This window comes from Canis lupus, chromosome 17 (assembly GCF_011100685.1).
Source record: "Canis lupus familiaris isolate Mischka breed German Shepherd chromosome 17, alternate assembly UU_Cfam_GSD_1.0, whole genome shotgun sequence".
Taxonomy (NCBI): domain Eukaryota; kingdom Metazoa; phylum Chordata; class Mammalia; order Carnivora; family Canidae; genus Canis; species Canis lupus.
In genome coordinates, this window is record NC_049238.1 from 36000350 (window position 1) to 36288707 (window position 288358).

At 45.7% G+C, this 288358-nt stretch overlaps 4 long non-coding RNA genes and 2 pseudogenes across 6 annotated transcripts; 2 read left to right on the forward strand and 4 right to left on the reverse strand.

Moving 5' to 3' along the window:
* Window positions 1–39547: 39547 nt before the first annotated feature.
* Window positions 39548–97574, reverse strand: LOC119869747. Its single transcript, XR_005372408.1, has 4 exons — window positions 97495–97574; window positions 53629–53736; window positions 41125–41276; window positions 39548–40195 (listed from the first exon to the last, which is right to left on the reverse strand). It is a non-coding gene; the product is annotated as an uncharacterized LOC119869747 (long non-coding RNA).
* Window positions 97575–110085: 12511 nt separating this feature from the next.
* Window positions 110086–216616, reverse strand: LOC102156183. Of its 2 annotated transcripts, none has more exons than XR_005372406.1 (5): window positions 216506–216616; window positions 188735–188854; window positions 174038–174250; window positions 173753–173912; window positions 110086–110387 (listed from the first exon to the last, which is right to left on the reverse strand). It is a non-coding gene; the product is annotated as an uncharacterized LOC102156183 (long non-coding RNA). The 2 variants fall into 2 exon arrangements; XR_005372407.1 differs by lacking the exon at window positions 216506–216616 and adding an exon at window positions 188948–188962.
* Window positions 163173–164248, reverse strand: LOC119869748. The gene is made up of 2 exons (XR_005372409.1): window positions 164032–164248; window positions 163173–163978 (listed from the first exon to the last, which is right to left on the reverse strand). It is a non-coding gene; the product is annotated as an uncharacterized LOC119869748 (long non-coding RNA).
* Window positions 210817–211408, forward strand: LOC100684926 (annotated as a pseudogene).
* A 16823-nt stretch (window positions 216617–233439) lies between the features above and the next one.
* On the reverse strand, window positions 233440–248618 carry LOC119869744. Of its 2 annotated transcripts, none has more exons than XR_005371878.1 (3): window positions 248578–248618; window positions 243602–243688; window positions 233440–233629 (listed from the first exon to the last, which is right to left on the reverse strand). It is a non-coding gene; the product is annotated as an uncharacterized LOC119869744 (long non-coding RNA). The 2 variants fall into 2 exon arrangements; XR_005371877.1 differs by lacking the exon at window positions 233440–233629 and adding an exon at window positions 240778–241427 and having other exon boundaries at window positions 248578–248616.
* A 25539-nt stretch (window positions 248619–274157) lies between these two features.
* On the forward strand, window positions 274158–274706 carry LOC100685010 (annotated as a pseudogene).
* Window positions 274707–288358: the final 13652 nt, after the last annotated feature.

Below are 288358 nucleotides of genomic sequence, written 5' to 3' on the forward strand. Positions count from 1 at the left end.
ACTTAATCCGCGGACTCCAGGATCAGGCCCTGGGCCGAAGGCAGGCACTAAACCACTGAGCCCCGACCCTTTGTACATTTTTAAACTGAGTTTGCCTTTTTGTTGTTGAGTTGGAGTAGTTTATCTATTCTGGTTATTAAATCCTTATCATATATGTGATTTGTTAAATATTTTCTCTTATTCTCTTGGTTGTCTTTTTACTTTCTTAATCATGCCTTTGGGGCCCCTGGGGCTGGCTCAGTCGGTGGAGCATGATCTGGGCTGAGTTCAAGCCCCAAGTTGGGTGTAGAGATTGCTTAAAAATAAAATCTTAAAAAAAATTATGTCCTTCAATGCACAAAAGTTTTTAATTTTGATGAAGTCCAATCTAACCATATTTTTCTTTTGTTGTTTATGCCTTTGTTGTCAAATCCAATAATCTGTTGCCAAAAGGACATCATGAAGGTTTATGTCTGTGTTTTCTTCTAAGAATTTTATGGTTTTAGCTTTTATATTAAAGTCATTGATCCATTTTGAGTTAATTTCTGCATATGGTATAAAGTAGAGGTTCAACTTTGTTCTTTTGCCTGTGGAAATCCACTTGTCCCAGCACCATTTATGGAAGAGATTATATTTTCCCCACTGAATGGACTTGGCAGTCTTGTCAAAAGTCAATTGGCCATAGATGTGTGGGTTTATTTCTGGACTCTCAGTTCTGTTTTGTCGACCTATGTGTCTATTCATATGCCAGTACCATACCATTTGGATTACTGTAGCTTTGTAGTAAGTTTTGAAATCAAGAAGTGCAAGTTCTCTGATTTTGTTTTTCTATTCATTTATTTAAAGTATAAATGATACGTAGTTTCCTATTAGTTTCAGGTAAATATCAGTGATTCGATATTTTTACACACAACAAAATGATTCCCATAAAACTCTGTCAAGGTTTTTATAATATTATTGGCTATATTCCCTATGCTGTACATTATAATTTTCCTTAGGACTTATTTTATAAATGAATGTTTGTGCCTCTGAATCCCCTTCACCTATTTCACTCATCCTCCAAATCGTCCCCTCCCTGGTAACCACCAGTTTGTTTCCGGCTTCTGAATCTGCTTCCAGTTTGTTTCATTTGTACATTTGTTTTGTTTTTTAGATTCCACACATAAATGAAATCCTACAATATCTGTTTTTCTCTGACATATTTCGCTCAGCATAATACCCTCTAGGTTTATCCATGGTGTTGTAAATGGCAAGATTTCATTCATTTTTATGGCTGAGTAATAGTCCATTGTATATGTATACCATACCTTCTTTATCCATTTATTTATCAATGGACATGTGGACTGCATCCATATGTTGGCTGTAAATAAGGAGACTTTGTTTTTCTTTTTCAAGATTCTTTTGAATATGTGGGGCCCTTTGACATTCTCTATGATTTTGGGAATAGGGTTCTTCATTTCTTCAAAAAGAGGGTTGTTGACATTTTGGTAGGTACTGCATTGAATCTGTAGATTGTTTTGGGTAGTATTGCCATTTTAACAACATTAAGTCTAACCCATGAGTGAACACAGCATGCCTTTACATTTATTTAGGGCTTCTTTAATTCCTTTCAGCAATCTCTAAACCTTTCTTGAACCTATTTGTGTCTGTGACTTACATAACCTCTCAGGATAATGAGGGCCATATGTTTCCCTTACCCACTACATAAATTAGTGTTAAAGCCAATAGAACATGCTGTCTCTCTCAATTTTTGCAGGCGTTCTTAATTTCAGTATTTTCAGTTTTGGTAAGCAAATCCCAGTGTGTGCTATTGATAAACTTTCATGATTTCCTTGATATTATATATACATATGTCCTCTCAGGCACTATTTTCACTGATTAAAAACTCTCACTCTTTTAGGTACCCCTCACACGGGATTTTATTAGTTTCCCTTCTCTTAAGGTTCTATTACATTTCTGATCCAATAAGCAAACTTATACTCAACCAACTCATGTACTGCTCAACCTGCTTTAACACTTGGGTGGGAGAGACCCAAATGTCCAGTGTACTGAACAGCCTCATAATGTTGACCCTATCTCCAGGTACTATGGCAAGGAGTACTGGGAACCCATGGCTTGACCTCACAGAGTGAGGAGAGAGACCCAGTGAAAGGAAAGGGTTTTCTAGCTGGAGGTTTAGGGAAGACCCCGTGGAGGAGGAACCATTTATTTTATTTTTTTTTTTTTAAAGATTTTATTTATTCATAAGAGACACAGAGAGAGAGAGAGAGAGAGCAGAGACATAGGCAGAGGGAGAAGCAGGCTCCATGCAGGAAGCCTGATGTGGGACTCGATCCCGGGACTCCAGGATCATGCCCTGAGCCCAAGGCAGACGCTCAACCGCTGAGCCACCCAGGTGTTCCGAGGAGGAACCATTTAAATAGAGGGATCAGAGTATGGGGTGCTTAGACTCACAATTAATTGAATGTCAACAGAAGCAGAGTTGGATATTTATGAATGAGTTTCAGGAGGAATCTGAAACTTCTAAGAAATGAATGCTAGATTTTAGATGCATTAGGAGATTTTATTTATTTATTTATTTATTTTAAAAAATATTTTATTATTCATTCATGAGAGACACAGAGAGACAGAGACGTAGACAGAGGGAGAAGCAGGCTTCCTGCGAGGAGCCTGACATGGGACTTGATCCTAGGATCCCAGGATCAGGACCTGAGCCAAAGGCAGAGGTTCAACCACTGAGCCACCCAGGTGCCCCAGGAGATTGCATTTAGATGCATTTTATGGGGGGGGGGGGAATCCATGGCTCTCATTAGATTCTCAAAAAAGTAGGTCAAGCTCAAGAAAGATCCTTCCTAATGAGGGACTGATCAGAGGGCTCATTCCCACTTGTTGCTAGGAAGCTCCATGTGGAATGTGGAGAATTAGTATTATGTACACAGGCCAGAGGCTAATGCATCCAGAGGCTCCTAACCTAGATTCAAGATGCCTTCATTGTTCTAAAATTGTATATTTGTTTTGTTTTTATTTTAGCGCATTTTTCCAGAGACGACAGTCATCTGATTCTTAGAAGTCATGACCCCAATAACTAAGCAGTGGGGGCCCTAGAAGGCAAGTTCTCTTAGTGTGGAGATGCGGGATGTTGCTCTAGAGGGAGACATAGAGATGGTGCAAAGGAGGGAGGTCCAGGTGGAACAGAGAACAAGAGGCTTTAGATATCAGAGAATAGTATTGAGTGCCTGGGCTGCTGAAGGACCAGGTAAAGAAACCCTGAAATTGAGGGAAAGACAGAAGGAAAATGATTCAATCTGGGAAGCTTCAGAGTCAACTTTCAAAGCTTAGTGCAAAAGCTCATTTCCAGGGGCACCTGGGTGGCTCAGTCATTTGAGCATCTGCCTTGACTCAGGTCCTGATCCCAGGATCTAGAATAGAGCCAGGCTTAGGGATCCATGCTCAGCGAGGAGTCTGCTTCTCCCTCTGTCTCTCCCCACCACTCATGTGCTCTTTCTGTCAAATAAATAAATAAATAAATAAATAAATAAATAAATAAATAAATAAAAAAAATATTTTTTAAAAAAGAAAAAGCTTACATCCAGGAGTGCTTTGGTGGCATCTGCCTTTGGCTCAGGTCATGATCTCAGGGTCAGATCCTGGGTCAAGCCTCGCATTGGGTTCCCTGCTCAATGGGGAGTCTGCTTCTCTCTCCCTCTGCTGCTCCCTCTGCTTGCGTGTGGATGCTCTTTCTGTCAAATAAATAAATAAATCTGAAAGGAAAAAAAGAAAGAGAAAGCTTACATTCGGAGGGCCGGGCCTGATTTCCCAGCCTTGCTGACAGTTGCCAACGCCGCCTGTCACCTGTCCCTGAGCCCCTGAGCCTCTTACTCTCTCTCCAGACCAGGCATTCTTCAGAGCTGCCAGAGAGTCTGCTGGGCATGGCACATAACTGATGTCCGGGCTTTCTACCCTTCCCCAAAGGCCAACGCCCTCATTCTTGGAAGGTGATCCACTGAAAGACTGGGCCACCACATCAGTTACAAGGGCATGGTCACCTCTGGGTGTATTCAAAAGATAAACTGTGCCAAATGTTCTTCCTCCCCTAACTGTGGTCATGATGACACACAGACAGGATTCCCTGGAACTCAGATCGCCCTGGTCTTTAAGATGTAGCAGAGCTCAGACTTCTAGTCAATTCTGCTTTGCCATGGCTTGAGATGGCAGACTCCCAGTTCCCTCACCTTATGGGCTGTTTGTTTTCTAAGCAGGAAGGAGGACTATTGGTAGAGCAGGATCCTGGGAAAGCTTGAGAAGGGGCACAGAACAGTTAGGTTCCTGGCTGAGACTTCCCTTTTGGCACAGTCTCAAGTGATCCTAGTGCTTGTGGCAGGAGGAACTCTGGTGGGTAGGTGCAGACACAACCATGGGGGTGCTCAGTACGTGTGTGGAGGAGGGTCTTCTCTGGGCCAACAAGACCCCCAGATAGCATGCGGGTCCTGACCAAGAACTCTAGAACATGCAGCTGCTTCTGCCTTTTCCAGACTAACTGGGACCTCTGCCTGCCCCAAGAAGCAACTATTTCCATTTTACCTGACTTCATTGGAGAGTTCTACAATTCACACCTGACCAGTAGCATGCACTAGAATCATAAAGCAAACATATCATTGTGTGTTGTCATGGACAGGCTGCCCTTTTGTCTTTTTTCTGCTTTCCCATGATGGCATCTGTTGGCTGCTGAGTCACAGTGCAGGTGACGTGCAGCCCACCCCACGTGTGCGAGTTCTGTGGCCATTTGCAGCCTGTGGTTCCCCCATGAGTCAGTAGAATTGGGACATCACTGAGCAGATGTTACGGAGGTGACACAACAGTCACAGCGTGTGTGCTGAGGGTGAGTTTTGAATCTTTGAAGAGGAGAACTACATTAAAATTTATTTTGAATAAGCTGAGTCATGGCTACTTCAAGGACGAGGCTCAGCCGTAGAGACCAACAGCAAGCCCAAACCCTGGGGCATATTGTCTGGTGAAAATTCAGAAGTTTCTATAAGACGTTATCTCGAGGAGAACTAAAACATATTTTTTCTACAACACTTGCAATCGTCTGTAAAACTTCAAAAATGAAAATATAGAAAAATTAATTCCCTACTCATGCTAACGTAACAGGCAGTGTGGTTCATATATCGAACATTTATTTTTTATTTATTTTAAATTATTTTTATTTTTTTGAAAGATTTTATTTATTTATTCATGAGAAACACACACACGGGGGGTGGGGAGGAGGGCAGAGACAGGCAGAGGGAGAAGCAGGCTTCATGCAGGGAGCCGGACATGGGACTCGATCCTGGGGTCTCCAGGATCATGCTCTGGGCCAAAGGCGGCGCTAAACTGCTGAGCCACCCAGACTGCCCAATATATGGAACATTTTAAATCAACTTTCAAATTTATATATTTTTATAAGTTCAGTCCAGAAGGAGGAGGGTACACAAGAGCAGGGAAGACCCAGCATAAGAGATTTTATAACTCATTGTAAGTGTGACCAAAGTATCTATTCTTTCAGTGTCTGTGAAGATGTTGACTCTTGCAAGTTGGTTGGTTGGTTTTGGACAGAGCATCTTTCTAAAACCTCAAATGAGACAAATTAGGCATCTTTTAAGATGCCTTTTCTGTTTTCTGAAGCATCTTTGTTTCTTCCAGGGTGCTGTCTCCTCAGCCACGCTGAGTCCTGTCCAGTCCTGGGCAGCTGGTTGGGTTGTGCTGACATGGTAGAGCGAGGGCTCTGTGGAGGCTGCTGGAAGGATTTACTAGTACGCTCGCCCCTGGTGCAGGGGGCTGACTCACAGCTCTGGAGGTGTGAGCGTGAGGTGGAAGGTGGGCTCACTTCAAGTTGTACAGACAGCTCCTCCACTCCACACCCAGCCAATGCCCAGGCAGGAGGCCCCACTCAGGGACCAAGACCCTTGGAGCACAGGGGAGCCTTGGTGGGGAGCACCCTTGAGCTTCACTGGTGGCTAGAGAAGTCGGAGAACAGAGAAGCCAAGCTGACCTTCCTGTCCTCAGACATCCCGGCCAGGTGGAAGCTGCACGTAGGTTCCTTACTTCAGCCTTCAGGGTGCCACCTTGAGATCCATTCCCCTCCTCTCTCATTCGTGGGATAGACAGACACTTAACTTGCTCTTTGACCCCTGAGTTTTCTCTCCTCTCCTCCCCACAGATTTGTCAGACTTTACTCTGTGTGTGGCGGTGGCTTTGTTTAGGAAACAAGGGCAAGTCACACACAGAATCACACGTAGCTGTCACAAATCTCACCTCAGCCCAAGCTGTGCCTCCAGCTCTTCACAGACGCCCTTAGGGAATACTTGGCCACAACGCTTTGTCTTGCCTCACTCTACCAACATGGCAACCTGGAACTTCCGTGGACCGTCAGTGTCATGGAGGCCAGCTCTCAAGATCCCATTTAGCCAATTTTCCATGACCATCCTGGTGGTCAGTTTTTTACTTTATGAGGCCCTAAACCAGACAGCAGAGAAAGCAGAACTCCTCATCGCAGCCTTGGCCTGACACACATTTCATTGACCTCTGTCCTGTTCTCTATCCTCCCAGATTTCTGCCTCTCCCTCCCCTTCTCTTTCCCCTCTTTTCCCCCCTCTCCCTCTCTTTCTTTCCTTAAAGCACCACTCTATCGGCCTTGACCCAGAACCTAAAGAGACTAGAAAGTTCCAGGGAGCAAACCCACATGTTCTTGTTGTCTCTCAGGATAGACACCGGACCTCTCACTGAGGCATGATGGAACAGATGGTGAAGTCATGAGGTATATATGGTCTTTGTCACCGCCCGGCCTCCACCTCAAATCCCTGGGGGTCGTCTTCCCAGCTCCCTCCCTCATTCTGAGCAACATCCTGTGATGGGCCTTCCAACACTGGACCAGCAAGACAGCCCAGTCCCCCTCCCAAGTGCATGACTGGAATTTCCAAGGCCCTCCAGACTAGGTGGCCTGCCTCCCAACACAAGGATGTTCCCTTGGAGCATTCTGTCACATAAATTCTTCCAAGAACTTGTTGCCAGGAAAAAAAAATTCCCTGAAGAATATTTTCTTTTATTAGACAATAAGAGCTGCATACCACACTGTTTTCCTTTTTTTTTTTTCTTCCCTTACCAGGAAGTTAGAGCTACGCCAGTGCTAATTCCAATGGCAATCATCAGCCTCCTTTCTGTCCCCTTCCTTTTTAAAAATTTTTTTTGAATTTTATTATAATTTTTAAAAAAGATTTTATTTATTCATTCATGAGAGACATACACACACAGAGAGAGAGGCAGAGACACAGGCAGAGGGAGAAGCAGGCTCCATGCAGGGAGCCCGATGCAGGACCTGATCCCAGGACTCCAGGATCATGGCCTGGGCTGAAGGCAGGTGCTAAACCACTGAGCCACCTGGGGATCCCCTCTGTTCCCTTCCTACTGCCACTAGTCTAGTCTATTCTGGGTGTGTATCCCTGCGTGGTCATCATGAATGGAGTGCCAGCCCCTGTACTTGTGATGGAAGGCTGTCCAGGCGGCCTTGTGGTCTTGACACACTGCCCTCACCCTCACCCCTTTTCGAATCCCCCCCCCCCAGAGTCATACCTGCCAAATAGTCCCCTCTATGTATTGGATTTGGGGTCCTGCACGTCCCAGGCTCCAGCTTTGGGGTCACAGTGCCATCCAGAACAATCTTTGGCCCCCTTCACTTCATGAAATGGGAACTTCCCAAAGAAAGAGAAGGCATTTCATCTGGATGATAATACCTGGAAGCCGGCAGAGGCTTCTGGCCAGGGGACTGGGTTTTCCCCTCTGCTATCACTCCCCATTTTGCATTCCATCTGGGGCAGCCCAGGGGAGAAGGTAAGGAAGAGGAAATTTTGGTCTTGCAGGTGGAGGAAGGGGATCTTGGCGGCGAGAGAGGCCAGTAAATGTCAACCGGCGTCAGTAAGTACAAGCACCCCTGGAGGTGGTTCTTATTCCATCTTTGGGCAGGACCGAGGTGGGGTTTACAGTGCAGGTGGACAGATTCCCCTCCCCAGACCCCGAGGGTTCGAAGGCATTTCTGCAACTTCCTTCTGTCTACCCAGGCTTCTGAACAGAACAATAAGTAAGATCAAAACTCGCAGTCAGCAGGGAACCATTTCTTTGAGTTGGCAGCTGAGCCTTTCACCAAGCCTCACTATGGACCACGGGTTCTTTTGTCCTCGGGGAGAAAAGCTGTTTCCTGGAAGCTTTGATTATTTTATCCAGCAGGACTTTTACAATTACGGTGGCAGTTTTACCTTATGTGATAACTTGTGTCCTGACGTTGAAACCACTCTGTTTTTTTTGTTCACAGGCACACCGCAAGGGCAACAGAGATGTGCAACAGTTTTAAAGCCAGTGGAGTATGGATGGCATCGGAGCCACTAACATAGCCAGAAAAGGGCTTCAAATGAAGTGCAAAGTTGACCACTGCTACTTGTGGCCTCCAGTACCTCCATCAAATACTGGAGGGGACGGACACCAAGGCATCAGAGGTGCCCAGACAGCTTGCTATCCCACTGGTTTGTTGGGTGAGGGCGTGAGTTGAGTAGAGTCATCCTTTCATTCCAGACTTGGCGTCAAACCTGCTCATGGGATTGAAGGCTCCATTGTCTGCAGTCCGGAGTCTGCCGCCACATCTGCCCATCAGTCCCCTGCCAGCTAGGCAGAAAGACAGGCTCGGTGTCAGGTCACCAAATGGGTGACCAAATCTGAGATGGCCTAATAAATAAGCTTGGGTGTTGAGGTCTGGGGGTATGCATTTGCTGAGCACTGGCTGTCTCCGCCTGGGAGACGGTGGGGTACTCCACGCACCAGCCAACCCCTGGCTCCTGTCAGTGGGGAGAGAGATTTGAAAGATGCAAGAGGCAACCCAGCATGAGTCCCCTGTATGCCATCACAGCACCCAAGAGGGAACTGTAAGTGTAGGGGATGAGCTGAAAATTGGTTCATGCCGCTTCTTGGCTTATCTGCCTTTCTTGGACTCTTCTGCCTCAAACTGAGACCAGTTTGGGATGAGGCTTGGGACAGCTTCAGCCCTTATTCCTTTGGTCCTTACCCCTGATATATTTTCAGATCCTTGGGCCAGGATCTCCCTTGCACTGACTCTTTGCTCATGCTGGGACTCCTTGTCCTCCACCTTGGCCTGTGTAGTAGTCACAGTTCTCCAGAGAAACAGAACTAAAAGGATATGTCTAAGAGGACATTTTTTTTTAAAGATTTTATTTATTTATTCATGAGAGACACAGAGAGAGAGAGGCAGAGACACAGGCAGAGGGAGAAGCAGGTCCCAGGCAGGAAGCCCACCCAACATGGGACTCGATCCCGGGTCTCCTGGATCACACCCTGAGTCAAAGGCGGCACCAAACCACTGAGCCACCCGGGCTGCCCTAAGAGGACATTTAGTATAGGACTTGGTGTAAGGCCCAGTCTGAGGTGGAAATACCAAGAACCAGGAGCTATGTCTGAGGGAGGGAGAAGACGGATGGCAGCTCAAGCAAAGAGAGAATGAATACCCCCCTCCTCTGCCTTTTTATTCTATCTGGGTACCCATGGTGGGGGGCAGGGGGTGATGCCTGTGCCTACTGGGGAGGGCCATCAGCTCTGCTCAGTCCACCAATTCAAATGCTAACATCTTCCAGAAACACCTGCCAGACATGCTCAGAGGTTATGTTTTCACCAGCTATCTGGGCATCTATCCCTTAGCCTAGTTAAGTTGACACATGAACTTAACTATCCTGGCTGGTCTACTCCTTCCTCTTTCCCATCCCAGTCTGGGGTTTCTCCTGTCCCTCCACGACTGGGTTGGGGCCTCTTGGATGACCCCAGGGTCCTACCCCGGTCCCATCACTGCATTGTGGTATTCCTCTTGTGGGTCTTCCCTGGGCAGAGACAGGGTCTGTCTGAGCCACTGATGTATCCTTAGTGCCCCCCACAGAGTCTGGTGATGGTGGACCCCTCAGAATACTCATCATGTGACAATGCCCTCGGGTTACTGAGTTGGAGCCTCTGACTGGACAGACGCAGTAGTTCAGTACAGAGCAGTTGGCAGGCAGGGGCCAGCACCATGGGAAGCACAGGTCTTCCGAATCCACAGACCTGGTCAGTTCTAACACTTGGGACAATTTTTGGTGGTGGTGGGGGGTCTGTTTTAGTAGAGCCACTCAGATTTTAGGTCAACTATAAACAGGTGGACAGAATGTGACGGACTCTTTCATTTTTCCAGATTGGAGTTGCCAAGGCCAGAATATTCAGGTGACCTCCACTCTACCATCTCCATGAGGCAAAATCATCTGGGCAGCCCTCACATCCCATCTACACAAAAGCAGAGCACCGAGGCACCTCCATCCCTGCATTCTCTACAAACCTCCGGGATTTGGCTCACATTGGTTCCCAGCACCCAGCGCATTCCCTGACCCAAGGTACCTGCTCAGCCATGGTTGGTTGGGTGAGTGAAAGAAGCAAAGAATGAGCTCATGGACAAAGAAATCTTTTCTTTGAAAACTGACAAGGTAGCCCCAGCTGTATATCTGGAGACGTTTGCATACAAATTAGGAAAAAAAAAACTCTCCTTTTATATATTTATGATTTTATATGTTTTTTAAAAAAGATTTTATTTATTTATTCATGAGAGGCACACGCAGAGAGGCAGAGACACAGGCAGAGGGAGAAGCAGGCTCCATGCAGGAAGCCTGATGCGGGACTTGATCCTAGGACCCCAGGGTCATGCCCTGGGCTGAAGGCAGGCGCTAAACCGCTGAGCCACCCAGGGAGCCCTCCTTTTATATATTTAAAGGTGATTTCCCACTCCTGATATTCCTTCACCCACCTGAGCACATGGAAACACTGAATGGGATCTTCACTTAATTGCACAGTAGATGAGAACCATAGGACGGAGCACCTACCACCCAGCAATGAGAGTGAGCTGCATCCACAGGTGGCAACAAAGACCCAAACAACACGGAGGGAAGAAAGCAAACAGCAGAATGACTCCATTTATGTTAATGTGTAAAGCCCAGTAAACAGTTGGATTTGCGTGGGTGGGTGGGTGGGGGTGGGGGGGGAGGGTGGGCGCCTTGATGGAATTAAGCCACATCTTCTTTAAAAAGATCGGAGGCCACCACAGTAAAATGCCATCATTTACTGAGTGCTAACTGTTGTCACCATTAGGTGTGTTTGTTATGGTACTCCCTGGAGCTTTTGGGGAAGAAACAGTGTTCTCAGTTTCCCAGAAACAATTTAGGAACCAAGTGGTTCTTACTCCACTTAGCATTTGCAATAGAACCTAGCCGAGTTACTTAGAGTTCTTCTATTAAGATGGTATAGAGATCATACCTGGGAGCAAGGATTCTCTTCTGAACAAATTCTTCCCATTTCCTAGCTCCCTAGTTCAGCCCCCTCCGTCCCCCTGCCAGTCCTTGTGGAAACACTTCCGCATCTCCTGCCTCCCCTCCTCCTTGCCTCCACACGGTCTCCCTCGGACACCTGGGCCCCCTGCCTCCCATGTCCAGAGCACTGAGCGAATCTTTCACTTAGTGATAGACAGCAAGCTGTCCAGGCACCAGAACACCATGGATCTCAAATCATGCTGCTTTGGAATCACCAGGAGCTTGTGAAAGCAGATTCCCAGGCCCTACCCACAGTTTCAGACTCAGTAGGTCCGGGGATGGAACTCAGGAATTCTCTTTTTCTTTTCTTTTCTTTTTTTAAAAGATTTTATTTATTCATGAGAGACATAGAGGCAGAGACAGAAGGAAGGAGAAGGAGAGGCAGAAGGAGAAGCAGAGGGAGAAGCAGGCTCCCTACAGGACTCGATCCCAGGACCCGGGGATCACATCCTGAGCCAAAGCAGACGCTAAACCATTCAGCCACCCAGGTGCCCCGAAAACTTGCCTAACAGCTCCCCCTGCAATGCTGACACTGCCAGCCCAGGGGCCACTGGAGGTTGTTGGGTCATCACGTCCCTGCCTCCCTCGGGGTCGCGTGTGCCAGCGACAGGGAGCAGGGCCTCCTCGTGCCCTCTGCCCGCCCCCAGATGGCCTCATCGCAGCAATATCTGGCACCCATTTTTGTCTCCATCCGTCTCAGCCTAGAACAGACTTAATCGTGTTTATTTCCATTTGGTCTGGACCAAGCCCGTTTTGGACTGGAAGAGAACACGGAAAATTAAATAAACATTATTGTGTGAAGAATGAAGAGAAGAGCAGGAAGGAAGATGAGAATGCCTCAGAAGTGATAAGAAACAAAAGAAGAAAAGCAGCAAGGATGAAGAAGGAAGAAGAACAGTGCCATTCCCTACTCCTACCGAAGCAAGGGGACTTGGGCGCTGGCAGGTGTCCTGCTTCTCAGCCAGCGGAGAGGGAGCAGCGGGGCCGTGTTTCATGCCTGTATGCGGACAATCGTCTCTAACAACAGAAAGGTCATTAGTGTCAGAGGGGAAAATTTATGCCTGGCAGGAATTCTTCCTTTCGAAAACTCTTAAGTACAGAGTTTTGCCATCACCATCTCTTGAGAGGCCTTCGGATGTCTTCAGGGCCTGTCCACACCGTCCTGGAGGCCCACAGCCCCCGAGGGAGGCACCACAGCCATCTGCGCCCACAGGGCCTGTCCCTGGAAGACACCCATGGAAGCAGGATGAGAGAATGACTAGCCGTTTCCTTCTCGGGGGCTTAGAGCTTAAACACGTCCACCCTTGAGTCAGAACAAGAATCTGTGGCTGACACAGGATGGGCGTGGGGAGTCGGAGGTGGCGAGCCTTGGGACTTCACAGATGTCAGAGCTAAGAGAGGAGGAGCCGTCCCCTCCAGGATCCCCAACCCCCAGCCTTCGCCCCAAGGGCCTGGGAATCACCTGGGACTGCCTCCCACAGATTCTCATGTAATAGGCCTGGAACGGAGTCTGGCTGACAAAACTGTCCCCAGCTGGCTGTAATGGGCAGACGTCAGTCAAGTCAGGCCACTGCTCTCCTGCAGGAGAGGAAACTGAGCTAAGTGACTTGCCTAAGGCCACATAAGTGAATTAGCAGAGGACGGATGCGAATTCCCAGCTCCTGATGACTGCTCTCAAGTGGAGAGAAAGTCGGTCCTCTCGCTTCTGAGGTTGTTAGAACGAGCTGACTATTCTCTCCCCATGTTCTCACAGTCATCTGGGGAATAAACGTCAGGGCCAGACGGGAACAGGATCCAGCTCTCTTGTGTGGGGTTCCCCGGGGGGCTCTGTCCACACAGTGCTGAGATGAGCCTGGAGGGTCCTTATCCTGCCAAATAGGCTCCCAGGAGGCCCGACCGTCCTCCATGGGGAGCTGTGCCTGTGTTTGCCCTGTGGCAGCGTGCAGGCCAGGGGTTCCCCTCATTGTATCTTTACTCCAGGGAGGGACCTTGTCACATTAGAGGCTGGGGCACAGCATGTCTGGAATACGGCCCCACAGAGGAGCATAAGTGAGACCAAAAAACAAATCAGTTATAGGAACATATTTCAGGGCAACTGCAGTTTCTTAGTGTCTGCCCTGTCAGGCACTGAGTCTTCAGCTACTGATTCCAGGATATCTCATGAAAACCCTCTGGCAGGCAGCCTACCTGACAGGTGTGGAAACCAGCCCTTACAGGCGTCGCTGAGGGAGGGAATGTGATGAAGCAGGGAGGCTGCTGCTGGAAGGCTGGGCCTTCTCTGCACCTGATTTGCTAATGGGGCTAATCCAGGGCTGGGCCACGGCACACTGGGATCACTCCCCCGGTGCCAGGAAATGAGGCGGAACTTCCAAGGGCGACAGGCCCCATTGCCTTCCCATTTTACAGGATGACCCTCATGTCCTAAAAAAAGCAAAATGAGGTGACTTGGCACTCTACCCAAGGATGCCCAGGCGTGTCCATTGCCCGCTCTGAGCTACCACAAAGCCTGGTTGAGGCCTTAGCGTCCTAACCTGCGCCCCAGGCACTGCTTCGGGGATTAGAGAGCACTGGAGTCAGGTTCCTGGGATGGTGCTCAGCAGGTTGCAAGTACTTCATCGCCATTAGCTATTGCCATCGGTGCTGGTTTAATCATGAATCTAGAAACTGCTTCTGCTACCTTTCCTCTCCTGTTAAAAAAAAAAAAAATCACACTAAACCTTAGAAGCAAACACAGAAATGTAGCAGATGAAAGGGAATTGGGAATCTGAAATGTCACTTTCATGAAAATGCAGCAAAACACAATCCTCAGAACAGCCTCATTCACACGGATGAGTTTGTTCGCCGCATCTTTGTCCCGTGCACACAGCACGGTTTGCACTGGAGCCTCTATAGAAGGGCCCCCTTCTATAAAGGGAAAGCAGGCCTTAGAGGGAAAGCAGCTACTCTGCTTTGTGAGGGTTAATTGGCCGGGTGGCAGCAGCGTGCATGGTGTTGGGTGTGACAGGGGAAGTGTTTGGTTCATTTATCATCCTCCTGTTCATTCCTTCATCAGTTACCTACTGAACACCTGCCCAGTGCCCGGCGCTGCTTCAGCTGCTAGGATGCTGTGACACCGAGACAAAGAACAAGTCGGCCTGCTAGTGACGGGGGACAGACCGCAGAGAAGCAACCATCCGAAGCACTGGGGGAGTGACCGCAGAGGCCTAAGGGATCGGAGGAACATGGTACCGGGCTGAGCACTCCAGGCAGAGAGAAGTGAAAATGAGGCTCCAACGCAGGAGACCCCTCATAGATAAGACGGTTTCAGCTGTTAATTAACCGTGTTTAACCCCGCCAGCCTGAATGCAGTGTACCCTGCCCCAGCTCTCTTGGGCGGGCAGGCCCTTGCCACACTTACAGGGACTTTGTCATCAGTGACCCCTTCCTTTCCCTCCTATCTTAGGCCTGCTAAGATAGGAAACACTGGGCCCAGGAGCCCCCCATTTCCCAGCATTGGCTGCTCTGCTCTGTCACCACGGGCTGGGAGTGGCCCTCAGTTTCCTTATCTGTAAAATGGAGGTGATCCTGTTCACAGGATTGTTCAGAGGTTCTCGGGAGACACGGAAAAGGAGGCTTTGTATAAAACGTGAAGAACCACCTGAACACAGCACGTCTGAAACTGGGGCAGCTCAGAAAATGGTGGGGTCTCCGTAAACTCTGTCGTCTTTGTTTTTTCCCTGCAGACACGGGGCATCCTTAAAGCTTTTTTGTCCCTACCTCCTTTAACCCACCTGCATACAACTAGCAGAGTTAGGAATCAAGGCTAATCCCTCCTTTGCTAGTAAGGGCTCTGCCTTTTGGCAGAGAACCGTTTCTTAAGCCAAAGGAATGGCTCTCTAAGAGTGGACAGTCAGCCATCAACTGACAGATCCCAGGAGGGAATGTTTTCCAGGAGGAAGATTTTCCCAGCTCTCAGAGTGCCTTAGGCTGCCCTTACCCATTCCACAGAGAGGCCCACCAGTTGACTTTGGTTTGCCTCTGGCATCTTTCCCAGTCGCAACCAGGGCTCCACTGATCAGATACTCCCTTTGCTGTCTCTGGTGCCACATCATGTAGTCACTGGCCCAACCAGTTGGCCCTACTAGAGGGGAGGGTTTCACTGAGGCCAGGCAGGACAGCAGTTAGCTTGAGCAATGAACAGGCTCTACCTCCATGACTGAAAGCTGTCTCTACCTTTTTTTATTCACCAAGGACACAGGAAGCATGGCCCCTTGCTTTTCCGGTGCTCGACCACCTTCACCACATGTTGTGCCTTGGTATCCCAGCACTGTTCTGAGCACTTTATGCACTATTCTTGGTTCATAGCAACCTGACAAAGTAGATATTACCAGCATGCCTGCTCCCCAGGTCGGGAAACTGAAATGTGAAGAGGTTGAGAGGTGGAGGTGGGATTTGAACCCATGATGTGTAATTCTAGAGGCCAAGAATTTTACTCTTCACTACATCCTCTGCAAACCCATCAAAGACTTGTGTTTTCCTGGGCTTAATTTCTACACAGATGCCTCTCTTCTTCAGCTCATCCCAGATGAGGACATCTTGAGGCTATTTGCTCCTAGCAGGAGGCATAGACAGCTTCTGGTCCCTTCTAGGGAGGCTCTTGGAACCTGTTTTTTTTTTTTTTTTAAGATTTTATTTCTTTATTCATGATAGACACAGAGAGAGAGAGAGGCAGAGACACAGGCAGAGGAAGAAGCAGGCTACCTATGGGAAGCCTGATGCCAGACTTGATCCCAGGTCCCCAGGATCACAACCTGAGCCAAAAGCAGATGCTCAATCATTGAGCCACCCAGGAGCCCCTTGGAACCTGATTTTGATGGTAGGAAACAAAGAAAAGAAACCAAGGGAAGGAGGAGACAGCTAGTTTTGGCTCAACAAGACCTTGCTTTGTTCTCAAATCCCCATGATAGGGTCACTGAAAGGTGTCCCAGGAGACCCGTGTTCTTACCACTCAACTTGCAAATCCCTTTCCCTCCTCCAGCCTTGGCCTAGTCCTTGGCAAACCAGGGGGCTATGCTAGGTGTTCTCAAAGACCCACTTACTCTGGCGTAACTTCAGCTACCTACTGGGGAGGGAAGATGACAGGCTGTGCAAAGATGGTTTAAAAATCATCCAGCTGGTTATGCCAACACCTCTCGTCCTGTTGGTTGATGGGAGTAGGTAATTGGAGAGCATTCTAGAAGGAAATAAACCGCCCTTTTGTGTTTAATGGCCCTATCATTCAGCAGATATATCTTCCAAATTAAAACCCCTTTTCTCATAAAAATGCCAGGGTGATTTTAGCCAAGTATTTCAGCAAAGGCTCCTTATTATCTTCAGCATCTCAACAAGAGTTTTCTAGATTGTTTTAGAGAGGAAATTCCCAAAGAATTCTGTCCCCAGTTATCTATGTCAGGGGGCATCAGCATGGGATAAAAAAAAATGGGTCACAGGTGAGCTCTATACTGACACAGCAGGTTAGGCCACAGACAGGCCCTGGTCATGGCATCGGGTGAGCAGTTAGGAGGACTAGTATGAGAGCTGGAGAACTAGAGTTGGGCTTAACCAAACTCTCTGGACTCAGAGAAGCTGACAGGCGAGGAGGCCACTCTGCTGAAAGGAAGGCTGGCTTGTCTCTGGATGGAAGATATTAGGACAATCAGTGTAGACTGTCTACAAATAAGTCATTTGTGAACAAACTGACTTTTCTATCAGCTTGTTTATTGGCTCAGAGTGAGAAAATAGCATCTTGGTTTCTAAGGTTTTGGACATCCTATCAAATACACTTGGTGAAGCAATGAAGATTCATGTGGCTGTTTGGAACTTTGCAAACTCAAGTATAGTGTTTTAAGTAAACTCTCTACTGAAGTAGAACATACATAGACAAAAATGCACAAATGTTATGCCTACGAGCTTGACGACTTTTCACAAAGGATCCAAACCTATGGAATCATGACCAGATTAAGGAACAGGACATTGTTGAATCATTATATTGTACATCTGAAACTAATGTAACACTGTATGTTAATTATACTTCAGTAGAAAAAAATAAGCACAGATAATGAAAAAAAAAGAAAGAAAAAAGAAATTGGATATTATCACACCCCAATAGCCACCTTGAGCCTCTTTCCAGTCACATCCCCCAAATACCACCTTGATTTCTATCCCCACTGATCAGCTTTGTCTCTTCTTGAGTTTCTTTTTTTTTTTCTTAAAGATTTTTTAAATTATTTATTCATCAGAGACACACAGAGAGAGAGGCAGAGACAAAGGCAGAAGGAGAAGCAGGTTCCCCATGGGACTCGATCCCAGGACCCCAGGATCATGACCTGAGCCAAAGGCAGATGCTCAACCACTGAGCCACCCAGGTGCCCCATTGAGCTTCTTGGAAATAGAATCTTTCTGTTGTACCCTCTTGGTTGTCTGGCTTTCTTCACTGAACATGAAGATTTCAGTTCTGTGTTACCTTGTGTTGTATTATTGTTCAATTTCATTGCTAAGGACACCACGTATATTTATCCTTTCCTCTGTTGATGGAAATTTTGGTTGTTTCTATTAACCTTAAAAATAAAACTGCCAGTTACTTTACCAGTAAAAAATGGGCTTACTCAGGAAGAGCAGAGAATTGCTGTTTGGGATAAGCAAAGTAGGTTTATGGCGAAACAGAGGCAAGTCCACAGATTGAGGATGATTTGAAGGTTATCTAGGTAATTTGGTGGGGACAGGTGACTTGGGGACCCTACTTTTTCACCATCTTGGCCCGCCTCTCCAGTCCACAGATTGAAAGAGAGGAATGCTCTTTTACACAGGGAAGTTGTGAGGTCTGTTACAAACAAAAAGTCCATTGGGGTAAACTGGGGATTCACTGTTGTGGGTTTTTTTTTTTTTTTTAAGATTTATTTATTTATTCATGAGAGACAGAGAGAGAGGCAGAGGGAGAACCCAGGCAGGCTCCCTGCAGGAGCCCAATGTGGGATTCAATCCCAGAACTCCAGGATCACGCCCTGAGCAGAAGGCAGATACTCAACTACCAGGCCACCCAGGCATCCCTAAACTGGGGATTCAAAGTATAGAGGCTTTCATTGACTGAATTACAAAGGTCTCTCAGTAGCTGGGTGTTGCTGGGGCTGGGGGGTGGGGTAGGGGAGAAAATCTTCCTTCCTCCTTTTAGGGTGGAAAAGTAGTAGCTAAAGGAGTATCACCTTGCAAGGTGTGTCTCTCTCTGTTGGGTCTGCTCTTGGCCAGGAGTGGTGGAGCATGAGAACCCCCCCACCGCATTCTGGACTCTCAACTCCATTTTAGCATGGTTTCTTCTTACTAATTTTCACATTTTTGGTCTTCAGCTACTTAACCAGATAGTTCTGAGCAATTTCATACATGTCTTCGGCACACATCTGTATGTGTTTTAATTGGCTGTATTGGAGTAGAATTGCTAAGACATAGGATATAACTTGCTCAGGTGTAGTAAATCCTGCCAAACAATTTTCCAAAGTGATTGTAGCAGTTTACATCCCACCTAGTCAGTGGATGGCAGTTGCATTTGCCCCACATCCTCTCCAGCACTTAGTATCATCAGTCTGTTCATTTTTAGCCATTCTGGTGGGTGTGTGGAGTGTCACCTGTGAATGTACTCTGTACCCCCTGCCATATATATGTTCTGATAAATTGTCTAGCCTCTTCTGTGAAGTGCCTGTGCAAGTCTTTTGCTCATTTTTTTCTACTGGATTACTAATGGCTAATGGAAATGTTTAATATATTTTGGCTACAAGTTGTTTTTTTTTAAATCAAGTTTAAGACATACAAATATCTTTTCTCACTCTGTGGCTTGTTTTTTCACTCTCTTAATGGTATCTTTTGATGAACAGAAGTTCTTGGTTTAATGAAGTCCAATTTAGTGATCTTCTCCTTTGTGTTTAGTGCTTTTTTGTGAACTATATTTGAGAAAATTTTTCCTGTCCAAAACCATGAGATTATTCTCTGATATTATCTTTTAGAAATTTCATCATTTTACCTTTCACATTTATTTATTTTATTTTTGCTGTTTTAATTTTTAAAGATTTATTTGGGGCACCTGGATGGCTCAGTGAGTTAAGTGTCTGCCTTCGGCTCAGGTCATGACCTCAGTCAGGGTCTGAGATCAGTCTGGCATCGGGCTCCCTGCTGAGCAGAGAGTCCTTCTCTCCATCTGTGCTTGCTTTCTCTCATTCTCTCGCTCAAATAAATAAATGAATAAAAATCTTTTAAAAAAAGTTTAAAGATATTTATTTGAGAGAGTGAGAGAGAGCCTGCGTGCACAGGAGTGGAAGGGGGAGCAGAGGGAGATAATCTCAAGCAGGCTCCCCACTGAGCATGGAGCCCAATGAAGGACTCCATCCCACATCCCTGAGATCATGATCTGAGCTGAAATCATGAGTTGGACACTCAACCTACTGAGCCACCACGTGCCCCTATTTCTCTGTATGTTTTAAACCTTTTTAAAATAAGAGTTTTAGGTTCACAGGAAAACTAAGAGAGAGGTAGAGATTTCCTATACACTTCTTCCCCCACAATCAACATCTCCCACCAGAACAATACATTTGTTACAATTCATAAACCTACATTGGCCCATCTATCACCCAAAGTCCATGGTTTACAGTATGGTTTACTCTTGGTTTTGTACATTCAATGGATTTGTAAAAATTTATAATGATATGTATCCACCATACAAAATATTTTCACTGCCCTAAAAATTCTCTGTGCCCTAACCATTCCCTGCATTTTGGGTGCTGTTGTAAATGGTATAATTTAAAATTTGTTATTTTCCAGTTATTTTTTCTCACTTTTTAAAACTATTAGTTCTCTTAAGTTGATTAAACAACCCCTCTGCTGTGTACTCAATGCTACTAATTTGTGAATCAAGGTCATTGTTCACAGTAGAGAACTTTTTCAGCATATTTTCTCTGTGCTATTCAGATTGGGTGATTTCTATTGTTCTTTCCTCAATTTTATTGATTCTATCTTTTCCTGTCTCCATTCTACCACTGAGCCTATCTGGTGAGTTTTTAAAATTTCCATCATCATATTTTTTAGTTCTATCATTTCCATTTGGTTCCTTTTTTATAACCTCTATTTCTTTGTTGAGGTTTTTCTCTTCCTTCATTTGTTTCAAGAGAATTTGCAATTCCTTGCTGAAGCATCTTTATGGCAGCAGCTTTAAAATCTTTGTCAGATACTTCTATCACCTGGTTCATCTCAGTGGTGATGTCAGCTGATTGTCTTTTTTCATCTATTTTCCTGGCTCTTCATATGGTGTATATTTTCTTTTCTTTTCATTCTTTATTTTTTAAAAGATTTTATTTATTTATGAAGACACACACACACACACACACACACACACACACACACAGAGGCACAGACACAGCCAGAGGGAGAAGCAGGCTCCATGCAGGGAGCCCTATGTGGGACTCCATCCCGGGTCTCCAGGGATCATGCCCTGGGCTGAAGGCAAGCACTAAACCGCTGAGCCACCCAGGGATCCCTGATGTGTATTTTAAAATTATATCTGGACATCATGCATTTCATGCCAGGAGACTCTGGGTCCTATTTGAAGCTTTTTTTTTTTTTTTTAAAGATTTTATTTATTTATTCATGAGAGACACACAGAGAGAGGCAGAGACATAGGCAGAGGGAGAAGCAGGCTCTCAGCGGGGACAATGATGTGGGACTTGATCCCAATACCCCAGGATCACAACCTGAGCCAAAGGCAGACACTCAACCACTGAGTCACCCAGGTGCCCCCCTCCTTTTCTTTTACCTAGTCAGGTTAGCAAGCAGATCCTGGCCTGGTTTAGTGGGCTGCGGTTCCAATGGCAACTTAATTTCAGAGCCTTTGTCATATTATTACAGCCTTCTGGGGCTCCCACTTGTCCTTCCTGCTGCTACCTGAGGGGCCTGAAGGAAATTCCTCAGGCTGGTGCCTCTAGATAAGGGAAGGACTCTTGGGTCCGTGGAGACAAAGTGTGCTTCTTTCCAGGCGAGGCTGCTTGTTATATGGTAATCCCTGTCATCCGAACCACCTGGGCACTCCAGGTCAGATGCCTATCAGTGAGAGACGCCTATCAGTGAGAGACGAGTATCTCACCACCCCCAGAAAGAGGTAAGAGTGAATCTATGTTAGTTGTCTTCTGGTGCCAGGTGGGGCAGTGGGAAATGCCAGGCTTAGTCACCTCTCCTGTTGGATGCAGGGGTAGTAAGATACCCTACTGCTATGTTGTTCCTGCAGTCCTAGGATCTCTAGCTTATTCCCCTCTCTCTTTCCCCTTTTAGGGTTTTCCTTTGGTGGTCTCTTGCATTATTTTCAGAGTTCATCATTGGACCTAGCTGGGAGGAGAAAAGGGAGAAATGAGTTTATGCTAGCTTGTCTGGACCGGAAGTCCTTTCAATAACTTTTGAATAAAAAGAATTCATTGATTGAATCAGTGATGATTCTATCTTGAATATATTCATTGCCTTAAATATAGCAAGGCTATAAAAAGGAAATAAATCACAGACTCTATTCCACCCTCCTTCACAAAAGAGACACCTTTCCATAGAGCACCCTGACATATGGGTAGCCCACTTCCACCATACCATGGGATCATGGGAATTATCCAGCTAGTGGCTTCCCTATGGCACTCCTGGCAGGGATATTCAAGGAAAATATCATGGACCCATCCATGATGGGAGAAAGAGGTGGGGTTGTCTATTTTAATTTCTGTAACTAGGGATCCCTGGGTGGCGCAGCGGTTTGGCGCCTGCCTTTGGCCTAGGGCGCGATCCTGGAGACCCAGGATCGATTCCCACGTCGGGCTCCCGGTGCATGGAGCCTGCTTCTCTCTGCCTGTGTCTCTGCCTCTCTTTCTCTCTCTGTGACTATCATAAATAAATAAAAATTAAAAAAAAAATTAAAAAAAAAATTTAATTTCTGTAACTAGTGTATTTCAGGACAATGCATGAACAGCCAGTAGAGATGAATGCAAATTATGGGTGGAAAGAATACAACATGGAGAAGAGAGAAAACAAAGCAAATGAACGTTTTAAACACGCATTTTCACCCCCTCTCAACTCAAAAAAGGAGGCAGAAACCTGCTGTTGAGAGCAGGAAATATTAGAAAACACCAGCTGAGAAACTGCCCACTTGGCATCCATGAGCTCCAGCTGGCCCTCTGACCCCACTCCTATTTTAAGTTCATGACGCACAGTCAAGCATTCCTTTGTGGCACCTGAAAGAATGACATCAGCCCAGACTGAGTCCTTATTGGAAGTGATGGAGTTATTTTTAGACCTGGGCACGTAGTTTGTCTCGGCCTAATTGTTGGATCCTTCAAGGAAATGGGGCGGGGGAGGGGGGATGACTCTCTCACTAATGTCCCACCTGGTGTCCTACCAAAGGGCACCTTATTTCTCAGACAGTTTGTTGGTTTGGAGTCAGTTGCCACTGCCAAGGATGACTTGTGGTTTCCCCACTGCTTGTCATAAACTGCACTCTGAGCCTCTCATGATGGGTTATACCCATCTTGCCAGTGGAAGTGAGCCCCCATGCCAGGCTATTCTTGCCCTCACTAGCTGACTTTCTCTGGAAAGCATGAGAGCACAGCCAGTTTCTGGGAGTCTGAATCTGGATTCTATTGCTTATAAGCTATGTCTTTGGGCAAATTACTTCTTGGGGCCTTAGTCTTCCAATGTACATAGACTAATAATTCATGGTTACAAGGATTAAATAAAAGGTTGAAGGTAAAGAGCAATCTGTGGTGCTGGCAGTTGGGAGTGCTCAACAAAGTTTGGCTATTATTATTATTAAGTGCTCAGAACACCTCTTTGTGTTGTTCTGTTTGGTCTTAACAAGAGACCTATGAGAGAGGGGTTATTATCCCCACTCTATAAATGAAAGCAGTAGGGTTTAGAATGACTGGGTGAGTTAACAAGTCACAGGACTACTAACAAGGGAATTCAGGTCTCTTGGTTCCAGAGACAGTGGCTGGGGGCAGCCCAGCAGACTGCACTAGCACATAACAGTAGCAGCAACACTAGCAGGACCAGAAGCAAATACAGAATGATCGGTTGTCTGCACACTTGCCCTCATTTAATACAACAACCACAGGATCTGGGCGCTATCATAAAACCCTGCTTCGGATGAGGGACCAAAGTTCAGAGAGATCAAGGAAGGTGTCCAGTGGCACAGAGCCAAGAACAACTGCAAGCACTTGCTTGATCAATGCAGCCAGTCAAAGGAAGACAACCTATTTGTCACAGATTCCTTGGGATTTTCTTTCTTTCCTTTAATTTTTCAGTTTATTCATTTGAGAGAGAGAGAGAGAGGGAGCACAAAAGCAGAAGGTGGGGAGGGGGAACGTCAGAGGGAAAGGAAGAAGTAGATTCCTCACTGAGCAGGGCTCCATCCCAGGACCCCAATATCATGACCTGAGTCAAAGCAGACGTTTAATCAACTGAGCCACCCAGGCGCCCTATTCTTGAGATTTTCTATGTAGGCAGTCATGTTGCTTGTAACAAGAAATAGTTTTATTGATTCTTTTCCAATCTGAATGACTTTTCTTTTTCCTGCCTTATTACAGTGGTTAGGACTTCTAATACTCTGTTGAGTAAGACACCTTTGCTTAGTTCCAGATTCTAGAGGAGATGCATTCAGTTTTTCACCATTAAATACAATGTTTGATGTAATATTTAGAAGATGTTCTTTATGAGGCTGAAAAAGTTCCCTGCTGTTCCTAGTGCACTGAGAGGTTTTTTCATTATTAATGGGTATTGAATTTTGTTAAATGATTTTTCTGCATAAACTGATATGATCATATTTTTCTTCTTTAGCCTGTCAATATAGTAGATTATATTGATTGATTTTCAAATATTGTATCAGTCTTGCCCACCTGGCATAAATCCTTTTTGGTCATAGTGTTTTACTATTTTTATACATCGTTAGATTTGATTAAATTTGGTTGATGATTTTTAAGATTTTATTTATTTGTTCATGAGAGACACAGAGAGAGAGAGAGGCAGAGACACAGGCAGAGGGAGAAGCAGGCTCCACGCAGGGACTCTGATGTGGGATGCACTTCTGGTATTCCAGGATCATGCCCTGGGCCTAAGGCAGGTGCTAAAATGCTGAACCACCCAGACGTCCCCTGGTTGGTGATTTTTGCATCTAAGTTCATCAGAGATAATGGTCTTTAGTTTTTTGGGGGGAGGGCACTGTCTTTGGTTGGTTTTGGTATCAGAGTAATGATGGCCTCATATATAGAACTGGGAACTGATTTATCCTTTCCTATTTTCTGGAAGAGATTGACTAGAAATAACATTAATTATTCTTTGAATGGTAAAATTTTCCAGTGAAACCATCTGGGCCTAAAGATTTCTTTTTATGGAGCATTTTAATTACAAATTCAATTTCTTTAATAGTTAAGGAACTGAGCAGAGCATCTATTTTATCTTGGCTAAGTTTTGGTAGTTTGTGGTTTTTGAGGAATTGGCTCATTTCTTCTAAGTTGTTGAATTTATGAGCATAAAGTTGTTTGTAGTATTTTTTATTGTCATTATAATGGTTACAGAATTTATTGTGGTATCTCCTGCCGTCCTGATATTGGGGATTTATGTCTTCTTTTTATCTTTGCCAATCTTTCTAGAGGTTGCTAATTTTATTAATCTTTTTTGAAGAGCCATCTTTCCATTTCAATTATTTCTACTATTGTTTTCCAGCATTCGATTTTGTTGATTTCTGCTCTTATGTCCTTCTTCTGTTCTTTTTTTTAAAAAATATTTTATTTATTTATTCATGAGAGATACAGAGAGAGAAAGGCAGAGACACAGGCAGAGGAGAAGCAGGCTCCATGCAGGGAGCCCGATATAGGACTTGATCCCGGGTCTCCAGGATCACGCCCTGGGCCAAAGGCAGGCGCTAAACCGCTGAGCCACCCAGGGATCCCTGTTCTTTTAAAATTTATTCTGTTCTTCTTTTTTTTTTTTAATAGTATGATCTATTTTTTTAAGGTTTTTAAAATTTATTTATTCATGAGAAACACACACACACACAGAGAGGCAGAGACAGAAGCAGGCTCCATGCAGGGAGCCTGATGTGGGACTCGATCTGGGATCTCCAGGATCAGGCCTTGGGCTAAAGGCGGTGCTAAACCGCTGAGCCACCTGGGCTGCCTATTCTGTTCTTTTAAAAAAAGTTTCTTGATGTAGGAACTTAGATTAGCCATTTGAGATATTTCCTCTTCTAAGGCAAGCATTTAGTGCCATAACTTTCCCTTTCAGGGTTGCTTTAGCTGCATCTCACAAATTTTAATGTGTTTATTTTCACTTTCATTCAGTTCTACTATTTTTATTTAAATATTTTATTTATTTATTCATGAGAGACACAGAGAAGGAGAGGCAGAGACAGAGGCAGAGGGAGAAGGACCCCAATGTGGGCCTCGATGTGGGTCTTGATGTGGGCCCCAATGCAGGTCTACCCTGGGATCACACCCGCAGTTCTTTTATTTCTAAAGTTTCCTTTGAGATGGTCTCTTTGACCCATGAATTATTTAGAAGCTTATTGTTTAGTTTTTCAAGTGTTTGGAAATTTTCCTGTTGACTTGCTGTTTTGATTTGTAGCTTGATTCCATTGGCCAGACAACATACTCTGTATGATTTTAATTCTTTTGAATTTGTTAAGGTTTGTTGTTTTATGATCTAAGATACGGTCTACCTTGGTAAATGTTTCATGGGCCCTTTAAAAGGATGGATATTCTGTGGTTGTTCACAGAGCCTCCTATAAATGCCAATTAGATCTTTTCAGTTGGTGGTGGCCTGGAGTTCTGTATTCTTGCTGATTTTCTCTTTAGTGGTCCAAAAGGTCCTGAGCGGGGGTGGGGGGTGGGGTTAGGGAGGTGGGGATGAGAAGCTCCCAATGGTGATTGCAGATTTGTTTAATTCTTTCTTCCAACTGCCTTGGGTTTTGCTTCAGATATTTTGAAACTGTTTTGATTCACAGAGTAGCTATAATTTCTTAATGGAATAATCCTTTTGTCCATGGTAACTTTCTTTGCTCTGAAGTCTACTCGGTCTAATCCATGCTTTTGCTTAATGCTTGTATGGAATATCTTTTTCCTTTCTTTTGCTCTCATGTCATTAAATCTGTAGTGAGTTTCTTGTAAACAACATATAGTTGAGTCATGTTTTGTAATCCATTCTAATCTCTACTGTTTAGCTGGTGTATTGAGAGTACTTACATTTCAGGTTATATTACATTATTGATCTATTAGGGTTAAATCTGGCGTTGTATTATTCGTTTTCTGTTTGTTCTGTTTCTCATTCTTCTGTTTCTTTGTTCTTGACTTTCTGCGGGTTGCTTGAACATTTTTGAGAGTCCCGTTTTGATTTAATTATTATGTTTTTTTAGTATATCACTTTGTGTTGGTTTCTTAGTGATTATTATGTTAGGAGACTCTGTTGCTGGGCAACCATTGGGAGTGGGGAAGAAGCTGCTGGGCCTGGGTCTCCTTATGCCACTGGGTAAAGGCCGGGAAGACATGGGGCTTCAGTGCTGCTGCTGTGGGTGGGTCAGGCCACCCCCTGACATCTCAGTTGCAGATCAGGGGCCAGAAGTGTTTGGGGCTTTGCTGCTGCTGCCCTCAACTCCACTGCCAATGGATTAGATTGTCTACAAAGATCTGCATTGGAGTAGGGGCTGGAACTTCTTACTGGGCCTCTATTGGATTTCCCCTTCCTGGACTTTGGCCAGAGAGAGCAGGATACTATTGGGTTTAGTTTTCTGTTTTTGTTTTCTTGTCTGTGCCTGTTGGTGATTCCAGGTTGCGAGCCTCTCCTGTGCCCGGGAGGCATATGGGAAATAAAAAGAAAGCCCAGGGAACTCAAAAAGTTGTTTCTCAAGTCTTGAGGGTTTTTTTTTTTTTTTTTTTTTTTTTGCCAGTCCACTGTGGTGGTGGTGTTTTTTTTTTTTTTTTTCTTCCCAGCTTTCACAGTTCTTTGATCATTGTCTGTTGAATCGTTTTCAGGGTGTTCCGTTGTATTAAGAGAAATGGAATAGGGGAAAGTGATCCTATGCCATCTTGTTCCAGAACCAGAAGGCAGGACAGCCTATTTTCAAAACGTTTCAGACATAATTTTCTTTCCTGGTTGGTTTTCCAGAAAGTAGAACAAGTATCATCAATGGTGCTTCCTATGGTTAAAACTACACCTTCATTCTGGTTCTTGGAAGGGATCAATTGCATTATTCAATTGTCACATTTCTCTGAGCCTGCTCTGTATTTAGTCAACAGGATATTGAATTCCTTTCAAAAGCCTAAACAGGTAATCACTTCTTTCCTGGACCGAATGTTGACCAGTAATGTAAATACTTGTCTGTAGCACAGAAAATGGTTTTCTTTGAGTTTTTCCCCGTTACTCACCGGGGGTCTTGAATGCAGCAGAGCTTTTCCTTTGGCACTGAAAGGCTTTAACGACATTTATCTAGAAAGAGATTACCATGGAAGGAACGAAGCTTTCTTAATTACAACTGTTTAGCTGCACTAACAAAGACTTCTTATATCTGTGCTTTACTTACTTCTCATCTTGGACCTTTGCCTGACAATATAGGAGGCTTTTGGCCCAGTGCAGTGACTCATGGGAAAGCAGTCTTAAAGCTTGGAGTTAATGTTTTAAATTTACCACCAAAGGCACAATAGGCAGAACACTGAGCCCTCCCTCTTCTTAAAAAAAAAAAAAAAAAAAAGGGAAAAAAAACCCATACTGCTTTCTATACCCTTTTCCTTATCATAAAGATAATCCTCTAGTTTCTTTTAAGTAACCAGAGAGTGGAGGAAAAACAAAATCCAATTTGTTGAGTATCTTTTACCTCAAAGACACAGTTTAGGAAAAAGTAGACCAGACTCAACATGATTTATGTCACTCTTTTTTTGTGCCATAGATTACCTCTTCTAAAGATTTTGAAACTCCTATAAAATGAGTCCATAAAATATTAAAATATATAGCAATACTTGCAAGTTTACATGATTTTAGGCTTACATCAGTACAGTGATTCATATAATGTGGTAAATAACAGAAACTTTAAAAATCAAATATTTATATCCTTAAGATGAAATCGAATGTTCACATTTGAAGTAACACATTTTCAAGTACATTTTATGTTTTTTTCTGAAATGTCCTTTTCTTCACTGACTCTATCTTTAAAACATTTTTTTTTTCCAAAACGTTTACCATTTTTTGGCACCACATGAAAAGTTTATTGTTTGAGTGCAGGGTTAAAAAAAGGCCAGTAAATTAACATGCTATATTTGATATGGGCACCGTTGACTCCAAATTTTCAAAAGACCCAGAGAAATCACGTACAGACAACTAAGCAGCCTATTAAAATTTATTATCTTAAAAAATTATTTAAAAAAATCTGTGTTGAAGCACATTTAATTCTTTTTAATTTGCAAAAATTAAAAAACTGAATTTGAATGAGTTTAATTTAAACATGAATGGAAGACTCCCAGAGACACCTATAACCTCGGCAGTAAAGGCTATTATAAAAGTTTACACAGAACCTCGATTTCTCACAGACACGTGTGAAACGAGCAGTGCTGAGAACATATTTGTACCAACCTCTTAAAATATTATTTGCCTTCCTCACTGATAAGGCAACAGAAGATGAGAGTAAGAATGTAATGAAAATATGGGAAAAAAAAGGGGGGACTCCTTTTTCCTACTTGCTCCAAACCTAATGTTAAAAATATATAATAATAATAAACAAATCAGTTCACAAGGAGAACAGCTTTTCGCTTAGTCCCTTTTGAAGTGAATCTCCTTTTATTTTTTATTTTTGGGAGCCTACAAATGCTGGCTTCCTTGGAAATGGATGAATGCTGTCGAGTTTCCAGACTCAGAAGATAAACAAAGCAGTGAATTTCTCTTCCCTCCCCCTCCCCCACCCCCACCCTGTAAATAACCTCAGGCCACAGTCTGGGCCTCCCTCGGCTCCTCGCCTCTACCGGGGGCTGGGGGCTGGGCCGCCCGGGACACAGGGGTGAGGCGAGGGGGAGGGGGAGGAGGGCAGGAGGGAGGGGCAAGTGGGGGTGGGCTCCTCCAGGAGCGAACCCCGGCTGCCTCCAGGGGAAGAATGTCACATGCATGCCCGCACACACAAAATGTACACAGTGGAGCCAGGCAAGAGAACTGGTAAAAAAAGAGAAGAAAGAAAGAAAAAAGTACTGCTTCATCAGCTGAAAAACAGTCCTGTTCTTTCCTGGTTTGATTTCAGCTTGAAGTACTGGCTTGGAATTGCCCGCAGCGATATTGGGCCCCTGCCCGCACAGCAGGCAGACAGCTTTCCCTGCCAGCACCGGGCTTTTAATAAAACAGGATGCTCACCCATCGCTCAGGCGGCCGAGGGCTACCCCGCCAGTGGGTCCCAGTCCCTGTGAACTCCTTCCCCCCAAAGCAGTTCTCTCTTCCTTATCGGGAGACTCCACCCTGGAGCTCCTGGCCCAGAAGAAAGGCCCCTGTCCCGGGGGATTGCTGAGGCACCCCATTCCCTGAGCTGGCTGCTTCTGCAAGCATTTCACCATCTGCGAACGCACCCCTCTGTTACTTCTAGGAGGGCATTTTGACATTTATTTACTTATAAAGATTTTATTTGTTTATTCATGAGAGACACCCACAAAGAGGCAGAGACACAGGCAGAGGGAGAAGCGGGCTCCCTGGGGGGAACCCCATGCGGAACTCCATCCAAGGACCCAGGGATCACGACCTGAGCAGAAGGCAGGACCCTGGACCACTGAGCTCCCTGGGTGCCCCCGTCTTGGCTTTTATGAAGGCTCCCACCTTGATAGTTAAACAAGATGGACTTTTAAATTAGGAGCTCGCAGGACGCCTGGGTGGCTCAGTGGTTGAGTGTCTGCCTTTGGCTCAGGTCGTGATCCTGCGGTCCTGCCATGGGGTCCACATCGGGCTCCCTGCGTGGAGCTTGCTTCTCCCTCTGCCTATGTCTCTGCCTCTCTCTGTGTCTCTCATGAATAAATAAATAAATAAAAGCTTAAAAAAATAAATCAGGAGCTGGCTTTCACAGGAAGGATGAAGATATTTTGTGCCCATCATCCCACAACAGCTCTCATGAGTCATGCCAGGTCTGGATTTGGTTGGACCCGACTTACCATCTTAGGTGGGATGAAAGTTAGCACTTTGGCGAGATTCACCTGCCTAATTGTTTCCTCCCCACTTGGAACGAACTGGAGTATGTTTCTGTGGCGAGAGTAGATCCTAAACTTTTCTAGCTGCAGCCTAATAAAATGTCCTAACCAGTGGGCGGGCTCTCAGGGTGCCCTCCTAACCCTGGAGATCCCGTGTGCTGCACCACCTGCTGACCCCAGGGAATCAGAACCAGGATTCCCAAAGTTCTCCAGTATTACCCCCTGGTCCACAGGCACGGCCGGCCCCTGCCAGGATGTCCAGATGTGGCTGCGTATAGAACACACACCAGGCGATCAGCAAGTTGGACCTCGATGGCTTCAGATGCGATTAACTTCAGCGTGAAAGAGACATCACTGTCATTGAGGAAAGGCCTGACAACCTAGAATCTACCCCTAGACCTGCCCTAGCTTCCGCTGTAGCTTTAGACCACTTGATACATCCGTGCCTCAGTTTCCTCATTCGTAAAGTGCAGAGGGGGTTGCTGGTGGAGGACAAATCATCACTCATATGCTTCGCCTTCCCTTACCCCATCCACGCAGGCCTTGCGAACCCCTTCAGCACTTCAGCCCCAGCCACCCCAGCCAGGCACCCAGAGGTGGTACTTGAGTCAAGACCTGTGATGGTTTCTACGTTTCCTTCAAGGGTGATAGCCAGTGAACCTTTGAGTCTCAATCCTACATGTTTCTCTGCACTTTGAAGTCCTGGGGAGGAAACTGAAGGGATGGTGTTGCAGGTGGTGTTTTCATTTCTTCCTTTGCTTGAAGTTCGTGACTTTGGAAGTGAAAGGAGGAGGGAGGAAGTGTACGGAGGGAACATCTGGGCATGTAGATGGTGTCAGAGTGGAGAATTGTGTCTGCTGGACCGCAGCCCAGATCCACCCCAGAACAGCGGGGTCCTGGCAGGAAGCAGGATGTACTAACCAAAATCTGAGAAGAACATGCTGCAGGAGGCCTGCCAGGGTGACCAGAAAGAGTTTAAACAGAAACTTCAGAGGGAGAAATAAAAATTAAAAAAAAAAAAAAAAGCCCAAATAAATCTATAAAACCAGAGAAGATGAAGCCCAGCACAAGAATATCAGCTTGGGTTCTTGAAAGGAAAAGAAACTACTCTTGCTGACTCAAGCAAAAGGGGAATGTATTGGACGTTATCGAGAGGCTCTGAGAGTCAACAGGAAAGATGGGTTCTGAGCCGAGAATGGGGTTCAGGCCAAGAGAGGAACTCAAGTGTGTCAGGTGCCTCTGCAGGGCATGAATGGGCTGCTGTCACTCCCTCTGAGGCTGCTCAGCTCAGCTCAGGACTGCTCTGGGGTGGGGAAGGCCACCGGGGACAACACTGTGGACACCTTTGTCCTTTCCTGCAGGGTGCACAGCACCTGGAGTCCCCCACCCACTAAGACTGCCCATGAAGGAATAGTGAATTGTGCAAAAGAAGAGACGTGGATTCAAGGTTAAAGAAACAGTGGTACTCATCACCGTATGTGACAGAAGTGTCATACCATAAACACACTGAGTGACCAGGCATGTCTTAGGAGGGCGACTCCGAGGTCATGGACCAGGCACAGAAAACCAGCTGAGTCAAAGTGATGCGGGGAACAAAGGCAGAAGAAAAATTATTAAACGTCCTTACTACTTACAGCCCATTGACCAGTCCCTGAAACAGGCGGTGACCTTCCTCTAGGGACTCAGCTGCCTCGACGATGATACTTTGCTAAGGGCAAAAGGAAATCTTAGCCCAACCTCTAGGACCCTGTAAGTCTACTTTAACATATAGAAATTCCTTTGGAAACTTCCTTTATCTCTAATCTACCCCCCCCCCCAAGATATATTTTGGCAATCATCCCCCAAGCATATGACCCACCGATACACATCTGAAGAGTCTCATGACTCAGATTTTATTTGACAGCAATAAATGACGGTTCTCCAACAATAGCTAGCCCCCTCAGGGTCCCGGAAACCTTACTTCCAAAATCCCTTAGAGGCTTATGCTGTCTCTAAACCCCTCCCAACTTGAAAGTATATAATGAGTCACTCCTCATGACCCCAGTGCATCTCTTTCTGCCCACAGGTCCTGTCCCTGTGCTTTTTTTTTTTTTTTAAAGATTTTATTTATTTATTAATGAGAGACACAGAGAAAGAGGCAGAGACATAGGCAGAGGGAGAAGCACACGATCCCCTCGAGGAGCCTGATGCAAAACTCAATCCCACGACCCAAGATCACGACCTGAACTGAAGGCAGACCCTCAACCATTGAGCCACCTCGATGCCTGTCTCCTGACCCCACCCCCCCCTCCGCCCCGCCACCGTGCTTTAATAAAAAATATTTTTTGCACCAAAGACTTCTCAAGAATTCTTTCTTGGCCATTGCCTTGGAACCCTAACATCTTTTCCTACATCAAAAGGATAAAGACAAAGTAAATAATTAGCAGCCATCAGGACCAAGCTTTGTGGAGCCCAGGAAAGAGTCTAGCAGATATCAGAGGTGCAGGCCAGTGCCAGAAACGTCCAGGCTAGTGAAAGGAGGGAGAAGAAGTGGGGACCTGTGGCCAGGGCTCAGGGTCATCTTTTTCCACTCTGGCGGGATCTGTCTTGCCAAAAGGGCTGCTTCAAAATGTCCAAATGTCGTTAGCTTCAGGGTGGAGGGGGTGCCCAGGAGTGTCAGCGAAATCACTTGCAGTCAGGAAGGCTCCTGAGCTCTCCCTCTTGGGAAAGCAAATCTCCCAAATTCAGGGTTTGGCTCCCCCTTTTATGGGCATGGTGCCAGTTCCCAGGAATAGGAGCCAAGTCCAAACTCTGTGGTCCTACTCCTCACTATGGTCCTGCCAGGCTGGGGGCCAAGGGAGACAGGGGCCTGGTGCTGCCACTGCCATCTTGCTTTCACGTGAAGCAGCAGCAGAGCCAAATGGAGACATTCGGGTCCTAGTGACATTCACAGAGCTCTGAACTCAGCTCTGTCTGGAGCTGGGGGGGGACTTTTGGATTTTGCTTAATGGCAAATCCTGGAGGAACATTCTCTGAGCCAATAGATTTTCTTTTTGTATCTAAGCCAGTTTCTGTTACTTGTAACCACAAAAGATTTCAACAATAGGTAGATAATAACGCTAACACTGATAACAACTATGCAATATTTCCTTTACAACAACTCCAGGAGGTTTTTTTTAATAAATTATTTTTTTAAAGATTTTATTTATTTATTCATGAGAGACACAGAGAGAGAGAGGCAGAGGGAGAAGCAGGCTCCATGCAGGGAGCCCGATGCGGGACTCAATCCCGGGACCCCAGGATGATGCCCTGGGCCGAAGGCAGGCACTAAACCGCTGAGCCACCCAGGCGTCCAAACTCCAGGAGGTTGATGCTGTTATCATATCCAAGAAACCAAGGCATGGAAAGACTGGATAAAATTCCCTAGTACCACACAATCTTAACCTGAAGGCTCACATGTTGAAATGCATCTACAGTGAAGAAAGAGATTGAGGGAAAAAGCCCCCAATTCTGCACATATATGTGACAAATACCAGTGATGAACAAAAAAGAGAGGAAATGGCTAGAAAAAATCCAATGTGGCCATAAAGGGTGGTTACTGGTGATCTCAGATCTTTAGAAAAGTTTACGTAAAATGTGAAAAAGGGGCACAGAATCAAAGATAATACGTCTGAGGGAACTGCCCTTATGACAACAGCATTGAGAAGGCTAATGCCTAGAATAAGCAGGGACACACTAATGGGCCATGGTTTCACAAGGGTTTCTAAAGCTACCTGAAGAATACAACAAGGAAAGGATAGAGCTATGCATGGAGAAAATGCTCAAATTTAAAGACTTGACAAAAAAAGAGACAAAGCAATTTCTTTATTTTTTACTTATTTTTTAAATTTTTAAAAGATTTTATTTGTTTATGAAAGACAGAGAGAGAGGCAGAGACACAGGCAAAGGGAGAAGCAGGCTCCATGCCGGGAGCCCGACGTGGGACTCGATTCCAGGTCTCCAGGATCACAACCTGGGCCGAAGGTGGCGCTAAACCGCTGAGCCACCCAGGCTGCCCAGAGAAAGCAATTTCAATTGAGCTTCCCACTTTTCTAGTTTTTCAGAATATTCTTTTTTTTTAATATTTTATTTATTTATTCATGAGAGACACACACAGAGAGAGAGGCAGAGACACAGGCAGAGGGAGAAGCAGGCTCCATGCCAGGAGCCTGATGTGGGACTCGATCCCAGGACTCCAGGATAAGGCAGGGACTAAACCGCTGAGCCACCCCGGGATCCCCCTTTCAGAATATTCTTGAAAAAGGTAGAACCCAGGACCAATGAGAAGACAAGACAGCACTCAGATACACTAAGAGAGTTAGTCTTCAGCCCAGGCAAAGATGAAAGTTCTCAGATGGCCTCTAAGAAGCACAGTGATTAAACACTGGGAAGCCTAGGCCGGACACAAACTGTCCACTTTTAAAATTGTAAAAGGATAGATTGCTTCATGGCAATTCCTGGGGGGAATGTCTAGAACTATAGACCATGTGGGTTGAAAGCATTTCCAAAAGAATGTGAGGGACCACACGGGTTCTAGTGTCCCCCCAAACTAGGAATCTCTTGAGGTTAAACAGGTGCGTCTGGTAGGCACTCTATACCTAAAATAATGTCAGCAAAGCCAGTTGGTGTCTTGAAGGGTCCTTTGCTGCCACTGATTATGCAGGAGTAGAGGAGCATCTCAGGCAAGAGTACCAGTGCTGTGAACTCATGCCAATTCTGACCTACCAACTGCTCCCTGCATGCCCTAGGCAACTCACTTCCTCTCTTGAAGGTACAATATCTTTCTTGCCCATACAATAGGGATAGGAACAGAGCCCACCCCAAATACACATAAATAACCAAATCATGAATGACACAAAGTCATTTCAACTGGAGGGAATAGGACACAAAACCAGTAACATTCATGCAAATTGAACCAGAATATATATCAATACAAATACTGAGAATTAAAAATGCAACACAGAAGAGTGTGCCAGGTAGGAACATGGCTATTTAATCGGCTGCCTCCATGAAAATAAGATCCGAGGAAGAGCCCAGATGTCAGCATCGCAGTGGCCCGGGAATGGTATAGGGCTCTCAAGGCAGTCCGTATGTTCTAACACCTGCCCATATAGATGGCAATTAAGTGACAAGATGAAAAGCCAAAGACCAAATGACACCTACATGAGGGACACAGTTATATAAAAGTGTCACATGCAAATTTGTAGCAAGTGTAGACGTGTTTCTCTAAAAGTTGTACCCTCACTCCCAGAACAAAGAAAAATCTGGCAGTTTTAGTTGCCGTGGGATTAATGTCAGTAAAGGATGTGAGGGCTAAAAGCAACGTGATTTCAGTTGTACTAACCAAGTATAATGTCCAGATGCGCTGCCTGCAGGGGCTCATCCAGGTGCTACGAGTGACAGTCCTGACCAGGTACCAAGTATGACGGAACAGGTCATGGGTCTGGCTACCCCACACAGGCTGATACTGCTGGATTGACCTTTTGAGAAGAAAATTAACAATAATCTCCAGAGAGACAGAAGAGTTAAATACAGAGAATGAACTCATTGTAAAAGAAAATGGGAATACACAATTATTTGCGCCTGAGAGAGATGAAAACTGCCTATGGGTGAAATTAATGGGAACTGCCACTAAGAAAAATATTGGCAAATACAAAAATAAGAAAATTTTTCAGTCCTGAGTCACCATAACAAAATTAAAAGGCAAGAAAATGCCCGGGGAACATACATGACACATAGTGGATAAATTGCATGAATGTTTATGTGTGGACTTAGCATAAGACTAACAGAAAAATGGCTAGAAACATGACAATGCAGTTTGAAGGAAAATAAATGCAAGTGGTCTGTAAGAAATCAAGAGATGTTCAAACTTGCAAACAACCAAAGAAATGCAAATAAAAAAAGCAGTAAGCTAACATTTCTCTTTCAAGACAGTCAAAAAAAAAAAAAAAAAGGACAATTTGGACAATTTATACAAGGATCCAGGGACAAGGGCGACAATGTAGGTGGGAGTGCTAATTAGACTCTCTGCTGGCACTCACAGACTAGTTTATTTAACCTTCCACACCGTAAACTGAATATAATCATAATTCCTGTCTGATGGGGCTGTCAGGAGGAGCGGCTGAGATTACTTCACCCCAGTGATGACACTTCAAGGAATCTTTTCTAATTAGAGCTAAGCAAGCAGGGTATGGCTAAATAAATCATGATACATTTATGAGATGAAATTGTAGACAGACATGAAGTGTATTGTAAAAGATGATTTCCTAATGAAAATAGATACTATGAGCCTAACACTGTAAAGGAAAATACATGCATTTTTTTTATATGCAGAAAAAAGTTGGATAAAGTTGAGCTGTCCCTTCAAGTGGCTATCTCTAAGTGATGGGCTTACAGGTGAATCTTTTTTTTTTTTTTTTTTTTTTAGGGAAAAAAAGCCATAAGGACCCCCCCCCCCAAAAAAAGTGAAAAATGTTATTGAGACTAAACAAAGTCAGAACAAAGTAAAATATCCTATACTATGTCTCGAGAATGTCAACTGGCATGTTTAGCTTGCCGGAGACCTCAAATTACATGAAATAGTCGGAGAAGATGATTATGTTGTGTGGCCTGAAGGAGATAAGGTTTTGTGGGGTTCATGACATCTGTCTGTACAAATCCGATGGATGTGTCATCAGGGTGTGTCCCGATTTTGCCCTCTGGAACCACACAATCACCTGCCTCTCAATAACTGTACAATCTAAAGAAGATTATGACTCTAATGTAAGTAACTTGGAACCACACTCAGGCCCTTTGGGACTCCCTTAGATGCTGATGGGCATCTGGGCCAGGAGAGCAGGCATGGGCCTCTTGTGGGGGGTCCTTGGAGAGGTCTCCTGCTTTGCACGGGGTTTGGATTTGATAATTTCTTGTTTTCGATTTAAGATGGAAAGCTGTAGATTAATTGGGGACAAAGAGAGGGAGCCGGTACAACCATTGGCAGACTGAGGGTACGGAAGAAGGGGTACTTTGACATTATCTTCGGGAATATTGTACCTTAGGGGCACGTGGGTGGTTCAGTGGTTGAGCGTCTGCCTTCAGCTCAGGTCATGATCCGGGATCACGTCCCACATTGGGCTTCCTACGGGGAACCTGCTTCTCCCTCTGCCTATGTCTTTGCCTCTCTGTGTGTGTGTGTCTCACAGGAATAAATAAATAAAATATTTTTAAAAAAGGAATATTGTACCTTATATAGAAAAGCAGACAGGAGGCTTCCTGCCTTGCCCAAGATCAGAGTTTCTGCCGGAGTTTTCAGTTTCCTGGGCCAGTACATTCCTTGACTTTATTAAGCTAGCTTGAGCGGAGTTTCCTGTCATTTGTCCTATACGCTGCTAATGGGTACAATACTGAATAGGACACTTACATTCTCGTTTAGAAGACCAAATTGTTGTGTCTCTGCTGTTGGCAGCCACCAACAAGCAGCTTAAGATAAAAATCTGCTTTTACTTTACCGTCAAGACAGTATTTTCGGTACTTGATTCTAAAAACATGACCACTCTAGGAAGGATTTCTATAAAAATTTGGTCCCCATCCTCTGGTCTGACCCAGGGCAGGACCATTCTGCTGATCATGGAGTGTGTGAGCTCCAGGTTCTGTTGCAGCTAGTATAGCCATTCCCATTCTATTGAAGGGTGTGTGTGTGCGCGCGCGCGTGTGTGGTGATAATGCACAGAAACGGATTGGTCAACTGTAAACTATTACAAGCAGAATCAGACATCTGGTGTAAGTTACCGTTTGACAAAAGTTTTCTTTAAAGATCTAGTAAAATGATTGTGGTTCAGTTTTACCAAACAGGGCCCAGCACTGAGAAACAAACCACACAAATTGTAAGATTTGATCATGTAGATCAGTGAATCTTAAATCCTTCCCTAGGGCAAAGAGAAAGTGCCTTTGTTTCACCAGAGGGAAGTAGCCCAGACAGGAATACATCTCTCTAAGGCCCTCATGGGGTCCAAATTCCATGAGAATTCTTCTCAGGTCCTAAAGAGGCCAAGGCTATTAGGATACTGGCACACACACATTTCTACTCCTCCAGAAGGTGAAGATCAGCCAAGAGCTGCTAAGGATTGAATCATATGTTTCAAGTTAGGATTGTATTTAGCTGCATTTAGCAGAAAACACCAAAAGACAGAAGCACAAACACGAGTGTTTATATACCCATAGAAAAGTCTTACAGAGCTTGATTCTTCTTGTCTTTCTGTTCCACTATGCTAGCCCTGGTTTCTACTCTCAATGTTACAAAGAGCTTGCAGGAGTTCCTGCTCTCACATCTATGTCCCAGTGGAGGAGGAAGAGAGTATCTACACAACTGAGTCAGTTCCTTTTAACTTACCTTACTATAAATCCCATACTTCTGCTCGTATCTCACTGGCTAGAAATTAGTCATATGGCCACAGCGAACTGCAAAGGAGCCTGGAAAATGTAGTCTCTTAGTTGGACACCTTATGTCTCTGGATAAAATTAGTAAATGGGAACACAGAAATAGCCTAATGGCATAAGAGAGGTTCACTGGTAAAATATTATTCAGAAACAAACAAAAAAACAAACCTGCAGGGACGCCTGGGTGGCTCAGTGGTTGAACATCTGCCTTCAGCTCAGGGCGTGATCCCAGGTCCAGGGATGGAGTCCCACATTGGATTCCCTGCAGGGAGCCTGCTTTTCCCTCTGCCTATGTCTCTGCCTTTCTCTGTGTGTCTTTCATGAATAAATACATTTAAAGAAAAAACCCTGCAAACATGAGTGCCTTTGCATTAGACACACACATGCAATCAAAACTTATTTCAGGGATATTTTCAATGAGAATTCTCATAGACACTGGGCAAAGTAAGAGGATTTCTTTTCTTTCTTTTTTTAAGATTTTATTTATTTGTTCATGAGAGACACAGAGAGAGAGAGAGGCAGAGACACAGGCAGAGGGAGAAGCAGGCTTGTCGAAGGGAGCCCAATGTGGGACTCGATCCCAGGACCCCGGGATCACGCCCTGGGCCGAAGGCAGACACTCAACCGCTGAGCCACCGAGGTGCCCCAAGGTAAGAGGATTTAATGTTTAAAGGGTCTGGTCTCCGTTTGCAGCTCCTCCAGCTAGGGTGGCAGAGGCCTCAGTTTCTTTTCCCAGAGAGGCTGCAGCCTATAATAGTAGGCTGTCCTTGGGGCATCAAGGTGTCTTATGAAGATCTAATTTGGCCTCTTATTTGCTCTTCCTGTCGGCCTTTCACCTGCTGCCCGTTTTCTTCTCCTTCTTCTTCCCCCTCCGTCTCTCCTCTTCCTCCTCCTCTTTTTCTCCCCTTACTGCTGCTAAGTCACACCTAGAGCTGCAGAGGGAGGACTGTTTCTGTCCTGGGGCACTGGGATCCAAACCTTTTAATGCAGTTGAGCCAATGAGCAGAGAGTTGCTGGGCTCCAGGTGCCAGATACTTGAGGTCTGTTATTTTGGTTAATTCTCTCATCATCCTCATCTGAGGCTTGGATAAGTGAAGTCACTTGACCAGGGTGGCAAGTTCAGCAGGGTAACAGCTGCATCTTGCACTTCCAGGAAAGAAGAACAAAGATGTAGAAGGTCAGGGAAAGAGCGGGGCATGGGGCACACCTGCTGTGACCACCTCTCAGGATCTGATCCCCCTTCTTGGGCAGTGCAGCACACCAGCATCCTTCTAGGACCAGCCCACACCATTTTGCTGGACTGCCTGGTCCAGAGGCAGACCTGTGACCCAGAACCACGAACCAGCACATACCGTGTCCCAGTTCTAGCGATCAGTCCAGGATGGATGTCCCATCACACCATTCTCGTGTCTGTTACCTTGGGCTACTGAGAGGACAGTCTTTGAGCTGAGCTTCTAGCAGCCAACTCACAGCCACCTCTAGCAGAAAGCCTACTCAAGACAGCCAGAGTGACTGAGATCGGTCTTGTTGACATCACTGAGTCAAGCCAGTCCTGGACTTTTCAGGTGTTGACCAATACATTTCTTTCCCAGCTACTTTAAGTTAGGTTCTTTCCCTCACAGAGCAAATGTCTGGACTTTTATGCAGCACAAGAAACATGAATGCTCCCTTCAAACTACCCCAGGTGCCTGCCTGCAAGAGAAGGGTAGTGGAGGAGGGTTTAAGTATGATCGGATGACAAGTTAAAGCAAATAGAAAAGGTTTTGGGGCACCTGGATGGTTCAGTGGTTGATCATCTACCTTCAGCTCAGGTGATCCCAGGGTCCAGGGATCGAGTCCCACATCAGGCTCCCTATAGGGAGCCTGCTTCTCCCTCTGCCTGTGTCTCTGCCTCTCTCTCTGTTTCTCATGAATAAATAAATAAAATCTTAAAAAAATTTTTTTAAGAAACCAGAAAGGATTGTATTTTCTCAAGTGAAGAATATTTTTTCTCTGTATTTTAAACCACAGATCAAAAGGAAGGCCTTTTTGGATATTTTCTGTCCTGGGATTCTGAGCCTCTGCATTACACTCACTTAAAAGCATCTCTCTTCCTCAGAGTGGAAAGCCCAGAGGAGAGGCAAGTGCAACAAGGCCTCTGTGAGACGAGAAAGGAGGCACTTCTGATCAGTGGGGAAAGGTGGCTCGTTCCAGAAATAGTACTGGGATGACTAGCTGGGGGAGCCATCTGAAAAAAAAAAAAAAAAAAAAAAAGGTGAATCCATATTTCAATGATATATCCAAATAAAATCTATGTAAACCAACTATCAAAATGAAAAAAAGAAAAGAAAGAAACCATCAAAGTTTTATTTTTTTATTTTTTTTTTAAACTTTATTTTTTTATTATTTATGATAGTCACAGAGAGAGAGAGAGAGAGAGAGAGGCAGAGACATAGGCAGAGGAAGAAGCAGGCTCCATGCACCGGGAGCCCGACATGGGATTCGATCCCGAGTCTCCAGGATTGGGCCCTGGGCCAAAGGCAGGCGCTAAACCCGCTGCGCCACCCAGGGTTCCCACCATCAAAGTTTTAAAATAAAATAATAATTTTTACTTTTTCATATCAGAAGGAGGAATGCCTTTTTTGGATAAACATAAAGGATAAAACCCCCAATGAGAAGAATGAGTGAAAATGACTATATAAAAATCAAGTTTTCTCTCTAAGGCCAACCAACCCTACCATAAACAAACTCAAAAGGGAAAACTCTTGACTAATATCGCAAAGGGCAACTATCCCTAATATATACAGACTCCTACACATTATTGAGAGGGCAACAAATAGGCAAATGGGCAAGGGGTGCGAATTGGCGAGCTGTAGAGATGGGGATGCACATGGCTCCGAAGCATCTGAGGAAATATTCGGCATTGCCTGTGAGAAGAGAAATGCAACTTATGTTTACACCCAGATACCATTCATCATTCTTCAGGCTGTCACATTTCGATCACATGCCATGTTCAAAAACACGACAGGAGCTCTAATGCATCCTAGATATTTGTAAAATGGGACAGTTTTGGTGGAGTGCCATTTGGCAATATCTCTCCAAACTGCGAATGCACTTAGCGCTTTCCCTGGGAACTGCAGCCCTGAGCATTCATCTGGGCATACTCTCCGGCTTGCGAGCCATGTGCACCTGTAACGGTTCCTAGGCAGTGTTGCCTGTGTTTGCCAAAGATGACACAATCCAAACATCTAACACTCTGCAACTGGTTAAATAAACTAGGACAGTATGCTATCCTCCATGTCACACTCATGTGTGTGGCAAGTAGCCTGGAATGGATCCCTAGCGATCTGGTAATGGTGGTTGCCTCTGGGGAAGGAATCGGGGGTCCTGAGGGGTAGGGGCCAGAGGGGTTCTTCTTCACACTCTGGTTTATTTTATTTTTTAAAAAGATTTTATTTATTTATTCATGAGAGACACAAAGAGAGAGGCAGAGACACAGGCAGAGGGAGAAGCAGGCTCCATGCAGGGAGCCCGACGTGGGACTCGATCCCGGGTCTCCAGGATCAGGCCCTGGGCCGAAGGTGGCGCTAAACGCTGAGCCACCCGGGCTGCCCTGGGCCACCTGGGCCGCTCCACACTCTGGTTTAGATCTTTTATATATATATATATGTATATATATATATATTTAAAGATCTTATTTATTTGTGTGTGTGAGAGAGAGAGAGAGAGTGAGAGAGAGAGACAGAGGCAGAGACACAGGCAGAGAGAGGAGCAGGCTTCACGCAGAAGCCCGATGTGGGACTAGATCCTGGGTCTCCAGGATCATGCCCTGGGCGGAAGGCAGGTGCTAAACCGCTGAGCCACCTGGGGATCCCCTAGACCTTTTATATTTCTTAAAAATATTTTATCTATGGGATCCCTGGGTGGCGCAGCGGTTTGGCGCCTGCCTTTGGCCCAGGGCGCGATCCTGGAGACCCGGGATCGAATCCCATGTCGGGCTCCCGGTGCTTGGAGCCTGCTTCTCCCTCTGCCTGTGTCTCTGCCTCTCTCTCTCTCTCTCTCTCTCTCTCTCTCTCTGTGACTATCATAAATAAATTTTAAAAAAATTAAAAAAATATTTTATCTATTTGAGAGAGAGAGTGAGAGAGAATGAGTAGGGGAGGGGGAGAGGGAGAGGGAGAAGCAGACTCCCCAGTGAGCAGGGAGCTCGACGCAGGGCTTGATCCCAGGACCTTGAGATCACAACCTGAGTCAAAGGTAGATGCTTAACTGACTGAGCCACCCAGGCACCCCAAAGATTAACTATTAAAAATACTTTCTTAACTTGAAAAAAGTGAAGTATCTCTGTTCTTCTTACATCCTAGGGACAGCCAGATACAGCAGGCAGATGCCCAGGTGGATGTCACTCCTCCACTCAACGCCATCTCCTGCCTGGGTCACTGCTGCTTGGCCTAGTGTCTAAGGTATGAAGACAGTGGAGTGAAGGGAAAGGGGTCCCCGCTGGCTCAGCTGCCTGTGATACGGAGGTATGTTCCTCACTCATGTGCAGCCTTCACCTCAAGTCTGAGGCCTGGGCTTAGCCACTCCTCTGCCCTGAAGTTTTTGTCCCGTTGTGCATTAATTGGCACACATTCATGCTGAATCTTGTAGCATCTCAAACTCCTTTTGGAGCTAGAGAAGAACACGTTTTAAATTTTAGATAACTAAAAATTTGCAGTTGCTTGTGCCCGTTAGGTACATGAGGGGCTGATGGTGAGCTAAGATATGCCCAGGGCCCATTCTCTGGACAGGTTTAAAATAAAACCCCATAAGGATGCCTGGGTGGCTCAGCAGTTGAGCATCTGCCTTTGGCTCAAGGTGTGATCCTGGAGTCCCAGGATCGAGTCCCACATCAGGCTCCCTGTAGGGAGCCTACTTCTCCCTCTGCCTGTGTCTCTGCCTCTCTCTCTGTGTTTCTCACGGATAAATAAATAAAATCTTAAAAAAAAAAAAACCACCATAATTCTCCCTTCTTGCCCTACCCTAATTAAAAACAAACTCTCCTGACACTGCACCTTGAGAAGGGGGGGCACCCACTGCAGGTGCCCATTGCTTCTCCCAGTGACATAGTGCTGTGGCTTTGCACTCTGTCGCAGTGTCAGCACACTCAAGTTTCTTTCTTTCTTTTTTTTTTTTTTTTAAGATTTTATTTATTTATTTATTCATGAGAGACACACAGAGAGAGGCAGACACAGCAGAGGGAGAAGCAGGCTCCATTCCATGCGGGAGCCTGATGTGGGACTCGATCCTGGGACACGGGGATTGTGCCCTGAGCTGAAGGCAGATGCTCAACTGCTGAGCCACCCAGGCGTCCCACACTCAAGTTTCTGACCTCAGAGTCTGTCTTCGGAATCACAGCAGTTGTGGGTGACACCCTCGTGCCAAGCCCCTGGTATGCTTGGCTTGGCACTAAGCCCCTTGGCTCTTGGGATAAGGCCCCCAGCGGACAACAGACTCATTTCTCATGTCACAGAGGGGCTGGCAGGAGCAAGCTCCCAGCTGTCACTCTGTGAAAGACAGGTGTCATCTTGGCACCAAAGGGCCTGGCTGGCCGCCCCATGGATGTTTGGAATGAGCTCCCTGGGCACAAGAGCTGACGGCTGTCCTGGCCCCTCTGGAAGGGTTTGTGTCTCGCCTAGGGCCTCCCCAGGCCTGACAAGAGGCTGACTGTCAGGTGGGTGCAAACAGAGGGAACCTGAGCGGAAACTGGTAACTTTTACTGGCTGCCAGGCAGAGACCGTTTTTATTTTTATTTTTTAAATATTTATTTATTTTAATTTTTATTTATTTATGATAGTCACAGAGAGAGAGAGAGAGAGAGGGGGGCAGAGACACAGGCAGAGGGAGAAGCAGGCTCCATGCGGGGAGCCTGACGTGGGATTCGATCCCGGTCTCCAGGATCCCGCCCTGGGCCAAAGGCAGGCGCTAAACCGCTGCACCACCCAGGGATCCCGGCAGAGACCGTTTTGAGCTAACGACATGCTGAGCGAGAGGCCTAGAGCCACTCAGCTGTGGATGAGCGTACCTGCGTGTGCGTGCACATATGAGTGTGAGCATGGGCACATGTGCCATGAATGTGGACGTGTGAGTGTACACGTGAGAGTGTGCCCATGTGCGGACCTTGAACGCACAGACACCGGACAGATGCAGGCGGCCCCTGTAGTTGCATGTCACGTCTGTTCCACGGTCCGGCTAGGATCCCCTTCCTAACCTGGTCTGCTTATCGGACTTCTCACAAAAAGAAAGGGCCATAGAAGTTGGCCAGCGGCCCTGCAGGATCTGAACATCTGGACTCCTGCAGGGGCACCCAGTGCTGTTCTCCTGGGCAGAGACATTGCCTGGAGAGACGTGCCACTGACTTGTCCGTGGACAGGGAAACAGTTGTTCCCTGCGTCTCTGATATGAGACCCCCAAGGGGCGCAGCCTGGACGTCGTTCTGTGTCCACTTCCCTGGCCCTGGAGGAAAGAAGTCCGTAGGCCCGTGTGGGGCATAAGCTTGGCTTGAGGAAAGGGAAAGGTGAGGGAGGACTTTCTGGAAGGATGAAGGAGAGACAGAGACAGAGCGGGAGGGAGGGAGGAAGTATAAACATGGACAGGAGGGGGAAGGAAGCATGACAGGATTGTGGAGATGCCAGGAGGCAATCGTGTGCAAGCCTCCACCTGACTTTCTCTTACGAAATCACTTGCACACAGGTTGGTGGGAATTAGCTCAAGTCCCACTGCCCTGGGCTCCTCTGTGTCTGGTTTGGCTGGATCTTAGGATCTCCAATAATCCCTTCTGGTCAGCCTCAAGGAAACTGTCAGGGTGGCTAAAAGGGTCCTCCCCGCGATGGTGTCAGTGTGTGTGGTGGGTCTGGAGAACCTCTGTCACTCGCTAACCTACTAGGGACCTCAGTGAAATCCCCTCCCTTCCCTGGGCCTCACAGCCCTGTGGAAAAGGCACGTTGGATGTTAACCAATAAAGGGGGCTATTTTTTTAAAAAAAAGATTTTATTTATTTATTCATGAGACACACAGAGAGGCAGAGGCACAGGCAGAGGGAGAAGCAGGCTCCCTGTGGGGAGCCCAGTGCAGGACTCCATCCCAGGACCCCAGGATCATGACCTGAGCCAAAGGCAGGTGCTCAACTGCTGAGCCACCCAGGCGCTCCTAAAGTGGGTTGTTAAAGTGTTTATCTATGGAAGGAAAGAAGAGTCTGGAAGCAGAAGCCAGAGTGTGTTTATTAAATGTGAAAGGGTATGGTGACAGGCAGAGGATTTTTCCTGAAAAGCCAAAATATCTCCACAGTCATATTAGCAGGCAATCCGCTCCCCATAATACACATGTGGGTCAGAAGAGCACCTGCAGCCAGCAGAAAGGGGGCCAGCAGGCACACGGCTGGCACGTCCCTGTGAAGGCATGTGTGTGGTTGCATGTAAGCATGTGTACATACATGTGTCTGTGTGTGTTGGAAGTGAAGGAGAACCAGAAGGAGCCCTGAGCAGTGGACGGAAAGTAAAAGTAGTGAACTGTTCAGCTGAAGCAATTGTTTTTCTCCTGGAGGCTAAAATTCGCAGGCAGGTAGCCAACAGCCACATTAGGATAAGAAATGTAATCTGTTTATAATATGTTTGCAAATACATCTCATTGGTGCAGTGAGCGTGCAGTGCACCATAACCTGCTGTGACGCTGGCCTCGGCTTGGTGTCCGTGGCAAGCACACAGGAGCTAACAGGCTAGTGTTTGCAAAGCCCGATTCACCTGCTCACCTCCTTTCTCAATCATCTACTTCCCTCTGGGGAGGAGAAACACATTCCCAAAGAAGACAGCTGGCATGTCTGAGAGCCAACAGAAACCACCACTCCCTCCCTTGCTGAAGCCATCACTGCTACCAGAGCAAAGATTGGGAATGACCTCTCCAGGTTGCAAGGCACCCAGTCCCACCAATGCAGGGAGCCTGGGTCCCTGCAAAGTGTCTCCTACGGGGTCCTGGGTTCTGCTAGGCCTCCCCACTTCTGGACAAGCTCTGGGCCGCCCCTACCCTATAGCACAGTAACATTGTCCTTCCAGTCATCTCAAGCTTCAGGGCCTATAGCACCTGCCACTTTCCAGAGCAATAGCAAATAAAACCACCAGTCAGCACCTATTTGGCAATTACTGTGGCCTGGCACTGCCTAAGTGTTATACATGCATTGCCTCATTTTACCCTCTGGGAAACTTTGAAGGAGACACCATCATCATAACATTCATTGTACAAATGTGAAAAGAGAAGCTTGGAGGGCTTGAACAACTTGCCCAAACTCCTGCTCTCTGGGGGATTACTGTGGAGTGTGGTTTGAACCCAGGTTTTTCCAAATCTGGAATCCCAGCTCTGTCCATGCAACTCCTCCGTTCTTTCCGCAGAAGGTTTCTTCTCTTGGAAGGATGCAGGTCCACTGCAACCCCTGGAAACACTCTCTAGCCTTTTTTCTAGGTCCTTCCTTCTGATCTCTGCAAACTCATATCCCCAAGGGGCACTCATTCCCCTCTATTCAGAACTTAGTGAACAATAAAACATGGTGGCTACAAAGCAAGGACATTAGAATCAGACAGACCTGGCTTAGAATTCTGGTGTAGACTCATGCTAACCTGTGTCATATTACTCAGCCTCCCTGCCTCCAAATTCCTCCTGTCTGTAAGAATAGGGAGCACTGAATTGCTGCCTATCTCACAGGGCGGGTGTGAGAGATAAATGAGATAAAACACAACCAGCTCCTGGGCCAGTGTTTGTTTGCACAGCTCTGCCAAGGGCGAGGGCATGTGTGGTGATATATGTGATAAGGTGAGGAGGACATGTAGGCAGATGTCCCACCACCAAGTTTCATTCCTTCCCCATCTCGACTTCTCCCACCCCAGGATTGTGTCTGAGAAGGCCAAGTAGAGGGGTTGAGACATTCATCCGCAAAGTTAACAAGCTTCTCTCCACCATCAGAGGAGGTCATGAGGGGAGCCTGGACTTGCACCCCCACCTAGCAGAGCCCAGGCTCTCTTCCCCTTGTCCACAAGGGGAGTATCAAAGGGGGTTCTCTCCACCTCTCAGTGATAACAAGGCCATGTGGGGAATCACAACAGGGCACTCCTCCATTTGAGAGAGCTGTTAGTGGAGGCCCTTTGGGGAGCCAGAACTTCTATCCTTACCCAGCAATAAGGTAGAGACCTCTTTTACTTTTACCTCTGTCAACAGATGCCAGATGGGGAACCTGGCCTTCCACCCCTGCCTGGCAGTAACAGTGCAGCTCACTGCCCCACCAGAAAGTGGCTGGTGTCAGAGGAAGACCCTTAACACAGATGATTCAAATAATATCCGGCATCTCTTAACAATATTTGAAATGCCAAGTTTTCAATTAAAAAAATCACTTATCATACCAAGAACGAGCATGATCTCATATTGAATGAAAACAATCAATAAATGCTAATCCCAGGGTGGCAGAGATGTTAGAATGATGGTAGTTAGAACTACCATAAAAATGCTTCAAAGAGTAACGACAAATACTCTTGAAACAAATGAAAATTTAGGAGATCCCAGGCAAGAAAGTTAAAATATAAAGAAGAACCCAGTGGAAGTTTTAGAACTGAAAAACATGGCAACCAAAACAACAATAAAAACCCTGCCTGAATGGGGTCACTCACCAGCAGAATCATGGGAAACAGTGAACTCGAAGATAGGACACTGTTACACATCCATTCCCAACAACAGAGAGAAGAAAATGCACTGGAGAAAAAAGGAACAGAGCTTTGGGGATTTGTGGTGCTGTAACAAAAGATCTAACTTCCATGACATTGGAGTTCTGGAAGGAGAAGAAATGAGGGCAGAACTGAAAAAAATGCTCCATTAAGTAATAGCTTCAAACTTCCCAAATGTGGCAAAAACCATAAAGCCACAGATTTTAGAAGCCAAGCAAATCTCAAACAGGATAAACCCAAAGAAATCCATATAAGGCACATCATAGTCAAGCTTCTGAAAACAAAGAGGAAAAAATATATGTTGAAAACACAGAGAAATGACACTCCACCTCTAGGGGGAAAGACAAATTTGAATGATAGAAAATTGTTATGAGGAACCATGGAGGCCAGAAAAAGTGTTGAAGAAGTGGCCTACACCCAGCTAAAAAGTCCTTTCTAGTGAAAAGATCCTTCAGGAATAAAATGGAAACCAAGGCATTCTCAGAAAAACTAAATATTTGTCACCAGCAGACATACAGAATAAGAATGGCTAAAAGAAGTTTTCATTCTTTTTAAAAAAGATTTATTTAATTTTTAAAAAGATTTTGTTGATTTATTTGAGAGAGAGCGAGAGCATGAGCTGGGGTAGGGAGGTGCTGCAGAGGGAGAGGGAGAAGCAGACTCCCTGCTGATCAGGCAGCCCGATGTAGGGCTCAATCCCAGGACCCTGAGATCATGACCTGAGCTGAAGTCAGACACTTAATTGACTGAGCCACCCAGGTGCCCCACTAAAATAATTTTTCTAAACAGAAAGAGAAATAATAAAAGAAAGACTATTGGAGCATCAGTAAGGAAGAAAGAATGTAATAAGCAACAAGAGACTTTCATTTTCCTCTTGAGTTTTCAAAATTGTGTTGATGATTGAGGCAAAAACTATTAACACTGTCTAATGTGATTCTAAAAATATGTAGAAGAAATATTTGAGATAACTGAATATTATAAACAGAGAGAGTAAAGTGACATAAAGAGAAGTAAATGTTCCACACTTCACTCAAACTTGTCAAATGATGACACTAGAAAACTGTGGTAAGTCTCAATAAATGCAGAAAAACCATTTGATAAAATCCAACAAATATTCCTGATAAAAACTCTTAGCCCGACTAAGAAGAGATGGGAACTTCCTCAACCTGATAAGAGAAATCTACCAAAAGTTTATGCTAACATCATTCTTTTTTTTTTTTTTTAAGTAGTCTCCATGCCCAGTGTGAGGCTTGAATTCACAACCCAGAGATCAAGAGTCAGATGCTCTGCCAACTGAGTCAACCAGGTGCCTCTATAGTTCCTATAGTTACCATCATCCTTTTCGTGTGTGTGTGTGTGTGTGTTTTAAGATTCATTTATTTATTTATTTATTTATTTATTTATTTATTTATTTGAGAAAGAGTGCATAGGCAGAAGGAGAGACTCTTTCAAGTAGACTCCGGCTGAAGTGCAGACCCGAATGCTGAGCTTGATCTCAAAACCCATGAGATCATGACCTGAGCTGAAACCAAGAGTTGGGCGCTCAACCAACTGAGCCACCCAGGTGCCCTGTTAACATCATTCCTAATGATGAAAGACTGAATACTTTCCTCCCTGAGATCAGAAATTCTCACAGCCTCTATTCCACACTGTCCTGAAGTTTCTATCCAGTGTAATATGGCAAGAAATCCAGAGATCCGGGTTGGAAATTAAAAAGGAAAGCTGTTTTATTGGCAGATGACACAAGAGAAGAGTTTACATAGAAAATCCTGTAGCACTAAGAAGCACTAGAACTAAAAAAGTGACTTTAGCAAAGATACAGGATCCAAGATGAATTCACAAAAATCACTTGCATTTCTGTATATTTGCAGTGAAACATTAGAAATCAAAAATTTAAAAGTACTATTTATAATAGTATCAAAAAGTATAAAATAATTAGAGCAAGTCTGGCAAACGATGGACAAGGTCTACAAATTAAAAATTATAAAACATTGCTGAGAGAAATGAAAGAGAACCTAAGTAAAGAGAGAGACACTGTGTTCATAGAAGGACTCAATATTTTAAGGTATAAATTCTCACTAAATTGATCTACAATGTCAGTGCAATTCTGGGCAAAATCTCAGCAGGGACTTTTGTAGAAATTGACAAACTTCTTCTTAAACTCATGTGGAAATGCAAAAGACTTAGAATAGTCAAAACAACTTTGCAAAGGAGGAACAAAGTTGGAGAACTAACACTGTGTGACTTCAAGACTTATTATAAAGTGACAATAATCAAGCTGGTGGAGTAAACATGAGCACAAACATCCGTGGAACTTCAGACTCAAGACTAAGCAGACCCACTCATGTATGAACAACTAATTTTTGACAAAAGTGCACAGCAGTGCAGGGAGGGAGAAATGGTAGTCTTTTTAAACAAATGTGGGGGAATGCGGGGATACCTGTAGGCAAAAAAGTGAACTTCAACCCACACCTCATACCATGTCCAAAAATTAACTCAAAATGGATCATCACAGGTTGAAATATCCACAGCTTCCAGAGGAAAACAGAATAAAATCTTTGTGACTTTGGGCAAGGCAGAGATTCCTTAGATATATCAAAAGCATAATATATAAAAGAAAAAAATGGATATATTGAACTCCTTTACAATGAAAAACAACAGAAAATGAAAACATGAGCTACAAACTGGGAGAAAATATGCACAAGTCATATCTTTCTTTAATAAGGGGCTTGAATCCACTCTATACAAAGAACTCCCAAAACTCAATAATAAGAAATCAAACAACCCAATTAAGAAATGGACAAAATTAAAAAAAAAAAAAACAAAAAAGGAAATGGACAAACTAGCTTAAACAGATCACCAAAGATCTGTGAACTAGAAATAGGTGATGTCAATTATTATCACGAGCTATCACCACACAGCTCTTAGGATGACTACAATAAAAGAGACTGACCACAAGAAGAAGCGTTATGAGGATGTGGAGCGACTGGCACTCACACACTGCTAACGGGTGTGTAGAAACGATGGGGCTGTCATTAACTAAATCCTGCCAAACCCCACGCAAAGAATCACAGCGTAAATTCTTCCCTGCCCGATTTGTTTTGCACGGAGCCACCGTAAAGCCAGTTTTCCAGTGTCACACAAGGTCACCGCCAGCATTTTTAAGCTTCTCCTCTCAAGCAGACTGGAGTCCACCTAGTTTAGAAACACCCTTGCTGTTCTGTTCTTTTTGTTTTGTTTTAAGTTACTGCACTAGACTGGGAAGTAGGGTGGTGTGTTCAAGACTGCCCAGCCCTCCTTAGGTCTGCTTCTTGTGGATTTGAGGTGTCTTGACAGGTGTCCCAGCGCCGGATTCAAGGGACAAGAGGGAGGCAGACGCACCACGACTCTCAACGATCTCTTCTAGACAATTTTTTTGATAACTGAGTAGAGCTCTGGGTGTGAGTCAGCTCGTGAGAAGTGTGTTTCTGTCTGCTCGTGTCTCTCTTGCCTTTGCAGTCGGAGGAAGGGCCCGGGGTTCAGGCCAGGAAGAACCTGCTCTCAGCTGATAAAGCCAAAGCCCCCGTGCCAGGAACCCTGTGGTCTTTCTGTCTCTGGAAGTTCTCCGGCTGAGGCCTGGGAGGAGAGGACACTCTCTCGGAGGAGGCACCTTCTCCGCAAAGCCCGGGGCTGCACATGGCCCAAGGGGGCGGTCTGCACACACCCCGGTCCCCGCGCACCCAGCGCCGTGCGCTCCGGGTCAGGTGCGCCGCGCGCCGCCTTCTCCCGTCAACGTGCGAACTGTCGAGCTCGGGCAGGTCCCACCTCTCGTCCCCTGGGGCTGGGCGGAAGGAGGCCGCCTGGGAGCTGGGGCCGGGCGGCGGGTGGGAGAGGGGAGCGCGAGCGGCCCCGCGGCCCCCGCGCTGGTGCCTTGGGGTCCTGACCTCCCCGAGACGCAGCCCCCGACGGCGCTCGCTCCTCCTTGCTGCCTTTTACTCTTCCTGAAACAATTCTGGGGATTTCAACCCTCTGAAAACGGCCCGCGAAACTCTCCAGAGCGCAAATCAATCCACGCGGAGACGTGCGGATTGGGTTTGGGTTTTTTTTTTTCTTTCTTTTTTTTTTTTTGGTTTTTTGGTTTTTTTTTTTTTTTTTTTTTTTTTTTTGTCATTGTTGGAGTGTAAAGGGAGCTGTCAGTCTAGAAGCGCCCCCTGCCCCGGAGCCCAGCGGAGTCTGCAGAGCCTTCTCCCCGGGAGGGCAGCTGCTGGACCCCGCGCCCTGCGCACGTGGCTCTGCGGAACCTGCTGCAGGTCCAAGGTGGCTTAGCTGGTGCCGCCTGGAGCCCGACAAGCTCTGGGACAGCACAGGGCACGGAGAAACCCTTGTCCCATTTCACCTTCAATAATAATAATAATAATAATAATAATAATAATAATAATGATAACCCTGACTCTCAACAAGTTCAGATCCCATTTGGGGAAGGGGAGGGGGAGGATTTATCAAAGACTTATAAATGGGGGAATCTGCTCATAAAAACAAAGCCCATCACATGGTTTCACACGATGCCAGCATATTTTGCTTTTCTTTGGCAACGATCCAGGATTTAGCTACCGATTACAGTATACCCTACGAGGTACATGTATTTCTATGGAATGTCTCCCTAAGTGTTTGCTGACTTGCTCCTGAATTACCCGCCTGGTGAAGCGGACCCTGAAGCCGCGGGGAATTACTGCTGCTTCACGCGGGTGGTCGGTGCGCCCCTCCCTGGGGGCTGCGGTGTGTCTGGGGGCCCCGGCACAGGACAGCACCGGGAGGCTCTCATTCACATCCACTGGGGACCCCTAGCTGGCCTTCTGTAAAGTGGCACGGTGCAGGTCTTACCTGCCTGACAGTCTCCTTTACAGATCCAGCTCATAAAGGATGAGGAAGCTCCCGGCAGCCACACACCACAACCAAGTCTTTTCCCCTTTTGCTCCTTACTTTGCACATCTGTGAAGTAAAGAAAAGGGTACAAATTTAGCAGGAATGACTAGGTTATTATACTTGAAAAAAAAAAAAAAGTCAGAGCCATCGTGACAAAATAGTGACCACATTCTGGAATGTAGTTACTCAGGTGTTTGTTAGATCAAACACCCTGTATTTCTATCTTTCAAAGTCTCATGCCCCACTAAAAAGAAGAGGAAAGAAAATTTTTTTAAAAGACTCGCATGAAATCTGGTCTCCTCCAGTTGGACTTTCTCTGGTTCCGTGTGCAGGAAAATGCTCGTTTAACCCCCAGAGTCCTGAGACTCTAAGGAGAGGCATTAATATTATTCATCTTGTTTCTGTTCTGTCCACTGCCCTAGGAATTTACTGATACCCTCACCCCCACTTCCCGCTGTGTAAGGCAGCTCGCTGTTCACCAGGTTGTTTGATTTGCCCATGGAGAGGCGTTTTCTAGTTGAAGGCACTAAATTCAGGATGGTGTCACTTCAAGGTTCTGATTCAATTTCATCCAACTGTCCCCCTCCCCAACAACCCCAACCTACACCAAACAGAAGCATATACCTGTATGAAGAGCAACTCCTATCCGCACTCATTTAACATTTGCTTTGTCTAATAAAATCCCAGCTTTCTTGGGCTTAGCAAAAACCCGTTGCTGGAGAAAATGGACATTGACATCTCTACTCCTCTAACTTAAAAACAGCCAAACTAAATTAAGTAACAACAACAACAAAAAGTTGTTTCCCACACATTTGCCCTGCTCTTACCACCAGTCTTCAGCCTGAAATAATTTCATGCTTGAGTTATTAACTTATGAAAATAGGCACAAAAGGGGAAAAATGTGAGCAGATCCTCAGCTATATTATTAGTCATTGCTACAGCTGAGTGCATTCCGGCACAAAGGCGTGTTATTCTGAGTACCTCAGTTTTGAACAAAATGCAGCTCACTAATGGGTTATGCCTCATATACCTTTTTATAATCATTAGGTTGCCATTCTCTGTAATTTATCCTGTTTTTCATTAAGAGTTTGTGCATTAGGCAGGCATGCGCTCAAGCGCCCATGCACGGGTGCGTGCATTCCTGTGCGTGCGCTCACGTACACACACATCTGTTAAGTCCCCTTTTGTTTGTGGCTGAAAAGAAAGGTCACGGGCTGTACTGTCAGTCATTTTAGGGAAACTACTCTATTGATAATGATAATTATCATTGATTATGATAATTGATAATTATCACTGATTATAATGCTTTGGAAATCAGGGTGATGGATGGGCGTGAACGTAGGTTCTGAAAAACTGGTGAATTGGGGGTAGGAGCATGAATAAATGAAGGGAATCCGAAGCATTCTGGAGAAGATGGAGACAGAATTAGGGGAGTCTGATCTGTCTCCCCTTGGTCTCTATTTGTCAGGGGAAGAGATGGATTGGAATCTTCCTGGGCTGGGCAGAAGCATCTCACTCACTTGCTTAGTGTTCTCAGGTCTTCTGGATGACTGACAAGATTCCAGACAATAGCTCTCTTTTTGGAGGTTTCTGGCTTGCGCTCAGAGGTGTGCCCTAAACCAGTCTGAGTCAAGTGAATAAAAGAGGCAAGTTTTGAACCTGCTGATTTTTTTGCTTCTGTAAAGTCTGGAATTGGTTATAGAAATCAAGGCCTTTGAATGCTCACCTCTGGATAGACAAAAATATAACAAAAACAGCAGGCAAGAAAATAATCAGGTGAAAGAAAAACAGGCGGGAAATATGAGAAGCTTGGAGAAGATGAAGGTTGTCACAAACAAGAATGGATCATTCAAGCTGTCTCTTCAACAGACCAGAGGTCTGCCAGGGGCTGGTGATCCTGGAAGCAGTGCCCCCATCCGGGGCAGGGAGCCTACCTCACCCCCCAATTCTAAGCCAGTAAGAAAAGCCCCTGGCATCTTTCCCCTGGATTAGGACAATGGGATTCTCCACCTGACACTTGCAAGGCCAGGAGGGATACTAATTGGGAACCAAATGTGCTCCTTTAACCTCTCTGAAGTGTTAATGAACGCTTTGATTTTGTTCTTTCCTGTTCAGTAAGACAAATGGGCTTTTGCTTTGCCCTGAAAAAAAATCTGATCTCCCCTCCCAAGCCAGCTGCCCATCTTCCTGATAAGGCCAACCGGAAGCCCTGCAAGGGGGTCGCCTCCTGTCAGGTGACAGGCGATCACTCTGGCAGGGCACACTGCAGTCAGAGCCCAGGATGCATCACCACCAGGTCCCTGCTCATACAAAAACACAACGGTGCTTGTAGTAACAGAACCCAGAATGTCCTGTTAAATAGTAAGCAACATAGCCATGTTGGGGTTCTGGGATACTGTGCCCTGTAGAGGCAATCAGGCTGGACAGAACCCCAGGAAGACAGAGCTCCCGTCCGAGATCTGGGATTTTGAGAGAGTATGAAGCCAACTTGTCCTCACCCTTCTCTTACTTGTAACACTCTGGGTGCACAGTGGTGGCAGAAATTGAACCGGAAGGGATGCTGCTTCTCACAGCTGGCATGGAGCCCTTGAGGCTCATCTGCCCTGACACTCCAAGACCAAGACCTCCCTCCCTCTCCCCAAGGCCGGGGCAAAGTCAGTGTGATGGAAGTCTGCAGAATGGAAGCAACAGGAGCCCCGTGGTCCACTCAAAGACCACGGAAGGTGGGACAGGCGCCTCCCACGCCCCATGCCAGCCACAGGGGAAGCACAGGCCATTGGGACAGAGCTCTGCTCCAGGGGCACGCACGGAGAAAGAGGCCCAATGCCCAGTGGGGCATTCCTGGACATGGCTGCAGACTGTGGTGGAAATGGGAGAGTGGAGAGAAAAGTGCTCTTGAGAACAGAAATTCAAACCTGGGAAAACATCACCCATGTTATCTCGTTCTGTCTTAAGTTTAATCTCCACAGCCCACAGGCCCAAAGTCCTGCTGATGTGTGTGTTATCTCCTTGGATCCTCTTCCCATCTGTGAGATCAGCACCAGGGTTAGACCGCCCCCCACCCCACTTTTGTTTTTACTGTCTTAACCGTTGTAAGTTAAGTACACGAACATTGTTTTACAACAGGCCTTCAATCTTTTACATTTTGCAAAACTGAAATGCTACCCATTAAACAGTGTACTCTCCCCAGCCATCTACTTTAGGTCTCGGTGACTTTGATGACTCCTAGTACACCCAATGAAGTGGAATCACGTAAGACTTGCACTTTTATGACTGGCTTGTTTCACTCAGTACAATGTCTTCAAATTTCATGTATCTTGTGGCATGTGGCAGATTTTCCTTCCCTTTTAGGCAAGTGAATAATATTCCACTGTAATATTCCACTGTGTGTAGAGACCACGTCTTGCTTACCTACTCACCTGTTGAAGGACACTCGGGTTGCTTCCGCCTTCTGGCTCTTGTGAATGATGCCACTATGAACGTGACTGTGCAAACATCCTTCTGAGAACTTGCTTTCAATTCTTTTGGGCCTACACTCAGAAGAGGAATTGCTGGATCATATGGTAATTCTATTTTTAATTTTTTGAGGAACCCCCATACTGTTTTTTACAGCAGCTTCATGCTTTTACATTCCCACTGGCAATGCAGGAGGGCTCCCATCTCTCCATGTCCTGGCCAACCCTTGCCATGGCCTGCTGATACATATATGCCCATACGCCCTCTGAATGGGAACAGGTGGTGTCTCCTCATAGTTTTCCTTTGCGTTTCCCTAATTCTTAGCAATAGTAACTCTCTTTCCCTATGCTCGTTAGCCATTTGTATATCATCTTTGAAGAGATGTCTGTTCAAATCCTTTCCTCCTTTTTTAAAAAAATTTTTTATTTATTTATGATAGTCACACACAGAGAGAAAGAGAGGCAGAGACACAGGCAGAGGGAGAAGCAGGCTCCATGCACCGGGAGCCCGACGTGGGATTCGATCCCGGGTCTCCAGGATTGCACCCTGGGCCAAAGGCAGGTGCTAAACCACTGCGCCACCCAGGGATCCCATCCTTTCCTCCTTTTAAAATCAGATTGTTTTTTGTTGTCATTGACTTGTTGGAGTTTTTTTTTTTTTTTTAAATCCCCCTTCTTTTTATGCATTTAGCTGAAAAAAAAAAAAACAAAACAAAACACCTAAAGGACCAAAGAGCTGGGTATCTTACTTGCTCTTGCCTTCGAGCAGGGAGCAGGGGCCACATGTGTCTCGGGGCCCATCCTCCCAGCCACGTGGACTCGCGGCAAACATTGCCCATCAAGCGCATACCCTGTGCTCACAGCCCAGTGTGCCAAATTGCTGTTTGGAACCCGACAGCAAACACTGGTTGCAGAAAACTCAGAAGCGTGTAATATCCACTTTAATGACGGTTCCACTTTCTGGTTTTCCCCTCCTCGGAGGAAAGTGAGAAAAAGAGAGAAAAGGCCGTTCACGGAAAAATACATTTAAATGGATCAGTGCCGGGCAACCCTTTGCACATCTGTTCCTAACCGGTTTCAGCTGAAACTACTGGAAATATACATAGATCTGTTTATGTGGAACCAGTTAAATCTGATAAGATTACAATTTGGAGGGTAACTCTGGATTTGGTGGTGGGGGAAAAAAACCCCTCCACATTCAGTCTCCATGCACACTCCTAACATTTTATGACAGATGTTGTTGAGGGAATTGGATTTGCTGCAAATTAAAAAGATCTATATTATTCAAGATTAGTTACAAACAAACTCAAGATGTCCCGCCGGCCTTTCTGGGGCACACAATTCCTGCCTCCCCTCCTCCAATCAATCAATCAATCGGGGCCGAGTCCTTTGTTATCGGAGCGTGGAGACCACAGCTGGGAAATCACTTGTTTCTGAGTAATTCTGTCCTCACTCCCCGCACAGGTATGTTCAGGAGGAAGATGGTGGGCAGGCTGTTCACACACTGAATGGCCAGTTACCTTCCCTGGTTGGACACCGCAGGCCCCTGAGGACATGCAGGCAGCAGGCAGCGAGTGTGTGCAAGTGCTGGGCTCTTCCTCAAGGAGCACCAGAACCACTTTTTGAGGTCATCCCTTTATACAGATGAGAAAACTGAGGGCATAGGATGGTTTGCCCAAGACCACAGTGACGATAAGGAGTGAGGTGCTGAAAAGGAACAAAGAGTTTTCCTTCCATCTAAATAAATGTCCCAGGGGGGCAAGGCCAGAGCTCAGAGATATCCACAGGGGCCTTCAGAAACGGAAGGAGTTAGGGTTAGGGGCCGTGCGCAGCTAATGAGCAGCTTTAGCAGATTGATACTGGAGCAGGGGAAAGGATGCAGGTATCCGTGGTGCAGATGGCCCAGATTGGGTAAAGAGAGACAGAAATCACCAGTTTTTGCATGTTGGCTCAAGTACTGAAGTCAAACAGAAAAACCCAGACCCTGCTGTGGTTTGCAATCCCACTGTGGTTTGAGGTCTTTGGTGCCTCCAGAGGTGGGAGGCAGAGCCTGCATTTGCTTTGCTCCCCCTCCAAGTGGACACCTGGGGATCTGACTATCTGGATTCTTGTCTGCTGGTGCTGGAGGCCTCTGTCAGAGGCAGGGGTGCCACAGCTCAATGTCTCAGTCCCTGTGTCCCTCCTAAATAAAGCCTTTCCTGGTAACTCCATGGGACTCCTCCCTTGACTCCAGCACACTGTGAACGTGCATGCACCTATAAACATTTATCTAATAATTTATCTCAAAAAGATGACATCAGTCTATAAAACGCACCACAGGACACAAGAGTAGCAGTCACATGGCCTCAGAAACAATCAGCTCAAATCGACATCTGACAACATCCCCCCACCACACTGCCAGGGGCTGGGCTGTGATTGGTAAGGTCTGCATTCCTGATGGACCTCACGCTGTGAAAATGCACCTATTTCTGTTCATTGAAAATCATTTTTTTTTAATAAGCAGCCCAGTGGAAAACAATTGTGAATGGCAGCTTCATTACATGTGGATTTTTAGAACAAAGAGAATATTGCTCATGCTCTACAACCTGTTCAATGATACTGGATTTTAATTAAAAAAATGTTACATGCTAAATTGATGACAAAGAAGGTGTGACACTAGGGCTATAAAAGAAATCAGGAAGGCGGCTTATGGTTGTCAGATTGCCTATTTGATGTGATCTTTTCTTTTCTTTTCTTTTCTTTTTTTTGATGTGATCTTTTCGATGTTACTTCATATTTTTGTCTTCTTTCTCTGTGTTTTCCATTTAAAACTCTCAGTGTCAAACTAGTGGGAACAGACTTCAAGCTCCGCAGATTTCAGATGGGGAGGTTGGTGGGACCAGAGGAGGGTTCGAGGAGGTGGAGCCTTACTTGCCCTTTGGGAGCCTCTCACATCATCTTGTGCCACGGATGGGTTGTTGTTCTAAAGGGCCTCCTCAAAGTGGCTACCGCCCTGGCGCAACCCTAGAAAAGCCCCTTTGAAGGGACTAGTGTTTCTGAGCCTGCAACTTGGAGCTCGCTTCCAGGTGATTGGTTTAAGATCATCTTAGCAGACCTGATAACTAGGAATGAATTATCCTGAAGTAACACATTAAACGGTGTAGGACAGGCCATTGGATGTTCAACCCAACCTAAGTTTCACCAATTACAAGAGAGTTTTCTTTTGAGATGATGCGATCATTGAGTAGGAGAATCCACATGCTGAGAGGATGTCGATGTATTGGGTCTCAGAAAGGCAGACCGGAGCAGGCAGAGCGCGTCAGCTTCCTCTCTGGGTGGGCTTCTAGGACATTATGTGTCAGTTCAAGACCTGCAGCCCCATGAAAGAATAGCCATTTGCCTCAATCACAGAGCTCTGAGATCTGCCCTGCAGTAAAAGAAATCACCTCCACCACAGCATGTGCAAGAAGGAAGCAGCTGCCCTGTGTCTGGGAGCCTGCCTCAGGTTGCTGGGAGAAGCGTGGGCCTTAGGGCCAAGGGAGCTTGAGTGTCTCCTTCCTCCCAAGAGAACAGGTGTGCAGGAGCAGACTGCAGAGTCAACCACCAGCCAGAACTGGCCCTTGAGCTCCCCTGAGGAAGACACTAGTGTCCTTCAGGGACCAGCGCCCACGGAATAGCAAATACAAAGGTTCTAGGACTGATAGGGCTGGTGCAGACAGAGTGAGCCACAGGTATGACATCGGGGAGGTGCTGGCCGGGCACAGGGAGGAGGCTAAATTCTGTTCTAAGAGCACCAAGAAGCCACTGTCCTGTTTCAAGCAGGAGGAGCACATGGCATGGTTTTACATTTCCTAAAGATTATGCTGGCTTCTGTCTGGAGTAGGAGTCTGGGCTGTGGGCCAGATGGGAGGCGATGGGATAGGAGACTAAGGGGGTGTCTTTCAAGGGTAGGAAAGCCTGGTGAGGAGCTGGTGGGGAAGGTGAGGGAGGGGTCTGTGGAAGAGACATCTAGCCCCTGGTCTCCTCATTGGGAAAAGTCTCAATAATCCCCATCTTTCAGAGAGGTTGTGAAGGTTCAAAATGGTGCATGAGCCCCAGCGAGTACCCAAGGCTGCCTTCCCATGGTCCCCTTTGTTCCCACAAGCACAGACAGCAGACAGCTCTCTTTAGCAATGCTGCTTTCTGACCCTCGTCCTCAGTAAAGTGGGAAGTAGGGCCTGGGCTAGAATGGGCAACAGGGCGGGTTCGGATTGCTTTTTTTTCTGAGAAATCATGTGCGGATCCCCAAGCGAAATGGTGATGCAATAAACTTCCATGTTCTTTTTTTTTTTTTTTAATTTAAGTTTGTTTTTTTTTAAGATTTTATTTATTTATTTGAGAGAGAGCGCACAAGCATGGGGAGAGATGGAGGGAGAGGGAGAAGCAGACTCTCTGCTGAGCAGGGAGCCAGCCATGGGGCTCCATCCCAGGACCCCAGGGTCATGACCTGAGCCAAAGGCAGCTGCTCAACCAACTGAGCTACTCAGGTGCCCCAACTTCCATGTTCTTAAAAAACATTTTGATGCTTACCAAAAGAAAGTTAACAGGGAACCGAATTATTATTATTTTTTTAAAAATATTTTATTTATTTATTCATGAGAGACACAGACTAAGAGAGAGAGAGAGGCAGAGACACAGGCAGAGGGAGAAGCAGGCTCCATGCAGGGATGTGGGTCTCGATCCCAGGACTCCAGCATCACACCCTGGGCCGAAGGCAGGCAGCGCTAAACCGCTGAGCCACCCAGGGATCCCCAGGGAGCCGAATTATCACCATCATGAAGCCCAACATTCCTGGGGTCACATTCCTTCCCAGCAGGTGAGGCCCACCAGTGACTGTCCTTTGGGCCAGGATCCCCGTGTCCATCTCTGGCACTCACACCTGGTGGGGCAGGGGTGGGGAGTGGGTGAACGGAGCAGAGTTCCAACTTTCAGGTCAAACACTCACTTCCGAGCTCACACCGAGCCGAGCACACAGTGCCTAGAACCTCACAGTCCTTACGCTTGTGAAGTTTATTAACGGGAAACTGGCCAGACCCCGTGGGGTCTTGCTAGGGCTGGGAAGGCTCCCTGGAGGAGGAGGGGCCCAGGGCTGCGTGAAGGATGGGAGGAGGGGCCCATGGCGCCAGGCTCTCTGCTCAGGGTGCAGCTTGGAGGAGGACACATGACCAGTTTTTTCTGAGCCAGCAAATTTTCCATTCTAAATATAGCCCGAGATGACCCAAGACATCTTCCCCTCCCAAGGAGGTTCGAGGTTCTGTATTTTCCAGCATTTCTGTGACTTCTGAAGAAGTGAGCAGTGAGATCTGAGGTTCTACCCTCTGTCCCCGGATCCCATGGATCCTGGGTCCTGAGGAGCCATGTCTGATTCCCTCTTGAGAGGAGAGCCTGTCTGGGGTGAGGGACTCTTTTTGGAGCCCGACGTTCGTAGGTACGAAAGTATTTTGCCAGCCCTCTTCCTCCAGCAAAGTGAAACAAGCTTCTGTCCACCCAGGAAGGGCCACCCACCACCCAGGCCGGAAATGAGTAGCTTTCTTCCACCCTTGGGTTGGTTCACCCCAGCATCTCAGGACTGAGGCTCACCCCTGGTGAGTTTGAATTGAACAACAGATCCCTACTTCCCCCAGGGAACCCTGCTGCAACATGAAGCTGACACTTTTCTCACATTTCTGGAAGGTATAGGATGCAAGCCTTTTGGAGAGAAGGCACCCGCCACAAGCCTCTGACACCATGGTGACTCTTGGCTCTGAGCAAGTGCCTTCACTGCTTGTTTGCAAAGGGGGGCTGGGGATAGTTTTCTGTATCTGAGTGGGGCTCTGCTAATTGCTGCACAAGCACTTCTGGGGGAAGTTCGAATTTCCAAAGGCCTGCGTTAACTCTGACAGCGCCAGTGCTTCCCTAACAGGGCGCTTGAGGACATTTGTGAAAACGCATTATGGGAGACACCAAGCAGGGTGGTTATCTCCAAAGGGTTAAATGACCAAAGAGTGAGGACAGTCATGGCAAGTTATATATAGCAAACAGTGAGCAAAGCAGGCAAGAGAGAGAGAGAGGAAAAAAAAGAAAAAAAACCACAGGGATATCCACTCCCCCCTCCCCGCCCCCGCCGGCAGGCAGCCCCCCCACCCCCACCCCCCTGCAACAGCACTATACATACAGACCACAGATTGGGGCATAGTTAAATTTGGCACACAGAGACTACAGCAAAGAAAGAAAACATATCAAGTTACGCAGAGTCCTATTCAGATGTGGGCCTGGGCCTCACCCGCACAAAGCTCAGCAGAGGAGAACAAGACCACGGTGTGTTGTCGAAAAGCACACCGGTGAGATTTGCTTTCCTTTCAGTCATTCGCTGGCCCGGCCCTGGGCAACAGGTTAATGCCCTGCCCCACAGGTGGAGACAGATAAAACAAACCCAAACGGTGTCATGGGCTGCAGGAAACCTCTCTTTCCAAACTTGATCCATCTCCAGAGAGGAAACACGCAAGGACTTAGCTCTGGACAGTAATCTGTTTTCTTAGGGCAGCGGGAGAGACCTGGTGGCCAGGGTAAATAAGGCACCGTGGCAGTGGCCAGTGGCAGGGGTTTGGGCAGGCGGAGCTGCAGGGGAAGCTCGACAAGCCGACTTCCTACACTCCCTTCCCAACCAGGAGTAAGCTGTCAGTCTCAGAGGATGAAGGCGCTCTGGAAAAAGCCAGTGGAGAGAAAGGGGAGCCCCCCCCCCCCCCCCGCCGCCCAGCCCTCCAGCAAGGGAGAAACCTAAGCCACAGGTGCATGTCAGGAGCCCCCCTTCCTCCTCCAGGCCAGTTCACCTGGCCAGAACCCAGCCTGCAGGGCTGCTCCCCCCAAAGCTCCCTGAGTGGGGAGAGCAGGCCGGGACTTGTGAAATGCAACCCGGGTGGGTTTCAGCCTCTGCGAGGAGCAGCCCGACAGGCCAGGCAGGCAGGCTGCCAGCGGGACTGGCCGAGCCTTGGCGCATGCAAAGCGGGCACAGGGAGGGTTAGATATGTTTTAGTCATCAGACATTGTCGCTGCCAGCAGGCGCTTGGGACTCCCTGAGGAGACGAGACAGCCGCCGGCTGGCACTTGTCATCTCGGGCTGCACAGAACATCAGTAGTCATAATGCTACTCCCTGTGTCGCCAAGTATGTGGGTCTTTTCAAAGCCGTGCCATGTGCTGCCCTACCTGGGCTTCACCTGACCCTAGGTGGGCAGGGCAGAGCATCACTGCCACTTTGCAGGGGAAGGAGGGGATGCACGGTGAGGCCACCTCTTGCTTGGTTCAGAGAGCAGCCCCTTACGCTGGCCTTCCTGGGAGGCCTACATAAGGAGCTGGGCCCTGCCGCACGGAGCAGTAGTTCTCACGTCTGAGCATGTGCCAGCAGCTTGGGGTCATCCTCCATCTGTGTGTGACCCATTCTCCTTGAGGCGGGGCTGGGTGCCCTGGCCCAGTGCCAGCCCCCGGCAGGGGGGGTATCCAGTGATCTCGGTTCACACTGGGTTCTGCCATGGATCCCAGCCCAGTCTCCATCTGACACGGGGACGAAGGGGACAAGTGTGTCTGCAGCTGTTCCAACCACAGAGGCACCCAGCACTGCATCTCTTTCCCTGCCTGTGACTTGATGGCTCCACCGTCTTGGCTCCCTGTGTAGAAATGATGCTGTAAGATGTTGAGTTGTGTCCTCCTAAATTTTATATGTTGAAGTCTGAACCTCTGCCCCCTAAACCTCAGAATGTGATCTTGCTTGGCGATAAGTTTATTATGGATATAATTAGTTGTATGAGGTCATACTGGATTATGATGGGCCCCTAATCCCGCACGACTGGTGTCTTTATAAAAAAACCAAAGGGGAAATTTGGGCATAGACACGTGCACACAGGGAGAACACCACGTGCACAGGAAGGCAGAGACCAGGGTGTTGAGTCTACAAGCCACAGAACGCCACAGATTGCCACCAAGCACCAGAAGCTGGGAGAGAGGCCTGGAATGGATTTTCCCTCGCAACCCTCGGGAGGGACCAGCCCTGCTGACACCCCTGCCCTCGGATCTCGGGCCGCCAGAGCTGTGAGACAGTACGTTTCTGTTCTAAGGCACCGTTGTTGATAGTTTGTTATGGCAGCCCTAGCAAATACAGATGAGGAGAAGGCCACGGTATCTGTGGTGAGTTTACCTTGAAAACCGACTTTGAAGGCCCTTCCAGCTCTGCTCTGCAGACTTTTATCCTGTTTCGTTGCCCGAACAAAGAGTGAAACGGTACCACTGCAAGCACAGTCCATGACTTCTCTGCTCGAACATGCCACCTCCTTCTTCTCAAAATCCGAACCCTACTTTGTTCTGAACAGAAATCACATTCTGCATAATTCTCCCCAAATGACTCCAGGGCAAGACAAGCCCCTCATTCCCTTCTGGGCACAAGTAAGACCCTCTGCAAGTTATGACGTAATAGAGCCCCTCATATCCAACCAAGCGCAGGGCCCAGCGTCTTGCTCACTTCCCAGTCATCCCAACCAGTGCTCAGGAGAAGACCTGGAAACTCGTTCACGTGACTAAAATGATGAACGACGGTCAGGAGCTTGAAGCGCTAGCTTGCCCAGGTAAGGGATTGGGTCGTGCCGAGCATTGACTGGCACTCTGCCTTCTGCCCGAACAGTTATGTCATCCTCACTGTGACACATCCCTGCTCGACAGGAATTCCTCCTGGCATGACCACACCAGCTCCCCTTGTGCCTTTGCATCAGGCCTCGGCCTCCCTCCCCTGGTGGCGTGGAGCCCAGTGACGCCAACATCCTCCCAGACTAAGAAAGTCCTCCCAGAGCATGTCACCATCCCCGGAATCCTGGCAGCTCCCCTAGTGCTGGAGCTCTGGGCATGGTGATTCTCGGGGCTACATTCTGGAGTGCTAACGTGGACCACGAAATAAGGCTTATTAGACTTGATCGTCGAATGCCCCCCCTTTTCTCCTTTGCTTTTGTTGCTTTGTTCCTGAATCCCGCCCCCTGCTCTACATCTGCCTGCCAAATACCTCTTTTAGCCTTACTGTTCCCCCACAGCGTCCTATTGTTTATACAAGTTATTTTTTTTCCACCGAGAATTTCTGAGTGCATCAATTAGAATGCGAGATTTTGAGTCTCATGCTTCCATCCTTCCCCCCTCCCACACTTGAGTGACTTGCACATAGGAGTTACTCAGTACAGATTTGTGGAAGGTTGATTCAACCTGAATTTCTTACGTTCATTTACTCTGTTACCTGTTTTGGTCCCAAATCCTTTCCTCATTTGGTCCCCAAGTGCCTCCCACTTCAGAATTCAGTCTGTTCATTCAGGGATGTTGGCATCTCCTAACTTAGACCAAAAGTACAGGAGTGCTCACTGTAGCTGATTTCTCATCAACTCAGAGCAAAAGAGCTCATAAACTTTCAGAGCCAGAAGGTTCTTTAGAAAGTATTCAGTCGGTTTTTTAATAAGAGGCCATGTGACTTGTCTAGGGTCAAATGGCAGGGTAAGTGGCAGAAGAGAGCCTGGAAGCCAGATGTCCTGGTTTGATGCAAGGCCGTTCATCATGTGGATGAAGACATCATCTGCATGGCTGGTGTAGAGTGGGGGTGGGGTGGGGGTGGGGGTCACATCATATCTGTTCTGGAAGGTTCTCTCTATTGGTCCCTGGGCATTTCAGCTTAACTTTAATGGCTTCCAAGTAAGTCCAGACACCTCTGTCACATCTGCTCCACAGGGGTCGCATGTGGGCACACAGACTCCCTTCCTAGCAGCAGAGACACTGTCTCCTGTTCTATCTCGCAAATCCACAGATAAGACCAACAGGGAGCGCCTTCCATTTACAGTGTCACACAGATGTCAGAGGTAGGTCTGTTTCCAACCACTGAGGAAGCATAAAGCAAAATAGTCCTGTCGGCATAGACATATGCCTCATTGTTTTCAATCTGAACACATGTTTTACATCAAGAGAGGGCTTGTGGTCGGGGTAGGGGGAGCTAAAGGGAGATTCAAAGGTTCTTCAGCTCTTAAAGATCTCAACCTCTTCAAAGTTTCAACCCTCAGAGCTCTTATGACGTTTCATCCCACTCAGCAGAAGTGCTTCTGCCCACACTCTCAGGTGCATGCATAGGGACTCAGCCGTGGTCCAGAAGGACAGAGAAAGGAAACAGGAGTCACCTCACTGCAGATATTTTCCATAGAGGATGCAATTTCTCCTTGGGGATTTGATGGGTTCTCTAAGGCACATTCACTTGCAGAGAACAGGTGATACGTGTTTGCTATGGAGGCCACATCAAGCCATGGGTGGTGATAGGTATCATGAGCTCACACTGGGGGGCAGAAGTGGGGGGGATGAGCAGCTTCTACCTGGGACTCTGGGCAGATGAGTGCTGGCCTGGACCAGAGTCAGGGACAACAGATGATCAGGAGAAAGGGGAAGGGTTTTCATTCACTTATCATCCGTGTTTCTAGCCTCGGTGCTCTCAATTGTAAATTGGGGATAATGATATTTTTGGAGTTCACCAAATGAGATCATTACCCCTGAAAGTGCTTGGTACAGAGAGATGAGGAGTAGTTCCGTGGACAGGAAGGAATTCCAGCACCCATGCCAGCTCCTGGCCATCTTCTTCTTGAGAGATCGTTTCTAAGGGGAAGGAGCAGCAAGCTGATGCCTCCATCCTGCAGGTTGAGTCCAGGCAAGCCAAGTTGGCGTAAAAGAATACCACTTAGTCTGTGCCCCAAATGGTCTGCAATCAGAGGGTCTGAAAGCAGAGTGGCAGGGGGATGGGGTGGGACCTGGAGAACCCAGTATGAGTCCTGGGGGGCACTGCCTGCACTCTGCTACCTCGGATGGCTCGCTGGTCTCCCTGGCCCTGTCTGCCTGTTGGTAAGTTGGAGCAGGCTGCACACAGCACAGGGTCGTGGCAAGGCTCTTGTAGAAAGATCCAGGAAGACAGCTGGAAATGACAAGGTGCTGAAAACATGTGTGATGCTGCTGTTGTTCTTACAGGAGGGAAAAAAGAAGGAGGGGATGAGAAGCAAGGGGGAAGGGATTAGCCTTAATTTAAAATTTTTGAAAAAATAAATAAATAAAATTTTTGGAAATTTTCAAATAGTTTTAAGTTTCCAGAAAAATTGAAAAAATAGTCCAGAGAGTTCCCACATACATCACACCCAGCTTCTCCTATCGTTAGTGTCTTATATCAGTATGGAACATCTATGGTATTTAATAACCAATATCGATGTTATTATCCACTAAAGTTTATACTTTATTCATATTTCTTTATTTTTACCTAATGTCCTTCTGCTCTAGGATTCCAGGATACATTTAGCTGTCAGGTCCCCTCTACGCTCCTCCTGGCTGGGGCTGTTTCTCAGATTTTCCTTGCTTTTGATGATCCTGCCAGTTTTCAGGAGTACTGGTCAGGCATTTTGTAGAATGTCCCTACACTGGGATTTGTCTGGTGCTTCCTCATGATTAGGGTGGAATTATGGGTTTCTGGGAGGAAGACACAGAGGTAAAGTGTCATTCTCATCACCTCATTTTCAAGTGCGCATGTATTCCACATGACTTATTACTCTTGAGTTGACCTTGACATCTGGCTGAGGTAGTGTTTGTTGAGTTTCTTCTTCTCCCTTCTCACACTGTACTCTTTGAAAGGGAGTCACGATGTACTCTCCACACTTAAGGAGTGGGGAGTTCTGGTCTACCTTCTTGGGGGCAGAGTAGCTACATCAATTATTTGAAGTTGTGCTTGCTTCATGGGAGATTTGTCTATTCTCCTCTATTCATGTATTCATATTATCAGTATGGAATATTTCATGATCATATATATCAGTGTGAATCAAGCATAGTTATTTTATACTTGTATTACTTATCATCCAATAATACTTTATTGCTCAGATTATTCTAGTTTGGGCCGTTGAGAGCTCTTATTCTAGTTTGGGCCATTGAGAGCTATTGCCTTCCCTTTGACACATCCCCACCACTGTGTGTTGTTGTTTGTTTTTCTCAGCACTTTCTCATTTTCTGACATTATATGATGCTCCAGGATCATCTCGTATATTCCCTGCCCATCCTAAAATCAGCCATTTCTCCAGAAGTCCTAGTTTCTTTTATTGGAGAATGATACTAAAATCTGAAATCTGGGCACCAGATGTGCTCATTGTTGCTGGGATGTCATTTATTTCGGACCCTCTTAGCTGACAGAGCAAGGAAATATATGTGTTTATGCCAACCCATATCTACAAATATTTTGTGTGCGTCTCTTTAAACATAAGTTCTTACTGATGTCTCCAATGCTAATCCACTACCACATGAATCATTCTAGCATTCCTCTTCTGCTTGTCTGTAACTTCTCACTCCAACCGTAGGAAACTTGGCTCCCACCACCTGTCATCCACTTACTGAACTTTTCAGTTCCAAAATTCATGATGGGTGGCTTCAGAATCATCAACTCATATCTCATGGGAGACAACTTTATCAACGAGAATACAGTGTTATGTACGATTGCTTTTGCTCTTAACAATTTCCACTTATTTCCAGTACTACTTGGGTCAGCACCTTTTATGCCCACCCCATTCATTCTACAAAATGCCTGACCAGTACTCCTGATTATTCAGTACTCCTGATTATCTACATTTGTAACACAGTTAGATTTGTGTGTGTGTGTGAGATTCAGTGTTCCATCCCAGAATCCCCCAACCTTTTGAATAATATTTAAAAATTTGTATACATCTGAAAATTTCCTAAGATGAAAACATAGATGATTAATTTTAGATACTTCTTTTCTTCCTACCTTTTTTTTTTTTTTTTTAAGAAAAGGAGGGCAGCGGGAGCAGAGGGAGAGACAGAGTCTTAAGCAGGCCCCATGCCTAATGCAGAGCACAAAGCAGGGCTCGATCTCACGACTCTGAGATAAAGACCAGAGCCAAAATCAAGAGTCGATTACTTATTGATTGAGCCACCCAGGTGCCCAGATTTGTCTTTTTTCCAAATATATGCATTCAACACTATAAATTTCCACTAGTCTGTATTCTGTCATTATGGATTAGTGAGTATTTCTAAAATTTTTTTATGTGAATAGATTCATGCAATTTGTGGGGTTTTATCCCCTCTGACTTTTTTTCACTCCACATAATTATTTCAGATTCATTCATGTTCTTACATGTATTAATAGTCTGTCCTTTATTGCTCCATAGTATTCCATTATATGGATGTGCTACCGTCTATTTACCTATTTATCTGCACTGCACCTCTAGATTCTTTCCAGTTTTGAGTTATGAAAAATAAAGCTGCTATTAGCATTCATGTGGGAGTCTTTATGTGGACATATGCTTTCACTTCTCTTGCATAAATACCTAGGAATGAATGGCTGGGTCATATGGTAAGTGCATGCTCTACTTTGGAGAAACTGCCCATCCATTTTTCAGGATGGTTGTACCATGTTACATTCCCACCACATTGTATAAGGTTCTAGTTCTTGCCTATTTCAGCATGGTTAGTATTTTTAATTTTAGAGATTTCAGTCGGTGTTTGCTGCTATCTCACTATTGTTTCCATTTGCATTTCCCTAATTACTAATGGCTTTGTGTTTATTTACCATTCCTACTGCTGTTCTTGTGAAATACATGCCCAATTCCTTTCCCCACTTATAAAACTGGGTTGTGTGCTTTCTCCTTATTGATTTTGAGAATTTTTTAAAAAAGTATTCTGCGTTCAAGTCTGTTATCACCTATGTGATCTGCAGATATCTCCTAGTCTGTGGCTTATCTATTCCCCTCTATGGTGTCCCCCATAGAGCAAAAGTTCTAAAAATCTATGAAGTTCTATCAAACTTTTTATATGCCATGCTTTTGCTGTCTCATCTTAAAAGTCTTTCCCTAACTCGGAGTTGCAGATTCAGTTTCCGAGTCTCTTGGATTTGCCCATCTGCTTAGAATTTTCTTCTGTATTTTCATGTTGGGCTTATACCATTATAGGCTTTTTTGTTTTTAAGATTTTATGTATTCATTCATGAGAGACACAGACAGAGAGAGAGAGGCAGAGACACAGGCAGAGGGAGAAGCTGGCTCCATGCAGGGAGCCCAATGTGGGATTCGATCCCAGGACTCTCGGATCACACCCTAGGCCTGAAGGTAGGTGCTAAACCGCTGAGCCACCCAGGGATACCCAGTTATAGGTTTTAAAAATGGGTCCCCGTGATCCATTTTGAGTTAATTTTTGTATATGGTGTGAGGTGTTCATCAAAGTCCAGTTTTTCATGCTGATAAATATTCAGTTGTTCCCCTAGCATTTACTGAAAGAGTATTTTATTCCCTATGGAGATGTTTTTGCATCTTCTCTGAAGATCAGTTGTCCATATACATATGTTGGTCTATTTCTGAAATATATATTTTGTTCTATTCATCTGTTTGCCCATGTGTATGCCAACATACCCTGCTTCATTCCAGTAACTTTATTTATTTTTTTTAACTTTTATTTATTTATGATAGTCACAGAGAGAGAGAGAGAGAGAGAGGCAGAGACATAGGCAGAGGGAGAAGCAGGCTCCATGCACCAGGAGCCCGACGTGGGATTCGATCCTGGGTCTCCAGGATTGCGCACCCTGAGCCAAAGGCAGGCGCTAAACCTGCTGCTGCCACCAGGGATCCCATTCCAGTAACTTTAATATAAGACCTGAAATCGGTTAGTGCTGGTCCTCAAAGTTGTTCTTCTTTTCTTTTTCTGGAGATCCTCTTGGCTCTCCCAGATCTATTGTGTTTTCTTTTGAATCTTAGGGTCAGTTTATTGATTTTGACAAACACAAAAGGGTTTAGGGTATTTTTTTTTTTAAAGGTTTTATTCATCCATTCATGAGAGACACAGAGAAAAAGAGGCAGAGACACAGGCAGAGGGAGAAGCAAGGAGCTTGATGAGGGACTCGATCCCAGAACCTCAGGATCACATCCCAAGCCAAAGGCAGATGCTCAACCGCTGAGCCACCCAAGCATCCTGGTTTAGGGGTTTTTGACTGGCATTGTGTTGAAGCTACATATCAATTTGGAGAAAATTATCATCTTAACAATGTAGAGTCTTCTGGCTCAAAACAAGGTATGTCTTTCTATTTACTTATGTTTAATTCAATTCCTCTCAGCAATATTTGATAGTTTTCAGTATGCAGACCTTTCTCATCTTTGTCAGATTTATCTATCCCTAAGTAGTTCTAAGTTTTAGGTTACTAGAAATAGTATTTTTTTTAATTTCAATTTCAGATTGCCCATTGCTCGTACATAGACATGCGGGTGATTTTCCTATATTGATCCTATTTGCACCCTTCTAATCTCACTGATTCCTTTTAGTGGCTTATTATACATTCATGTATTTTTGCCATTTCTGTTTGTTTCATGTGAGAGACTAAATCTAGTCTCTAGTCTCTCTATCCATTTGACTGTAATGGAAGCTTGAAGGATTTGCTTTTAGGAAGTGTATCTACTAAGGTGATAGTAGAATCACCATTAGGGCACAGTGTCACCAAGGCCCATATACATGGGAAATAATGAGAGTAGTCTGCTCTCACTGTTGCCCATGAATACAGAGGGTAATTCTTAGAACACTTCCCCAGTAAATGATAAGATATATGAGGACGTGTTTTGGGAGCCTCATCTGCAAATGAGCATGCTAGACCCAATGATTTTGTGTGCCTCACTAAAGGATGCTCACCAAAGTATGGACATCTTTGGAGTACAATACTCTGCAGCCACTGAAACAGACGTCAAGTAAGTTCACTGGCATGAAAACGCTTGTGGTTTATTACTGTACTCATTATCTAATGCTGCATAACAATTTAGCACAGACTTCAATATTAAAATACAGTTTGGAAGTCAGGAGTCCAGGTAGGCTCTGCTGGGTATCTGCTTGGAGTCTCATAGGCTGAAATCAGGTGGCAGCTAGTTTTATGCTCTGGAGGCTCTGGGTGAGGGTCCACTTGCAGGTTCATTAAAATTGTTGGCAGAAGTCAGTTCCCTGATTGTAGGGCGGAAAACCCCATCTCCTAGCTGGCTGTCAGCCAGGCATCATTCTCAGCATCCAGAGGCTTCTTGCGTTTCCTCGGCTAGTGGACCCATCTTCAAAGACAGCTATGGTACACCAAATCCCTTTTATGCTTCTCGACTCCCTTTTAGGGCTCACGGGATTCCCTTAGGCCAATCCAGATAATCAAAGGTAATCTCTCTGAATTACAGTCAACTAACTAATAAGTTTAATTAAATCTACCAAGTTCTTTTTGCCATGGAAGATAACATATTCATGGGCAAGATAGCTCATCATAATCCTGTGTTCTGGGGATTAGGCACAGAATCCTGAGGGGGCATATTTTTAATTCGGCCTTATACAATTAGCAAATAAAACTAGAAATTACACAAAACAGTATGTGCAATATGATAATATTTTTATAAGAAAAAAATAAAAGCAGTACAAAATTATGGGTAATGTTTGCTTTCTTCTTTATCCCCTAAGTTTGTTTTTAAAAAAATTAACATTTGTCATTAGGACACTATGAAGAATTTACATAAATCCCAAACCCATAAAAATTCATTTACAAGACAGAACTCAAGGTGCATTTTCCCATAGACACATGTTTCGGGGTGATTAGAATCCTCTGATGTTCCGCAAAAGACTTAATCCTAAAGCTCTGTGCCCCATGAGCTATTTCTAGTGGGCAGTAAATTCCAAGTTTTAATTCAAGAAGCCAAGAATAGATAGCTTTTCTCTCCTCATTCCCTGACGAAGCACCAGTGGGCAAGGGGGCTGGTGACCAGGAGCTATGGTTAGGCCTACACAAGAAAAGACCACCCCTGCATTAGGAGAGGAGGCAATGGAGCCCCTCACAGCACTGGCACCCTGGGGCTGACTCCTGCACACGCATGTGTGTTCATGCGTGCAGAAGTATCTGTGCAGGAGCAAGCAGGGGAGTGTGTGAGCATGCAGGTGTGCATGCATGGCTGGGGATCTGCAGCAAGTTATGCTGCCTCTTCCCAAAAGAAGAGTCCACTAAAAAACTTTTTGTCCAAGAATATAGTAAGCAATCTGTGGGGTATGATTATATACTTTATAATCTTCCCATTTTTTTTGTTCTCTCTTCTTCCCCAGTGTTCTCTCCCAGAGACACCTGTCCCCTGTCCCCTGTCCTTCTCTCCACCTTCCTTCTCTGCACAGGCTTACTCTCTCTGTCTCTCTCTTTCTCTCTCTCAGACTCCCATTCCATCCCTTCTTGGACCACTTTCTCCCGGATCTCCCCACCCCCAGCTAAAACTGCCCAAATGTCGTTCAGTGATGAATGGTGAAGCAAACAAACCAAGGCACATTTAAGCCTTGGGTGCTACTCAGCAATCAAGAGGACGTTGGGTCTCCATACACGGGGTGCATGAATGGATGAATCTCAGGACAGTCATATTGAGCAAAAGAATGCATACATGCTATGATTCCATTTATATATTATTCTTAAAATGACAAAATTATGAAAGCAGAGAACAGACTATTGGTTGCCAGGAGTTTGGAAGGGGAAAAAGTGGAAAGGACAGAGGGACGGCCATAATGGCAACATGAGAGATCCTGTCAGTCGCAGAAGTCAAGTATATCTTTTTCTTTTTAAGATTTATTGACTTATTTTAGAGAGAGAGCATGTGCACACGAGTCAAGGGAAGAGGAGGGGGAGAGAGAAAGAGAACCTGAAGCAGACTCTCCACTGAACAGGGAGGCCTACTCAGGGCTTGATCTCAGGACCCCAAGATCATGACCTGAGTTGAACATTTAACCATCTGAGCCACCCAGGTGCCCCAGAAGCAAAGCATATCTTGACTAGTGGTGATGGACACCAAATCCACACCTTGGGTAAAACTGCATGTGATGGAATGCACACACACACACACACACACACACACACACAGACACTAATGAGTATACATAAAAGTTATCAGTGTCAATATTCTGGCTATGACATTATTCCATGGTTCTGCCAGATGTCACTTTCAAAGGAAACTGAATAAAGCGCACACAGGATTTTTTTTTTTTAAATTTCTTACACCACCTCTGACTTTACAAAGATCTCAAAAAGTTTAAATGAAAAAAGTGAAGAAGAAGTAACGATTTTCTCAAACAAAATCAGATGGTATTCATTGCCAGATATCTGCCCTGTAGAACATGTGACAAGAAATTTTTCAGGTAGAAACTCGGGTCTGCATAAGGCAGGGATGAGTGTTGGAGAAGGAAGAAATGAAAATAAAATAAAATCTTTTGTTTTTATTGGCCTTAATTGATTTAAATTATCAGTTGTGGTTTTATAGCTTTCTTCTTATATTTTAGAGTTAATTTTTTGTTCAAATGTCAAACATGGTATTTTTGGAAAGCTTCAGACCTCAGGCAGGCCTGTGGGCCGATGGCTGGAAGGAACTTGAAGGCACCAGGTTCTCCTGAAGGTACCCCAGTCTCATCCTGCCATGATCCCAGGACCCTGAGATCATGACCTGATCAAAGGTGTCTCTCAACCAACTGAGCCACCCAGGCATCCTGAAAAGGCAACTTTTCAGGACTGCTGTGGCAGTAATAGGATTTAACACATGGGACAGTGACAGCCACATGGCGGGTACTAAAATATGTTCATTTTTTTCCTTATTAGGATGTTTATGGCTGTCCCTCCTACTGAATAAATAATTGACACATTCATACAGACGACTCCATTCCTTAATTCACATGTGAGATCTACACAGCCTTGTTCTTGCCTAAAAGTTTATTCTCTGCAGGGAGGCAAACCCAACTATCACTTCTCAGTTCTCCTTAGGTCTTGGGCTGCAGAAAAGGTATGTAGGAGGCCTTGCAGCTTGAGGAAACAGCTCTTGATCCAACAACCTGAAAGAAACAGCAATCCCACTTTGTCCCTTCTCCCAAATCTCCTTGGGAGTTGAAGCTTCCTGCCACCTTTCTGAGGCTCCAAATGCTGGGTACTTTTTAAATACAATTCTATAGTCTGTTTTTCTACACAGAAGTCAAAATGTCTTTAAAAGGAAAATCAGTTCCTGTCAGGTCTCGACTTCCTAAATCCACTCAGTGGCTCACTTACACTTGAACTAGGAGCTATTAATTAGAAAAGCTCACAAAGGGCTCCCTGGGTGGCTCAGCAGTTTGGTGCCTGCCTTTGGCCCAGGGCATGATCCTGGAGTCCTGGGATCGAGTCCCATATCGGGCTCCCTGCATGGAGCCTGCGTCTCCCTCTGCCTGTGTTTCTGCCCCCCCTCACCCCCCCGCCTCTCTGTGTCTCTCATGAATGAATAGATAAAGTCTTAAAAAAAAAAAAAAAAGAAAAGAAAAGCTCACAAAGCCCCCAGACCTGTTCCAGCCTTATCTTTTTCTGCTCCCCTGGTGGATCACACCACTCAACCACACTTACTTTCTTTTGGTTTCTCAACAACTTGAGTGCATTTGGCCTCAGGGCCTTTGCACTTGCTGGTCTCTGGCTGGAATGCTCTTCCCTGAACTGAGCATGCTGGCCTCCCATCTTCTTGCCCTGACTCCAGTATCATCTTAGCACGCAGCCTTCCCTGATCATAGTCTAAGGAAGAGGGACTTTGTCTCCCTTAACAGTCCTCTTTTCTCTGTCCACAATCTGAAATCTTCACATTCATTTACATGTTTACTTGATTTTTGACTGTTTCCTCCTTGAAGAACATCAGCTCCGTGGGACAAGGGACCATGACTCTGAAATCCCTGGTGTCCAGATCTGGGTTAGGCATATGGTTTGGGTGGTTCCCAATATCTATTTGTAAATGAATAATCATTCCTTTCCATCTTGGCACAAGTACTCAAGCCCTGAAAACGCAACCATGGCTCCTGATCCCTGGAAAACCATTTGCTCCCAACCCCTGAAAAGCCATCCCCAGACCACACTTGGTGAAGCTCACCCAAGAGAAATGTGCCAGTGACCTCAGATGGTCACACATGGTGCAAGGCCCAAGAATACAGGCTTTTGAGCCTAGGCTGGGGAGCCAGGATGGGAAGTACTGGAGAGGGGGCAACCCAGTGGGCCACTCCCCATGTAGGCGCAGTCACATAGGTGGGTTGCTTGCGATTAGGGAGTGGTGCTAATTCAGCTGACACGAAGGCAAAGGGATTGTACCTGAGGAAGATTTATGTCTCCTCTTCCCTATCTCATGCTGCCCCCACTCCCCCGGCGGTCATAACATTGCAATAATAACCAGCTCAGCGGCCGCCACTCAGCCTGCTGAGCCCCAGCCAAGATGAGAGGGGCTGCCCCCACTCCTCGCCAATATATAGATATGTATATATATCCACAGAGGAGCATTTGTCAGGAGACTCCAGGAGAGAAATGACTATTCCATAAAGATTTCATTTTTGTTGGAGTCTATCCACGTCTCTATATTGTCATAAAAATTCAATAGGCAACTTCCATAAAAAAAAAAAAGGAGGCACAATTAAAAAGAAATAGGGACCGCTCCAGGAGAGGTTGGAGATTAAAGACCAAGAGGCCCAGTTCAGGCGGGGGGATTTTATGAGCTACCAAAGAAAGAAAAACACACCACCCAGAAAAAAATGCCCAGGAGGAACCGTTCTGGCTGCTTGAGGGGAGGCAAGCCGTCCACTCTGGGGTTGTCGTCTGAAGACTGGGTGACAGCACCCATGGCCTCTGCGAGGCACAGTGGCCAGCCCGCTGGGTATGAGATGGTGTGCATGGGTGCGGGCTGGCCAGGGGCCTGGACCCCAGGGAACACTGCAGCTACAGCTGTCAGGGAAGCCAGAGAAACATCAAGTCTCCAAAGCACGAGACCCAGGCCCAGGCAGGAGCCACAGCTCCGGACAAGATAATCCTTTGCATTCCAGGACCTGGGGGACTGGGTAAGGAGGGGGAAAGGGCTTTTAGCAAACTTCAGGAAGTCAGATCCCTCTTTCTTTTTTAAAAATATTTTATTTATTTATTCATGAGAGACACACAGAGAGAGGCAGAGACACAGGCAGAAGGAGAAGCAGGCTCCATGCAGGGAGCCTGATGTGGGACTCAGTCCCAGGACCCCGGGATCATGACCTGAGCCAAAGGCAGATGCTCAATGACTGAGCCACCCAAGTGTGCCAGGGAAGTCAAATCCTTAACCAACATTGGATCAGAATATTCAACCTTGAGGCCCCCATTCCCTTTTAGTGGACCGTTTTCCTGATTACACACGCAATAGGTGTTCATTGTAGAAATTTTAGAAATACAGAAAACAAAAAGATTAGAGCTGACCATCATCCTTTGACCTAACCACACATATCTCTCATCCTGATGTTATTTCCCAATCTTTGGCAAGATGCAGTTTGTAAAGAAGAAAATCATAGGGAAAGCTTGGGTGTTGAAAATAGGCTGGGAGGGGAGAACCACCACCCAAAGTAGTCCAGGGGGGCACAGTGACCTGGTTCCTTGGGGAGAGAGCGAGCATGGAGAGAGCAATCCTGTGCATCGGAATCCTGCGTAGCTCAAAGGAGCAACCAGATGTTTACAAAATGAGGGCTGGAGGAAGAGAGAAGTGGGGGAACCCTCAGGGTTTTACCACCAAAAAGAAGCAGTAAGATTTGATTGCCTGTCTCGACATGGATGGTCTCTTTGCAGAGATCATGGATGCGCTAAGCTTTGCTATGCTCACCCCCAAGTTACATGAGGTTTGTGGTGATGTTTGGTCCTGATGCAGACACCCTCTAATCCGTGACCGTGGTGGCTAGACCCGCATTTCTGGAGATACAGACACAATAAGGCAGGATCCTTGTCACTGAGCTACCCGTAGCAGTGGGGGTCCCCAGGGACCACTCTTCAGACAGCAGTGAACCTCAGATATCTGCAAACATAATTTGAAATTTGCAGGGAGGCAACTCTTATTACTGATACTTTTTTTGGTTCCGTCGCCATCATCATCATCATCATCATCATCATCGATATGCTGTTGCAGATCTCGGACAGGAAGTAAGCCTTGCCTTACGACAGGGCTGAGCCAGGTCTTCCTGCCTGAGATCACTTAGAAAACAATAAAGTGCTTTTGAGTGACGTTTTTTTCCTATCAAAATGAAAATAGCTATATTGAGTCCTTGTTTCAGTTTTTGGATAGAGAATCATCTCTGGAGGCTTGGCACAGCTTTCCAGATGTGGCAGTTGGTTGGAGGCTGAGAAGCAGCTCTGGATGGTCACTGGCCTCCCTTCCAATTAGTTCAGGGCCTGCCTTGGCACTGACCCTTCACAGGGCCAAAAGGGCACCTGCCACCAGGGGCAAGGGAAACCACTAGATGTGAGGTAGACAAGGGACAGATCCGGAGTGCCTTTCCCAAACCTGCCATCTATTCCTCTTCTACTGGATGTGAGCTCCGTGGGGCTAGATGGGTTTTTGTTTACCCATATCCCTGCTTCTACTATGGCCATGCGCACACTGCTGTACATTTATACCCATAGGTATTTAAAATATGTTTACTGAGATGGATTCTGAGTTAAAAAAAAGAACTCTGAAGAAGATGCAGGTGAACCCTCTCCTTCTCCACTTTTCAAATGAGGAGACCAAGGCCAGGGTCCATAGGGAGGCCCACAGTCACCTGGCAATCACCTGCAGAGGCCACAGATAGCACAGGGTCATGCTGCCTCACCAGCTGTTGCCAGGGAGAGGGAGTCTTCCCGGGCAGAGTGTGAAGCCCACAGAATCAGAGGCAGGAGACGAGGTCACGTCAGTGGGTCCAGCAAGGGTGCTGGCTGAGGAGCCCAGTGATCCGGAGAGACAAGGGAGACCAGACACATGGGGCCAGGCTGGGGCTGCATGGGGTCAGCCCTGGAGTCTTATGTGGGTTTCTGGGGAGCCCAGTTCTTGGCAGGCCTGGAGGTAAAAGGGGGAACTCCTGCAAAAAGTCTCAGGTTGTGGCACCTGGGTGACCCTGTTGGGCAGGTCATGATCCCAGGGTTCTGGGATGGAGCCCTGCATGGTCTCTCTGCTCAGTAGGGGTGTCTGCTTCTCCCTCTCCCACTGCCTGCTGCTCCCCCTGCTTGTGCTTTCTTTCTCTCTCTCTCTCTCTCTCTCTCTGTCAAATAAATAAATGAAATCTTAAAAAAAAAAAAAAAAAAAAGTTTTGGGTCAAAGAGCCAGGCTCATAGGAAGAGTCTGGAGGGATTCAGACACCAGGCCTGGATTATCAGACCAAAGGGTGAGGGTGGTTTTTAGAACCATGCTACAAGGTCAGCCTGGGCCCTATGGAAAAATGACCTTGATGTCAGGACGTTCAACCCACTGAGTGGGCTCTTGAATTCCTTTGGGTGAAGAAAGGCCCAGCTCTGGGGTTTGCAGCCTTTGGTGACCTGATGGCCTTAATTCAGAGGCCATTCTCACTCAGGCCTATGCACACAGACTCATTCACACAGCTGAACCAAAGGTGTCTATTGGAAAGTCAGAGAAGGCATTGAAAAAATAAGGGCTGTTCTAGAAGAAGCCTGGAACTATATTAGGAAACTCTTAGTAGCAATTACCTCGAGGGAAGGAAATCAACCTTCAGCAAGAGTTGGGGGCTTTTCGTACTTGAAGTTTTTTACAATGTGCACATATCTTTTTTTCTTACCATGGGCATACATCAATTGTAAAAAAAAGTTATGACAAAAGCAACTCTTGTTAATGATGATGAAAAAAATTACACAGATACTTTCTTAAATTGAAAGACAGGACGGGGCCCAAACCACAGTCTAGTAAATATACCTTCTCTGCTTCAACACCCCTAGTTGGGCACAGGGACAAGAACTGTGTGTGTCTTTGGCCCCAGCCAGAAAAAACAAGGGCGAGGGGTGTGAACAGGCCAGGGCTGGGGAGGTGAGAGGTAGCTAGGCTTTCCATCCACTTTAATAATAAAGCAATTGAAATGTCTTTTAGAAATTAGTCATGTGAAATGAACAGAAGGAAATGAAGCAAAATAAGAGTTATAAAAACAGTGATACATCACACTTAAATAGTACTTCCTATATGCCAGGAGTTGTTTAAGAATTTCATGTGTAATAGTTAATATAATCTGAATAACAACACTATGTAGTGTAGGTACGATCATTGTCTCTATTTGAAGAAATAAAGGCCCAGGAAGTAACTTGCCCAGGGTCAGACAGCTAGTACCTGTTGGAGCTAGGGTCATACTGTAGGTCTAGTGTCAGAGTCCACACATACTTCTACATTTCCACACTATATGTCCAAAGCATTCAGCTTCTCAAATCCTTTTATTTGACGAGGAGAGAAAATACAACTCACAGATCCAAATGGACAGGCTTGAAGCCTAAAGTGTCCCATGGTCATGTTCTCACCACACAGAATTCCTTCAATTGTCACAAATGGTGACAAGGACAAAGCAGGGGCAAAAAGCGAGATTCCCTTCAGGTCAAGCTTCAGAAAAGCTGTGAAGGGGCAAGAAGGAGAATCAGATGGAGTGATGGGATCTAAGGTTCCCAGCTGGAAGCATTCAGCTTTGCTAAGAGTGCTGCAGGGTCTGGAGGAGGAACAGACCCCTTTTCACATCTTATCTGCAAGAAGCAGTATTCTGTGTTTATCTCAGCCTGGCCTTGCCCCGAGATTAGCCAGGCATAACTGGAGGGGACCCTGGCCTGGCCAGGTCTGCTCCCCACTGTGTGTGCTGGGCTTTCCATCAAAGATGGCTGAGCCTCCCCTTTCAGCCCCTCCTCAGGAGAGCCTTTTCTGCCGCCTCCTTCTGTAAGCCAGTCTCTGCAGAACTGTTTTCTCTTTGCTGTGTCCTATCACCACACCGTTCCCGGTGTCTTTTTGCACAAGAGTCCTGGCTGTGCTGCCAGGATGTGGGATCCTTGAGGTCTTCCCTCTCTGCTAAGCTGCCAGACTGACTGGATGGAAAAATAGTAGGAAGGGGTTTTCTCTTGAGAAGAGGGGTAAAAAAGCCTATGGACTGTCCTGGAGGTTAGAGGCCTCTGCACTCCCCAGGGGTTGACTGGCTTCTCCTTCCCATGTGGCAGCTGCCTTGGCTCCTAAAGGAGCTGGTCCTCCCAATCTCAGACCTCTGAAATGAGTCTGAACAAATCTGAACTGTGTCCTGGCTTCCTGAGACAAGCTGCATGCAGACCCCAGGTGGGTGTGCCCTGCATGGCCGGTCAGCCTTCTAGAGCACAATTAGAAGTGAAATGTTGGAGAGAAGGTGGAGGAGATGCATGGCCAACTCATACACGCACGTTCCCTCCTTAGGTAGCTAACTTCATGAATGCACACATGGGCCTTTGCACACTCACACACTCAATCTCATGTACACACAGCAAGACAGCAAGTGTCTCCAGGTGGAAGTAATTAAATGTTGACCTAAGTTCCTTCAAAGCAATAAGGCTTTGCTAGAGTCTCCATGGTGTCATGATTGCTGCCTGAAATAAGAACCCTGACTTTTCTGGAAAAAATGTGGTGGAATAAACCTAAGTTTTGCAGAAAATATATACTAAGGAATATGTAGCAGTGGTCTGGGTACTGGAGAAGTTATTTATTATTATTATTTTTTTAAAGCAGTCTGTGTGTTTACCTTACTCTGGTCATTTCTACATGACTATAAAAAGTGGGAAGCTTTGGCTTTGGAAATTGAGGAGATATGAATCTGTACACATGACTCCAGATCTGGCATCAAAATATAAGAAACGAATCTCATAGACAAAGGAAAACCTGGCAATAGACAACAGATCTGCATTCAGCTAAAATCCATTTACCTGGATTGTGTTTGGTTCTTCTTTGCCTCTGAAAGTTAATGACTTGGAAATCCCAGGCACCGCAAGGGAACATGACTATCCACCCAATCATTAATATGCTCCCAGGATAGCTCTCTCAAATACTTTTCTCTAGGTTTTGTCTTTTATATTTTTCTCTCTGAACCATAGTAGATACCAGAATTATTCCTTCCCTGTTAAAATATGCTGCTGTGTTCAGAACGAAGTCTGAACCATAGTAGATATCAGAATTACTCCTTCTCAGTTAAAATATGCTGCTGTGTTCGGAACAAAGTCTGATCTTGGGTTTTGATCTCTGTACCCACAGTGGGAGTAAGTCTGTGTGACTCCAGGCAAGTTCTTTCATCTCTTTGGGCCTCAGTAAATAAAGGGGCTAACACCATCACTGACAAAGCTATATGAACAAAGATAAATCCAATGATGAAGAACAAATTCATCTGTGAGAAACTCCCATCACTGTACCCAGGGCTCAGGGCCACCAATATTTCCTCTGATTCAATTTCTCCCCGAGGTTGCCATGTCCTAAAAGCCACACTTCATTTATCAATAATAATGTATTTTGCCACTTTGGGTTGGACAAAAACATGCTTAACTCTCAAGCGGAAGTCCTGACCACCAAGAGACACCAATGTCTCCATGAAAAATACATTGTAATTCTAATCCAAAGTAATAGCAGTTAAGGGTTTAGTTATGGGTACTTGTATATTTTAAGTTTGGAAACCGTGTTTATAACTTCTAGAGATTGCCCTTCAACCCGTTACAACCTTCATGAATTGTTTTAGAATCCAAGGACTTTAAATGGGAATTACTGTCTCTGGCAGTCTCTAAGGTTCTGGAATTCCAGGATATTTAGCTTAAAAATTCTGACTGCAAAATGCGAAGAATATCAAGGACTCTCATCTGCTGCCAGTGAGACTGTAACTTGGTATAGTCTTTGTGGAGGTCGATTTTGCAATATGTTTTAAAAACCTTAAACTAGGTATAGAGGAAATTCTAGTTCTGATGATGATAGAGTAGCTCCTACTGGGTCAACCTTCCTGCAGATAACAATGATAAACTCTGAACAAAATGTTTAAAAGCCAACTATTTTTAAGTATTGAGGAGCAAACAGAAACAGACACTGGAGAGACTTTGACCTTTGAAAGAAGGAACCACACTGAGTGAAATCTATCTTTAGACAGTTTTCTGCTGAGGGCTTTCCTCAGCCAGCCAGGCAGAAAGCTTATTGCTCGAGGTGTCTGAGGACAGAGTTCAGGGCTACCAGAGTGGTGGGAAATGGAGGGAATAGATCCTGAAAGGAGCTAAAAGTTTAAAAAACTGAGCAGAGAGTTAAAGTGCTGCCCATTTACTGAGAGACAGAGTTTGGAGTTTGAATCATGCGACTTTTTCCAAGAGACATTTCATAAATACCTTGGGCATTCCATTGAAATCCTGAGCTTGGGGAGGGGGGATCCTACCTAGGAGCAGAGACTATGTATCAGGATTAAAGACTGCCCTCAGGCTAAAGAAAAATCAAAACAGACCCATCTTAAACAGTATAAAAGCAAGCTTCTAAAATGTCAAGGTAATATGCCAGAATTAATTGCCTGCTGTTGTCAAAGGAAGATAACAGAATACAGAATCTCTAAACCTATTGTCCACAGAGATCAGTATACAAATAAAAAATTCCTAGACATGCAAAGAAACAAAAATGTGACTTTACTCAAGAAAAGAAATCATTCAATAGACACACTGCCAGGGAACCCACATGTTGGAGTTAGCAGAGAAAAACTTCATAGTAGCTATTGTAAATACATTCAAGGCCTTAAAGGAAAACATTGCCGAAATGAACGAATAGGTGAATCAAGTGGGAGTTGTAGAACTGACAAGACTCAGAAATGAAAAATTGGAGGTGTGTGGATGGCTCAGTGGTTGAGCATCTGCCTTCGACTCAGGTCATGATCCTGGAGTCCTGGAATTGAGTCCTGCATCAGGCTTCCCACAGGGAGCCTGCTTCTCCCTCTGCCTGTGTCTCTGCCTCTCTCTGTGTGTCTCTCATGAATAAATAAATAAAATCTTAAAAAAAAAATGAAAAATTTAGTTGATAGGTCTAAGATCAAGTTGCGAGCAACAGAAGAAAGGGTCAGTGAACTAGAAGACAGGCCAATGTAAATTATCTAATCTTAAGAACACAGGATGAAAAAGACATACATTTATTTATTTATTTATGTATTTATTTATTTATTTAAAGATTTTATTTATTCATTCATGAGAGACAGAGAGAGAGAGAGACAGAGACAGAGACACAGGCAGAGGGAGAAGCAGGCTCCATGCAGGGAGCCCAATGTGGGACTTGATCCTGGGACTCCAAGATCATGCCCTGGGCCGAAGGCATGTGGTAAACCATTGAGCCACCCAGGGATCACCCTGAAAAAGATTTTTAAAAATGAAAGAGCTTCAGTGACATTTGGTAGAATATCCAACATTTTAATATATGTGTAATTGGAATCTCAGAAGGAGAAGAGGGTGAGAGTGGGCAGAAAAAAACTATTTGAAAGAATATGGCTGAAAATGCCCTAAATTTGTTTTTTTTTTTTAAGATTTTATTTATTTATTCATGAAAGACACACACACACACACACACACACACACAGAGGCAGAGACACAGGCAGAGGGAGAAGCAGCCTCCATGCAGGGAGCCTGACATGGGACTTGATCCCGGGTCTCCAGGATCAGGCCCCGGGGTGACAGTGGCACTAAACCACTGAGCCACCCGGGCTGCCCATGAAAATGTCCTAAATTTGATAAAAGAACATTACATATAAACCCAAGAATCACAAAAAACTCCAAGGAAGATGAACATGTATACACACCCAAAAAGCAAGATCATAGGTAAACTATTGAAAAATAAAGAGAATAAATAAAGAGAATAAAGAGAATCCTAGAGCAGCCAGAGAGGAAAATAACACAAATGATAAGAGACGAATGGGGATCCCTGGGTGGCGCAGCGGTTTGGCGCCTGCCTTTGGCCCAGGGCGCGATCCTGGAGACCCGGGATCGAATCCCACATCAGGCTCCTGGTGCATGGAGCCTGCTTCTCCCTCTGCCTATGTCTCTGCCTCTCTCTCTCTCTCTCTCTGTGACTATCATAAATAAATAAAAATTAAAAAAAAATTAAAAAAAAATCAGAAAAAAAAAAGATAAGAGACGAATGATATGAATTACCCCTGACTTTTTTTCAGAAGCAATGAGAAATTATGAGAGAAGCTCATGGAATAATAAATGCTGAAATTCTACATCCGGTAAAACACATCCTCCAAAAAATGAAGGTGACATAGACATTGTCAGTTGAAGGAAGCTGAGAGAATTCTTCCTCAGGAAATGTGAGAGGAAGTTATTCAGGGTGAAGAAAAATGATATCTGATGGACACTGGTGCCTTCAACATGGAAAGAAGATATCCCAAGTGGCAAATACACAGGCAAAATAAAGACGACTTTTTTTTTTTTTTTGGTTCTGCGTAATTTATTTAAAAGATAACTGCCAATTGCTTTTGCAATTTTGTAGTTTATATGACATCATGCAGAGCTTATCTCTGACCCCATAGATAGGAGAAATCAACAAAATATCTAGAAAATCTTCAAATAAAAATTTAGCCACACATATGCAGGCTTTTGAACTGTAAACTTAAAAATTAAACCCTACAATTGTAAATCCCATGGAAAAAAACAGAAGGTTTTTGCAACCTTGGGGGTAGGCAAGGATCTCATAGGACATGAAAAGCCCTACTCATAACATTTAAAAATGATAAATTGGTCTTCATAAAATTCTTCTCTCTGATGGAAAGGAAATGAAAGTGACCACGAGACAAGCCAGAGATTGGCAGAAAACATTCACAACCCATTCATCTGGCACAGGACTTGTATCCAGAATATATAAAGAATTCCTATATATCCATAATAAAAGACACAGAGTCTGGTATAAAAAATAGGCTAAAGACAAAAATGGACACTATAAATAGCCAATAAGCACATGTAAAAGTGCTCAACATAATTAGTAATTAGAGAAACACAAATTAAAACCACAATGAGATATAATTCTCATGCACTTAGAATGCTTAAAATTTTTTCAGGACTGACCGCACCAAATGTCAGCAGACATGAAGCAGTTGCAACTCTCATACTTTGCTGGTGGGAACTCACTATTACTTCAAAAAGCTAATAGGCAGCTACTTATAAAGTCAATATTCACTTACAGTATGACCTGGCCATCTTTCTCCTAGGTAATTTTCCAAGAGAAAAAACATTTGTCCACAAAATGACATGTGCACGCTCTTTCCAGCTTTATTCGTAATACTCCAAAATTGGAAAAAACTCAAGTGGCCATGAACAGGTGAATGAATGCACAAAGTTTTGTATAACCATTGTCCTGTTGGTTACTTCTCGGCCAATCCGAGGACAGACACAAGTCACAGCAGACCTTAATGTGGGAGCCATGGTGAGGATGGGCTGAGAATAAGCCTAGACAGAGACACTACAGCTGGGGGGACACGGTGAGGCCAGAGGTCAACACAGGAAGAGTAGGAGAGAGGAACTGTGCTTCCTTGTGAAGCTAGACCTCTTCTCTGAATGCCACAGGGCATACTGCTCCACTTTTGGCGCCTGGCCTGCATCTTGGAAAAGGAAAAGGGGAAAAGAAACCTAGGACAGCATCAGAAACCTAGACCACATGCAGTCTAAATTTTAAAACAATAGAAATCGAGAAATCTCCAGTGGGTAGAGTGAAATATTTTGTTGCTACCAATAGGAAAGGGGCCTTTAGTTTAAGATGAGATTAGATATATTTTTAAAAAATATGTAAGTTGTATTTTTTCCCACTTCTGACACACAGTTGAGCTATTTGTGTATTTCTAGAGGATCTAAAAACTGTGGCCCGACACCCCAGGGACTCCAAATCTCGATGTCGGGGTTCCTTTGCACTACCCCAGTCATAGAACATGCTAGAATGGGCTTCACTGAGCTGTGTTACCTTAAAATAAACTGTTGTCCCTTTGAGATTTAAATGAACGCCAGGGCAGTTTCTCTTCTAGAGAAAGAATATTTTCCACACTGACTCAGTACCAACTCTAAGAAACAGGTCTGCATTTTGTCAAATATGAAAATTGATTGTTGAAATAAAATCTTAGAGTTCTCATGAAATCCTAAAGGTATTTAAGTGTCCACCTTCCACTTCAGAGTCCAAAGTTCTGGAAAAACCCTTGCTTCTCCTCCAGGAGGGAATGGTGGGAGGATCTTTCCCTGCCTCCTCCATACCTGCCACACCCAGGCATAACCAGTGGATGAGAGGGGTATCTCAGTGGCCTCGGGACTGAGATTCTTTCATCACTAGAAAGTTCTAGAGACAGGTTGGAACTTGAGTGACCAAGAATCCTCATTTGCTCGGTACTATCCCAGCTTTGATATTGAAGTCCCACATAGTAGGATATTTCTCAGTTCCATGCAAATAATGCTTTGGTCACACCACCAGAAGGATCAAGAGTTGTGGATTAGGGGCTCTACCCCTCGCAGAGCTGCCTCCTGTCCCAGAGACTTCTGTTTGAAAGGCTTCCTGAGGCTGATGCTTTCATCTGTGCCCTCTTTGCAGCCTATTCTCCTGGCTTTGAGTTCTTTTGTTATCGACCCCATGCCACTCCACACCTCCTTGGGTCTTAGCTACAACCTGTCTGTCTTGGCTCTTCTTGGCAGTCTCATCCAGCGATGCCATTGTAGTTCTCAATGAGGACCCAGAGTTTAGAAAGGTTTTTTTTTCTTTTTAAACACCTGTGGTTTATCCATACATTTACCTCGCTACCGAGTCTGATGATAAAAAGTCTTTTGTCTTTCATTTGTTGTTGTTGTTTTATTTAGAGCTATGTAATTCCAAAATGCTTTAAAATTATATGGCACCAATGCTCACAATACTGTTTTGAGTGATCCTATGTTCAAGTAAAAGCCCAATTTAGGGGATCCCTGGGTGGCGCAGCGGTTTGGAGCCTGCCTTTGGCCCAGGGCACGATCCTGGAGACCTGGGATCGAATCCCACATCGGGCTCCCGGTGCATGGAGCCTGCTTCTCCCTCTGCCTGTGTCTCTGCCTCTCTCTCTTTCTCTCTCAGTGACTATCATAAATAAATAAAAATTAAAAAAAAAAAAAAGCCCAGTTTAGGGACTAGAGTTTTTGTTTTGTATTTGGATGCCGAGAATCCTGGCAAGGTGGAACATAGTAACAGAGAGGAGAAGAAAATGAGGAGTGCTTGCTGCTCTTCAGCTGTGTTCAGAGGTCTGTCTCCCAGCTCTGAGGTGTGACCACAGCTCTAGGTGGACTTGTCGAGCCACCAGCAGGAAGGATAATGCAGACTGTGGCATTCATTCATTCATTCATTCATTCATTCAACAACTCGTGCCCAGTTTCGTCCCCTCCATTTCCTGCAAACATGAGCAACTGTAGGGCTGTAGGGAAGGAAACACTTTTTTTCCCTCAACCATCTTGGGGTTGCCAGTCAGCTGGCACCCCTGACTCCCATGTATCCACTCCTCCCCATGATATCTCTTGGCTGGGTCTGAACATTAAACTAAGATTGATGAACAGGAAAAAAGCATAGTAACTGGTGTGATCTAACTTCCACATGACACAGGAGCCTTCATAAGGAGATGAGGAACCAAAGGAACAGTTGGACCTGAGTGTTTTATGCTATGTTTGATAAAGAGTTGAGGGGTATGATAGATTAAGGGGTCTGAGGCAAGAGCTGTGAACGTGGTGGGGGTAGAAGGGGATGTAGCAAGGCCTGTTTGTAGGAATCTTCTTGACATCTATTTGTCTCTGGAGATTCGAATGCTCCTTTCCTCTGATTGTGGGGGGTGCACCTCTTCCACTAGTGTTTCATAACCAGTTTCAGGGAAGAAGGGCAAAAGGGGGAGGAGGTCTGAGTCATCTTCCAGCTGCCATTTTCTCAAACCTCATCAGCTTAAAATATTCAGAATGTCAAGCAAAGTGCCGTATTTTGGGATGGTGTGTCTTGAACCCCAATCAGGGCTCTAGCAGTAATAATGCCATCTCATGGCTCTCATAGAAGAGGCTGTTGTGCGATGGACAACTGGGGGCAGAAATTGGTGAACCCAACACCATTCTCTATTACCCCCCTTCCCCCAATACACCGCAGGCACACCCCTCAGTGACAGAAGCCAGGGTTTTGATGCCAGGACTGTGTTACCAAGACACCAGCCCATTTGTAAGATGGCATTAAAAAAAAAAAGAAAAAAAAGAACCTTCAAGTCTTCCATTCGTTTGGCACAGCAGACAATCCCAGAGTCACCGATCTGAGCTCAAGCACCAGAATCTGCATCTGTGAATTCTATCACAAAGGGCCAAGAGAATGACAGTTCACCAGATCTTGGGGAAGGCTAGGTCATCTGGTTTGGGGAGGGGTGGGCCCCAAGGCCTGCCTGGTGGGGTCAGAGACTAGGAATGGCAGAAAGAGGCACAGAGCAGGAGTAACATGGTCAGGGGGTCACTGCTGGGCCAAACAACAATGTGGTTTCAAGTCTCAAGCAACAGCACTCAAGGGCAGAGCTTGGTGGCGTGTCCACCCGTGGTTGCACCACCAAGACAAGAGAGGAAGAGCTGGCACCCCTGACTCCCATGTATCCACTCCTCCCCATGATATCACGCAATGAAAGGAAGGCGCACAGCTCCAGAGGAAGCTGGGATGGGCAAAAAGTGCTGAGTGGCCCCCAACATGCCGCAGCTCTCTCCCCAAGGATTTCACTGTTGCTTTGTTTTTTTGTTTTTGTTTTTTTTTTTTTTTTAAGATTTTATTTATTTATTCATGACAGACACAGAGAGAGAGAGAGAGAGAGGCAGAGGGAGAAGCAGGCTCCATGCAGGGAGCCTGACATGGGACTCGATCCCGGGGCTCCAGGATCCCAACCTGGGCTGAAGGCGGCGCTAAACCTCTGGGCCTCCGGGGCTGCCCTCACTGTTGCTTTGTGACCAGGCTTCTCCAAGCACTCCTCAGAAATGCGGGCAGCTGCTCACGGGTCTTCACGTCCACTTTCTGTGCTATGTTGAGTAATGGCCTCCCCCAAATACCCATGGGCTAATCCTTAGGCACTCTGAATGTTACTCTGTATGGCGAAAAGGACTTTGTCGACAGGATTAAAGATCTTGAGCTGGGGAGCTCCCCCCGGATTATCTGAATGGACCCTGAGAGTAATTATTAGGGTCCTTTTAAGAGTGAGGCAAGAAGGTCAAAGGAGAGAAGGCCATGGATGATGGGTGACAGATGTCAGAGTGACATATTTTAAGACAGAGGAGGAGGCACAAGGCATGGAATCCCGGAGACCTCCAGAAGCTGGAGCAGCCGAAATGGCCCCAGAGCCTCCAAGAAGAACCACCCTTAGGCTTGGGCCCAGCGACACTGATTTTGGGCTTCTGGCCTCCAGAACTGTCGGAAAATACATTTGTGTTGTTTTAAGCTACAAAGGGTGTTTCGGCAGCTGTAAGAAACTAGAACACAGGGACGCCTGGGTAGCTCAGTGGTTAAGCAACTATCTTCGGCTCTGGATGTGATCCTGGGGCCCCGGGATCCAGTCCCACATCGGGCCCCCCTCAGGGGGCCTGCTTCTCCCTCTGCCTATGTCTCTGCCTCTCTGTGTGTCTCTCATGAATAAATAAATAAATAAATCTAAAAAAAAAAAAAAAGAAAGAAACCAGAACACTTTGGGAGGGGGGCAGGGAGCAGGAGGACGGAGAGGGACCAAAGGGCTGACTTGTCACATCCAGGCCCCCAGACCTTTGCCTCCCTGCTGGGAAACACCTTCCTGGCCTGGGCCCCAAATACCTCCCTAAAATCCTCAGGAAGGAAGCACCAGGTCCTCTTGGATTCAGCAGACCGCTGGGACCAGCTGTGATCCCTCCTGGGCTCCAAGTGGTCCCGGCCGCCCGGGCCTCCAGCCTGCCTGGCCGGCTTATCCATCGTCCCAGCGTGCACATATTGGCAACATCCGACCCGAGGAGGAGGCTCGGCAGCACTGCCCTCTCAGCTGCCCCTGTGCTCCGGCCGGTGGATCGCAGAGCATCAGGGACACCGGGCTGGGCCACGGGTATCTTTCAAAAGATGCACAAGCAGACCCAGGTGAAAACCAAAGGTTTCCTGCTGGCTCATTTCATCCTGGCCTCAGCCCCAGTGTATTGACCTCAACATTTCTCAGCACAGCGGGGTGTGGGGAGGGGGAGGGGAGATGCTGTAGTCACTCACTGTGGGGGCAGGTAATTTGGGCAGAGTCCCTATTTACTGAAATGGCTTTCTTCTGACACAGAAAAAGTCCCGAAATAAAGGGACCTGCAATTGTTTGCTTCCTTTTGCTTTTTTGGTTACAACAGTAAAAACTGTCCTTCAAACGAAGTCCCAAAGGACATCAGAGCTTGACAATGACGAATGGGGAACAGATGTTTCTGGGCCATCAGAATGGCAGCTTCCTCCTCGCCACGTGGGCTCCAGGACACAGGGAGTAGGTTACTGTCCGGCCTTGGAGGCCAGACGGACGTGCCCTGGTGGCCACCGCCTAGGATGCGAGGGCCTGCGGCACCCGGTGCGCCGGGCTTCCCCTGCCTGGGTTGGGCAATGCCAGGCTTTGAAACTGCTTTGGGAAGGAGAGTGCGCCTTGAATGAGGAACTAGGACAAGCCCTGATTTCCCAGCAGGGGATGGCTCAGCCCGCAGTGTTTTCTTTCCCCACTGGCCCGAGAAGCAGGTCTCAGGACCTGTGAGCCAGCTCAGCAATTCTGTGCCACTGTGGTAGGGGCCCTGCTCACTTTCCTGTGTCACTGGGCTCCCCACCCAACTGTGTGGCCGGTGTGTGGAGACTGGCAGAGGGAATGGGAGATGGGGCTAATAACCAGGTGCTCTCCTCCTCCAGGCCTCCCCTGCCCCATTTAGCACCTGCCTCATCCCCTTGCGACCCCCAGCTTCTCTTTGCACCCTGCACCCTTGGGCTCCTGCTCTTCCTGCCACTGCACTGGAGCATTCAGTCGGGGGCTCTGGGGGGCTGGAGGGTCCAAGCGGTAGCAGTGGCCAGGTGTACTCCCAGGGCTTTGGGGGCATCCCATAGGGAGCCAGAGGAGCCAGAGGAGCCCTGCCATGGAGTCTGAGTTTCCCCTACACTCAAAAGCACTCCCTTGCTGCCAGCGAAGCAGCAGAGGGGCTGAAGATGCCCCACACATGAACTTCCCCTCCACACTCACAACATCCCATGTATGGCCAGTGGACGCTGGCTGCTCCGGACTCTGATTAGGAAGTGCTGAGATCTACCATGTGATAGGTTCTAGATGCGAGTTGGTAGGAGGCAGGCTCTGGAGGACAACCCCCAAGGTTCACATCCCAGCTCCAGGACTCAACCTTCATGTGCTAGAGCATTTCACAACTTCTGGGTGTCTTGGTTTCCCCATCCTTAAATGGTGAGAAGTTTAGGACTTTCTTGTAAAGCTCTTTGTAAGGATATAGGGCCTGTCAGGTGCTTGGTGCTGGCCTGACACAAGGGAGTGCCAGGTACAGATGAGGAAAAGAGGCTCAGAGAGCTGAGCCCCTGGCCTGAGGGATGGAGCAAAATGTGAGCCCACGTGGTTGGGCAGTCTGTCCACTGACCCAAGGCCCCCCATACCCATCAGCCTTCAGTGGACCATCGGAACACACACATGGGCCTTGCTGTCCACAATGCTGACACACACTAGCTGACGTCAGATGGGGAGGCTGCTCGGAGCAGTGTCATGGCACCATGGATTCTGTGCAGAGGGCAGGGGGACGAGGGGGTGGCTGAAGCCCAGTTTGCTCTTGCGAAGCACTTCCTGAACTGCACATTCGGTTACCACAAAATGAGTCAAGGTCCCTTTCAAGTGGCTTGCTGAGCTTCCCTCTGATCTGGCATAGCCGCCCCGGGATGGACAGGCAGCTAGCCTTTCCTGATGAGCTGTCAGGCCCCGCTTGGAAGCCCCTTTACTGGCACCAGCACTAGGCCCTGGGCAGGCATTGATTCACTTTCCCTACAACAACCCCATGGGGCGAGGTCCACTCTTTTACAAATGGGGACACTGAGGCTCAGAGAGGGTTGGATGAGTTACTTTGGATCATGCAGCTGGTGGGGGGTGGGGGTCAGGGCTGGGGTTTGAACTCGCTCCTGTCTGGCCCTTACCTGCCCCGTTCTTCTGCCTGGCTCACTGTGGTAAGAGGAAGCCATACTCACCTCCCCTGGCTGTGTCAGGGAGAGGCCAGGAGCTCTCTCTGGTCTCTTTTGCAAGTCAGGGCTGGAGAGGCAAGATGGTGGAGAGGGAAGGATTAGAACCAATCTCCCACAGGGACGGAGATCTCTGGGCAGGAAATACAGGAGCCCCACGGATGGGCCAGTGTCCCCCGTGTGGACTGAGTCCCACAAAGAAAGGGGTCAGTTTGCCCGCCAAAGAATCTCATCTGAAAGATTGAGGTTTCCTGGATGAGGGAAAAGCCATGAAAGGCTTTCACTGAAACCTGGCTTCAGGACCAGGCATACGCCTGAGTGGAGGGGAAGTGGGGAAGGGTCTTTCAGCCCCGAATGGGGGCAAGGGGCAAGAAGGGTGGCAGCTCTGTGAAAATGTACTGCCCAAGACTAGTGTGGGTCCTGCCCCAAGGGGTCCTTTTGGGTCCCTGGACAAGAAGGAGGGATTCTCAGTGGCACTTGGGAAATGAGAGAGAAAAAAGGAAGCAGGTGCATTTTGAAATAAACACAGCCTGTGGAAAACCAACCCTCGCCAAGAGGGTCTGAATTGTGCTGGTGGGGATTCGGTTCTTTGTGTTTTGCTTTGTCATTGATGTTTTGATTCAGTTTAGGAGTTTTCTTCATAATCACTACTAGGAAACTCAGAAGGCCATTGAAACAACAACAGCAAAACAAAAGGGAACAATAGCAACAGCTCAACAAATCTGACATTTTTAGCCAACTCACCCATCTGTTCAAATGGAAATGAGTCCCAACCTAAAGTCACATCTTTTTTCCTCCTGCCCTCTCTACACAACTAAGGATTGCACATAAAAGCCCAACAAGCTTGGAAGGCTTGAGATTAAGAATGTTCATCAGCATATTAAACATCCTGAGAAGCCTTAGGATGAACCCTGAGAAGGTTAAGTGTGCCCCTGTAGTCATAGAAATAGTTCCACTACCGAACCCAAGATTTCCCAGACTTACTAGTCCAGAAAACCTTTTCCTGGCAAAATGACTATGTTATCTCCCTATGGAAGACATATTGAGACCTGCTGGCCTGGCCATCTGGGGGTAGGAGAAATGTTGGTCCCAGTGCTTATTAAGGCTGACGCGAACTTCTGCCGCCTAACTGTAAGGGCCTTGACACCTAGTCTCGCACTGAGAGTTTAGCCAGACCCAATGTTTAGAACTCTAAGGTGTTGGTAACACTTTTAATCATGGCTTGGGTTCAGACTAATGGGATCGCAAACTGAGGCCCATGGACCAAATCTGGCCCACTGCTTGTCTTTGTCAGTAAAGTTTGAATGGAACATAACCACTCCCATTCCTTTACAGACTGCCTATGGCTACTTCTCATTACAGTGGTAGAGTGGATAGTTGTGACAGAGACCCTAATGGCCCAAAAAGCCTAAAATATTTATTATCTAACCCTTCAGAGAAAAAGTTTGCTGAACCCTTGCTCAGAAAAAAAAACTCAACTTTAGTATATGTGCTGCTGAAGCAAGCACTTAGAAAAAAAAAATCAAAACTCACCTGAAATATTAATTCTACAAAGCCTAAACATCATGGAAATTCTAGATTCTAAATCCCTGTAATTTGGACCAGTTCTGGTTCTGTGGTTAAGTTATTGATGTAAGTGGCCCACGCAAGGGTTCAAGTGTAAAGGTGTGTGTGTGTGTGTGTGTGTGTATGTGTGAATGAAGAGGATGTAAGTAGGAACAGAGGTGGAGGAAGAAGAGAAGTTTTACTGCTTAAGAATATTGAATTTGGACTTAGAACAGGGCTCAGATTCCAGCTCCATCACTGGGCAAGTTATGTCACCCAATAAGCCTGGATGATTATGTGTGAGAAACATGGAGATAATGTCTTTGGCTGGACAGGGTTGTGGTGGACAGTGAATGAGACTGTATATGCAGAGCTCCCTCTGCCACTTCACAGAGGACTCAGCCTTTCTGGTTAAGTGTGCCCCGTGTGCATTAATTGCTCAACAAATATGAGTTTTATCCAGGAATTATTTAAGAGTGCAGTATTCAGGGAGCAGGCAATATCTGGGGGAGACAAAATCCCCTTTCTTTCCTGGTTGGATGTTAGGTGCTAATATGGGTCACCTCCCAAGGGTGACCGTCGGCCCCATTCCCAAATGCCATGTGAGGGCACTGATGATCTCACGTATAAGGAGAACATATCCCACCACTAGTGTACAAACCCCACATCACCACCCAGGAAGCAGACGGTCTGGTAAGTGTAACCCACAGACTGAAGATGGCCCATGGGCAAATGGCAAGGTGCGAATGGCTTTCACGCTGGGATTCAGGATGAAACATTTGGGATTCCAGGGGGCAAACTTGAACAGACCTGCTCTCTGTCAGCCGCCAAGGTCTGCCCGGAGAGACGCTAGTGTTTATCTGCCACAACCTTTAGTTTTTATTGCACTCAGTTGCCTTGTATAGTTAATGGGGAAATTTGCTGAAGTGGTTACTAAGCCACGAGGAGAAAAAGGAAGGGAGCGGGGCCCCCCTCTCCGACCCTGAAGTTGGCAAAGTTGCCTCATTAATCAGACCTGTGCTAGGATACAACGTTATTCATGTTTAGGGCATTAAAACTTGAAGCTAAAATTGTAGCAGGAGGTAATTTGAGTACATGCAGCCTGTCTCTCTGCAATAGATTTATGATGTTTACTCAACAATGGATGGGAACTTTCGGGGAAAGGAGGATTTTCCCCTCCTCCTTTTCAAAATACATCGTCAGCCCACAGTGATCAAGTTCCCAATTTTTGTGTGAGTGTGAACAGCCTTAAAAAAAAACAGTCTATAGGGGTGACAAGAGCAAATCCTGTCTTTCTGTATTTTATCTCCACCATTCTGAGCTCAGCTGAAGGACAGACTGGAATGAGCTGTCTGTGAGACAAGGGGTTCTCACGGCACCCTCAGACTGCATTGCTCGGCCTACGTGTTCTATGCAGAGTACCACCCACCCAGGCCCTGATGCTGAATCGGGGGCATCGGGCACAGTGCCGCCCTACAAGGGACTCAGAGAATCCCCAGCAAGAATCTCTGGGTTCCCTGCTGAGGGGTTGCTTTCAGGTGCCTCGTGGTTATAGTTCTTGGAGCTGATTGCCAGCGACTTCAGCAGAGTGAGACCTCACATTTCCCAGGCTTTCACCTCTTTTCTATGTGCTGAATCTCAGAAAGCACGAGACAGGCCTCTCACTGAGAGAAGGGAGAGTCAGGGCTGCTCGGAAGGGAATCCCTTTCCGAAAGGAGGTTCCCTCACCATGCAGATGGAGGAGCGGTCATCCTGCGCTGCATAAGGAGGCAATGAAGTGTGCGAACTGGGAAGCGCTCGGGAGCACTCATCCTCTCACCTGGCAGCAGGTGAAGTGGAGGTCGGGCAGCCAAGCGTGCCTATTCTGGTCTTGCTGGTCCTTAGTTGGTACATCTTTGCCTCAGACCTGCGGGATTGGTGATGAATTGGGGACCATAATACCCGTCAGATAAAGTTGTTCCACAAACGAAACTGATATTTTTAAACAATTTGGTTAAACAAACCCACTCTGAGTACCAGCTTTGCCACTTCCTAACTGGGTCACTTTGGGCAAGTTGCTTGGCCACTCTGAGTCTTCCTTTCTCTACCTTAAAATGAGATAAAGCTATTAACAGTCCCCCAGGGCCATGGATGAGTGCATGGAAGAGCTTTGTAGGACAATATATGCTCATAGATTTTCAATAAATATTAAATTCCTGTCTCAATCTGATAGAAAGATGCATTTCTTTCTGAATTTAGGGTGAGGGGTGGGAATTAGAGATTGTATTTTATGTCAAAGTCACAAATACTGGCATAAAGCTAAAAAATCCACTACACAGACACTGAGGGGATCCACATGACACTTCAACATGTTACCCTTAGATAAACGATCAGAAAGCCTACCTAAAGTGAACACTGCAATTTCACAACATTTTCCTTCCTGGGGTCTCTGGCTTTCTAGTACTTGGGTGTTTGCTTGTTTCGTCATTTAAGCCAGTGTGGTGCAACAGATTTAAAGTAGGTGCTACTTTTGGCTCCCAGTAAACACTAGAATTTCCCTGTATGTACTAAATATAAAAAATCATGTAGTTAGATTCAAAGACACGACCCCCCCCCCCCCACTACACTAAAGAAGCCCTTTTCTAATGGGGGTGGAGGTGGTGAGAAGAGGGAAACTGAAGTAGTTTTAAATGTGACCAGGAGTTGTAATGATGAAGTACTGGGGAAGATTTATTTACTGACAGAAGGGATACTTTCAAATCTACCTTTTTTATGATGGGACACATTCACATGGATATCGCAACTCACACATAAGGATTTATGAAATTTTGCAAAGAAAAGTTCTTTTAAAAAAAGTTTTTTAAAGATCTTATTTACTTATTCATGAGAGATACATAGAGGCAGAGACATAGGCAGAGGGAAAAGCAGGCTCCCCGTAGGGAGCCCGATGTAGGACTCGATCCTGGACCCTCACACAGAAGCACGGGAATTATATTCAGCAACACTACCCAGTCTTTGCCTTAAAAACACCTACTCTACTGTCTGGCTGGAGAACCACTGGCCTCATCATTATCTAGGAGCCCAGAGACGAGGGAGCCTCATAGAGACTAGAACCAGCCAGCCAACAAGAACAGTGACAACAAGCACCACTGCAACACAATGACTTAACACTCTCAAGTGCATTTGAAAATAGCCCCCAACTTTCCAATTTATATAGTTCGACATGAATCAAGGGGAAGAAAAGACAGCGTTAACCACACACAACTGAATTTCTCAAAAATATCTTATTAACACAGCCTTCCCAACAAATCCTCAAACTTACCAGTCTCAACAAACTTTGCATTGACTGATGCTCTTGTCAACTAGAAATGATACAGATGGGGAAATGAATGACATTTCCATTCTTAAGTATTTACCTGATGTCCCACCCTGTTTGCCTTGAGAGAGTGGCTGTTTGCAGAGTTATTGGAATGTGTGGAACAGTTTGCTGGGAATGCCAGCTCAGGCCTTCCAGAACTAACCCTCCAAATGAATTGCAGAGGACAAAGACCTTGAGTTCTGTTTTTCTGCAGAGTTGACTCATATGTGTGTGTGTTCATAACATTTAAAGAAGTAATGTGCCTGGAGAACAGGAAGGGAGCTGCTTTACAAGCAAAGATAAGATGTGATTAGAGTATGAGGTTGATCAGATAAAGATACCACACACATAATTTGGATTTTAGCCGGTTCTTTAATTTATTCTGAAAGGAAAAGGAGGGGAGAAAGATGGGGACGAAGAGCGTTAGAAATTGGCTTCCCACGAGCTGCCTCTTTTAGACACACTTTGTGGTTTGTTTCGATCCCATCTTTAAAAAGAAGTGGCCATTCGTTTCCTCTTCTCGGCCTCCCTGTCCTCCCCTTCATCCTTCTTCTAAGAAGTCTGGTGGAAACTTCCTTAAAAGTCCTATCTATGTGCACCACCCTATCTTAGAAGACTTGCAACATTTATTCTCAGTGTCCTCGGTTTACCTTCCAATGGAAGTATTACTGGAAAGAGATTCCACAGCATTCGACTAGGAGTCACAAATATTGTAGGTATAAATAGCAAGGAGTGGGAGAGTCACCCCGAGACTGGGTCTCCATTGAGTCTTTAGGAATCCAAAAGATGTGCCATCATCTGTTACAATGTTGGTGAGACCCCATCACCACTGGGCACAGAGGGGGTTTCTTTTTTCCCTCTAACCACTTCAAAGCACATTATGGATCTTGTGGGTCTTTTTTTTTTTTTAATTAAGTTTTTAATTTTAATTCCAGTGTAGTTAACATACAGTGTAATATTAGTTTCAGGTGTACAATATAACGATTCAGAAATTCCATCCATGATCCAGTACTCATCACGACAAGCACACTCCTTGATCCCATCACCTATTTCACTCCTCCCCTCTCCCCCATCTCTGGTAACCATGAGTTTATTCTCTATATTGTTAAGAGTCTGTTTATTGGTTTTTTCTCTGCCTCTTTTTCCCCCTTAACTCATTTGTTTTGTTTCTTAAATTCCACATATGAGGAGTTCATATGGTATTCATCTTTCTCTGACTGACTTATTTTGCTTAGCATTATACTCTCTAGCTTCATGTCATTGGAAATGGCAAGATTTCATTCTTTCTCATGGCTGAATAATATCCTGTTGTATATATATACCACATCTTCTTTATCCATTTATCTATCGATAGACACTTGGCTACTATAGATGATGCTGCTATAAATATCGGGGTGTGCATATCCCTTTGAATCAGATCTGGTGTTTTGACAACACCTTCATGGGGCTTGAAAGCCAAAAAGTCTTATATCTTCATTTAATAGTTAAGGAAATCACAGGGCAGAGGTTGAATGACACTTGCAGGTGGAAAGCCTGTGCTAGAATCCGGGTTTTCTTTGTTCCAGTTGGTTCCCTCTCCTTGTTCTCATTGATCACAAAATATTTTTAGACAATCCACTGGCAGGGACAGTATTTGTAAACAAAACAGCTGTCAGCCACCTGCTTGGAGAGAGAAAGGTAGCACCTCGAATATTGCCAATCTATCTTAAGGCTCGCTCTGAGGCCAGGACCTCAGATGTCCGTTGACTTCCATTCCAAGACCTTGGAGGTTACAACCAGATGGAAATGGAGAAGAGGACCAGAGTCCACAGGGAAATGAAGGATGGAAAGTTTCTAATTAGAAACAACTTGGACTTTGGTTGGATTATTCTTCTTGTCTCAGAAACCTTCCACAGAATGACTTCCCTCCCTCCATTGTCTTTGTATGTTTTGCTATTTTTGAATTGGCATATTTACACATTTTAAATTTTTCTTTTTTGTCAAATAAAGTAAAGCAATTTTGAGTGGCCAAATATCTCCTGAAGCAGATCTTGAGAAGCAGAATAATGAGGTTTTCAATCATGCACATGACTGACAATTAGCTAATAAAAATCCTTTTTCCCCCCTATTTCCTCAACAGTCAGTTCTCAGAAAAACAATCATTTACTGTACATACCCTATTTACCAGCAAGGTTAAAAGTTCAGGCAAAGAAAGACATCAAAATATTTACATTAAAGCAAATCAGTGTTTCTATACCGTGTCTGGCTCTGCAGATTCAGGATCGAGCCCTGTCACGCTTTGGAGAGCACAGGAAGCTCTGGAAGGCTGGCCCTACGCTTCTCAGGCTCTTTCTCTTGAAGACTGTTTTCTTTTTCTGAGACTGCTGTCTTGGCTACCCCTGCTTTTTAGAGCTTTCCTTTCTTTTGATGTTTTACGCATTATAGCTTGGGTCTTTAGGACACCACCAGAATGTTTTTACTGATGGCATGTTTCTATTATTTCCTTGATACATTTATTTGTTTTCTATCCTCAACTTTTACGGGTTAAGATAAGGAGGATAGTCACCATTACTGAATCTGTCCTTTGTGCTTTCATACAGTATTGCAAATATCCTCTTGCATCCATTTGGTAAATTTGGAAACTGAAGTTCAGGGACCCAAGAGCTTGCTGGAGACCATGCAGGCCAGAATTGGGGCACATCTGACTGGGTTCTTTTATTTCTGGAGGCTCCATTGCTCTGACCCTAAAGGAAGGGCCCCAGCACTGACCATGTCTTTAGAAATATTTTCTCCTGGGTCACTCTTGTCTCAAGAAGAGACAGGTCAAAGAAAGGCAGATGGTCTTTACCTAACACGAACAGCGCCCTCCCCGAGGAATGACACATGAGGGCTGGAGCGGAGGCCACGTGAGCAGCAGGCCAGGTACCCATGCTCTGGGGACCAGTGAGCCACCCTCACCTGTTGTCACCATTCTGCCACCCAGCAGATACCTGTAGAGCTCTGGCTGTCACTGAGACAAGGACCCCAGCATCGTTGGCCTTGGCCATCTGGGCAAGACAAGGTATTGCTATAGGTGCCAGTAGGAGACACTGCGTTGGAAGCAGCTCATCTGTCCACCAGCACGGACCCCAGAGGTGAAACGTGGAGCCCAAAGCACTCCTCAACTGCCCCTATGTCAGCAAGCAGGGCAGAAGGAAGGGGCTTCTGTTCACATGATTCTGCCCCGGGCCCATCCTTTCTGGGGTCCTGCCCCACCCCAGTAACTAGCTGGGTATGAACTGCCCAGCTTAGTCCTGTCCTCAGGGGCTCCAGGCATGAGTGGTTCAGAGCCGGCACTCACCAGGCCCAGATGGTATCCCCGTTCCACCCACCCCCTGTGGGAATGGGGTCCCCTTGCGGGGGGCACAGGCCTCCCCTTCTACTAGTGTCATGAAGCTCTATGTGGGTCTGAAGAGACCCTGCCAATCACTGCTGGGGGCACACATATTTGCTGTTCCTCACATGCTCAAGAAGCACACCCCTCACACCCACTGCACACACAAACACACCTACCCACAACCTGCACACATCCCAGACACTCACATACCTATCTGCACACACCAGGGACACCCACAGGTATACACATGTGCTCCACAGGTGTACACACACATCATAGACTCCCCCCCCCACAACCCACTCCTCACGTGCACACTGCACAGATACCCACCACACACACCCCTGCAGATATGCAGGTGCTCATGTACTACAGACACCCACAGCCAGTCACACATGACACACACATACCACACATGCACACAGTGAACACACACAAACACGAGTATAGACAACCTACACCCAGACCACGCATGTGCTATACCTACAACCAGTCACATACACACCACACGTGTACTTACCATATGCACCATACACAGCAAGACACATACTCAACAACCCACACCACACTCACATGCACACACCCACATGGCAGACACACGTACAAGAGATGGCCACGCTCACATCCACGCCCTACAGACACATAAGCACACATACACACACACCATAGATACACATACCACATATATACATCCCCCACATGCACACATGCACCCCCACACAATACTCACACGACCATACCACACACCCCCTTATTACACACACACGTGCGTGTGCACACACTCATTCTCACACCCCCGTTATTGACTCTGATAATTCTAGGGCAGCCTGCCAGAACCATAGATGAACTGCCAAACACCTGTACTTCTCAAAGAGATAGATGACAGGTATGTGGAGGAGTTACTGTTTGTGAAGTAACTTCTTGAGGAAATAAAAATGCAGATACAAGGTAACCTAACAGAGCTGTGTTCTGCTGCCTCTAGAGGTTCCAAAAATAAAAATAATGGAATAAGGATTGTTAAAGGGCTGCCGGTGGAATACCAGTAGTTTGGGATGATACATTTCCCTCCTTTTTGCTCTTCTTCTTCAAATGGCAGCAACCACTCCTGCTACTGCTGTATCTCTTTTCATCTCCTTCTCCATCCCACTGACTCTCAAACAGCCTCCCTGTTAGCTGGGACCCCTGGGCACCTCTGACTGATTCCTTCCGGATCCCCCAACTAGCTTCTCAGAAGAGCAAAGACCAAATTCACTTCACCAACATTTACTCACCACCTACGTAAGGCAGGCATATGTTGGGCTTTGGAGGTAAAAGGTGTTACCACAGAGCTCTGACCTCAAGGGGCCCAGAGAGCAAAGCTAGCAGCTGTGCTCACCAGTCTTCTGGGATCTTGTCAAATGCAGATTCTGGTGCCAGGGGGGCCGGGGGCGGGGGGCTCTACCTTTTTGACCCTCCAACCGCACTTTGCGTAGTAGACAGTTTTCAGAAACAAAGTCTGCCCACATCCCGGCGCCTCTTGCAAGGACCCTCACATGATTGTGGCACAGGCCAATGCCAACAGGACCAGTGTTTACAGAGAGGTAGGGGCTCAGGTGACCACATCTGCCCGCAGTTGTGCTGTAGCCATAAAGGGGACCCTGGGACTAGGCGTGGATCACTTGACTTCCAGTCGCCCTCTGTTTTCAGTTATGCTCTGGTGCTTTCTTCCAATTGTCCCTTACAGGTCACACTCCTTTTTAAGGGAAAATGGCTTAGCTTTTACATATTTATAAAATATGGAGAAGCAGCATGGTAGGAGAGTGGGGGGGGGACCAGACCACTCTGGATTTAAATCCAGGATGCACTAATTTTATGATTTGGAGCAAATGGAAACTCAGTTTTCTTTTCTTTTGTTTTTTATTGGGGTTCAATTTGCCAACATATAGCATAACACCCAGTGCTCATCCCATCAAGTGCCCCCCTCAGTGCCTGTCACCCAGTCACCTCCTCCCCCCGCCCACCTCCCTTTCCACCATCCCTTGTTTGTTTCCCAGGAAACTCAGTTTTCTTAACCAAAACCAAAGAACAATCATCCCATCTCTGGAGCCTGTTACTGGGACTGGAAATATAGCTGACCCCATGGGTTTGAATGGAGCAGGTCCACTTATACGTGGACTTTCTGTGGTACACTACTGCAATGTGTTTTCCCTTCTTTATAATTATCCCAATAAGATTTTTTTCTCTAGTTTACTTTATAGGAAGAACACAGTGTATAATACATATAATATATAAAGGATGTGTGAATCCACTGTCATGTTATCGGAAACACTTCTGGTCAATAGCAGTCTATTAGTAAAGTTCGGGGAGTGGCAAAGCTAGACCCAGATTTTCGATTGTGTGTGTGTGTGGGGGGGAGTTGGGGCCCCTAACCCCCATTTGGTTCAAGAGTCAACTGTAATATGTGAACCATCAAAAGTTGTGTCCTAAGCAAATGAAATCCTCAGATGGTAGCTGGAATTATTCTAAAGACACATTTATTAACCCATATACTTATATCACTGGAAATGCAGTACCTGTAGATTTGGGGAAAGTGAGGCAGGGATACTAGGCTGAAGGAGTCGCCTTCCAGTCATGAGGACTCAGAATGGCTTTTGAGGTCCTGCTAAGTTATGTAAAAAGGGAGACAGAGCCATGATTACAGAAGTGAGAGCATAAGGCATAGGCAGATCTTTAAGGGGTGACCCAAAACTCATTATTTGGGGACATCGGTCCTCCCTGGACACCCATGAGTCAAAGCTAGACATTCCCCAGGTTGACTCTCTTCTGCTGGATAAAAGCAAAAGTGACTCAAAAGTATCTCAGTACTGACAAGAAGACATTTAGATCCAGAAATCTCGAGTTGAACCATTTGTCAGAAAGCCTCAGCAGAGAGACAAGCATGTTGCAGCTTGCCCAGACTATGAAACCCTCACTGCTGTTGAAAACTGAATCAAAGAACCCAATGTGGGGATTCACGTGAAGGAAGCCAGGCCCAGCTGTTTTAATTATAGTGCCTTCCTGAGCCAGGTGCCCACACGTGGAGCAGGGCAGGAAAGTGGATTGCTTTCACTCAGTTTTTATGTCCCCTGGATGCGTGTCTCTTACTGGCACACCTGATGGAAAGGAACCATGTGGGCCAAGAAGCATGAGAAGGTAGCTACTTCACATCCATGTGTGATCACCTCAGCCTGGGCACGTGGACGGGGCCAGGTTTTGGCCGGGCTTGAAGTCTGTGCACCCTTAATTTCAGAGCCACTTGCAAACATCTTAGAGGTACTGGCGTGAAAGGGAGAGGATCTGGAAGGCCGGGAAATAACATCACCATTTTCCAGAGGAATGGGTTCTAAAAACTACAGAAGAGCAGACTCACTCTAATTTCCCAACAAACCCAGAAGAGGCATTTGACAAGGCTCTTAAGCATTTGGGAAGAAAGTGGTGGTCTCTAAGAGGCAACACGAGTTCTCTAAGAGAAAGTCATTCCATGCTAACCTCATTTCCTGTTTTGACGAGCTTCACCAGAACAGTCGATTAGGGGAATGCCCCAGAAAGTGTGTCTTGCTTTCAGTAAAGCATCTGAAAACCTCTCATTGTATCCTATGTACATAAGATACACAAGCTGGGCCAGTTGATGGTATAACCGGGCGAATTCACAGTGGTGGGGGTGACATTCCCAAAGAGGGCAGGCCATGGCATGCTGTTGGTCCTGCTACGCCTACTCCCATGCCCACTGCCAGAGATGACCAGGCTGGCCAAGCCATCCACTTGATCTCAACAGCTCAGACTAGCCAGTGTTTTCTCCCCACTGGCAGATGAGGTTTGAAATGATTTTCTGCAGCTCTACACAGAGAAGGTTGAAGGCTCCAAGGTGACAGGGCTTCTTCAGTTCCAGTCACATCCTTTAGAGGGAAGCAGGGATATTGCTTCCATGGAGACCAATGGGGTCCTGTCCCACATTCCATTTTAAAACTGACTTGGAGGGATCCCTGGGTGGCGCAGCGGTTTAGCGCCTGCCTTTGGCCCAGGGCGCGATCCTGGAGATCCGGGATCGAGTCCCACATCAGGCTCCCGGTGCATGGAGCCTGCTTCTCCCTCTGCCTGTGTCTCTGCCTCTCTCTCTCTCTCTCTGTGTGACTATCATAAATAAATGAAAAAAAAAATTAAAAAAAAATAAATAAAATAAAACTAACTTGGAGGGAGACACTGATGGCACATTGGTCACATGTGCAAATCACACAAACCTCTCAGGACAAAATGAACTCACACCATCAACTCACAAGAGTGAGAAGGCAGGAATGAAACGAGACAGGAGCAACGGTGAAGCCCAGATTTTTCTGAAAAAACACAGTTCACTGGAAGAGTCCAAAATTCGATTCTAGCTATGCTGCTACATACTTGAATGTGACCAGAGATGACAAAGTAGAACATTTGAGAGTCTTCACCTTTACTTTTTAATTCTTTCCATAATACTGAACTCTTTCTTGGGGTGTTAGACAGGCACTAAAAATCCTTTCCCTACTTCTGATATGGCCTTGTTGTGAGGACAAAATAAGTCAGAGGTGGTAAAGTGCTTTGAAAAAGGGAAAGCTCTGAAATTCAAAATAGTATTATTATTTGTTGTAAGGTGCTTTCCCTCCAAAAAAAGAAAAAAAAAAAAAAAAAAAAAAAACCTCTGACAGCCTGTGAGTGATAAGCAGAAAATGATTCAGCTTTGGCTTCTGTTTCTCCAGCTGTAACCCCAGATTGGCTGAGCTTGCGGAGTGGCCCCAATGAGCCCATTTCAAATCGTGAACTCACAAAATTCCAAACTCCTCCTTTGGCCATCTGCTTTTCCAAAAGTTCTTCCTGGACAGTGCTTCCCACTGTCCTAAACTCTGGTAATTAAATCATCATTCAGACAGCTCCCTTTCCAGGGCTAGGGATGCAAAGATGCAAATCGAGTAAACAGCCAGAGTGAATGCCAAGTGACTTGGGTTAGAGTGCTGGACTTTTGTAGGTATTTTAAGTTCTTTCAGATCCTACCATGCAATCCTTGGAAAGCATGTCACTCTTGCTACTGCATATCCCTGGCTCAAAAGGTAAATGAAAAATACACTGCAGGCCAAACACAGGAGAGCAGGCCCTGGCCAAATTAACTTACTGAGATAACCACCTTACACTTCTCTTGCATTCAGTGTGATTTCACTTGGCAGTTACAGGCACCAGAGTTCACCTAGACAGAGCTGTCTGGTAGACTTTCTGTGATGACACATGTGTTTTATATCTGCGCTGCCCAATATGCCAACCATAGCCACGTGTGGATACTATATTTAACTTAACTACAGTAAAAAGGAATTAAAAATGTAGTTCCTCAGTCACACAGCCATGTTTTAAGTTTTCATGAGACATGTGTAGCTAGTGGCTACCATATTGGACAATACAACCCTAGACCAACAGTTCTTAATCTTGGCTACATGATAGAATTACCTGGGGAGTCTCAAAAAAATACTAATGTCTGCCCTTGCATCCCAAATTCTGTTGTGATTGGTCCTAGGGGAGCCTGGGCATTGGATTTATTAAAATTCCTGGGTAATTCTAACGTCTGGCCAGAATTCAGAACCATTGCCCCAGCCGCCGAGAACTGTGTGTTCCATTCTTGTTTGTTCCTCTTGTTATCCTTGTGAACTAATTATCCTGAAAATACCACATGAGTAATTTCTGCTTCTCCCTGAGCCTGTGACTTCCACCTTTTCCAGGTCATAAATACCCTTAGTGGGTTAATTTCTGATAAATGGGCAGAGGATATAATTTAGTTCTGCTCAAAAGCACAGGTGAGAGAGATCTTCTTCCAAACAAGATCCCCTGGTTCTGGGATAGGGGGATGTGTCTTAAGGGGCTGACTTAAGTCTGTGTGAGCAACCCATGAGGCACATCCACAAACCCACAACTGGGCCTATGCTCCATGTACTCTCAGGGGCTTTGTCTCTGCTTCCCCATGACACATTTCTGTACTACCTCCTCCTCTTCTAGAACTCTGAGAAACAGATCCAGCTGAGAGGAGGGAAAAGAACCTCAGGGCAGGGTGAGATCTTTGGGATCATCCAGTCTTCTTGGTGTTCTGCAGAGGAAAGCAGCATCCAGAGAAGTTAGGTGATTCACCCAAGCAAGAGTTGGCAGAGCGAGGATGAGGGTCTCATACTCCAGATCATTGAGGACACATTTCTCTGCTACTTGGTTGCCTTTAATCTTCCAGGACCATATGCAAATGTAATTTAATTTAAGGACATTGATTAGCAAGTCAAAGCTTGGTTTCAGGTGAGAATCTGATTATTTAGACAACAGACAGTTTATGATCAACCTTTCCTGCTGGGTAGTATATTGACAGAGAGCCTGCGTCCTCACCTTAACTACTCCATTTACCTCCTCACACCATCAGAGGTAAATGGACTCACAATTTCCTCATCCACCAAACATTGGTTTGGATACCAGACTATTCAACATCACAGTGTCACTATGAGAAGTGATAAGGCAATGGATCCAGTCAATACATAACTATTGAGTAGAGTGTTAGGTGCTGGGATGGACTGGGAAATAAGACCGACTAGAATTTTCCTCCACAGAGCTAAAATTTGGAAGGCAAGTGAGAGGAACACAGCTAATTAATAAATGAACAAACAGGATATTGTTGCTATTGGCAAGTTCCATGAGGAAAATAAAATAGGGTCATGAAATAGAAATAGCGGGGGTAAGGGGTTGTCTCAGGACAGGTGGTCAGAGAGAGCCTCCCCGAGGAGGAGGCATTGCAGGACACACTGTACCATGCTCTAGAGATCAACCCTAGAGAGGGTTGAGATTATCATCGTGGTTGACTGAGAAATTAATTCTGAGAAGCATGAAACACCATCACTTTAAATCATTCGTGGACATCTGCTAAGCTTAAAAGTGAAGGCTGACAAAAGCGATGAAGGCAGCTACCAACGGCCTCTCTGACCAGGTCCCCAGGAGGACTGAGTTGTTCCATTAAGGGTTGGGGACGAGGGTAGTACTCCACTGAAGGAATGCTTTGACATTTACACCCATTCTATAGAATGTTTGGTTGCCATCCCAGAGGCTCAGATTTGAAGGGTGAATTGAAGAAACCAGGGCATGTACATGAAATGAGTAGGCTGTACATCCATGATGACTGCATGATGCCACCCTACACCTTGTGAGCAAAGCCCCAGCATTAGGCTAGAGGCACTGGGAAGACCAGGGTAGAGTTGGTCCTATCCAAATTATCTCTAGAACATGGCACACAGTATGCCCCAAAGAAACCTTGTGGAATGAAGAAATGAATGGGTGACTGATGGGAGGGGGCAGAGGAGGCAGCTGAGAAGACAGAGGCCTCTAGCAGAAAGCTCAAGGTTGGTGATGGTTTTGGGGTCACCATTTGCAGACCATGATCAGAATATGAGTGAAAAGAGAGTTCCAAATGTCTTCCAGGGTTTTCCTCAAATGTCACACGGGCCAATACTGACTCTAGAGAGGTCTTCTAGAGCTGTGGAAGAAAAAGGCAGGGCAAACAAGGCTGAGTAATAAGAGATTCAAGTTGAACGCTCTTCTAAAGATGTCATCGTGATCTGGGTGGTTACGGCAGGGTTTACCCGTGGTGCTATAGAAATTAATCTCAAATGCTATTTGTTTTCTTCCAGCTAATGCTTGAGTATAGCTAATAAGCAAACAATTCATTTTTCTTGAGTTTTGCTTTTAATGAAGGAAAAGGGATTAAGACACACAGGGACTGGTCAGATCAATAGGAAACTGGCTAGACGAGACTGTGACCACGACATCACAAACACATCATCGTGAATGTGGAGGCCCTTGGAGTCCACAGCAGTTAGGATCAGGCCCCAGGGGAAACCCTTCACCTGCACTCCGGCTGTGGGCAGCAGGTAGAGGCACTGGAGGGGGCCGAGTCCTGATTTTTCTGTGTCTGTGTCATTTTCGATCAACTGTGTCATACAGCTTCCTGTTTCATCTCCCAGTTATTCTGAAACAAAAACATGCATGAAAAACACAGGTCACTGCCAACCGCATTGAGAGACAGTCACTCCAGTACATGGAAACCGAAAAGGGAAAGACAGATCATAAATGCCACAGTAAGCTGGGGAATCAAATTTATCAGCATCTATTCAAATAGTGATAATCAACGAAAATTGCGGGTGGCAATGGGGAGGGGGGCAGGGCATTCGTTTAAAAATAATTCACAAGAGACTGAAAAGGCAGATGTTCCCAGAAGCCCACTACCTGTTTACTGAAAATTGAAGTTAGTTCTGACCGTCCGGGTCAGGTCTACTGCTGGAACACACTGAGGCTTTTCCCCTACATGTTTCTGTTGGTCTCCCTAAAGGGTCACACAGGACTTTCAGGACAACTCCGATGTTTGCCCAGGTGATGCACGAGCATCAGTCTCCAATGGTCCAAAGGGATGTGAGAGAGAATTGTAGAATTGTAGCCCAATGAGGATGGACCAGGAGGATGGTGGTTGAACTTCCACTCCCCTATTATTTCCCCATCTCAGGAGCATGAGCCTCCCAGGTACATGGAAGCATCGTGAACAGATGGGCTTCCACCAAGAAGCCTTAGTGAGGTGGAGGGAAGAAAAGAGAAGGGCAGCTCGTGATCAGATAAAGGAGTGGGGAGGGTGGCTGGCCAAACAAAAACCTTGACATGGCTCAGACAGCTCTAAGGACTATGGTTCTAATAAAAACAACTTTGCTACTTGAGACCAGTACGATGTGGCTCCCAAGCAGCACATTGTTTGTGGAAGCTTATTCTCAGTTCCCAAACAAGTGAAAGGATGATTCCAAAGACAGGCAGAGGTCCGGGTCAATTCAGAAATACAGACAGTGTCACCTCCCCCAAAGATGGTGGCCCTACAAGCCAGCTTTGTGCTTACATTTGTGGCTCAGACATGTGGGGGTGGAAGACAAGGCAGGAGACAGAAATGCCATGGGAGGGAGGTCAAACCTCACACCTGCCTACACTTTCCAGCCATCTTCTCTGACCAGGTAGTATTTATCATTGGTTAGAGAAGGAACAGGCTCTGCCTGTCTACTCAAAGCCCCCGTGGGTACTGCTGTCCCCTCCACATGAGACCTGCCCAAGATGCAACCCTGAGTTCACCAGGAAAACCAGCAGCCCCCTGCCCCTCCCCATTTCCTGACTTTTGTTAATGGCACAAAATTCTCTGTAAAAAGGGAGGAAGGGGCACATGATTTTGGAACAACCCCATCCTCCCCCTAGAGACTCATTCACAATGCACATACAAACGACCCTGAGAATTTAGGAAATAAAGAAAGCTGTTGAAATTCATTTATTGTGTGCTTCCCAAACATATCTGGAGCAGAACCCTTTTCACACTAGCAGCCTTTGCCAGCGGGGTTCTGCTGAGTGGCAGAGGTCAAAGCTTCTCTTACCCACTCATTGTTCCTGCTGTCCCGACATTTCACATGGCAGTTGTGATAGTCTGTATTTATTTCTTGAGACTCTGTATTGTTTTTCCTTATATCTTTCCCCTAAACCTTCTGTTCAAGTGAGTTAGCTGATTCCCATCAACCCCTGCAGCCTTAGTTTTTTCCTCAGAAGCCCTATTTGCCCGTGGCAGTCGGGCTTTCTGAGAGGTGATAAATTTGGCTCTGTGGTTATCTAACATTCTAAGAAGAATGCTGCCCAGATGAGTCTGCTGGGAAAACCAGCTTCCTGATTTGTGTCCTATGAGCTAGCATTTTCTAACGTGACTTAAAGTCTGGAAACTGGACACAAGATGTCTTATGTGGTGCCTCTCTGGGTGGGCAAAGAGAAACAGGAACGAAGAAATGCATCAGTTATGGGCGTGGGTACAAGGGAAAACCTGGTTCCTTTAGTTTCACCATTGAAATAGAGAGGTGGCTAAGGAACTTGCACTCTCTTCCAGTGATTCCCCACTTTTGAGGGATTAAAAAAAAAAAGTACAACAGCCAGGCAGATGTTAGCAACAAACACTCAACCACGCAGGTCTTGACCTATATCACAAAGAGTGAGACATGGTCGGGCCTTAAGGATCATCTGGTCAACCTTCATTGTACAAGCACCCACATGGAGGAATTCAGCAATCTTCCTAAGGTCACACTGGAAGCTGACACCACTGGGACTGAGACCTGGGGTCCCTCCTACTTAGATTCTCAATTCCAGCTTCCCCTATAAGACCTGAGCTAGCTCATTTAGGAGCTTTTGCATGGATAAGTAAAATCCATAATGACTCCATTTTGGCCTGGCTGTCTAGCTATCACTGAAAAAACTGAAGATAACCCATTCAGGAACTTTAAAAGATTTGTCCCTCATTCAGAGCCAATCATACATTTGGCTTCCCGTTTGCTGGCATCCACTGGGAGTGGGTGGAAACTGCCAGCCCGGTGTTGGACAGTCCCAGAGGAGCTTCAGGTCACATGTTACCCCTTTGCTCTTACTCCCCGTTTGGCTGAATTACACTATTCCTGACCATCTCTAATATGCAAGGGGCCCCAATTAGTTCTCCCCATTGTGTACACAACTTCCCTCTCCCTCAGATCCAAAGGATGGCCTCAGGGTCAGACACATCACACTGCAAATACAAGCCCTCATCAGGGACTTGATTTTCTGGATGTTCCCTGAGCTAGCTCCCCAACCTTGCCCTTTCTGCTCCTAATGGCAGAGGAACAGCTCTAGACATGGGAAACTGAGAAGGAGTGACAAAACAGTAGCTCAGACACCCACTCCCAGACTGGATGGTTCCCTGGATGGCTTCACCCAGGCCTCTTTCTCAGGCAGTAAGTATGAGGGCACAGGGCTGGGGAAGCAAAGCCATAGACTTCAACTGGCTGTAACATCCACGGCACTGCCAATCCCTCACTGCTGAAAGGCCAGACCAGTGCCCCCAGTCACCAATGTGTAAAACGCATTATTCTACACTGAAGTCTTTTCAACGCTTGGGAAAATGACAAGCCAGGCACTCACATCCTGTTCATGCTGACTCACGGTGGATTCTGACAGTGTTGGGAGCCAACTTTTTAAGATTTCGAAACAGCTGCCCAGGGGGATAGGATGTATTCAACAGCACCAAGGTGTCCAGCTCTCAGAAGCCCACTGTTTTTATTTTTCAAGAAGTTAAAACTGAGAGGGCACGGCCAGGAAGCGTTCGTTGCTTATCACAGACTAATTTCAGAGATAAGTGATATGGGTCCCTTGTGTAAATTATTAGGGTTCTATGCTGCCAGACGCATCAGGGCAGGGGAGAGAGAAATCTACTCTTGAGGGGCCCCCCTTCCCTTGTTTCTGAGGGGGGCTCCCATTTCTCAAGCTAAAGCCACGTAACTCTGAGCAGACTTAGAGCCTTTCCTGAGGGGATCTCCCTTGAGCAGCAGTTTTCGCAAAGTGTTCCACACATCATTACAGACCTACATGTGGTTCAGAAACACTCCGTGTCCCTCAAAACCCCTGTCAGCAGAGCATGAGCCTATCCCAGGGCGGCCCCAGAACACACCCAGATTCTCTTGGCCATCACTTATCGAGCACATTCCATATGCCAGACACCATCCCAGAAGTGCTCTCTCCCTTTGGCATGACATCGGCCTCTCAGGTTGGTGCCATGAGGCTCATCCCTCCCACCTGGAAGGCCAGGGAGGGCACCACAACTAGTTAGTAAAGAGTGGCACCCGGATTCCCACCTAGCATCCTGATCAAGATGTTCTGGCCCTCTTCTGAGAGGAACAGGAGCTCACAGGTGATTCACATACCTTGTCCCTCTGTGGATCCTGGGAGTTTGTCCACCCTCTGGTACAGAGAGGTGCCTATTAAACATCTCCCCCCAATTCATACCAAAGGTGGGAAGAGAGACCAGAGCAGGCAACCCAAGGATGGCCCTCACTGGATTATTGCCTGTGGCAGTCAGGCCATCGCCCCCTCACCCTGGCCACTTTCTCTAGCCTTAACATAAAACCCACTTTTCAAAGAATTAAACCTCAAAACACTTTTAGCAGACCTATAGTCCGGTTAGCACTGTGAAAACTCCAAATTACAGGTAAAGTTGTCTAGTTACCGAGGGATGCAAAGTTCTGAAGGGCTGGATTTCCCGCTATGGCTCAGCTGTGCAGGGCACATGAAGGGACCAGGTACTAGAGGGAAGATGGATGCAACCAACACGTTCCATCAGACGCGGCCCTTTAGGTATTGTAATCACCCATGGCCTATGGCCCTCACCAGGGCTTCTCAACACTGGCCTCTGAGCCAGCAGCACCACACCACATGAGAATGTGTCAGAAATACAAATTCCCAGGCCCTTTCTCAGATCTTCTAGACTGGAAATGCTGGCGGTGGCGCCCAGGAATGTCTGTTTTCATAAGCCCCCGGGTGGGTCAGGTGCACACCCAAGAATCACCAGTGGTGACTGAAGTTCAGAAGACCCAGTGAAGCTCTCGGACATTGGGCCATGGGCTTGGTCCCTGGTGACTGTGGGTCACCACAGGTTGACCACATACTGATGTTCTCTGTTTAGTTAACTGTTTGCAAGTCCCTCACCAGATGGTTCTCTCCTGAGGTCCCCACAGTGGCAGGAAAGAGCCAGCAGAGGCCATCTGAGACTTTCAACAAGTTCTCGGGGTGACTTGGGGAGAAATGTTGACATGATGGGTCTCTTAATCTCTTTTTCTGGATGCTGCTCATCTGCACAGCATGGGCTGAGCACTGTGGGATACTAAATCGGCTTGAGTCACTGCCCCGGCTCATCCTTTTCTCTTCCAGCCAACCTGCCCGCTCCCTGACCTGCCCTGACATCTGGGGATATTTCTCCCCAATAAAAGAGTAGGAGCTGTTTTCACCAGCTTGACCCTCCTCACCACCACCCTGGAAGGAGAAGTGGGGGCAAAGCCCACTGTGCTTCCGAGCTCTGCTCACGCCGACAACACGCTGGTGGTGGGCACCTGCACCAGGCCCACGGGCGGACAGGTAGGCGGCAACATACAACCAGCTACCCTTCCCCCAAAAAAAACATTAAAAAGGTTTATTATTTTAAAAAAAACTAACCTCATACAGGAAGTAAGAAAAGAAGAAGAAAGAGGAGGAGGAGGAGGAAGACAAACCCAGGCTACGACACTGAAAGTGGCAGAGATGGAGGTGCACACAGATACCACGACATTCCTCAGTTTCCACTGTCCCCGTAGTAGGGGCGGTGGGAAAGGGCAGGGGGGACCCCGAGGAGGGGGAGGTGAGGACTTACAAGGCTGGAGGCGGCAGAGTAAAGAAAGGGACTATGAGTCACGCCGAGGCACAGCCTCGCCAGACGCAGGGCAGGGCATGCGGTGGGACCACGTCCCATTCAGGGCCCTCTCTGCAGGTGTGGCCACGCCAGCCAGACTTGGAGGAGACACCTAAAATGGAAACTGCCATTCGAGATTGTCCCACGCACCGGCTGCCTCTCCTGTCCCACGCTCTGCCCTCCTGTGTGTTTCAGGTGAAGACACAGGAGTTGCCAGGTCACGAGCAACTCCCCGCACGCCCCCTCCCAAGGTGCAAGCCTGGCAGCAGCCAGCTAGAGAGGCGCCCCCACGCCGGGCCCTACCTGCAGCCCTTCTGGACCGCAAGCCCGAACTGGCCTGACCTGCTTTGGTTCCATGGACACTGACTCGAGGCCACTCCAAGTCAGGCAGCAGGAGGCAGGCCAGATGCTTAACCCAGAGTCACCGGCCCTCGCCGAAACGTAGCCCAAGTGGATTTTTAAAAAGAGGGGTATGGGACTCACAGTATCCACTCAAGGATTAGAAGGAGGAAAACCAGAGACACTAAAGAACATTTCCTCTTTCACAGCACCAGACAGTAGGAGAACAGGAAATAGGAGCCCTCCCTCCCCGTGATCAAAAATAAATACAAACACTGTAAAATATGCACGCGTTGAAAAGATATCAATCAAGAGGATTTCAAGTCATTGCTATCGCTGTCAAAGAAAGCCCTTGGTCTTAAAAAAAAAAAAAAGAAGAAGAAGAAAGAAAGAAAAGAAAAAGAAAGACAGAAAGAAAGAAAAAGAAAAAACTGTACAACAAAATCTCAAAATAGAACCAAAACCTGCAAATCATCCTCAAGAGTGTATTAGGAACCCATGTCTTAGCAGGCTGTTGAAAGGTTAATAATTTTCCTACCGAAACTGAATGTGGGTTGTGAAAGAACATTAAAATGAAGAAAATTTCCCCGTGGCTGCTATTTTATTATCACCAAAGCCATCAAGTTTCAGTTTGAGTTATTTGTATTTATTTGTGAAAACAAAGATTAGATAAGTAGAAACATAAACCTCATCCTAATTATTGCCCAGGAGTATCTGATTTTTAAGACAAAAAAATAAGACCACCCCCCCACCACACACACACACAGTCGAGGCAGAAGTCAAAACAACGGAGATCAGAGACTGTACTGCTGTCTCCTTTTATCACTTGAAAAAATGTATTGTCTCGTGTCAAACATTAACATTTCTGTACAGTCTGAGAAGATAATTTGAGAGTCTGTGTGTCCAACTGATGGCTGAAATTTTTCTCAACTGCATGCTCGGGTAGAGAGCTTTTTTTAAATTACAAACAGTGATTTTTGTTTGACTCTTGCAAAAAAAAAAAAAAAAAAAAGGAGTAAGAGCCACACCATTTAATGTTGCAGGCCTGAAACAATGCCATTTAAGTGCTGCCTTCAAAGATCAAATTCTCAGCTTTGAGACATTTATGACCAGGTGGAGCCTGGATGAGACATGGGGTCTAGGGGCAAAAGCTAGATTTCAATTCAGATGTGTGTCTCAGATGCCAGGTGAGCAAGCTTTGTTTTCTGGGGTTTTAAAAGAAATTCACTAGATGAAATGGTTAAATCAAAATCTATGGGTGAGCAAAAACTTCTCTTCACATACTTCCAGCACAACATAAACATCAGAATGAAAAAAAAAAAATAACATGCAAAAAGACCTTCAGTGGTCTCACATCACCGAACAAACTGTTTTTCTACCTATTTTGTGTTGCTGGCTTTTGTTATCAGCCCAATCGGCAAATTGTGGCCAATTTTGTCATGGTTTAAGCAGACATTTTGTTCCCAAACTGCTTTCAACATTTGAGCTACCAAATACAGTTTATGAGAAATTGAACAAGCCACAATACAAACAGAAAAGGTATCTATTCTTGCTAAATTAACCCCTTTTAAGGTTAAAATGACACACACATAAAAGATTAAAAAAAAAAAAAAGAATTCTAGTAAATCCAAATTTGAAACAACCAAATCAGACTTTCCTGGAAAAAAAGAATAATTAATGATTAACCCACTGATTGGATTTTGAAACCAACTACATGACATTCCCTAATTCTGATCAGCATTACACCATAAACTTGCTTTTAATGAGGCAACATGTCATTTTTATTTTACACACACACACATCAAATATTGTCTGAATATGCAGAGCAAAATCCTAAAGGAATCGATTGAATTTTGCTAAGGTAAAATAATCGGTTAAGCAGTTATTTACTACTGAAAATAAATGACGCCCACGTAGTTCATCTTATATATTAATATTGAAACCAAATGGCAGTCTTATACCACAAATCATTTCATAAAAAAAATAATGAAACTAGTTAAAATGAAAACATAGGGTTTTAATTTTATGAAACATTAAATATTGAGATCAAAATAATAGAAAACTGACTTGGCTTTTTAAATTTTGTTTTTGCTGATTTACAACAACAAATTGAAAATGAAAAAAGAATGAAAGAATCCTTGCTAAAAATTCGAGAATCACTACTTGGAAGAAAAGCAGAATGTCAGAGAGAAGACTGAAGAAAACTTCTGTTTGCAATCCTACCTCGTATTTGAAGGCACAGCAATATGTACACCATTTTTAGCCTTTTAAAATACCAGCATGCCCACACACCATCTCAGATTAAACCAAGGAGAAAATGACACATTCTGAAACCATTTTCTAAAGCTTCTTTTCCTGATAACACTCAGACGCTTACAATCAAATTAATGAGTTTCTAAAAAGCCCAAACAACTCTCCATAAAGAGACAGAACTGTTCACAACAGCCTGCAGACATTTCTAAATTTTTTCAGGCAATCCTGAGAGCATTAGTCCTGGCTATTTATATTTAGAAAAAGCTAAGCTGTTTGTAACATCTATATTAGAAAGAAATGCTACTCAGTGCTTTGGCTAATTAAATTGAGACACCATTGGAAAAACACCAGTAGATTGAGCCCCGGATCCCCCTCATTTCAAACAACTGAAAAGTTAGTTCACTCCTTTTCTCCACCTTCTTTGCACCCATTTGTATTCTCACAATCTCTTCAAACTTGAAAATTCTTTAAGTAGTAAAGAAAGGAAACACCCACAGCAGAAAGCAAGTCATTATTTCTTCTGAAAGTGGATTTCTTCCTAAATCATCGACCAACAAATAAACAGTAAAAAGAACTAAAAAGAAGAAATCACAAAACTCAGAAGGACACTGAGACTATATCCTGGCTGACAAAAGTTTAGCATGAGGAATTTTAAATCACTGGACACATTTGTGGACACTTTACAAGCTTCTTGGTGAGAGGCAGGCATTGCTTTTGGGGAGCTTGAACCCAGGACAGGATCAGGGTAATAATATCTTCTGGCAAGGTCATGGGTTACGTCGCTTCACTCCAGACCTAAAACATGTGATTCAGACTTGACACTTTATGTTTTTCTGTTCCAAGTCTTTCAGCGCTTGGTGCTTTAAAGCAAATAGCCTGGCTGAAGCAAGACGAGAGCATTTAAGAACAAACAAACCAAGATCCCTTGAGGGAACACGACAATTTAATTGGGACAGGGAATGAGAAGGCTGGGGTAAGCACCTGAATTTGTGACCTTCAGAGATTTTTCTGTCTGAGGAATTTACCCTAGAATCTCTGCCCTTACCCTCAGCCAGCATCATCGAATGCTCACAGGCAGGAAAAGCCTGACCTTAGCTAATACTTGCCCACTCTCTTTAAACCACACGCAGCCCCTGCCCCCGATGTCAGACCTGGGAAATGATGGCGATTTTAGTCATCTGGAAAGAGTGAAACATGACATGGTCCTGAAGCACTTTCTTCATGACGGCTGTCATTTTGACTCTGTTTTTACCACAACTAAAAAGGCCGTGCTCACGGAACAGATTCAGGTTCGCCCTCGACTCTCTCTGCAACCCGGGAATTTCTTAAGAGCGGAGGGGCACCGTATAGAAGCTTTCATTGGAGAAACAATCACAGCATTAAAGAAAGAAATCCCCCACTTTGCTTTTGCAAGTGGATAAATCAAAATGTGAACTCTTCCATATTAAAAATAGTTTGCAGCCTAATTACTGCACAGGCAATCAGCTAACCTGTTCTTCCTTTTTTTTTTTTCCTTTTCACAAAATGCATTTGTTAACAGCAAGATTTTAAAACACCCTTATGATCTTCAGAGGTATTCCCAAGTGGAAGTGAAATCATTACCCCCCCACCCCCATTTACTAGATAGACCTTTTATTTGAAGCCATCTATCATGTATGAAATGATGACACTTTGGTAAAGCAAACTGGCTTTGAGGGTTAGGGAAGGTTCAGCTGTAAAATTAGAACACCAGGCTTTTAATTTTTTTTTTTTTAAGTAAGTAATAGTTTTCCAGAATCTAGAAATAACTGCAACTGGGGGAAAGAAGAAGAAGAAGAAGAAGAAGAAGAAAAAGCTACACAGACAAGGATGAGAGAAGCCTGGTAACTCAGAACTCTTGACCTAGAAATAAGTGTCTCTCACATTTTATTTTCTATTTTTCACAAAGCAAACACAAATAGCTTTGAGTCACAAACTGAAATGTGTTACACGAGTAAGAAATCTAAAATATATTAAACACCATTGTCTCTAAGTGAACACAGAAACAGGAATTGCATGTCTTGCTGGTGTGAATCTAGTGCACCGTGTTGCTGGCACAGAGAGTGAACAAAAAGGCAGAACAGACCATCGAGAACAGGATAATTTTGGTCCTCAACTCAGGCTACAGCTAAAGAATTCTCCTCTGACAGGGTCTGTTAGCACAAGTAAAAAGCATTGTGGATACCCTTGGACTATGAAGAGCAGAGTATGTTTCTGAGTCTAAAACTTTTCATTGATGTTGGCTTAAAAGCTGTTTAATTAGCTGTAGGATGCCAACCAATCTTTTTATCAAAGCCAGCTGAAAACAAAACTGAGAGAAACAGCTTGTGGTTTCACAAAAATGTATTTACATGAATATATTTTAAAGGGAGTTCGATCATTAGGTACGATGTCATCTGTGATGTGTGGTGGATTTGACATTTAAAGATGTCAGGGGTTGTCAGATTTATCTCTAGTCTATACTTGGTTTAGAAGTCACCGCTTTTGTGAGCAGACCTTGTTTTGCTAAATTCCAGCCCAGAAATCTGAAAAGACTTAATGCTTATTTACTGCACACAAATCCTCCTCATGTCCTCTCACTTCCTTACCTAAGATCTACTAAACAGAAAGTGGAGCCTCGGGTGACAAGTGGAATATAAGCCCACTTTCACACCTCGTCACAAGGATGGTGACAGAGGCGAACAAACCACAGTGAACAGAGCACCCAGGGAGAGTTATTGATAAGCACAGTGTTTCCTGAAATAGAGAAGGGTCCGAGTCCTTTAGCCCACTTCTTCACGGAGACTTGTCTTGGAAAGAACATTCTGATAAGACGGGCTTTCCTTCCCTTCACACTTAAAATTGTCAACGGTGAGGAAAACCCAGAGCGACACCGAACGCTTTACCACGATTCTAGCTGCCTCGATAGAAGTCATATCAAAGGAGCCGAGCAAGATCTTGGATAAACACCCGCCCTCGGGTACCTTCAGCCAGGGCCAGGGGTCAGTAGGTTTGGTCTGTTGGTTTAGCAACCAAGAAGTGGTGCTTTACATTTTACCGAGAGGTAGGTAAGTGAATCACCACCACTTCACTATCACAAGAACGAGGTTTGGCGACTGTATCAGACACTCGTCCACTCCTTTCCGAATGTCACTTTCCATTTTGCCTCATCTTTTGGGAGTGGAAATTAAGCCCTAAGACAAACGAAGCCGAAGACAGGCTGTAGCAGCCCCAAGTGAAATCACCACACTGTAGCCAACACCACCCCTGAACCACAGAACCTCATGCAGGGGACTGTGCAGATCTCTCAGAAAGGGAAATGGTTGTTGGTATGATGTGACAAAAATGTATATTCAAATGGGAAACTCTGTTCCCTACCGCGCTTCCACCTTCATTCACACCCTGTGGACCTCAAGGGGTATCTTGGGATAGTGCAGCTGGCAACGTTGTTTTCAAAGGGTTACAGAAACAAATGTTTTCTAAAACTGCACTATTCATCAAGTTACTTTCTATAGTTTGTTTTAAAGAAAAGGGTTTCTCCCCAAACCCAACTCTTTCATTGTGAATCATTTTGTTAAAAAAAAAAAAAAAAATGAAGCAGCAAACTTATTGTGATGACAGAAAAATTAAACAAGATGACAAAAAAAAAATGGAGCATTAAAATCTGCCCACATAGGTTGCCGTTCAACCCCAGGAGAGCCAGGCCAGAGGAAATCCCCACCCGGGCTCTGACAGAGCAGCTAGAAAAGGAAGCAGCACAGGGGCCCGGGGGAACAGGCCGGGGACGGTAATGATTGTAACCTGTCCCCTGCTCTGCAACTGTCTTCTTCGTGGGAGAAGGCAACCTCGATTTATTCTATAAACCCAGAGCCCCTGGATTTCGTTTATTGGGAGCTCTCTTCTTGCCTGTGCCATGGCATTCATCTGAGAAGTCACAAAAACGAGGGCACGAAGAACAGGAAAGCTGCTCTCCGAGGAGGAGAAGTTTCTTTCTCCCTTGGGCGCCAGGGAGCTCCACTTCTAGATTCTGAAAGGGCCCGTTCTATCAGCTTCTTGGAGCACCAGGCTGAGGTTCGGAGCCAGCACACAGAGGTCCCAGGGACGGCTTTAGGGGCTGGTTTGGAGAAGGACAAGTAGAGAAAAAGAGTCACGATGCAGGGCCCCAGCACTTCTGATGGAACTGCTCCAGAATGGCCAGGCTAGCCTGCAAGCTAAAATGTGAAGTCTTCCATTTCGGCAAATCAGAGGGACTTCCCAGCTTGCCGGGACCTCCTGCCCACCTGCCCACGGCCACGGGCAGGGACAAGGAGCCAGTGAGGCAATGCGCGCTCTGCCTCCGTAGTTTCTCCCTCCGTGGCGGCCTTTGCTGTTGACACAGTCCCCACGGCGTCTGGGAGGCGACACCCCTCACAGAACCTTCTCTCTGCTGCTGCCCGTTGCTAGGGGATGAGCCCTAACGCTCCTCGTCGAGAACAACAGCAGCGATCCTCACTTGGCGAGTGAGTGAGCAAGCACCAGCATTTCCGTTTGGTGGAAATAATCCTTAAAAACATCCTCATTTACATTTCCTCTCAGAAAGATGGCAACATCCGTCCCATTCTGAAATGTAGATTTTCTTCATCGAACGAGCATTGGAGTTGATGCCTTCGGGATGGACCTCATGTCCCTATTGGATTTCTGTCCTCGCTCGCCAACCGCCTTGCCCTAGGTGACTGTGGGCTCTTAGAATACTTGGCTGTGATCTCACTCAGTTGTCAGCCTTTATTTACTTTTTTTTTTCTTTCTTTCTTTTTTTTCTTGGAGAGAAACAAACCACATTGTCAAAGCATTTGAAAACACAAACCAAAGGAAACTTGCTTTCCAGGCTTTAGCAAATGGTATTTGCCCACAATTTACTTCCAAGAAGTAACTTGGAATCCCTTGCCGTTTTTCATTCGAATTCATTTAGAGGCACAGCATCATGATTGTACCAAGCATCTGGATTTGCTTTTTTGCCAGGGATAAGTGAAGAGCGTATTCTTGTCCTCAGACCCAGATTCACCTCGATTCTTGGGATGCGGTTTCCCCAACCTTATTATGTGCCTTTTGGGGAGGTGGCCAGAGTCTGGCCCCTGCTGGCCACTGTGACTCAGGAGTTGGTGGAGATGGTGAGAGCTGTTCTCTCTCTAGCCGCTACCACCCCACATGTAATGGAAGTTCAAATGTCACTCTGTGGGTCGAGAGCACCTCCTTCTACTTCTCCTTGGGAGGATGGACCTTGTCACCAGGCAACCTGTAGGCATCTGGGCTTCAGGCCTCCCTTGTGTGGTTCCCAGGTCCCACGTGTCTAGACTGGCTCCTTCAGGCTCTTGGGGCAAGAGGGCAGGGCATCCCTGAGTCCCCTCCCAGAGCAGCTTTTGGTGCAGAGTTGGCACCAGGTGAGAATCCCCTGAATGGCTTATGAGTGGTGGATGGATGTAGCTGGTCAGGTAGCATGAGCTCAGGACCCAGCTGCAGTCGCGGGGTTGACACAAAATGACTGGCATAGTGAGATGAAGAAAGTTGCCAACTACCGTTTGCTGAGGTGCAGTCCTGGGTGTGCTGTGTCAATTAGAAAATTTCCCCCCACCCCACGCCCCACCCCGAGCCAGATGAAGAGCATCTGGCTTATTATCTTTGTTTAGAGAGAAGCAAGCTGGCAGAGGTATGGTTAACCTGCTGCAGATGCCAGTGGAGCCTTGGTCTTTGCGGGAACCATTCCGCAACCCACGGAGCCCCTTCCACAGAGGCTTTCGGTCTGTATCTCCATGTGTCTGGCTGGACTGAGGCTTCTCCGGGACAGACTCTGTGGCTGGCTGACCCTGCCTGGCCAGCACCAAGCCCCCTGGGCGGAGAAGCATGTGTCTCCCCCTGGGCGGAGGGCCCGTGTGAGAGAAGTGGCTCGCCATCTCCTGCACACGAGATCTTCTGGGGCAAAGAGGAAGCTGTGTTCAGTACTGGGTGTTTGAGTGTACGCTGAAAGCAAAACATCAGCGGGCCTGGAGAGAGCTCATCACTTCCACTACGCGTGTTGGTGAGCCTCAGGCTTCCCTCTGTTAAAAAGACAGAGCACTTTATGGAGGGGCCTAGTCCACCTGCCCCATGGTGAGAATAGAGGATGGATCAGGCTTGTTCCATCGTGGTAGGGTGCACTCAGGAGAGGAGAGGGACTTGCTCCTGGAAAGTCATGAAGAGGACTCACTCAAGGGGGCAGGGTGGGAAGATGGCCCTGGTGGAAGCATCAGACTATACCTCTACCAGGCTCTCTAACCCTACCTTGCAATCAACATCATCCTGGGGGCTTGCCTTTTCATGGTCATCCCTGAATATGCATGTATTAACTCATTCTTTCATTTACCCATTCCACAGCCCGTCCAGGTGACTACTAGGACGCGCCAGGATGAAGCCTTTCACACCGAGGCAGACTCAAAAATCATCTCAAAAATTGCCCCGTTAACCATGTCAGCAGTACCTTGAAATAAAACAGAGAGGAAAAACTACACAAAGGTTGTTTATCCAATTAAATAACATTTATCTTTGGGGGTTTGTATGTGTATAATCTTCATAATCAAGGCTAGAACATGTTTGGCATACCTAATTTAATGTTCTGCTAAAAATTCTCATGGGCAGAGGTCGGGGCGCACATGAGGGGAGGGTGCCTGTCGGTAAAGCAGGAGGAACCGCTTCTCTATTCCACACCGCATCTATTCTCAGATACAATAACTTTGTGCCACATGCAGTCGGGTTGTGGTGGAGGAAACATAGGCTTTCATGCCAAGGAAGGGATCCAGGGTGTCTTTCATAGAGATGAGAAGCTTATTAGGTTGATCATTCCAATACCACTCTTATTTTCCCTTTGGGTTTGCAAAGTAGCTCCCCGCTCACAGGGGCTTTTGAAGATATGATTGCATCTGAACTTCAAAACTGCACAGAGAGGCAGGCAGGGCAAATGGACTCGGGCCTATTCATTTGTTTATTTAACTCATGCTGGTTTTTAGAGACAGAAGGACCCAGGGAAAAAGCGGCTTAGACAAATCACAATAAGAAGACTCAGGGCCAGGCCCCCTGACTCCTACATCTGTGCACCATGGCCTCCCAGGGCCATACAGTGGTGCTGTTGGGTAATCTGGGCGGAGCTCTGGTCATGTAGAAGGAGGCCTAAGGGCAGAAGGAGAAGTGGGCACAGAATCTGGTTCAAGGTCAAGGTGCTGGTTCCTGGCGTTAGGTCTTGATTACCTCCAAGGTGCCATTCATGCATCTGGTCTGTTCCACACAGATGTCCCTGGGCTGGGCACTGTGCTTGGCCTGCCGTGGGCATTCCACATGTGTGAACTGAATTCACCACTCCTGTGTGCTAAGTGGGACCCAAGATGGTGTATCCCTATGGATTTTAAAGACACACAGGTCGTGATCCCAGGTCAGGCTCCCCACAGGGAGCCTGCTTCTCCGTCTGCCTATGTCTCTGACTCTCTCTATGTGTATCTCATGAATAAATAAATAAAATCTTTAAAAAAAAAAGACACACCAAAATAATATCAATCACCATAAAGATTTGGAAATTATTAGCAGGCTAATTCACATGAATAAAAATCATACCATTTACACACACACACACACACAGGTAATCAGGTTTCTGGGCCCCCTCTCCCACAGTATCACAGTAGTACTGAACCAGACAAACTGGAAGCTGAGAGTGAAATACTTTGTATAGCAGGAATAGAAGGAAAGGGGAAAAGGACAGAACCTACTTTCCCTTCCCTGATAAAGGCAAGCCTGGGTCCAGCCCACTTTAGATTTCCTTTGTCCCTGAGTTTTCCCCCAGGGATCCCTCCCACCTGATGCCTGCTCCAACTCCTAAAATTACCTAGTGGTTCCTTTCCCGTCTGCCGCCACCTACCCCCTGCCGCCCCTGCTTCCCTCCTCCTGCCTCTGCCATTCCCTGGAAAGACTGGGGAGGTGGAGTGTGGGCACTGGGTCACTGAGCTCAGCCTCTGGACCAGTGGTTAGCACACTCCCAGAGGAGAGGCTCGGAGCATGTTCACAAAACCCTAACAGGGGGATTTCAGGTTTCATTTCAGGCCAAACTGTGGGGGTGGAGGTTAGGGAAGTGATGTTTGCAGATAGGCCCATTCCATCAGCAGACAAGACTTCTCCCAGCGGAACCCTTGGACTGTTTCTCCTTAACCAGGCTTCTCCTTCTTGGAGGGAACAGATAACTACTGTCACCAGGAAGGCCAGTGGGCCCCAGGTGGCACCTCCTCTCAGACCACCCTGGGCATTGTGGCTTCTTTATTCCTTCCACCTGCTAGTGTTCTGATATACCTCACTCCTGGGGGTACCCTAACGCTGACCATGTATCGTCCACTTGGAGGAGTACAACCCTCTCCGAGTCACTTCCACAACTGAAAAAAATGATAAAATCATCGTTGTTTCTGTTGTTTGCTGCTTACCTTGGCCTTCTTTTCTTTCTGTAGACTAGTATAATAAGGAGTAGTTCCACTGTTAATTCATGTTCTTTTCTTTAAGAAAAAATATAAAAATAACTCTTTTCTTGTTTTTTAAAGCAATGTATGTACATTGTTTAAAAAAAAAAAGTAGAGAAAAGAGAAGGTGGGGACCCAGAAAGAAAAGCAAGAGGAAAAGCAGAGGAGAAAGAGAATTTTGGAAAGGAAGGAAGGAAGGAAAGAAGGAAGGAAGGAAGGAAGGAAGGAAGGAAGGAAGGAAGGAAGGAAGGAAGGAAGGAAGGAGAAGAAATCACCCTGAAGACTAACCCTAACCAGACAGAGCCTGGAGGAAGCCATAGCCTCCTTTTCTTTTCTTTTTTCTTTTCTTTTTTTTAAGGTTTTTATTTATTTATTTATTAATGAGAGACAGAGAGAGAGAGAGAGAGAGAGAGAGAGAGAGAGAAGCAGAGACACAGGCAGAGGGAGAAGCAGGCTCCATGCAGGGAGCTCAATCCCAGGACCCCAGGATCCTGCCCTGGGCGGAATCAGGAGCTAAACCGCTGAGCCACCCAGGCATCCCCATAGCCTTCTTTTCAATTTGGATACTCATTCCACACAGTTTTAAATAAACAGTTGTAGAAGTTCAGGAGAAACAGAGATTGGGGTACCACACACTCTCTGTTCTATGGAGCACTGTCCTTTCACATTGGGGAAAGTTGCTCTTACGCTGTTATAAAAATATGACTTTGCCTACCTAGCATCGTGATAGGACTATTTTAAAAACAGGTCAGTCAGTACATGAAGCCAGCAAGAATTATCGCTAGTCTGTAAACATGACACTGGAAACCCCTGCTATGGAAATAAATCTCTTTGCCTGCAGGGGAAGAACGCATCCTGACTCCGGGAGGTGGCGGGGGGCATCTCTAGGCACCTGTTAATAAACTAGAGTTTTAATGGGCACTGTTTCAGTATTACTAACAATTCCACACCTTATGTAGAAAGCCAAAAGATTTTAAATAAAATGCAATAAAATAAAAGCCACACCCATTATGACTGTCTATGCATTTCCTGGTGCGATCCCATATCACTGCCTCATAGTAACAAAGAAGCTTGCAGAGAAACACTGACTGCCTAGGTGGGGAAACCATGGTCTTCCCAATCCAGGGGCAGATCTGTGGGTGTCACTTCCTCTGCCCCTAACCATCTGCCTGTTTGGATCTAAAAAAAAAAAAAAAAAAAAAATCCATCACTGTCCCTCGAGCCAGCAGCCTGGGCTGGGCCTAAATGCTCCCCCAATACACACCCCATTTGCTAGTGCTTCCTGTTCATTAGGTTTTTATCTGAACCTTCTTTGCAATGTCACTGGAACTAGTCTGCCCATTGTTGTCATTGTGGGTTTTTTTTTGTTGTTTTTTTTTTTTTTTTCTGATAAGCCCATTTCACACTCTGATGGACATGCCCCTGTTTGGAACTTTATTTCTCATATTAAATTCCAGGACGTCCTCCCTTGGTTTCGCCCCATTACTCTGGTTACCCTTTGTACCGTGCTAAACACTTCTTTTACCTCCCGGGTATCAGTAACCTTCACATATGTCAGAGTTATATTCCTTTCCCTGCTCAAGCTCCATTCACACAAGCTCAACATGTGTAATTCTGGGGAGCCACTAGATTGTTCTTGGCAACTCTCCTTCAGTGACTTCAGATTCTCTGCCTTCCTCATTCCTCCATGTCGGTGTCCCCAAATGCATGTGGTCCACTTCTGAAGGAGCTCAGGATCAGAAAAACACTTATCAGAGAAAGAGACCTTAGCCTAAAATTCCCACACTTAATGGGATTACAAAATGAACCCCAGAAATAGCCTGGACCAGCCCTGACCTGGAAAGGGATGTTTAAGGCTTCCCATTGGGATGGTGCTTGATCTCTAGTGATAAAACCACCAGAAGGATTATCCTTTGTGCTCGTTTTTCTGAACAGCGCTTACATGAGCAATGGATGAGATTGACCAACCATTTTATTCAGCAAGATGCATTTTGAAAAGCAATAGTACCGCCTCATTTGGAAAGAAATAGTATATCATGCCTGTCTCACACATGAATGCTTTGTAGTCCCTTGATCAGGCAATTTCTTCATTTTGCTGCAGCCTCCACCCAGAATTATGAATGCTGATGTCAAGCACAAATGTGTAACCATCAAATGCTGTGCTGGTAGGGTGTTTGCTGCCAGGAAGTAGGTAAGTCGTCTACAGCTCGGAGTTGAGTGGAACTAAATATAATTAGTGTTCATTACACGGAGGTGGAATTTTTAATAGAGATCAAGTGTGGCTCAAGCTTTTTTTTTTTTTTTTTTTTTTTTTTTTTGATGGTAGGGGATAAAAATTGGAGTTTAAAAAAAGAGGTAAAATAAAGGTATATCATAGAAAAGACTAGGGACAATATATTCCAAGGCCATAGAGCATTTATTGAAATTTGTTTCATGAGGGTTTAGCTCCCTGGCTCATCTAAACCGCTTCTAAAAATCTCATGAATAGTTCTCACATGCCTACTTCCTTTAGTAAACACAGAACATTTAAGAATAGGAGCTGTAAACTAAGCATGAATTAAGGTGGTAAAAGCATGGGAATACCCTGTCAAATCCAAAGCTCACATAAAAGCAACAGCAGGGAGAAGCCTCACATTGCCCACTTGGAGAATCAGTGGGCTGAAGGCTGCCACCAGGGAGCCACTTTGGTTTCAAACATGATTTTCCTGTGAAATAAAAGCCCCTGGTCTAATGGCACTTTGAGGTCACAGGGTGTCGTGGAGTCAGCCTCCGGTCTGGGAGCCTTCCCCTAGAGACACACCCGTCTAACTCAAGAACCGTCCAGATTAAAGGCTGTAGGATTAAAACACCCTTGCTGCAGGTCTTTATCACAAAGCTAATCTAATCAATGGCACGTTTGCTAGAATGAGAAGGAATGACTGGTCTAGGGAGAGGCAGCAAAGGGTCAGCAAAGAGCCGTGGCCTGGCTTCGGGGGAGGGCCAGGGGTACATGGTCCCTCAGGGCCTCAGCTCCCAGACCTGTGAAACTAGAGGTCTGGACTCACTGGAGCCTCTTGAGATCTTTTCCCCCTGTAATTTCTTGCAAATCACATCTAGCATCTACTTTTATTATACAAAGTAATTCAAACACCTTGTTTCCATTCCTTGCATGTGTTTTGTTTTGTTTTTACTGTGGCAAAACACACATAAATTTTAAAACATTTTTAAGCATACAGCTTAGTGGTATGAAGCCCATTTACATGGTTTTGCAACTATTACCACTATCTGTCTCTAGAACATTTTTCTCTTCCCAAACAGAAACTCTGTACCTCCTAAACACTAACCCCCAGGCTTCCACCCCAGCCCGGGCTAACCTCAAGTCTATTCTGAGTTGTACAACTCTAGGTATATCTCATGTGAGTGGAATCATAACAATACTTTTTATATCCACAAACAGCTTGAGCATCATAAGAGCTGAGCAGGGTTAGAGATTATTTTCTCTGCGTCTCTTTTATGTTCTGCTGCATGTAAATTACACTACAACAGTGTGACCCTCCCTAGGGCTGTTGGCAGGAGCAATTCTTTCACAGATTTGCAAAGTGGAAGTTGAGTCCAAACATCTAATTGCATAGAAAGCATCCCTGCAGGGAGAACATCCAGCGAGAAACATCAGGGACACACTGTTTTGGTTTGGTAAAATACACTTTTAAACTGATATTTTAAAAGTCATTTCAGAAGTAAAATAAACCAGGCTGCTATCTCATACCCACTCTGAGCACCCTGTACACAAACTCTCACCACTGAGGAAAGCTTTGCCAAATAACAGGAAGCTCATCGTGAATTCTGACAGTAGCCCCCTGTGACCTGATTGTAAGCAGAAACTACTGTGAGTAATTCCCCCAAAGATGGGAAGGCTGGGTTGATTATTTGTTTAGAATTTTTTTTTATGTTTAGAAATTTTAAAGAACCAACAAAAAGGAGAGGGAGGAGAGAAAAAGAAGTTTCTCTTGTTGATAGAAAAGGCAAATTTTATTTTTAAAATTCATCTGTTAGTACCAAATTGTTGATAAAGGCAGAATGTGTCATTTGTTCTGTACAATAAGGAACGACAGGCATCTTGCTAATTTTCTTGATTCATACACTACAAGATGAGCTGCATCATTGCAGAAAAATTAATTGCCCAGGCAGGCAAATATGAAGTATGAATTTCATAGGTAAGCTTATATAAAACATTAATTTAATAGATAAACAATGAAATATTAATGTCACGAAATACAGATGAAGATGGAGATAAAAGTCACTGATCCGGGATGTAAATTATTGATTAAAGAGCATTGTTTACTGTATCATAACAATGGCAAAACATGTGAGTGGCCATATGACAGCTCTAATTTGAAGCATAATTCCAAATCACATTTACTTTAGATCTGAAATGGCCTGACGTCATGCAAAAACTATGAAGGCTTGACAGAAAAAAAAAAAAATGAAAGCCAAATGTTGCATTTTGATTCAGAACTGGGTACATGTCAACTTGTTTTAACTTCTGAAGCTTCTCCTGCTGGGGTTATTACCCAGTGCCTTTTTTGACATGGAAAAGAAATTGAGATTCATCAAAAAACACTCTCTCTCTAAAAAAGCCTCATGTAGTTTATGCGAGTGTCATCATGTGTGTGTGTATATATGATACCTGAACTGTTACAATAACCACGAAGATTTATGAACAAGCTTGCTAGAAAAAAAGGGAAGAATCTTGCAGAAAAGCAAAGTCTCCATGCGACACAGTTAATTGTGGGCTCTGTTAATTATCTGGGGGAGAGGTTAGAGAGGGTATGTATTTATAGATATTTATAGGACAGAATGGATCTTAGGAACCAAGCACCAACACCAAGGCTCTAAGGCTATACCACTCGGGGCCTCCGCCGTCTGGACCCCGTGCCCCCCGAGCGCTGTCTGCTGCACGGCCAGGTGCCCCACGGCCCAAGGAGCAGCCCCGCCGGACCTGGCCCAGGCTCCACAACCAAGTCCGCGGCACCGTAGGATTCTGGAATCACCGAGTCACTAGACCACACACCAGGCAAGGAGCGATCACTGAACAGAGAGAAAATAGCTACGTGTAAAATGAAAGCATTACCAGCGTAGCTCTAGAGCTTTGGTAAAATGACCTTTGGGGGAAATTCCAAACTGAAACAGATCAGATTCATTTCCAATGCCTCCTAAAATATAAAAATGTCAAAAATACAAATCTGCTGATTAGGCTCAGTGCACTGATGTTTTTAAATGACTAAAATAGCATTCATTGTGGAAATCCCTACAAATTCACAGCAGGGCCATGGAGAATTTGTGTATAGTCACATTGCCTTTCTTTTTTTTTTTTTAAATAATCGTGTCCAAACTTTCACGTCCCGATGACAGAATCCAAGGGTGTGTGACCTTCACAGGACTCTGGGGTGGATGTTTTATCTCACACACACCCCGAGTGGGGATGAACATGCTCCGAAAATACCGCTCACCAATGACTGCAAGTCAACTCACATTTGACTGTGAAAGCCACAGCGGGGGGGCCGGGGGGGGGAAGGTCTAAAATGTCTACTGGAGAAGGTAGAGCGGTTGTATTCTGGAACCCCTGGCATCTGTGGGTGAGCAGATTATTTTCTAATGAGTAAGACTGAAATCAGTGAAAACACTCAGCATTAAAGAGAAAAATAACTTATCTGCTCTCTAACCACGGAGCTCAGTCATCTAAGAAAAGACTTAATAATTCATGAAATCTGAGCCCAAATATCTTCTGTTCACAGACACGGCGGGGTTATTTAGATGCTTCAGTGCTGGAACCTTTTCATTTCCTGACAGGGGCTGACTTAGGTGGGTACAATTCTTGACTCTGAACAGAGAATAAAATATCAGAAATAGTAACAAGAGTACAGAATAGCTCCCCCCTCAACCCTAGAATGTGCGATGTGCTAATGAACAAAACACCGCTCACTGTCTCCAGAACAATGGTTGCTGCGCTCCTAAAGGAAGCAGGGTTAATCCTGTAAAAATCAGGCTTCTTTACAGCGATGCCATAAAAGGTCCTGGAAACACAAAACTCAATACAGAAACCTTTTCCCCTCTGGACCCTTTCCCCAGAACCTTGGTGACTGTTCACACACTTCCACAGATCCCACTTCTTCCCCAAAGAGGGCTAAACTCAGGAATGAGCTCGTGGGATGTCTGATTGGTGAAATCCTAGTATGCCCAGGAGGTTTGCTTTTCTCCAGGTGCAGAGTAACAGAGGAGACATTTATTTAGTCCCTCCTATTTTTTGACATTAACAATTTTTTTTACAACTTTTTTTTTTTTTTTTTTTTTTTTTTTAATGGCCTTGTCGCTCAGAGCTGTGGGATCTCTGGAGGCAGGTCCATAACACTCGGCCACAGGTTTCTCCCTTCGGTTCTACCCGGCCTCCCGCCCCTGGGATGGCATCTCTACCTTTTTCTTCTAGTTTTTAACATTAGTTTTGCTTAGTAAAAAACACAAAAACAAAAAGACAGAAGGGCAGGCCAGGGACAGGCAACAGTCTGAAGTTGAACATGCTTGACTGGAGCAGGTGGGGGAGTTTAGATGAGGCCGGGTGGGAGTAAATGAGAAGACCCACTCAGTGGTTGGTGGAAGGAGAGTTCTGGGGGCTCCTGGAGAGGGATGGCTCTCTCTGTCTCCATCTCCCTGTCGGGGTCCCTGGCTCCCTCCCTGAAATTCTTATTTCCTTAGCTCTCCCTTCCTGCAACTCTGCACCCCCATTTCCTGCCTGTCTTCTGTAGCCATGGGAAACCCAGAGGTGGCATCCCAGTAAGCAGCAAAAGGCAAAGACTAGAGGGTCCAGGATTCCAGGCCTGGGTCTACAAGTCCTCACGCAGAGGTGGGAGGCTGAGGGAGACATAAAACCCCACAAGTGCAGTGTTACAACAGTCGAGGTGGCATGACACTGGGAATGACAACTGCTCCCCAACAACGAGCACATCCCTGTGCTTCCCCAGTCTGGCTTCTGGTGGCCCCGGAGGCTGGAGCTTCCAAGCCCAGGTCACCCAGGCTGGGATTTGCTGCAGGCAGAGGGCTTGGGGAGGTGAGAGTTACTCTTAGGGGTGTCTATTCTTGCCCATAATTCTGTCATAGCTCGTGCCACTGACTAACTGTTGCTATGAGTATTAAAGTCATTCTTTTTAAAAAAGGGAACAAGATTCGGGTTTTCTTACCAACTTGTTCAAATGACAACAGACCAGGGTTGTAGCTAATTAACTGCCTTAAAGATAAACAAAGGTTGCACATTCCTATTTTGTATTGTTCCTGGCTTTTACACACACACACACACACACACACACTCACACACACCATTCAAGGGAAATAAAATCTCATGAACTCAGTATGATGAGTAAAGAAGAAAAATATCTTTCCCATAGGAATGGCCTAACTTTCACCTCCTTAAAATTCTGCAACTTGGTTCAGGACAAATAAAGAGGAAACTGCTGGAATGTCTGAACAGCCCCATTAGTCCTGAAGACTGAGGCCTCAGTGGGAGGCTTTCAGCTGCAGAGCAAGCTCCGAGCAAGCTTGGCTGTTTCATTTCTTTATTAACACCACCACCTACAGGGACTGCTTTGAATAGGACGGTGTGGCGTGGCCCATAAAGCCTCTCTAGAAAAACAACACTCAGAACAATTGCACCACATTTTTTTTCAACTTCCTGTTTATTAGTATTTTATCTAAGAGCAGAACAAAAGTCTGTATAAATGGGGGAAAAGAAAACAAAAGCGTTCACTATAAAATCTTACAATACACACAAAAAACACCTTTTCAAGTGCTGTTTCATTTGGGTTTTTTTTAACTGAACCCACTTCAGGTCTTCAAATATCTCAGAGGACAAAGATTAAGATGAAATAAATGGAATTCATGATTTTACAAAAATTATACATTATTAAAGATTTTTTTAAGTGGGCTTGTTTTCTGCACATCTGTATGACAAGTATTCATTTCTGTGGGAAAAGTCCACATTTTATCAGTAAGACTTTGCATTTTGCTAGATATACCCATAAACGTAACGAACACATGAATGTCTCCTATAACCTTTGTGGCAAAGCTCGGTGTGTGAGAGAAGGATGGGGGCAAGTGATCAAATGGCAGGGTCTCCTCTGAGGTTCACAGATGGACAGAGGGGCTGAGACACCCGTATTTCTCCTTGTAAGAACAGGGCCCAGCTAAACGTCGTTCCAGCTAAGACTGAGATCATTACCAAATCATCAGCAACTTCTGTGAATCCTGCCTTTCTCTCTTAATTTGGCCACCACATCGTTCCTCAGGACCCTTCCTCGCCCAACTCCACACAGGATCAGGGCCAATGAGGTGGAAAGAATAGAGAATGAATGACCAGAGGTTGACCTGATGTGATGGCCACCTTACTCATGAAAACAGCCTGAAGGGAGCAGTTTATTCTTGTGGGCAGGTGTTGGCCCATTTCCCTGGAATTTTCCTTTACATCTCTTGTCCTAAACCCAGTGGAGTCTCATTTACTTTGAATAGTTTCAATATCATGTTTTCCCAATTCAAGAAGGACATCAAAACATCAAGATTCTCAACTCAGGGAGTTGCCTGTATTTTTTTTTCCTATGCCCCAGCAATCAGGAATTTTATTATTATTTACCCTCCACATCCTGCTCTCTCATGATACTAGCGTGCGTGGCATTGCGAGGTATTCCTGATACCAATTACCTTGTTCACATGAAAATGAGAAGGAGCAAATGAGAAGAGGCCTCTCCTGTATGGGGTAACGAGGAACATATCTGCAGATAGGGAAGGCATAAATCAAGGCTGAAATGTGAACTTAGCACCGATCAAGACCAGTTTAATCAGAAACAGACTCTGAGGGCTCCAGCAGAACAAGTAAGTGTCTTTCTGAAAAGCGCAGCGAGGGACTGAAAGTGAAGTAAATAATCATGTTAAACAGTAAAATCTACCAAATAATACAGCAGTCAGCATCTGCTTGCTGCTGGTAATCAATCATTGGGAACTCACTGGATATGCCTGGAGCATGATGACCACGAAATGCAGGGTTGTTTTGTTTTGCCCAGGGGCCTTGGTCAACCCTCTTAGTGGTCACCTCGGGGAAAGGGGGCTGCTGCTGGAAAGAACATCCCTGTGGCATTCTTGACTAGCAAACATAGATGAACTCGTAGGTGATCATTTCTGTTAAGGGAGGGCTTGCCCCTTGGCCATAAGAGTGGACAAAACATTTCATCAGCATTGCTAAGTACTTTTAAAGCAACTCACTGCCTCTAGCTAAGTGACACATAGAAAAAAGTTAGAAAGACAAAGCTCCTGTGTTTGCTTCACAGGAAAAAAACAAAACAGAAAACTGTGGATGCATAAAATAAATCCTCCTCAGACACCAAAGACAACATTTTATGCCAATAAGGAAGGAGCTAGGCGCCTGGCACCAGGAGCTGGGGTTTGCTGGGAGGGAGGCTGGAGAAATGATGAAAATAGTCTGTGAACAGGAACTGTCCTGCCGCTGATTTCACACTGGGTTTAGGAATAATGGATATGATGCTCAGTTACTAAGAAGCTATCTTGTAGGCTACCATGGTCCCTCTTCCAGCCAGCTGGTCCAATCAGAGGGAACCATAGCATTTTTGCAGGGGATGCTGGGACAAGAGCCCTTTCCCGCTGCATCTGGATCTTGAAGGACAGTTAAATGGACACCACCCTGAGACCATGAGAGTTGAGTCTGTTTGAGAAGGGAGCCCACACATGGGAAACTGAGCCAAAAGAGGAGAAAAAGAAGACCAAATGTCCTGACCTCATTTGAGCAGTGCCTATGCCAACCCTGCTCTGAGATGCCTTACTTATGAGAGCTGGTAAATTCTAGATTTTGCCACAACCACTTTGAGTTGGGTTTTCTGCCACTTTTACCCGAAAGACTTAATTAAATCAGAAAGGACTCTGCGGTTGAATACTATCCACTCTTAAAGCAGAGGGCTTACAAGTACCAGTTCTTCCTTCGTGAAGTATTCAGCATTTTTCAATAGTCTGTCTCATTTAACTAAAAACATAGAAGCGTATACTGAGAGATCCAATGAAATCCAATGGAATGCAGCTCTTTGAGTGCCTCTGTATCCTAACATGATGACAAATCCTACTCTGGGAGATGTCACCCCAGGCTTCCCAGGTGTGTCCCTCTGAGACTCCTTTTTATGTTTTTATAAAGAAATTGGAAGTCAAAACATACAGAAAATAACAGAAACCCAAGTTAAACAGTGGGTTGACTAAGTGATGACTGGGGACTACATGATTTAATTATTAGAATTCCTCCAATTTTCAAATTTATTTCTCATCCAGCCATTTTACAAAACACCAGTTCCCTCTTCTCCAGGGACTTTATTTTGGGGCTCCCAATATTCTTTGCTGTAGAATCTGACTGAGTAGGATAGAATGATGTTTGGAGAACTTAACATACAAAGGCTCTTGATTTTCGTATTAGAAAAATAACGCTTATGGTTTTCCTGACGTTACTGGTTTCTTGTTTAGATTCAGAAGAGTTCAGTATAACAAGGGCTTTCAATCTTTTTTTTTTTTTTAATTTGTATTTATTTATGATAGTTACAGAGAGAGAGAGAGAGAGAGGGGCAGAGACATAGGCAGAGGGAGAAGCAGGCTCCAAGCACCGGGAGCCCGACATGGGATTCGATCCCGGGTCTCCAGGATCGCGCCCTGGGCCAAAGGCAGGCGCTAAACCGCTGCGCCACCCAGGGATCCCTAACAAGGGCTTTCAAAAGGTGTTCACAGAGACTAACTCTGAAATAACAAGAAATATGAATCCAACTTTGATCAAAGTGTACTCTTTAACAATGTTCTTGATACTACAAGCTTTGATTCACTTTGTAGAAACAACTCTAATTATAAGGGCATCTGCTGAGATTTGACATTTGATCTGCCCTGATCTTTCCTTCATTCATCACTTTGCAGTTCTGACTACAAACAAAAAGTGCCATGACACTGAACCAGGAATTTAATGTGAAACCAAGATCCGCCCAAATTAAGGACCAGGGAGGGAACCCCAACCAGCCTCCCACCCCAGTGGCTGAAGACCAAAGAAAGCTAGTGGCATTTGAACACCAGAGGCCAGGACACCTGGGTGGCTCAGCAGTTCGGCTAAGCCTTCTGCTCAGGGCATGATCCCGGGATCTGGGATTGAGTCCCACATGGGGCTCCTTGCAGGAAACCTGCTTCTCCCTCTGCCTGTGGCTTCTGCCTCTCTCTCTCTGTGCCTCTCATGAATAAATAAATAAAATCTTTAGAAAAAAAAAAAAAAAAAAACAGGCGCCAAGCCATGCCAGGGAATCCATCAGGCTGAGAGGGGATTTGCCACTCATGCACCTCCCCCTTCGTGGCCTTTTTGGTCTATGAATGGATTCTGATCATAAATACCCTCCCACATCAGCCACTCTTTGCTTTCCAGGGTGAAAAGCCTGTCTGGGAACACACTGGATCCACCTAAAATTTTACCTACAGATAAAATGAAGGTGAGTATTCTGAATTCCTTAGAGAACAGCTTATTCACTTTCATTTGACAAGTGAGGGGAGTTGGTCTCTGTCCAATTCGATCAGAGCCTTTGTGGGCTTCTCTCCAGGTAGAGTTCCAATTTTCTGGTCTATCAGAGGTCCCTGTCTGCCCCTCCAGGGAGAGCACTAACATAAAAGGAAGGCAAGAACTCCCTTCATTTCCCCATTGCCCATCAGTGACCCACTAGCCCCTCGTCAAGACTTCTTGTGGTTCCCAGGCCTGGTTCCTCTCACTAGCTCAGAGCTCCAGAGTCAGTCTTCCTACAAGGTCACTTTGGTCGTGGGATTCCCCAGTTCAAGGACCTCCAGTGTGCCCTACTACCTCCAACACTGAATTTAAATTCTCTGCCCAGGTTGAGAAAGACCTGTATGGTTTGCTCTTACTCTAGCTATGAAACATTTCCTTCCATCCATCTATCCTTGCTTTAATTCAATAAATATACATCGAGCACTTGTATGGGTTTGCTCAGGCTGCCACTACAAAGTACCACACACAGGGTGGGGGTGCGGGTTTAAACACAGAAGTTTATGTTCTCACAATTCTGAAGGCTAGAAGTCTGAGATCAAAGTGTTGGTAAGTTTAGCTTCTGAGGCCTCTCTCCTTGGCTTACAAATGGCTGCCTTCTCGCTCCATCCTCACGTGGTCTTTCTTGTCCTGTGTTTGTGTCCCAACCTCCTTCTCTTATAAGGACACCAGTCACAATGGACTAGCGTCCACCTGAATGATCTCATTTTAATGTAATCACCTCTATAGAGATTCCCCCCATCTCCAAATATAGTCGCATTCTGAGGTGGGTCAGGACTTCAACACAGGAATTTGGAGTGGGACACAGTTTGGCCTATAACAGCACCAACAAGATAGCAAGTGATGGGGTAGGGAAGGAGAGGACAGGCCAGAGATGGGGACAAAGATGGATGCACATGGTCACTGCTTTCACGCAGATGGAATCTCCCTGGTCCTGCAGGAGGTCAGCCAACGTTCTCCTGGCTCACACCTGCCCCAGCCCCCTGCCTTCACTTGGCAGCCTCTGAAGCTCCCTCACTTCCCTCCATCTACTCAGGCTTTCAATGTTCAACTGCAGCTTTCCTTTCTGTGGAGCCCTGACTACCTTCTCCCCAAGTCTTCACTGCTCTGAATTTCCTCCCCGTGCCCACTCCTTTCTGCCTTTCAGGCATGGAACTGCCCAGGAGGAGCCAGCGCAGGGCTGGACGCTGCAGGCACTGCAGCCTTAGTTCTTATGGGATGAGATTCTTCTCTGGCGTCTGCCATCTAACTTGCAAATACCACCAAAGGACAGGAGGGACACCTGGCTTCTCCACAACCTGTCCCTGCGTCTTTCGGGTGATTGCTGTCTATGTCAGAGCATTCCAAAAAGCACATTTTTCATGACTTAAGGGAAGGGTTTCCAGTGCCAATAAGTGAAATTCCTAGGCAGCATATCTTGATGAAATATTCTCTTTAGCATTATATTTTTACCCGCTTTATGCCCCAAACTGTGTGCATGAGAAGCCACATCTCACAATGTAGGAAGGGAATGCCAGCCTCACCAACACTGACCTTATAACACTGGATGAGACCTAAGAAGATTGAAAATAACCAGGGTCTTTCAAAATATGATGTGTCTTTAGGTGTGAGTAAATGGCCCTGGTTTACACTATTTTTCTACTGTCATTGGCAGAAGAAGCCACCAACCAACACTGAAGCCCCAATCCTCCCTGGCTTCCTAAACATCAACTCCTTTTCGAACATGCTGGGGATGCCAGCAGACAGAAGCCACAGAATTAGCATCTTTGCTCCCAGAGTGCTTCATTCATAGTGTGGCTTTGTGACTTGGCCATTGATCTTACGCACTCTGGGATCCAACAATCTGGCTTCAAATCCAGGCCCTGCCATCTACTTGCTGTGTGACCTTGGACAAGTTACTTAACCTCTCTGTGCCTCATTTTCTTCATCCCTAAAATAAGGCTCAAAATAGCACCTCTCTCATGGATTATGTGAGGATGAAATGAGATCATTCCCCCGATGAACGTGGTCCAGAGCCTTGGCCCTGGGGAAACATGAGCGTCAATATTACATTATCTTTCACAACTGCCTATCCTTCCAAACTGTGAACTTCTCAAGGACAAGAGCACTATTTGCTAGGGTGGCATGGTACCTGGGACTTAATAATCATTCACGTAATGTTTGTGGAAATAAGCATACGAAATAGCCCGATTCCAGTTTTAAAATGGTTCTTTCCTCCTTCTTCCAAAATGTAACAAGAAGAGTTAATACAGACCAGTTAAAAAATGTAAGTTGGCTACAAAAAGCCCTCCTGCTCTTATCTTTTGGCCTCATCCATAAGATTTCAGTGCAAACACCCCACAAATGCCGACAGGAATTGGATATACCTGTATTATCCTCTTTTCAGTGTTGCATAAAATCAATTACTTTTAAATAAGCAGTTCATAGGAAAAGCTATACCCATTATGAAAGAATGAAAAGTTAGTACCATGATGTTCATTCTGGGGTCAAATGGACAGTGATTTAAATTTATAACTGAAGGTTCCCAGGGAGCACCTTTCTTGTTACCACCACCTCCTTGCAGCCCTCCTGCTCATGCCAAAGCCCATCTAAGGGCTGTCATGCTGGTGCTCTGCACCCGACTTAGACCATCCCCCATGCCCCACATTATGATAGTAGTTATATTTTTTTATTATCTGGAAATTTAGAAAATAGGAATTTAGGTACACATACAAAGGAATTTGTATAATTTATATTGAGAGAGCACCTCTGTCACAGAACACATAACGCCAAAGCCATCTGTTATTTCGCTGTTTGTGACGGCTGACATGCAGGTGGACTGGAGTCCCTGAGAACATCCCGGGGTCCGAGGCCTCCAGGGTGGGGACCCGCTCCTCCATCTACCAGCAAGGGTGCGGGCCAACCCCCTGCTCAAGACAGAGCCAAAAAGAAAAACGGCTAGGAAAGGCTTCTCTTCCTACAACTCTGTAAGGAGTATGTATATCTTCGCATGGAAAATCTGGTACTTAGGGTAAATCACTCCTGTATCAAACACATTCTGGTATTATGCCCCCAACTCACTCTGCCACTTGAGAGACATGAGCGACAGCAAGTGTAAGTTGGGGTGACTGGGTGACGGGCACTGAGGGGGGCACTTGACCGGATGAGCACTGGGTCTTATACTATATGTTGGCAAACCGAAGGCCAATAAAAAAAAAAAATATACCCAAAAAAAGAAAGAAAAAAGAAACTGTAAGGTGGGGTTAACTGTCAAGTTACTGCTAACCCCCAACGGGTGGCAGGGGGATCAAGCCGGTCAGAGCTGCAGGTGCAGGGAGGCCCCCCCTTTAAAGGGAGGCCCTTGGGGTGCTGAGCCCTTCTGTCCAGCCAACGGTGGGCCAGGAGCACACGGACCCTCGGGCATCACACACTCAGGCTGACTCAGAAACTGCCTGGGGTGGGGGTGGGGGCCGAAGGAAACAGCAAACAAAAAAAAAGCAGCAGAAGCAGCAAAGTCTTTAAAAATGATTTCTCCCCCTTTATCAAGCCGCGTCCTGCCAGCCGGGCCGAGAGCCCAGGGAGACGGGCTCCAGGGCGCTCAGGGAGCGCGGCGGGGTCCCCTCCCAGGCTGGGGGGCAGGGCCGCGCGCTCCAGGTGTCCCTCGGGTTTCGCACCCGATGCCCCGGGCGCCGCCTGGCCGCGCCTCCGCCCCTGCGGGCGGCCCGAGGGCCATGTGCGCGGGGGCGTCCGTGGGCGGCGGCGCTGACGTTAGGAAACGAGGCCCCACCCACGCAGCCTGGGTTTCAGTTTCGCCGGGGCGGCAAACACCATTATGCAAATCACCTCCCTCGCCCCAGCCCCCCCCCCCAGCCCCCAGGCAGCCTGACAGCTCGGTTCTCCCCTCCGGAGTGTCAAGGTGCCCGAAGGTGCCCGGGAGGGGGAGGCCCAGGAGGCCGGCGAGGTATCTGCGTTCATGCTTAACCCTAAGGTGCCCAGGTGCGATTCTGAACCGAGATTCTCCTCTCGAAGGGCCACTGGGCCTGTAAAGTCATGAATTCCTGGTGGGGGTGGTGGGGGGTGTCGGAGAGTAGAGCCCCCCGGGCGGTCCTGGGTGCACGACATGAAGGAAGGGGGCTGGGGGGTGCTGGCTCCTTAGAGTTGGTTCAAGGTGGGGGGGGCAGGCCCCCATCAAGAGTGGGCTCCCCCCACCCTACCCCACCCCACCCCCGGCCCTTCTTTTTTGTTCTTGTTGCTGTTGTTGTTTTAAAGATGTCATTTATTCATGAGACAGAGAGAGCGGGAGAGAGGGAGAGAGAGGCAGAGGCACAGGCAGAGGGAGAAGCAGGCTCCGTGCAGGGAGCCTGATGCGGGACTCAATCCTGGGACTCCAGGTTCACGCCCTGGGCCAAAGCCAGACGCTCAACTGCTGAGCCACCCAGGGATCCCTTTTTTGTTGTTTTTGTTTATATTTTTTATTTATTCATGAGAGACACAGAGAGGGAAACACAGGCAGAGGGAGAGGCAGGCTCCCTGCAAGGAGCCCGAGTGGGACTCAATCCGGTTCCCAGGATCACGCTCTGAGCCAAAGGCAGACGCTCAACCGCTGAGCCACCCCGGCGTCCCAACCCCTGGCCCTTCTGGGCACCCCTGCCCGCTTCTAGGATCCCGTGAGGTTTGGGAAAACAAAATGTCTGGTTCGCATTCGAGTCACGTTTTTGAATTCGGGCAGCACACGTGTGCGTTCCGTGTGGTTCATTTTGCAGGTTAGCTCGAGTGACCTGAGCTGACCTCCGTGCACACACACAAAATGTCCCAACCGGAGAAGACAGGGTTGGTGCAATCTGGAGGGCAAAGGGGTGCCACAAAGGCATGCTTTCCTTTGCCCTTCTTGTGACATGAACTATTTAGGGACATCCTCCTGTGGCTTCTAGACCGAGTAATGCTTTGCCGCCAAAATCATTACGGTTTCGTTTATGAGGTTCACAGAAGCTTAGTGAAAAATTTTGGATGTCTTTCTAGAGGGCGGCCTGGGCTCCCATGGCCAGACACGCAGGAGCCATGCGCAGGACAGTCACTTCTTCCCTCGGAGCCCTCTCCCTTGCTCCCAGTGGTAGCTGGTTTCACTTTCAAGGTGCGCCGCGGCTCTGGCAGGGCTCACAGCTGCAGTGAAGTGACTGATGACTCTGTAAATTATCCCGAGTGCAAAGGAAATCTAGCTCATGTATAAAAAGCTCTTAGAATAATTATAAACTAAAACTGCAGGTGGGAAACTTTTATAAGACCAAAACTACTGAAGCACAGACGCTTTTCGGAAAGCCCCGAATAGTAAGAAATCCTCAAGTGACTTGTCACTCCAACTTCAAGCGACCCGCCTTTGAGTGTGGCGTTCTCATGCCTTCACCGTAAGATCAATCACATGTAAGGCCAGACAAAGCCCACACTTCCTTGCGAGGGATTCTGAGCAAAGGCAGAGGCTGCTGGTGCCTCCGTGAAAGGTCACGGGCATGAAGCCAGGTTGAGGAAGCCGATGGCTGTAGCTCTGGGGCTGCCGGCTAATTCCCTGCCCGGGGCGTTGGCCTGAGCACTGGTCCCCGCAGGAGGTATGGAACCTGAGATGGGTTCTGTCTCCATTTCTAGGTGATAAAACCCAGGCTTTAGAGAGGTTAGGTAACTTGGCTGGGGTTCTGAAAAAGCCAGAGCTCAAGGCATTTAGTTTTGACCCTTCCGCACTATTATATCTGTGGGAGAACAAAACGACCAGATGTACACATTCGGCCCAACCCCGGAAAGGTATTTACTCAAGGATGGTCATCCAGCCCTTCCTGGTCTGCAGGGACACCGCTGGCTAATTCTGGGGGTGGCAGGAGGGACCCCTGTGCTTTCAACACACCAAAATCATGTTCTCCAACATAACTGTCAATAAAAATAGCTGATGTCGGAGGGGGTCGTTGATCTTGGCACGGGAGTCTCTCCAGTGTCCTGGCCTGCAGAGAACCCCTTTCCCTTTCTTACTCTGGGATGGAGTCTGAGAATCTGGGTCTCCTTCCCACTCTACAAAAGACTCTTGTCCTCTCCCTTCTCTTCCTTCTTTCCTTTGAAGCTTTGAGAGTGCCACTCTGCAGCTGCGGGCCGATGCAGAAAAGTGAGAAGGGTCTCTGAATCCCTGGCGGAAATATCAATGGAACTCACATTGACTTGCATGAAATGGTACATACTGGTGTTCACAGTTACGAGACGGTCAGCTACTAGTCTCAGAGTTGCTCCCAGGGGAGAGTGAATAAGCTTTCACTGGATGCCCTGGGGACCTTCCCTGGGACCTGCCTTCTGTCAGTGTCTGAGGTTCAAATAGCTCTCCCCTGGGCCTGGCCAACAACCTGTTCTCAAGGTAGAAAACACCTTCACGGGGACTCACATCAACCCATCCGCTCAGGGTAAACTGGGACAGAGGTTTGAAAGGATCAAACAACTCAGGTATAGTTAGCAAATAACTCTGATGCTTCTGGACCTTACTGCTATTGATCCAACAGAGAAAGACTGAACCCCATCAGATAAATGAAACTTCATTCCTTGTGGTAGGAAAGATATATTAGAATTTCACACTAACGATTTTCGGAAAAAAATCAATCACTGAAAACATAAACAAAGAATTAAATTGAGTCGTATAAAATCCCCCTGCTCATCCCTTCCAACGAAGGTGGATTCTGAAGATGTCAGGGGTAACCATCAGTAAATTTTGGAATGAGGAAGAAATAAGTTGGAGCAAAGCAAAGACACCTCCCCAGACATCTGCCTAGGAAAAGGGACAGAGGTCCAGAGGGTAGGACCCCAAGTTGGAGTGAGGAACAGGGAGACATGGAGGTGAAGCAGAGTGGACCAGAAGAGAGGTATGCTGGGATAGATGGTAAAAGACAAGGGTGCCTCAGAGAGCAGAGGTGCAGGAGGAGAAAGGTGCCAAGGGAAGTTTTCGAGAGGCTCTGCTAGGCAGGTGTGATGTCACCTTCTCCAACACAGTAAGGAAAATGCAGTGAATGCTCTCTTCTCAGTGCACTCGGGGGGGCTTTGAATCCAGCTCAGGGTCAAGCCCTAGACTGGAAACTTGGCCATAGTGTTTCTCTGGCCATTTTCCAATTATAGCCAATATGAGTAGATTAGGCAATTTCACTGCCTGCCCCACATCCCTGTTTTTAATAAGAAGTTAAACTGGAGCATTGAAAAGATTTCCCTCAAATAACTCTTTAGGAATCTAAATATGTTTCTATTCATTTATAGATTTTTTAAAAGATTTTATTTATTCATGAGAGACACACACATACAGAGGTGAAGGCAGACACTCAACCACTGAGCCACCCAGGCGTCCCACATGTATACATTTATGTAAATACATTCATAATAACAAATGCTACTTATATACTACAGAGCTAAGGATGGTATTGGCTACATGATTTTAGATAGTCATGATTAAGGAGGGTATCGGTCAGAGCAGGCTAGGCTGTGCTGCAGTAACAAACACTACCTCCTATAGCTTATCCCAACAAAAATGTATTTCCTCCATACAAATATATGCTGGATTCCATACAAATGTATGTTGGAAGAAAAATGTATTTTTTTCGACAAAAATGTCCAACACTCATTTCTTTTGCCAAAGCAAGTCCCTTGGCCATGTGTAACTTCACAAAGGCTGGGCAACTACAATTTTGCCCTGTGTGTGCAAGAGGAAAGAGAGGGAATAACAGTGAATGATACCAGCGACTGCCAGAGGGTGTGATGGGTGAAGAGAGGAGAGGAACAGCTCAGAAGGCCTAAGAGGGTGCACCTGATGAGACCAGGAGCCACCCTTCCTGGGCCTGGCACACTAAGTAATTAGCTGTCTCTTCTCACTTAATCCTTACAACCCTTACAACCACTACATGAGGTGAGCACTGTGAAAAGCCGCTCCACTAATGAGGAAACCGAGACCCAGGAAGGTTTAAAAGTTTGCCCAAGATCAGACTGCAAGCAAGTAGCAAATTTCATATCAAGCCCAAGGGTTCTCTGGCCTTGGACCTGGGCTTATAACTACTCTTCTGGCTGCGTTCAGATGGATGAAGGAGAAGGCTCTGACAAGTCAGGTGTTCCTGACTTGCTTGTGTAGACTAGGGAAAGGATGGCTCAAGAAGGCTGGGAGGCTCTCAGATGCTTAATTCTCCCCTAGAGCAGGACGTGTCCCTTATGAAGAAGAAGAGCTCAATGGAGATTGTCGTAGCCACATGACCAGTGTACTTCAAGTGGAAAGGACATGAGTGAAAGACGGAATGATGGTGCAGAAGGGAGCCAGTGCTCTGCACGTAGTAGGTGCTCAGTTCATGTTTTAAAATGGAACTCAATAGAGCCCTGGTGGAGCACTTTTAGGAAGGAACAAATCAAAATGGGCTACAGAGAAACAGAAGAGTGTTGTTCATGATAGAAAGCAGAACTCCTCCACTTCTATTTTAAATATTTTGTCAGTCAAAATAATGCTAATATTGGCCAGAGGACCATAGTCGTCAGAGTTCTCCAGAAAAACAGAACCAATAGAATATGTATACAGAAAAAGGAAGAGAGAGAGAGAAAGAAAGATTTATTTTGAATAAGTGACTCGTGTAATCATGGAGACTTGACAATTGCAAAATGAAATTTTGCTGGAGACCTAGGAAAGAGCTGCAGTTGAGTCTGAAGGTCATCTGCTGGAAGAATTCCCTCTTCTTCAAGGAGCCTCAGTTTTTTCCTATGTAGGCCTTCAACTGATTAGATGAGGCCCACCCATGTTATGGAGACATGTGCTTTACTCAATGTCTACAGATTTTAAATTTTTTAAATAACTTTTTTTAAAGATTTTATTTATTTATTCATGAGAGACAGAGAGAGAGAGAGAGAGAGAGAGAGGCAGAGAAACAGGCAGAGGGAGAAGCAGGCTCCTCGCAGGGAGCCCGATGCAGGACTCGATCTCGGGTCTCCAGGATCATGCCCTGGGCCGAAGGCAGACACTTAACTGCTGAGCCACCCAGGGATCCCTACGGTTTATTTATTTATTTATTTATTTATTTATTTATTTATTTATTTATTTATTTTTTATCCCTACAGATTTAAATTTTAATCATATCTTGTAATAACCTCACAGAAACATCTAAATAATGTTTGGCTAAATTTCTGGGTACTGTGATCTAACCAGGTTGCCACACACACACACACAAATAAAGCATCCCAAGGACCATAGACAGCATATGAGCCAACAGGTCCAGGATGGGGGCTGGCAATGGTGAATGGGTACCTGGATGATGCAAGTGGGGTCCTGCCTCCCACCTCAGTGACCTGCATCTTGCAGCCAGCACAGATGTTCTGGTGAGCTGCTCCAGCATTCATAGACATGAATGGTTCTGGTAGCCAAAATGGGCAAGAAGGTAATTCCAGAAACTCTGACCCTTATGTTTACCCTTAGCGAGGTTCTAAAATGCCAAAAATGATGCTTTAGAAGACCTCAGAAAAAGAAGTAGCATGTCCCAGTAGCCAGGCAGGTCATAGGCAGGATCATTTTCTTATGGCAGGGGCTTGAGAGTGATAAATCAAGGAAATATGGTGAGCAGCTTACCTAGGCTTTAGCAAGACACCACCGAAGAAATCGTAGAGGCCACATGGAGAATTACGTTCAGGACCAAGTTTAGTAGTTTTCACAGTTGGTTAACTGAGCCCAGAATTCTACTTGGCATCACATGGTGGGCTGTCTCCTGCCAGCCACCCTCCAGGCCCCATTCTCTGCCCTGTCCTCCACTTCTCAGTGACATGACAACAATATAGTCATGTCTCTGTCAGATCTACTGATGACCCATCCCCTCCAGGGGGTACGTTACAAACAGAACACCCAAAGATTTTGATGGGATAGGATCATAGCTTAAATATTCCATACTAGGGATGTCTTGGTGGTTCAGTGGTTGAATGTCTGCCTTCAGCTCAGGGTGATCCCGGGGCCCTGGGAATGAGTCCCACATCGGGTTCACCGCAGGGAGCCTGCTTCTCCCTCTGCCTGTGTCTCTGCCTGTCTCTCTGCGTCTCTCATGAATAAATAAAACAAAATCTTTTAAAAAAAATTCCATACTAACATTTAATAAAGGTAGTACTTTTGCATGTAAAAAGCCCTAACTTCATAAGTTTAGAGTATAGGAGACTTGTCTTTTGCAGCAGAAATTAAAGAGAAAAAAAAAAACTTACAGGGTTATGTTAACAATAAATACAATATTGATGAAGGTGTAATGTGGCCACTAGATAAGGGAAAGGGCCCCAGGGTGCTTCGTATGGTTTGGGGCTATTCTGCCCTGGGCTGGCCAGACCTCACCTGAAGCATCCTGTCTCTTTCTAAGATCCACAGTTTTAGAAGGATGGAAGCAGTGGACAATATTTAGGGGAGAGTGTCCAGATAGCAAAGGGAGTTGTTTATTAGATGTCAAACAGTCTACGGAACTTTGGGCCTAGGATTGTCTTGGGGGAACATGAGAACAGCCAGAGTGAACTGTGCTGCACCAAAGAGCAAAATGGGGATCAGAAGTTGCCAAAGTTCCAATAAACAGACTAGTTCAATGAAAACTAGAATTCTCCAGCCATTAGAGAAGGCGGTGGTCTAGCATTTGTCATTGTGGGGACATCAAAGAGTCAAGAGATAGAGCAGGTCTGAGGTGAGCCTAGGAAAGGAATAATAGTTTTGCGAAATGCCACAACATGTGCAAATATGAGTAAAAATAATCATGTAGCTGACATTTCCTGTGCACCTACTCAGTACTGAACTCTACTTTAAGAGTTTTACATTTAACATTAGCAGCAGCCTTCGAAATAGGTGCTATCATTTACCTTCACCTTATGGATGAGGATGCTGAGACCTAGGGATGCAAACTGAATTCTCCTGCTCACCTGACCAGTAAGCAGTGGGCTAGAGATTCAAGCCCGGGTGTGTGGGACTCCAGGGATCAAAGAACCAACACTCTTAAGGGAAGGGCCAAGTAGATCGTGTTTAAGAGCATAAAACAGAAGAAAAAGTCTGAGAGAAAGAGACCTTGTCTCCACTTGGTCCTCACTTTAGTCAATTCCTCATGGAACTCATAGGAGAAAATGTCAAAAATTAAAAAACAAGATAAAGCCCATAAATCCAGGGCAGAATTCAGGCCAAAAGCATCTCCAAAGATAGCCAGTGCTTTGGAGGATAATCATGGACAATATCTGAACCTGAGAGGTGTAAGGAAAAGACCTATGGCAGGTAGGTAGGATAGAAACCTTCCCGTGGAGCCAACAAAACTGAGTTGGGAGCAGGAGAATGAAACCATGACAGGGAATGGCCAGGTCTCAGTGAGGGGAGCCCCGACTGGCCAATCAGCTGACCCCAAGAGCTGTCTCCATCAGAGGGAACGATAGGTCAAGCCATTAGGCAGGTGAGGCTGCCCTCTGCCACAGAAATGGAAGGTTTTGCTCAGAAAACTAGGGCCCCTGTGGTCTCACAAACATGAGAACCATACCCCACCTACTTGCAAGTGGCCAGGGGTTAAAATTAGTAGAGATGAAAATGTGCTATTCGAAACCAGAAAGAGATTTGACACTCTAGCAGAATTTTGAATTTTTGTAGCTTTCAGATTTAAAGCACAGGAGCCAGCAACGAAGAATGCAAAGGTGAACATATTTTGTCTTTATAATTGATCATGATGATGTTAATTGGCTGGACATTTCACCTAGCTGCTGACTGTGTAATTCATCCATACGTGAGATAAATCCATGGAAATGTGTCTTAAACACATTACCTAAAACAAATTGTTATGGGCTGAACTGTGCTCCACAAAAGTTTGGATGTTGAAGTCCTAACCTGCAGTACCTCAGTATAGTACTATATTTGGAGATACTGTCTTTCCAGGGTTAATTAAAGCAAATTGAGGTCATATGAGTGAGCCTAATCCAATATGACCATCCTTATAAGAAGAGGAGATTAAGACACAGACGAGCACATGCACAGAGGAAAGACCATGTGGGGACACAGGGAGAAGGTGGCCATCTGAAAACCAAGGAGAGAAGCCTCAAAAGAAACCAAACCTGCCAACACCTTGCTCTTAGACTTCCAGCCTCCAGGAGTGTGAGCAAATAAATTTATGCTGATTAAGCCACAGAGTCTGTGGTATTTTATTATGCTATGGCATAATAAAATGACAAAGCATAATAAAGAAGCACATTTTTTAACCAGTTTGGTTTGAAAACCACTTTGGTTTTTCTGCTTGGTCACAAACAGTTGCAAGGTGTCCAGGCTTTATATCTCTTGCGCCATCACATATCACTGAGGCAGCCCCAGCCTGCAAGCTTTCAAAGACCCTCAACGCACATAATCTCAATCAACATGTGAAATTTGATTTCACAAAACTTAGTAATGTCCTTCCAGCAGGATCCTAAATAATAAGGAAAATGATATAGAGCCAGGACTTCAAAATGGACAACGTAGAAGCATATAGACACACACAGAGACAGACAGACAGACAGACACACACACACACACAGAGTTAGCTTGGAATAGTTGGAGAGAAGCAATTACATTCAGGTTGAAAACTGTGACAAGTCTCTGATGATAGAAGAAGTTGCTACCAGCATCACAAAAGGAAAGACCACAATCTGGAGTTATATTAACACTATGATATGTGATTAATAAAAAATTTTCCAAATGGATCTGGTTCTTAAGAGAATTTTCCTACTACTTGGAACCAGTGGATCCCACAGCTCCCAGACTGCCTGTCCTGGAATCTCGCATATTTGCACATTGACATTGTTAATAAAGGACTACGGAGATAATTCAAACAAGCCCTGTGGTTTGGAAGTCACAGTTTCTGCTGCTCAAGGTTCAATTTTCAAGCTCTTCTTTTGGAAAAGCTTTTCAGGCTCACGGTGCATTTTATGGATGCTTGATAGAGTGACAAATTCCGTGTGCGAGATTTTAGAAACTGTCAGGTGAAGTGAGCCAGCTGGGGCAACGAGGGTTCTTTTCCCTGTGGCTGCTGCATGGACTCTGAAAGTAATCCCCCAAAGGAATTCCAGCCATGGTTTGGGCAACGTCAACCTTGGCAGAAACATGTGCCCTGAGGGCTCTTGTGTGAGAGGCTGTACTCATTTGTGTATTTGTGTCATAGTAGCCAGATGGGAACCAACTCACTTCTCCCGCTGAGTCCTGTCGCTCCACCTGTGTGTTGATTCGCCAGCCAAAGGCACACGATGGCCCCAGGGATGCCCACAGCCTGGACACGCCCGCGGCATGGACACACCCACAGCCCGGACATGCCCACCTCCATGCCTTTGGACACTGACTAGCACCCAGACGGCCTCCAGCGTCCACCGCTGCACATCCAAAGCCATCTACCTCTCAAGGCCTGGTCCAGATGCTGCCTCCTCGGTAAGCACCACAGGCCTCTGGGTAGGTCATCCTCCAACCCCTTTCCAGTGCTCTCTCTTCCTCCTTGATGGCCTCATTGCTCAGATCTCTCTCCTTCAAGCCTGTAAGTTGTTTCAACCAGGATGTCTTTCTGATTCTTGGCTGCATCGTCATCAGTACCTTCGTGCTCACTGAGATAACTGACTTTTCTTTTCTTTTCTTTTTTTTTTGAAATAACTGACTTTTCACCCCATTCACAGCTCACTACTTCCTCACACGATGCACAAATATTTCTCATAGAATATTTTGGTGTTCTTTGTAATGTAAGATGACTATCATGTCTGATCTTTCAAGTACTGAACACTTTCCATCAGTCTGTCCTGGTTAGGTACCTTGACTGAGGATAGATTCAAATTGCAGGAACCCAAAGGCTGCATATGAGGGCACACTGGTACATGTTCATTCATAAATGTGAACACACATAAATATGTGCAGGGGATGAGGCGATAAGGGGAAGGTACAGATAGAAGAAGCCAACTGAATTTCTTCCGGAGATTGTCTAGAGTGGCTGCATGTGATCCAAACATAAAGCCTTGGTCTAGGAAATGTTGTTCTTCTAATGCCCTTTGTCTTATGCATGCACACTAAGTGCCAAAACCTGTGACTTCCAAACCACAGGGCTTGTATGAATTATCTACTTAGTCCTTTATTAACAAAGTCGACGTGCAAATTTGTGAGATTCCAGGATAAGCAGTTTAGTGAGCAGAGGATTCTGTTGGTTCCAAACAGCAAGAAGAGCCAGATCCAGTTGGATGAGGCCTTACCAAAGGCATGTGACCTAATACTATACTCTCTAGGGTTGTTGTTACTGACCAGCAACAGTACGCTGTCCGTCACAGTGAAAGGGCCTGCTCATGCACTTCTCCTGGTCATGACCCATCCTCCACGTGGACAACTTTTGAAGGGATGGGCCACAGGGTGCTCTTGGCATGCAGGTGTTCCCATGTGCTATTTGGTGGCTGCTCAGCCAGTACACACTTGAGGGAAAGAGGGGGAACCCCCTTTGTAATATTCTTAATGCTCTGGTGGGAGAAACTATTTCCACTCCGTGCCTACCCCTCACATGGTCACAGTCATCCTCCTGACCCATCTGTATAGGCTCAGGTGTTACCATCTGTTCTGAGTTTTCGAAATGTCAGTGATGACGTGGGCGGCCTGGAGTTTCAAAATTCAGCCAGTTGTATCGCTGCTGCCACTTCTACCTTGATCTGTGTGTCCATCTGCTGCCCCTGCCACCTGGGTCTGTTCCTTCCGGGCCACGCCCAGCTTCTGTGCTTAGGCTGCCTTCCAAGAGGGCTACAAGTCTCCAGGATGTCTTTAGTTCTTCCCACAAAATCATTTTTCTGAAGCTGTGCATTCATCATCCTAGCCCCTGCTCAAAACCTTTAAGCACTGACACACACACACACACACACACACACACACACACACACGAATGTTCCCTGCAAATGAAAGGCCCAACACTAATGGTCTGTCTCTAACAAATTGCCACAGCCTCCTCTTCCCCCAAGCCTGCCATAGCCAGCCAGCCCTGGATCTGCCACTTGTCACTATACTTTGCCTCTTACCGTGCCACTCTTCCTATATGGGAAGATCTGAGGGTCTTCTCTGATTTTTAAGATTTTGATCCACCTGTCACTCTCTTTTAACCCATACTAACATATTCCTTCTAAACTTCTGTAACGTTGGTATATTTTATCCCAAACTGCATTCTTTGGAATTCTGGTCCTATAAAATTCTCCAAGAAAAAAAAAAAAAATGGAAGGTTCCATCACCATCTACATTTAGCATATACTGTCTATGTTATGCCATTTGGGATATTTACAAAGCACATTTCAGACATTTACAAAGCATGGCCAAAGGCTCTGAAAAGTCCTGCAATAATAAAAAAAAGTTTCTGTTGAATCAACCTGGAGTTTCTCATTCTATACTAGACTGTGAATTTTCTTGGTTTATAGCATTTGTTATGTTCTATACCACTCACTGGTGCCCCCTCACCTCCATTGCCACATTATCAATAATGGACCCATAGGTGGCCTGAGCAGAAAAACGGCATATAGGAAGTTTTACTGAAGCTTCTGCTTCCGATGGGGGCAACTGCCACCAGATGTTCTAGATGTTCCATTTCATAAAACATCATGTTAGGTGAGCTACCAGATTCCAAGAACCCTGTAGCAAGTCCTGACTTCAGTGGGCTCTCCTTGTTTGGAACCCGATCTGTAAATCCTGAAGGAAAACTCACCAGAGAACTGTGTGTTTAGAATTTCAGTAGGATGTTGAGTTGGCATCACGTCCTGCGGTGCTTTCTTTATAACTGGGCTTCAAGTTTCCCTGTAAATGGGAATGCCTGGTTCTAATGGGTAGGTAGTGATAGAAGTGGGTCTGCCTCTGCCTGGTGCTTTCTCAGTTTTTGAATGCTGCTGCCAAGCTGATACTTCTGCCTAAGGAGCTCCTGCAGGGGACAGGACACAGTGGGTGAGGAGAGCAGAATCATAAAGAGAAAAGAAGATTCCTTCAATCTACAGGAATCCCCAGAGACCGGTGTCTAAACTGGAAAGGTTGTCCAATAGCTCTCCACCATGGAGCAGGTGTTAGATCGGGACAGAGAGGCCTCCTACAACTCATGTTTCAGGGCCCCTGACTCCTAGTTCTGGGAACCTTTAGGATAAGCATAGTGTTGAGCCATCAGTTCAGTAGAGCACCTAGGCCTCCTGCTGGCAGACTTCTTTCTCTGTGGGTCTTTCTAGTACAGAGAACATGGCCCAAGTAGCAAGTCATGTGGCTAGAGGTTCTTTAATGGTGACAGAATTTCACAGAAAATTCTATCCCTATACTTTCATTCCTGTAAGTTGCTTTTAAGCCACATTTCATAAATCAGGACCCTGCACTACATAAGGCAGTAGTGAAGAGTCCAAGTCATAAAAGGCAACTGCATTTCAGCTCCTGCTGCCTCTGCCTCCTGGCCAGGCTCACTGAAACACTGTGCTAGAGGATTGCAAGCAATGTCTGGACTCCCAGGAACAGTGCTGGGACCCATTACCTATATCCAGCCCGAATACAGAACATTTGGACCCCAGTGCAAAATGAATACGTGTGGCCTCTTGTTCAAAAACTATTCAGAATTTCAAGATGGTGACAGCAGAGTCAGAGGAGCTTATGGTCTGTGCAATTGTTCATGGCTCAGAGTGGTGAACAATTGCACAGACCATAAGCCCATGAGGTTGGTTTAGCTGGTATCTGCCACGGACCTGGAAGGGAGGGTGCTGGGGGCTTTATGGTCTCCCCCTAAGGACTTCATGGTGGCAAGACTGAAGTCACAGCATCCTGGAAAGACTTCTTTGAAAGGTGGGCTTCAGGCTAGCCATCCAGGTGCTCTTTCTAGATTTATACCCTCTAAAACTGTTAGCAGACTCGAGCCCCACTAAGTCTTCTGGTTTGACTCCAACTCCATGCTTTGGTGGGTTCGGGTTCCTTCTTATAGGCTTGGTCCCTTTTCTACTCTTCAGGTTATTCTTATTGATCCAGTTTCTTTGGCCCCAGAAAAATCAGGCTTCTTTTCTACCTGGACTGCAGGTCTACTTTTCACACTTGAGATCAAATTTTTCAGTATTCAGTACACAAATATCCAAACCTGATGCTCCCCATGCCCACAAGCATGGGGGCTGGCCCAGCCTGTCCTGCATCCAGCATGAGCATCTGCCTTTCCATGAGCTGACTGCCAGTTGGGTCCATTTATTCTGAGCTGCTTCTTAGCTCTCCACTCACATCCCCCTCTGCTATGGCTCTACTGTCTCTCTACTGTGTTCACCATCCACTTGTCTCAGGTTATCCACCCTAACCCCTCTCCATTTCTATCTCTTATTCTCTGAAAGCCATATGCTTCCCTCCGTCCCTTAGCCCCAATTTCAGACAGAGATGTGATGCCAAAGCACTAAGTTCCACATTCCAACCAAAATTGCCTACTTCACCCCTTCCAACTCCGCCAATGTAAAACCCACACACTTAAAATATTTTTAGTAGGAAAAAGCAGGCTGCTTAATAAATGGTACTAGGAAAAACAGCTGTCCATTTAGAAAAAAATTGGACACCTCTTCTTCAAATTGTAAATGAAATTAAATCCCCATGAACTTGGCATTTTGAACCAGAAAGATAAAACTATAAAATACCTCAAGAAAAAAAAAAAAAAAAGAGAATATTTTTGTAATCTAGATTTCCTGAGCAAGCCAAACCTGGGTCTCCAGAAAATCATAACAGATTGGAGTACATAAAAATTAAATAGTTCTATAAAATAAAAGACACAGTAAACAAAGTAGAAGGTCAAGCAATGGACTGGAAGAAATGATTTGCACCATATATATATTAAAGATTTATTTTTTTAAAGTTTTTATTTATTTATTCATGAGAGAGACAGAGACATAGGCAGAGGGAGAAGTAGGCTCCCTGTGGGGAGAGCCAGATGTGGGGCTCAATCCCAGGACCCTGGGATCATGACCTGAGTCAAAGGCAAGATGCTCAATCACTGGGCCACCCAGGTGTCCCTATATCAAAGTTTTAAAACCCAAAATATGAGGAGTGTTCTGATAGCTCTTTTCCACCAAAAAGGAAAAGAAGGAAGGAAGGAAGAAGGAAGGGAGTGGGGGAGGAAGAGGATACAAAGAATATGAACAGGCTGAAAGAAATGCATAAACTTTTTTCTAAATAAAAAATTGAAAATTAAATGAAATTTTAATAAAAGGAGTGCCTGGGTGGCTCCTTTGGTTGGGTGTCTGACTCTTGATTTTGGCTCCAGGTCCTGATCTTGGTGGGATCGAGCCCCATGGCCAGCTCCATGCTGGATGTAAAGCCTGCTTGAGACTCTCTCTCTTCCTCTCCCTGTCTCCTCTCTCCCTCCCTCTCAAAAACAAACAACAACAAAAACCCCAACTCGAGACAGTGAGAACACCATTGCTGCCATGAAGTCTGGGATGCCATAGACACCATGGATGAGCCTCCATCCAGCTGTGAGGATAGGCCTGGCCTAACCACAAGAGAGCCCCCTGGGGGGTCTCCTGGGAGCTTTGATGTGGAAGCACCTACACACCCACTAGGTTCTGCTTAGCCCCACAGAAGCCTTTCTCCCCTGAAGTTAAAAAAAAAAAGAAAAAAAAGAATATGAGCAGGCAAATTATAAAAGAGTCATTATCAGCAGGCCATAGTCCTCCTGTAAACAAGCTCCCCCCAGAACAATCTGCTAATATATGTATTTGTTTTTCAAGTCAGTATTTCTGGAAGCTGAGTTTAATCCTTTCCATTTCCCTTCAGTGTGTAGTTTATTGGATTTACATCCTAAAACTCTTCAGGGAGGGCAACTTTCTTTTTAAAGATTTTATTTTTAAGTAATCTCTACACTTAATGTGGAGCTTGAGCTTGTTTTTTTTTTAAGATTTTATTTATTTATTCATGAGAGACACAGAGAGAGGGGCAGAGACATAAGTAGAGGGAGAAGCAGGCTCCCTGTGGGGAGCCTGATATGGGACTCTATCCCAGGACCTGGGATCACGCCCTGAGCCCAAGGCAGACTCTCAACCACTCAGGTGCCCTGGGGCTCAAGCTTATAACCCTGAGATCAAGAGTCACATGTTCTATCAACTGAGCCAGCCAGGCGCCCCAGGGAGGGCAACTTTTAAGTAATTAATTAATTAATTAATTAATTTTTAAAGTTGCAACTTAAAAAAAATTTATTTATTTATTTGAGAAAGAGTAAGCGTACAAGCAGGGGGTGCAGCAGAGGGAGACGGAAAAGCAGGTTTCTCGATGAGCAGGGAGCCCCATGTGGATGTTGCTCAATCCCAGGGCCCTGGCGTCATGACCTGAGAGGAGCCAAAGGCAGACACTTAACTGACTGAGCCACCCAGGCGCCCCTGGAGGGCAACTCTTCTATTTACCCCCAAATGCAGAGCCTTCTGGAGAGATACCAGTTGTGTGTAGCTACAAAATAAGATGACCACAAAAATGGGGCAAAGGGTGCTATGTGAACTGTGCTAGTCTACATTTTAAAGATGGTTGAATTGGGCAGCCCGGGTGACTCAGCAGTTTAGTGCCGCCTTCAGCCCAGGGTGTGATCCTGGAGACCCGGGATCGAGTCCCACATCGGGCTCCCTGCATGGAGCCTGCTTCTCCCTCTGCCTGTGTCTCTGCCTCTCTCTCTCTCTCTCTCTCTCTGTGTGTATCTCTCATGAATAAATACATTTTTAAAATCTAAAAATAAATAAATAAATAAAGATGGTTGAATTATGTGATAGATCGCCCAGGCAATTATTAAATACATACAGATGGAAAACACTGGAAGCAAACAGGCCTGAACGGGAACAGCAGCTAGCTCTGCAGGGTGGTGGGAGTATGTGTGGGTGTGGGTGTGGGTGTGTGTGTGGGGGGCGGTGAGTATCTTTTTTTTTAAAGTCCGCTCCTGGTGTCATAACGCTGACCAGGCACTGCCACCGGGGTGGGGCCGAAGCCCTGCGCCTGGGGCAGTCACACAGCACCGCTACCCTCAGGACACCTTCCACCCTGGCTCGCGAGGGCTGCTTCAGCTGCTTCAGGTACCACCTTAAGGTGACAAGCCGTTCACAGCCCACAGACGTTCTGCTTGCTTCCCATAACGCCCTCAGTTTTACAACAAAAGAGTTATTTGCAAAAGTTCAAGCCGAAGCTTGTGGCAAGCTGCAGCGTCCCGGGGCCAGCCAGAGGTGGGTGTGTCCCCTGCTGTCACGAGGGCACCCGCGCTGGCGCCTGTGGCCGGGCCCAGTGCTCAGTCCCCGCTGCACCATGTGAGCGCGCTCAGCCGCCCTTGCCCTTCGGAGTCCGGGCTCCTCTGCCTCCTGGCTTTGAAGTCAAGGTTTCGCTCTCTTGACGAATACTCATTGCTGAAGGCTACCCCTGCTACGAAAATAACTTTCCATGAAGTACTCTTGACTGTAAATGCCCTTATATTATAAGAAATGCTCGTGTTTGTGTGTGGTTTATGTCTTGTGTAACCGACTCCACCGGGTTTTCGAGGTGAAGATTGCTCGTTCTTGTCATTTCCAAAACCTGACATTCTTTCATTATAATGTGGCAATTTCTCAGTTCTTTAAACTATTTTTTTTCTTTAAGTTCTCATGAATTGGCGGTTCCTGTTTTTCTGAACTGCTTGTCAAAGCCACGTTTGTGTTCGGCTCATAGTCACCCTTGCTCAAGAGCTAGGAAACACGGAGAAAAAGCCCCACAGAAAAGCGTGACTTCCCGGGTCCTTGGGAGCGTCCCTGCTTGTCCTGTAAGTGTCATCTGCAGGGATGCGTGTGAACGCTGGAGGAAGGGAAAGGAGCGGGCCAAGGACAACACGGGTGAAAGTTCCGATCGCCGGGGACGGTCCTGGCGTGAGGTCAGACTGCGCTCCGCTCACGTGGAGGCGGTGGCTCAGTCGCCAGCCCTGCCTGGGTCACGTCGTGCGGCCCACCAGAGCATGGATCCCGTCACATATAAAGATGAAGTGGCTTTTTCTCCCCCACCCCCACCCCTGTCCCTCACCCTCTTTTTAAAAGCTAATGTGAAGACCGAATTCCGCTTTTTTGACCTCCGCATTCCTGCAGTCCGGGAAAAGTTAAGACGAACTGAGAACGTTCTATTTGCTTAACTAAAGCAGGACTGTCTGGGCACAGGCGGAGCGTCCCCGGGGCCAGCAGGTGCCTCTTGAGCGGCTAATCCAAGCTGCGCTGGAAGCCCGCTGGGAGCAGCCGCCTTCGGCATCTGGAAGGATGTGCACTGTTCTAGTTTCCTAGAGTTGTCGCAAGGAAGGACCAGAAGCAGGGGGCTCAAACCAGAGAAACGCATCATCTCATAGTTCTGCAGGTGAGTCAGATCAAGGTGTGGCGGGGCCACGCTGCTGCCGGAGGTGCCAGGGAAGGATCTGACCCCCGCCGCCCTCCCAGCCTCCGTGGGTTGCGGCAGCCTCGCTGCCATCTCCACCTGGCCTTCTCCCTGGGTACCTGTCTGCGTCCAAATGTCCTCGTCTCGTAAAGACACCGCTCGCGTTGGAAAAGGGGCCCTGCTACTCCACTATGACCTCATCTTTAATTGTGTCTACGATGACACCATTTCCAAATAAGGTCTCATTCTGACTGACTCGGCGGGTAGGGCTTCAGCATATGAATTCTGGGGAGGCGAGATTCATCCCATAACACATACAGAGGCCTTGAATGATGACTCACAAAGCCTGGACTTCCACTCACTTTCTCCGTCATTTCTTCTGCAGTGTCTTCCCCCAAACCCTTTCCCCTGAAAATAAACTGCCTTCTTGTTAAACACATTTGCTTTCTCTTTGTCAGTGCCAAATTAAAGGTTGTTCTAAAGCGTGCCATTCCGTACAGCTCAGAACTCTGCTGCCGACAGTCCTGATCTGGAAGTGCCTCTCAGGGAGGCTACCAGCCAGCCGGCCTCTGGAAGGAGCAGGGCCATCCGGAGGGGCCCAGGGCTGTCATGCCTCAGCACAGATGTCCTGCCACCCTGGGCTCCGTGTTGCTTTCTGTGCTGCAACCCCTTAGGTGCTCTGATGGTAAAACCCAGGAAGCCCCTTGGCCCTGGGGAGGCTGCTGTGAGGATAGCTGTCCACCCAGGAACCAGCTGGGGGCCGGGCAGCTGGCTGTCTGGCCTGAACTCTGGCTCCCCCACTTGTTAGCTATGTGATTACAGGCTCAGCTTCCTCCCTGAAAAATGGAGATCCTCACTGAGGGTGATTCGGTGACACTTGGAACAGTGCCTGGCTCAGAGAAGACACTGTGAAATGACAGCCATAGCCATTTGGGGTGCTTGCTGCCATAGCCAGAGCAGAAACTTTCACTAGGGGCATTTGTTTGATTTGTTTTTTAAAGATTTTATGTATTTATTTGACAAAGAGAGAGAGAAAGAGAGAGCATAAGCAGGTAGGAACAACATACAGAGGGAGAGAGAAGCAGATTCCAAGCTGTGCAGAGAGCCCCACGCGGGACTTGATCCCAGGACCCTGAGATCTTGACCTGAGCTGAAGGCAGATGTTCAACCAACTGAGCCACCCAGGTGCCCCAGGGCATTTGTTTAAAAGAATTTGGAGATGGATTTTTTTTTTTCAATTCTCAATCTCCACCTCTTCATTCATCTCTTTCATAAATAAAATTTGATGTCAAGCTTGCTGTGGGGGTCCTGGACCCTCATGAAACCCATGGAGCATCCAAGTCACTGTTCACCTTTCTGGTCCTCGGCCAGTTGCTAGATCGCCACCCTGGGTCAATGGAGTTGCAAGCCATGAGAGCATGTCTCAGTCCCCCCCCCCCCCCCCCCCCCACCCCCCCCGCCCCTGGGACCCTCATGATGGCACTCCCCGCTCTGGCCTGGGGCTTCTCTGGGGATGGGAGCCCATACACCGTGTCCTCCCCAAGTGCCTGCTTGTCCTTTGAATGCCTGGACAAGGCTAGGCCTCAGGATGACAGAAAAGGGGATGGCAGCCCAGCAGCCCCAAATGCAGGGAGGGAACACACAACCCAGTCCTCTCGACAGCACAGAAGTGGTTTATCAGTAAAACCGATTGTGATAGTTTTTGCGGAAAGTAGGAAAGAAAGGAAAAAGATTCATTCAAATACCTGCTTACATTTGCATAAAGAAACCCGGGACTGATAAGCAACAAAGAGTAGGGTTTCAGAGGGGTGGTCAATGGGAACTGGGTAGGAGACAGGGGTGAGAGTGTGCTTTTCACCCAACCCCTTATTTACTTTCACTTTCAAACCTTATTCAAAAAATTAATTAAAGCTGGAAATTCTATTCCCCCTTCGCATTTGCAGATTAAATGAGACATCCCGTACGCTCATCTCGAAAGATGCTGAAAAGCATCAGCTGAAAGTCACCCTCCGGTAAGGGTCCCTTTCCAAGGGAGTATTTCCAGGTGCCCCTGGCAGGAGTGCACTCCCCACGCCTAATCATAGAGCTTCCAGCAAGATTCCTTGAGGTCGTTGGAGAGCTGCTCAGGCAGGGGTTATGCAAAAGTTGTCTTCCTTTGGGAAAGATTTATTTGAATGATCCAAAAAGGCTTTAATCTGGTTGTGGTCTTGGAAAACAGAATTCCGCACAAAGCCTGACGTTTGGCCGGTTGGAGGTTCGAACTGGTGTTTTAGGATGAGGCTGGTGGGAATTCTGGCTCTGCCTTGATCGGTGCACCTTGAAACTCTTAAGAACTTTAGTCTGCTCGTCTGGAACATGGGTTAATAGATCCTAGTCCACATGGGTTGGATATGGGGGTTGAACAAGTTCATGGATATAAAGCAGCCAGCACACACCGGGCCTCTGGAAAATGCTGCATAAATATTAGTTTCTCCATTCCCTACAGCTGCCAGGAGGCCCTTTCAAAATTGATTTACTACATACTGTTTAAGCAGCATGGTTAATCTCCCCTAAGTCCTGCGCAAGATATAAATTAAAACCTCCAACATGAGACCTGGGGGCCTCCCCTTTTCCACCAGTGGAGCACTGAGTAACTGTAATGATTCTTGGAAGCTGTTTGCTCAGAAAGTTCTGGAACTCTCTCCTTCCTGAAACTTGGAGAATAATTTCCATTTCAATAAGAAGCCCATCTCTTTTGCCACTCCCTGGCTATTCATTTTTCACAGAGAGTGGGAGAGATGAGAGTTGGAAGATTCTCATAATCTTGGCAACCAGAGGGCAGGTGGAGGTAGGGAGGAGCTGAGAGGGGGACTGTACTCCTTTAACAGCTGTGCAGTGTCCAGGGGAGGCAGCCATCTGGCCCCTCTTGAGCATTCCTGTTCTGTGCAAGTGCCCCTGGTGATGGACTCAGCAGATGCACACAGAGCAGGTGCTACTCACTTTGGGAACCTTGCGACAGTGACTGGGTGGCTCAGGTTCTCACTGGGAGCATTCTGGTTTGCAGTCACCTCTTGTGCTGCTGGGTGGCAGTCTGCACTCATTCTGCATCTCTCCTCTTCCCTCCACAGAGCAAGCTCTTCTGGGGACTTCAAAGGGACTGCTGCACAAAGACAGTCACCCATCTGTCAGGCCGGGCCCAGAGATGCCTACTGGAAAGGCCTATCTGAAGCGAGTCAAATGCCTTCAACCCACAAACCCTGAGGATGTGACCATGTATAAGCAACTAAATCAACAATCCCCAACAACTGAGCATTCAAATGTTCTAGATGTTTAAGGTGACTTACTGCTAGCATCTAACAGCAGACCTAAAGGTTAGCTAGCCTCACCAAATGCTGAAAGTATTTGAGGGTGGGGGGAAGGAGAATGAGACAGAAAGAGGATGGCTACCCATCGGGAGGAATCTGGCTGAGTGTCTAAATGATCAGTACCTACCATGTTTGTCAGTGAGGTCACATCACACATTTGATTACATGATGTATTTCATCACGCATTCATCTGCATCAGTGAAACCTGCAGCAAGGGGAGCTGCTTGTATTCAGTGAGTGCCCCAGAATGATAGATGCAGGCCACCTGGGAGACAGTCCCTAGTAGAGTGCCATAGGTCTCTGCTCTTGGTTTATGCTGAGCCAAACGGTCTTCTGGTGAAGATGTAAAAGGGAGGGACACCTCCCTAAATTGCAGATGATGTCAGGCTTCATATTTTATGTTAGAGAACATATGGGCCAAATCTAGGAGATTAAACCAAAAGTCTGTACCTAAAGAAATGAGAGGTGGCTTTGCACATGTCCCCACGCAAAGAGGTAGGGATGTTAACCCACTGCCAATGCATGGACCCAAACCTCAGCCCAGCATCCAGGAGAAGGCAGGTCACCATGCACATGTGAGGGGGACATCAGAAAACAGCAGTCCCTGACCAGAAGGGCAGCACGGGGGGTCAAGGCTGCCGAATACCTCAGCGCACACTTTCAGGAGCTGTGCAAAGCAGGAAGAGCTCGAGCAAGTGGTGACAGCCATGCAACTGGAAGGGTTCATTGTGAAAGAACCCGGGACTTGTGTTGTAATTCAGCAGTTCCTGGGACAGAATAACTGCCCAATGAGTGCTAATGAATGTGCTGAATTAAGAACATAGTTTTGACCACGGATATGACTGAATGGCTTCAAGGGGGCAGAACTAGGTCCAAAACGTGGAAGTGCCAGAAAACAGGCTTTGGATTATTTATGGAACATCTTCTCAGTCAGTGCTTTGCAGTGATGGGCTGGGCTGTCTCTGGAAGGAGAGAAGGGTTTAAGTATAGATTGAACGGCCCTTATGGGGCTCACCTCGAGGGATGCTGTGGTGGGGCAGTCCCCAAAGTGAAGAGTGTCTTTGTAATGGTGATGACCCCAAGTTGGGTCAACTCGCCAAGCTGCACCGACCATCAGAGGCTTGGTGACTCACTCACGGTCACACAGCTAGCCAGGGGGAGCCAGGAACCTCCTCTAGCTGCCTATCCATACAGAGAAAACAAAGCAAGACACAAAATGTATAAACCGACTTTCAGATCTCCACTCAAGTGGAGGGACCTTCAGAGACCACCCCCCTTGCCCTGCACCACTTGCACCCCACCCCCCAGCAGCCCTTCTAACAGCTACATTTGCTTATCACCTGCCTCCAGAGGTAAACATTTGATGAATACCGAATGAATAAATGAAGGGAGAGACAACTGAATCCCTCTCCCCTAGCCTCTAGGCTGTTCGGCTCACGCTGTCCCTGGGCCTGGAGAAAATGATGTGGAGGCAGGATGATGGGATTCCTCGGGTGCCCAAGCTGGACTGGACGGACCATGACTGGGGAGAGATCAGGGCCCCCAGAGAAAGGTGTCCATGGTCAGGAACACACAGCAAAAAGGCAGTCATTCCAGTAACAACAGCCAATACTATTGAACACCTACTGTGTGTGGCACTTTGCTAAGAATTCTCTGCAAAGCGAGCCCTTTCATCCTCAAAAGCACCACCCCTGGGGCACTGACTCCTGTACTCCTACTTCCCAGGCTAGACACTGAGCTTGTGCAGCCAGGAGCCCGCGGAGCGGAGGTGGCTCCCTCGCCACGCCTCCTGGCCTCTCCCCGGACAGACAGTCCACGGAATCGAGCAAGCAGCACGGCCCTGGGTGGGTGGCTTCAGGGGAGGGCAGGCGGCGTGTCGCAGCAACCCGCACCCGTGGGAGGACAGCATTTTGCTGTGCTGCTGTGGAACCGGGCAGGGGAGAGGAGAGGCGGGGGCCTGGGGCCTGGGTTTGCTCCCTGCTGCCCATTCAGCTCATCTCCCCACTGCTTGTGTGCTTCCTGTCGATTAGGGCTGAACATGGTTTAACACTTCTCCCTTAAAAGCCAAAAGAGTAGCGGTTCCTGAAGGCTCAGTCGGTGAAGCATCTGCCATTGGTTCAGGTCATGATGCCAGGGTCCTGGGATCGAGTCCCAACGTGGGGCTCTCTGCCCAAGTGCCCAGTGGGAGCCTGCTTCTCCCTCTCCCTTTGCCCCTCCCCTGCTCATGTTCTCTCACGCATTCTCTCAAATAAATAAATTAAAATCTTAAAAAAAAAAAAAAGCCAAAACAGTAAAAAAACACACTTGGGGGATTTGTAGGATGACAGTGACAGGGACCTGAAGTGTGCCTTAGCCAATCTAGTCAGTCCCCAGAATGGCTCCACACAAACAAAAATAAGGATGCCTCTCCCCAAACAGGAAAGTTCATGATCAAATACCACAAGCCCAGATGGTCTGTCTGTGTGGCCTTGCCTGAGGCTCTCGCACCCAGAAGAAACCATCAAACAACTAGCGGGAATGGTCTTGGTGTAAGGTGCCCAGCCTGGGCCACCTCCTGGGCGGGTGGTTCCCTGGGCACCTTGAGCTTTTGTCCCCAGAGAGGGGGACACTGAGGTTTGCACTGGTGACAGAGATGTGAGACCCCCACCTGCCTGGCCCAAAGCTACTGGCCCAGAAGCTCTCCATTCTTCTGAGCACTGAGGGCCAAGTTCAACTTGACCCCTCCACCCCAAGGCCACATCTGTCCTCAGGGTGACGGCCCATTTTTCAAAGCTGTCCAGAGAGGAAAACATGCTCTAGATGTGTGCTTTCTAGAATGACAGCCACTAGCCACGTGTGGCTATGTACTTTTAAATTTAAATTAACTGAAATAAAAGGTAAGTTTTACTCAATTCCTCAGTCACGTTAGCGACTTTTCAAGTGCTCAGTAGCCACACGTGGCTTGTGGCTGCATATGGCACAGATGTAGCACGGTTTTATCATCGCTGAAAGTTCTGTTGAATGTGTGCCGGAGGCTTTGGGAAGTCACAAGAAGATACCATGTGACCTCCACAGGTCCTCCGAGAGTGCTATGTTTCTGACTCCTCTGCTATCACTGTTCTTTCTAGCCCCCCAAGCAGGCCAAGATGGGGGACCAGGTTAGGAGAGGCCTGCAGCAGTTAGCAGACAGGATGCGGCCACCAGACACTCCACAGCTGTGTGTGTGGGGGGGAGGGGCACATTTCCAGGAGGGGCCTATGGTCAGGGACAGAGCACCATGGCATGCAGGCCTCTCTGGCTGGAGCAGGAGCCCAAGAAGCTCTGGAACCCCACACACGCTGATCTTCAGGTATCCAACAGTAAGGGTGGCGGCCACCTCAGAGGGCAGACTGCCCCACCCCGGTTGTCTGGCACCAAGAACCCTGAGATTGGATGATGACAGGAGGGGCACTGGACAAACGAGGATTCCCTATAATGACAGAATCTGAATTTTCCCTCAGCCAGGTTGAGGGGGTAATGTAGGGGCAGGGTGAGCTTAAAGCGGATCTAATATAATTTAGAGATTTAGAGAATAAAGGAGTGTTCTATTTTTGATACCTTAGCACTGTAGACTGATATGCATACCCACAAAACAGATCCGTTGGATGAGCAGAGAAATTATAGGGGAGATGAGGGATGATGGAAAAACTGCACAGGATGGATAGATCTGCTCTGAAAATCCTCATCATCATTTCCAGAGGTGACATGAGTGTCGTGGCTGTTGAGGCTCAGCAGCAGTACACAAGAAGCCATCTGCACCCACTGTCCAGAGGCACCCCTCCAGGGACCAGCCTACGTGCTCCATGAGGAGACCCCTCTGTGGTTGCTCTTTGCCCTCCCAGCACCAACCTCTGCTTAATACTCTCAAAAATTAAATGTTTTCATTTATTTTAAAATCAGAAGAAAACCCAAAATATAATGAAAATGACTAAGTAATAATAAATCCAGTTTGGAGAACATTCATCTTTATACCAAGACAGTCATAATACAGTCTTACATGAGGGAAGGGCCACGAAGGCTAAGGCACCTGTAAAGGTCACTATGCAGCCCTGAGCTCTCGCTCCTTATACCAGAAGCATAAAAGGCCGCTCCACACAAAGGGAAGAGACATCCCCTCCCAGTTGACCTACAGATTGAATTTCAGCAGTGATTTCTCGTACCTCCCTCTGCATTGTGCAGGTAAACCCACTGCAGAATAGTCACATCTCCAGGCATCTCACATTTCCAGCCTCCCAAAACCCTGTGGCCATCTGTCTGCTCTGCCCTCCTTAGCGCTGCCTTTCTTTCTCCAAGTTGTCTTGTGATTCCAAGGAGGCTGCTGGAGGTCCAGCCATCACCTTTGCATTCCACACAGGAGGACAGAGGGAGGTAGAGGACAAAAGGTTAAGCCTCTTAGATGTCAGGCTCCTTCAGGGAGCTTTCCCCAAATCCCCACTACACATTGCAGCCTATGTGTTTCATCGGCCACTCCACCTGCCTGTCTGAATTTTCCGCCTGCAATGGCGTAAATGCGGCATGTAATGTAAAGGAGCTGGAGGAGGACGATGGAGGGATGCCATGAGGCTCTGAGATGGTGCAAAGCAAAGAACACACAGAAGGGGACTTAGTCCAGGGTGGAATTACAGCAAACACCCCCTGCTGAAAAAACCCACCCTGTCCTCATGCATCCTCATGGCCCTGGTTGTGTCACCAGATGATGGGGTCATGTGGAAAGGAGGGTGTGACAGGTCCACCTTCTCCGGCCTTTGATGGGGCTGAATGCTGTGAATAAACTCCACGTCCTTGGAGCTGAAACTTTTCTACCTCGGCCATCCTGCTCTTTGCTGGACCACTGCCGAACCTCTGAAGGCCAGTCTGGATGAAGCCCAGTCTGTAGCCTCAGGGCTGGAAGGGCGCGGTCCTGACTCAGGAGCTGACTCTGGAAAAGCCGGCTGCAAGGGAGGGCGTGAGTCATGAACCCAGACATAGCTGGGATTCCTGGTCTGTGCTCCGGGGTGGGGTGCGGGGGAAGAACGCTAAGCTTGGACTGCTCTCCTTCTAGGCAGGAGGTGCTACAGGATGTGAGGGCTCCCGCCTCCCTGCACCCGTCCCCTGGGGCGCTGAGAGCGGCCTGACAGTATTGGGCTCACGTCTATTTCACCAGAAAGATATAAATAGGAAAGACCCGGTCTGCTGGTTCACCTCCTCGTCCCTGGGCCAAAGAACCAGACTGTCGGGTTCAAAACGAAGTTCCTCTCCTTACTAGCGCTGCGATCTAGCCATCTCCCCTAACCTCCCTGTGCCCCAGCTTCCTTGTCCGGATGATGGGGGGCGATGACGATAATCTGTCACACAGTTCTGTGAGGACTCCAGAAGATCATATTTTCAGAGCATCCAGAAGAGTGCCTGGCACCAAGCAGGCACTCAGTAAACAAAGCAGTGTTTGAATTATCATTATTTTATTGGGTAAATGTGAAGTATTTGCTAACGCATGAATGAAAGGAAATCTTATTTGACTATTAATACCAAAGTCAAACAAATGGCTTCTCTCCTTTTGAATGCCGTTTTCCAAGTTGTTCAGGGCTCTTGAAGCCACAGTCTCCTCCTGAGAGTTCTGATGAGAGCAATGTGGTTATTTCACAAAGTAGATCCTGATCCCAGCCGAGCTAAGCGACTTGTCCTGGTTCCAGTCATGGGACTGAGAATGCTGTAAAACATCAATCTAGCTGTCTTCAGGAGCACTCTGTTGTGGAGACTGCTTGTTGCCTATCCTACATCCATTCTCCTCTACTTCCTGTGTTGTCAGCAACTGCTATGTTGTCAGGGGCAGCAATGTGCCTAATTAAAAAGCTGCATTCCCCAGGCTGCTTTACAGATACGGTGGCCAATAAAAGATATAGGCAGAAAGGGTAGGTTGCGGGTTCTAGGAAAGCTCTTTAAAGGAGCCTGACACCTAGGCTGCTTAGACTTCTGTCCCCTACTTTCCTCTTTCTTCTTGTGTGGAATGCACAGGTGATGGCTGGAGCTCCAGCAGCTCTATTAAAACCAGAAGACAACTTTAAGGAAGGAAGCCAATGCTAAGGAATGCAGAGAAGAGAGATGAATGAACTGGCTGCCCACTGACCTTTGCACTGACAGCCCGCTTCTAATCTTTTTCTGTCTGAGGGAAAGTAAGCCTGACACTTGCTGGGAGCACGGCTATTTTGTAAAACTTTCCTTTCTATCTACCTAAATTGATAGAAACCCATGCATCCTTCTCACACTATGTAAACGTCCAGGAATAACAGCTAAAATGACCCATTTATGCCATTGCTAAAAACTCCAGTATTTTAAGTATGATAAACTTTTGAAAGGACAGCACGGAGGGAAAGGCTAATGCTAAAAGTCTCTGGGGAGAAGCCCTCCCTTGCAGGATAATGGATCCTAAAAACAAAGGATGCACGGGAAAACCGCCATGGATAACATTTGCCATCACCGTTAGCTTTTTTGATTATACAAAATGCAAGGAAACCGGGTGTTTTTTGCTTTTCTTTAATCAGAGGAATCATCTGAGACCAAACAAGCCTCCCAACCACTCCTCCTTCCTGTGGACCCAACTTCCTTCTGATCCACTGCTGGCTTCCCCTCGCCTGAGCTCTGTGGTCTAACCAGAACCCTGTTGAAGTTGTGAGGAGCCCAAGTTCTGCCCTGAAGCACTGGGCCAAGCACACCACTGTCCTGCCTCAGCACTGCGAGCAGAGAGGGTCCTCTGGATTTTGGCACAGGTTGCAGTTGCAGAACAAAACCGCCCATAAAGTGGCACCATTTAGAACAGACAAACAATACAGCCATGCTGCACATGCAAAGCCTCGACTTTCAGAAAGGAGATGTATGAAGCACCTGATGCCTTATGTTGGCAGGGCAGTACCACAGAAGGCTGACCGTGTCAAGGGACACAACTGGCATTACTTCTGGATCCCTGTAGAATGAGTGTGAAGATTCAGCTCCTGAGGCACTGCGTGATCTTGGATATCTTCAGATTTGGCAAGGAAAGGACATGTTATGCTCACCCTGGTTTTAGTTTTAAGTGTACCTTACTTAATATTTTCAAAATGACTCAGCCCCATATACTGTGATGATTCGCAAACAACCAGAAATTGACAGTAGCTGACCTTAGACAGGAAGCGTGAGTACAGCATCCAGCTGCTTCCACCCTGGAAGCAGGTCCGCGGCCAGTGGTCCTGGATTCTCTGGCCTGCCATCCCATTCTGCCGGATTACAGAGAGCACCCTCCTGGTCCCCTGCTTTTCCTGACTCTCCTCTTCTGATGGAGGTGAAGGTCCCGCCCCCCTCTGCCAGGCACTCCTCAAAGCAGCTGCTCAGCCTGATATACCTGCCTAGGACTCCTGCACCTTGAAGAAGTTGAGTAATTGGCCATCCTTCCTATCTTCCAGGGTGGGTATGTGTGTGTGTTGGGGGCTGAGGGGTAAAGGAAATGCACAGAAATTTACTACCACGTGGTTGGGCTGAAGACAAGGGGAGCTGTCCCCACTGTGATGATGGGGACAATAGAAACCATGATGGCCACGATGACGGTGACATCTAGTACTCTGGGTTTTCCAGGAGAGAGCCATGAAACATTTCCCATTTACCTAATCAATAAATATCTTGCAAATGCAGAACACAACACAGATGGGATCTCACTTCAGGAACCCAGAGCCAATTCTTTATGGATGCCCACAGGGCCCAGGGCCCGGGTAGAGACGGAAAGGTGTCTGGGTCTATGTCTGAATCTGTAATCGTGTACTTAACAGCTATCAAGTCTCACTATAACCGGTGTGCTAATCATCACGGATCTTTACAAGGACCCAAGAGGCCAGTACTATTATTAACTCCCTTTCACAGTGAGGAAGGTGGGACAACAAGAAGCTATGTAACTTGCCCAACATGAGGGCAAGCTCTCCGTATGGCAATAGATGGTGGGGACCATGCTAACCTCTTGGCAAGAGGGATAAAAGCCCAGGTAGGGGTCCTGATGAACGGTGTGGAGTGGGAGATGGGGCCAGCAGCAATAGGCCAGTCTCGAAGCTCAGGGGGCCATGACAACAGGCCACCAGGCCATTTCCAAATATCATCAAACTGTCAGCATTTTCTTTTTTGCTGCAGGTGTCCTTTTAAAATATCTGCTCCATTTCTCTTGTAGTTTGTTTCTCTTTTTAGTCTTTGCCCGCATCCTCATTAGAATCAGCATCTTTCTTAGTTGGAAAATATGACAAAGCAGCACATCATATTAATGAATGCTCTATTATTCAGACCTGCCCATGGCCTTATTTCTGGCCTTTTTAAATGACTCTCCTGATTATAAAAGTGATTCTGTCAGTTCGCCACAGGCTTATTTCTCTTGGGTAAGCGGTAAATTGACTTCCAGCATTCATACGACTGCCTGAATTCTACATCAAAGAATACAATCAAGGTCTCAAATAAAATCAACCACCTCAAAACTACTTCCGACGGCGCTTATCCAGGGGAATTGAAGACTCTGCCCGGTAACAAACACACATTGACTCCTGGTGTGTTCTCTGAAATGGGGACAAGAGAGAATGCTAGTGTGCATAAGCCACCACAACACTGCCTAAGGCATTTTGCCTTTTGGGGCTCTTCTCTCCAGGAAGATGGCATTTCTCTGAGCGCTTACAAAGATTACTCACCGAGAGAGAGACAGACTGGGCTGGGCTCCCACCTCGGAAACCCCTGTTGTCTGCCTTGCTGAGGTCCTGACTTGATCCGGAGACTGTCAGCCTTGGAACTGCCACTGATTACATTGAAATCACAAGATCTTGCTTGGGAAAGTGATGTCACTAATTCTGGGGCCGCAAGCCCACATGCCTTGAGAGTCCAGGTAAGAAGGGAAGCTGATAGAGCTAACGTCGATGGGGGCTCCTCTGTGTCCAGATGCTGTTGGAAGCCCTTGGCAGATGCTTACTCTCTAAGCCCTCCCAGTGGCCCTCTAAGGCAGGCAGTGTCATGGTCCGGAAGCCCAAGGCTAACAGAGCCTTGCAGTGTTAGGGTTCAATGGGGCCCGTGATCCAAAGAATATAGGACCCCATCATAGTGATCAGAATACAAAAAAAAAAAAAAAAAAAGAAAGAAAAGAAAAAGAAAAAGAACCCAAACACCAATCCTGGGCAGGCCAACAGAATTTGAGAGGGTTGGGGGTAGATTCAAATAGGATGCATTTGGCCTTAGAGCCACCAGCCTACAACTCCAGGTTTGTTTTTGTTTTTGTTTTTGTTATAATTTTTTTCTTGGCATTTTTCTCAGTTTATAAGAGTAAGGTTCAAGGGAGGATTTCTTCCTTGGAATCTGGCTCTCTGATTTTAATGTGACACCTTCCCACCCCCTACCCTTTCCCCGCTGCATGCTACATGCATAACGCCTGCTTTGAAGCTCAAGCTGTGACCCTTCCGGCTCCCACTTGATGCCCCCCGCAGGTGTCACATGGCGGGACACTAGATGTAGCTTTAACCCTGGGCTATCCCTACCCTTCATACACTCTGGATTTTTAATTTAACAAATCGTATGCTCAATCAGCTCTGTCAAGGCAGACCCTAAAAGTCAACTTCAGCCGAAGGGGAGGGTCCGGTGTAAGGACCCCTTAGCAAAGGGGCTTCACAAGGACACAGAAGAGCTGGGACTGAAGCTGGGAGCGGGAGGGGGGTGGTCACCAAACAAGGGAGGCACCCAAAGTTGATTTTCAACAAAGACCAAACAGTCAGATCCTCCTGGAGGGCCAGCCAGCCACCATGCTGTGCTTGGGGGCATATCGCTTATTCTCTTAGAGCTGCTCCAATTATAGAAATCTGGTGCTGACTCATTATTAACCCAGAAAGCCCACACACTCAAATGACTCTACTGAAAAAAGCTCCCTGTCATACCCTGCCTACTGATGTGCAGGTTTTTAAGCAAATTCAAAAAATGTTTATCACAAGGTATTTATGACATTTTAACCGTTCATTTACAGTAACTAGAATGACATTAAAAAAAAAAAAAGTTTCCTGTATTTTACTTGACTGTAAAGCTAAGCCTCTTCAGAATAGTAACAGGCTGAGAAACACATTATCAAGGTCATATCAGGCCTCAGGGACTCAACAACCCAACCCTCACCCTCCCCAACCCCAGCCCCTAGGCACCAGCCCCCAGACCCCTGCATATTTTCTTTCTGATTTTACTACGGTTTGGGACATTCACTCGCAAGCAAAAAGAAAAGACATAAAGTAAGTTCCCAGAATCATTCACATGCCAAAATTCTGCCTCTCTATTGTATTTCTTGCACTTAAAAACTGGGCAGCTCAGACCACGCGGCCAGAAACTTCTCGGGGGCTGTCTTCCCTCCACCTCTGAGAAGCGGAAGCTGGCCCAACCTCAGTCCCCCTGGGTGAGCACCGATTCACCCACCTCCATCTCTGAACTTCACTGGGGCTCCAGAGCGGAGTCTGGAACCGCTTAGCTTCCAACCGAGCATCACTGCCTCTTCCAGGACGACAGTGTAGCCCGAGTATGGACATTCTCCCAGCTAAGCCCTGAGACAGCAGGCTGAAATACAGTAGCGATGGGGCGGGGCAGACGCAGCAACTGCTCTAAAATTAGGGACCCTCAAAGTCTCGAATGCAGTGTCCCCTCCAAGATGCAACAGCTTTAACCCATCTAGACTCTGAGGCAGACGGCAGAAATGATGGCAAAAATGACAGAGACGTACTCACCAGGGACAAGCGGCTGACTCCACCTTCCCGCCGCCGGGGCCCCGAAGGTCTGAAGCAGACACCGACTCAGGCACAGCCCTTCTGGAATACCAGCCCGCGGCTCAGCAAGCACCAGCCATGCAGTCACTCTTTCCCTCCATTCCCAATGATGTCCACATGACTGAGACCAAAAAAAAAAAGAAAGTAAAAAAAAAAAAAAAAAAGAAAAAAGAAAAAAAGAAGGAAAAAGAAAGAATAAAAAAAAAAGAGTAAAAAAAAAAAGGCAGAAAAAAAAAGCGCGCACACCTCAGTCTTCGTTCTCATTGGAACGAGATGACTCATGCTGACTCACAGCCACCACTTCCTCTCCGACATTCTCTTCATACTTGTGAGCTGGGCTGGTCCCGTTCCCAGGGTCTCTGCAGCCCTTCCTGGAAGAACAGTCTTCTGACCCTGGCAAAGCGACCCAGATGCTGACCTCATGTGGAGCCCCCCAGGGTCGGGGCGGGGGCGGAGCGCCTACAGAGGGGAAATGCTTTATTTAGGAGATCTGAACCACAGAAAAATAAAATGCATGACTCTCATGTGCATTTGAATTTCAAATATACACTGACATTTTGTAATATGTTGCAACGCTCCTGCTCCTACGAAACTCTTGCTCTTTTCAAGGCATTTCAGAGAAGGCAGGAGAACGGGATATTGCCTTATTCTCTAAGGAGGTGGGGTCTACATTGCCCAGGCAAGACTTGTTTCAGTGCATGGTTTCTTCTGCATCTCTTCCTCTGACATAACCTATTCGTGGGCTCTAAAATCATGATCTCTTCAAAGTTGTTTATTAGGAGGGTGTGTGCTCTGCTTTGGGGATTAAGTGACTTACAAAATCTTTTCTCTCTGTCTTTTAGACTGCAAGATTTTGCCAGACTTGAATATTAAAATCCCAAGAAATGAAATGAAGGTGTAACAATCGAACTTTTAAAAATTGTCGGTGCATGTTAAGAGGCAAGAGCAGAGAGTAGTCTCTGCCACCCAGTTTTTCTTTGGAATGATCCCGGGGGTGGGGCAGTCTTCCACAGCTTCCTGCATTTTTCAATTATGAGAGACTATGGAGGAGAGCAGGATCCGCGTGATGCTCAGCTGCCTCTCGAGAAGCCCTTGATTGCATCAGGACAACCATGGTTTCTGGAAGGTCACACACACAAGGCCATGAGTGAACACTGGAGCTCTTAAAAACACATTTTGACTTAATGCCTACTGCTGGGTAGGCCACACTCTGATACCCCTAAAGGATACAGAGAAAATATGGAAATTACATTTTGCTGGATGACAGGAGACACAGGCAAGCCACATGTGCAATGTGCAGTGGGCCTCACTCCGGAGGGGTCAGAAGACTCAGTTTCCATTTACAGCGAAGTTCATCTTAGGGGAAAAAATACTTGTTCAGTATTCTATTAGGTTCTTTTAACAAGACAGTCGTGGCATTTTCTATCAGGACCAAGTGCTTTGACTTCCCTTGAAATCTGCAGTGTGCCAACTGGCCAAATACTCTCATTTCTTGCAGGGATTTCTTTCCCCCCAGGAGAGTGGAAAGCCTGTTGGTTTTCTGGAATTTAGGGATGGCTTTGTTGTGCAATTCATCGCTGTGTTTTTCTCTAGGGGAGAATGGGGCTTGGGGACACCAGCCTCATGAACAGCCTGAAAACAGGGCTTTAGCAAGGCTGTGTGTCATCCCCAAGGGACATCTTGTACCCGGTGGGGACCCAGCAGCCATGGGAAGTCTACACCGATGCCAAGAGTCCACAGGGGCGTAGGCTGTGATTTTTGTCCTATATATAGAAAGCCAGACCTTATTTTATTTATGAAGACTTGTATTAAGTCAACTCATTAGTCCCTGAGAGGGAACTAAAAAATAAATATTAATTTTTAAAAATCACCAGGAATAAATTAAAGAAATTTGAAATAATTGGGAAATGTAGGCTCCATGTGGTGGCCACACCCTCCCGCTGGAAGGACCCTGCCAGAGGCCTCATCACTTCAGCCGTGGGTTTTCCACAGTAACACTGTTACAGCGAGCCTTTTGGAATATTCTAGAGCAAGGCCTCAGACATGAACCTGGGTCTCCTCCTAAAGCAGCAATTTGGGCCGTCACCGTGGAAGGTCACTGGAACTGTATTTGGTGCTGCATTGAATGATCCTATGAATGCTGTCTTAATTCCTGATTGCACTTCCATCCAGAGCTCTTCTCATTTGAGCTGGGAAGTAGGGAGAGAATATTAGTGAGAAGGGGGAGGCCATTCCCAGCATATTCATAAATAAAACATTCATTAAGGTGTATCAGTAGCACTGTCTCCCATAATTGTTAATACGGAATGTTCTAGAGTGTATTCTCTATCAACTGGCTAATTTCTGCATACTCCATCAGAAAGGAAACAATGGTGACACTCTAAACATGGTGAAATGGAAACAATTTTTAAATGTCTACGTGTTCTTTTGCCAATGAAAATAGCATTGTAAAAATTTAGGTTTCATTGAATTAGTACAATAAACAAGTTTCACTCCAGAAGAGTGCACAATCTGAGGACAGTGCATTCTAGCATGTCATGGGATTCTCATAAATATTGATGACTTACATTGAAGAGTATTTGTTATATGTTAGTAATTCTCCTAAACATGCACAGGTATTCACAATCTCTGATCCTCAAAATCTGAGTAAGGTCATCCCCACTTTCTAGCAAGGAAACTGAGGCCCAGAGAGAGCCAGGAACCTGCCCAAGGTTGCAGGGCCCAGATGTGCACTCAGGCTGCCTGGTGTCAGAGCCCACATTCCTAACCCTCAGGCCATGTGGAATTCCCACAAAAGGCTTTTCAAATACTTTTTACACACACATCCTTTCACATCATGGTATAGTCTCCCAAATTCTGCAAATGTGTGTAAGGGAGATGTGTTTTCTAATTGTTTGAATGGTAAATCAAAATCTGAGCCTTGGAGTGACCTATCCCTTACAACATTAAGAGTTCCCACTGATGGAGAGAGTGAGTTAGAATTACCCACCAGCACATCCCAAGAAGTACATGCCACCAATGCCTGGACAGACAGCACTATTCTCGATCAGGGACATGAGTGCATCAGGGAATGTCCTTCATGATCCTTCCATTATTCGAGCAAACAGGTCTCCCCACTACCCTCTTGCTCAGGAGAGAATCCATTATTCCCTTCTTGCAAATCCAGCACCACCCTTCACTCTATCCTCACTTCTTTCCTAGGATTTTGTTCTTAATCAAATATAAGCCTCTTCTCTCCTTTCCTGTCTATGGGCCTCAACACAGGCTCCAGTCACTTCCATCTCCCACATATCTCCCCTGGCTTTGACCTCATGGAGTAGATCCATGATGCCCCCCGTTCATCTTATCCCTCCCCTGTTAGTCATAGTCTTGACACTTGGTTGACTCCATACCCAGGGCAGAGCTTTGATTAGACTAAGCAAAACAAGGGAATGTCATCCCTTGTCACCATGACTGATTCCAGGATGGGCTCTCACATCTATGCCAGCTACAGCCTGGCTACTTTTACTCACATTGATAGGGTAAGGGGTGCCCAATGGAGCAAAGCCCAGGACTATGGCCATTGTCTCAGGGATGACAGGGAAGAATGCCCAAAACTCAAGAATCTCAGTCTTACTCTGAAGTTTCTGAAGTTTAGGAAAGGGTATTATGAGGAAAGAAAAAAAATATGGAAAATTGGGTGAACTCAGACAACAATATATAGTTGTATAGGTTGTACACTGTGCAACCCCAGAGAGTAAATTTACATAGTCCATGATATGCACAATCCTATGTGGCGGGGCTCATTATAGTACCTACCAGGTGATACCTCCCCAAGACCATATAGGGATCCCACAGGCTGGGTGGTAAAGAGAACTGGGAGGAAAAAATAGAAGAGTCTGAATCCTGTTTCCCCACAGAGGAAGCATTTCCCACCCAGAGAAGCATTACTACTCATTCCAGGGCAGCCCAGGGATTCTGAGAGCAAAGGAGCACCTGTGATTAGAATGATGGGATGTAAGAGTTTAATTGGCAGTGCTGTTGTTTTTTTCCTTCCATGGTGGAAGTTGAACTTGATGGTGCATCTTAAGTTAGATGGAATATAGCCATGAGGGTGGATGAGTTCATCAGACGAATGAGTATAGAAAAAACAAGCAAGAACTGAGGCCTGGGGTGCCGTGGCTTTAGCAGATTAGGGGGTGAAATGAGCCAGCAGAAAGGGATGGTGAGGGAGGATAGGGGACCAGGGACCAGCCAGGTGGGAGGGAAGCAAGGAGAGTGTAGTGCCTGAGGAAACAAGTGAACACGAATGCTTTCAGAGGAGAAACACTCGTGGAAGCATGGCTGTGTGGCCACGGGGGTGGCGGCTGGAGAGCATCTTGCATTTGGTGAGGGAGGTCCATGTGGGGAGGAGCTGGTGAAGATCTGAAAAGAGACAAGAGAGAAAAGGGGAAGACGGGTGGAAGACAGTGAGGAGAGACATCACTTTCTGGAAATAGCTAGAACTGGAGAGGGAAATGAGGTCCAGAGAAATGTCCTTTGTTGTTGTTCTTAAGAGAAATAACAATTTACCGGGACACTTACTGATAGAAAACACTTACTACAAAGGGAGATCGTAATGACACAGGAGAGGACCAGAGGAAATTTGGTGGAATTGGGAAGAGGGACTGAACCTAGTGCTCAAGGGCAGGCCTTGGCCCTGGGGAGGGTTCCCCTTCCACAGCACCGGATACCAACCAGTCGAGGAGGGGCTACTACGGGCATGTTCCATACGCTCTGGTATTTTCATCATTTGCAGCAAAAGTGACATCAATTTTTTAAATGTAATGACAAGTAGTATCTGATTACAGTCTTTCAACTAAAAACCTGAAACAACTACAAATCCAACTAAAAGTCCCCTCTGATGAAGAGGTGGTGTTTTTCACTAAGGTAATGAGGATGGCTGAGAGGGATAGAAGAGGCAGGATTTGGAAAAAGAAGAAGATGCATGTGTTTGCAAGAGAGGAAGAAAAACACGAGAGAGCAGTGTCTACGGTGGCACAGGTTGGATGGTGGATGAAGCCTAGCTTCCTCAAGAGGAGGTTAGTGTGAAGAAAAAAAAAAAAAAAAGAGGAGGTTAGTGTGAAAATATCAATGAAATGGAGTGTACCTCGTCATGGGGGTGGACCCCACGGACTGACTTCCATGGGGATTAGCCTCTCTTTGCCCCGAGCTGGGGGAGGCCAGCTGTGCCGAGTGGGCTTCATTGAGGCTGCACTTGGAATGCAGAGGTACACTCTGCTTCAAAATACCCCCCAACACACACACACACACACACACACACACACACACACGCTCTTAAGATCCATCCAAATTGTGCATGCTTATATTTATTCCTTTATTTATTTATAAGTGTTATTCCATTGTATGGATATACCACAGGTTATTTATCCATTCACCTGTTGAGAGACATATTCGGCTATGACAAATAAAGTTTCTGTGCACATTTGCATACAAGTTTTTGCATGGATAGAAATTTTCATGTGTCCATAGTAAGTACCCAACAGTGGGATTGCTGGTTCATACGGTTAACTGTATGTATATCTTTATAAGAAACTGCCTGAATTGTCTCCCAGAGTAGCTGGACCATCCATTTTGCATTTCCACCAACGCATGCCTGAGAGACCAGTGCTTCTCACCCTTGTCCGCATAGCTATTGTCAGTATTTTTTAAGGAGGGAGGATGGGGCAAACGGAGAGCGAGAGAGAGAATCTTAAGCAGGCTCTGCCCTGAGTGAGCAGCCTGTCTCAGGGCTGGATTTCATGATCCTGAGATCCTGAACTGAGCCAAAATGAAGAGTCCAACGCTTAACTGACTGAGCTGACACTGCCAGACATTTTTTTGGGTGTGTAATGGGATCTCCTCAGGGCTTTAATCTGCATCTCTGTAATGACAAATGATGTTGTGCGTCTTTTCATGTGCTCATTTGCCAACTGTGTGTCTTTTTTGGTGATATGTCTGTCCAAATACTTGCCTCCTTTTTAATTGAATTGCTTATTTCCTTACTGTTGAGGTTATACCTTCCGTTATACATTTGGACGCAAGTTTTATTTGTTTTAAAGACTTATTTATTTTAGGGAGAGAAAATGTGTGAGCAGGGGAGGGGTAGAGGGAAGAGGGAGAGAGAGAGGGAGAAAGAGGAAGAGAAGCAGATTCCCCACTGAGTACGGAGCCTGATGCAGGGCTCAATCTCACAACCCTGAGATCATGACCTGAGCTGAAATCAAGAGTCAGATGCTTAGTGGACTGAGCCATACAGACGCCCCATGGATGTAATTTTTAAAATCAGGATATATGATTTGCAAATATTTTCTCCAGTCTGTGGTTTGTCTTTTCATCCTCTTCAATAGTATCTTTTACAGAGCAAAAGTCTTCATTTTAATGAAGTCCAGTTGATTAATTTCTTTCTTTTATGGATTATGCTTTTGGTCTCATATCTAAGAAAATTTTGCCTAATGCTAGGTCTAGATATTGAATATTTTTCTCTTGTTTTCCTCTAAAAGTTTTAGTGTTCTACATTAGATCTATGACCAATTTTAAGTTGTTTTTTTTTTTTTTTTACAAGGTACACAGTTTAGATCAAGTTTCCTGATCAAAGTTCTTCTTTTTTTTTGGCCCGATGTCCAATTATTCCAACACCCTTGGTTAAAACACTATCCTTCCTCCACTGAATTGCTTTTGAAAGTTTGTAGAGTATCAGTTGGCCTTCTTTGTGTGTCTCTGTATTTGGACTTTCTGTTCTGTTCTGTTGATCTATGTATCCACCCCTTCCCCAATACCACACAGTCTTGGCTACTGTAGCTATGTAGTAAGTCTTAAAGTCAGGTAGTGCAATTCCTCCACCTTTATTCTTCTTTCTCAAAATTTCTTTAGCCATTCTGGCTTCTTTCTATATAAATTTTTTTTCTATATAATTTTAGACTCAAGCCCTCTGTATCCACAAACTATCCCACTGTTGGGATTTTAAACGGAATTGCAAGAAACCCATATATCATCAATTTGGGAAGAATTAGCATCCTTTCTATGTTGAGTCTTCCAGTCTATGAACATGGTATGTTTCCCCCATTTGTTCAATTCTCCATGTATAGGTTTTATAGCTTGGTGTCTCCTCTATATGAGGTAGAAATTTTAGAGTCTAGTTTTGGTTTTTCCCAATAAGTTCTTTTATCATCTTCATAAGGCCCCAAATTAAAGAATCCTAGAGGTGTTATTTTACAGATAGCTACTGAGACTTGATGCCCTCACCCTATTAGTCTTAAGATTTGGATGCTGGTTGTGGGCTGAAGCACATAATTGCCCCTCACTCCTATCCTCCCCTCTTTAAGGGATTTATGACATGTCATTATGCTCAGTGAGCCAAATGTTATATCCTAATGCCTCCAGTTTACTAATCATCCTCCTTCCGGGCCATTCTTTTCTCTCCTCCCTTTTGCCTTTGCTCTGGGCTATTTGCCAAGATTCCTTGTCCAGATTTCCAGATTTCCCCTTCTATGTTTCATTAAAAGACTCCACATCCCTCTTGCCCTGTTGGTGGGAATGCAAACTGGTACAGTCATTCTGGAAAACAGTGTGGCAGTTCCTCAAAGAGTTAAAAATAGAGCTACCTTACGACCCAGCAATTGCACTACTGGGTATTTACCCCAAAGATATAGATGTAGTGAAATGCCGGGACACCTGCACCCCAATGTTTATAGCAGCAATGTCCACAATAGCCAAACTGTGGAAGGAGCCTCAATGTCCTTTGACAGATGAATAGATAAAGAAGAATATATATATATATATATATATATATATATATATATATATATATATATTACTCAGCCATTAGAAAGGACGAATACCCACCATTTGCTTCCACATGGATGGAACTGGAAGGTATTATGCTGAGTGAAGTAAGTCAATCAGAAGGACAATCATAATATTGTTTTACTCATATGGGAAATATAAGAAATAGTGAAAGGGATTATAAGGGAAAGGAGGGGAACTGAGTGGGAAAAATTAGAATGGGACTCCTAACTCTGGGAAATGAACAAAAGGTTGTGGAAGGGGAGGTGGGTGGGGGGATGGGGTAACTGGGTGGCGAGCACTAAGGAGGGCACTTGGTGGGATGAGCACTGGGTGTTATACTCTATGTTGGCAAATCAAATTTCAATTAAAAAAAAAAAAAGAAAAAAAAAAAAAAAAAAAAAGACTCCACATCCTAGCCCACAGGACCATTCTCCTGGGCTGACACAAGCAGTTGTCATAGTCATTCTGCAAGGCCCCATAGGCACTGCCAGCACCTTCATGCTCCCAGTCATGGAAATAGGAGCCCTGGGCTTTCCTGTCTGTCATCCCCTCCATCTTCCTTATGTCCACCTAACAGTGTGCTAATAGGCTTTCCAAATATAAATGAATACAACAAGCCCTGATTTGTAGTGTTTATTGACTTCTCTGATATAAACTCTCCCTCTAGTGCTAATTTCAAGCTACCAACATGATGTGACTGAAAGTTAGTTGGGAAGAAAGGCACAAATTAGCTCTTTCAAGCTGGGACAAGCCACCCTACCACTGCATCCATCCTTCAGCAAACATCCTGAATGTCCTTGTCCCTTGAATTTTTCATACAGTGACTAACTGGTCACCTATTCAGGATCCTCAAGAAGGTACTTAGTTCTGCATTTGAAAAGGGTTAGATTAGACCAATTGTTCTTAACTTTGGGTGCACAAAGACCACTTTGGGGGTCTGATAAAAGCCACACATGATTCTTAAGAACAATAAAATACACACAATGCAATGGTTTGCACACAAAGATCGTTTGTGCTAATTCTGGACTCCTCAGGTATTCAGGCATGTTGGGGTTGGAATTGGTGGACCAAATAATCTCAACAAAAGCATACTCCACTTTCAGCCTTATGGTTGGCAATGATTCACACCATGGCTTGAGGTGACATCTGACAAATTAGTAAATAATAGGTGCAAAAAGAATCCAGATTCTCAAGTTTGCATCTATTTCTCTTGTGAATTAAAATATGAAGGAACCTCAGAACTGAGGATATCATGGCTGATGGCATGGACCAACAACCTTGTGGGCATCAGCTTTCTAAGAAATAGCAGCCTACATGCAGTGCAGAGGGCTATTTCTGAATGCCAGCTAGAAACTCTGGCCATGGGGAACTGGAGCTCTGACTTCTGATCTATACTGCAGGGAGTATGGGCACCCAGGGCCTTTCCAAGGCAAAGTTCAGGCAGATGTATAGAGTAGTGGCTGTCTTCCTCAGACACAGACACTCATCTCTTGGAAACATCAACTCAAATAAATCATATTCTCATGTGTCTGATTCATTCACTTGGAACAAGATGCGCTTCTGCCAACACCACGACAGAGCCAGGAGCTGTATCATACAACTGCTCAAGGTCAGTCCTGGCACCTCATCTTTTACCCCTAAAAAGCACCATCTTAGACTTAAACTGACAATCTCAGTGCTGTTCCTGTCACTGCCAGGTGGTAAAAAAGAAAAAAAAAGGAAAAACTAAACACTTGATATGGTATTTCTAGAACTTTTTCTAATTAAAATCATTTGTGAGCATGGATTGCAATTTGGGCAACTCATTTTTGCAGAGTAATGATATTCTTATTACTGGTTATTTAGTCCAACATTAAGTACTTCTGGGAAGAGATCTTCTGGAAGGGATGTAATTAAGGTCACGTCCATTGACCATAAGATAAAGGTGGGCCTGTCCTTGTCAGGTAAGCTTTTTTATTTTTATTTTTAAAGACTTTATTTATTTGACAGAGAGAGAGAAAGAGAGCAGAAGCAGGGGGAGCAAAAGCAGCAGGTTCCCTGCTCAACATGGGGCTCAATCCTAGGACCCTGAGATCATGACCTGAGCCAAAGTCAGATGCTTAACCAACTGAGCTACCCAGGAGCCGTTAGGTAATCCCTTTAAAAGCAGAGATTTTTTTCTTGGCTGCAAGCAGAAGAAGTCAGAGACTCAAAGCACAAGAATGCCCAGGCTGAGGGCAGTCTTTCTGAGCTGAGATCCAGCAAAGAAACAGGGACCTCAGCTCTACAGCCACAAGGAACTGGACTCTGCCAACAACTCGGATGAACATTGAAGTGGATTTTCACTGAAAGGCTTCAGATAAGAGCTCAGCCCTGATGACACCATCATTTCAATGGGTGAGAGCCTGTGTGTAGAACCCAGAGAACTCAGACTTCTGACCAACAGAACTATGAACTAATAAAGGGGAGCCATTCAAGGCACTCACTTAGCATTAGAAAACTAATACACTCAGCCCATTTGCACATGAAGGCAAAAACAGTTCCAACTTCACAGAGCTACATGAGAATTAAAAGTTAATAAATGTTAAATGCTTACATAATCAGGATGATTTCTAAGTATCTGCTATTATTCATAAATGCCGTTGACTTGGTAAAATGCCAGGTATGTGTGGTTCATTATTTGAAAGTTTTCCTTTCAATACAATATTTGAGTCATGGGATATAATCAAAAGTCTAGAATTTTAGGGACACCTGGGTGGCTCAGAGATTGAGTGTCTGCCTTTGGCTCAGGGCGTGATCCTGGAGTCTGGGATCAAGTCCCACATGGGGATCCCCATAGGGAGCCTGCTTCTCCCTCTTCCTGTGTCTCTGCCTCTCTCTCTCTCTCTCTCTCTCTGTGTCTCTCATAAATAAAATCTTAAAAAAACCAAAAGTCTAGAATTTTAAATGAATGAATCAAATACTAAATATGCAGCATCTTATAAAACTCAGTGACTCTGAATGAGCTGCAGGATTACAAAACATTACTTAACAAAGAGACTATAAGAGAGAAGATAGCAGACTGCATGGAGCAAAATGCAAGAAGTTTGGAACTCAACCATCCAACAAACATTTAATGAATGCCTTCCAAATGCTAAGCCCTGAGGAAGGCCCTGGGCCTGACTGGGAAAGACACAGAAAAGGGCCCTATTCTCATGAAGCTTATGTTCTAATGCAAAGAGACAGAAAATAAGGGCACAAGAAAAATACAAGCTAGTGACATGAACTGTGAAAAAATTAGCATAGGAAAGAGAAAACTACTTGAGATGAGCAGGCCATCTAGATAGGTCACTCTGAAGAGATGTCATTGAATTGAAGAATTGTATGACAGCTAGGAGCCAGCCAGCAGCATTCTAGGATGAAGAATCAGCTAATGCCCAGGCCCCCTCAAACCAAAAGGAGTCTGAGGTGCCACAGGACACAAAAGAGGCCACCATGGCTGATGCTTGGTCAGCAACAGGAAGAGAAGATGGGCCAGGGAGGGGGCAGGAAAGGAGCTCAGATGTTATGCTAAGTGCAATGAGGAGGCACTGAGAGTTTTATTATTTTTTTATTTTTTAAAGATTTTATTTATTTATTTATTTATTTATTTATTTATTTATTTATTCATGAGAAACACAGAAGCAGAGACATAGGCAGAGGGAGAAGCAGGCTGCCTGTGGGGAACCTGATGTGGGACTCAATCCCAGGACTCCAGGATCACAGCCCAAGCTAAACACAGATGCTCAACCACTGAGCCACCTGGGTGCCCTGCACTGATGGTTTTAAACAGGAGAATGACATGGTCCAATTTGAATTTTCTAAGACTAGCTCTTACTGCTAAGTGTAAATCACTCATGTAGGACGAGGTGGAAACTGAAGTCCAGTGTGTCCCTTTGGGTCTGGTCTGATGATGACAGCAGGGATGGAGAGGTGGGGACCTACTAGAAAAAGGTTTGAGAAGTAATGCTGATGAATGGTTTGGGCTTGGGGGTAGTGAGAGAGAGAGACACATTAATCAAGCATAACCCTGAGATTTTTAGTTTGACCAACTGTGTGGTGCAAAAGGAGGCAGTCTAGGGGAGGGTAAAATCGTGGGTTCTGTTTTGGTCACCTTCATTTGGATGTGCGTATCAGGCAGCCATGTGGAGATGTCGAGTAGGCCTGGAATTCTGGGAAAATGTCAACATTGGAGGCAGATTTGAGAGTTAATGTTCTAGAGATGGAGTTAAAGATATGCTCTGGCTGAGACATAGAGAGGGAGAGAGATCATATAAACACAGGAAGGGATCTGAGCATCCTTGGCCAGTGAGGTTGGAGGAAAACCAAGAGAATTGGTGCTCAAATGGAGAAAGCATTATAGCCTGGTGTTAGATGAGTGCTTGTAAAGAGTGCGTCATCCATGAGTAACTGTTCAACTTCCCATGATATTATTTAGTCCTGGCAAACCCGTTAATAATGTTCTGAGTTATTGTCTGCATCAGCTGTTTCTGGTTTGGTGAAGACAGACTATATTGAAATGTTAACAAGAAAAACATAAAGCAAAATTATTAGGAGTCAAGGCTATCAAATTTCCCATTCTTGGCTAATAAGAAGAACTTATGAATGGCTTCTCTCCATTGTAAACAATGGAGGATGATAGTCTTCATCATTTTGCATGGTTTGGTGTAACTGGGAAGTTTCTTAGGCTTGATAACTGGAAAAACAAAAACCAAACAAAACTCTTAATGTCCAAATAATTCTTTGGTCTGCTGAAAACTTCCAAGAGATCGGGGGAGCCTATTCTGCTGCTATACGTCTTGATTTGGAGCCCAGTGATTTTTTTTTTTTTTTTTTTTTTTAGCAGTAGTATTAGCTTCTCAATTTTCACTTCATGGACACATATGCCTCAAGCAATCTGAGTTTTCCCTTTGAAAAAGCTCATAATCGAAAATTTGAACTGTATTTTTTTAAATAATAAATTTATTTTTTATTGGTGTTCAATTTGCCAACAAACAGAATAACACCCAGTGCTCATCCCGTCAAGTGCCTCCCTCAGTGCCCGCCACCCAGTCACCCCCACCTCCCGCCCTCCTCCCCTTCCACCACCCCTAGTTCGTTTCCCAGAGTTAGGAGTCTCTCATGTTCTGTCTCCCTTTCTGATATTTCCCACCCATTTCTTCTCCCTTCCCCTCTATTCCCTTTCACTATTATTTATATTCCCCAAATGAATGAGACCATATAATGTTTGTCCTTCTCCGATTGATAGTCAATTGGAAAATTTGAACTGTATTGAAAAAATATGAGCACACTTCCTAATGGCCACAGATGGGTCATTAATGTTGTTAATCAAACATGAACTTAAGAAAGTTCATTTAATTTAGAATGGCTCTTTATGGAAACTTCCAAGTTAAATATCATATGTAATAGGGATCGACCCCAGTGAAGGCTTGGGAGAACTGACATGGAAAGCATTTTGGCCTGAGGCTCCCTCACCCCAACCTTACCCAGAGGCACTGCCCACCCACACTGCAGGAGCAATGGTATGGCAGGGTCTGCCCATGTCTTCCTGTCTCCAGCTTGCCATGCACCACTCCCTTCTCTGAACTGCTTCTTTCACTTTTGTGATGAGACAAAGCCACAGATCTGATTAACCCACTCTTCAGCTTCCACATATACACAGCTTCTTGGGGTCTGTGTAGGGTGCAAAGGTTTGTGTCTCGGTCCAACAGACCCAGATTGGAACCTACCTCCCAACTAAGTGGTATTGAGAAAGTGACCATTCTGGGCTTCTGTTCCCTCATTTGTAAACTGAGAATAACTGTGGTCATAGGAGAGTCTTGTCACACCATGTTGGTGTGGATTCAATAATGATGCAGGTGGAGTACTTAGCAGAGGGCTGGTTGGGCCTTTAGTAAGCCCTCAGCAAGTGGCAGCACTCTGGAGTAGATATGCTGTCACTTTACCTAACAGCCCCCTTTCCTGGTGGACCCTCCCCTTCCCCTTTCATGTGGTACTGGTAGTTCTATCATTCTAGCGTGCCTCACCACCTGTCACACAGTTGGGCAAGTACATCAACTAGGATTTGGTCTGGGTGCATGTTTCTGAAAAAAGTAACAATGGCTTAAGTTGGGACTTTGTTTCTGTCTCAGGTAAAAGGAGTCTGGCACAGGGACCACAGGCTGAAGTGGCAGCCCCAAAGTTCACTAGGCATGGGGGCACCTATCTTTCTGATTAACCATGGAGAATGGCTTTCAACCTCCACGTGACTTCTGGGTCCAAGATGGCTGCTGGAACTCCAGCTAGCAAGTCCACATTCCCCAGATGAACAGTAGGAAGAAGTGATGGAAGATGGGGAAAGTGCATAACACCACTCCCAGCCCCACCACTATGAATTCTCACTGAAAATCCTACGTAAGAATTCCACATGTAGAACTAAGTCACACGGACCTCTCCTAGCTACAATCTAGTCTCAGAAATGTAGTCTTTCCACTGGACACTTTGTCACCTGAAATACAATGTGTTTTTGAATTAAGCAAGAAAGGGAAAAGGGATCTCAGTTGGCAACTAGCAGTGTCTGCCACAGTATGGGTCCAGGATGAGCCATCAATGCCCTCCCATAGCATCTGATCTATGACATAAGGAAAGAATGGGTCCATGTTCCCAATGGAGAGGCATAATCCTACATATATGGAAGATGTTATTGGCACACAGAGGAACTGAGCCAGGGAAGGGACAGGGTGTGCACAGGAGTGAGGCGGCCAACTGCTCCCTGTTTTGCTTTCATATTTTAGTATAATCCTTTACCCCTCCCACAAGACTGAAAGGTCTTGATGGAAAAATCCTGCCATACCCACATGCACACTCCTACAGGTGACCAAAATGTTTGTCACTGGATGACTGAATGAACAGCAGTGTACTGAAAAAAAGGAAGAAGAAAGAAAGAAAGAAAGAAAGAAAGAAAGAAAGAAAGAAAGAAAGAAAGAAAGAAAGGAAGGAAGGAAGGAAGGAAGGAAGGAAGGAAGGAAGGAAGGAAGGAAGGAAGGAAGGAAAGAAGGAAGGAAGGAAGAAAGGAAGGAGAGAGAGAATACTATTGTCTACAACAAACATATGAATATTTTAAAATATGACGATTTTTAAAAAATTGATCAAGGCACTCACAGTTTCCAACAGGATGATTTCACAATTCCATGTTAGAAATCGCAACAAGGAACTTGCCAAGTTCAAGCAAGATGGTCATCCTTGAGCTGTCTCCCTGGACACTGGAGTTTCTAGACAGATCTGCAAAACAGTAAAGGAAAACACCATTGAAGACTGTGTATCTTTCTGCTCATTTTGTGCTTGAAAAATGATTGTAAAATACTTTCATTTTACCTAGGAGGCTTCTTAACCTGCCCCAAGGAGGGTAGTCTTCTTCTGATGTAGTTCATGTAATGTTAATTTTTGTTTTTATATTGTTTTTGCTTTGTTTTCATTTCATAGGTGATTTCATCCACTGATTACTCAACTAACAACAGCTCCCACCAGCTTCTGTTTAACATTTATCTGGTTAATGGTGAAAGAATACATATTAATCAAGATAGCATCTGCTGGTCAGTGTAACCGGGGTTTCTTTTATCAGATGTTCTTTTTTTTTTTTTTTAAGATTTTATTTATTTATTTGAGAGAAAGAGAGAGAGAGAGAACAAGCAGGATGAGTGGCAGCAAGAGAGGGAGAAGCAGACTGCTGAGCTGGGAGCCTGACAGGATGGATTCCAGGATCATGACCTGAGCCGAAGGCAGATGCTTAACCAACTGAGCCACCCAGGTGCCTGCCACTCTTATATCAGATGTTCTTAAAACTGCAGGGAAAGTATTAAGATCTTGAAATCATGTATGTCTTCTATATAAAAAGTTCATACAGTCTTTATTATAAAAGTTATAAACACTGGGGATAATCTAGACAATACAGAGGAGTAGAGACCATTCATCCCACTTCCTAAAGCCAAGCACTATTAATGTTTTGAAGCATTTCCTTCTGCTCATTCCTGTTCTCTCCCTTAATCTTCTAGTCTGTTTACATAGATGTATTCACACTGTATACATAAGTGTGCACTGCTTTATTTCACTTAATATTACAATGTGAGTATTTTCCTCATTATTAAAACTCCCTAGAGCCTAGAGTGGGGACCATTTTCAGGCTAAAGCTTCCATGGTCCTCAGTGGGATTGTCCCACCACATCTTCAGTACACAAAGGCAAGTTCACTCCAAAGTTGTGGGTCTGCTCCTCATCCACTGAACAGAAACCAGAACTAAGACAGTCACGGAAGGCAGGACATGCCCAGACTTGTTCAGCTGCCCACTTGCAGGGCCAGTTTTGTTTGCCTGCTAAGCAGCCTTACCAATCCAGAGGTTCTTCCCTGCAGAAACACACACCAGCTTTGAACTAGGGATGTGTCCCGAGCCGCAGCAGGGAAAAATCTAGACACAAGAAGAAAATAGTAAACTATGCTAGCAATTGCAAGATGAGATAGTGGGACTGCTCTTTTTAATTTCCAGAAGAAAGAGTTGTCTCAACTCACACTCACCTCACAGCAAAGGTACTCAGCATTTGCACCCATGTCTGGAATGCACAGCAAGTGGGCTTGAGACTGCAGTGAGCTCTGGATTTGGATGAGGGGAGACAGCAGCTATAGCAAGCTGAGCAGTCTCTGGCATTGACCCCAGAGTGGATCCCCTGCCAGGCTCCCTGGGGTCTGATTTGGCTTTTGTGAAGCAAAACATCTTTTTTCCAAAAACACAGCAACATGAGAACAGGTTCTGCCTATTTGATAACTTCTGTATCTCCAGCACCTAGCACGTGCCTGACACATACTGTACCATATGATACAGTTTACCGAATAGTGACTTTTTACAAACTCCCTTAAATGTTGACAATTACAACTCAATTTGAGTTCACAAGCATTTTTTTGGGAAGGAGCCAATGACTCCAAAGATACATACGTGCTTAGCACTCTTACTGGGTATGGGTCAGCCTTCTCAGCTCACTGTCCCTTCATTGACCTTTTCCCCATGGGGAAGTGAGCTTGGCTTCAGCAAAAGAAGAGCAGATGGATGGGGAGGTGGACCCCACGTTGAGAACCAGTGGTATAGGTGATCATTGATAAACTTCTCTATTTCAAAATATTGCTTCAGCATCCCTGCCCTCCAATCTCTTCTTCCCTGTTTCTTATCCCTTTACCTCCCTCTAGTTCCCAGGACTGGGAGCTCAGGTTGGTTGTATTAGTGCTATACGCAAGTCATGTTAAGAGTTAAATGTATCTTCAGTGGGCAGACCTATGGGCAATTTATATCTGTTTATTTCTGGAAAAATACAATGACAGTTAACGACTTTAAAAGAATACTTTGGACCAAATGTATGCTCCTAAGTTAGGTGCTACTTTCTATAGAATTGTATGGGCATCTGCACCAATCAAGAGTTGTTCTGAAACCTCCCCTACCCTGAGAGACAGGGAGGCAAAGGGGTCCATCTGTAGTGGAAAAGTGTTCTCTCTTCCATAGGAAAAATAGACAAAACGCATATCTTCAGAAGTGAGGAAAGTATAATCAAATTCTAAAATGGAAACAATCATCATCATTGTTGTCACCATTACCATCATCTTCATCAGCACTATCATCTATGTAGTTGACATGTACACAGCTTTTACTGTGCCCCAGCCCTGGGCTAAGCAACATGCATCTTCTCACGTAATCCTCCCACAGCTTTATAAGGCAGGCACTTTATAAATGAAGAAACAGACCCAGAGACATTCAGCAGCTCACCCAAGGGGATGCAGAAGTGGCAGGGAGGGACTTGCACTTAGATAATCTTGCTCTAGGACCCTGACTTTTAACTACTCACTATTATAGGGAAGATGCAAGTGAGGCAGACAGGATTCAAGGACTTTGACTTAAGTCCGTGGCAAAGCAGGGTAGAACCATGTCTCTCAAAGTTGCCCACACACTTGCCTCTCTTATTCACGCTGGTGGGCCCAGGCAGTGCCATACACACTCCAGACACTCAAAAGATAGTTGTTGAATGGACATATGAATGACCTCATTCTTGAGTACATTTCACACGATCGACTTCCCTGAGTTGGTTTCCGATATCTGAATTAGGCTTCCCAAGTTGTACTTAAGAGGCTGCACTGTGACTTCTGTACCTTCATTCATAATGATAAAAGTCTAATGCTGCCTTCCTTGTCAGCTTAAAGTGGGCAGTGTGCGTGTGCGTGCAGGTGGGGGCAGGACTGAAGTCCTTCTTCCTGGTCACACAAACTCCTAGAACACAAAAGCAACTACTAACAAAGGCAATGATAGGCTTGGTGGGCACAAGATCAGCTAAAGGGACAGGCATGGTGGTAAAGCAGGTCTCTTTAGCCATGAGGTGGTGGAAAGGCTGGAGGCAATGAGCCCTTCAAGATAATGGTTCATAAGGTTATATTCCCCAGGCTTTACTACAGATAGGGATGGTCATGGAAATGTGAATTGAATTTTTTGAGTGGAATTCCACTTCCTGGAATGAAAGAGGAAGAGACTGGGCTGGTATTCTTTTTCTTTCTTCTCTCATCCCCCACTTTTCTGCTACCTGGAATGCAGACATGAAGGCAGGAGTTCCAGCAGTGATCTTGGGGTCATAAGCAAAAAACTCGAAGAGCCACAAAGCCCCAGCCTCTGAGCAAAGGCCATAATTATCAGCCTCTAAATTTCTCATTATGTCAGAAAAATAAATGCTTATATGTTTAAGCCACTTAGCAGCTAAATCCAATTCCTAACTGACACACTATAGTTGCTAGCATCTGAGATGGCTCTCATCTCCTGATAGCCCATCATCTCTCCTAGGAGAATACTATTTGTAAGATGAAGTTAGAATATCACTTGATAGATCCCAGCATTTATTAACAGTTTCTTACTGTTTCTGGGTCTAAAAGTAAATAAAAGTTTTATTTATTAATGTTATTTATTTATCAACTAGACTACACATTAATATGATGTATTAAGGCCAGATGTCACTTCCTGGTATTCATACTTCTGCATAATTCATCTCCTTGAGGTTGAGCTGGACTTCTGGACTCACTTTTAACAAAGAATATGGCAGAAGGGATGGAATGGCACTTCTGAGATTAAGGTATAAAAAGACTAGCTTTTGTTTTGTGTGCTCTCACACTAGCTTTTATGTCACGAGGCAGCCCTATAGAGATGCCCATGTCGTGAGTGAACAAGGCCTGCCAACAACCACATGAGTAAATCTGGACACAGACACCACCAGCCCCAGCTGAACCTTCAGATGAGACTGCAGCCCTGACCAACAACTTGACAGCAACCGTATTAGACATGTTGAGCTTAAGATGTTCATTTAAGCTGTGTCTAGGTTCTTGTCCCACCGTAACTGTGATAAGAAATGTTTGTTGTTTTAAGCCTGCTTTATTTTTTTTTTAAGATTTTATGTATTAATTCATGAGGGACACAGGGAGAAAGGAAGAGACACAGGCAGAAGGAGAAGCAGGCTCCCTGCAGGAAGCCTCATGCAGGACTTGATCCCAGGACCCCAGGATCATGACCCAAGCCAAAGGCAGATGCTCAACCACTTAGCCACCAGGTGCCCCTTTAAACCTGTTTTAGGTAACTAATACATCCGCCAAACAATTTTCTTGGATTAATATTCAAGTTAGTGTCTATTCTCTAAGCCTTTTATTGTATGTCTTTGCCCACACCATCCTCACTGAAATATTGCTCTTGAATAGAATGCCTGACACAGTCTGGCACATAGTAGGTACTCAATAGATGATGAATGACTGGATAGATGGATAGATGGGTGAATGAATGGTTGAATAACAGACACTGTTTCTTACTGTTCTGTTCTAAAGCACCTTGAGCCTCAATAGATACTGAACAAAATACACAGGTAGAGACAAGGGGGGAAAAATGACAAACTATCAACTCAGCCAATCGTGTTTAGAGCATTGGTAATTTTACTTGGATGGCCTGTAGACCCAGTTCTGTGATTTACTGAAGGCAAATTCTTTCCTGGGAGACCTTATTAAGTTAGAAGAGTATTTAACAGCTCCCAAGATTTATCTTTGGGTCTAAAATTAAACAAATGTTTTATTTATTACTGTGTTCAACTAAAGTACACAGTAATGTGATGCGTTAAGGCCAGAAGTTACAAGTCAAATGAACAGACTGACAGCAAAAGCAAAATCTCACCAATTTCCCTAATAATTTATGAACTGATGCAGAAGCAAGAGCTGATTTCAGCATCAGCTTCATAGGTCATGGAAACAATGATTGTGGCTGTTTGAGAGGCAAAGAAGGATCATTCTTTGCCATTCAATGCAGATAAGATGCTTATTCTAGTCCATCTGGTTTTCCATTTCATTATCCAAGTCATTTAAATGGTGGCCTAAGGCAAACTATAAGACCCATTGTATGCTTTAGTCTAAAGTAAGTCTATTATTCGAAAGGTTTGTGCCAACAGGTGCTTGTTTGCCAAATTCTACTTTTCTATTAGAGAGGTCAGGAAAAAAGGATTTTGCAAAATCGAGATAGAAAATATGTGGGCTGGTAGGGATGGCCACGGGTAGAAGAGAGGGTGGGCAAGGCCAAGGGTGAATGTCAGAGTGGGTGTCTGGGTCGGGGCTCCAGGCTTGAGCTTGCCCCCCACCCTCACCTTGGAAAGGGCAGGAAGGATACACTTAAATGGTTAGGAGGTAGGTTCTTTTTTTTTTTTTTAATTTTTATTTATTTATGATAGTCACACAGAGAGAGAGAGGCAGAGACACAGGCAGAGGGAGAAGCAGGCTCCATGCACCGGGAGCCCGACGTGGGATTCGATCCCGGGTCTCCAGGATCACGCCCTGGGCCAAAGGCAGGCACCAAACCGCTGCGCCACCCAGGGATCCCTAGGAGGCAGGTTCTACAGCACTTCCATGCAATGGGGACACAACCCCATCAGAAGTTATTTACACGGCAAGGAAAATATTTCTTACTCTAGATTCAACCTAGTTTTTAAATTCAAAGGGAAACCTGTGTAGGCTTTTTATATGATTTGCTTCAATGCATTAAGTTGTTCCTTGGGTCTTGGCGGAGAGCTCAAGGAAATTCTCTCCATCCAGGAGCCTGGGGGCTTTCTCTGGTATTTATTTTGGCAGCAGCTTGATTTCTTCCCCTGCTCTCAGTGCTCCTTCCTTCATTCCCTCCTATAGAGCACTACAGAACAAGGCTCTCATCCTTTGCAATATCTCCTATGTTTCTCAGAAAGAACTGGGGCATCTAGGTGGCTCAGTGGTTGAGTGTCTGCCTTTGGCTTAAGTCATGATCCTGGGGTCCTGGGATCGAGTCCCACACCGGGCTCCCCACAAGGAGCCTGCTTCTCCCTCTGCCTATGTCTTTGCCTTTCTCTGTGTGTCTCTCATGAATAAATAAATAAAATCTTAAAAAAAAAAAAAAAAGAAAGAATTTAATTCCAAGTAGCAAGATCCTGGAAACATAACTGGATTCTACTACTGGCCTTGGAGAAGAAGGGATGTTCACAACATCAATGCAAGGGAAACATGAATGTTGAGAAATAATCTCTTCAAAAAAAAAAAATCTCTTCAACAGGCCTCCTGGCGGAAGATAGAATGTTCTGAGAGAGCCAGGCTTGCCTGAGAGGGGCAGACCTCGACATCCCTCTGTCAAGGCCCTCACCGGCACACAGGACAAAAGGAATTCTTCGGTCACACAGGCTGCCGACTTCCTGGCTATCAGTGAGTCTTACCGTGGTCCATCACCCTCCTCACCCACCCCTGTACCCATCAGTGCCAGCCAGGAGGACGGTCCCTTTCCTCAGGTCTGCTGGTCCCTTCATGTGACAAGTTCATTCCTTTGCTGGCAAGAGGGGAACTTCCCACGCTCCCCATGCATGAAGGTTCTCTTCCACTGCAGAAGCCAAGCGCTCCTTCAAAAGGCACTCAGTTCTCACGGCTTTCTCAGGCCAAGGTGCCGTGCCTGGGAAAACAGCCAGTCCCCAAAGTTAGAGAGAGGCGAGGGAAGCCTGTGTGAGAACCAGCGGGGAAAAAAAAAATGTGGTTACAAAAAAAAAAAAAAAAAATCACAAACACACACACATATGCATGCACGCACACCAGAAGATGGTCAGTGTTGGGGGGTTGTGGAGAAACTGGAACCTTTGTGCACTGTTTGGAGGAAAGTAAAATGGTATAGCTTCTGTGGGAAACAACACTGCAGTTCCTAAAATAATTAAAAATAGAATCACCGTATGATCCATTCCTCTGGGTATTTATCAGAAAGAACATGAAAACAAGGCTTCAAAGGGATACTTGTACACCCATAGCAGCATTCTTAACAATAGCCAAAAGGTAGAAGCAATGCAAGTGTTTACGATAGGTGAATGGATGAACAAAATGTGGGACGTGCACACAATGGAACAGTATTCAATCTTAAAAAGAAAACGAAATTTTGACACACCTTACATGGATAAAGCTCAAGGATATTATGCTGTGACATAAGCCAGATGCTAAAGGACAAATATTGTACAATTTTAACTTATATGAAATATCTAAATTGGCAAATTAGTAGAGACAGAAGAGAGGGGCCTGGGGAGTTATTGTTTAATGGGTATGAGTCTTCAGTTTGGAATGACAAAAAAAGTTCTGGAGTAAGACAAGTCCATAAATTAACACACTGATTTTAGTGAGCAATTGTTGTGTCTCCCCTTTTTAAAGGGTTTATAATATTTCATATTTTGGATTTAACAATCCAAAAGATTAGCCTAGTGGTTATAAAACATATAGTCAAGTGTTTGATTTCAGAATCTGGATATAAGTTGGAAGGTATAAGATGATTTGTCTACGTTTGTACATAAACTGAACATGCATTGTAAGTTTCATTCAGCAGAGTTACAAAATATATTAAATGTTTGGAAAGTTCTGCTTGTCACAGACATCGGGAATGCCTAAGAAGACTATCAAATATGTTAGATGTTTAATGTTGTTTAAAATACTTAGGGGCAGCCCCGGTTGCTCATCGGTTTAGCACTGCCTTCAGCCCAGGCTGTGATCCTGGAGACCCAGGATTGAGTCCCGCGTTGGGCTCCCTGTGTGGAGCCTGCTTCTCCCTCTGCCTGTGTCTCTGCCTCTCTCTCTCTCTCTCTCTTTCTTTCTCTCTCTCTCTGTGTCTCTCATGAATAAATAAAATCTTTAAAAATAAAAAAATAAAAATAAAATATTTAGGACATATAATTAATGAGTTGTAAAGCTAGAGTAGTTAAGTAAAATAATTAAATTTACAAGTTGAATTCTAAAGCTTTAGGAAGCCAGGTTTTTGGAAGTTTAATAATTCTAACATCTTTCTAAAATTGTAGGAAAAAAGGAACCCTCGTGCACTGTTGTGTGAATGCAAACTGATGCAGCCACTGTGGAAACAGCATGGAGATTCCTCAAAAGGTTAAAAATACAGCTACCCTATGATCCAGTATTTCCATTACCAGGTATTACCCAAGGAAAATGAAAACACTAATTCACTAATATGCATCCTTATGTTTATTGAAGCATTGAAATGTAAGCATTCCAAGTGTCTATCTATAGATGAATGGATAAAGAAAATGTGGTGTATATAAGTACAGAAACACACACCCTAGAATATTTACTACTCAGCTATAAAAAAGAATGAAATCTTGCCCTTTGCAACAACATGGATGGAAGTAGAGAGTATAGTGCTAAGTGAAATATGTCAGATAGAGAAAGACAAATATCATATGATTTCACTCATATATGTAATTTAAGAAACAAAGTCAAAAAACCTCAAACAAACAAAAGGAGAAAAAAAAAAAAAAGGACTGTTAAAGACAGACAAACTGCTGGTGGCCAGAAGGGAGGAGGGTGGGGAGTGGCGGAAGAGGTGATGGGGAGTTAGGAGGGCACCTGTTGTGAGGAGTGTTGAGTAATATATAGAATTGTTAAATCACTATACTGTCCTCCTGAAACTAATACAATACTGTATGTTGATTGTACTTCAATAAAAAAATACTACTTCTGACATCCTTGTAAAAGCCACTCAGTACCCACTCTTCTCTGTGGACACCACTGTCTTCCACATGCCGCCCCGTCGGCACACCGACAACACCTGGTGGGTGAGAGATTCTGCGAAGGTCGGGGGGGTGGGGAGGATAAAAATTAAAAAATAAATAAATAAAGAGTGGGGAGTGAAGGATGTATTCTAGGTAAGGGGAGTCTGAGAGAGAATGGGGTGAGTTTGGAAAGCAGAGCAGGGAAGACAGAGCCAGATTTTTTTCATGAACATCTGTGGCTTCAGATAGCTAACTTTTCATTCAATCAGATTGTACTGGAGTGAGCTCATCCGGGGAGGAGAGGGAGCTAAAGGAATAGGATAAGATGAGCCTGCAGGATGCTGGCTGTCAGAGTAAGGGCTTCTTTCAGCCTCAGGACACTCAGAGCTGGACGGTCATCAGCAAGCTTCTCACCGGGTGAGCAGCAGGCAGCTTCCGTTGGCTACTAAGGGCAGAAGAGTTGTAAGAAGACGCATCTGGCCTTGAAGTGGAGGGTGGACTAGAGCCGTCGAGGATGCAGAGGAAGGTGGGGAGGCAGGAAGGAGGCCACTGGAGAAGGAGGGAGAAGAGGGAAGGGGAAGTGGGTCCACCCAGGCACCTGAGCAATGAGGACAAAAGCAAATAGGAATGGAGAAGGCAGGAGGAGACGCCCTGTGGGGAAAGAAGTTGGGAATTAGGCACATGTTTCAGCAGAGTCAGGGAGACCCAGAGAAGGTGCCGCAAAGTCAAGAAAACATGGGGTTCAGGGCAAATAAGCTGGGTTAGTTAGAGATCCAGGTCTGGGACTGAGACTGCAGGCCCCCCCGCATGATGGTCAGAACAGTGAGGAGGGGGCTGAGGAGGAATCGCTCCCCAGGAGGTGGAGGTAAGATAGAGGGAAGGAGCACACTCAGTGGAAATCATCTCCCCGCCACCCCTTAGGGAGCAGCCCCCATACCCTGTATCTCCAGCCAACATGGCAACTCTGCAAAGTGCATGATTTTGCTCCATGTCATAGATAAGGCAGCTGAGGTGCAAGGAACTATGGTTCTCGCCCAAAGTGTCAGGTGGTAGAACTGGGTGAGACCTGAGTCGATGGGACTCTACTGCTGGATTTTTCCTTCTAAGGCCCCGTGTCTCCAGGCAAAAGGCATCCCTCCCAGCTCTTAATAATGTGATGTTTGCACTCAGAACAAATGAGATGGGGGCTGTGTTTTGGTTATTGGATTACTTATAGTGTCACAAGAACTTGGTACATCTATGTTTTAGGCTAAAAACAAAACTATTTCCAGGGTCCAGTAAAGTTATGAAATCTAAGGAAGTATAAACAGCACAAAGCAGGCTTCAGTCCTAGGTCAGTTCTACAAAGGTTTAGTGATTCCTCTGGAACCCAGAGAACTGGGTCCAAAGTAAATCAGATGGTGGGGTGCACAGGCTCCATGCCCCCTGCAGCCCTGAGCCTTGTTTCATTAGACAACAGGCCACAAAGCTGCTTCTGTGCATTTAACTTTTTTTGCACTTGCTTGCTTTTTTTTTTTTTCCAAATTAAAATCAATATCATAGTGATGAAAAAAAGCAGACTTAGCAAAGCACAGGAAGCCCCTAGGATCTTCATTTCTCCTCCCACATCTGTCAAAATGCAAATAAATTTCCCTAGGGCCTCAATTCACTTTCCATATGCTAAAGATACCACCCGTCACTCAGCCTTCCACGTAGGAAGCGTTATAGACATGTTAGAGGAAATTTGCTTATTAAACCCTTGACTAAGCACAGAAGGTGTGGCAGAGAAGGCGTTTTGTCAACCTTTCTGTACTGAGCTGTGGCCAAAAACCTGCATGGCTCAGCCCCTCTGTGGCCTACTGTGGCCATGAGGCCTGTTCTCACCAATGGGAGATGACAGGAAGAAACATAGGTCACCTCCAGGCCAAGGCTTTGAGAAACAGATGGAATTTCTCTACTCTCTTCAATAGCTGGATGGAGAGGCCTCTAAGGCCTCTGAAAATGGTGGAGAACTGTGAGATGGAAGGAGCCAGGGTCTCTGAATCACTAGGGAAAGGAGAAGGCCTGGCAAGCAGGAGGAACAGTGCTGGATTGTTCCCTAAGTCTCAAGCCACTGGCATGTTGGGGTTTATTGGTATCGTTGCTGGTATTACTCTATCTGCTATATCCGTGCATCTACAAATGTATTTATACATACCTGTGGTATGTACGTGCTGTTTTAAGAAACTCAGAGATGTCACTGTAGGCTTTTATTAGGTTAACTGCATCACTGGAGGGTGCTTCATTACACAGATGATATGCTGCAGGACAGCCCCCCCGCCCCAGCGCAATTAAAATATTATTCGGCTTACAAAAAACTGACTTCCATGCAGCTTGAGAACACACTGTCCACATCATGAATAGGTGCACCGATCCACACAGGGGGCAGGGAAGCCACAGCTTACCCTGAAGCCCCTGGAATCGCCTCCCTTGTCCCCTGTCTTCAGGCTGATGAGTCTAGGGTGGGTTTCCTCACACCCCCTGGCTGAGCTTCCCACGGCACAATCTGATCTGAAAACACATGGCTGGATCCCTGTGAAGCTTTTTCTTATGGGACCCTACCCCACATATGTCATTTCCATGAGCGGCCATAAAACCAGCAGAGCAGGGGTGTGAGCTGCAACAGGATCCCTTCCTGTTGGTGAACAGGGAAGTCAAGTTGCTCAGGCTTTTCCTTTTAGAACATGAGACTGAGGGCCCAGTGAGGAACATCTGGCCGCAGTGGGCTGGGGACAAGTCAGGGTGAGCAGCCAGAGATGGAGGCTGCTGGAAGGGAAAGGTGGCGAGGGAAAGAGGGCCTGAGAGTGATCTTTGCAGCAAATTTACACGAGAGCCACAAAGAGCAAATTTTACAAAAAACTCACCGGATTCAAGCGGGGAACAGTGAGATAAATCCAAGAAGGAAAGAGATCCTAAAAACTTCCTGGCTTTTATATTCATTAGTCATGTATGTAAAAAGTCAAAATGCCATGATTGCTTTTTAAACAAATTTTCAAAATCTAAACTGGGGAGGGAATTGTCTGTTTTGTATCACACAAGAAAAGGATCACAAATGATGTAGGCAACTACTGGAATTAAGGCAGGGTTGTAGATCAGTCGCAAATATTCTGCTACTAGACCATAAGTCCTGATGGCATCCTGTCCCGGAGACATCCCTCAGACAGCCCCACGTGCGGCCAGGTCCGCGAGCTTCCAGGGGTTTTCTGGCTGCTGTAATCCCATTCCGTCTGTAATTCTGCTCTCCAGACAAGACCTTGGTGAGCCATGTGGTGAGAAGCACATCTCACCAAGAAACCCCAGACTACAGATATGTTGCGAAGCAGGCATGAGCAAGCTGAACAAGTTTTAAAATATTCAGTCCCTAAGTATGTTTAATTATAAAATCACCAAAACAAGGATCTGAATCATAGAAATACTCTCAAGAGAGAAGAGACTGTCACCTGCATATGTCCTACAGAGCAGTGTTTCTCAGCCTCTCAAATACCCATGGCTATTCGGGTCCTCAGAGGATCCTGATGAAATGCACGTCCTGATTGTTTAGGTCTGGGGTGCAGCTTGGGATTCTGCATTTCTTACAAGCTCCCTGGGGAAGTACTGCTGCCCGTCCAAGGACTGCACGTTGAGTAGCAAGGGTCTAGGGCTTTTGGAGGGCAATGGACTTTTGAGGCCCAGCTTTTTTTTTTTTTAATGTTTATTTTTATTTATTTATGATAGACATAGAGAGAGAGAGGCAGAGACACAGGCAGAGAGAGAAGCAGGCGCCATGCCCGGAGCCCGACGCGGGACCCGATCCCGGGATTCCAGGATCGCACCCTGGGCCAAAGGCAAGGCGCGAAACCGCTGAGCCACCCAGGGATCCCCCTGAGGCCTAGCTTTTGATCTGAAACTTGGGACATGGAGAGAAATTGGGGTGTCAGCAGAGCTCTGCTCACATCCTTGAGATTGCCAAGGGCTAAGTGAACCACACACACACACACACACACACACACACACGTTCATGCTCACATCCGAAGGGATCTATTCAAAACCTGCGCTACAGATTTTTATTCATACCCTACATCACATGGGTGATACATTCAATCTGGAAGTTCGAACATTGATTCTTGAAGTTTCTTTTTGAGTCTTGGTCACAGGATTAACCCTTAGAGGTAAACACCTGAAATACCCTCGGATATCCAGGCATGTGCACCGAGTCTCTCAATTACCACTAACTTCAGCAGGTGGGTATTGGTGTGTTTCATCGATACCAACATGCTACATGGCACTCAAGTGCTCCTAGTCCAAAATGAGTGTGATTATCTCATTCTTCATAAATCTGACAGCTGTTGACTGCCAGCAACGTGGAGGGAACCAGACACCATGGAGGAAAGGAGCTGCAAGGACACGGAGTCTGGGCCAGGTCCCAAGACGCATTTCTCTAATCACTCAATAGTTAACCATCACCTTGAATTACCTTGGAACTTACAGGGAGGAGCTGTCCTCATTGTTCTCTGTCCTCCAATTGTATCATATGATCTTCAAACCGAAAGGACTTGCAACAAAAATGTAATTTATAAGTTAAGAATAGTTAACAGCATCATTTCTTTGAATAGCTGCTTTGTTTAGGATTTAAATTACATTGTGATTTTTTAAAAAGATCTTATTTACTTATTCATGAGAGACGCACAGAGAAAGGCAGAGACCTAGGCAGAGGGAGAAGCAGACTTCTCTCTGGGAGCCTGATGTGGGACTCGATCCCAGGGCCCTGGGATCACAACCTGAGCTGAAGGCAGACACTCAACCACTGAGCCACCCAGGCACCTCACATTGTGATTTTTCTTATGAGATACCTGATTCGTACTCTGAATGAAACAATGCAGAACGCGTGGCCACACAGGAGCCCTTGCCGGAAAGAGGCAGGAAAAGAGCGGACACAAACCTGTCTGAAAATTACCACTTTCTTCTGGAGCCTCCCTTTCTAAGATAAGGGAAATGGCTCATCCACCCCCTCTGGTTCTTCCTGATTCTTTTAACCTTCTTTTTCACCCAGGTAAAGAGAATTAACTTCTGTACCCGACATTATAGTAATGTCATTATTTTCTTTTGGTATTCTCATTAAGAAATTTTTGCCTTTGCCAATATTGTGAAGATATTCCATATTTTCCTGTAAAAGTGGAATTGTTTTACCTTTCACATTTAAATTTGCCATCCATCTGGGACTGATTTTTAGTAACATTATTTTAAGTATTAATCTTATCTTTAAATATAATGTGAATATTAATCTGGTATTATTTGTCATAAATGTTTTCTCTTTTGTTTTTCAATAAGACACCAAAATTTGGAAAGTACTAATTTTCTGGGTGGAAAAAAATTGTAAACCCTAGAATTATAATACTGTTCTATTTTTTTTCATTCTATTTTTTTAATATCAATATTGTCCTATTTTAAATTTAGGATAGCCAAAATATGAGAAAATAATTTTTCCATTTTATGAGGTGAAATGAAAATCATTTTGCCATAAGTATTGATTATATGCATAGGGAATGCTCACAGGAGATGAATGAATCATGGTGGCAACGTTAGACACTTAGACTGTTTTAAGGAAGGAGTCCTTCATTCATTTGGCAATGTGTTATTGATATTTATATTATAAATATACATTCGTAATAAATACATTTATATAAAACATGTTTACTTGTTAGCTATGTTATATTCATTATACTTATTTGTACATATTTATTAGTATGTATTATATTAAGTGCATTTATGTTGATGTGCCTGTGAATGCATATGAGTTGCTTGGGTGAGACTGGGGACACTCCAAAAACAGCTAGACTTAACCACCAAATGAACACACTGGGGGATTGGTTGAATGACACCATTCTTGCGCAATATCAAGCTTTACTCTTTGCCACTGAGCACAGTCATTATTTCAAAGCAGTGTCTTTCGGATTATGTGGCTCCATGTGCCCCAGAAAAGAAGTTCAGTCTTCATGTGGTATGAAAGACCCTGGCCTTTACGGTGTCGCTGCTACATTTACAGTGTGGCATCCTGAGTCAGAGCCAGAACATCAGAGACTGATTTAGGTAGCTGTGGTAAAGCACCATTTCTCCCACTGGGAACTAACTTCAGATACTGGGCTTTTCAGATGGCCAAGCTGCTGAGCAGCAGGGGAAGCAGTTTATTTATTCTTCCTCTGAATATGAAGGTAAATGCAATTGTGAAGTAACCTGATAGTCTTTGGTTAAAAACAAACAAACAAAAAAAGATTATATGCTGTTCTATTTATAGCACCACAAATCAGTTTTTGTTCCAAGCTGTAAATGTTATCATCGGTGGTCTTGGCAGATTCACATTAAAACAGAAAACACACTGCCTGAGCAAAGGGTCAGGCCAAGCAAATCAGGGTTTCCATATTATTAAAACTGGGACAGGCTGAGGGGCAAGCACCCATGAACCAAACACTGCTTCTGGCTGCATCTGAATTCTGGCCTTCTTGAAACAGATCTGTCAGGCTCCTTTGAAAACTTTTAGTTTGTCCGTATTCCTGTCTAATCAAACGATTAACTTAATTATATATCCACATGGCCTGTGGACATCTGAGAGGAACCATACTTCCCCCCCACCCCCACCCCATATCACTTAAACCAAAGCTCCTGGGTTAGACTCATGACCCAAAAAGCTGTCCCATGCATTGGTCTTGAACATGATTTTTGAACAGGAAAACCTTTTTCAGAGACAAGATTACTCATGACTGTCTCTAGTACATAGGCATGCCAGCCTGGGATGTGCCAGCTTCAAGAGTGGTGCCCACGTGGGGGTCACAAATCATTATATGATTAGTATGTTGTATGGCTTTACCATCGGGGCCCATCTTGACAATATCTACTCATACCCTGCTTTTGTTTACTTATAGTGGGTTCTAAGCCACTCTACCTCATAATAATTTACTTGTATGACTTGTTTCTTTTAACTTCAAGTTACAAACGACCAACAGAACTCTGACCTCAGCTCCAGGGAGATGCTCACCTTCTGGGCATCTGTCACCCACTGGCCATTCCAAGGTGTCAATCCTAAGTCAGAAGGGAGGAGAGTTGGTCCCTGGCCCCTCTTACGTGGTATTGCAGACACCCGATACCACCGTCTGTTGCTGGTTTTTAGCAGCGGTGCCCTACTCCACCACCAGCCAGACAAGCAGGGTCAACCCTAACAGGACAGAGGAGCTCTGGGAGCAGCCTCTCTTATCTTTCTGGAAATTAAAGAGAGGATGGAGTGAGATGTGCCAAACCCATCTGCTCTTTACGGTGGTGTCTGTGGAAAGACCCCACTCTACCCTATGGGTCTCTCAGAGTCTTCAGGACCCCAGTGCTTATCAAAGAAAATATCAGCATGTCTACCCCTTCTGGGATGGGACCCTTCACAGCAGAACAGGCCCCAGTCAAAATTCTAGGAGTGTTAACATTTTAAAACTGCATCAGTGAATTCAGGGCCCTGGCCTTTTCCTATCCAGCTTGAGGAAGGACGTGGTTAAATCTCAACATTACTCCACGACCTGCCTAGTTCAAAACTCCATCCTCTGCAAAGACTGTGGCACCAGTGATTGCTGCTGTGGCCAAACCCCTTCCAATTCTGATAGAAAATTTGGTTTGATTTTTTTTTTTTTTTTTGAAAATTTGGTTTGATTGGGGAGGGGGTGGCAATAACAGCCTGGAAATGAGGGAAGAGGCGGGTACGAGAGCGGTTTGCCCCTTCGTGGCCTCAGCAATAGGAAGGACATAAATGCAGGTCACCACCACACAGGACGCACGGGCGGAAGCCCATAAGGGACAGAGGGTCACACTTCACAGCCACGTTCCTTCTCACGACCAGGCTGCGTGGAGGCCAAGTGGCTGGCCGGCATCCTTGCTCACCCCTCTGGCCCTTTGCGAAGTCACAATGTCCTGCCACATGGACAACGAAGGGACAAAACATCAGCAGACCCATTTTCAAACTTCAATTGCCTGACATTCAATTGTGGTTATGCTGATTTTATTGCTCTTGGCAAAATCTTGTCCTTCCTGCAGTGTGGCCGAAATACAAGGTTGTATCAATTGCCATTGAAAACACAACCCATTAGATGTCAGACACAAAGGAAATAAAAATCGCTGACGCTCTGTTTTGCAAGGACAAATTAATTTGCCCCAGAAACACGGCATTTGCCACCGATCTCATTAAAAGTGCCGTGAGATTATCAGGAAAAATTAATACAAGCTGTTGGTTATCAGCTACATCATTTCAGCTCACAAAGGCAAGTCCTGGTTGTCAGTTTGCTGCTGGGGGCAAGGACAGGCGTTAACAAAGAAAGTCACATTCAATTAGAAACCATCACCGGGGTTGGCATTTGCGGTTATTCTGCACGGATCAGCTTGAAGAACAACCACACTACTTTTTGGTTTGAACTTGAAAGCAAGGGCACTTTTGGCAGCAAGGGGAATCAAGTCTTCTCTCTAACACGTTGATGAGAGAAAGAGCAGCAGTTTGCCTGGAAAGTTTGTAAACTGAGGCTCCATGGTACTGAGCATGCTCAGGAGATATAGGACTAAAGAATTATTTTTCGAGCACTTTGGATACTCAATCATTGTGGGCTGGTGGGACCCGCAAGCTACTAGTGATGCCTCCCGCTGTCTCCGTGTTCGGGTCCTGTCAGAACCAGCCCCGGCCCACCTCCCCTGGTAACTAGCTCATGGTCTCCCAGCCTGGCTTCCAGGCAGTGCTGCTCCTGCTCTTGCACGGATCTAACTCCCGGGACGCTCACTACAAGGGCCGCGCTGCAGGTCCTCACATGCTTCCTGAAACATCCATTTAATGAACCCTTACTGAGCTGTAGCTATATGGCCGGCACCACCTGAGGCCCGGGGAGTAAGCAGTGAGCAAAAACACGGAGAAAGGGAAATCATCTCAGTCATTTTGTTGCTAAACAGATTTCATTGGTTGTCAACTTTGACAGGTTGGTCATTTGGTCTGTGGGTCATCACTGAGTTAAGGGCATCCAACACTTTTCAGGAATGGCTCATTTTCCAGCTATTCTGCATGGGCATCTGTTGTCAGTGCTCATTTGCTCCCCTGAGACCAACCCAGACTCAGACACGTCCACTGACACTAGGATAAGGCCATCACCACACTGTCAGCACCAGCCTCAGGACCTTTGCTCATGCTACTTTCTCTGCCCAGATTTCTTTTTCTTGGTAATCTGATTGTGTCATTTTCTTATTTCCTTCAGGTTTTACTTAAAAGTCACCCTGTCCTGGGTGAGGCCTTCTTTTTAAAGTATACCATTCCCCAGATTTGACTTCCTCACCCCTTCCCTGCTTTGTTTTTTTTTTATCCTTGGTCCTTTTCATTGTCTACACTCTGTATTTTATGTATCCTGTTTATTCCTGCCTCCCTCCCTAGATTCTGAACTCAATGACAGCCGGGACCTTGGTCTGTGCCTGGAAAAGTTGTTTGTACACATAGGCACTCAACTGATATTTACTAAGCAAGCACATACGTGATGGAACTAAAGCCTTCAGTATTTCCTGTGATTTTCAACCTGGTCTCCCCTCTATTTAATGCACACAGGTGAAGCTTTGGTTCGTTCAATTTCCTGTTCATTTTGATAAGATAAATGAAGCAAAATGCAATAGGCCATTCAAAAAATTGCACCCACATGCCTTGGAGAATGTTGCTGAAACTGAACTTTGATGGCTTGGGGGGCAGCACTGTCATGAAAAGTTCTCTGGCCAGTTCATGAAAGAACAAATTTAGTTCCTATTAAATGCTCTGGTATATTAATGGCCATAGTTGTTCAAGGGTATAAATTATATATATAATTTATATATCATATGTTAAAGGCATATATTAAAGTCTAGGAGGGTCTGCATCTGATTTAGCTTTGGTTAGAACCGGCTTCTTGGCTTGTCTTTCCTACTGGACTTTCATGTTCTGGGGCAGGGGTTGGGGGAGCAGGAATGGAAGATACCATTGATCATGTCATATCCTCCATAACATTTTGGAAACAACTTAGCTATAATAAGTGTAAATTTTTTTTTAAAGTGTGGTTGAAATGAATTGACTATGGAATTTCCGTCTTTATCCTTTTTGGGCTGTAAACCCCAGTGTCCACAACCAGGACTGGTACCCTCAGTCCAGTGGCAGTCCTCGCTTTGTTCTGAGAGGCCCCGGTCTGGAGGTAGGAGAGCCAGAAGCCAGTCACTTCACTGAACAAAGAATTGTAACTGTCTTCAGATCCTGCCTCTGGCCTGGGTCCAAGAGCCTGAGCCTCCCCACCAGGGAAGTGCGTGGCCAAAGACACAAGTACTAAAAACAACTCTATGCAACACAGAGGCCCGTTTAGGTGGCTTCCATGAATCAGAAGCTTCTGGAAGCTCTTGGGGGTCCCTTGTGGCTATGCACTATCAAAGTTCTGCTTGCAGAGGGAGAGCAAACCCTTCATCTCAAAGACACGCACTCCAGAGAGCAGGTGGTCCTCGACGGGAATGGAGGGTCTACACCCCATGGAATTGGAAGGGAGTCGAGTATGGAACAGTGCTTGTCCCTTAGGGTCCTTTGAAAGCAAGCTCTTAAACCAGATAGGGTCATTTCGGATAGACAGCCAGGAGGGCATCCCTGCAGACTGGGACTCTGTGTTGGTGCGATTCCAAGGGGCAAGCTGGACAGTCTTTACAACAATCAGATAGAGGGAGAGACATATATTACCCCAGTTGAAAGAAACACATTAATAGCCAATATGTTGGAGTATATATTTTCTTGTTCATTCTAGAGGAAGCAAACAGGGGACCAGGCCAGGCCAGAGCTGACCATGGTGAGTGGTGTTTACAGTGCTGTGGGGCAGGAGCTCAAACACTCTCTGATGGTCACTCATAAAGCAGCTCTTAACATATGGGTGCCAATTTTCTCTTTCACTTGACATTCCCTGATAAGCTCTCTAAACCTCCTTCTGGCTTAAGGTCTGGGAAAGCCATAGTGGTGAATACACATAATATGGAACTTCACTTCCCACCCAGCATTCCCTTGCGAGGCTGTGCCTGGAGGTGGATGAGCCTCCATCGGTGGAGGTTGTGGGCCAGAGCACGATGCCCTGCTGTGGTCACAACTCCATAGGTGTGCTGTGTTTTTCTCAGTATACCCATTTTAGGCTTGTGTGGTATTAAACTTTTCTGCCAGTAAGTAGAAAAGGCAATTTTTGTAAAAACTGAGAAACGACTTGCAGGCGAGGGCAGATATTTCAGAAATGACTCAGAATGGTGTTTTGCTAGAAGAATGCTAATGAAGTGCAGAGCATATATTCATGAGACTGATAACACGCCCTCGGAAAGAAAATGACTCTTGTTAGACATCTGAACTTGAGCAAAACATTCATGTCATTGATTATGATATAATGGATTGGCTCCTACGCTGGCAGCAAACTTCAGTTTCAAAGTAATGAGGAAGGAAAGATTATTCTCTGGGAGATATGAGAGAGCATATCTTTTTGATCATCTGAAACGGCTCATTCACCTCTGAAACTGAACTGTAAACTCTGGTGAAGAAGGTTCTCAGAAACATCTGACCCAGTAAGCTAAGAGCCAACTCCCTGGTGCATCACCTTCCACACCCACGACCTCAAATTCAGGGACCCACATACAGACAGCTTTTACAACATCCCTCGGGGACCCTGAGACAGTCGTGTGATATCCTCCTAGAGCCAGCTGCCCACGGAAAACCAAACTCCTAAGCTTGAACATGATGACAAGAAGCTTTCGACTTTCTGACTGTTAGAGATTAATCAAGGCAGAGCGTATTTGTGATTCATATCACCTACACAGGGCATCTCTGTGGACAGCCAACTCCTACTTGGGAACCAGTCGGCTAACGCTGTCTGGATGTCAGACGTATCTCCTGTTTTGGCAGCTCTTTCTCTCCATTCCCAAGAGATAGTGCTGGCAGACACTTGCCCTTCAACTGCTGCTCTTTTTGACGGTGGCTGTTTTCACTTCTGTGGCTGTGAATAGAGATGGTTCATATGTGAAGAGGATCAGATGGACAAAATTCTAGAAAGAGGGCAGGTGCATTTATAAAGCTATGTCCAGAACTCTGGGTCTCCTTCCAGAATTCAGCGGCTCATTCTCACATAGCACCTCCTACTTCTCGAGGAGCAGCTTCTGGAAGGATCAGAGTCAGACTGCAAAGCAGGCTTTAATGACAGAGTCATTTAAAACCAAAAAGTAATAAGTAGGGTGTGCATGCTGGAAATTTCTTTTTTAAACCTCATGAATTTTTCTCAAAATCATTCCTTAAGATTATAATCATCATGGTTATGTTTAAGAAAAACAAGAGTTCTTATATTTTAGAGATGCATACTGACATACTTACAGATAAAATGATAGTATTTGGGATTTGCTTTAAAAAATCCAGAATGTGGATGGGGTTTTAGATGAAACAAAATGGACTCTAAGGTGATGACTGTGGAAGGCAGGTAATGGATATATGGGGGTTCATTATAATATTCCATTTTGTATAGGTTTGAGATTTTCTTTCTTTTTTTTTTTTTTTTGGTTTGAGATTTTCTGTAACACAAAGTTAAAAATTCAGTAAGAGATAGTGAATGTCTTTTTCAGGGATAATTATCTAGTTTGAGACTCAGTTTCCTTTAACTTTTAAAATTTGTTTCCCTAGGGGCTCCTACCTGGCTCAGTCAGTAGAGTATGCAACCCTTGATTTCAGAGTCATGAGTTGAAGCCCCATGTTGGGCATGGATTCTAATTTTTTAAATTAAATTTGTTTGCCTAAATCTACATCACGTGGTTTTTGTCTTGCCTAAAAGAAACCGCAGTGTTATAGCTCTCTCTATTCCCTACTCTTCCTCTTCTGTCCTATTCTCTCCTCTCCTCTCCTTTTGGCTCTACTCCCTTCTCAAGGATTCTAGATGATGGGGCACATGGCACAAGGCCTCACATTCAGCAGACACACTCCTGAAATCCTGTGACTTCACCCTCACCACCCGAACTGCTGTTCACTGAGTACCAGTCTAATGGGCCCAAGGATACGGTGCCACATGAAATAGCCTGGCCTCCATCTATAAAAATGTCCTTTAAAAAACAATCACGGACCCTGCCGGAGTCACCTCTGCCAGCAACATGTTCAAGGTAATTCGGAGGTCTGTGGGGCCGGCCAGCCTGAGTCTGCTCACCTTTGAAGTCTATGTGTCACCTAAAAGGGACTCACCTCAGAAAACTTCTGTGAAGGTTAATGAGCTTTCACTCTACTCGGTTCCTGAGGGTCAATCTAAATATGTGGAGGAGCCAAGGACCCAGCTTGAAGAAAGCATTTCACATCTCCGACATTATTGCGAGTCATATACAAGTTGTTAGGAAATGTACTCACAAACAAAGCCCAAGATGCAGAGCTTGGTTCAGTGGGGGTTTCAGCTATGAATATCTCCAAAATGCACCTCCTGGATTTTTTCCAAGACTTGGTGTTACTGGTTTTGCTGGCATTGTTGGACTTCTTTTGGCTAGAGGGTCAAAAATAAAGAAGCTGGTGTATCCACCTGGGTTCATGGGACTAGCTGCCTCTCTTTATTATCCACAGCAAGCCATAGTATTTGTGCAGGTCAGTGGAGAGAACTTATATGACTGGGGTTTATGAGGATACATAGTTGTAGAAGATTTGTGGAAGGAGAACTTTCAAAAGCCAGAAAATGTGAAGAATTCACCTAGAAACAAGTAGAATGCTCCATGCTCTGCCCATTTTAATCAGCTATAGGTAAACATTGGAAACTCCATGCATTTTCTACAGAAAAATGGCAGAGAAGTCAGTACTGAATGTAGTAAATTGGTTTTCTTCTTCAGGAAAAACTATACCAGGCTTCTTTGTTATCTTGGGTGATGCCATACTACCAGTGGACTAATTGGAAATCCTTTTACCTAGAGATAATGTCCAGCATTAGAACTCCTGGTTCTCATGTTGCTATTTATGTACATAATTAAAATTCTGAATAAAAAAAATAAACAATCACAAAGCTTGACTATTCACAATCTTCAAAGTATTTTCAAATTATTGAATGGGAAAAAACACATGGTGCTATGGAGAGACCCAGAAAGAGCCCACCTATCTTTGCCCCCTGCCCATTTGGACTGTCCCTCCTTCCTCAATGGCAGGACTGGCCCGGTCTGGACAGAGCAGCTGCCCTAAATGTGAGCAGAAGAGAACTGAACTCCCGCCAATTATGCAGACCTGCATGGGCTCTCTGTGAGAGACACCTTTGCATCCCCCACTGAATCCTTTCCATACACAAAAGGCAGTTCCCTAAAAACAAATGAACACAGCTGAAAGGAATCTATTAGCTAAATTAAGAAGTCTAAAAAATGAAACAGTCCTAAAAGATCAAATTTCTAGAAAGAAGCTGATGGCAACTCCCTGGGACTGGGATGGGTGTCACTTTTAATGTTTATTTGTTCCAATTATAATAGCCGGGTAGGTAGACAGGAAACTGCCAAAAGCCAGAAAGAATGTCTGCGGGGTCAGTGTAACAGAAGTCAGGGTGGCTGATAAAAGCAAGGAAGGAAGGCTAATGACCGGCTGATGTGAAAGTGAACTTGGCCAGGGGCCAAGCAGAAAAAGTGTCATTAGTGTGGTACCCTACCTGTCGAGTGCTTAGTCACTGTGCACACTGCTCCCTCCCAAAAAAACTGTGAGATCCACTTTGCCAAAAAGCACTACATTTTGAATAGCCTGGGTGGAATTTTATTTAAAGGAAGTCTGTTGCAAGTTATCTTAGAGAACTTCTGGGGCTATCTGTGTGAACTCAGCCAAGTTACTCAATTTGTAGCAATTTTTCGAACTATAAAATGGTAATAATAACAGTGCTCACTTTATTGGGTTATCGTAGGGATTAAATGATTAACCCACTTAGGGGCGCCTCGGTGGCTCAGTAAATTAAGCTGAACTTCAGCTCAGGTCATGATCCCAGGGTCCTGGGATTGAGCCCCACATCAAGCTCCCTGCTCGGCGGGGAGCCTGTTTCTCCCTCTCCCTCTGCCTCTGGACCCCCACCCTGCCCTGCTCCTGCTCTCTCTCTCAAATAAATAAGTAAGATCATTTTTAAAAAATGATTAACAGGGACACCTGGGTGGCTGCGTGGTTGAGTGTCTGCCTTTTGCTTCTTAATATAGCTAATAGATTCCTTTCAGCTGTGTTCATTTGTTTTTAGGGAACTGCCTTTTGTGTATGGAAAGGATTCAGTGGGCATCCTGACATCCTGGGATCCAGTCCCGAATCAGGAGCCTGCTTCTCCCTCTGCCTGTGTCTCTGCCTCTCTCTCTGTGTGTCTCATGAATAAGTAAATAAAATCTTAAAAAAAAATTATTAACACATCTGGAGGGCTGAGAACCCTGCCTGGGATCTGGTCAGGGCTCAGCAAAGCATAACTATATTGTTATTTGGAATTTCAAATGTCAATATGTTGAGTTTTCAAACATGAAGAAAGTTCACTATGTTCTGTGTGTTCACTCCCAAAAGTGTAAATGAAATATATATACAAGCACGTGTGTTATATGAGGTGCATGTGCTGTATGCTACAACCCCACTGCAACATTTATGGGTGTTCTTCCTCTGTCCACATGAACACAGCATCTCACCCCCTGGCCCTGTCAGCTTCACTCTGCCTCCTGAGTCATTTTTCTGGCTCTGGCTCTTCTTCTACATAACCACCCATAATCTCCTAAAAGATCAGCTCCATGTCACCTTCTGCTCAAACACTTGCGGTGACTCCCCTTTGTCTACCAAAACCCTAAGCTCCTCAGTGGCATCTGGGACACTCCAGAATCTGACCCAAACTCCCTTTTTTACACCTTCTGGAAGCCCCCATCCTCGTGGCCTTAAAATCTAACTGAGTAACACAGATTTCCCTGAATTCTTCACTTCCCTTTCTCTTTTGAAGCCTCTGCTAGAATCCCAGTTAGTCTCCTGGGCTCAGCTCCAAGGACATTGCGAGCAGCTCGCTCGCCTAACTCAGCCCGACAGAAGGACGCTCTTCCTTGCCCGTGTCCTCTCATGCTCAGTGCGTGGTGGGTCAGGTAGGGCCTCTACTCCACACACATTAGACCATGGGGTGGGGGCGGGGGGGTAAGGTCATGTCTCATTGATCTGCTCCCCCCATGTTTGGCACATGCTAGACACTCTAAGGACTTTCTGGGAATACAGTGATGAATGAATGGGCAATACACACACAAGATTTCACCCACGGGCATTCTCCACCGTAGAAGATCTAGTTGTTACTGGGCCCTGTGTCTTGGAGGGAAACAGTGCTGTCCTGTTCAGTTCCTTTGAATCCCTCTGACCTCATCAAGGAGAAAGAGTGGCTGCTTTAAATGGTTCAAATTACTGCTGAACTTCCTTTTCCACAGTGGGAACAAGCCGTCCACAGGCAAGAAAATCAAGAACACTGCTTTGTTTCAGTGTAGTCTTTTGCTATCAATATAAGGTCACTCCCATGCTTCAATCTAATATGGTCTATTAATGGCAAGTAAGTCTGTTTTTTCATATCTGATCGCAATGTAAAGTATCCATTCTAGAGGTATTTGAGCGCCACGAATGAATCACCAAGAAGACCACAAGTAAGTGAGCACTGGCCAATATGGACAGAGCAAGCATCATGAGGATATGATGTGATATGTGAGAGATGTGGGTTTGCACACCCTTTCCACCTCGTTGAGCCGACAGTGTAACCATTTCCCCATAAGTGTGTCCTTCCCCCCACTCCCCACCTGGTACCACCCTGCCTACACCCCCCCCCCCCCCCCGCCGGTTATCAGTGGTATCAGCAAGTGTGTGAAGGGCCATCTCTCCCTGCTGTGGGAGCTCTCCAGGTCTGGAGCCAGCATGTGTTCTCACCACTCAGCACGATGCCCACCTGCTACAAGTCACTCAATGGGCATTTGAAGTGAACACCACCTATTAGAAACCAGCTGGCCAAATGCTAATGATGAGGGCCAGATTCTATAGGCATAACTGCTAAAGACCATCCCTGCCAACTCTTTATTAAAGTTACCTTACACAGTGCTTTATTCAGGGTGGGTTCCCAATGAATATTTCTGGGTTGATAAAATGCTCCTTTTATTCTACATGACAGTAGATCTTTCTGTTTGATTCTCTTAGTTTTATAAGCTAAGAGTCTCTCTCCTGACTTTGGGGTAGTCCAGTGAGCACGCCAGAACTCACCACTTCAGATGTTCTTCTGCTTGCTTGCCTTGTCCAGGCTATGTGAGACCACTGAGCATCTTTGTGCAAAGGAGGAATGGTGCCCCTGGCTCTGGAAGCAGAGGCTCATCCAAGGGAGCACGAGTGGTGAGGTGACCGGCAGCTGAGTTTGGCCAGAGGACCTCTACAGTCACCCTGGTGCACAGCGTGACCTAGAAAGGACTTGTTCAAGGTAATACATTTCCCTTCACCACAGGTCCCATTTCCACCCAAACCTAAGATTGTGTGTGGAATCCTATTTGCCATCACAGGTCAGAGAGAATCTACCATCAGCCTAGTGTCCTGTCACCGGACCCCGCCCCAATGTCAAGTGCTCTCAGAGCTCACGAATGGATCCCTCTTCAGGGCAGGCTCCCTGATGAGACCCAGCCTATGTTTAAGCCACATAAGCACTCCTTAGGGAACCAAAAATGTCCTCTACCCTTCCTTTTTCCTTTCCTTTCTTTTTTTAAATAACTAACTCTTTTCACTTTAAATTGGCTTTTTATTTTTATTTATTTATTTTTTAAAAGATTTTATTTATTTATTCATGAGAGACACAAAGAGAGAGGCAGAGACACAGGCAGAGGGAGAAGCAGGCTCCATGCAGGGAGCCCGACGCGGGACTTGACCCCAGGGTCCCAGGATCACGCCCTGGGCTGAAGGCTGTGCTAAACCGCTGGGCCACTGGGGCTGCCCATAAATTGGCTTTTTATTAATAGATTTACTTTTCGAGTAGTTTTAGGTTTATAGTAGTTTTAGGTTTCAAGTAGTTTTAGGTTTGTACTTCTGTTTATTGAGCAGAAGTACATGGTCTCTGTTCCACGAGCCTGGTACCTACATTTATCTTAGTCTCCGGAGAGAGTGAGTGTTGGGGCAATGGGCCTCGGTGGGTGGCCCAGTGGGGTCAGTGGATTTGGGGAGACCGTGTAGGGAAGAAGACAGTCTGGTAACCTGAACTTCTCTGACTAAAACACACACAAGTATCAGTACAAGGCAGTACCCTCCATGTGAGGCGTCTCTGCACAGAATCAGGCATCAGCTTTCCCCTTCCCTTGGAAATAACATCCCAAGGTTAAATCTGGCCTGTTCCTGGAAATGGGGTGAGGGGGCCCCAATGGCAAGGAGCTCTGTTCCGGTTTCCACTTCCTGGGTGCCCCTGCACACTCTGCAGCTCTGTTCACACCTCTCCAGATCACAGACCCAAGACAGTCTCCAAAGGAGCTAAATTAGAAGCACAAGCCTTTTTCCTACACAAACTCAAAGGAGGTGAAGAGCAGTGAAGATAAGCACATCAAGAGTCCCAGGACATAGTGAGGCACCCCACCTCCCATGACCCACTTGCTCAAGTCCCACTGCTATTGCAGCCCCACACAGTCTCCAAGGTCAGAGTGGACCAAGGTTGGGGGGATAGGGGTACATGCTCACTTTGATTAAGCCTGAGCTGGCCAAAGAAGCCACCAGAAACACACCCCTACTCTTAGAGAGAGAGCTAGGAAAATTTTCTTCCAGCTCCAATCTTAGAAGACTCCAGGAAAAATGGATGGAAAGAGGCCCATTACAAAATATTACATCAAATCCACCCACCTCTTGAATTCCTCTGTGAAGGCAGCTGCCAAGAAGGAAGAAGGGGTTAGCAGCCAGGCCTGGAGCTGCATTGCTGAGTGGGAGTCCCAGCTCAGCTGCTTATTAGCTGAGTAACTCTGGGCAAGCTAGTGTATTGCTTGTGGCTTTATCTGTCAAATGGAAGTGAAAATACTATAACCATTGACCGTATGGGGTGTTTTAAGAAGAACTGAGTAAATATGCACATGGCCCTTAGAACAACCACAGGCAGGCAATAAGTGATCAAAAATGTTAGCTATTTTTATCAGCACAAATGACCTGAAGGCAATCCTTTATTTGTGTATTTATTTATTTTCTCAGAAGAGGAGATAGATCTTTTCTCTCTGATTCATATATGGTGACAAAAGCCACCTGGCATCCTGGGGTTTGTACTGATAAATTCACATAGCTTGCTTTCTGATTGACACCATTCTTATGCTTGGTTCCTGTGGCTGCTGAACATCCTCTCTAGTCACCAGACACAAGTTCTTGCATCCTCACCAAACTCCAAGGAAAGGGTATTGCAATTTACAAAAAGGTGATTGTCTCATCAGGATGTTTTTTCCTTTGACCACATTAAAAACCTAAGTTTTAATTTTTAAAAAGCATTAATTATGAATATAAAGTATAGGATGCTGTCAATTCTATTGAAACAATCTGGCAAATTTTATTTATTTTTATTTATTTTTAAAGATTTTATTTATTCATTCATGAGACACACAGAGAGAGAGGCAGAGACATAGGCAGAGGGAGAAGCAGGCTCCCTGCAGGGAGCCCGATGTGGGACTTGATCCCAGGACCCTGGGATCAATGACCTGAGCAGAAGGCAGATGCTCAACCACTGAGCCACCCAGGTGCCTCTGGCATATATTTTTTAGTAAAAATTTTTAAAAATACAATACATATGTGTGGACATCGAAATGGTAAGATGTGTTTCAGAATGGGCAATCCTTCCTTATTCAAAATTGTCCTCCTCAGTAAACACTTCTGTGCTTCCTCACCTTTGCCCACATCAACGACACCCTTTTGTTGTCCACTGATGAACAATTCCAAATTCTTTGGTGAAATGGTTTTCGAGCTATCTCTAACACATACTGAAAAACCCTGGAGGAATTAAGCTAGAAGTAGCCACAGGAACAGCAGCAGAAAACACTCACCTACATCTCAGGAATGACTCACGAGGACCAATGAGGGGTGTATGTGTAAGAGGTGTGCAAAATGAGCCTCATGTGCATGCACACACATGCACACACATACATGTAGGCACACATATGAACATGGCACATGCACACACATACACATGCATGCACATGAACACACAGCACGCACACACACAAGCACATACTTGGCGTCAGGCGGAGGCCCTGCAGGTCACAGGAAGACAAGGGCAACTTTGAGTGTGAATCGAGAAATTCTACTCTCAACTGAAATCTCATGTGGGCAGTAAAAAACGCTGCCTGGGCAGATGCTCCAAAAGGCCAAAGAAAATGGGAGGATCCCTGGGTGGCTCAGCAGTTTAGCGCTGCCTTCAGCCTAGGGTGTGATCCTGGAGTCCCAGGATCGAGTCCCAGGATCGAGTCCCAGGATCGAGTCCCAGGATTCAAGTCCCAGGATCGAGTCCCGCGTCAGGCTCCCTGCATGGAGCCTGCTTCTCCCTCTGCCTGTGTCTCTGCCTCCCTCTCTCTGTGTGTCTCTCATGAATAAATAAGTAAAATCTTAAAAAAAAAAAATCAAAGGCCAAAGAAAATGGAATTGCATGTCTTTTAGCATCCACCCAGAGGAAGGCCCCACTTCACATTTCACAACAGACCAACTTCCAGAGAGCTCCTATGGAGTCCTTTTAATTTATTTAACTTTTGTTGGCAATGGAAAGCAAGCCTGCCACATCTGATGGTTTGAGTGATTCCATCTGAGTCACCTGCCTTCCTGAATGCACATGAGAGGATGCAGTACCAGGAACGGAACTGTAGCCTGCTGTTATAGACAGCAGCCATGCAGTCAGAGCTGGAAAACACACTCGGTACCCAGCCCTGGTGGAACAGTGGTCTACAGAGACAAAATCTCGGCTGTGTCCTCTACTTAAAGCACAGTGGCCTTTATCAGGGGTAAATATTGCTCTTCTTATATGTAGAAGCCAAGAAAACAAGTCTGCAATCATCCTGCTTTTCCTTGATTCTCTGGACCTGCTCTTCCTGGTTACATTGCATTTTGCCACTTAAACATACCTGCTACTAGTTCCTTTGCACACGTGTTTTATTTATCCCCTTGAGCAACTGGAAGGCAGCTCTTCTGTCTTACTCTCTCTAGGTTCTCACAGAGCTGTACCCATGTAAGTCCTCAGTAAAGGCCGAATGGAGACCAAGTGGATGATGAACAGGGATTTGCAGGGTGGAAGTCAGAGGCCATTCTTTGAGGTGTGTTTGGTTACGGCATCCTGGGCAGTGACTAAGAAGGGACAGACCACTGAGGACAGACAGATTGGATTTTCATTAGTTCAGAGATGGGCTGAGGAAGGGGAGAACAGGATCCTGCATCCACAAAGACAGTCACTTGTACACACCAACGGGCTTGTTCCACACAACTGCAGTCTTACTCATCACCCCAGTGCCAAACATTACCACAGCTAACTAGGACAATACTTAGAAGAGATTTGCATGTCAAAACCAACACTGTTAGAGGTTATAAGGAAATGGGTCTTGTTGAGAAAGGACACACATTATTCTAGATTTCAAAACTCTCCCTTAGTCTTTCAAGAGTCAAGCCTGGCCAACTTGACTATGGAGTTTGCTACAAGCCTGAATGAAGAGAAGATGGCAGACTTGTTTAGGGATGCCTAGCCTAGCGAGAAGGGGAAGTAGGTGTCTTTCTGGAAGACAGATACAAGGAGAGGCAGAGGTGCATCCTGGTCCTGCTGTGTCCTCTGTGAGGTGGGAAGTAGAAATACCCAGCCTGTGGAGAGGCAGACGAGAGGATTAGAGGAGAGAGAAGTCAAGGCTGAGCTAGTGTCTGAGAAGATCCTATCTCGCAGGCTGCTCTGTATCCATACAGCAGAGGCACAGGGAGCAGGGGTATATAGGTAAACCAGCTTGGTGCTCCCTCTGCTTCCAAGTGGCCTGAAAAAGGCCCCAATGTTTTATGTGCCCTCAGAGGGGAAACACCTGGGTGTAGCTGTGAGTTGTCTTTCCTCGAGGTCCCCATTAAAGGGTCTTGGTGGGGATAGATCCTAGACAAGGCTGAGATTGAGAGAATCTGCAAGGTCAGAGAGATCTAACCCATAGGAATACCAAAGCACCTGGAGAGCCAGCCGGGGCCAGCGGTACACAGATGCTCAAAGACTGGACCAGGCCCAGCCCAATCACCACCTGCTATGTCCCAAAGCCTGGAGGAGTCCAGGGACCCCACCTCACATCGTAAGAATCCATAAGCTTCTCTCTCTTCTGCCTGCCAACCTAGGACAGGGACTGTGTAAGAGGTGCCTTTTAAGAAGGAAATATGAATCTTGATTTAACTGCATAGATACCCAAAAGAAAGTGAGTCAAACCAGGGAACCTGGGTGGCTCAGTGGTTGAGCATCTGCCTTTAGCTTGGGTTGTGATCCCAGGATACTGGGATCGAGTCCTGCATGGGCTCCCTGCAGGGAGCCTGCTTCTCTCTCTATCTATGTCTCTGCCTCTCTCTCTGTGTCTCTCATGAATAAATAAATAAAATATTTTTTTTTAAAAGTGAGTTAAACCAAAAGAGTCTATGTTGCTTTCAGGTTCACCTCCATCCCCTGACTTCAACAGAAAATGATAAGATCGGTATAGATAATTTTAAAGAATTTAAAAAAATTTATTCATGAGAAACACACACAGAGAGAGGAGAGAGAGAGGCAGAGACACAGGCAGAAGGAGAAGCAGGGTCCATGCAGGAAGTCCGACGTGGGAACTTGATCCCAGGTCTCCAGGATCAGGCCCTGGGCTGAAGGCGGCGCTAAACCGCTGAGCCACCCGGGCTGCCCAGTATAGATGATTTTAAAAATGAAATAAATACCATTTTCTGTACATCTGAGTTGCAATATGTGCATTTTTCCTCTGCTAGAAGCATGCACAATGTGCAAGCCCAGCACACAGAAGGAGCTTAATTCTTGCTGCATGTTTAATAAATGCTTGTCATGGATGTGCGGAAGCTCCACTCACAAAAACACTCCTATCAGAGTCATTCATGCCAGACAGAGGCACACGCTTGTTTCTGCAACCCAGAGACTTGGGTTTTCTGGGCCCATCCTGGCACTGAACAGCTGTGTGAATCATTAAACTACTCCACGATTCTGTTTCTTTCTTTAACATGAGGGAATTGGTTAAGGCAATTTCTAAAATTCTTCCACTGATGAATAATGACCATGTCCATAAATACAAGCATTTATTGAGCACTTACTAGCTGCTTTATTTGCATAGACCCAGTTCACCCCTAAAATAACATTATCAAGGAAGTAAAACTGCAATCATTTGCATAAGACAAAATTGTTACATAGCAAATTCCAAAAATCTACAAATTCTTGGAAACAATAAAATTTGAAGATATAAAATATATATACATCAAAGAACTGGGTAACATAGTGAAAATGACACCGTTAAGGATAGTATCAGAAAGTATCTATTCCCTGAGAATAAATCTAGCAATAGATGCAAGACTTCTAAGAGACAAAATACCAAACTTTATCAAGAGATATTAAAGAAGGGATCTCTGGGTGGCACAGCGGTTTGGCGCCTGCCTTTGGCCCAGGGCGCGATCCGGTAGACGCGGGATCGAATCCCATGTCGGGCTCCCCGTGCATGGAGCCTGCTTCTCCCTCTGCCTATGTCTCTGCCTCTCTCTCTCTCTCTGTGATGACTATCATAAAAAAAAAAAGAGAGAGAGAGATATTAAAGAAGACCTAAGTAAATGGAGAGATATATACAGGGATAATACGATTTAATATTGTAATAATAATATTTCATTCCCGGTAATTCCTACCAAACTCCCATGATGGTGTCTCTTTACCAGGACTTGAAAAGATGGTTCTAAACTCATTTGAAAGAGTAAAGGACCAAAATAGCAAGATGTTTCTGTAAAGGAAATGAGGGGGACACCTTATAGGACACCTGGACTTCTGTGAAGCTGGACAGAAAAATTGGTCAAGGACTATGAATGAGATCCCAGAAAAAGACTCATGTGTATAAAGAATTTTGGTCCATGACAGATGACAAGGTCAGTGAGGAGAGGAGAGTGATCAATAAAGGGAGCTGGAAAAAATTAGATAACCCCTGTGTATAGGGGGAGCCTTGGCTATCTCCCTCAAACCATACCTAGAAAATAACCCCAGATAGATTAAAAAGTGAAATGTCAAAAACAAAATTTAAAATTCATAGTGGATAATACAGGTAGTAGCTATCTTTTATACCTTCTGGTCACTAAAGATTTTCTTAGGCACACACATAAAATTGATGGTAAAAGGATAAATTCAACTATATTAAAATCAAGAACTTTTATTCACCAAGAGATACCTTTAAAAAGTGAAAACTCCATTTGCAATGACGTGGATGGAGCTAGAGAGTATTATGCTAAGTGAAATAAGTCAGAAAAAGACCAATACCATATGATTTCACTCATATGTGGAATTTAAGAAACAAAACAAATGAGCAGAGGGAAAAAAAAGAGAAAGATAGAGACAAACCAAGAAACAGACTCTTAACTATAGAGAACAAACTGATGGTTACCAGAGAGGAGGGGGGCGTGGGGTGGGTGAACTAGATGGGGATTAAGGAGTGCACTTGTCGTGATGAGCCCTGGGTAATGGATGGAATTGTTGAATCACTAAAATTCTACACCTGAAACTAATATTACACTGTATGTTAAGCAACTGGAATTAAAAACTTAAAAAAATTTAAAAGTGAAAACTCAGGGTAAAAACTGGAACAAGATATTCATAATATCAACCACAAAGATTTATTATCAATAATATATGTAAAAATGCTACAAATCAATTTAAGAAAAGAGCACAAGCAACCCCAGGTAAAAATGAGGACCAAGAGGTATTTCACAGAAAAGGAAACCATATATGGCTAACAAATTTATGAAAAGACAAAGAAAAGGGATCACAATGCGATCATATTTTCCACCCATTCGATTAGCGAAAAAAAAAAAAGTAAAATGTCTGATGCCATGAAGTGTTGGAGAAGATAAAGTTTGTGGCATTGTGGCCTGGTGCAAAGCTTTTAGAAAAAGGTCTGGCATATTTCCTGAAGTCGAACTTTCATGTGTTCTCTGTCATGATCCCCTTTCAAGGTTCAAAGGCAGGAGAAGCTCTTACACTTGGATCCAGCGGAGGTGCACAGTGTGATTATAATAGCCCTGCTCTAATTAGCACAGATCGGGACCTCCCCTTTCCCAGCACCCCTCCAAGGGAGAGTGGTGACTACACCCTAGGAAGTCCATTTCCTCTGCCACCACAGTCAGAACAAATGGATTACGGTGACACACAATACTATGGATGGATCTTTGCAATCTAACATTAAGTTCAAAAGCCAGTCCCCAGAAGTTCCATATAGCATACTATTTTTTAGAAAGTTAAGAACAACTAAAATAAAAATACACGTATTTTCTAAAAATACATACAGAAGCATTCAGCCACATAAGGGAAAGCAGGGGTATCAGGAACATGGGATTCGAAGTGCCAGTGACCTCAGGCGTGGAGAGAAGGGGTTAATGATTTATTGGGGACCATATTGGGAGATATAGGTTACTGTCCTAGTCAGAGCTTTCATTTTGGGTGGTGGATACTTGAAAGCTCATTATGCTATTGGAAATAACTAATTACATAGTAAATGGCAAAGACAAGCCACACATAAATCAGAGGTAGAGCCTGTTATAACCAAGGATTGTGATTAATCTAATTTTGAGCTCTGATGGATAGGGATGGGGGCATCCTTTCTTTTTTTTTTTTTTTTTTTTTTTAAGATTTTATTTATTTATTCATGAGAGACACACAGAGAGAGGCAGAGACACAGGCAGAGGGAGAAGCAGGTTCCCTGATGCAGAACTCGGTCCCAGGACCCTGGGATCACGCCCTGAGCCAAAGGCAGATGCTCAACCACTGAGCCCCCCAGGTGTCCCACGATAAGGGTATCCTATGGAGTAACTTCTGTTATTATCTGCTTGTTACAGCAAAGAAACTGAAGCTCAGGCTAGCCAGGCAACTTGCCCCAGGTTACACAGCTTATATACAGCAGAGCCCACACCCAAAGCCAGGGCATTCACAAAACCCATGTCATCAACAGGCAGCCCCGAGTGCTTGCATCTAGAAGTGGCTTGTTCACTAGAAGAAGCCCCCACAGTGTCCAGGAAGGGCGGGTCTCCCATTTTGTAAACGTGGACTATCTATTCTCTTCTCAGTGCTAGAGGCTGTTCATTTGTAGTCACAACCTAGAGGTCTTGGAACAGTCCCACAAGCTGATACCCCCCCCCCCACCCCACCCCATGCACACTCAGAATCTTTTCTGGCACCTTTTCAAATCGTTTTCATATTCTTCACGAGCAGTTTCGTTTTCTAGACCTGTTACTCCAGAACTCATTCATAGGGTACATATGAAAGAAATGCTTCTTAGGACTGACTAAGCATATGAGTAAGGTTTTATTTTAATGGCACCACGTAGGAGGTTTCTTTATAAATGAATGGAGAGAGGAGGAGGGAAACGCTTGCAAACTGCCCACGGACAGGAGCTAAAACCTGTGAAAGCATGCTAACACAGAGTTACTCTTTTCTGTTTCAAGGTAAGCTCTGTTTTGTAATACCTTCTGCAAAAAATAAAAAGACAGCAAAGAATCTTGTGTTACACTGCAGCTCTTAACGATGTCTGCTGTCCCGATGAGTGGAAATGTGTGGACCACAGCAAAAGGACCAGCATCCCATTCTGGTCTGAACGCCTACACGAATGTCTGCAGCAGAAATGCTCATTTCTGACCAGGATGGCTGCCTGCTGGGCATTTCAATACCATTACTTTGCACTGCCCTGGGCTGCTCATGCCATTCGGAAAATCACATTCAATGAGATTTGTGATGGGGAAGAACTGGTCAGAGTCAGGATGTGCTGTGTGCTCACTGTCCCTCAGCTTGCATATTCAGTCCTTCCCTGTCAGTAAGGTGACACCATCTCCAAAAAGCAGCACCCAGCAGAGCTGTAGCTGAGCCTCACCCCCACACCCCGCAGCATATGGTTAATGCAGAGCCTCAGAGGGGCAGCTGGGGGTGGTCGTGCTGGAGTTGGGTCAATTCCCCGGCCACCTCCCCATCAAAGTGAGCATTTGGTGTGCACTTTGTAGCCTCCAGACACATCTCCTAGCTCTCTTTTCCATGAGTTGGCACTCTGGAGCCTCTCCCAATGATGGGGTAAGGGCTGGAGGCCGCTGACCCCTCCCTGGCTCATGCCCACAGGTGCCTTTTTCTCTTAGGGTCACAAAGGTCCCACACTCCCAGCTATTGGTTATTTCCCTGGAAGTGGTCTGATGGCCAAGGCTATCCTGTTTCTCAGGCAATTCCAGCACCAAGAGATCTGCCTAGGCCCTCTCCAGAAGCCTCTCCTAGGAACAAGGATGGGGTCCCCTCCTTTCTCCTGCAGACCCTGGCTAGCCTTTTCCCCTGAGCTTCTGCACGTGGCCAGGCCAAGAACTGCACAGGTGAGGACCATGCTGGTGGCGGGGAGGGGCAGAAGTGGGGGGAGGTGAGGGTGGCACAAGCTGCCCTTGGTCCAGATGACTTTCTTGCAGAGAAGCACTAGGACAGCCGGCAGTGAGACAGATGCTTGGCCTCCTAGTATCAGGAGTTTTCACAGACCTTCTTGCTTTCTAAGTAGGTCCAATTTCCACAGCAGAGTGATCCCTCTTTCTGTACTGTTTTTAATTAGCCACTTTTAAAAATTGTCAGTATATACTCATTACCGATAATCAAAAGCTACAGAGGTGCATGGGCAAAAAGTTAGACTCCTTCCACCATCTCCAAATCCCATGCTGCCCAAGTGCCTGCAGTCAGCAGGTGATGGGTCCTACTTCCTCAACCTTTTCATGCACATCCAGTGGGTGCAGAAAAACCTAGGGGCATGGAAATGGGTCTGGGAATGGATCCACTGACCCCTCTCTTGGAGCTGCTGACAATGTGCACACCCTTCTCTGAGGCTACCACCCCAAGTGGTATAATCCAGCTACAGCTGTCAGGAAATGATCTGCTCTGGGATGGGTGACTCTAAGGATGCAGGGTGGAATATTCTAGATGGGGAATGGGCTGCAGAAGCCAAGGTTATGCTGGAGTCATTTTCCCTTGCAAGGACTACAAAGTAAGGGGCCAGGGGCTATTTGTGGATCTTTAATGTTACTTTTATTTTTTGCATTATCTCCACTGTTTCTTAAGGTGTTGTCCTAAATGCAGAGATTGGTATTTCCTGGTGTTTGAGGTCTTCCTTATGACATCCGATCTCCTCTAACTTTCATCTCAAAGTTACTGAATATGGGTCTATTTTTTTTTAACAATGGCACCTGAACCATCCTCTGAATAATTCAATGATCTTGCTTCAGTTTTAGAGATTATAACACAGTAAAAGTTCAAATGACTGCACAATAATCCACAAAACCATAAGAGTCATGAAGCACATGAGCTACATGGTTTGCACCAGAAAACAATGAGACCTCTGTCTACCTGCCCAGTGGCTGAAACTGAAGACAATCCATTCACGCTCCCCACCTTTACCCATCTCTCCACTGCTTTGAAGTTATGTGATTTTTGTTTTTCAACTAGGGAAGCTTTGTATTATTTCAAAAGTTTCAAATATCCTTGATTCAAATTCATGTACAATTGGCCACACTGGTTAGGTAGGGGCTACACTGCATTCTCTTTTGTTGCTAAGATCATCACCAGCACCATGGGGCCCTTCCTCAATCCAAATGCTAGGTAAGGGCCTCCCCACTCTAGTTCTCCCAGTCTCGCCCAAAAAGGCCAGACAGGCTGCCAGGCCTCAGCAAGTCTGGGCAGAGCAGGACACTTAATTTACTCTGACCTGTGTAGTGGAACTTCTCTGAACAGGACTGGGGTGTGTGAGTTACGCCTCCCAAGAAAAGTAGTGTTTAGCTAGACTGCCTTGTGGGGCCCACCCAGCCTGTTCAGAATGTGCCTCAGTGGATGGAGAGGCCCTGCTCCTGAGCACTTTCAAGTGTGAAGCCTTCTTGTCTGGAGTCAGGTGGCCCCAGAGAACTTGACCATCACTACAGAGCCCTGCCACCCCCCACCCTCATCTGCTCCCCAGCACTCAGAAGGGCAAACTTGCTGCTGGTTCTGCACTTGCCACATGACCAGGTTTAGCTGTGGACACACCAGGCATTTGGTTCAGAGACCATCCACCACTCTGGGCAGTAAAACTGCTCAAAATTGTCCTACATGCCTCCCAGGCCTACCCTTATTATACCTGCTGGGCAAAAGCCACAGGCTGGATCCTGCCTGGGTCACTCTTACCCTGCACCTTCCCCATCATACTCCAGAAGCGTGCTCCAGTCTTAACCTTCTCTTGGTTTCTGTGGAATGTGCTACCAACCATGAGGGATTCATTCTTTCTCTTATATTAATGTTCTCAGCTTCATTTGCATCTTTCCATTAAAGTTTCTGCAAATAACTATTGACTATGAGAAAGTCTTTGGGAGGAATTGTACCACTTTAGGAGGCAGCTCTCTGCTCCATCAAACCTGGTGGGAAGCAAGCCCCTGGTGGCAGCCCCCAAGTCTCCACTACATGGGACACATGGTGCAAATAGAGTCCCAGTAGCCACTGAAAACTCACTCTGCCTCAAGCTGAAGCCAGGGATGCCTCTGCATTGGAGAGATCTGTTGACAGCTCTGGGGGAGCAGAGGAAGGGGGAGAGCTGGCAATGTGGTTTAGGTGCAGGAGCCTGGGGTGGGATGGAGGCAGGGGTGGTGATGGTGGAAGGAGGGCATGGTGGGAGGAAAGACAGAGAGAGAGGGTGGGGGATGAGGATGGGATGAAGGGAGAAGGAGGTGGGGCAGGTGGTTTCCAAAGACAACACTTGAGAACTAGAGGCAGCAGGGTGTCTAGGAAGCAGCTGCTGAGGGGGAGATGTGGGCAGCTGAGGACAGTATAAATCACAGTTTGGGTGATTTATACTGTCCTGAGGAGGTCCTTGGCAGGGTCCATGTTTGGGCAACAAACAATCCATCAGAGCCATCCAGCACCTAGGAACAGTTCCTGTGCAGAAAACCAGAGCCACCAGGGCAAGTGTCCCTTTTCATCAGATGTCAACTACAACTTAGGTCCTTGACAGCATAAGCTCTCACACTCTAGAATCATTCTGATAAAACCTATCCTAACCCCAGGGTCAGAGTCATTTGGAGGGTGGAGGGTAGGAGATGGCTCATATGGTGTGCAAAACCATACTGAAATCCTCCCTCTAACTTACAAAGTGCATCCTTTTATCTGTCAGTACCATGTTATCACATTTTTTTTTATAACACCGTAAAGATCTCTCAGCACCAGTGAATGAATGCAAAAGAAATAGTATCAATCAATACTTCCTTTAAGAGTTTTGTTATTGGACTTCAAAGAAATGGTTGCAAGTTATGGTGTCTCTCAGATGCAAATCATGCATCCCAAGAAGGACACCCCTCAGAATCTCTCATGAGCATGCATGGCTGGAGGAGCTGGCATGCAAGAGAACTGTCTTTCCAGGAGCTCAAGGACCCAGGGGTTTGTGATTTTGCAAGGACATTTAATCTTCCACCCAGGAGAGTGCCATGGGCAGGGCTGAATGAGACTCTCGGGGCTAGGGGACAAAAGGCTCTGGGACCCACATAGACGAGGAAGACAGATGAGGCTGTGGGAAGAAGAGGAGCTCCGAGGACAGCACAGCGGGTGTCGAGGCCCCAGCCGATGAGCCCCGCAGCCCACCCACAGTACGCTGGACACAGTGTAGACAAACTCACAGAGCAAGTGGGTGCCTTCAGAGGTGCCTAGTCTGCCACCCTGCCTCTGTCCACCCCCTTGCCCACGAGTGATCTTTCCTTCTTGTCATCTGATATTATATCATGATTGTTCACTTATTATCTCTTTCACCTACGAGAATGTGAGCTCTGTGACAACAGAGCTCCACACCCTCACACAGATAAACACCGCACGTGGCGTTATTGGTCACCACTGGTGTCATCACTGTCATTGACACACATGTGCTCGCCTAAACCCCATGGCCCGTGCTACAAATGACTGTCACAAGTTATAGAATGAGACTCCCAAGTATGGCTGGAAGTCAAGTCCAGGTCTCAGTGTGGCATGCTGATAAGCTTGAGGGTATTATGGGATACAGAAGGGAGGGCATACGCAAAACTATATAGAGACCTCCTCTTGGCCGCCCCTGACCACTCTGGCTTCTGTGTGGAGACCTAGTTCTCAGAGCTAAGCCTCATTTTCACATGTATAAAATAAAAGCCTTTAGGGGCATCTGGGTGGCTCAGTTGGTTAAGATTCCAATTCTTGTTTTTGACCTAGGTCATGATCTTGAGGTCGGGGTTGTGAGATAGAGCCCCACAGTGGGCTCTGTACTCAGCGGGGTGGGGGTGGGGGTCTGTTTCAGTTCTCTCCCTCTGCCCCTCCCCACTCTCTCTCTCAAATAAATAAATAAATAAATAAATAAAATCTTTAAAAAGTAAAATAAAATGAAGGCCTTTAGGCTATATCACTAATTTTCAACCCCTTTCTTTTTTTTAAGGTATTATATTTTTATTTATTTTTATTTAATTTAAATTCAATTTGCCAACATACAGTATAACACCCAGTGCTCATCTCATCACCTGTCATCCTTAATGCCTGTCACCCAGTTACCCTATCCCCTTTCCTCCCCCGCCTTCTGCAATGCTTTGTTTGTTTCCCAGAGTTAGGAGCCTCTCATGGCTTATTTTCCTCTCTAATTTTTCCTCACTCAGTTTCCTTCCTTACCTTTACAATCCCTTTCACTATTTATTATATTCCACATATTAGTGAAGCCATATGATAATTGTCTTTCCCCAATTAGCTTATTTTATTCCACGTAATTTCCTCCAGCTCCATCCACATTGAAGTAAGTAGTAGGTATTCATCCTTTCTGATGGCTGCATAATATTATATTTTAAATCTCTTTGTTATCAGAACTATTTTGTTGAAAACAATTTTTTGGGCAGCCTGGGTGGCTCAGTGGTTTAGCGCTGCCTTCGGCCCAGGGAGTGATCCTGGAGACCTGGGATCAAGTCCCACATCAGGTTCCCTGCATGGAGCCTGCTTCTCCCTCTGCCTGTGTCTCTAACTCTCTCTGTCTCCCTCTTTGTGTCTCTCATGAATAAAATAAATAAAAACTTAAAAAAAAGAAAACAATTTTTGCATATAGCTCCAGTAATGACAATGATTAACATTTATTAGCTAGGCAGTGTTCTAAGAGTTTTATGTGTATTCACTCATTTACACTTCACAAAAGCCCTATGAGACAAGAACTGATATTATCTGCATTTTTATATGAGGAAATTGAGGCAGAGAGTGCCCACGTTCACTCAGCTAGTAAAAGTAGGAAAGCCAGATGAACTGTCCCTCCCATGGCTCACAGTTTCAACTACTGTCTCTCTTTGCATAGTCTGGAGTTTGAAGGAGTGAAGCCCTCCCCTTTACTACTCAGATAAAATCTGTAGGTTCCACATGCTGCTCAGGGCAGCCTGAAAAGTTCTCTTCCAGCTAATATCCAGTCATACCCCTGAATTCTCATTTCTCCTAAAGGTGTCAGGATGAAGGGAGAAATGCACAAGGCAGGCCTGTGGGGACTCCCGAGTGCTGTCCAGGTAGCATGAGCACAGGTGTAGACAGCTATTGCTGTTTCTGCTAAGGGCAATGGTGCTGTTAGCATGGCCTGGGAGGGTCCTGCGAGCACAGTACACTGTGTCCCTAGCACTTTGTGATGCACTCAGGAGAATGTGGAAAGACAACCCAGTGGCAAAAAAGGAAGGACTTGGCTAAAAAGCCAAGGGAAGCTACATAATAAATGCTTGAGAGCTGTGGTGGGGAGACAGGCAAGCTGCTGAGTGCTGGGGAGGAGGCAAAGGGGATGGGCAGAGGAGAGCCAAGGTCCAGAGAAGCTGCAGGCATCGGGGCAGCAGAGAGGGGAGGATCTCAGATTTAAACCAGTGATGTCACCGGCTACGCTGGCGCCCATTTGCACAGTGCTCAAACCATGTGATTAAAGGATTTCACTTATTTTCGATAAACAAACCAATGGCATGTAAGCCCCGGTATGCTGGTAAATGTTTAACCACCAGCTTTCCAAAGAATAAAACACTAATTTATAGCATTTGGTGACTTCCATGGTGTAAATATTCCTACGTGGTCCATGTCAAACTATCAATGTGATAATGTCTCTGAATCCAGAACTGGGAAGAGATGGGTGGCCCCATACCATCGTGCTGTATAGCAGTCCCACCTGTACGGAGAGCGTAGATGAAAATAACTCGAGAGCATAGATTGTGGAAAACTGTACTAAAATAATTAGGAAATGGTAAGATTTGAGTTCATTACCATTCATCACCTTTGCTTTTGATATATTTAATGGAAAGTTTACACAATTTTTAATAAAGGCTGTGGCCAACAACTAACTCACAGTGTTCCTGAAGATCTTACAGTCAGCTCCAGAGAGCAATACACCTCTGCACTGGGGTCCACTGAGGCGGGAGGAGGCGTGGCCACCAGCGGGGCCAGTCACCCAGGAGGCCCCCAGGGCTCTTCCACGCCCACGCTTCAGGCACGTGGGACCCACATGGCTCAGAACTCAGGGGCCCTCCACAGGAAGCAGGCACTGAGAGAGTCTAGGAAATCATGTGCACTGTTAATCCCAGCAGACAGCCCTCATTCCCACGTACACTTGAGAAAAGGAAACACACTGGCTAGGCAGGGGCCCCTCGGGAATTTCGGGGATGTTGCTACAACAGGCCATGAAAGCATCTGACTGTGGGAACGTGCTAGAGGGGCAGCAGCCAGAGAACAAGAGAAGAGGGGGTTGGGGACAGCGGAACCTACTGGAAAGGCCTAGAAAGAGGCAATGAGTCTGGGCTCACCACTGACCAGAACCATCAGCTGCATTCCTAGCCTTGAGCAAGGGATTCAGTTGGAAATTCTAAAGGGTGAAAATGTGGGGTCAAGGGCAGGGAGGCCTGGGAAGAGGAGGATGAGGAAGAGAGGTGGCTAGCATTATACCCTGACTCCCTGCTGTCATGGGTCTGAAGTTTGCTTCAAGGTCTCCCCACCTTTGTGAAGCAGGAACACTGAGTGTGTGCCCAGGAGACCCCAAGCTCCTCAACTGCCTAACAGACCATTTCTCCCTTGCTTCCAGGAGAGCCCAGGTTTTAAGTGGGTCAGATCTGAGGGCAACAGCAATCAAAAGAGGATCCACAACAAGGCTTCCAGAGGGGTCAGGAAGCTTGGTGGCTGACTCAAGCTTAGCTGTGCACTTGGTCCACTGTGAGACTCATGGACACAGGAGGGGCCCAGGCTAAATTACCCCAGAAAGTCATCAAGCCCCAAATCCTGACGCGCCTGCAGCCCACAGAGAAGGTGACAGCAGTAGCTGAGACAAGTAAATGCATGGCACTGAGAAACAGGAGGGCTGCCAGACAAAATACCGGATGCCCAGTTAAATTTGAATTCCAGATAAACAACAAATTCCTCTTGCTATACACGTGTCCGAAATATATTGCATAGGACATATTTATACCAAAAATTATTCATTGTTTATCTGATATTCACATTGAACTAGGTGTCCTGTGTGTTTTTTTGCTAAACCTGGAAACCCTATAAATAGGTCTCTTTTATCCCTTGACATGGCCCTCTGAAACTTAGCCGCACTCTTTCCTCAAAGGCAAGACAAAGCTTTTACAATATTGTTGTCTTCATGGACTTCCTGCTTTCCCACATGCCCCTGGGCACACAGTTCATGTCATGGTTCAGAACAGGTCACCAGGACAGCCGATGTCAATGTGAAATGTAGCACAAGTTTCTGCCCTGGGCAGGCGATGAGCCAAGTGCTTATGATCACCTGTCACTCAGCCTATGAGTTTGGTAGCATTGTCGTCATCCCCATTTTACAAACAAGAAAACTGGGCTCCAAGGGCCAAACCAAGGCAAGATATGCAAGATTCAAAATTTCTTTTTGCATTGCTTTACTCTTTTGTGACCAAAGTATCCCATGCTCATGATAGAACATGTGGGAACTACAAATAAGTAAAAAAGAAGCCAAAAAATGGCACCCACAGTTCTACTCTTACACAGAATTCCTGCTAAGAATACACTGAAATCAATATTCCCAGAGATCTCCACTTTGAAGAGGAACATGCACTTTCTCTTCTTTGGAGATACTTTTCTTCTGTACCAAGATAGACAAAGCTGCACCCTCCTTCCAGGATGGACCATCACTGCCTCTCCAGAAGTTTCAGGGAGGCCATCCCAGCCTACTCTCCATCTTATCTTTTAAATACACATCTCCTTCTCTGTTTAGACTCAGGCTTGGCCTTGCTCTTATGGTGTAATAAGACACTGACTGATCTCGTCTAGTGGATGCCCTCCAACCCCACTCCCCTCACATGACCCTTGCCCTTTGTGCAGTTTCAATATAAAGATTTTCCACATTTTAAACATTCCACTTGTGGTGGCTGAGGATTGGTTAGTATCCAACCAAAAACAATACTGCCCAAGGTCGCAGGGGGATGGGTCACACTATCAGGTCTCAGGGGACTGAAGACAACCAAGCCCCTAGATGACTCCTGCCCAGAGCCATCCCTCCACCACTTCACCCTGCATGCTTGCATGTCAGCGCGCTTGGCTTTGGCCCAATTCAGACTCTAGATTCTTTGTATTTAAATTTAATTCCTACAAGTTTGGTAGATTGCTGTTTCTGGGAAAAGGGAAGAAACAGTGAATTTCACAGTGGAGGGGGAGGGGAGCAGCCGTATGAGCAGCCCTTGCTGCCTTCTTTATTCCTCCCAACTCTCTGTTCTTCTTGTTTGCTTGTCTTCTCAGAGAAGCATTCACCCAGTCTACAAGGAAGACAAAATAAACGGGAAGTTCAGGCATGAAGGGAAGTTCGAGCTTACCACGCTCTCCCAAGTTCAAGAACATTTTGCTGTTTTAAAATCAGAATGCATCTCATAATAGATGTGAACATTTGATGTGGTAACTGTTCCTTTTGCTCTGGATATGCTGCGATTGAATGAACAATGGCATCTTAGAACACAGGAAATTGTGGCAGTTGTTCAACTTACTACAGACAAAGATCATAGACTCACACATTTATCTCCTCTCCTTTCCCAAACCCCACCAAAATGATGAATAGTATTCAAACAAACAGAGGTGTCACCCACTAACTGGAAAAGAGAACAGGAGGAAAATTTGGGGAAGGAGAGTGAGGAAGTGTCACCTACATGCCTGCAGAGAGAAGGCTCCAACAGGAAGGGTGGAGACCCTCCAGACTGCAGGAGTGCCAGGTTCCTGAGGAAAAGGGGGTGCTAACAGAAATAGGACCTGGAAGACAGTCTGCATATGGAGCCGCAGACCCTCTAGATGCCCTCCTTAACCCACAAGGCCAGGCATCCCACCAGGAGAGGAGATGGCCCACGGTGCCCAGTCATGATCAGATGTGAGGAGTATGGCTGAACACACTGCAACCTCTCTCTGACCCTGGCCCAGCACTGAGAAGCCAGAAGGTGCCATCCCATCTGCCCTAAATTCACCCCTGGCAGGGCAGAGAATGTCCAATTCCGACACTTGGGGTCCACTAACTAAAGGCCAACCTCCTTCAGTGAAGCCTACCTGCCAACAAACCTGCCCTCTCCCTACCCCATAGTCACACAGGGATGCCATTCAAACTTGCAGTAAATTCACAAATAAGAAGACAGAGTCCCGGGGCAGCCCACACTGAGAAAAGGTCTCAGTGTGAGAACCCCAGAACAAACAAACAGAACAACAGAGGCACAGAGAAAACAGACAGTGTGGAAAGCAGAACACTCAAAGCCCCAGCGATTAAATTTTAAATTAAAATTTTGCCACAATAATTAAGTTCTCAACTACCATAAAGTATCAATAGCTATAGATTGATCTCCAATTGTCTTCAATTAGTAAACCAAAGATCAACAATCAAAACATCCAGAAAAATATGGAAGTCAATCTCAAAGAAATACAACCGAAAAAGATAAAAATAGCTCTATGGGGGAAGACTATGGCAGGGCCTGCTCTTATTCAGCATTTTAAAAGTTAAACTTTTAATTTGAGGTAATATGTATAGATTCCTGTGCAGTTGTAAAACATAATGCAGGCACCCTATGTACTCTCTACCAAGTCTTCCCCAATGGTAGCCTCTTGTAAAAGTGTAGTAAAATATACTGCTGGTACATTGACATTGGTACAGTCAAGATAGAGACTAGACTCATCACAGCAAGATGCCCTGTGTTGCCAAGTTCCATCCACCACCACTCTGCTCCCCCCGGCCAGCCCACTCCTTAATCCCCGACATCCTATAATCAGTTCCCTATTTCCACAGTTTTGTCCGTTCAAGAATATTATATAAATGCAATAATATGATATGTCACCTTTGAGGGTTGTTTTTTGTTTTGTGGGTTTTTTTCTTTTGTTTTGTTTTTTACTTAGCATAATCCTCTGAAGATTCCTTCAGGTTGTTGTGTATGTTAACAGTTTGCTCCTTTCTACAGCTGAGTGGTACTCTAGTGGTATGGATGTACTACTGTTTGTTGAACTGTTCACCTATTGATGGACATCTGGCTTGTTTCCAGTTTCTGACTAATGTGAATAAAGCTGCCATTAAACATTATGGTACAGTTTTTTGTTTTTCTGGGTTTTTTTTGCAAACACATATTTTCATTTCTTTGCCTTAAATACCCAGGAATATAATTTCCTAGACATATGGTAAGTGCATGTTTAGTTTTTTTAAGAAACTGCCAATTGTTTTCCAGAGTAGTTATTACATTTTTCATTTCCACCAGCAATGCAGGAGTGATCCAGGTTCTCCAGAGTCTTGCCAGCATTTAGATATGTCCTTATTTTTGTTTTTAGCAATTTCATTAGGATTAGGTGTGTAGCATTAGTGTCATGATTTTAATGTGCATCTCCCTAAAGGCCAGTGATACTGAACATCTTTTCATGGGCTGATTTGCCACCTCTATAGCCTATCTGGTGAAATGTATGTGTATGTCTTTTCCTCATTTCTAACTGGATTCTTTATCTGTTACTGTTGAATTTGAGAGATTTTTACATACTCTAGATAGAAGACCTTTGTCAGATGGATGTCTGAAAATATTTTCTCCCAGGTGGCAACCTGTCTTTTTATCTTGCTAACAGAATCTTTCAGGGAACAAAAGTTTTTAATTTTGATGAATTCCAGTGTATTGGTTTTTTTTTTTCTCCTTGTGGATGGCACTTTTGGTGTTATATCTAAGACTCTGCCTAGCTTTAGATCCTGAAGATTTTCTCCTATGTTTCCTTTTAAATATCCTATATTTTTAAAATTTATGTTTAAATCCATGTTCCACTTTTTACATGTTTACTAGAGATTTCAAGTAAAACCAGCTGGGCCTGACATTTTCTTTTTTTGGAAGATTTAAATTAAAGATATAATTTATTTAATAGATTCAGGAATATTAAGGCTATCTATTTCATACTGGAGAATTATGTGTTTGTGTTTTAGAGAATTTGGTCCATTTCATCGAAGCTGTTGAATTGTGTAAAATTGCTTTAGCATTCCCATGTTATTCTTAAATGACAGCAAGATCTGTAGTTGAGTTCAGTATTTTATTTCTGGTATTGGTAAAATGTGCCTTCTCTCTTTTTATCAACAATTTTGCTAGAAGTTTATCAATTTTATTGATCTTTTCAAAGAACCAGCTTGCTTTTCTTCCATTGATTGTTCTCTATTGTTTGTTCTCAAATTCATTAATTTATGTTCTTTATTATTTCCTTCCTTCTGCTCTGCTTTGGGTTTATTTTGCTGTTCTTTTTCTCTGGTGGGTACGAATTTAGATTACTAATTTGAAATCTTTTCTGCTAAATGTCCCTTTTGGTGCTGCTTTAGTAGCATCCCAGAGATTTAGATATTTTGTGTTTCCATTTTCATTCAGAATTAAGTACTTTTTAATCTCCCTCGAGACTACATCTTTGACAAATGAATTTCTAAGTGTTCTGAGAATTCACTGTTAATTGTCTGTTACCAATTTCCAGCTGGATTCCATTGTGGTCAGAGAACATACTCTATATGATTCCAATTGCTTCAAATGTTAAAGTTTGTTTTATGACCCAGAATATGGTCTATCTTGGTAAATGTTCCATGAATGCTTGAAAAAAATTGTGTATCTTGCTACCATTGGATAGAATGCTCTGTAAATGTCAATTAGATCCTGTTGGTTGATGGTATTTTTTTTTTAAATTTTTATTTATTTATGATAGTCACAGAGAGAGAGAGAGAGAGAGAGGCAGAGACATAGGCAGAGGGAGAAACAGGCTCCATGCACTGGGAGCCCGATGTGGGATTCGATCCCGGGTCTCCAGGATCACGCCCTGGGCCAAAGCCAGGCGCTAAACCGCTGCGCCACCCAGGGATCCCGGTTGATGGTATTATTCAGGTCTTCTATACCCTTGTCAAAAACTTCTTTATAATAGCTTTTTAAGTTGCTGAATGAGGAATATTAAATTCTCCAACTATAATTGTGTTTTCAGTTTTATCAGCTTGGCTTTATTTATTTTGAAGCTCTGGTGTTTGGTGCATTTATGTTTTTATTTTTTTGAAAAAGACTTTACTTATTTATGAGAGACAGAGAGAGAGACAGAGACAGAGACACAGGCAGAGGGAAAAGCAGGGTCCATGCAGGGAGCCTGACATGGGACTTGATCCCAGGTCTTCAGGATCACACCCTGGGCTAAAGGTGGCACTAAACTGCTGAGCCATCTGGGCTGCCCTGCATTTATGTTTAAAATCGCTATGTTCTTGGTGTACTGACTCTCTTCTCACTAAGCAATGTCCCTCTTTGTCCTCAGTATTCTTTTGTTCTGATAAAGTTTACTTAATCTGATATTAACACACCCACCTTTTCTTACTTAATGTTTCCATGGTATATTTTTTCCATTCTTTTACTTTCAATCCACCTATATGGTTAAATTTTAAATTTATCTTATAAATTAACATATAAGACAAGTTGTTGCATGGGGAGTTTTGATGTTGTTATTGTCATCGCTCTTTATCCTGCCAATTTCTGGCTTTTAATTGTTGAATTTAGATCATTTACACTTGCTTTGAACACTTTTTTCCCCCAATTTTCCAACATATAATACCCAGTGTGCTCATCACATCATGTTCCTTCCTTAACGCTTGTCACTCAGTTACCCAATCCCCCCCACTTATCTCCCCTTCTGCAACCCTTTTTTGTTTCCTAGAGTTAGAAGTCTCTCATGGCTTGTCTTTCTCTCTAATTTTTACCCATTCACTTTTCCTCCTTTCCCTTATACTCCCTTTCACTATTTCTTATATTCCACATATGAGTGAAACCATATGATAATTGTCTTTCTCTGATTGACTTATTTCACTCAGCATAAGACTCTCCATTTCCATCCATGCTGAACACCTCCTTTTCACTCCATTGGTGAGGGATTCCCATCCTACTGTTATAGGAATGGCAGAACACCTAACACCCAACACAAGTCAGATAAAATTAACACAGTTTGTCAACAACTTACACTCACATCCCAGGAAGGAGGACTCAGGACCACCTGGACTCCAGTGTATAGTCTGGAGTACAGTGAACCAGAAGGGGCCATGGGAGGCAGGCTTTGTAGTAACAAGAGTATGAGGTGATCACTGTATCCTGTGGGATGATGTGATTAACATGTTTTAATAATCCCATAGGCTGGCAAGGGTCTGAAGCCTGCTATTCAGACGTAAGTGGGCACTGTGCCTGACCCCCATGATAAGGAGGGCTGGTTGGCTGGAGGACCTTATCTGCCAAGATGTATCATAATTAAACTTCAGATTACCCAAGACAAACAATTTTGAAAGAGGCTAGAAAGAAAATGAGACATTATCTACAGGGGAGCAACAATGTGAATAGTAGTGATGTCTCCTCTGAAATCATGGAAGCCAGAAAGAAGTGGCACCACATTATTCAAGTTTGATAAACAAAAACAAAAACAAAACCTTTAAAATTGGCAATCCCAAATTATATGCCCAGCAAAAATATCTTAGAGGAATGAAGGGGAAAACCAAGACCTTCTCAGATGAAAGGACACTTCACGAGAAAATCTGTCCTCGGGGGCATAATTCTCAATAATGACTGAAGGAATCTCTAAACAGAAAGAAAATGATAACAGAAGGAGTCTAGCACTTCAAGAAGGAAGAAGAACAGGACACTGGGTAAGACTTCTCAGGAGTTTTCAAAATTATATTGAGGAAGAACCATTACAACTTGCTTCTGCGGGGTGGAAGTATAGAAGATCTGTTCCCCACTCGGTTTCGCAGTGGGGGGAATCAGAGCACTGTCTGTTTCTGCCAGGTGGGGAGATGGGAGAGCAACCCCCCAGCAGAAGGATCAGAATCTAGTGATGATTCCACCTACAGGACACGGAACTTATAGATCAGTACTACTCTCATCATGGAACAGCAGACAGGTTTTCTGTAGGTGTTTGGTGTTGGGTGGGGTACTATGCAAAGATTTTCTGTGCTGCTAGGAAGTGCTGCTCACTTCCCAGTCTTTTGGCTGGGGGAAGCAGGCTTTTCGTGGAGCTTTTTTTTTTTCTTGCTTGTATCTGTTGGTGGTTCTGAGTTACAAACTTCTCCAGCACTTTGTCCCATTTAGAAGGAAAATAAACAAACTGAACTCCCCGCCATGTCATTCCTCAAGTCTTGACATCCCTGGGCAGTCCACCTTCTTGCCCCCTTTCAGAGACTTCCCGTTTGCTGTGTTATGTCCAAGGATATTTCTGTTTGCAAGAGAAGAAACCTGGGAGGAATGGAACTACTTCATTTTGACTGGAACTAACATCCAGCAAACACTGAAGCTGAAGAGGAAAAAAAGATTGCCAACAGACTATTCTAATTTTCTTATATCTAAAACATCATGTGTAGAATTATTTTCAGCAGAGCTTGTGAAATCCTAAAATTCTGATTTCTCCTATCTGCTTTGAAATCATTCTATCAAGGAATGCACTGGTGAGCTACTAATCTCTTTCCTTCATCTGTGATAAGAAGGTCTCTTACTTGTGTCTGATTTCACATTGGGCTTCAGATTTTCTTCTTTTATTTCCTCCCCTCCCAATGCATCTCATGGAAAATAAACCACCCACTTTCCTAGTGCACATTCACTGGGCTTCTTAAGAAGAATATGGGGAAGGGTCTTTGCTCGAAGTTTTAGGTGGTTTTCCACAATCTGTCATGCTATTAGATCAGAACCACATGGAAGTGTGGAATAAAGGTCATTTTTCTTCAGTTCCTTTTTGGGAGAAAGCACAGTGTCTGCCTTTTGTTTGAGGTGAGATGCACTGTTTTCCCAACTGAAGTCAGAAACTTGCATTGATGCTTATAGTTTCTCTAAGTCATTTTGTTTGTAATTATTTCATATTTAAAAGCATTAAGAATGTGCCTGTATTTCAGCATGTGGAGAGGGCTGTGTACTGCTCTCCTTGCCATTTTTTAAAGTTGAATTCAACATGCAGCACTTGTTACTTGGAGGTTATGGGGCGATTCTGGAATAAACATGTGCTTTTGCTCAGTTCCTGGGTTTTTTAATACCCAAAGACTTGCTCTCTCACCCACACCACATTAATTTTCTAGAATTCATTCTGAAAAGTATGTCATAACTGTAGCTGGTCTTTTGGTTCAATTTTTTATAATTTGATCATGTGTGGAAGATATCTAAAGCTTCATTTTAAATTCATTTTTTAGGTGCATTTCCTCCTTATTCCACACACACAAAAGAATAAATACCTTGACTACAACAGGCCACTCCATCCAAAGTGTCAGTGTAGGCAATTTAGAAAGCCAGCTTAAAATTGGGGATCTCTGGCTGGCTCAGTGGTTTAACGCTTGCTTTCAGTCCAGGGCATGATCCTGGAGTCCTGGGATCAAGCCCGAGGATCAAGTCCCAGGATCGAGTCCCACATCAGGCTCCCTGCATGGAGCCTGCTTCTCCCTCTGCCTATGTCTCGGCCTCTCTCTCTCTCTCTCTGTGTGTGTGTGTGTGTGTGTATGTGTGTGTCTGTCTCGTGAATAAATAAATAAAATCTTAAAAAAAGAAATAGAAAAAAAAAAGCTAGTTTGAAATCAACATGTTCTCACAAGCAACATTGCTTCCTTTTGTTCTTTGCTTTCACTTGGATTTGAACTGAGGTACCAGCATCTTTATGGTTTGTTTGGATTCTCAGCTTAAGCTGAGTTTGCTTTGGATGCTAGGCTGCTTATCTACATTTAAAAAAAATGCAGAGCTCCAGAAGAGAGTGATTTACAAAAAGCAGTTGCTCAGCTGACAGTGCAGTGCCTCTGCCTTCCGCCCATGTCTTCTCCCTTCACAAAAGAACTTTCTAAGTTTAGGACTTGTTTTCCCTGCATGGTCTTTGTTCCCCGCAGCTCTTCTAGAAGTGTCTGACTTCTCCACGAAATACAAGTCTTTGCTGTTGCTGCTACTGCTGTTCAGGTAGCATCTCATTCATGGTCCCTCGTAGCTTCTCAACTAAAACCTTTCCTCTGTTTGTACACATGGGGTCTGGAGCCTTCCTGAGATGAGTGTCCAGCACGTCTGGGATGAGGCGCAGCGCTGTCAGCCGCACGTGCCCATTCTGAACCTGCTACGACAGAAAAACAGACCCACGGTTGGTGCCAATTTTGCTTCCTTTTATTTTATTTGAGGAGTTCTATCAATGCTCCCTCCCAGAGCTTTAATGTCCTTTTGCAGCTTTGCAGACATCATGATAGTAGGCTACTGAAGGAAAAGTGCTTCCCCAAAGTGTTTGCTTTTAAATTCTTTCAATTTGTTATCCATTTTCACTGATTTGGACGATGGCATTCTTTTCATTTTTTTGTGTTGTTTACAGAGATGCCACCCAGAAATGGCTCTTTGCCATGGATGCTCATGGCTTTGGGATTCAGCGTAGCTGTCAGCACCCACATTCTGAGTCCAAAGGGGGTCCTCCGTCTGGGCAGTGGAAAATGCGGCAGTCCTCGCAATCGCGACGCTGGTTTACCTCTTCACCCTGGCCCCCTTCCTCAGTGCTCTGGCCCACTGGCCTCCTTTCTGTCCCTCAAACACACTGACTCTCTGCGATCCCACAGCCTCATGCTTGCCACTCCTCTAGAATGCTCTTCCCCAGATCCCCAGGGGGCAGCTGCCCTCACCATTCAGGACTTCTCCATACACACACATCACCACCCCTCACAGCCTGCTATTCTACTCTGACTCTTTTGTGGTGGTGGATGGTGGTTGGGGTAGCTCTTATTAAAATTAAATTACCCTGTGTGCTTACGGATCTGTGCTCACCATCTTGCTCCCTTATAGGATGTGAATACTGTCCTGGCAGAAACTCTGACCATCCTCTCTCAGTCACGTGTGCATAGTAATACCCAACATATAATGAGTAATGTGGAAATATTTGTTCACCTGAATTGCATAGAATCCAAATGAAATGATTTGAAAGGAAATTAATGAAACTATCAAAAGGTAGACATATTTTTGGCTTGATTTGAGGGATCATTAAGAGAAACAAAGATTTTAAAATGCAAAAGATGTTTGACATGAGTTGCTCTGGTCTTGCAACTAGAAAGGAACATTTTATTAAAGTTGGATTCAACAAAGAAAGAACTACCCATCCACCTCCTCTCCTTGCTTTCATCCAGTGCATCGTGCATTCCAGCCAGATCCCTGCCAGGGACTGGAGAATGGGATGAGGACACCCTAATTCCTGTCTTCAATCCCCTTGCTGTCTAGACCCATGATCTGTACAAGGACTAGGACATGCCCCTGGGGGTCTGGGAGCACAGAGCAGAATAAGTCACCAGAAATGAAGCTGCATAGAGGTGTCAGGAGATGGCTGAAAAGTGCCAGCTCTGGGTAGGAATCTAGGAGGCCAACCTGGAGGTGAAGGCACAAGCAGTGGGAGAGCTCAGTGGGAGGGAGCATTGATAGAACTCCTCAAATAAAAGGAGAAAACAGGCCAGGAACAGGGGCAGGAGCAAGAGACCAGGAGACTGGCATCCAGATGGGGTAGATGGCCTGTGCAAGCTACATGGTGCCTGTGAGCCCCGGGGTAGGGGGCTGGGGTGAGTGGAGGCTTTCCTCTAGTGTTGTTATCATTGTTGATAATAAGAACAGTGGTCAATATTTCTTTTTGCCAGTTACCCTGGTGACATGTGACATACATGATCTTGTTTCATCCATCACGACAATGTGACAATGTGGGAACCATTATCCACTTGATCTGTGTGAAACAAAGCCTTGGATGGGTTGGCTGACTGTCCCAAGTTTGCACAGCTAATAAGTGGCAGGTCTGGGCCAGAACTCAGGTCTGTCTCCTCTGGATATATCAGAGGGCCTGGACGATGCAACAAGCTCACAGATCCAACAAAATTCCCCTCAGGGTCTCCCACTCACTTCCTTCGTCTGTGTCCAGGCTTGGCCTGGCCTGACCTTAACATGCCTGTACAGGGGCGATCTGGACCGGTTTCAGATGAGGCTAGTACATGTGCAAAGATGGGCACAAGGAAAGCACATAATCAAAGAGGAACAAAACTGAGCCCTATGCAAGAGCATCTGGAAAGTCAAAAGCCCAAGTTGAGTTTGGCAGAAATACTAACCATAATAGGAAAGGATTTTGTTTTGGGTATTTGTATGTTGGATTTTTAAAATCTCTGTTTTTGCATTTGTTGATTTTTTAAATCATTTATTTGCAGCAAAGTCAAGAAACTTTTACTATTTGCCTGATATCTATCAATCTCAAATGAGCATCAAAGTTGTTCTTGCACTCACCAGTAGCTTCTGGCATCCATAAGACAAGACTTTCACAGGATACAGCATGTGACTCATCCAATATTGGACACTTGTCTACCGCAAACCCTGGTTGGAAGGAGAGGCATAGGGACGTGAGGAAGGAAGAGATGGGAAAATCTGTAACAGAGGAAACAAGAGGATGGGGAGTGGGGACGAAGGGAGAAATTCTCCCACAGCTGTGAACCAGATCTATTGGCTCATGGGGGATGCTGAGTTGCCTCCCTAGTGAGGTCTGGGGTGTGAACATGCCCAAAGTCCTGATCTAAAACTTAAAGAGAAATAATAGAGAGAAGAACAGCCAAAGTATGAAATCAATGACAAGAAACAAGACAGAAAGAAAAGTACATTCTGGAGAAGGCTGGGAAGCACATGATGGTGAATAACAGCTTTTTAAATTTCTACCAAGTAATTTTAAAGCCATGTGAATTTCATAAATCGGGCAGTGGTGGTTCAGATGCAAAGACGCATGTCTGACCACAGCAGTTTATGGAGGCCACAGTAGACACTGAAACCTCTCCTTTATGGAAGATCCTCAAGGACAAACTGACCCGACACCTGCCTGAGCTTGGGGGAGGTGGTTTTGCTACGGCCCCAGAGATAAATGAGGGGATGTATTCTGGTGCCTCTCCCAACCCTGCCTGCCCTTGCACAGAAAGAGATAAATGGGCAGTCCATTTTGAGATCCAAAGGGCAGTACAGTGGAAAACAACCTGAGTGATGAAATTTCACCACCAAAAACCCCCTGAGAGGCACACAAAGGTGTGTGTACAGCTTGTACTTGAATAAGCAAAAAAAAAAAAAAAAAAAAAAAGTTTAAAAAGGCCATGTAGACAGAGAGATGTGTATGTGTAGGGAAAAAAAATGAGCCCAAAAGTTTTATAGATCATTAGAAAGAACCTAGTTTTCATTTTGGGTGGGGAATGCTCATTATTAAAAATAACAAACAAAAAAAGAAAGCCATTGATCATAAAAGTGTGTCTTGAATCAGAGGTCTCAATTAATCTGATTTCGTGTTCCTGATAAAATGATCAGTAGGATATAGTCTTTAAAAAAGTAGGAGTTAAAAAAATAGAAGTGAAATCTCCAAGTGAAATGATTATGAGAGATTTCTATTTACTGCTCCAAGTTTTCTTGGATGAATATGTTGTATTCACAATCAGAGATAAGCAAGAGGGAAGGCATTTTGAAGGAAAAGTAAACATTATGGCTCCTCATTTAGGCCTTCCACTTCTCAGTCTAATTTTTATCAGTCTCCCAATTATATCAGTTCTTAGGCATCAGATTTCCTCTTGAGTGATAGGACATTTCCTAAGTTGGGCCCAGTTCTCCTGAGAACATGCACTAGCCCAGCAGCAAAGCCGGGTCTCCCAGAGGATGCCTGGCCATGTCTCTGGCCTCAGATCCCTGCTCCCAATGCCAATGTCTAACCCACAGTGTGTTTTTCCAAGCCAAGGCGCCTTCTCAGGAATGGGCTCATTGCCACACTGGCTGGGGAGAATCACTGTCCAGCCCAGGCCATTCTGCTCAGACACTGGCCCCTAGCCAACATCTGTCCCATGAGCCCAGGGGCTGCCAGTCTGCTGGGGTCAGGAAGCTGTCATGAGCTGGCGGAAGTCTGGAGCACACACAAGCTCATTCTGAAGTCCTCTTATTCTCTTGCTGTTTACAATTCTCTCTCCAAAGACACAATGCTCTCCTAAATAAAATTAGTTATGGCAGCAAAAGTGAAAAACAAAATCCCTCTCCTTCCTTCCCGTAGACACAGAGAATTTCAAGGCTGTCTCCATCACAAGTGGGCAGCACAGCCTCAGAGCAGGGGTGGCCACAAAGGGGGGATCAGAGCTCTCCCCCAATGGTGATTCACTGTCATTGCATTTCCTACAATGTAAAGGAATGTGGCCTCTGTCAAATGAGGACTTCTGTGTCTGCAGATTATAAAACAAGAATGTGTTTGGAAATCCCAAGTGGGGCCCGAAAATCCCGGTGGGTCCCTATAGATCTGTATCTCCGCCTGGCTGGACCATTTCCTTGGTCTGGCTTGCACTAGTTCTATAACCTCTTGAAGCTTCAATTTCCATCTCTATAAAATGACACAGCAATAATACTAACGGGGCTGAGTGAGGCCTACACACATAGACATCCACTGGCATACAGAATGCCCTCAAAAATTGCTGGGTATTATTGTTATCATATGCATTTCTGATGGCGAATGTTGAGACGATGAGGTCTACTGAGCCAGGGAGACTGGGATATGTGGGCAGAGCTCTGGCATGAATGATCAGGGCTCTTCCCAATGATCCCCTGTAGAGTGCCTCAGGAAGAAAACCAGCCGTCTTGAGTCATGCCTGTCATGGGACCATGACACGGACACTGGGATGGGAGTTGGGAAAATCATGTCATCTCAAATGCTCCTCATTTCACTGAGGACAGAGCATGTGCCAGATGCAGTGCCCAAAGCTAGAGGAGCAACTGGGTCACTTTGGACAAATCTCTTGTATCTGAGGACGAGTTTCCTCATTTCTAAAGTCTGGACCAAAAATGAGATGCTGAAAATAAAAGTTCTTTATAAACAGTCAGGTGGCTTTCAGACGCACCTGCATTCTAACATCACAGCATCCAAACCACACGTGTGGCTTCTCCAGGAACCCTGGAAATGTGTGGATGCTGACACTCAATGTTAAAGGGGATTGTCAAGGATGGTGTGGATGCTGATGAAAATCCACTGGTGGAGTCCATGCCTCTGCAGCTGGTGATTCAACTAGCATTTCTGGAATCCAAACCATGCACCAACATCCTACTTGGATCCTTGGGCCCTCTGTGTCCAATGGAGAGAGGTGGACTGAGCAGGACATGCCCACATGGGAAGACAAATACTAGTGAAGACACTCCCCATGTTGGAAATAATACTAGAGAAAAGTGCTGGGGTTAACTGCCACGGAACTAGTAATATAGCACCTGATAGATAGGTTATGATTCCTATATGTGCACTTCCTTCTAGCTGAAGTGTGCCAGGCCTATCTTTCATATATCATGCATCTTAGTGGTATCACAGAGTGAGAAGGGTTATAAAAAAGGACCTGGCTCAAAAGAAAAAGGCAAATTCCAATATAACAATGTCAACAGGATGCAGGAATTGTATAGATTGCTTAGAGAACAAGAACCTGGTATATGTGAGACTCAGGATTAGAAAATTTTAATTATATAATCCTGTTGCTTCTAATTCTTGCTCTTGATTTTGGCTCAGGCCATGATCTCAGGGTCATGAGATCAAGTCCCACATCAGGCTCTACTCTCAGTGGAAAGTCTGCTTGGGATTCTCTCTCTCCCTCTCCCTCCCCAACCATGCACTTACTCTTTCTCTCTCTCTCTCAAATAAATAAATAAATCTTTTTTAAAAAACACAACTTTTTCATGGCAAAAAATATATATATACCATGGGCAGACACAAAAGATGAACAGCAAACTAGGGGGGAACATTGCAATTCATAACTTAGGCAAGAGATAATTGCTATAATGTATAAAGAGCTCCTAGAAATCAATAAGAGAAAGAACAAAACCCAACAAACAAATGAGCAAGGAACACAAGGAGACATTGCACAGAAAAGGAAATGCAAATGGTTCTTAGACATATAAAGCCACCATAATAAAAATTAAAACTATGAAGATAGCATTTTCTACCTTTAGGGTTGGCAAAATTCCAGTAGTAAACCAAAGCTGGCTCTAATGAGCCCACAGGAACCAATTATTAAAGGTTCAGGAATATTAGCAAGCCAGTCATTAAATGCAGCTATTACTAAGATTTCAATTATATAACCTTATAATTCATACATTATAATTAAAAACAAAGGAAGTAAAACTCAAAATGTCCTTATTCTATTGCTACATTTCAGTATTATCTGGGCTACCTCTGACTCTTGTTCTGTGTAGTGGAAATAGCATGCGATGTGTGCTATTCATGAGAGACAGAGAGAGAGAGAGAGAGGCAGAGACACAGGCAGAGGGAGAAGCAGGCTCTATGCAGGGAGCCTGATGCGGGACTCGATCCCGGGTCTCCAGGATCACGCCCTGGGCCAATGGCAGGTGCTAAACCACTGAGCCACCCAGGGATCCCCAGTATTACCTGGGCTACCTCTGTCTCTTGTTCTGTGTAGTGGAAGTAGCATGCGATGTGTGCTGTTGCCTGACTCTTCTCAAATCCATGGTCAGGGACATTATACCAGTAGTTTAAAATCAGCCTGCATGCAAGTAGTGACCCCACAGAAATCAGCAGACACTACAAATCAGGGCTTTTCCATTTTTGTGTGTTCATGTGTGTGTGTGTGGGGGTGCTTTTTAGAGGAGGGTGTTAAACATTTACCAGCATTCCCCTGCAGGATCCCAAATGTTAACAACATTGGAAAGGCGGGGGGTGGGGGGGAGCAAGTACTCTCATTCACTACTGATGGGAAGGCCCAGTATGATAGAACTTTGGCAGCATGTGCCAAAATTAGAAAGAGACTGAAGCTTTGCCCAGCACTTCCCCTTCTGAGAATCTATCCTACAGCTCTGCCCGCATGTGTGTGAAATGAGGTGATATTGGGCTTATCCGGCAGCACTTGTAATAGCAGAAGACAAGAGTCGGCCAGGATCCTTCACAGGGGACTGGTGCAACCAAACAGCCTATCCTAACATCGGTCTCCTATGCAGATGTGACAGAGACTGGGGAGCTTTCAGGAGAATGATATGGAAAGACCACTAAAGCACAGTGAGTGGAAAAAGCAAGGCAGGATGCTTCTTATCATGCAAAAGGGAAAGAACACGAATGTATTTTTGCTTGTTTGTATTTGCATACAGGAACTGTAAAGGATAAATGAGTACTAATTAAAATTAGCTACCAGGTTCAGGAAGTGGTTATGGGGCTTATGGGATGGATGGGGGAGAAATTTTTTTCTGCATACATTTTAATATAGTTTTACTTTTTAGGGGTGCCTTGATGGCTCAGTTGGTTAAGGGTCCGACTTCGATTTCGGCTCAGGTCATGATCTCAGGTCCCACGTCGGGCTCTGCGCTCAGCAGGGAATCAGCTTGTCCCTCTCCCTCTGCTCCTCATCTCCCTTGCACTTCTCTCTCTTTAAAATAAATAAATAAAATATAAAAATATATAGTTTTACTTTTTAAACTATGTGAATATATTATCTATTCAAAAATGCTTTAATAAGTAAGTCATCTTTTTGTGATGTGATTTATCATGATGGCATCTGACACATAGTTGAAGTGTTTCCACAGTACATAAATTTGGAATGCTTTCTTTGTCCATAAAGAAAAAGAATTATGTTTTGATGTTGTGGTCCTTGACACAGATATATTTACTTAAAAAATTAGGTAAAAACAAATGTCAACGGTAAAATGATTAAAGTCTGTGCGTAAGATGTGTTCACTGTTGTTTTGCAATCCACAGGAATTACAGGATTTATTTCTTGATAGAGCCTGAAGGGACCGTCCATGACTGCACTCAGACGCATTACAGTATTTTCTTGCCCTAGAAGCTGAGAAGCACCAGTGTGGCTTTTTGGTGAGTCAGGAAGTGGAGAGGTAAGGTTATGAAGCTGCAGATGTGCGGGCAGGTGGGGTAGAAATCCCAGCGGCTTTGCAGGTTGTGCCTGGAGCATTCTGTGAGCCAGCTGGCACTGCTACGTCTCAGAGACACCGGCTGCTCCCACTCCAGGGCATGCCGCCTGCCAGTGTCCCAGCTGCTCACAGGCCAGGCCCAGCAGGAAGGAGTGGATCACTGCAACCCTACCAGCACACCTGGAAACATCAGTCAATAATGGGGGTCTCTTCTTTCTCTGGGCATCAGTGTGACAGTGGCCTTTGCAGTTCCTGAGCAGAGTGGCATCCCCAGCCACACAGAGGAGGCCGTACCTCTCCAGTGGGACCTGCTGTCCCACAATGGGATCCATCTCCTTCCCTTGTCTGCCAAGGTCAGGTCCACAACTTGCCATCTTCGCCATCACTGCCATAGCTATTTCTGTGCCTTGATCACGTCATGTTTTTTCCTGCCTCAGGGCTTTTCCACTTGCTCTTCTCTCTTCTCCAGATCCTTCTCATGACTCAGGAGTTAAGAGTCTGGGCTCTGGAGTCAGATTGTCTGCCTCTTTCTGTGCCTAAGAAGACCATAGGTGTGGACATGCTCACAGGACCTTGATGTTTCTAGAATAAGCAGTAGACTCCCATCCCGAACTCAGGCTCAGTAGCTCAGCATTTCCTCCTCAACAGAGCTACAGAATGAGGGTAGGGGAAGAAGCATACATTTTCCTGCCTTTCTCATTCTTTTTTTTTTTTTTTTTTTGCCTTAGTAAGCAGCCTTTTTCTCTTTTTGTCCTAATTAGCTAAAGGTTAGTCTTTCCTCAAAGATCTAGCTTCTGCCTTTTTGAAATCCCCAACTGAGAGGAACAGGGAGAGTCTTGGTCAGAGATGCTCAGGAATTGCCAGGTTCTCTTCTAGAGATAGTAGCTAAAGCTCCAGGTGAGCTGTCCATCTGACTCTGAGATAGCACAGGCTGGCTGTCCAGCAGGACATCGTACTGGCTGCGGATGGGTGAACCGCTCACCTGCATTTAGGGGTGCAGGCTCACATGGCGCCTAGACTCCTAGCAGGGTGATGTGGACCTGGGGGAGTCATCAAGGATGGCAGGAGAACTTCTGGAGTGTTCAATTAATTAACATACAACATATTATTGGTTTCAGAGGTAGAATTTAGGGATTTATCAGTCTTATATAACACCCAGTGCTCATGACATCACATGCCCTCTTAATGCCCGTCACCCAGTTATGCCATCCCCCACCCCATCTCCCCAGCAACCCTCAGTTTGTTTCCTATTATTAAGATGGTTTGCCTCCCTCTCTAATTTCATCTTGTTTTATTTTTCCCCTCCCTTCTCCTATGATCCTCTGTGTCGTTTCTTAAATTTCACATATAATATGATAATTGTCTTTCTCTGATTGACTTATTTCACTCAGCATAACACCCTATAGTTCCAACCACACCGTTGCAAATGATAAGATCTCATTTTTTGATGGCTAATGTTCCATTTTGTATATATATAAAGAAGATGTGGTATATATATCATTCATCTCTCAATGGACATCTGGTAAGAGCCCCTTTGTTATTGAGGGCCAGTGACTTCCTCTGAATAAATTTAGTAGTTTCTGAAGTCACATGACCTCTGTCAGATGCAGCAGGACCACCTAAGGCACCCAAGTTGTTATTTTGGGAGTGACTGACAATCAGGATGAGTTACATAATTTTTAGGAGTCCGTGCACATGGATCTTGGCGTCCTTTGAGCCAAATCATGCAAAATTACAAGATGGGAAGAGCAGAGTGCTGAACCAGGCATGTGTCCTTCTGAGTGCGGAACTCCTGCCGCTGAACAGGCTGTGCCCTGTGACACCAGCCTGTCACCAAAGGTTGGAAAGGGGTTTTTTTTGCCTCTCTTCAAATGCTTCCATCACCTGCTCATTCCCTCGGGAAGCATTCCTCTGGGGACTGCTCAGGGAACTAAGCAGGTGTATTGACAGACAGATGGACACAGCTAAGACCCATTCCCCTCCTGCTCTAGGTCTCCAACAGGCCCTCACAGGTGCCTGACTCCTAATCTCTTGACTTTGCTTGTTTCCACAAACATAGAACCCTAAGTCCACGGACCTGTATAGTACAGGCTGAGACAGGACAGCACAAACTGCCAGAAGTGCCTCCAGCAACTCCAACATTTTTATGGAATCAAACTCAGTTTCCTCCTGAGCCTGCATTTAACTGTTACACGTGTACATTTTAATGAAATACAATCTTTTTAATACGTGATTAATTTTTCCTTTACTAATAAAAATATTTTAAAGCCCTTAATTCATAAGAAGGCTTTCAGTATTGACAAAAGTTTGGGATTCTTTCTCAGCTATGACTTGAGTTCCATCTAGAACATACATCCGGGGATGAGAGCTCCCGCTTTTGCAATCAAATTCCTCTGGTCAGGGAGAGCCAATTCTGTTCTTCCCAGTTGGCATGGGAGCCCAGACCTTGACTGCACGTAGGTCAGATGCACTCCTCAAAGCTGCTTTTGAAAACACATCTGAATTAGATTTTCAGCCAGCACCCTCCATCAAGGTCCTCCCTGTGGGAAGCCATAGGCTTGTTCACATGAAGCTTCCATCACCCAACACTTTTCTGTTTTTTGTGTTTTTTTTTTCTGTAGGAACAGTTTTTTGTTTGTTTGTTTGTTTTTGTTTTTGTTTTTTTATTGGAGTTCAATTTGCCAACATATAGCATAACACCCACTGCTCATCCCATCAAGTGCCCCCCTCAGTGCCCGTCACCCAGTCACCCCCACCCCCCGCCCACCTCCCTTTCCACCACCCCTTGTTCATTTCCCAGAGTTAGGAGTCTCTCATTCAGCACTTTTTTGAATTATATTTTGGAAAGTGCCTCACTGTGGCCTCTCTCATCAGTATCCTGAATAGTGGCCAATTGTCCTCTGAAGGTAGATTCGCTTTCTGGAAACAATCTAGCGTTGTTTACAGTCAAACTGTAAACCAAAGAAGGGCCAGGAATAAGATGCATGTCTACTCCCAGCCAGCTGGTGTTTTTGTGGGCCATCCTGGGATTCTGGGGGGAATTTAGAAAGGATAGATCCAGATCATTTCTGGGCAGGTGCCTTCAGGGCTTGGTTAGAATAAGTTTCTATCGCCCAGGGGGCTTCTCTGAAGAAAACAGCATTTGCTTTATTACATACATTTAGGGTGTGGTTGTAAATAAGTTCTAATTCTCTTAGTCTATAATAATATTTCATATGTGTAAAGAAGATTTAACTTTCATATTCTTTGCAGAACAAGTTAAAGCTACTTAAAAAATTTTTTTTCCCTCTCAATATACAAACCAAACAAAGAAACTTAAACTATGACAGACTAGGAATCCTTTTTTTTTCTTCTTCTTTTTTTTTTTTTTTTTTAGGACAAGTAACTTTCTCATAGCAAATTTGGTAATTTCTGAAATCCCATGAGCTTTTTCCATGTCAGATCATATTTCTTCAGATCGATGTTGACCATCTTATAAAGTCAAGAGCAACATTCTCACAGTTCTGGCATCTTTCCATCTGGGGCTTAGGATGTTCTCAGTTCCTTTAATCTACTGTGGGTGGGCAGGCAAGGGTGTGGGGAAATTGCTAAAGAGGAAAAGAAGGATTATCCTAAAGCCAGTCCTGGAAGCCTGGCCTGAAAAGCACAAAATCAAGCCCTGGGTTTTCGCTTTCCTTTGCAGAGATTGTACCTATGTAAGCAAGACCTCACAGAGCTGTCTCTGACCCCATCCGTCTTGTACACAGGGGCAAGTGGGGAGCCCAGAAACCCCAGAGATCTCTGGGGAGGTTGAGGGAGGCAGCCCTGCACATTGAGCTTGCCATGTAACAGCCTGAGCCTGCCAGGCAGCTTGACACGTGGGCCAGGATATGAACAACAATCAGGGCTTTTGCCAACTGACTAGCCAAATGATGGGGACAGAGGGGACAGACACTAGCCACTCATGTAAAAAGTTATTAATCACCAGGAACTTGCTGAAGCCTGTCCTCTGCCCCATCTCACAATGGTCTTGGCTACTTTCTGCGCCCAGACTCGTGGCTGGCTGTTCTAAGGCCTGTGCCAGGTATAGGTGGAAGGCCCAGAAAAGTTCAAGGTCTTGGACTGGCTGGAGCATTAACCCCAAAGTGGGCAGCAATCACTGGCTCAGGAGGCCACAGGCAGTGGTGCAGGAGAGCATCGAGTGCAGGCTGCTTCTGAAGGGCACGTGCCTCTCCCGTCACAGGCATCATTAATTTACGTGAAGGCATTTTTCTGGCAGATGACAGGGAAGTGTCTTAGGAAAGGGGCACCTTTTTCTAATTTGTGCCAAGACCCTATATAGGCTAGTAGCAATTCTGGTTTTGGCCACGGATCACCAGGTAGCAGAGAAGCCAAGAAGAAACACACCACTTCCCGAGACTAGGTAAGACCAGGAGAAGAAGGGAAATGCAAGCTGACCTGCTTTGCTCCTGTTGTCACCTCTGTTATAATAGCTTGGCGGGTGTATTCATTAGAAATTAAACTCAGGGATCCCTGGGTGGCGCAGTGGTTTGGCGCCTGCCTTTGGCCCAGGGCGTGATCCTGGAGACCTGGGGTCAAATCCCACATCGGGCTCCCGGTGCATGGAGCCTGCTTCTCCCTCTGCCTATGTCTCTGCCCCTCTCTCTTTCTCTCTCTGTGACTATCATAAATTAAAAAAAAAGAAAAAGAAAAAAGAAAAAAAAAAAGGAAATTAAACTCAGCCTACAGTTAAGAGAGATAAAAAAAATAATAGCAACTCAATGAGAGGAGGGTTTATTCTCCCACATGGAAGACAGAAAGTGGCCAGTCCAGGGCTAATGTGGTAGCTCCTTGAGGTCACCAGGGACTAACCAGCCCAGACCAACACTCTTGCCAGCTGGGAACCAAAGCCTTCCCAACACCTACCACTGCAGGCTGCCTTATCCTCAGCAGTTTATACATATTTCCTCATGTTAGAGATGCCCCAGGAGATGGGTGTGATACTAACACTCATCTTGCATGTGAAGAAATGAAGACACAGATGGCTCAGGGAACCTGGATTAATCCAGAGAACACCTATCAGCTTATGTCTTTCTGCTCTACCCTCCACAGCACATGACCCTTATTCAGAGTCACCTGTGGTTCCAGCCATCCTATCCACATCCCAGAAAGGGGGAAATGGGAATCGTAAAGCCCAGCCTAATCATCTCCCTTAAGGGACCTCCTCAGAATTCCCACACAGCACTTCCTCACTGGTCCAATTCAGCTGCAAAGGGAGGTGGGAAGTGTAGTCTTCAAGCTGACCTGAGGGGCCAGAGTCACAGGACTTGGTCCCTGCCCTGGTGCCTGCCAGGCACTAGCCTTTTTCCATTCCTCCCCTGCATTAATTTATCTCCCCTTTTCAGTGCCCACACAGACCATGGCCAAATGATGTGGAGGCCATCCAGCACACAAAACACAGCTAGGGAATCTGTCCCTCTTGAAAAGGTTGGGTTTCCTCTTTTCATGAGCTGGGCAAACTCTTGACCTAGGTAACCAGATTACATGGGAACAAACAAACAAACAAAATAAGAAGAGATATTTATTCATCTGAGTGCTTCTACATGTGCCATTTTTTTTAAAACTCCTCAAGACATATTTCAGAGAGACACAATCACACCCATATAGCATACAGGATGCCAGAAGCAAGTCTGCCCAGAGTCATGCTGGTGGGGTTGGAAATACGATGTAAGGGCAGTCCTGCCTGCAAAGCCTATCCTACAATTGGAGGTTAAAATAAATTCTATCATAGTAACTGATAAGAATTTATTATTTCACCTAGGCTGACAAAACCAGAAATTTTAAAGCCATTGCAAGAATTTTAAATAGTCTTTTTAGTGCACGGAGTAGTACACGACAAATGCAGGGACCCCACAATGACATTTTGTCTTTCTCCTGAAGTCAGTCGATTCTTTTTTTTTTTTTTTTAAGATTTTATTTATTTATTCATGAGAGACACATAAAGAGAGAGGCAGAGACAGGCAGAGGGAGAAGCAGGCTCCATGCAGGGAACCCGACATGGGACTCGATCCTGGGTCTCCAGGATCACACCCTGGGCTGAAGGCAGGCGCTCAACCGATGAGCCACCCAGGGATCCCAGTCAGTAGGTTCTTAAAATTAAAGTGGATATCTAAATGCCTTTATTTTTTGTTTCACTGTCACTTCAGTGGCTGAAACATGAAGGAAATACTTACATGGAGTCATGAATGGAAGGGAAATGTTTGTTATTACTATATTAAGGAAATTAGGTCCCTCGAGTGCTGGCTCAAAAAATATTGACACTCCCAAGAGTTTCTTTTTTGGAGAACTGACCCACATTTACAAATTTCGTATGATCCCTTACTTTCTCACAGCCACACCCTTGCCTCCTGAATCTGGGGGATGTTAGGCCTGTTTATTAAGAAGCCAGGGAAATGGAATAAAGGCTTTTGAGAGGGCGCATACTCTTCCCCTGGTTCCACAGCCAGCCCAGCTCCATTCTCTGGTCTCTAGGACCTCATCTTTTCCTCCCAAAGGGGTGCCCACAGCTGAAGCATCCAGCACTCGGGGGCCAGGAGCACACCTGGCCATGAGCCCCATGCCCACACCTCCAAACTCTGCACTCAAGCCCTTTGTTCTGCCCTAGGGACTCAAACAGCACGTAGTAGGGACAAGAGAACATGTCCTTCCCAACGTGACCAGGTCCATACCTGTGCTCTTCTCTCACCTCTCTGGAGTGCTGGGGCTTTCAACACACAATACTGTCCTTCCTTCTGCTGCTGTCCACTCACCCCCCGACCCCATCCCCTGCTCCCCGTGTGTACTGTCTTCCTCTGTAGTCACCTCCTGGTACCTCCTGCCGGGGAGCCAGTGACACCAGGCCCTCCAAATTTCTCATCCCCTATGTACTCTCTAGTGAATCCAAGTTCCTTGAGCCATCTGTGCTCTGTTCTTTGAGAGGTGCCCCTGCCTCACAGGGTCCTTTCTAGGACAAGGGCACATGTAGGAGATGTTTAGGACAATGGCAGGCCTGCAGAAACAGGTTCCAGGTGTTACCATGAAGGGGCAGGTACTGGGCTGGGAAGAGTTTCACTCTGAGCAAGTTAGGTTGATGTCTGTGAGACTTCCATTTGGAAGCGGCCCATAGGAGATAGGCTTTCCCCAGAAAGAGTGTCCAGGCTGTAGCGATCCTGGAATGAAGGCACGAATGGAGGGATAGCCAGCCCTGACTGTGCACCTTGCCCACAGCATTTCTCTCCCCCATCTCAGTCAAGAGCATCACCATGCACCTGACTTCTCTGGTGAGCACCTAGGAGTGCACCCCTCACCTGCCTCCCACATTTTCTCTATCAACAGACTCCACTGGCTTCCCTAGACCATGGCTGCCACCTGGGTCCCAGCCACTTTCCCTCTTACCCAAACTGATGCAACAATCTCTTCACTTAGCTCCCCACCTCCGCTCCCAAGCCCTCCAATCCATCAATCCATCCCCCTCCCACACAGCTTCTCAAGTCTGAGCCAGATGGTGACATTGTCCTGCTTAAAATTCTCCTGTGATGTCTCACCGAATGCAGCATTAAACCTGAACTCCTTACTCTGGCTGCTTGACAAGGCCCTGCCCATCTCTCCACTCTACTTGGGCTGCTCTACCTGCCCAGCAGCCCCAGCCACACTAGGCTTCAGGGGGTGCCTCGGGGCCTTTGCTCTGGCTGTTCTCTCCATCTGTGCCCTTCCATTCTTCCCCAGCTACATCTCCCACAGCACATTCATGCTCATCCTGTAGCTTTCAACTTATGTGTTGCCCTCTTCACAAGGGGCTTCCCTCATCACTCTATAGTAAAGTAGATCCATTCCCTCCCTCTAATGAACTGAATATATGTGTCCCCAAAATCAATATGTTGAAGCTCTAACCAAAGGTAACTGTATTTGGAGACAGGGCCCCTAGGGAGGTTTTGAAGATTAAAATGAGGTCAGAAGGGTAGAATCTTGATACAATAGGATTATTGTCCTTATAAGAAGAGATGTGAGTGCACTCGGGCCCCACCACAACCCCGCATGAACAAGCTACAGGCCATGTGAGTTCATGGCCAGATGATAGTCCCCCTAAAGCCATGAAAAGAGTCCTCAGAATGAAACCTACCTTGCCCACACCTTGCCCTTGAACTTCCAGCCTCCAGAGCTCTGAGAAATAAGCGTCTATTGTTGAAGCCACCTGGTTTGTGGTATTACGGCAGCACAATATGACTAAGACACCCCATTCTCATTCTCTGCCAATTGTTTACTTCCTTCAAGAAAGGAAGGCCCCATTTATAATCACTGTCACTGCCCATTTATAGAGTCTTTGTCTATTTCCTGCCACTGGAATGTAGCTCTGCAGTCAGCATCACCTGCCCCAGACATACCTCAGGAGCCCGACATCTAATAAGTGGCCACCGAATCAAACAATTCACCAAAAGGCTATATATGTCTAGCCAAAGAGGGAAGGAATGGAATTATTCCCCTGTAACTAGACAAGCATCCCTAACGATGGAATCACAATTCTCAGGAGGGACTCCATATTCACCACTGTCTAAATCACAAGTATTTATCTATTTCTTAGTTAATACCCCACCTTGTCCCAAAATGAATTTAAGTCTAAGTCAGCTATCAAAAGACAGAAAATGGAATGAACAGTAAAAGGGAAGAAGTGATAAGAAAAGCAAGACAGTCACGTACATGACCCCATGTACACTGTGGACATTTGCAAGCAGACCACACTCAGGTTCTGGGTGCCCCAGCAGCCATGGTAAAGAAAGGAGTCCAGGCAGCATCATGATTCAGACTGTCCACTGGACACAAAGATAGTGCTATTTGGAAGACACAGGTCTCACCAGTGCTGACACATGGAGGAACCCCTCCACCCGGTCCTCCCTTAGCACTCCTCCCATAGTGGATGAGTCATGAACGGCATCCTCCAGAAAAGGCACAGGGAAGGCCTTTGGGCAGCTCTTCCTCCCAAGCTGCTCCAAAGCCAACACACACCGCCTCACAGCCCAGGGCCGGACAAGCCGTCCTAAGGGCAGCCACTCAGCGAGATCCATAATACGCCCTGTGCACCTCTAATTTGCTATCTGTGTATCCTGTACCCTCATAATGTAAAACGCCCTCTGGTAAACTCAAAGTGATCTGAGCATGATGCAGCTAATGACACAGCGCTGAAGAGTGTCATGGACAGACGAGGAGTGCAGGATGCTTAACGAAGCTTGGGATGGCCACCGGCACCACTGCAAAAGCACGCAGCCCGAGTTCACGGCAGCTTTTTGACATGTGGCTCCCCTGTCAGCCCAGAAAAGGGCCCCTTTCTTCCCTCTACTCACTGCTGCCAGTAAGACAAAGTCAACCCTTATTCTTATCGACGGCTTAGAATGTGAGACCTTAGCGTGAGCAGTTCAAGCAGAGGTGACAGGTGTGCAGTAGGTACACCTGCGGACGTTGCCGTGGACCAGGCACCACGGGAGCTGGTGAAGTCTGCAGGCGATCAGACTCCTCCCCGCACACAGTCCTGCGCTAAAGATGATCTCCCCAAGAGCACACTTAACAGGCGGTGATGACAATCAGGATTCCTCTTAAGCATTTCAAACACATCCTCTACTTTAATAGCCTGGACCCAACCCAGGAAGAACGCGTGCTCTGCAAACAGTTGGCTGTCCTGGATCTTACTGTGCCCTTGGTTGCTTTTCTGATGTGTCTCCTCTGTCCTCCTGGGGAATTCCTCTGCCGCCTCAGCAGTCCTGGACTCCCACTCGTTGTGTACTTGGCGCTACCGCTCCTGCCTCCTGCTCCGGGCACACCTCCGGGAAGCAGCAGCCTGCAGCAATGCTCAGCAAGCGTCACACACAGTCCCGCGTCCTCGGCACTCCACACACTTACCCAGATACAAGGAGTTTGAAGGGGCCCTAAACGAACCAGTGAGCTAGGATAACCCAACCAACCAAAGGTGTTCACAGCCAGACAGACATGGAAACAAACAGAAATACTGAAGATTTCCTTGACGGCTATTTCTATTTTATTTCAGACTTCCCTAACTTCACGAACCACATGATCCACCCCGTGTCTGCATCTCCTATAGATTGAATTCCAACTGCAGTCAAGCTTCTCATCTACGAATTGGAAAACTATTCTTCAAAAGAAGTCTATTTCTCTGAGATTGTAACATTGCCCATTTGTCCTTTGCTGTCATTCCCTGACATACTATTCATACTACTTCCCTTCTTCTAATAATTTTTTTTCCTAGTCCTTTGAGTACTTGGCCCGCCTGATAGTTTTTCATTCCCTTCCCAAGACACACAATCCGAGTTGGATAGCAGAGAGAGACAAGAGCAGGGTTGCTGAAATTTGACTGCTGGGCTTCATAATTCTGATTCTGCTACTTACTTGCTGTGCAAACTTGGGTGTCTTACTCAAGTTCTCTGTGCCTTGCTTTCCTTGGATTTAAAAGTGAGGCTAATAATGGTACCTCCAGCAGACATGACGGGATGATTAAATGTGTCAATATTCATAAAGCTCCTAGGACCATACAGTATGAAGAATAAGTGTTTGCTACTATCATCAAACTATTTTGCCAAATATATGGTTACAAGCGTGAGCCAGACCAGACTGTTGTCCTCAAGCGGTACATCCTCAAATTAAAGAGACTGACAAGGAAAGAAGCAACTTTAATGCAATTTAGAAATAAAGAAGTCAAGTGAAAAGCCACATGCTGTGGGAACACAAAGGCCGGAGCAGTCAAGTCTACAGGAGAATCTGAGAATGTCCCATGGTGAAATAGCACGAGGGCATAAGGAGGAGTCTGTTGAATTTGGGGTGTATTAGTTATCCATTGTTGCATAGTAATTTAACCCAAAACTTAAGAGGTTCAACAACAAACAGGGAGTATCTCGTGAAATTTCGATGGATCAGGGAGGGACTTAGCTGGATGTTTCTGGCTCAGGGCATCTCCTGAGATTGCAGGCAGATGTCAGCAGGGGCTGCGGTCCCCTGAAAGCCTGAATGGCATGAGAGGATCCACTTCCAACATGATTCGTGCACACCACTGGCAAGTGAATGCTGGCTGTCGGCAGGAGGCAGCAGTCCTTCAAGGGTGGCCCTCTCCAGAAGGGGCTGCTGGAGTGTCCTCTGAAGGTTGTGGTGAGCTTCCCCCAGAGCGAACCATCCACACCATCCAGAGAGCACGGCAAAAGGGGTAACGTCTTGTATGACATAGCCTCAGGCGTCACGTGGTCTTTTCCACAATATGGTTATGCAGGTCATCATGGAGGAGGGAAGATGGAGTCAGGAATCACCCGGGGGCCATCTGGAGGCTGACTCTCACCAAGGTGGAGGGCAAAGCAGACGGCTGTGCTGTGCTCTGCTTGGGAAAGGGTAGATGGGGACCCGGGCGAGACCTTGGGCCACAGGGCCTGTGGTGACCCCATCAGATGTGGCTTTCGCATGAGAGGAAATTACATACTGTCTTAAGGAGATTAAGCTATTCCTAAATGTTGTGAGGTGACAGAGGAAGGAGGAAAATCATCATCGTCATCATCATCGTCGTCGTCGTCATCATCATCTAAGCATTTTTCCCCAGGCTCTGGGAAACGAGCCCCTCTGTAATAGAACCACCTTCCCTGCACTGTGTAAAGCTATGAATCCTTTTCACCAGCTCTCTGAATTTTCACTAATTGGGTCTCCTCTGCCTTGAATCCAGGCTTATGGCAGAAACAGAAACACCGTTTCATTTAGTTATCTGGTATTTCAGCGGGCTCCCTTGTATTTATTTCCTAGCTTCCTTGTAGTAAGGCAGGGTCATGGTGGTTAGTTCTGGCAGAACCATGAGGTCCAGTGACACATACAGAAGAAGCTCACGTGTCTCCAGTCTCTCTCATCCATGCAGAGGCTAAAGAGGCCTCATGTTCTAGATTCTTCTGCCTAAAGAACAAGGTGTTCTTACCAGCCTTGATCCCTGAGGGACTGTGTGGAGCAGAGCATCCTTCTCCTTGGACAGACAGCATTCACAATTGACCAACCCTTGTTCTGTTAAGCTATTGGGATTATGGGAAAATTTGTCACTTCAGCAAAACTTCATCTATCCTAATACTGGAATCCTAGAGGGAATAAACCTTCATTGGCAATTTCGGGGCTCACATGTATATGCTATGGAAGATCGTGCATGTATGTGGAAGGAGTGAAAGGGCACACACCTTTGGGGATGTGTGATTACCTCCCTTGTTACAATTAGAAGCTGAACAAATTAGTAGTGGTTGTCAGTGGCCAAGGAAGATGCAAGGAAGCAATGAATACAAACAATGGCTGATTGAGAGCTAACCATAACTGTCCATTCTATCACCAAAGACACCTTGAGCTTGTCCACTCCTCTCTGTGTCCATGGCTACCTTCTGAGTCCAGGCAACCTGATCTTCTGTGTCATCTACTGCTATAGCCCCAACTGGTCTCACTATTTCTATCACTCAATCCTCCTACCCCAATCTCTTCCCCATGCAGAAGCCAGAGCAACATTCTTAAAATACAGATTTGTTCACATCACTGCTCTGCTGAAATCCTTTGTTAAATACCCAGTGCCCTTGGGCCTGGCCCTGGCCTTTCTCAGTAGCCTTGGATACACTCCTCTAACTTCCCACACTGTGCCCTCCCCCACCTCAGTTTCTCCTACATACCAAATCCCGTCCTCCCCCAGGGTCATCACAGGCACTGCTGGCTCTGCCTGAGACTCTCTCCCCTCCTATGCCTCCCAGAGCACCCTTCAGATGTCAAGTGCCATTATCTCAAAAAAGCTCTCCTTGACCATCACCCTCACCCCATCTAACTAGGTCAGTCACCTTTTGTCAATTCTCAAAGTTTCCTAGACCCATCTTAATCATTACAATTAATTACCAGTTAAAACTGAATAGCTAATTGGATAGCTTACAGTTTCCAGCCTCACCCAGCCCCTACACGTGGAAAGAGGCTGTAGGGGCAGAGTACTATGGAACCTAGCATGAGAGCACAGTAGCCCTCCAAAACACACACACACACACACACACACACACACACACACATGATTTCTGTGCAAAGAGAACAGATAGGCCTTCACATTGAGCAGAATTTCGCTGTGAAGGCACATCTCCATCATCTCCCTCGTGCTCTCAAACCATGTGTCAGAGAGCAAGGCTTAAAGCCTGGGTAGAGGTTGAGGGCACAGTGCACCCGGACATAGTGACAGCACATGCCCCAGCATTCCCTTTCAGGCAGAGAATCTTTCCTCGCCTGCTCCACCTGCCCCAGCAGCCTCAAGTGGTCACAGCTGAGACAGGAACATGCAGACAGTCCTGGGAGAGCCCTGAATTTCAGAGCACTCTGGCACTGAGCTCAAGTCAAGACTCATTTTCCACAGGCATGCTTTATCATTCCCTGGCGGGAGCCAGGTTTCCATACTCATAATTCCCCAGGGAGGAGCAACGTGCCCGGATCCTAACTACACAGTGTGCCTTCATCTTTTTCCTATAAAACAACTCCAAGTACCTGAGTTATGCATTTTATCAGAAACCATGTGCTGGGTAATTTTTAAATATTACCTCCAAAATACATATATATATTGCCAAGAAACCATCAACTGTAAATTACCTCCTGCTCCAAGGGCCACGACATGGTTACTGTCACCATGCAAGTCATTCACATAAAATTCAAAATGTCTCACACTTTATCTTTAAATTTTACAAAATTTATTGATCTTTATAGCCATGAAAGGCAAGATGAAATATATTTTAAGTTCATGTCTTTTATTACTGACCCAACTGACCATGTGAAATGGCTCAGATTTATCATCACATCCAGTTGCCAACATTTATGGCAACTTTTAAACATGTCATTTTACCTTTGACTTCTCATGGTTCAGGCACTTTGGGAGTTTACTAAGTAACTCTGATTTCAGGACCAGAACAAATAAATGGTTTAAGTACTTTTGCAGCCCATTGGAAAGAGAATTTGAAATTCACTTGAGAAGATTGTTAACGTGGGCCACAGAAACCTAGGAAAAGAGCAAGCACTCCCCAAATTTATGTCTCTTTCCATATGGGAATAAAAGGAGACGCTCCCTCTGCCAAGTAGATTCCCACGCTCCCCACTGGGTATCTCTGCTCCATCAGGGAGGCTTAAGACAATAGTATTCAATTGCCCCTCCATTTGCCAAAGTAAAAGTTACTACTGATAAATTGGAAAAGGAAGTTTTGGTGCCCTTAAAAATGTCCTTAGTGCTGTTTATCATTAAGCAAGTATAAACAAAACAGTCATCTCTGTGCATAGACTTCAGCCCCTATTCATTAGAAAAGCAAGAAATGAGTTTTTAAATACCAACATTTATGGAAAAAGGACAAGGACCGATGGGTGACAAATTCAGTATGTTCTAATGTGATCCACGTCAAATGGGGTCAAGGATGCAGAGGCTCAGTGGGGTCACCTTTTGCCCTCCCCTTCTTCAGACCTACGTGTCCAGCCAGCCCGAGTCCTGGGATGTGCTTTGTGAGTTTTTTCCTTTCTCTCTCCCATCTCTTGGCTCAGCATACTCTGCCACCCAAATGACCTCCCTTAACCTTGGTTTTGGGATATGTCATCTCTAAGTTCAAATACCTTGCAGGCTTCTCCCAGCCAGGACCCAGAAGACAGTTTCATCCTGCCAGTCTACAAAGGCAGAAACCATCTCTGTCTATGGATCTCTCTAGTCTTACACCCTGCTTCTATCACACAGTGAACCCACACACACAGCTGCCTCCAGACTTTGCATATGATAGCCTCACAACCAGAATGCCTCCCAGTCCTTAAAATCTCCCCACCTGTCAAGATGGGGAGGGACCCCCAGCCCTCACTGGATGAGATGGCCCTTGCTCCTGTAGACCACACCTGAGGTGTGCTCCAAGGCAGTGCCGCACCACTCTAGGCACCCAGCCTCTCCCCGCCCCATCCTCTGTAACTCGTGTTGGACACTCGGCCTCATACTACATGTTCTGTGTATGGCATCTCCCCTCACGAGACTGTACACCTGAGGGCAGGTACCATGTTCCAGGCACAACTATCCTCCCTAGAATCTAGCCCAATGCTTACATAGGGCAGATACTGAAGAGACCAATTTTGAACAGAACTAAACTTAACCAAAAAATAAAATATTCAGGCCATAAGTTAGGGGGGAAAATGATGCAAACTCATCTACTTCATAAAATACTGTGGAAAGTTTATACATGTTAATGGTTTTTTTTAGGGTCGCTATAGCGTTCATTTCCACTGAAGGTCTGATGATCAGCTGCCAAGGAGGAAATGTCTGGCAACATTTATGGAAGAGGTGGCACATGTCTAAGTGACCGCTCCCTCCCTCCTGCCTCTAATGGACACCTTTTGCATCCCCCCTTCCCTTAACACATAATTCCCTTATGGTTGCATAAGAGGTGGTTGGCTACTTATCTGCAGGACTTCAACAACAATGACACATTTTTGAGGTCCCAGGACCCTTTGGCACATAGAATGAGGAAGTCCTCATTGTCCAATTGGAGAAACTAAGCTAGCCTAATTCTGTGGGCTTAAGAGCATTCATACGTATTTGGGTTTCTAAACCCACTGAATAGAGGCTGGAAAACACTGTCTCTTTCAGGCACAGCCGTTTGTCCCTGAACTGATTCGGCAGCCAATCATTAGTGGCCAGATTCAAAACCCAGTATTCACAGCTCTCTGCTCCACCCCAGGAGGGCCAGTCCTTTGGGAGCAGAGAAGTAAAGCCTCTGTCTTAGTCTGCTTGGCCTGTTATAACAAAACACTACAGACCAGTGGCTTAAATAACAGACATTTATTTCTCACGGTTCTGGAGGCTGGAAGTCCATGATCAAGGTGCCAGCAGGTTCAGTCTGGTGAGAGCTCTCTTCCTGGCTTGCAGACAGCCGCTTTCTCACTGTGTCCTCACATGGCAGAGAGAGGGCTCTAGTCTCTTCCTCTTCTTATAAGAGGCCCCACCCCCATGACCTCATCTAAACCTAATTACTTCCCAGTGGCCCCATTTCCAAGTATCACCACATGGCAGGTTGGGCTTCCACATAAGGATTTTGCAGAGGCATACCCATTCAGAGGGCAACAGCCTTCTTCGACCCTGTGCTCCTCCATCATCTATCAGCAGGGCCTTGAGGCAGAGACACACCTCACAGAGCAAGCTGAAGAGTCAGGATGTCTCCACTTTGATCTGTGAGGGGACCGCAAGCCCGTGAACACACTCCATGGCTTCCTACCTGGTGCAACAGAGGCTCCTAATAACTGAGCACCAAGAGCCCAGACCAAAGCTCTTCCAAGTAGAAATGTGCCAGGAAGAATGAGGGAACAAAAAGAGAAGGGAAGAAAGCCATGAAACAAAAGACTGCTAGGGAAAACAAATTCTTCATGATGCAACTTCAGGAAGTTTATGACTGAGATGGGCACTTGCAAGTAACCTCAGATAGCCCAGAACTGCTCCTTTAAATGTGAGATGCTCATATATGGGAAAGGGCCATCTGGCACCCCTCTTCTAAATGAGCCACCGTTCAGGATAGGAAACTTTGAGATCACCCCCTGAATCACTGTGCTAGGGCTGCTGTAACCAAGTACCGCAGACGGCTGGCTTCGGCAATGGAAATGTATTATCTCTCAGCTCTGGAGGCCGGAAGCCCGGGATCGAGGTGTCAGTCAGTAGGGTTGGCTCCTTCTGAGGGCTGCGAGTCCCTCTCCTCACTCATGGGGGTTTGCTGGCAATCTGCCACATTCCCTGGCTATAGATGCATCTCCCGATCCCCTTGTGTTCACATGGCATTCTCCCTGTGTGTATGTGTGTGAGAGTGTGTGTCCACATTCTCCCTTTTTATAAGGACACAGTCAAACCGGATTAGAATTCACCCTGATAACATCATCTTAAGTGTCTGCAAAGTCCTTATTTCCACACGAGATCACATTCTGAGGGGATCCCTGGGTGGCACAGCGGTTTGGCGCCTGCCTTTGGCCCAGGGCGCGATCCTGGAGACCCGGGATCAAATCCCACGTCGGGCTCCCAGTGCATGGAGCCTGCTTCTCCCTCTGCCTGTGTCTCTGCCTCTCTCTCTCTCTCTCTCTCTCTTCTCTGTGACTATCATAAAAAAAAAAAATTAAAAAAAAATCACATTCTGAGGTATGAGGGGTTAGGGTATCGTCAATATCTTTTGGGTTTAACCCAAACACAAAACATTTACATGGATAGCATCAGTGAACTGGATGAGAGGCACAGATAAAGATGGATGATGAGGGCTCCTCACACCTGGGCACAAGGGAGAAGGGTGTGTGAACAACAGCTGAATAGCACTGGTGAGCTGGGCCTGGGGTGTGAGGATCTACCTTGGTCTTCAACCATGCCAATGCCCCACCCCACCCCCTCCTGCCAAAGTGCAAATACAACAGCTTGGAGGCTCAGAACAAAGCAGACTCCTGAGGGGGAGGGAGATCTCCTAAGGTAACTCAGCCCCCCATGTGTATGCCCTTTAATTAATCTGCCATGAAAAAAGCAAGTATTTTCCTAAAATAATAAAAGATTCAAAAACAACTTCATATTAATACATGTCAAAGACTGCAAGGTTTCTCATTTGTTCTTTCCTTCAGTTTAGAAAACTCCAAGACCCTCTTAGAAGCACAGATTTTCATGTGGCTACCCCATTTCCTTGAGGTCACCCCACTAATTGTCATTAAGCCTGGGGGATACCTGATATTTCATATGGACATCATATAATTCAACCAGCTGCCAAGGGGTGCCAAGAGGTATGGCTCTCCCAATGTTGTCAGACAAGTGTGGGTTATCCCATGAGTCAGCATGAGATGCTCTTCGGTGCACCTTTGCTACTGGAAGGTTTCATTCATTCATTCACTTGTTTAGTATTTACTCAGGATACATATGAGGTGTATTCCTTTATAGGAATGTTTTAAGAAGTACTGCAGATGGGGGGGGTGGGGAGCTTAGACAACAGAAATTTATTGTTGCACAGTTCCAGGAGCCAATAGTCCAAGATCAAGGTGTCGACAGGGTTGGTTTCTTCTGAAAGCCATTTGGGAGAATCTATTTTCCATGCCTCTACCCCAACTACTGGTGATCTGCTTGCCATCTTTGGTGTTCCCTGGTATGCAGAAACATCTCCCCAGTCTCTGCCTTCATCTTTACATGATGTTCTCTTGATACACATGTATGTACCCAGATTTCCCTTCTTCAGAAGGACCAGTCACCCTGGATTAGAGACCCACCTACCTATTAGAGACCCATACCCTACCAGTATGATCTCACTGTAATTATATCTGCAACCATCTTATTTATTTTTTTAAAGATTTTATTTATTTATTCCTGAGAAACACAGAGAGAGAAAGGCAGAGACATAGGCAGAAGGAGAAGCAGGCTTCTTGCAGGGAGCCCAATGTGGGACTTGATCCCAGGACCCTGGGATCACGCCCTGAGCCAAAGGCAGATGCTCAACTGCTGAGCCACTGAAGTGCCCTCCATCTTATTTCTAAATAAGTCACATTCTGATGTAGTAGGACTTAGGATATCAATGTAAAGATTTGGGGGTGGGGGGACACAATTCAACCCATAACACTATGTGTCTGGTCCCACGTTAGCCCCAGAGATTGAGAAATCACTAAGAGCTGGCCCTGGGAATGAAGCAGCTCACCCACAGGGAAACTAATGGCCGTATGCTCCTCTGTTCTCATAGCTGTGACCCCATCAAAATACACATTCAGATGCCCAGGACCTAAAGGATCTACTGTGCACCCTGGGATAACAAAGCACCTTTTTCAACAGGTAATTGGGTAGTGTCAGGGGTGACTTTCAGATTTTGAGGGTCTAAAATTTTAGGCAGTACATCTAAGAGGTGTATAAACCATAGATTGCAAAAGTACAGAGGAAGGACGCACCCAGGTGACCCAGTCTCTCTAATACAGTGAGAGAGATGCTCTAACGGATGATGAACACAGGTAGAGAACCACTCTTCCGGCTGGCAGTGCGGGGGAGGGCTGCCAGGTGAAGCTGGGGAGATTGTACTGGCATTGGTCCCTGAAGAAGAGGCAGGAGAGTGCCAGGGGGACAGGATGGGGACACGCTGGGCAGAAGGAGTGGCTGAGCAGAGACACTGTGAACAAGAGGTCCTGGGTGTGTTTCCGAGAACCTCAATTCCGCACATTGTTCATATGGTTTCTTGTCACCAAGCTGGTGTATGTGGGAAGTGAAAGTGTAAAATACGGTGGTTTCAGAAATAGGGTGTTATTTTGGGTGCACCTAAAAAGTTTGATAGCCTAGCAGATCACTTTACAAGTTAAAAAAATTTTCAGTAAAATAACATAACTAAGTTTCTTAACTTCCGATCATTTCAAAGAGACCCCAAGAGCACTGAAAAGTAAGTGCATTTTTACTCATGTATTCTGAAATTCTCTGACATCTAAAGGACCAAAATTTTAAAAACAAACACACAGACAGTCTAAAATTTAATCTGTATGGTATATTAAAAGGGAAAAACCTGAGGTGCCTGGGTAGCTCGGTGGGTTAAGTATCTGTATTCGGCTCATATCATAAGCTCAGGGTCCTGGATTGAGCCCCATATCAGGCTCCCTGCTCAGTGGGGAATCTGCTTGTCCCTCCGCTGCCCCTCACCCCTGCTCATTCTCTCTCTTTCAAATAAATACATAAATCTTAAAAGGGGGGGGGGAACCTCTCTTCAACCTTCTTTCTCTCTTCCTCTTACATAGATTTGGTGGGATTTCTTGAGGTGTTGACGGGCTTCTTCTGCTCCCAAGATCTTCTCCCGTGTCATGTAACAGGATCATTCCATGTTCCCTGCTTCAGCCAGACATCACTTAGCAGAGCTTTGACTGCAAGCTCAGGCCCTGGGATAAGACCAGAGCTCTGGAGGAATGTGTGACCTTACAAAGTAAGTCTCCAGTTTCAGCTGCACAGTGCTCTCCTGAGCAGAATGGGGAGGGGGTGGGTCCTGGGAAGGCCCTGTGCCCCAAGTGTGTCCCATCCTCACTTTGCCTTTTCAGTGATCAATAAGCAGGAGGATAATCTCAGATCCCAAGCTGAAACCCACAATGGGGCAAAACCCCTAAATTCCTCAGGAGAGGTGAGCAGAAAAAATACCTATTTAATGGCTCAGAAGTAGCAAGCCAGACCCGAGTTCACCTGACTTCCTCCTAGGATGGGTGGGCTCCTAAGAGCTTCTCAGGCCCAGAGAGAGCAGGCTTGAAGCAGAGTCAGGATCAAGCAAGAACAAGAGACAACAGCAGTGACCAGCAGGACCCGATGACCAAGAGCTGGCAAGAAAGCATCTGAAACACTCAAGTGGAGAGATGCTGGCAGCCAGCCTGGCCCCTTGCACTGATCGCATCCTCAGGAAAGGCAAAGGATGCCAACTGACCAAGAATAAGCTTCTCTGCCTGTGCAGAATGGAAGCCTAAGAAATTAAATTATGTTAAAGAAAAACCAAGGTGTATCTCTTGCCTGTTGACTCCTGGGCCTGGGGCCAAAGCCTGCCTCCAGGACATGGGCCTCGCTGAGTTGTGGTGGCCTCTTTTTAGTCATCCAGGTAAAGGGAAGGGCAGAGGTGCAGCAATTCATGGTAGGTAACTCAGCCTGCCTTTAACTGAACAGTCAAGGAAGAGTGGAAGGGAAGAAGGAGAGGCAAAGTTTTGAAGACAAAACATAAAAGCAGTAAGCAAAGACCAGTTTATAGGAGCTGTCCCACCATCTTGTCCCATGACAACCCCTGAGGGTCATGATGCTGGGCCTCCCTAGGGAACCACTGCTTCTCCCTCCACCTCAACATTGTGTGGTCTGCAATTAAAGTGAGCCACCATCAGCCAAGAGCTCAGGTACTTCTAAGTGTTTAGCAGAGTACCATGTGGTGACTTGTTGGAAAGGACAACAGTGGCCTTGTTGAGCAGGGCTACTGAACAGCTCATAGGAGTACAAGAAGTGTGAGTGCCACCAAAGCTTCTGCAGGCCTTGGGGCTGCTCTTTCCCACCTGGGAACCCAGTCTGGCCTTTTGGCATGAGTGCACATTATCCCTTCTCAGATTGACCAGGTGGAGAGGAGGCTTCCTGATGGCTATCCCCACAACCATCCAGAGGGAGTGCCAGCCTCATAGCCCACTGTTCCCTGCAACTCAGGCCCATCCCACCTGTATCAGTCACCTTCTAGATGACCCTGAGGAGAAGGCCAAAGAAGGCATTAAAGCCTAAGCCTTGGCCTCCCTAAACCTCCAACTCAGCCCTGAACTTCCAACAACTCAGACTTCTTGCAGGCAGAAAAAGCAAGGTTTCTTATAAAGTTCTGCCTTTTGGGTTTTCCATTATTTGCAGCCTACCCAAGCCCTGACTACTCTGGTCTTCAAGTGGGGTATGTGGACGGGACTTTGGAGACACCCACCCTTCTCTCCAGCTCCCAGAACACAGGCTCTTCATGCGACAACATAGAAGGCACCCAGCATTATGAAACCATGGCCACACAGGCCTGCTGTCAAAGGAAGAGAGTCAGGAAAGACCTGTGCATGAGGCCACACTCAGCTCCCTCATCCTGAATTCCATTTCCTGACTCACACCCTTGATTCAAGTCATCTGGTTATCATGAGCTCCAGGTTAATGGACCCCCCACCCCGCTCCAAGAACGTTCCTTATTTAGGAGACAATATACATGCTGGTTCTATGAAAGGTTTCAGGTCTCCAGGGCTCTGGATTCTTGTGCCTTCTTAACTACAACACTATGATCAAGAGAATTAGTGTTGCCAAGAAGTTGTTTCTATATTGAAGCTCCAACAAACCCAGGTTACATGAGGTGGCATGTTTCCAATAAGCCTCAACCAGACCTGTTTCAACATGGGGTGCCATGAATCAACATCATCACAATGTCAACCAGAACACAAATGCTTGCAAAAATTCAGAGTCCCTCCTCTTGATGCTTATCATCATCCCAAGGGAGGAGGAAATAGAAGGTAGGAAAATCTGTTCTATTCTAATCTAATCTATTCTAGAAGAGGAAAAAATAATTTCCTGGACAGGAGCATGGCCTGATCAAAGTAAGCAGATCAAAGAAATACTGTATTTACTGATTTTAAGAAATCATTTTAGTTGCCACATTTCTAAGGAATGTCAATGTTCCCTGAGTGTGATCAGCAACATACTTGGCCAGACATGGAAGGCTGAGAACGTGTGCTATGTATAGAACACACTCAACTTTAGCTCCTTGTGTAAGCAGGTCATCAAGAGAGGATGCCTGTTGGTACTTTCAAAATTTTTCAGGACTCTGAAAGAGACTGAAGTTGAATATCTGTCAGAATGATTAGAGCAAACTTCGCAAAGCACTGCTAAGTGGAGTGCATATGTCATTTTAAGCAGAGGGTCTCCAAATCTGTAGGTCTTTTTTTATTGGCCTGTATTCCTCAATTCTAGACTTTTCCAGTGTACAGGTTATAATTCATCCAAAATTCACTTACATGGGGACCCCAGCGTGGACCCCTCTCTTGCTGTGACCGGATGCAGCCTTCAAGGCATACCCCCAAATAGAATCAATATCACAAATGATAAAAAAATTTTTAAAGATTTTATTTATTTATTAATGAGATAGAGAGAGAGAGAGAGAGCAGCAGAAACACAGGCAGAGGGAGAAGCAGGCTCCATGCAGGGAGCCTGACGTGGGACTTGATCCCGGGTCTCCAGGATCAGGCCCTGGGCTGAAGGCAGCGCTAAACCGCTGAGCTACCTGGGCTGCCCTACAAACGATAAATTAATAAGAAGTGAAAATTTAGTTGAAGAGTATGAGGAATCAAGAGAAAGGGTCCATCACATATCACCCAAGGAAAAAGCACGAGCCAGTGCAGTATCAGGCTCAGGGGGGAGAATCTGTGCCATGGGACCGGCTCTCCTGGTATGTGCGACAACCCCTAAGATTGTAAAAAGGACATGTATGAAGCAGAAAGAGGAGATGGCCAACAGGAGGAGAGGTCTGAAAAGACACTGATTCTGCTGCTCCCCATCTATCCACGACACCAAAGTCTCCTGCCAAATAATTTGGCTCACAAACATCCATCGTGGGAGGAGCTCTGGGGATTAAAATGCAAATAAACAATCAAAACCAAGTACCTCAAGTACCAAAAGACAAGCTCACTACGCAGCAAATGGGTGTGAGGACCACTGATATCCTGAAAAAGGCAACTTGGCCAATCACTACTTCCACAGTGACCCTCTTGGAGATTTCACAGGCAGTGTGCACTTGGTCCACTGCTGCTAAGGCTTCTGCTTGTGTGGCCTTTAGGAATGTATAGATGAGCAAAACACTTTCTGGATTTTTAGAGAGAATTTGAGGCTAGTCTCAGAATCAAAGCTGTGGTAAAGACGATCTTTCTTTTTACCCAGGTATTAACAGACTCTGTTAGGCAATGTGGGTACCGCTAGGTTCACATTTTCTAAGGACACCAAGAGAAGGGAGCCTGAGGCTGCTTTCATAGGGAGGCTGCCAGCTAGCTCCATGGCGCCACCCACCCAAGCTAATACTTATTTCAGATGACTAATTAATGGTTTTAAGCCCTTCGTTTAAAACCACCATGTCGAATTTATGTAGCACCCACCTTCCTGCAAAGGCCTCCTGAAAGTCTTGAGAATTCTCCTCCTTTGCGTTTTCCCCCCATCATGGGGTTCAGGCCTGTGCAAACCACCACAGCCACACATTAGTGGTTCTTGCCTCCAGCCTTCCTCTGCCCCTGATAGGTAAGAAAACATTGCTTCGGGGCCTCTGCAAGGTTATTACCTCCTCTGGTATACTTTGGGACACCAGCCCTCCCACCCCACCCAAAACAAGCCCAATACTCTGCCAGCCACATCCTCCAAAACTCTCAGGTGTCAGCAGGAATCCCTTATCCCCAGGATACCAGGTGGTGGCTCCCCTGACTGGCTCAGTTTCCCCCATCAGAGCACTCTGCATTGCAATCATGCTGTGGTGCATTTGTTCAGAGTATGTATCCACTTCCTGTTGCTGCTGTAACAGATCACTATAAACATAATGGCTGAAAACAACACAAATTTATTCTCTTCCAGTTCTGAAAGTCAGAAATCCAGATCCTACAGGACTACAGGCATCAGAGGTATTGGAGGGCTGGTTCCCACTAGATCCTCCAGAGGGGAATGTGTTCCTTGCCTCCTCCAGCTTCCAGACGAGGCCAGCACTCCACGCCTTGTGGCCACATCTCTCCCATCCCTGCCTCTGCTGTCACATTGCCTTCTCCTCCTCTGATCACCTGCCTCTCTCTTTTATCAGGACCACTGTGAATATATCAGGCCCATTCAGATGATCCAGAATCATCTCTCTATCTCAAGGTCCTGAACTTAATTCTATCTGCAAAATCCATTTTGCTGTGTACAATAACATTCACGGGTTCCAGGGATCAGGATGTGGACAACCCCGGGGGCCATTGCCCCACCGCACAGTGTTGTCCTTCCCTGTAGGATGAGTAGTAACGGTCAAAATGTAGCTGGTTGAGCTTGTACTCCAGGGGGGGAGCACACTGCCCAATACACTGCTCAGTGAATAAGGAAATGAGCCAAGGAGCAAATGGGCAAAACAGTTCTTCTCTCACCTCCTCCAGGCCTCCTCTTGACTCTTATTTGCTTGTCTATTCTCTTTCCCTCTTGTTTATCTGTTCATGTATTTATTCCCTTTATAAACCCTTATTTACATGTGTACTTATATGCTATTTATCCCCCCTCCCCTTCTCAGTCCCACTTCTTCCTCACACATGCATCGGGAGTCCAGTGCACGACTTTGTCAACATCCATCCTCAGCCTGTCCCCTGTCTCAGCTCATTTTGGTGAAGGAAATGCCCAGATTTCCTTCAGCTCTCACCTCTCCCCTGATCCATGACAGATTTAAAATGGACAAGAAAGAGGGTTTTCAGGAAACACGGATGTGGTGGTGACTGTTGGAGTTTAAGCACCTTTGTGACGGTCTCCAGGTGCCCTGTGAGAAGAAAGAGGAGGGTGCCGTTGGAATCATCTTCTTCAATGCCACCATCCTTCTCTTCTCCCTTACCCTCAGGACCAGACAGTATTACTAGATCTTCCCCTTCCCCAATGTCTTAAATCGCTTCCCGGGAGATAAGTGCATTCTTTACTGGTTTGCTGGTTCGTCAGGTCCCCAGAGTGAACATTTCCTACAGGACTCGGTAGGTAGCTAAGGCAGTGCCGGGGAAATTACAGCCACTGCTGGAAGGGCTGAAGCAGCTTAGCACATCTGCAGCAAACCAACCACTTTGTATCTTTAAGCTCCAGCAACATCTTTGGGATCAGTAATTTTGAGAGTTGGCTGAGCAGGAGTGCAATGAATCTGTCAGGTAGCTGGAGGTCAGTGAGCCAGACTTCATGGCAAGGTTTTACCAAGCTGTGACCACTACAGCTGGTAAAGACTGATGGACATTGGACAGCTGGGTGGCTCAGTGGTTGAGCATCTGCCTTTGGCTCAGGGAGTGATCCCAGAATCCTGGGGTGGAGTCACACATCAGGCTCCCTGCAGGGAGCCTGCTTCTCCCTCTGCCTATGTCTCTGCCTCTCTCTGTGTGTCTCTCATGAATAAATAAAAAATCTCAAAAAAAAAAAAAAAGAAGACTGATGGACAGGACATTAAAATCAAAGAAGATAATCACAGCTGATGGAGGCACAACTTTACTGTGAGAACTTCAAATGCATCACTTAAAGGTCTAGGGGCAGTATTCTGATCACCTGGTCGGACTTGTTGACCAATATAGGCTTGATTATTTCTTAGGGGGAGGGAGGAGAGACAGGGAGAGGGAAAGAGAGACTCTTAAGCAGTCTCCATGTCCAGCCCTGAGCCTGTCTTGGGGCTTGATCTTACAATCCTGAGATCATGATCTGAGCCGAAAACAGGAGTCAAACGCTTAACCGACTGAGCCACCCGGGCTCCAAGGCTTGGTTATTTCAATGTTAACAGCCTATCAACTGGACTGCTCTGTAAATATTTTTCATCTAAGTAAATCCAGATTAGCAGCCTGCCTCCTAGCTTACTCCTTTCTACATGTCAGACCCTCAAGAATTCTGTGGCTTCTTTTTGCAAGTGTAACCAGAAGGAACCTACAAGTTATAACTCAACTATATTGCTGGCCCATGGGGCTTGATGATGATCAAATTATAAAAAATTGAACCAAAAGACCAGCTACAGGGATCCCTGGGTGGCGCAGCGGTTTGGCGCCTGCCTTTGGCCCAGGGCGCGATCCTGGAGACCCGGGATCGAATCCCACGTCGGGCTCCCGGTGCATGGAGCCTGCTTTTCCCTCTGCCTATGTCTCTGCCTCTCTCTCTCTCTCTATGTTACTATCATAAATAAATAAAAATTAAAAAAAAAAGAATGAATCTTCAGAAAAAATGAAATAAAATGGACAAGAAGGATCACCGTGTGTTCCCTCCAGCATACTCTTCCTGGCTCTCCCCGCCCTTCCCTATCCAGGAGCCTCTCGACAACTTGGCAAGTTGTAAAGCACCAACAGGGACACACACCACTTCTGTCCATAGACACACAAGTGAACTCTGCCCAGTGGCCACTGTTGGTTCTGCATCTGCTTGCAAGTTGACCTCAGCATTCCAACCTGCCTCGGTCTGTCTGTACGCTATTTTTAATTCTCCTTTGGACTGCTTGTAACATTTAACTGGTTCCTTCATTAATAAATGAATTAAATAAAACCTTTAATGTGTGTTCATTGTACACTTGTCATGAGTCGTGATTCTTCTTTTCAAAACAAAACAAAATAAAACAATCATCCTCTTAAGATCGCAGGTAGAGAGGCAGCTGTGGCAGACACGGGGCTGTGCATCCTCTAGAGAATCTATAGCTGATGGGTGGCTTTGATGGTGTCAGTGAGGAAAGCCTGTGCTTTCTCTTTTCCTTTCCCTTTACTATATATAGCAGTTGGATGAGGCGCATTTCAGAAGGAACAGATCAGAAACCTGCCCAGGCTGGTGAGGGGAGGCACAAGTCTGCCAGGGCATGTCCAGGCAGCTGGGGCGCCTGCCCGCCCTCACCTTTTAATCCAGAGGCCACCTCACCTCTTCCTTACATGCTTCTCCAGCGGCCACTCCGAGGGCCCTTGGCGTCTCCCACCCCTCGCGGCTCCCACGGCAGCCATCTATTCTTCGGGATGGACAGTCACTGGCTTCTCAAATTCATATGGTCTGGGGATGCCTGGGTGGCTGGCTCAGTGGTTGAGTATCTGGCTTCAGCTCAGGGTGTGATCCCGGGGTCCTGGGATCGAGTCCTGTATTGAGCTCCTCGCAGGGAGCCTGCTTCTCCCTCTGCCTGTGTCTCTGCCTCTCTCTCTGTGTCTCTCAGGAATAAATAAATAACATCTTTAAAAAAAAAACTCATATTATCTGTGCCAGCACAGCTTCCAGCCCTGCCCCTTCCCCCAACAACCACCGGATGGAGAAATCCTGGAGTTGGCACTGCTTCCCTTCACCTGTGAAGAGCTGCCCACTCCTCCTTGGAAAGAAAGGGAAAGTCCACTTCCAGACAGAAGAAGGGGTTAGCTAGGCCAGGGCCTGTGTCCTGTCTGGTGACCGTGGGCAGAGAAGCCAGATTTCTGATGACCAGAGCTAAGGCAGGTGGGCAAGCAGCCTCAGTGGGAGGGGCTTTGCCCCAGGATCCTAGGAGTTACAGCATCCTGCCAGCTGCTTCAAATTGCAGGTGTTCGTACAGGCATTGATTAGAAAGAGGACCACCCTCTGCAGTTATCACAGCCATTCACTCTTAACTAGTCTTTGTGGTTCTTCTGGTGGATGTGCTTCACATCCTGGGCCCTAGTGACCTCATCTATTTGTGTGGGGTGGGCAGCGAGAGGTCTGGATGACCCCCAACAGCCTTGAGCCAGGAGACAAAGCACGAGCTTCCATTCTCCGTGGGGGAGTGGCCCAGAGCGAAGCCAAAGCATCATCTTTGCTGCAGAGTTCACAGGTGTACAAACGTGCTCATTTGATAGATGTCCCCTGCCCCCAGTCTTCAAGCTCTGTGCAAGCAGGACAGTGCCTGCCACTCACTCAGAGGCTCACTCTGTCTGACGTGTACACGGCACAGTAACACCAGGCAGAAGGCCATCATCGAGGAGCTCGCTGCAAACAAACGTTGACCGAATGGTGGCATGAACACAGTTTCAACTGCAGCTGTGAGCATTGCTCTGGAGGAGAGGCTGGTCCTGGGGGCATGTACACTGGGCATCTGACCTGGTCAGGGGGTCAGGAAAGTTTTCCTGGGGAGGAGTAAATGGGCTCAGGAAACAATTCAGACTTTCACCTCTAAGCGTAATCTGGCCTGTAGGAATTTTGTAAAAGTCTTTTACAGTTTGAGCGAATTCCCTACTGTTCCTAGTTTGCAGGCAGTTTTTTGTTTGTTTGTTTCTGTTTATTTGTTTGTCAGTTTTTACTATGAATGGATATCAAATGTTATTTAATGCTTTTCCCATCTATTGAAATGACCTGATCATTTTAATCCTTCATTCTGTAAATACAGTAAATTACATTGGTTTTTTTTCTAATACATTCCCGGGCTTGCATTCCTGGGATAAGTCCAACTTGGTGATAATGTGTTATCCTTTCTCTAATATCCATGGATACAAGAGACAGGGGCCCATGAAGAATTTAACTCTGCCCCAAATCCTCAATCTTCACTTTTTCAGAAGTTACTGTCATGTAAAGGCTGGCTAAAAACAGAATGTGTTAGAGGGACTGTGGTAAGTGCCAGGGACACAGGTGTATATACAAACGCACTGTGGTGAGCTACATGGCAAATCAGTTGCAGGTCAGACCTGGGCCAGGGGAGGTGGGTGGCAGGAGCTGAAGAGAGGGAGCGGTCTGGCAAATGGCCAGCAAATCAGCATGCATGGCTGGGTAGAGGGCCATCCATGGATGATCTCAAATACCCAGATACAGAGCTGGAACCTTATCCTCCTGGTGAGCAGGGAGTCAGGGGTGCAGGAAAGTGCCCACAGTGCAAAGCATGAAATTCAGAGCATGGAATAAAGCTGGCTGTGCAGACTGCCTCCAGTGGGCTTTACTATGAGAGGAGAGAGGGGTGCTGTCTTAGCTTGGGATGCCATAACAAAACACCACACACCGGGGAGTTCACAGTTCCTGAGGATGGAAGTCCAAGATCAAAGAGTCGGTGGGTCTGATTTCTTCTGAGACTTCTTTCCATGGCTTGCAGATGACCGTCTTCCTGCCAGGCCCTCACTGTCATCCCTCTGTGTGCACCCCTGGTGTCTCTTGAGTGTTCAAATTTTCTCTTCTTATAAGGATGCCAATGAGATCAGGTAAGGTCCACTCTGAAGGCTTCATTTTACCTTAATCCCCTCCTAAAGACCTATGTCCAATATGGTTAGATTTTGAGGTATGGAGATGAGGACTTCAAAGTACAAATTTGGGCGGGGGGAGGGGGTACACAATTCAGCCAGTAACAGATGTTTGTGCTTTCCTAACTGAAGAGATTAAAATTTTTAGATTTTTCTTTGCACTTTTTCAGTTTGCCTAGCCAACTTTGTTCCCAGCGAATATTACTTAAAATTGACTTTAAAGAAAAAAAAAAATAGGCACATGAAAGTTATTTGTGCATAAAGCACGTGTTAGCTAGAGAATGCAGGCCGGAGCCAGCGGGACTCAACACTGCCCAGCTGTCCCTGGACCACCCGTCCTGTGTCAACTCCTGGCATCCCTGTGCCCAGTAACTGAGGAGGCAAGAAGTAAAACAAAGGCTGGTACAATCCACTGCCTCCTCTCCCAGAGTGACAGGGCTTCCCCGGTCTTTCCAACCCCAGATTGCACTGCAAGCCAGAGCTGGAGCACTAGGGCTCCATGGGGTGCCTCCTTAGCAGCCCTGGGGCCTCGCTCTTTGTCTGGGGTACATCCCAGCATGGCTTCAGAGGCTGGCTCAGAGCAACAGCTGACAGGCACGTGCACAAGGAAGGCCACACAACCAGAGCAAAAATCACCAACCTGCCTGAGCCAAAGAGCGGAGAGGCCAGGTTTGGACTCTGGTTCCCAAGTAGACCAAAGTGATTTCTATTTTCTTCAACTTGAAAGTTAATTGACAGGCATTATCTCTATTGATACGCTTTACATCTAAGAGAGCAGGGACGCCTGGGTGGCTCAGCGATTGAGCGTCTGTCTGCCTTTGGCTCAGGGCGTGATCCCTGTCCCAGGATTGAGTCCCACATCGGGCTCCCTGCAGGGAGCCTGCTTGTCCCTCTGCCTATGTCTCTTCCTCTCTCTCTCATGTCTCTCATGAATGAATAATTTTTTTTAAAGTCTTTAAAAATAAAATTTTAATGAACTACATCTAAAAATGCTGGGTGCCCATTCTGGTTAAGGATAAGGTCCCTCTCCTCTCCCATTTCTAGTGTAGAAACAGTTTGACAAGAAAAAGAAAACCTCCCATAATCTCCCCATCTCTGGCAAGATAACTTTTTTTTCTTTCTGTTTTTTTTTTTATGTTTTCTAAATTTCCTTATAGCCTCTGTGCATTGCTATGTACAAAGGGATTTAAATAAAAGCTCAGGAAGACAGAAAGGATGGCTTTGAGAACTTTCTTTCTTTCTTTCTTTTTTAAGATTTACCTATTTATTTGAGAAAGAGAGAGAGCACATGCTCAAGTGTGAGGGGCAGAAGGAGGAGAGGGAATCTCAAGCAGACACCCTGCTGAGTGCAGAGCCTGACACAGGGCTCGATCTCACAACCTTGAGATCATGACCTGAGCTAAAACCAAGAGTCGGATGCTCGACCGACTGCACCATGCAGGCACCCAAAGTACTTCCTTTTTAATAGAAATAATTTTGCAGCCCTCTCTCCCTGGAGCACACACATGGACACATTGGGTACTTTGTTAGTATTAACCAAGGATCAAAATAGCATCATCCTACACCTTAACTTAGAAAGGTCCTCCAGCTATAAGGGAAAAGTCTCTGGGTAAGGGGAGTATAAGCCACCAAAACTCTTATTGAGAGAAATCTGGCAACAGGTATTATGCTTAGAACCTAAAGTTTTTTGTACCCTGTGACCTAGTAATTCAGCTTTTAGCTAAATCTCAAAAGGCAATGGGGATGGAGAAAAGACTTAGGATTCTAAATGTTTTACACAGCCTTGTTCATGATAGTAAAAAATTGGAAGCAATCTCAATATCCAACTGTAAAAGAATGAGTAACTGAACTTGCCACACTCGTGAACAGAAGGTCCCTCAGCGCCCCTTGCCTCAGCCGCAAAGAGTGAGGGGATCCATGGGAATGACAGTGCCCAGGTGTATTCCCAAGCCCACAGTACCAAGGGTGTGGGATAGGAAACAGAAGGTGGTTCTGCAGCCAGACCAACACAGGTTCAAATCCTGTTCAGTCCTGCCTTGGCCAGGTGGGTCTTGGCAGCATTTCCACCTCCACCCATGCAAAGTGAGTTGAAATCCTGAGCCGATTGGGTGCTCTCAAAGGAATTACATTGGGCCTGATACATGGGAGCTAGCATTTGCCCCAGGTCACCCAATCTTAGTATGTTGCAGAGCCAGGATTTAAAATTAGGTGCAGCTAGTTCCAAGATCATTATTTTTTTCTGTTTCTTATACCATGCTGTGTCTTCTAGATTATCCTCCCAAAAGCCCTGGGGAAACAGCAGTGGCATGATCCACAGACAGGTGGTGGAGACGTGGGGCTCCAGCTGGGGATCTGAACATGGTCTTTGCCCCTAGGACACAAGAAGTTGATTCAAAAGGTCACAGAAACCAGCAGCTTTCACTCAGAGGCCCCAAGTCCTGGGATTGGGGTGTTGGAGGGAGATCCAAAGCAAACAGTCACGGATTTGGAAGCCAACACTGTCGTCCATCACGCCCAGCTGTCAGAGGGGTGCAGGCAGGGAGGGGCATCTTATTTCACTTGGCCACAATTCATGGATTTTCACAATCAGTGAGGGAGGCAAGAGATGCCTTTCCTGCCTGCTGCAGATAGAAAGCTTGCTGGTGCCAGCTACATGGAAGACATTTCTTGCACCTCCTTCAGGAGGAGCTCATGGAGGTAGAAGGAAGGGTGGATGGATGGCAGGATGCCCCTGGTTGGCAGCAAGCTCCGAGTCAGCCAGCTCCCTCTGCCCTGAGGCCCTGGGTCACAAGGCCAAGGAAAAGGCCCCAGGGGGCCCCTCCATGGTCCCGTCTCCACTCCCCTTCACCCTGAAAAGTTGTAGGTACACTATCAGTCTGTGACACTCTTTTTTTGCACTCGTGTCATTCATTTCTCATTCTTTCCTTGGGTTTCCTTTCATGGGCCACTGGAGATGGGGTCTCTCTCCAGAGGATGCCTGGGCTATAGTGATCAGTTTAGAAGCAGGAACACAGCTCTGGAAGAAAGCAAATGTCATTTCCAAATGTGAACAGATTTCTTGATCCCATCACTGCCAGCCAAATCAGGTGGTCAATTTGTAAAGACAAAACACTTCTTCCAGGCCAGGCCCACAGAGACAAAACCAACAGGCCTACATCCCTACATCCACCCTTCCTGCCTGCCTACCTTCCTTCCTTCCCTCCTCCCTCCTTCATCTTCCGTTCATCTTCCTTTCCCTTCTCTTTCTTCTCTTCTTCAAAGAGACCAAGTGGAAATACAGCTGAGGAATCCTGCAGGTGCTCTGGGCACCAGGGCAAAAACTCCGGAGATCCATGCAGGAACACAGATCCCTCCTTCTCCATGTGATTTCACCCAGAGTACAGCCATCCTCCCTGGGATGAACAAGAGAAATAAAGGGATGGAGGAAATTTATTGAGCACCTACTGAGTGCCAAGTGTGCTCACAGCCTGTGAGGCAGGCATGGTGCTTTCTGTCCACAGAGCTGAGGCTGAGTACGTGGGTCAGGAGAAGTACTAAGGGACATGGGACCAGAACTGCTGCTTTCTGGCTCCAGGGCTCATTCCTCTGCCATCCAGCAGCAATGTCACTGTCAATGGAATCCCCCAAAGAAGCTCTTTCTGAAAACCAGTGACTTTTGCCTAAAGTCTACAATGAAAGAACCCACATATGTTCACATAAAGATTGCTAAACAAAGAGTATGAACCATATATAACTACACATCACAATGTGGATGAATCCCGTGGCATGGTGGGGTTGGCTCGTACCAGCTCCTAAAAGCTGATTATGAAATACTTTGGAATTTTCTAAGCTGATTATTAAATCATTGGTGGCTTGAAATCAGCCATGATGGGAGTGTTTATACCGCTGAAATTGGCAAACACTACAAACAGGGCCTTTTTTTTTTTTCTTTTTTTTGAGAGCCAACTTACCAGCGCACTGCTGGATGGATCTTACAGGCACTGAGAGGAAGTAAACAGACTTAAAAGAGGACACACACACACACACACACACACACAAAAAGAGGACACACTGATCCCAACAATAAGGAGTTCAGGAACAGAGGCAGCTTTCTATGGTGATGGAAGGGAGGGGGGCAGTCGCTCTGAGGTGTGGTGCAAGCATTAGGCAAGCTGGTCATGCTCTGCATCTTCATCTTGGTGGTGGTTAGATGGGCATGCTCAGCCTGTGAAAATTCACTTGTGATGGAGAAATTTTTTTACAGATATGGCCTCATAACATCCCCCAAACATCTTGACGAGGAGGAGGCAAAGGGGTGCTATTCGGCAAAAGCAAAGAGACCTCTCTTTGAACCTTTAAAAGAGATCAAATGAGCCTTCACAAGTGAGACTCTAAGACTCAGGCTCCGGAGTCAGAAGCTCTACTCTGCAAGCTCAGGCAAGTTCCTCGTCCACTCTGGGTCTCAGTTTTCTCATCTGTTAAATGGAAATAATTAAAAAAAACAACAACAACCCTACATCTAGGGTTGTTGAGGAGACTGAATGTGCATCACGTTGCCTTAAACACTACAAATATCCAATGTGTTGGCTATTTTTTTGCCTTTATTATTAATAAGCCGGATTGGGTAGGAGATAAGGAAAAAAGAGGGAAAATGAATGTGTGAGAAAACAGTCAGTGAAGGAAAACACAGCATTTCCTGCAAGGTCTATGTTTTGCCTCTGCTGCCCACCCCTCTCCCCCACCCCCCATGGCTGGCTAAGCTCCTGCCTAACTGAAAATACTGAGTCTGCAATAGGATAGAATGGCCCAGGGTCAACATAATACCAAGTTGGGCCAAGTTTGATTCTGGGGCATGCCAGGGATGTGGTCCCATCTAGATTTCTGTGGAAGAATTCACCCAGCTAAACCTATGGCAGGTTGCCAGCACAGCTCTAAAGGAATCATACTAATTGTGGAAGAACTGAAAATTCTGGTAAGGGCTTTAAAAAAAGATACACGAAGAGAACATAAATAAAAATTATAAAATTTCCGGGACACCTCGGTAGCTCATTGGTTGAGCGTCTGCCTTCAGCCCAAGGTGTGATCCCAGATTCCCCGGGAAAGAGTCCCACATCGGGCTCCCTGCATGAAGCCTGCTTCTCCCCCACCTCCCCGCCCCCACCCGCTTGTGTCTCTGCCTCTCTCTCTGTGTCTCTCATGAATAAATAAATAAAATCTTAGACAAAAATTGTAAAATTTCCATTTCCCTCAGAGTGGATAGTGATAGGCTTGTGTGTGTCATGCTTTGATCCCGACATGATTTTCACCTAGGCTATGAGTAAATATTCACCAATAATCCACTTTGTTCTACATGAGACTCTCCTCAAGGTTCAAAGAGAAGCAAAGATTCTCAGAGGTAAAAGGGACCCAGAAGATCATCTCATCGAATTACCCGCTGAGTACCTAAAGTTTCAAACAACTTCACTAGCCCGGTGGGTGGCCAGCTGATGTTTGCATACTTCCAGAGACAGGGAATCCACTATGTCAGGACGCAGCCTGTGCATCTGCGCATAGCTCTGTGAAAACATCACTGAAGAGAAATAATCGGTCTGACTGTGGTCCACGTGGAGTTTGGCTCTATGCCTCAGGGCCACCCAACAACATGTGCAAGATGTGCCTTCCACTGAATGTTTCCCATCACATGTGTAGATCCTGCCTTGCTCTTGTATGTTTTTGGCTCAACAATGCCTTTAGACAATGTCACCTCCATTTTTTTCCCACCAATAATAGGGTTTCCCTTTTTTTTTTCCATCTTCTCTGTCTTGATTTCTGATTTTTAACTCCTACAAATTTATAAATCAGAACCTAAAGAGCATTATTTCTTCCATGCCATTTTTTCTCTTAAAAACTCTTTTTTAAAAAAGAATTTTTACTCCATCCAGGGTATCCAGATGTTTTGTAATCCCTCCCTGCCCTTATTTCCAGCCAAGTCTTCTGACACTGCTCCATATGCCCACTTCCCTCCACAGGAATGGTTCTCCTCCACAAGCCCTGTGTATGCTGCTCCCTCCATCCCACCATCACCCCTGCAATCTCAGCTCAGATGTTGCTTCTCATCTCTCCATTACACCTTCCCAACATCTGTCATTCTCCCAGTTAGTGACCCCCTTCATGGCCCCTCCAGGACTTCTTCTCCCCTTTATTATAGCACCTGTCCCACTGCATTGGAACCACTTCTTTGTATCTCTCTCTCTCCCTCTAGACAGTGAATTGTTGGATCGGGAAACACTTCTCCTTTTCCATCTTCCAGCACCTACCATCCTTCTCACATAGGGTAGATCCACTATTTTTTCTGAATGATTTTTTTTCTGCCTCTGCTAATTCAAGTGTGCCAAGTATGTACTAGCCATGAGTTTGCTGGTTGTGTTCCTTTAAGAAATGTTACATAGATTTCCTGATATAAAGCATAGCTTGTGTAGAAATAGTTTTGTTAAGCAACACGTTCAGATGCTCATCTTACTTAAGCCCAGTAGAGTAGAGCATTTCTCAACATGGATTTCTAAGAAAGAAGCTACAGTTAAGGTTCAGATTATAAGATTAGCTCATAGAAGCTAGCCACAGTTGTAAAAATCAGTATAATTGGTGCATGGTATATAAAACACAGCCCCATCAGTGATGTTTTTATTATATTTGGAGTTTGATCACACTTCTAAAATTAAGAATCCATCACCCTGGAATCTATCACACATTAGTTAAAATAAGCAAGTTTCTTATAACTAAAATATGATGCCAGAATCTCAGCTCACAGGAAGATGAATTACACATACTTTTCCCTGTTCCTCCTGCTAAGCCCAACAAAAAACCTGGATGTGGAAAGAAGAAGAGAAGTTAGGGAACTCAGAACCCGAGTAACGCAACGATAACTCCCACCCGCACTTGGAGTTAAAGAAGCCAGCGAACCGGAAACGCCACTGGACACACACAAAAATGACTCCGATGAGACCCTGCTCTGTGAGCCAAAGGACCAGGGAAAGGTCAGTCTAATAAGACAGAACAGTGTTAGACAATAACCACCCTACTCCAACCAAATCCCATAGAAAAAACAGTGGTGCCATCCCTACCCACACCAAATGGAGAGCCTAGACTTCTACCCCCACTAGACTATATGGAGGCACCCCAATGCCCTGTTGGCATGGCATCAGAGAAGAGTGAGTAGGGATCTGGGACACTCTTCTTCACTGAGCAGTAAGGAGCACCCCTCCCACCACCTGGAGACCAGGTGTCAGTGGAGACCACCTGGGAAGACTGGATTCCCTCCCTGCTTTGGTAGTCCTGAGAGAGCGTAGGGAGTCAGGATTTCCACCAGAGCCTGGCAGGAATGAGCCCAGGGCCTCCCCTCCCACCTATGGCATCATTCAAGCTCTCAGAGTTCTTGTATCATTGTCTGTTAAAGAATTTCTAGTGTATTTAATTATATATAAAAGAGAGAATTTTTCTTAGAACATTAAAAAAAAAGAGAGAGAGAAACAGGGGAGAGTGAGTATATGCCATCTTGTTCTGGAACTGAAGAGCCTATATGTATTATATAATATATATAGATATAGATTTTTATTTTTATTTATTTATTTGACAGAGAGAAAGAGCACACGCACATAAGCAGGAGGAGCAATAGGCAGAGTGAAAGGAAGAAGCAGGCTCCCCACTGAGCAGGGAGCCCAATGCAGGACTCCATCCCAGGACCCCAGGATCATGACCCGAACCAAAGGCTGACACTTAACACACCAAGTCACCCAGGCACCCCTAACACAACACTTTTAATACCCACTCTGTGCAAGGCACTGCCTCCACTCCCACAGCTAACCACACAGAAGCAGACCCCCTGGGCTCTGTGCATGCCTAGATCATGCAGATGGGATGCCTCTGCTACAACGCTGTCACTTTCTCAGTGGAACCCTTGAGAAAGATTAGGGCAGTAGAACCCAAAAAGTGAATGTTCTTTTAATTAACTGTTCCGAGGTCTGCCTATTTTAATCATAGGATGAAGTTTCCTCTGTATAAAACAGTCATTAAAAGGATCAAAATCTGAGCCCCTCCTTGGTGATGCCCTCCAACCCTTGCTCTACTTCCCTTTCTGTCTCTCGTCCTTCCAGCTCAGAAAGCCCATTTTTGCAGTTCTCCCCTCTCCTGCCTTGCAGTCAGCCTGCTGCCTGTCCCTCTGACTGCAGGGGACCTACTTTTGGAAGTCTCCTCCTTTCAATCCTTACTGAGGATTTGCTGAGGGTCAAGAAAATTATGAAGCCAAGATCGTTTTTATCTTATCTAAATTAAGAGGAAATTAACTACAAGAAGCACCTCAGACTTGTATGTTACCAGCCAGAGCTTGGGTACTTGGGAGTTTTGATAATATTTTGGCAGCTCAGTGGCTGTTTTCACTATATTCTTGTTGTTGCTTGTGTTCCAGATAATCAAGACTCCTCAAAAAGTGGCCTCTAAATAAACGAAGTGTTTCTGCATTTGTTTGGTAAACATACCTCACCCCATACAACACCTCTAACAGTTTTAAGCTCATGACTAAGGCCCCTCCATAGGTCTTTTTTTGGGGGTGATGTACACAAAAGGAAAGGTTTTTTTTTTTTTTCCTATTACAAGAGAACAGCTGAAAGGATGTTTTACAGCACTCTCCAAAAGGAATTGTTCCAGTGCCAAAATCACACATGAGACATTTCAACCCAAAATAAAATCTGACAATGCCATGGGTACCTTAATTATAGCTCTTCTACAAGAAAATTGTTTGAAGGCAGAAGGGGGTTTTCAGTTGAGCTGTGTTGGAAATTAATTCCAATTAGAACGAGCATTAACTATGGACTGGGTAACACCATTTCCAAAACGTAGGACACTCCTATGCTGGATCCAGATTTTAATGACAAGGCTCTGCTCCAGGGACCTTCCATTACTGAGAAGGAAACCTGGAAGGCCATATCGCAAGCCCTGGAAGTAGGGCCTAACCGGTAAACGGACATGTGTGACTTAACAGGACAAAAATAACAGACTGCCAAATACTTGTGAGACTCACTTGTTTGGCCTCAAGATGGGCCCCTGAAATAATCATGTATTCCTAGGGGCCTTTGGCCAAGGTTATGAAATCTTTATTAACAACACATAAACCAAGACTGGACATACCACTCTGCTTCTCCTGTTTCTCTCCCTCAGATGCATAATAAAAACGCCTTCCTTAGATGACTCAGCAGCCCCTTCCAAGTACACTGATTATGCCTGAGCTGTCCAGATAATTATTGGACTCCTTTCCCACCTTGTCACCTCAAAATAAGGTGGACAACTACATCACCCTGAGGCCCTACTACGCTTCTCAGGCTCATACAGTCTCTGTCCCCAGGGTTTCAAGAAGGATACTTTTAAGGAACTGGCTCTCAGGCACTATTGTTTCCACGGACTCTTTCCTCCCATGGTGTTTAGGGGCCTAGCTCCAGTCTGAGCAGTGACTGGTCCAACACCTTCTGTATCCGCAACATGTAAGTGTATATATGTTTGTGTGTGTGTACGTATGTGTGTAAGTGTGCACAGAGGGTGTTCACAAACAGGAATACCTCCATGGGCACTTTTTTCTTGAGCAGCTCTCAGGACTCTAAACAGCCTCTTCAAAGCACCCCACATCTGATCTTCTCCATTAGCCAGTTCTTCCTTCTCAGGACCACCAGATGGGTCTTTCTGAAACCCTAAAACCTAGAGGGGCTG